At 42.9% G+C, this 260,986-nt stretch overlaps 12 protein-coding genes across 16 annotated transcripts; 3 read left to right on the top strand and 9 right to left on the bottom strand.

Moving 5' to 3' along the window:
- Positions 1-6,530: 6,530 nt before the first annotated feature.
- Positions 6,531-20,963, top strand: slco1c1 (solute carrier organic anion transporter family, member 1C1). Of its 3 annotated transcripts, none has more exons than XM_076732634.1 (15): positions 6,531-6,727; positions 9,926-10,089; positions 14,484-14,625; positions 15,424-15,556; positions 15,778-15,899; positions 16,023-16,169; positions 16,269-16,367; positions 17,229-17,477; positions 17,583-17,747; positions 18,196-18,391; positions 18,606-18,771; positions 18,980-19,164; positions 19,470-19,534; positions 19,799-19,916; positions 20,461-20,963. In XM_076732634.1, exons 2-15 carry the CDS (start codon positions 9,994-9,996, stop codon positions 20,681-20,683), a joined length of 2,106 nt encoding a protein of 701 aa, XP_076588749.1. In that variant the 5' UTR covers positions 6,531-6,727; positions 9,926-9,993; the 3' UTR covers positions 20,684-20,963. The 3 variants fall into 3 exon arrangements, with proteins under 3 accessions (XP_076588749.1, XP_076588751.1, XP_076588752.1); XM_076732636.1 differs by having other exon boundaries at positions 6,535-6,727; positions 9,929-10,089; XM_076732637.1 differs by lacking the exons at positions 6,531-6,727; positions 9,926-10,089 and having other exon boundaries at positions 14,492-14,625; positions 15,755-15,899.
- A 958-nt stretch (positions 20,964-21,921) lies between these two features.
- On the bottom strand, positions 21,922-24,977 carry bcap29 (B cell receptor associated protein 29). Its single transcript, XM_076732638.1, has 8 exons — positions 24,863-24,977; positions 24,375-24,481; positions 24,070-24,170; positions 23,823-23,970; positions 23,512-23,647; positions 23,191-23,287; positions 22,848-22,948; positions 21,922-22,733 (listed from the first exon to the last, which is right to left on the bottom strand). Exons 2-8 carry the CDS (start codon positions 24,464-24,466, stop codon positions 22,698-22,700), a joined length of 711 nt encoding a protein of 236 aa, XP_076588753.1. The 5' UTR covers positions 24,467-24,481; positions 24,863-24,977; the 3' UTR covers positions 21,922-22,697.
- An 8,999-nt stretch (positions 24,978-33,976) lies between these two features.
- Positions 33,977-42,756, bottom strand: LOC143321905 (G-protein coupled receptor 22-like). Its single transcript, XM_076732633.1, has 3 exons — positions 42,210-42,756; positions 39,905-41,068; positions 33,977-38,473 (listed from the first exon to the last, which is right to left on the bottom strand). The coding sequence occupies exon 3, from the start codon at positions 38,467-38,469 to the stop codon at positions 37,153-37,155; it is 1,317 nt and encodes a 438-aa protein (XP_076588748.1). The 5' UTR covers positions 38,470-38,473; positions 39,905-41,068; positions 42,210-42,756; the 3' UTR covers positions 33,977-37,152.
- Positions 42,757-92,214: 49,458 nt separating this feature from the next.
- On the bottom strand, positions 92,215-100,504 carry hbp1 (HMG-box transcription factor 1). Of its 2 annotated transcripts, none has more exons than XM_076733694.1 (11): positions 100,453-100,504; positions 99,038-99,196; positions 98,768-98,948; positions 98,468-98,588; positions 98,256-98,370; positions 97,359-97,477; positions 96,875-97,031; positions 96,431-96,575; positions 95,042-95,329; positions 93,679-93,820; positions 92,215-93,548 (listed from the first exon to the last, which is right to left on the bottom strand). In XM_076733694.1, exons 2-11 carry the CDS (start codon positions 99,108-99,110, stop codon positions 93,531-93,533), a joined length of 1,359 nt encoding a protein of 452 aa, XP_076589809.1. In that variant the 5' UTR covers positions 99,111-99,196; positions 100,453-100,504; the 3' UTR covers positions 92,215-93,530. The 2 variants fall into 2 exon arrangements, with proteins under 2 accessions (XP_076589809.1, XP_076589810.1); XM_076733695.1 differs by lacking the exon at positions 100,453-100,504 and adding an exon at positions 99,533-100,096.
- A 405-nt stretch (positions 100,505-100,909) lies between these two features.
- prkar2b (protein kinase cAMP-dependent type II regulatory subunit beta) lies at positions 100,910-108,269 on the bottom strand. Its single transcript, XM_076733833.1, has 11 exons — positions 107,661-108,269; positions 106,548-106,583; positions 105,494-105,546; positions 105,277-105,360; positions 104,950-105,056; positions 104,616-104,769; positions 103,015-103,116; positions 102,850-102,924; positions 102,694-102,762; positions 102,454-102,589; positions 100,910-102,335 (listed from the first exon to the last, which is right to left on the bottom strand). The coding sequence occupies exons 1-11, from the start codon at positions 107,923-107,925 to the stop codon at positions 102,202-102,204; spliced, it is 1,215 nt and encodes a 404-aa protein (XP_076589948.1). The 5' UTR covers positions 107,926-108,269; the 3' UTR covers positions 100,910-102,201.
- A 4,120-nt stretch (positions 108,270-112,389) lies between these two features.
- Positions 112,390-118,959, bottom strand: hsp90b1 (heat shock protein 90, beta (grp94), member 1). Its single transcript, XM_076733831.1, has 18 exons — positions 118,812-118,959; positions 118,194-118,296; positions 117,716-117,857; positions 116,827-116,943; positions 116,395-116,726; positions 116,078-116,189; positions 115,822-115,953; positions 115,484-115,600; positions 115,243-115,380; positions 115,051-115,128; positions 114,881-114,946; positions 114,382-114,651; positions 113,990-114,235; positions 113,769-113,905; positions 113,560-113,638; positions 113,142-113,297; positions 112,759-112,875; positions 112,390-112,671 (listed from the first exon to the last, which is right to left on the bottom strand). The coding sequence occupies exons 1-18, from the start codon at positions 118,858-118,860 to the stop codon at positions 112,645-112,647; spliced, it is 2,418 nt and encodes an 805-aa protein (XP_076589946.1). The 5' UTR covers positions 118,861-118,959; the 3' UTR covers positions 112,390-112,644.
- A 1,546-nt stretch (positions 118,960-120,505) lies between these two features.
- nt5dc3 (5'-nucleotidase domain containing 3) lies at positions 120,506-129,746 on the top strand. The gene is made up of 14 exons (XM_076733832.1): positions 120,506-120,996; positions 121,917-122,101; positions 122,390-122,464; positions 122,572-122,627; positions 122,852-122,942; positions 123,034-123,171; positions 124,579-124,639; positions 124,848-124,950; positions 125,875-125,976; positions 126,159-126,240; positions 126,363-126,449; positions 127,974-128,114; positions 128,210-128,274; positions 128,360-129,746. Exons 1-14 carry the CDS (start codon positions 120,711-120,713, stop codon positions 128,616-128,618), a joined length of 1,731 nt encoding a protein of 576 aa, XP_076589947.1. The 5' UTR covers positions 120,506-120,710; the 3' UTR covers positions 128,619-129,746.
- Positions 129,747-130,225: 479 nt separating this feature from the next.
- parietopsin lies at positions 130,226-132,099 on the top strand. Its single transcript, XM_076734044.1, has 4 exons — positions 130,226-130,577; positions 131,083-131,411; positions 131,569-131,814; positions 131,944-132,099. The coding sequence occupies exons 1-4, from the start codon at positions 130,226-130,228 to the stop codon at positions 132,097-132,099; spliced, it is 1,083 nt and encodes a 360-aa protein (XP_076590159.1).
- A 5,305-nt stretch (positions 132,100-137,404) lies between these two features.
- On the bottom strand, positions 137,405-175,314 carry LOC143322690 (A-type voltage-gated potassium channel KCND2-like). Of its 2 annotated transcripts, XM_076734041.1 has the most exons (7): positions 174,325-175,312; positions 172,851-174,032; positions 144,769-144,931; positions 144,209-144,307; positions 143,153-143,251; positions 141,908-142,128; positions 137,405-139,370 (listed from the first exon to the last, which is right to left on the bottom strand). In XM_076734041.1, the coding sequence occupies exons 2-7, from the start codon at positions 173,960-173,962 to the stop codon at positions 139,193-139,195; spliced, it is 1,872 nt and encodes a 623-aa protein (XP_076590156.1). In that variant the 5' UTR covers positions 173,963-174,032; positions 174,325-175,312; the 3' UTR covers positions 137,405-139,192. The 2 variants fall into 2 exon arrangements, with proteins under 2 accessions (XP_076590156.1, XP_076590158.1); XM_076734043.1 differs by lacking the exon at positions 144,209-144,307 and having other exon boundaries at positions 174,325-175,314.
- An 18,590-nt stretch (positions 175,315-193,904) lies between these two features.
- On the bottom strand, positions 193,905-216,225 carry LOC143322158 (filamin-C-like). The gene is made up of 46 exons (XM_076733133.1): positions 215,758-216,225; positions 213,119-213,367; positions 211,515-211,612; positions 210,158-210,308; positions 209,788-209,906; positions 209,586-209,663; positions 209,304-209,466; positions 208,927-209,127; positions 207,888-208,025; positions 207,569-207,695; positions 207,343-207,479; positions 207,046-207,239; positions 206,847-206,960; positions 206,597-206,740; positions 206,233-206,356; positions 205,808-205,968; positions 205,625-205,715; positions 205,307-205,476; positions 205,101-205,218; positions 204,745-205,007; positions 204,011-204,608; positions 203,269-203,442; positions 202,284-202,446; positions 201,874-202,202; positions 201,638-201,761; positions 201,298-201,454; positions 201,028-201,217; positions 200,897-200,920; positions 200,547-200,788; positions 200,341-200,440; positions 200,105-200,245; positions 199,867-199,995; positions 199,575-199,748; positions 199,276-199,440; positions 198,933-199,136; positions 198,671-198,823; positions 198,447-198,569; positions 198,086-198,334; positions 197,658-197,927; positions 197,421-197,558; positions 197,156-197,271; positions 196,228-196,360; positions 195,931-196,107; positions 195,603-195,821; positions 194,929-195,150; positions 193,905-194,253 (listed from the first exon to the last, which is right to left on the bottom strand). The coding sequence occupies exons 1-46, from the start codon at positions 216,131-216,133 to the stop codon at positions 194,066-194,068; spliced, it is 8,118 nt and encodes a 2,705-aa protein (XP_076589248.1). The 5' UTR covers positions 216,134-216,225; the 3' UTR covers positions 193,905-194,065.
- A 3,842-nt stretch (positions 216,226-220,067) lies between these two features.
- On the bottom strand, positions 220,068-239,555 carry LOC143321797 (uncharacterized). Its single transcript, XM_076732437.1, has 9 exons — positions 239,414-239,555; positions 239,140-239,203; positions 231,955-232,309; positions 229,458-229,532; positions 228,362-228,664; positions 227,184-227,301; positions 225,713-225,989; positions 225,405-225,536; positions 220,068-222,322 (listed from the first exon to the last, which is right to left on the bottom strand). The coding sequence occupies exons 2-9, from the start codon at positions 239,185-239,187 to the stop codon at positions 222,224-222,226; spliced, it is 1,407 nt and encodes a 468-aa protein (XP_076588552.1). The 5' UTR covers positions 239,188-239,203; positions 239,414-239,555; the 3' UTR covers positions 220,068-222,223.
- Positions 239,556-246,186: 6,631 nt separating this feature from the next.
- On the bottom strand, positions 246,187-258,780 carry LOC143322570 (transmembrane and coiled-coil domain protein 3-like). Its single transcript, XM_076733848.1, has 4 exons — positions 258,501-258,780; positions 249,140-250,107; positions 248,747-248,882; positions 246,187-248,259 (listed from the first exon to the last, which is right to left on the bottom strand). The coding sequence occupies exons 1-4, from the start codon at positions 258,564-258,566 to the stop codon at positions 247,954-247,956; spliced, it is 1,476 nt and encodes a 491-aa protein (XP_076589963.1). The 5' UTR covers positions 258,567-258,780; the 3' UTR covers positions 246,187-247,953.
- Positions 258,781-260,986: the final 2,206 nt, after the last annotated feature.

Raw genomic sequence — 260,986 nt, 5'->3', positions numbered from 1 at the left:
AGAACATACACTAACACTACCAAAGTGTTAGGAAACATATGAGCAACAACAAAATATGGTAGATAACTGTGCATTCATAAGACATGATAAAGACAGAGCATCTATCAAAAAAAGATAAAATGAGATGCATGTAAATGCATATAAATGCTCTCTGACTACGTATCTGGACTCTGTGTGCTGTACTTACTGATCCTCATTATGTAAAAACCTGCAGATGATGCTGACCTTTAACCCTCAGGAAAACCTCAACGGTTGAAATTCAAAGTAAACATCTGAATCACCTGTGAGGACAGAAACATGCAGGGATAGTAAGCTAGTTTAGAATATGTTCATAAAAGGCCCAAGTTTCCTGCTTATTATGATTTTTAACGTGTTTGCAGATAAACACACTGACTGTGTGTGAAATCCTCTCCTGGCACCTCAGGGAGACATTCATTCTCTCAGAGTTATGGCTCCAGAGCGCATCGTTCTTCTGCGAGTGAAAGTCCAGTCTCATAAATCACATCTGTAACTGTGGTGATACACAGGCAGATTATTCTGGCAAATCAAGTTAGCCATGTTTTTTTTTCATAGAAGAAAAATGGAGTTTGAAATCTAGTCGAGGTTGATTAAAGATGCTGGAAATCTATGCTGGCAAGTTTTCAACATCAGTATGTCAGGTGACCTGTCCTCGAACTATCCTCACAACGGCGGCGGTGCAAAGCTACTGCAGCTGTCTGAGGCCAGTAGAAAGCATTGCTCTTTCTTTAGTGAAGTGGATGTGCTGTGGATAACCTGGTAAATTTATATTTTCAGTAATGGCCAAGATGATGTGTTATTTTTGTTTGAAACATCAAATTTGTCTCCTGGAAAGTCCCACCGCCAAAACCTCACACTCAGTCCATGTGAATTTTGCACCACATTGGCCCTAAAGGGTTGTGGACCGTCACTTTTTTATGGAGGAAACTAACTGCATTTGTAGCACAGTGTGATTATACTTAGACATTGCTACCTAATGCACATCTTTGGGTCATTGTTTTTGTATTTCTTCACGTCATTGTGCAAATAAATAAAAAAAAATGGTAGCGAGTATGTTAGTCTTAGTGATTGCCACCCCAGACGTGTAATCGTCAAAATAAATGATGCGAATAGCAAAAAGAAACTGCTTTCCGGGAGTTTCCAGCAGTCACAAAAAGCATTGTTTCCAAAACAGGACTTGAAGTCGCACGACACCAATAAACCAGGTCCAACTGCACAGTCGTTTGAGTCGGATGCAAAATGTCCCGCTGAGGATGAATAACCCGCTTTGCTTGAATGATTCACGTTTACATAGAAAAAGACCACGAGCAGATCTTGAGCCGAGGAAGTTCAGAGCTCTACACGAAGCTGGCGGGTCAACTTTCTGTCACACGCGAGTGCAGCGAGGCAACACGTAATGAATTATCCACTGCTAATCTTGCCCGGTTCTCATGACCTACATACACATCTGAATCTCTTATGCGCTGGTATCTCGTCTCATGCTGTACCATAATCACATTTCCTTAGACTGAACAGCACACATGTCAGCCTGCAGTCAGGATATGACAGAGCGATTATGTTGTAAGATGCAGGTGTAGAACATCACGTCCTTGTATCCTTGCAGACTCTGCATTGGCATGCTCTGCTACCACACAGTGTTCCTCACTGCGGTGAGTGGCCAACTACTATCTATAATGGCCTGTTTACTGCTGCCCTGACTCGGCTACAATGTGGAGGGTGGATGAGGAGCAACTTGGCCACACAGGCTCAGGATAAATGATTGAGCCACTGATTAGATGCAGAATCATTTAGCCCAAAACTTGTATCAGACCAGACTTGTTAGAAGCCACTGAGTCAGAACAATTTGGTCTAATGACCATGTGTTGCCTCAGTCATTGTATGTTGCATACAACATGTTTGCTGTTTTCTGTACGTGGCCTGCAATTCATCCCTAATGAGCTATAATCATCATTACGGACACAATGGGTGCATTTTATTCAGCTCCTGAAAAACCTGATGAGATGCCGTCAATGTTACATAAGCAGGTTCTTGAATACAACACAGACATCTTGACTAAAGTGGTCTAAAATTACAAAAAAAACAAACACTTTTCCTTTCTGTCGTTCACTGGGATGACGTAGCTTCCACTTTTAGTTTCTATTTCAAGCTTCCAACTTTAACTCTCCAAAGCTCCTGCTTGGTGAATGTATAAAAATACTGTGTGTGTGTGTGTGTGTGTGTGTGTGTGTGTGTGTGTGAGAGAGAGAGAGAGAGAGAGAGAGAGAGAGAACGGAGTGTGTGTTTGTGTCTGTTAATCTATTTGAACTCTTCCATTGGCCTCTCTAATGTGACTCCATCCTGTGTTTGGCTAGCTGTGACAGATCGGGATGCTTCTTTTCCTCACGAGCAGAGGTGGTGAAATAATGACGGTTGAGGTGATGCAGTAAGTCGTTCTTCAGTTCTTCTCGGATACTCTGCAAAATTATTATTCGCAGAAGGTCCTGTTTCAGATTTCTCCTTGCGCTTCCTCCTTGATCTGCATGTACGTAGCCTGCAGATCCTCACTGGCAACATTAGTAAGCATTCATCACGCAAGGTGTCTCATCTTTAAAGGTGATGCGATTCTACCCACTGTGTTAGTTTAGTGGTGATCTTATTTTTTATTTTTTAGAGTGGACTGTGTATGAATTTGGCCCCCCAGTCACATCAGTCTTAATACTGTACTTGCATTTGAGCTGATACAGTTTTAATAGTGTATTTTTCACATCTTAATTGGTTTTGTTTGTCATACTTATTCACACATGTAGCATAATTGTAATCATGGGAATCTAACAAGCTTTACAATTATGTAAAAAAAATAAAATAAAATGAGATGAGATGAGTATTTTTATATAGTTGACACATGTTTAAATAATTGCGTTCTTCTCACTATACCTTGCACTTACCACATGTACTAATACTTACACAAGGAAGAATATGTCCAAATACACAGTGTTTGTGAAAGTAAAATAATTAATTTTCTTGCAGGTTGATGCTCCATTTTGTACAATATACATATATGCTGTACAGTAAAGAAATTTTAAAACTACAAAAACTCTTTTAGATATACATTATTTATTTTTACCATTTTGTAATTTAGACACTATACTGTAGCTTCAATATTGCCAGACTTACTGGAAGTGCCTATATTGGTCTTATGTATCATACAGTGAATATATTTGAAGATCATTAGAAGTTGTCACAAACTGAACCATGTGGATGTTGTAATGTGAATACATTGAATTACAAGACTATAATTTCTGTGGTATCTCTGTGTCTGTCTCGTGCTTATTGTCATCTTTTCATTTAGATTTTCAAGTCTTGTACTGAGACAGCATTTTATCCGTTTCTGTTGTCATTTTAAAGCGTTATTTAAGTGCAATTCTCAAATATTAGGCTATGTTGAATTGATGAGAGGCAGGCGACAGATACTCAGTATGTCCCTCTCTGGGCACTGACGGAGTATATCTGTATTTCACTCATATAAAAAATCATGTTTTACATTACATGGAAGTATTTTTTAACATTCTGTCTTTAGAGTGAAGCTAGAGGAAGCTATTGTTTGATAGTCAGCCAGTTGTAGCAGATGGCTGTGTTGAGGATATGGAGTAAGAGGGAGACCACGACATGGAAAGACCCCTGTCATAAAGGTAAGGATTATAGACTCATATACTGTATGTAAACACGACTCTTTATAGTGTAGAATTACAGCATATTTTTATAAAGTCCCATGTAGGTCTATAGAGACAGATGCATGCTTTCATATTTGAAATGTCTGTACTAATGATGAAATCCTTTCTACCTCTGTTAATCACTTCTGATACTCATTTTTGAAGGTTTGGCAATTTACAAAAAATAGCAATAGGAACACGGTTCATAAAACTGAATTATAGATTTCCACTGAATTGGCTGGAGAGGGTTTTCTTGCCAATTTCAACTCATTCACCACATTTGGGTCATTCTTCATGCAGATCCATGTTCCTCTCCACTTTCTGTGCAGCTGCGAGGTTAGAGTAATGACCACTGCTGCCCACACGATGCAATAAACATTTGGCAGCCTTCAAATAAAAATAATGCACTGCCAGCATCCTGTAGAGGTCAGCCAGGCCCTGTGGAGACCGTTAACTTCAGCGCAAAGGGTTTTCTGCTTTAGCATGCGATTGGTCCTCCCTCATGTCACCTGTCTTTTAAAAAAAATGGATTTTTTTGAACTGCTAGTTTCACCTCTATTACCTTACTGTATTTACCAAAGAAGAAGAAAGAAATGTAATTCAATGGTGTTGTTTCAGGAGAGGCACAAACTGGGACTGGGAAATATTGTTTTTACCACACTAATGTTAACAGTGTGCTTTTAGCTACTTGTAGCTAGCTATTTAGGCTAATATAAAGCTACAGACAATTTGAGGAGGGATGAGAAGTGATGCCATCCCCCTTATTAGCAAAATGACCAAAATGCATCCCCCATGTTAACCTGCCATTCTCCCTCTCTCCATCCTCTAGTAGCAGAGGGGGTGCAGGACAGGGGGGTTGTTTAGTTCGATATGTTAGTCTAGTCTGCCCGGCTCATTGATCCTTTATCTGACTGAGGTTTAAATCTATGGCCCCGATCATGGCTCTGAAATATCAGCAGCGTCACTGTGCTGTGCGTTGGTAAATCCATGGAGCTGTTCGTGCCGTCACAAACACATTTGTAATTGTGCCATTTTTCTCTCAGTCCTGCACTTCAGTTTCATCTTGGATCTATAATATTCTCTAAACTCTATCCTGTAAATACTCCAACTTCTGATCCCCACTGTTAACTTTGCTTTCAATTTTGGCATTTTGAATATGTTGGATTTCGGACATCTGTTTATTGATATCCTTATATATGCACCTTTATCTTCTTCTTCTTCTTCTTCTTCTTTTTCTTCTTCTTCTATTCTTCTTCTTTGTTTTAAGTTTGCACTCTTCCAGACATTGTACTGCTACTCCTGCACAACATTTTCCCTCGGGATGAATACAACACTGCCTAATCTGATCTTTGAGTGCAGATATTATATCTACAGGGACAGAAGATTTTATATTGCTCACTGTTAATCACAACATAATAAGAATTTTAATTTCACTCAGTGTCACTTTCATGACAGTAATAGTGTCTGTGGCTCCAGCTCAAATGTTACCATCCAGCACAATAGTAGATTCTCGTTCATTTAAAATATGGACCAAAACATTGCCAGTATCACGTCTTTTTATCACGTGTATACCATTTATGTGATCTAATAATCAAGCACAAAGCACAGAGGTGCCACCTGTTCACAGAGGAACCACAATATGATAAATTAATATGGAGCAGTTTAGCACCTTAGCTAATTCTGCATCTCACTTTGGGTGTTTAATAGGTTACGTTAACCAACCCCTGAAGCCAAAGAGAGACGTGTGGACGTGTTCATAACAAGTGGGTCTGCTGTGTATAGACCGGTTATCCCCATAGCAACAGAGAAACTTGAGAAATGAGGTCTGACCACCTGGTGTGTCAGCGGGGCTCAACAGGGGAAGTATGACCTTATCAGATGATGCATTTTTATTAGGGGGGCCTGAACATTAAAGGTGCATTGGTACCCTCTTGTTTTTGCAGGCTTTTAAAAATGTCTCTTGAATGAAAAGTTTAGGAAATCTTTGAGAACAAAAATCCATTTAACTGCAGTCTAAAGCCTCAAGATTCACGTTTAGCTTCAGACTGTAACATCCTTTCATTTATCTGCGTCTTTCCATTACTTTCCTGGGTCAAGACGAGTTCAGTGAGCAGTCTAATTAGTTCCTGCAAAGAGCTGAACTTTATCTGGAGCATGATTCAGTTTTCACTATTTGCCAGCCTATTTTGGTGACTTCATGACTTATTGTAATCAAACTGACTGCAGTTGATTGATTTCACTTCAGTCAAACAGCACCTGCATTATTTAGAATAACAGACTTGCTCATGGTTCATGATGCAAGACAGTTAATTATACTTATCTGTTCAATTTCATAGTGGGTGAATAGTTTAAAGGCAGTCATGCACTCCATTTAACGGCACCAAATTTGGCAAACATGACGTGGTCCACACCCTCTTAATCAGGATTACATTTTCTCAGTTTACATGTGTCCTCATCTGCATGATATGCGTTTACTTGGCACTCATCTTATTATGTGAGCCATCCTTGCGAGCTGTAAACATATAGTGTAGCAGCCGGAGGGGCATCGTCTTTATCTGCGTGCTAGATTTGAACAAAATGACGCGGAAAGCAGGTCCACTGTCCCCCTGGCACATTGATGCCACAACATGCTGCAGGTCTGATAGATTAATTATTAACTGCGGACATCTGAATCATGGCTTTGTGTTGACGGTTTGCCCACACACTGCAGATGTTCGCAGGAACATCTCATGAGCGCTCAGTGGAAAGGTGGGATCGTCCACGACAAGTAGTTTTCGCAGCTTTTTGGCGCATCACGTGTGCTCCACCGTGAACGCGGCGCTCAGTATCCACCCTGTCGCCTCCGCCGAAACACGCCGTCCTCCGCAGCCGAGGAGCGTGTACAGTATGAGCAAAGGGCTTGAACAGAGGAGGGTCGGTTTGATGTGAAACGACAGGATTCTTCTTGCCTCCTTTTTTTTTTTATCTTAAAATAAGAAGTTAGACGCGCCGCGAAGGGAGGGGGCGAAGCTCCGAGTTGGGTAAGTCTCATGGTGCTCTGTTTGCTGAAGACTGTCAGTCATTGAAAGAGCATGCGGGTGCCTTTGCCTTGACATTTTGTTCTGTATCACCAAGGCTAAAAATGTAGTGAAATTTGCAGCGATGTGATGTTTAGATCATTAGATTTATAGATTTATCCCGCTGTCCCGCATCAACAAACACTGAAAGCGGCGCAGTCGCTCAGCTGACCGTGGAACAGCGGGGGATTTACAGAATCCAGAGGAAGCTCCTCTGGTAACTCAGTATGCGTTGATCAATAACGGAGGTCACGTGATTGTTGCTACGTTTATCGTTATTATTAACTCAACACAAGTTCCCTCTTTGTTTCTTGGTGTATTTCACATCAGAGTTTGTTTGACGTGAATCTCTAGTCTTCATCAGGAAAGAGTTTGGGCCCCTAGAAAGTGTTGATTTGCATTCATGCGCCTCTGTGATTTTAGGCGCAGAGGCCCTTCACCACAGCAGCCAAGCACCAGTGTCAAGAATCTTGATCAGGAAGGCAGCCACTGCCCTGAAAGGACAATGAATCACTTTTTAGAATTACACCAGGCTAATCATTGAATACACATGGCAGGCCTTACATCACTTTATCACGCAGTTGTTTGATGTTTGCATTATGTTATGAGGAAACCAGGAGAAGGACAGGAAATTTTAGATTAAACTGTAGCTGCTCAGTGATATTTAGGCATAAATATTATTCAGTTTCAACACCATGATCAGATGAAAAAGGGACTTCAGTCACCTTCAGGAAACTCCCCCTCCCTCTGTTATGGACCTGACTGTGCACTCTTGTCTGAATCCCATACTGGCTCTGGAGAGCAGTCATTGTGCATACAGTACACAGGGAACGAAGCCCATTAAGAGTCTCTCTCAGAGCAAAGCCCACTGTCAGACACAAGCTTTAAAGCAAACTGATGAAAGCAGTATGTGAAACACTTGTGGGATGCAATTTAGCAGACTGTTAACAAAAGTAAAGTCAGCGTCGTGTTATCGTTACATGATGACAGGGTGGGATGAATGGCTCTCCTTTCAACGTGCATCCCTAATTGGCATGTGCTTTTTCTAAAAACTAAGAGCTTCCTTGATGCATAAAAGAGAGACACTGAGGCCATTGTTGTTTACGTTCTTGTTGTGCCAAAACTGTGTTCTACTGAACGTCTGTTAAAGTCAGACGAGCATGAAAGCCCTTATGTCATCAGCTGCAGCTACATCTTTTTCTTGCACAGCTCAAAGCCGTGTGTGTGGTTTGCTGCACGGAGGAGGGATCCATAGGGAGTTTGTCAAGTCACTGAATAAGAAGTCTGGCTTTTAAACAGCATCAAAGCTCCGCTCTTTACATCGCTCTGCTCTCTCTGATTCTATATGCATCTCTGTCTCATCGTGTCATCGTCGAAAAAGAACCAGACTGAACCGACTCGGTTATCTTTCTGTTACTAAAATAACTCATTTTTCCTGGTCACACTCGTTTCCTTTCTAGGTCGGCGTCTTACAGCAGGTGGTGCGATTGGTTGGTGCGATTGTATTTCAGATTGCATTGTTTACATTTCTCCTGAAACCCGTTTGCTGTCACATTATTGATCAGATCACACTCGCAAAGAAGTGTTTGAAATCCTAAATTGGACGTTACGATGGCGTAAAAACTCCATTTGCAACGTCTGAAGCAAACCTGATTGACTCCAGATGTCTCAAAGAACCCCAGTCGTAGCACAGCGGTCATTAGTGAATTCTGACTGGACACATTTATCAGTCACTCATCGCTGAGTTCTGTCATTCCCCTTAAAGTTAACCTTCACCGTTTCTAATGAGCTCTAAGAATCATCACTGCTGCTGAAGAGACGATTCTACAACTGTTGTAGTTAGATGAAAGAATATTCCACAAAAAAAAAGTGTGATACGATGAATCTGGTACTTTGTTTGTTTCTTCTAGACCTGAGGTGAAGAGGAGGTTCCTGTTGTGTCTTCAGGTTGTCGATGGTGATGACAGATGATCATGATTTTCCTGGTTGTTCAACACACTGCATCAATGTTTGAACCAGTGTATCTTGTACTTCCAGAGTTGTTCAGGCATTAGAATAGTTGTTGGTTGTTGGTAAATTTAGTTTTTCTACAACAACCATCTTCAAATTTCTTCTTTTGAGCATGTTTCATTTCGCTGCGCCTTTGTCACTTGTATTCTAGACAAGATCAGCCGCAGTCAGTTCATCTCCAACATGAAATACCCCATTTAATGTATTTACTGAGCTACCTATTGGCTCGTTAAGTCTGCTGTACTGCGTGCTGCTGGTGTCGGCATAAGTGACCTTTATTTTAAATTTGGTATGAATACAGTCAAGAATCATTACTTGTTTGTCTTGTGATGTGAAATTGTCATTTACCCTGGTTTTTTAAGAAGATGGCATGTTTTCTCCTCTGCTCGGCCTTGCATTAAAAGATGTATTTGCATTCTATTTTGAAAACCACAGCTGCCGTTTGCATTATCATGCTTGTAAAAAGTGAGAATTGTGATGTGTTTCATTAATGCGTTTCTTTACCCGCTTATCACCAGGGTTACCTAGTTTTTTGTGTCCACGCGGGGAGCAGCCAAGGCCAGACGCATCATTTAGAGCTTGTCTGTCAGGCATTATGTACCATTCTCGTGAACATGATATCTCAGGAACGCCTTGAGGGAATGTCTTCAAATTTTGCACAAAGGTCCAGTTGGACTCAAGGATCAACTAATTACATTTTTGTGGTCAAAGTTCACTGTGACTACGCACAACAAATTTGTCCTTAACTCAAGAATTCATACGCTTGTTATGGCACAATTTCACATCAATGTCTGACGGCTAACAATGTAGAAAAATGCTCAACATAGCGATCATGCTGCATACTAGTACAGCCAAGAGTCACCTGGGTTGTTTGGTTGTTTGTTTGACATTGTCATTCTGAGATGCTTTGAAATCACTCAGTTAAAAGCCACACTTCTCAAGACAGCTGCATCATATAATGTCTTAAATACACTAAATGCAGTGTATCATTCCTTCCAGTGTTTTAAGCTAGGCTATACAAATCTTCGACATACCTTACCTTTTGCAAAAGCCGCTATGTTTAACCTTACTTTAGTCCAAGAAGCATGCTTTTCCTAATATGTAGTCCTCTAATGATGTGCTCTGTGACTTCTACATCTGAAATCCTTCCAGCAGGTGTGAGAGAGGACAGCCATCTAAAGAGATACCACAGCTCAGGCAAGGTGCAGTACGAGGCTGCCATGAAGAAAATGGACAACACAGCCACAGGCAGCTGGACTCTGCACAACAACCCTACCTCCTCTGCAGTGAAGAGCTCCTGCCACCCCAATCTGAAGGTACTGTGGAAAAAAAAAGAGGAAAAAACTGCAAAAGTGCAGTAACGCAGGCTGGTGGGGACAGCGTTATCTAACAGAGAACGGACTCAAGAACATGATTGAAGTGTTTCAGCCTGAGGGACCATATGTTATTTTCAAAGTCACCTGACTGGCCAAGAGGGGAAACATAAATATCTCTCCAGTGACTGGGATCACATGTATGTGAGAAAGAGAGCCAGTGAATGCAACCTCTGGCTACTAATGCAGGCATCTCTGCTGTACTGTGAAGTCTCTCATTTAAAGAGCAAATTCTTTACAGAAGACGAGCTGAATAAAAGCACTTTAAGTGTTTTCTGCGTGTTGATGTTAATCCACGAATGTTTCAATAACCACTGAAAGTATGAGTTGAGCGTACTGCATGTTTCTGGTAGGCCAAGCGGTTGACCATGAAAGGTGTTGAGTGCAGCAGCTCTCTGTGCCCTTTGGTCTGGGTATTAAGTCGTTGTGAAAAATTCCTGAGACAAAGTTTGTGCTTCAGTAAAATAGGCCAGAACAGAGGGTCTGTACCTCTTTATTGGATTAAGAAGCACATTGGACAATAGTTAAAAAGCTGCTTAGTGAAGTAGTTGAGCAACTGCAAGCAACAATAATAAGGAATTCCAGTCATGCTGCCTTTTTGTCCATGTGTGTTTTCCATTGGAATGTGATAATCCGACCATGAACTTCGAGCCTGGTCTTTGTCTCGCTCTTCGGTGTCTCATACGGACGCACAAGGTAACCTTTAGCGTCTGCATGAGACGCCCCGGGCGTCAACTAACTCCATTGCAAACCGAATGTAAACACACAAGAAAGACAATGTGACATGAAATCATATAAGCATTAATCATAGCAGGTATAGATGATGGCTGGATGAATGGATAGAGAGCATAGCAGGGTGCTGCCCATAGTAACAATGAAGCAAGAGGAATATAAAATAATGTTGAAAGTGTGTTCTAAGAGGAGAGTTCACTGTTCCACGTTACAAAAAGTGGCACAGGTTTCTTTAAAACGGTCAAAAGGTCATTTGGCATATTGCAAACGCCCTGATGTCTGTTTAAGATCTCCAAGTAGACACTGTCAGTGCAGTCATATGAGACTGCATCATGCCTCAGCAATCCTGCAGAAGCATTATATCCACTTATATTCTGTGCCATTACGCACTTGACTTTAGAGCAAAGCCTGCACTTTTACAGTGCTGAGAGATATATTAATCGGCTGCAGATCACCCAGGTGGTTGCCATAGCTCCACTGGTCCGTCTCAGCTCCCCTGATCATTCGGGGGTTTGATAATGTGCCCTCCAGGGTTCCCCTTCAGTGGAGAAAACCTGATGATGAAGAGCCCTCTGAGGTGCTCTTTCCGTAAAGAAAATGCGATGCAGTGCTGCCCGACATGTTAGAACATTTTTGGCCCCTACAGGCTTCTAAATAGTTAAATAGTTCCCTGTGTGTTTTATTACAAAAGTGTAGCAGTTATAATTTAAATCCGAGTCACATAACAGAAAGGGTTTAAAAGTGTTTCCCCCCTTTGTGCAGGCTGGTGCCCCGCCCCATGCAGCAGCTGCCCTTTTTCCTTGTTCTTGCCCCTGCCCCTTAGACAGCCTGAGTCGGCCGCTGATTAGCTCCTCACAGGTTTGAGACTTTCTTCTTCTCGCTCTGTAAAACCATGCTGCAGAGAAAGTGAGACTGAGTGAGAAAAATGTTAGCAAAAATGTTAACAAGTTAAATTAGACAGTATCTCAAATGGGGTTATAGTTCACGTGATCTAAAGTTTGAAATGATGGCTGAGGTGGTAAAGTCCAAGCTGTGTGCAACGTCCACGCCAGCGCTGCTGTAAGATTTGCCGTCACTGGGATTTCCATAAGCAGACTGAGGTTTTGAGCCACTGGAGCAGACGACTAAGCCCAGCTCAGGGTGTCAGGGTCATTACTCGTATTCATGGTCCACTTTTGATTCAGCTTTTCTCTGCTTCTTTGGCCAGTAAGGACACAACTATTACGCGTGGTTTTCCCAAAAGCATAATACTTCACCATTTGCTATTTAAGTTTCATATGCCTGTTCTCAGTGTTTTGTGAATGACACCAAACTGTCTCCTGTCTGTCAGCAACAGACATGCAGAGAAAGCTCAACTGACTAACAGACACTTTCACTATCAGGGAAGATTACAGTAAAGATGTAAAAATACTGTAAAAGAAAAAAAAAAAGAAGAACAAAGTGTACAAAAAAGTGTACATGTCACCAGGATTTTAAAGTAGCTTAATGTGTACCTGATGTTACAGCTTTAGTTATGCAGAGCACTCAGGACCAGAATAGAAACTGTGCTCATTGGCTTCATTTCATAGCAGATTAATAGATTAAGGCACTGAGTAATGAAACCATGTATTGTTATATTTAGTAAATTATGAATTCACCGTGTATTTCTAACACATTTTGAGATTTTGGGAAAAAAAATACGTTTTAACAGTGATATCATAATTGTCAAAAATTTTGGGATTTGAATTCATAGCTGCTTTCAGATGCATGTATGTGCGTGTGTGTGTCTCTGCTGAGCTCGGGCTATTTTCATCCCTGCAGGCTGCGTGTGTGTTACCTCTCACCTGTTTCCAATTACGCTGCGTGTCAGTTGGTCTGTCAGTTCATAGTGCAGTGGATGTGTCTGTGTCCTTGTGGGATTGGCTTCTCTATCAAACTTGCCTTGCCTCTAATCCTCCCTTTGTTACTGGCTGTCAGTGTCCACAGGTGGCTTAGCAAAAGGAAGAGGGAGCTCAATACTGCACCAAACTTTCAACAGAACATTGCAAGCTTTCCTTTTACAAAAGTGTATCTGCAAGTCATGCATATACGCACAAACGCTCAGATACAGGAAATCTTTGTATATATATTGAAATGAATGTGTGAAGTATGTTTGAACTGCACTACCACTAATAATAACTCTAGTAATATTAATAATATGTAATAATATCGGCCCATCACTGTTCTCATTATACATGCTAACACTGGGTGACATCATTAGAGAGCACCATGTATGTTTCCATTATGCTGCAGCTATAGACTCCATTACTAACTGTCTCTTGGCAATAAAAAAAAAATGGATGAGCAATAATTTCCTGTGGACAAAACCTATTAGTCAGCTCTAAAACAAAGAGAGAAATTGTGTTTAATAATCTGGGAAATCAACTGCCTGCATTAAATCTGAGGTTACAAATGTTGGTGTCATCCTAGATCCTCAACAAGGTGACTAAAACTTCATTTTTTCACCTTAGAAACAGCTAAAGTACGACCATTTCTAAATCAAAAAGATGCTGAGAAGCTGATTCATGATTTTATTTTAAATCGACTTGATTACTGTAACACATTATTTACTGACCTCCCAAAAAAAAAAAAAAAAAAACCACCGAGAGACTTCAGCTCATTCAAACTCTGCAGCTCAGCTTTTAACCAGAACCAAGAGGAGAGAGCTCATCAGTCCAGTTTTAGCTGCTCTGCACTGGTTTCCTCTAACATTCAGGATTGATTTTAAAGGTCCTCCTCCTCATATACAAAGCCCTTAATGGACTAGCATCAAGCTACATCGCTAACTCCCTCATTTACTGTTGGCCTTCAAGAACACCGCGATCATCTGCTGCTGGTTTATTTAAGGTTTCCAGCAACAGTTGAAAGAAAATTGGGGATGCAGCCTTTGTCCGTTACTCCACCAGAGCTGAAACTTTTGTGCTTTGCCTCGCGCTTTTACACTGCTGCATTCTTTTAAAATGTTGTATTTTACTTGATGTTATGCATTCTGTATAATCTATTTTCAACCTATATTTTATCATTTTATGCTGTGATTTGATGCAGGCAGATAAGACCCACAGTGAGATACATCCATGAGGAGACGTTCTGAGGTGGCTGTGAAATGCCTGCCTCGTGTGATCCAGACCTGTGGTGAATCAGAGTCTGTACAGAAGGAAAAAGATTCTGTTGTGTCTGAGAACCACAGAAAGCACCAGACACCAGACAAAGAGCTCTTTTAGAGCTTTGTCCTACTAGACTTCTTCAGATTTTTATCCTTATTCTGCTGTTTTTACCTAGATTTTAATACTTTATTGTGTGCTTTTATGCATTGTCTTTATTTTTATTTTCATCCTTATCCCTTGTTTTTTTATCTGTTTTTACGTCCATTCTGCTTTTCTATGGAAAGCACTCACTTGGTGCATGTGATTTCTTTCTTGTAAAGCACTTCGAGCTGCAATTCCTGTATGAAAGGTGTTATACAAATGAAGTTTATAACAATAATAATAATAATAATAATAATAATAATAATACTAACTAACTGAAGTAACTGAAGCCCTTTCGAGCCATTTTGTTTGACACAGTCTTCTTTTTTTGCATCTCTGTAGATGTTCCTTGCAGCCTTGTCCTTCGCCTACTTTGCCAAGGCTTTATCAGGCAGCTACATGAAGAGCACAATTACACAACTAGAGAGGCGGTTTGATATCCCCAGTTATCTGATCGGCATCATAGACGGGAGCTTTGAAATAGGTGAGTCTGTCAGTTCCATTTTGCCCATGTGTCTCCCTGTTTGCTGGCTACTTGTGCACATTTTGAAGCATTTAGATGCTAATGCAGGTAAGCCATGAATACATCCTCAGCATGTCACCGAGCTTGACACTATAGAATGTATGGATCCCGTTGAGCATTGAATAGTCACTGGACACATACCTAATTGACTCTTAATGAGTGAAGAACCCTTTGAAGCTACAGCATGGAGGCTGGGAATCGAGAGATTTTGTAAAGGTTAGTGCAGATGCACAACAGGTTGGGGATACTGAATGAAAAATATGTAATATTGTATGTGTACGCTTCAGATAAATGTGAATGTTCACGCTGGCTGTGATCAAAATAAACACGAATCTCTGGTAGGGCTGTTGATACTGTCACTCATAGACAGCAGTGGGGTCATAAGACACATCTGTCCCCTAAATTCTGTGAAAACCCAGTTTGCATGAAAGCGCATGACACAAACCAGCGTCATGATGGAGGACAAGTGCATTTCATGAAAAGACTGTGGACTGTTTCCGAATTCAACCTTGGTTAAATAAAAGAGCACAGTGTGTGTGATGCGGCTGTATGAATTTGAAGGCCACTTTCTTCAGTATGTTTATCTCTGGATTTTAAAAATAATTTAGATGTTCTCAGGCAGTTGTTATTCTGAAGACTTTTTCTTGTGTATATATAAAGTACTTCTTGAAATTCGCTCATCAGTAGGCTAATTTTTTGTATGTATTTAATGCCTTTGACGCACCTCCATCTTCTTCTCTGACCATCTCAACCCTGTAGGAAATTTGTTGGTGATTGCCTTTGTGAGCTACTTTGGTGCCAAACTCCACCGACCCAAGATCATAGCAATCGGATGTGTAGTGATGTCTTTTGGGACCTTTTTGATCGCCATGCCTCATTTCATCATTGGCCGGTAGGCAAAGTGTCACGACTGTGTGAAAGCAAATTCTGTCTGTTTATTTCTTCTCTTTCAGTCTTCATGCACAGTAAACGCAGCGTAGCTACAGTATGTCTTGGACTTTGAATAAGCACTCTCTGATGTATGTTTTTGTGCTCCACATTGTGAGTATCTAACGATACCTGATGCTTTCTCCCTTCCCTTGTTTAACAGTCACATTGGTATTTTGTACGCAGCTATAAGATCGAAACATCAGTTAGATCTTCAGTGAATTCAACCAATAACCTCTCTCCATGTCCAGAAAGCTCACCTGAGTCCACCAGGGCAGGTGACAGACCCTCTGTACTGCCCTCTAGAGGTGAGATTAGGAGTAGAGTCCTTATTGTTTGTCAAAGAAACCCCACATTTATTCATTGTCATATTTTGAGGCTTTGAATCATAAATGATCATCTAGTTTTTCTTTTTTCATTTTGAACTGTAGGCTGTGAGCGAGAGTCCAGCGTTTCCATGTGGATCTATGTGTTTCTGGGAAATGTCCTGCGTGGTATTGGAGAGACTCCAGTACAGCCTTTGGGAATCTCCTACATCGACGACTATGCACAATCCGAGAACGCTGCCCTCTATATTGGTAACATACTTTACTCACTGTCTACGTTTGCAGCTTTGGTATGGATTCAGGTCTTTTCATTTAGAATGTAATCAGTTAAGGAAGGGTATTTGCATCTAGGATGTGTCCAAACCATATCGGTTATTGGGCCTGTCTTTGGGTACCTGCTGGGGTCGCTGTGCGCCAAGATCTACGTCGACATCGGCTATGTGGACATGGGTGAGTGAGCTCTCGTCGGACTGATAAATTACGACTGATTAAATTACGTTCTTGTGCTTTGTAAGTTGTTGTTGTGGATTCTCCTTTCTTCACACTGCAGAGATGCAGTCACATCCCTCTCTGGACAGCTGGATTTAGAAATTGGTTTGTGTACATTACAGTGTTAAAGGTCTAGTGTGTGCGATTTAGTGGCATCTAGTGGTGAGTGTGCACATTGGTTGAAAACCCCTCTCCTCACCCTCCCCTTCCAAGCATGTAGGAGAAACACAAAAGGCTCTCTTTAGGACCAGTATCTGGTTTGTCCATTCTAGGGTACTGTAGAAAAATGGCAGACTTTGTGGAAGTGGACCTGCTCCCTCTGTAGATAAAAGAGCTCACTGTAAGACAACCACAAATATTTTTTAGGTGATTTTACACTGATGAATGTATAATTATTAATATTATATTCCATTTCTGCCAATAGATCCCCCTAAATCCGAAAAATTGGCTCTTTTAAATGTGCGAAAGACATAACCCACCTGCTGAGAGGAAATTAATTAGGGCATGGTAAATTTTGAGATTCAGTATAATCTGACTGGGAAGCAAACACTTTGAAGCTGTTGTGAACCTTTCTGTGTAACGAGTCAGGAGACATCTCACGTTGTCTTTGAACTTCTGCCACATCCCTACATTTCAAGTGTGTGTAAAGCACTGACTCTGACCCTGAAACTGACTCTGTATACAAGTTGTGCTTTATGAATGCATTTACCCTGCTTTTCCATAGAAGTTAGTATAAAAGAAAACAAATGAAAATGTAACGATAGTAACTGATAGCAAAACGTATCCACATACTGTGCTGATAGGCTTCTTACCTCTATGCAGAGACGGTGACCATTACCCCAGGCGATGCCCGCTGGGTGGGGGCGTGGTGGCTGGGCTACCTCATCGCTGGTACCATCACCCTCATTTCTGCTGTTCCTTTCTGGTTCTTGCCTAAATCGCTGCCCATGCCTGTGGATAAACACGATACCAGCTGCACTCCAGAGCAAACCAGGTTTATCAAAGATTCCCCAACCATGGTGCACAAGTTCAGACCTGAGGAGCCGGCTAATTTACATCAGATGGCCAAAGGTGTGATCATAGTAGCACTAGCACTGAGCATCGTGTGCCTGCTATAGATGAAAATTATAAACCGACTACCTATGTTTTGAGTGCTATTCTTCCTTCCCCACGCAGAGTTTGTGCCCACAGTGAAGAGTCTCCTTGGAAATTCTGTGTACATCATCTACTTATGTGTCACCATCATTCAGTTCAACTCTCTCATCGGGATGGTCACCTACAAACCCAAATACATCGAGCAGCACTATGGCCAGTCAGCATCAAAAGCCAATTTTCTCATGGGTAAGCAGAGTGTTTTGATAATTCATAATGTTTACCTTGTTTGGATGATTTCAGTCAGCTCGTTTCATCTTTGTAGATGAGTTTCAAGCTTGTTCAAAACCTGTGTTGCCTCACTGAAAGGAGAGTATTTAAGGATGCAAAGTGATGTGAGCTGGACAGTCATCATAAGTGTTTCATGAGCCAGCTTTTGATGAATTTTTTATGCTCCAACTCCCACATCCCTCTTAGGTAAATGCAGCAGCTTCAAAATGACAAGCAGGTTTACTGCGATCAAAATGACAAACACTGATTTAAAAAAGCACACAGAGCAATTGTGAGGTCAGCCTGATGGAAATGGAGACAGTGTAACAGCCCGAGTGAGCGGTGTTGCTGCCTGATGTTGCCTGCTCATGTTGCTTCCTGATCCTCTGTCCCTTTAAGAATCCGTTGTATTTTGCGGTTTGGTTAGGCATGATCAACATCCCAGCTGTGGCCCTGGGGATGTTCTCTGGAGGGGTTGTCATGAAGAAGTACAAGCTGGGTATCATGGGAGCAGCTAAATTTGCCTTTGGGACCTCCCTGCTGGGCTACTTCCTGTCCCTCTTTTTCTTAGCCATGGGCTGTGAGAACTCCAAGGTGGCAGGCATCACAGTGTCGTACACCGGGTACGTGATGTCTGGATGCATTTCCCTCACATCTTAGTGGAATAGGTAGCATTCAAAGGAAGGATCATTTCAGCAAACACACTTCCTTGGCTTCTTTTTGCATTGCGTTGCCTTTCTCTGTCTCTACTTTCATATGGCCGTGGCTTCTTATTTGATCAATTTTTCATATGAGCTGTCAATAATATATTGATTTTCTTCACGTTTTCACATGCAGAGTGGAAGGTTTGCCTTATCAGGAGCCGTCCCTTTTCTCTGACTGTAATTCGGGTTGTTTGTGCTCGAGAAGAGAGTGGGATCCAGTGTGTGGAGAGAACGGGATCACCTACGTGTCCCCGTGCTTGGCTGGATGCGCCTCCTCCACTGGCTCTGGCAGAAATACGGTCAGACACACACCACCGACTTCATGTGTCACACACACTCATGTTTCTCTGTACAACAGTTGACGAACAAGCACGACATAATATTTGGACTTAATTACAGTGTTTCGTTCATTTGCAAGTCAGTTGAATTTGTGTGACATGAGAAGAGTTTCCTGCTGTGTTGCAGCTCATCTCTCATCGATAAACTCGTTCTTTTCTTCTTTGTTAGGTGTTTGACAATTGCAGGTGTGTAGCACTGGCTGATGCCCGGCCAGGAAACCTGACGGCCACTCTGGGCCAGTGTCCACACAGAGACAGCTGTGACAAAATCTTTCCTTACTTCCTGGCTCTGTCCGTTCTCAGCTCCTTCATCATCTCTCTTGGGGGAACGCCAGGCTTCATGCTGCTTGTCAGGTCTGTCCACAACCTTCTTGTGGACTCTTGGAAGCACAAGACTCATCTCACATGCAGCCTGTCGTTGAAGCAATACATCATCTTGTCATTCTTGGACAGATTACACACGCAGCTGTTATCAGAGTTATTTCCACATGATGCAGTGTTGTCAGTGGAGATATTTCTAACTAGAAAAAATGACACGTTTGCATTAAAGCATCTTCATCTTCATTTCTAGCTCTAAATTTTAAATAATTTTCCTTCTGTAAGTGTTGCAAGGTTTAAAAGTTGAGTTTCCTTTAATGCTCCAGTCTTTTTTTCTATAGGTGCATTAAACCTGAGCTGAAATCTCTTGCTCTTGGAATCCACACGTTGGCCACTCGCACCCTCGGTGAGAGCCATCTTTGTCATTTTGTACATTACTGTCGGCTTGGTGTGAATGTCAAGTGCACGGAAATTTCCTGAGAGCTGACATTCATCTCACTGTATGTTGGTTTTAGCAGAATTAGTGAAATAATTAATGTGACCATTACATGATGCTCCTCATTAAATATTTCTATAAATGTAAATATAAGTTTCAGATGTCAGATATCTTGCAGCAACCCTTAAATTGCTCTTTGTTCGAAGTAACAAGTTCTTTTAAATTACACCACAGCTGGGATACCTGCACCTATATACTTTGGAGCCATAATTGACACAACATGCCTCAAATGGGCATACAAGATGTGCGGAGGAAGAGGAGCATGCAGAATATATAACACCTCAGCTTACAGGTACTTGGATCTGTATGGCTTTTGTTGTAAAACTCTGTATGTGATATCCAGTAGCGCTGCACTGCCCTGTAATGCTCATTAACAAAATTATTAGACTAATGAAACATACAGAGACAACGTTTTAATTGTTAGACTCTTACCACCAGTGCTATAAATATGTAGTGTAGCATGTAGGTTTGCCACGGGGGATGCCAGAGGGAAGGCCGTGTAAGCTGCTCTCTAATTCAGAAGCTGCCAGTCATGGAGGTGGGTCCTTTAAGGACCTGAAGGACAACCTGAACCTTTACTTCTGCCCCAGATTAGACCAGTTGATTGTTTACTTAGTCAGCAGTATTGTCATTGAATGTAGGAGTCCTACAAGTTATCAAAATTACCAAGTTTCAGTAAAATGCTTTGAAATGGCGCCAACGTTCATAGAACTACAAGGCTTGCATCCTGATTTGTGTTAGTGATTATATGACTCACTGAAACTGTGACTTACTTTCAGGGACTTTGGCTCTCTCCCAGTTTGAGCCCTAACACTGCTGCTTTCTTCTTTCTGCAGGATCGTGTACCTGGGCCTGACACTGGGCTTGAGGACAGTGTCCTTCTTCCTGTGTATTTCAGGCTTTGCTCTACTCAAAAGACATATTAAGAGGGAGGAGAAATATGCTCTGACCAATGGGAGTGCAGAGTTGGAGTCACTGAGGAAGGAGAACAGCTCTGTGCACCGTGAGCAGTTCATACTGGCCTCGGACTGCAATCCTGACAGAGAGACTCGCTTGTGAGCCTCAGCATAACTTCTTCTCAGCTCCACGGAGCCCCTCAGATGTATAGAGGAACACACACTGTGGACACTTTTCATAGCACACAGAGTATATATTTGTACAGGATTTGTCTAGATGTGCGATACCTGAAATAAGAGTCTTTTCAAAAACAAAATATGCTGGAATGTATAAATTTATGTGTTTGTGTTTTACATGAATGGAAGACTTTTGTAGAAAAACAAGTAAGTGTGCTGTGTTTTCTATGTCGGTCTTCATTTTTATGATTAAACTTGATGAAATGGTTTTTTGGACCGAACATATGTGAAGGTGCCTGAATTAGATGGTTTTAATGCCATCATGTCAGTCTTGTGTGTGTGGGGCTTTCAGTTGAGAGGAGAAGCCGAAGAGATTAAACAGGCCTGTTGACTGTTTCTGTGGCACATCTGGCGGAGGAGCCGTGAATGTGGTTACACTGAGGCAAAGAAAGTGGCTCAGCCTGTGGATGATTCGGGTAAACAAGCAGATCAAACCTAGAGGCAACACAAGAACAGCAGCCCTCTCAATGATTGTTCCATTAGCATTCAGAGGGCAAACTCCCACTTCCTGTCCAGATGTAACAAAGCATTCCTTCGGTAACATTACTATTTCATTTCACTTTGTGGCTTTGACAATCAAGCTTCTCTCAATCTTACTGTACTGTGGCAAGCTAACACAGCTGTTTGTAAGGTCAAGAATGAATGAATGAATGCTTTTAAGTCGACATGGATGAGAAGCTGTAGGTGCTTGTAATCATGAAGTTTGACCATCTAAAGTTCCATGATGCTGCTAATGAGGGCCATGTGATAGAAACAAATTCAGGAGTAGACCTTGAGTTGTAATTATTCTCTGCTATAAATTTGATAAATTTGGCATTTTGCAGCACTGCCTTTTCAGCCGTGATACACTCATCAGTAATACTGTATATGCACCATATCACCTCACAATACAAAACTTGTAGAGCAGCTGATGTTTACCAGAATTGTCTCTGAGAAAAATGTTAGTTTTATGGAAAACGTGACACCGTTTGATCTTATATGTATTGTATATTTTATTTTGGCTTTGATAATGAGGCTTATTACAAAGACCTACCACATCTCCCTGACTGTACTCATTATGAAACATTTTGTTTTCACTGTGTGATCCTTCTTGTGTCCATGTGCTACCAGCGAATTTGAGTGACACCATGATTGATCTCAGCATGACAAGGAGGAACAGGCTGTCTGGGGTTTTGTCTTGTTTATTACTCATGTTCATGCCTTTGTCGTATACCAACCAGACTGTTAACAAATTACAAAATGTCAAAACAGCTGAGTCAAACAGCGTAAAAGATCATTTACATTATTTGTAAGAATTTCAACATCTGTTCAAAAGAGATGCTTTTTAACAACAGTGAAACAGCTTTTGTCTAGATTAAAGGTTTATAATAAACATGTGACATGCACGTGTGACAGAAATTCATGGATGGTTGTCAGATTAGTAAAATAGAATTCATAACCACTATAAAGATGCAGTAACTCATTATACAGCATGTATGCATCAGTCATTATGGGCTGAATGGAGGCACTGTTTCTCTGGTCTATGCACAATTAAGGTTAGCCTAATAGCATAATGTATTTCTGGGATGTTGTTAGATATTAATAATTGTCAAATGTTAGCGTTAGCAATACAAATGAGCTGCTTAGAGAAAATTTTAATTCATCTGTACACCTCTAATACTTCAACTGCTCAGAGTAACATGCAAAAAAAGATTTTAGGTTCACTAAAGGACAGCATTTGAGAGCTTGACATGCTACCTTTTGTTTAATTCTTTAATCATTTAACATGTGCTTCAGTTCAAACTTCAAAGGAAAAAGGCAGTTGTAAAAGATAGTACAAACATGGCCTCTGGTGGCCTACTGCGTATAGTACACAGTTCCAGTGTAATGAGAAGAAGCAGCATCCATGGAACAAATGGAACAAGCAGCTCCTGAAAACAATTGTCACTGTACTCCTGTGGTTACTGATCCTTTTTGTCTGCAGGACTCTGGAGATTCTGTGGATCAAGTAAAGGATTAAAAATAGAATCACTCCAGTGTTAGTCAGGTTAATACACAGTGAGTAGTTTGTGGTTTGGTGCACGCACATATGAAATACATGTGTGCTTTACCTGGAGTTGATGGTGTTCTGTCAATAGTCTGTCATACTCTTGTGCCAGACCTTTGGCTTGCCTCCTCATGGCCTCCACTTCAGCATGAGACTTGCGCACAGCTACACACACAAACAGTACAGCATCTCTAAATTGCCCCATATATCATCAGTGCCCCTTAAAATTAGCTTCTTTCGTAATACCACAACTAGCAGCATGCAAGAAATGACCTGTGGCGGTCCATGCTCTGCTAATGTTGAACAGAATTATAGCTTCTCGTGAACATTTTATTTCAGAATGATTCTTTGGTTTTAAAAGGTATGACTGCAGATTATTTAGTATGAAGAAAGTGATCATTACTCACCCTCCTCAGCAGCCTTCACTTGATTTGCCAGCTTCTCTACCTCCAGCCTCAGTTGCTGGTTTTTTGCTGACATGGATCTTTCCTCGTCCAGGACAGCCTGAGCACAAAGGACTGTCCTTAATTACTGACAGCAGACTACAGAGCGCATACAAGTACAAGTCACAGCAACAACACTGTGAAAAAAACAGCATGTATCAAAGGTGGACATGAGTCACAGATATTTATAAGCTATACAGAAGGTACACAGTGAACTACAGTAGATGGTACACAAAGGAAAGGAAAAGGCCTTAAGACTGTAAGACAAAACACATAGTTCATTACTTGTTTTAGCATCAGGTTGTCATCCTGGTACTGCTTGGCTGCCTTGAGAGCACCGTCCATCTGCGCCTGAAGACTCGCACTGTTCTCCAAGGTGACAGCAATCTGGTTTAGCAAGGTGACAACCCGACGCATGATACTGTGATGAGTTCACAGGAATGGGAAAAGACACAAACCGGTAGGAAAAAAAAAAGGCAGGACAGGACCTCAGTATTGAATTAGAAAGTTGTGTGTGATGGTAAAGTAGAGTGTGTATTTGGATAAGGTCCCACATTATGTTGCTATTCTGATTGTGTGGAATGAAAGATACCAACAGCCAGAGGAAGAGGGAGAAGCCAGATATGTAGAGGTTCCTCTGGGCTCTGAACAGCTTCATGTGCACATGGTCATACACATTTGGGTTCACCTTGGCATCTTGCATGGGCTCGGGACCTGAGTACTTCTGCACCTCACGGACAGCATCTGAGAGCGGGCAGGGGGGACAGACATGTGACTGACACTGATGATGACAACATCTACTCAGTGTTATTCAGTGTCTGTGACTCACAGCAGATTGCTTACCAAGGAAAAGAACAATAAGAACCATGATCATGGTAAAGAAGCATTTGTTCCAGTAGGGAGATAACCAGTTCCATATTCTCAAGCTGAAAACCGAACGCCATCTAGACAGTAGGTAAAAAGGGACACTGTGAGTCTTCATGAAATACAGTTAGAAAGGACACTGACGCTATCTGCTGGTGATCTGTGTAAACTGCCTCTGTCACTTTTCTCGCTGTCAAACTCCTCCTCAGGACATGTCTTTTGCTGCTTTAGCTGCTGAATGAACTGTTGACTGTGTTTTGGGTTTGTGTGTTGAACTGCAGTACCTCTTTGCTGATATGAAGGGTATACACAAGATGAGATTGACTGCTATCTCTGCATAGAGGAAGAAAGCCACAGCCGTCCACTGGAGAGTCATTGTAACTGTGGTTTCCTGAGGAGATTGACAGGTTTAATTAGCCCTATGCATAGCATGAGTAAGTGGCAGTGGAAGTCAATAAATATGCAGAATACTCCTATTTTTTATGTACTATTTGCAAACTAAACTATATTCAGGATACACTATGATACTCTGTTACTCCTTTTTTTTGTAATGGCTGTCACGTATGCATATGCATACATGTTTCTATAGACCTCCAGCATACAACAGGCAATCTGCAGCAGGCATTCACGGGCCCATTTGCTATTCTTAGACTTTTACCTCTGTGTCTGTTCTCACTCTTGAGCATTAGTATCATCGGCTGCTGTTCTCATTTTGTTTAAGAGTGGGAGGTGGTTGGTCTAGTCCAAGCGATAAATAGAGTTGTAGGCTTACCAGACAGAGCTGAACGATCAGAAGAATGGGAAAGTCCAGACAAGCGCTCGCATGAGCTCACATGCATTCACAACAGCTGCTGGTGAGCATCTGAGGAGCTGCAGCCCTAAAAAAAACTCTGCTGCTGCTCAGTTGACATGACTAGTCAGCCCCTTTGGATTTGTTAAAGGTCACAGCCCGATTCACCAAACTGACCAGAAGCTTTGTTTTCTGTCTACTGAATGAGAGTAAGATTTATTTGGGTTTTATTTCCATTGGACCTGCTTTTTTCTGCCACTGTGTGTGTGTGTGAGTGTGTGTGTGTGTGTGCTATGTGTTTCTAATGTCTTCTCACATTACATGTCATGGTACAAAAATAGTCACGAGGAGGAACACTCAGTCTCTTTATTCAAATCCTAATCCATCCTTTATGAGTCTTATTTATCCCCAAACTTCTAAAATAAAGACGCCAATGTAATACTTTTAATGTGTCTCTGGATATGTTGACTTTTCTGACATTTCTGAATAAAAGAAGACAAAGAGCCACAAGGGGGCAGTGGTCTCTAAAGAGTTGATACAGCTTCTGCACAGTGCAGGAAGTAGGAAGGCCTGCACGCTCTGCAGTTGTAGTAAATTCAATCCAAATATTCCCTGTGTGTCAGGGATATATACAGACAGTCAACACTATGGATAAAGGGCTCAGTTTACACACCAGCTGAATATAAATAGCTGATATAGCCTCATTTTGTGTCTTTGTGTGCCCTTTAAAAAGGAACATAAACATCTTTGCTTGCTCATAAATACATAAATTGTAGGGGTATTGCACATCAACAACAGAGACTGAAGGAATTCTTCAGCATAGCCTTCAGAACACTCTTCTTCCTTTCAAATAATGAGGTTTTTTTTTTGACCGAATTCAGCTCCAAGGACTATTCTATGTATTCTGCCCTCTCCACTGCATTCAGCTTGCAAAGCGTATTCACACAGGCTTCCTCTGTGGAAGAGACTGATAGCTGCTATCCTCTTTGACTGCATGTCTCAGGAGTGCTGAGGAGCAAAATGTTTACAGCTGCACCCTGTGATAGCTTTTTGAGAGTGGGCAAATGACTGTGGCAGAGCTGAATACGCTTTGATTGCTCTCCTCTCCTCACCATCTCAGAGGTTGCAGCTCAGGAGACTGAAGAGTCATTACTGCAAAATGCCTGCAATAAGCAGATGGTCAGGCTACGGTGATAGTGCGCATGGTGAAGTGCTGCAATGTGAGACCTCCATCCATTTTATTTATTGTCTGTCATTTCTGTCTTGACAGGCACAGTAGTCAATGTCACAATGCATGTGGACTTCATGAATGAAATCTTAAATGTTACATAAGATTGTTTCGTGAACTTCTGTGTTTTCTTTTGATCCAGGGAAGTATGACCATGCACAAATTCTGCTTACCATGCACAAATGTACTACTGTCAACCACAGATCTCTGACGCTAGCCACTGGACAGTTTGTTATGCAAATTATCTGACTATTTAATCTACTTATTCACATGTATGTACATTCTACATGTAAACTCCATAAACTTGAGCCTCTCATGTATATCAGAGCTCCTCACCCCTGAGGGGTAGCACAGATATCCTGCAAAGGAAATTCATTTCAGCTGCTTGCATCCATGATGTTATCATTTCAGCCACAGTCCAAACTTGTGACCGTAGCTGAAGGTTGTATCATAAATCGACTTGTAAATTGAGAGCTTTGCCTTCAGGCTCAGGTGCTTTTTACACTATAATGGCCTTGCATGCAATGCCTATATGCAATTTGGTGTCTCATGCTCCATGTAGCTCTCATTTTTGAACAACTATGTCAACCTGTCCGTGTCGGCCCACATGAGTTAGGCCCATCTTGAGCTTTATATTATTCCCATGTGGGTCATGAATGGTGTAAAGCGTGGACTGCCTGTGGGGTCCATTTGAGTGATCACCCTCAGGTGTCCCAAGGGCATCTTGTTCTGTTCACTTACATGGCAAAATTGTTCAACGGTTGTTAACCATGTGGATTAATCATGGTGTGTGGTTTGATCTTCATGCAATAGAGTTGATAGAGTTGCAGATTGCCTCATTGCATACTCGAGGTCGAGACTTGAGCCCACCACCCATCTTTCAGTATTTACAGTAAGCACTGTCCCTGACACCAGTGTGGAATTGAAGAGTCACAACAGCCTGATGAAATGCAGACCACTGACTCCCCCAACTCCACTATCTTTGCCCAAGGACATGTCAGCCTCATCTGCTGAGACATCAAGTCCATGACCTTACCAAGAGCCTTTGCCTCTGAAACTACAGCGTGCTCTGGCCTGTTGGTGCTAACTAGCCACAGGATTTCCATCTTTAGCCTGATCATCCACCAGGTTACAGGTGTGTGTGAAGGTGAAAGTTCCTTCTTAAGTAAAATGATGAAGCATCACTGATCAGATCAGGTAGGCCATTCCTCCAAATCACTTCATCTAAGGATTTGCCAGCAAAGACTCAGTAAGTGTCAAAGTCTCCAGTAATCCAAAACCTCACCTGTAGCCTCAATCGATGTGGATACCACAAGCAACATCTTTGCAAATATGAAGCTCAGTTGCAATGATACTGAAACACAAGAGTTCATTTTTCTTTTAATATACAGAACCAAAACGCAGCAACAGCAGCAGCAACTGGCCCTGCAGTTCCTCCCCTTAACCGGTGGTGGCGCATGTCCAGAAATGCAGGTCAGACACGAGGACCAAACTTTTTCGGACTTTTTAAATGATCTGCTCCGTGAGGACAGTTTTGGAGACGGGAACTTTGGGAAAACTGAATGAAACCGTTGGCATATTTTACAGCTCTCTCTCTCTAAGGTCAAATGTGGGGATATGTTGCGTACAGACAAAGACGCCAAGATCGCATTGGGATTGAAGCTCATCAAGAGACACAACCGGACAGGTGAGTGTTTTTAGCTAGCTGGCTAGCTGTTTAGCTAACTGTAATTTTGGTTGGCTGCTTGTTTACTTCGTCCAGTGTTTTTCATGTTTAATACGTAGATGTACATTCACTAAGTATGTTCACATAGACGCAGAGCACTTTAGCTTATAATAAGTAGTCAGGAGGTAAAGAAGTTATGCGACAGGTTAGCTTCAATTAACGGTCAAAAGATGGGCCGCTGCTGCTGCCGTTGGTCAACTTCCTGTGCCAACTTGCACGTAACATCAAGGTATCTCTTATTAAATATTTGTGGGCTGTTTTTTGTTGTTACATATATTCAAGATGTGGAACACTATAATGGACTTAAAAACATGTAAATACTCTGGGTCTGAGCTGGTGCCATTATAATACGCTAACGTTAAATTATAAGCATATTAGCTAACCAGCTAGTTAGTTAACTAGCTGGTTAGCTAATATGGTTGCCCTCATAGCCATATGCTGGACTTGCTCATACGCTGTGACTGCCTTATGTTTCCACAGTTGTCTTGCAAAATGCAGCTTTCCCCTAATTATATTAGAGAATAGTTCTTTGAAATCATCTGGATTATTGTTAGGATATAATTCATGCGCAATTAATTTTTTGAGACGGCCAAATTGTTCTTAAGTTTGAGCCAGAGCCCAACAACACTGGATATTTGAGAGTGATGCCAATATTAGTAATGTTGTTTTAGAGTCAGATGAAATGTGACCAAGATATGCACTGAGTGTTCTTTGGTGGACAAAGTATTTAAAGGCATTTCTGTACTGCAACTACTTGCAGCCAACAAACATTATATGCCAATAAAATGTGATTATGTAGTCTTTTGCACTATTGAACAGTAGTAGTGTTAACCATTGTTGCTAATTTACATTAAGTTACATCAAGCTACAGCTACATATACTACAGTCACAAAGAGGGAAATGGAACAATTTGTGTCATGTATATGCTTATGTAAATAATCTCTTTGGATGTGATATGACTGATTTTGATACTGAGACTGCTTCTGAGTCCACACTCAGAAACATCCCACTTACAGTGGGTGTTGCAGTTAAAGCAATGTCTCGTATTTGGATTATGATACATAGACATATGTGGCATAATAATAACTGTGTTTGTTGAATAAGAGAATGAGGCCAGATGATGAATTCACAGTATATTTGCAATTTCCTTGCTGTATAGACTGTTTCCCAGCAACGCTATTTCAAGATGCGCGTTCAGATAGAGGGTAGAAAACAGAGTTTCACAGAGAGCTACGGTCAGAGGAGTTGAGGGGGAGTTGTTGTGCAGTTAACTGTGCAAATCACGAAAATGATGGGTGGCAAATGTTCAATATCAAAGAGGTTAACATTTATTTCAGCACAGAGTTCATAATTATATGCATCTTGGAATACTGTCAGCTCCCTTGCATCATAATGTGGAGGATGTTTTTTCCATGGAAAGTAGTGCAGGAAAACACCTGATTTAAGGTAAAGCAGCATAATCAGTGTGAATCGCAAGTAATTACAAGAGCAGAAGTCTCTCTGTACTTTGCTGATCCATAAACAGCAAGTGCTATTTCAGGCTGGAGGAGGCAGATTGAGAACTTTGGATAAAGGATGAATCACTTCATCTCATGTTGCTGCAGTCTCAGCTGTCTGTATGTGGCATGCTGAAGAAATAAAGAGAACAAAGAGGAGAAATGTTCAATACAAATTTACTTCTTAAAAGAATTTTTCCCACCAGCTGTGCGAATATTAATTGGGGATGCAGCTGATGGTTATTTTCATTATCAGTGAATCTGTCAGTTCTCATTGTTCTGCTGCCTGTCTTGGACGGGACACTCTTGAAGAAGACATTTTTAATCTCAATGAGGCTTGTTTAAGTAAAGGTTAATTAAAAAAAAGTCAGAAAACTTCGTGATATGGCTAAAAATATGGTCACAATAATTTTGTCCATATTGATCAATATAGATATTTAACATACTATATAATTTGACAATGCTGCCAGTTTGAAGAGTATCCTGATAATGACTGAAGCTTAAAAAAGCCAGAAGGTTCATTATTTAAACACAAAATATAGTTTATTAATAAAAACATCTAACTGTGCAAACATGGCTTGGTTTGGAATATATTTCATGATAAGAGATTATATTGACGAAATGTAAACATGGAACTTTGTAAACATACTTTATTTGCTTTAATTGAACAATACAAGTTAGCTTGCCTTGTAAGTTATAAAATAATTATGCGGTTGCTGGGACGGCACCTTTTCAGGTGATGGTAAAGATTTGTTGTGTTTCCCGTCTTGGTTGGCACCGACTGGCGACATAATTTGCAAACGTTCTTAATATGTTACGCTGTTGCGTTTGAGATATTCAAACCACTTCCATGTAATTTATCGTTGTTACCTTTTTGTGAGAGGTTTGTGTTCTGTTTGTTCAAGCAGGTGTTTGATAAATTGATCGTACAGTCTCCTCTTTGTTGCAGTGATAGATAATGAGCAATGAGCATTGACATTGTTGTCTCCAGTTAAATATATTCTGAAGCCTGCTTCATTCCCTCCGCTGTGGCCTGCTCTGAAATGAGGCTGCTGTCCACTGTCTGTGTGTGAGGAAACACAGCGACACAGGGAGCAGAGGCAGACTGAGTGGCTGCTGTTGTGTTTATTTCTGCTGTTAGATCTATTCATATTGAGTAAAAAAATCCAGAGTTTGTCATTATAGACATAAATTTGATCACAGTCATATCAAGATTGTTTTATCACCCAGCTTTATTTTAAACTACAGGAAATGTCCATCAGTAACCGCTACCACGGTGTACCTGGATCCTTAACCTCCCCCACACCCTTTTTAATGAAATAATCAAAACATCTTTAAATGATACTCTCAACACTGGAAAAAGGGAGTCGGTTGAGTAATTTAACAGTACCATCATTTTAAATTATAGTCATCAGTTTTAGTTATTTCAACTTTGTTTTTGAGAAATGGCGATGGCTCTAAATATCACAATAACCGTGAATCTCATTCACCAATGCCGTGGAGAAGACGTCGGACTGGGCGCCATCGTCTGTCATCAGTGTCACAATTACTTGTCATATTCACCTCAGTAATGATTAATGAAGCGATAGCTCCTTATCTCTGCATCTTACATCTGAAAGTGAAGTGATTTAACCTGATGAATGTGTAATCAGGTTTTTACAAAGTGTAATCTTAAGCTTTGACTCGATGTTGGCAGCACTGCAGAATTTGACAAATGAACGTTGGTTGTTTTGTAAGGAAATGCAGCTGGTTAACTTCTCTCCTTAAAATTGCATATGCACAGTCTGGTAACTGACTTTTTATCCAAAAGGGAGCTAGTGCTTGTCTTTTATACTGATGAATCAACCATAATGAATTTCAAGTCCAGCCAAGCTCAACATTTTATATGCAGAAAATGAATGGGACCTTTTACTTCAGGAGCTCTGGACCCTCAAAATAATTTCTGCCACTTTGCATTTCTATTGTCACATGAGCACACATAGAGAAGAATACTATCTATTTAAAATGTCTATTTTGGCTTTAGTGAATACAAATGCTCCCCATGTAGTGTCAGACTCAAGCTGCCAGGCTGTGTTGGTGAGCTCTGTTGTGGTCGACCCATTCATATCGTTCTGTCTGGGGAGAAGAGTGGTGGTATAATCACCAGACAGTAGTCATCACTGTTAGGAGAGCTGGAGGGCAGCATTCTCCTCTCTGCTGTCTCCCCTCTCACACACAGTGGTTGACACTCTGTCACTGCCTGATAAAACAATTGGACTGACACATGGCTGCATGCACATACTGTATGGGCATAACTGCACATTCTGCAATATACACAAACAAATACAGGATACACACATTGTGGAAAAGATGCATGCACAAACAAACACACACAATTGCATACTGACTGGCAAATGCACACACACAGGGACTGGGCATACAGCCATGTCCGCACAAAACTTGTGACTTCTTTTTGTCCTTCATATTGTTGGTTTAGTGCGATAAGAATATGCTAGTCGGTCCCTTTGTCTGAGCCACACTGATTAAGACTTCACAATAAAATGGCTCATTTCAGCAAAAGTAAAATTCTTACACATTGAACAGTCCCTCTTACCATGCTTGATAACATAAGCCTTTCCTGTGCTATGGCTGATTTGTCCTCATATGAAATCTATGATGCCATTTTTTATGATACTACATTGTTCTGCATTTTCTACTTTAGTATGCACGTAAAGTTGCTTTTCCTTGTTTACCTCCCAGGATTCACTGGTGCTCTGATGTAGAGGGGATAATAAAAGAGAGCACTTAATGTACCATTAAACGTCTGCTCTACACAGCATTGATTTAAAGGCAGAGTGGTGTGTTATTTTCTCCAATACCACACAATGATGCCATTAAGGTGAAAACAGGTAGAGGTCATACGCCATTGTATCTGTCTGCCTTTGATTCCTGGTTTTTATCTGAGCCATAGCTTATCTTGTACAGATATTATAGGTTTTATATCAGAGTCACAGATCTTCCAACTCCACAAAGTGTCCTTCCATCTCTCTAAATGTGGCTTGGTGAGAGTAACATTTGGAAAATGACCACAACCAACAATTTGTCAAGCTGTGCTGACTGGTGTGCTCAATTCACTTTCTTCTTCTCTACGATAGCAGAATTACAGTTGAGTGTTCGCTGACCTAATCCAATAGAGGCTCCATACGGACAGAGTAATGTGATTTCCCAGGCTTTTATTCTGTGTCTGCTGCTGGATAGAGAGGGGCCCTGAAGAGACGGCATTTGAATTGGGGATGGCTGCCTAAGAGAGGCAGCCACTGAACGAGAGACCTAAGGACATAATGTATGTGACAGGGACAGCAGCAAGTACCAGCCTTGATATGAAGTATAGGGGAGACTGAAAAGGACACACCAGGGTCAAGTGATTCTACTAAGGCTTACTGTGAAGCATCATCCAACCTCTACTATTGACTATGGTAGTGTATTGACCTGTTTTTTTCTCAGCAGGTCATCTCAGGTTAGAGACGTATAGTGGTAGCCTGCTAACCTATCCAATATGCTAACTAGCAATGCTGACCTTGAGATTAGTGTCTGTGGCAGCCATACGTAAATTTCATTATCAGTGAAAGTGCTCCCATGTGAGCCAAAAACATGAAATTACTTGAAGTCAATGTCGTAGCTACCAGAACAATAATGCCTGCCCCTCACAATATTGGATATGTTGGAATTATACAATATATAGAAGAAAAAGGGAAAACAAGACATGAGATGAGACTGACTGTAAATTGTTGCTTTTGTGCAGGTCAGTCACATGATAAACAGATCCTGTTCAGATCTTCATCTATATTTTGATGATCATTTTGTACAATTTAAACACTAAGTCCCTGTAATATACTTGATAAGCAGCAGAATGTCTAGGCTTGGTTGCTTTTTCTTTGCCTTGGGTGGTCAAAAATTGTTTAATGCATCTTCTAATTAGATTATATTTCATCATAATGAGATAAGATTGAGACAAAATTGAGGTCATAGGACATTGCCCAGTGTCAACCACAACATTTTACATTATACTGCAAAGCTCTGGATAATAATTTGGTACAGATCTAGTATTTAAGATTAATGTTTCAAAAGCATACTGGAGCATAATTTGCAGCTATTTGCCAGAAATATAAGTGCATTCACTCTGATGTTGAATCAGTTAGTTGTGGACTGGCTCCAGGCTGCTCAATTGCAGCCCACATTAAAAAAAAAATTGCTAAGCGTTTCAGAGCTCTGTTGTTGCTCTCATGAATGGCTTTTCTCCCAGCTGGAGATACTACTGAGCCAGTCAGTGCCATTATAGGTGAGACCAAGGTTAGGAGCATCATCGCACTGCGCCAGAGCCAGAATGCAAACATATATAGCAACAAGTGTTGTTAAGAAAGGTGGTGGTATCGGGTCTGTAAATGAAACTGACCAGAAACAGCTCATAAGTGAGAACACCACCATATATTGAAGGCATTTCTTCAAAGAGAATAGTTTTGCTTGTTCTCCCCACTTGATGACCTTAATAAGGAGCAAGTTAAAGAAGCTGAGAGGCTTTGCTTCATGTCCACAAGGCTTGGTGTGCACACTGACTATAGTTAAATGAACAGTGGTCTATGTTAAAGAAAACCATCTTACATCAATCACAAGATGTCACAGATTTTATTCTATTTTTTGCCCTTATTCCAAAAAATACAGTTTTCGTACTAAACTGTTCACATGGCTAATGAAAATGAATATTCCACTAATATAACCATTTACATGGCAGCCGTGCATATCACGATAAATGAACACAGCCTCCCTATTTCATTCGCTCAACCACCTTCTTGAAAATGTTGGCGTTGTGATGTATCTCCATATCCAAAACCTGTTGACATCCAAGTCTTTCATAATGTTTAAAACTAGGTGTGTTTCTCCTTTCAACCAGAAATGTGGGTTTTTCTTTTGTGCACGCATCTCTTCACCAGCCTTGCAAACTGTTGGCTATGCAACACTCTGAGCCACAAACAAGAAAGAGGGTGTCGAGCACACTGTGTTTAAAAACCCCAGTTAAGATGCATATACCAAATGCGCTGTATACATGTCCAAAGATTGCTTCTAAGACCTGAATGAAATTGTCATAAATGAAATGCAGCAGTCTGAATAAGAACTAATTCAAAATATCCAAACAGAATATGCAGTTTAAAATGACCCCTATAAAATTGAGCATATTTCCATATTCTGAATAATAGGGGAATAGTAGTGTGCATGTAAACATAGTCAATGAACATGGCAATCTTTAAGCTAAGTCCCTCTATCCAATACTCACACAGCTTCAGTGTCAGCTGAAAATGACATCGAGAGAACTGATACATGAGTCTCAGTGATCAGTGAGAGCAAAATACTCCCCTCCGAAACAGAAAATGACTAACATGAAGTGAATGTCAGGCTAAAAAATGCAGTGTTAACAAAATGGCAATTCAGTCAGAACATCAGGCCATGTTGGTTGTGCTTGAAAGGCCTTTATGGCTTAGCCAGTGTGGCTGCACGTCAGGATGCAAAACAAATTGTGACCTCAAATTCTAGTTGGTTTAAATCGTATTGGTCTTTGAGAGGTAATTTTAGAAAGCAGTCAATACAAATGATTTTTTGCAGTAGCACTGATGAAGTTTGAAATAGTACCTGACATTTAAGTGGAATTCTAAATTATGTTTTCACCAGGGAAGGAACACAGCCGTTAGTTGTATATCATTGTTATACTGGAAACAGAAATAAGTCTATGCGTTCATATATTGATACACCACCTTTGAAGTTTCTCTTCTAAAAGCTGGACTCCTACATTTGTGTTAAATGTATCCTCTGGCTCAGTGTTTCATCTCATAGGTCATTTTCTCTCCCCTGTCGGCTAATCTGTTGCTAGCTGTGATTCCATCTCCACTCTCAATCACAGACATGCCCTCAAGGTACTGTGACATCCACACTGCCTGTTTACAGCAGGGTCATAAAGGACCTTGCCTGCATCAATATTCTCATATCAGCCCTCTCTGTTGTGCTACAAACCACACGCTGGCAGCCAGAGAAGCATCTCATCGAGGTTGTGTAATCGCTCTGGTAATCCAACAGCCCTGTGCTCTCTGGATCTAAAGGGCTCTTCAGTTTTATACTGTACCTGAGACAGCAGAGACATAATAAGATCATTACTGAGATATACTGTAGAGTACAGTGTGCATCTGTATTTGTGTATGTGTACCTTTATGCATATATGTGAATGCACTGTATATATCATAATCTTAGACAGAATGTAATCCTTGACCCAGGCATTGTAATGAAGTGAGCTGCCAGGCTAGCAGAGCATGGCTTTATATGCTAATGATAGTGTACCTGTGCATCTAGATTTGGTATTAGAGTGCAGATTGAATGTAATAAGCTCCCAGTTTTTTTTCCCTTGAAGATTGTAACAATTTAAATTCTTCTGCAGATGTATGAATAAATTATTCCAACTTATTTAGGGCAAGCTTGGTTCATAGACAATGTGAGGCAAAAATACAAGGCTGTCTGAATTATAATCCACCACCAGCAGCCACTTGGGAAATACAATTTCACCGTCTTATTTCTTCACAAACAAAAGACGACACGCACTATTGGTAGCCATACACAGGCAGCGAACAACTACATTATCTGTTGGTTTATTGTAAATAGAATCTTTTATTAGGCGTTAAGATTTTCGCAGTAGTTCTTCATTGTAGTTATGGATCTGCTTATTTGGAGAGCATTGTTGTTAGACGTGTGTTATTAAAGACACCTTGACAGTATAACTGTTCTCAACATTTTCCTTTGGTTTGATTCATTTCTCTGAGAAAACAAAATATCTGAGGATTCTATTCACTTTGAGAATTAAAATAATATTTGTTATTTTCATTGTGTTCAGTGTATACTGTCCCTGTTACAGTACCTGTCCCACCATGAAGTCATGCACAATTCATCAAACCAAAATAAGGCAGCTGTAAATTTTCCATTTGGCTCAAAGGTGTGACTGTTAAAGTGAAACAGACTAGGCTTTGATTACATCTGGTTTATGTCCAGCGAGTGTTGAGAACCATGTGTTCTGTTGTTTCTGTGGAATGCAAGTGTACTTCTTAAACTCTTAAAGCAGTCGTTGTGAACAGTACCCCCATAGCTTTTCAGCTATAGCAACATAACGCGCACTACCTTGCTTCTCCTTTCCCTTCCTATCGCTCCATGTTTGACCTGTCTGTCTTTGTTACATCCTCATACCTATAGTCTCATTTCAGTCTCAGGGTCTTCCCTCCGGGGGCTCCAAGGCAATAAGGTCAGTGGTCACTTGGGATTGCAGGGTCTGACATCAGAGCAAGTGGCATGGTGATGAATGGGAGTAATCTCACTGCTGTTACAGAATCACAAACACTTTACTTGCAGGGGGTGGGGGGAGGTGGGGGATAGGAAGCCTTTTGCTGCATTATGTGAATGAACACAAAATTTATTATAAATATACATATACATAACAATTCCTATGTCTCTCTCTATATTCATATACCTTGTTCACCCTAAGCTGTACATGTTTATATATGTACACAATGTACTGTATGTTGCTACCTTTACAAAAAGCCATGCAGTATCTACAGTACAGTATATGGTGTATCTATGAAACCTACCTTTGTTCTCAATAAATAGTAATAAATTATCCACTTCTTGTTTTTGTACATTCTATTGCACATATTATTTACATTACTGCTTTGGATAAACATTTTCCCTTTTTCATCTTGACCTGATGTCAATTTTAGCTGCTTTTGTTGACTGTATACCCTAAAGATAATGAGTTCCTTCACTCCACATCCTCAGAAGACAGACATTTCTGTCGGGCATCTTTGTCCTCAAATGTCACCTTTTTATTTCTCTTTGGGTCGATCCAAGAGTTGTGGATAATGGCATTATTAGGGGTAGGATCTGCCTCGATGATCGACACCACCCTCTTCTTCATCTTGCTTTTCAAGACTTTCTGGAACTTCTGCCTAGTGAAGGCATAGAGTAGAGGGTGAAATATAGTGGTCCCATAAGCCATGACCAGGAAGCCCAGTCTCAACTTGACCATTAGGTCACTAGGGCCTACACTCAGGATGACTGTGTTGAGTATTGTGATGGGCGTCCAGCACAGCAGGAAGGTAGACACAATAAGGAGGGACATCCTGAAAACCCTCTTTTGGCGCTCTCGCCTTTCTCTGTGGCGCTTAACAGCCCTGCGCAGGGCAATGATGACAGAGACAGACGTACGCATACCCAGTGTGGGGTTGCGGCTGCCACTGCTCTGGGATCCATCCGTGGCCTCTTGTTGCGTTGTCATGGCCGTCATGGATGGACGCTTTTTCCTGCGAGCCTTCTTCTTCTGTGAAGCGTGAAAACGTGTGCCAATGCGGATATTGAGTGCCTGCAGGATCTTTGAGTAGGTGATGAGCATGACAACGGCAGTAAAGAAGAAAATAGGAATTTGAGCAAGCAAGTGGTAATAGAGGCCAAGTTCGGTGTAGTACTGGTTACTGTGGATGACGTTCTCCACCACTGTCTGGTTCAGCTCAGCATGACCCTGGGCAAAGAAGCCCACCTCGATAAAGGGTACGAGGAAACTAACAAAAGATAGCACCCAGATGGCAGCTAGCAGTGCTAGGGCACGACCCATGGTCAGTACTCGATTGGCAGGTTTGACTGAGATGTCGTAGCGATCAAGGGTGATGGCAAGCACATTAGCAGCAGTGGCAACACTAGCGAAGGAGACACAGGCTTCATGGAAGCAGCATACGAGAGCAGTGTCTCCCTCCAGGGAAAGCAACACCACCACAATGGTGAGGGGGATGCAGCACACACAAACCAGCACATCCAGCACATGGAGGTTCATAGTGACGATGTTACTAACAGAACTAATGAGGTTCGACTTCATACAGTAGAGGGCAAGAACAGTGAGATTAGAGCTCAGGCCCAGGAGAATTTCCAGCATGAGGAAGCCAGTCAGGGAGACCTGGAAACTAACAGGATAGGCGTACGGGCTGGGGGTTGCCGGACTCATGGTGCGGCTGATGGGTTCAGTGTTGTCAGTGACCGTGACGTTGCTCATGGTGGCGTCTTGTTCCAGGCAGGGAGGGATACGCATTATCCTGCATGTGGGGAGAATAGGAGAGAATTTATGAAAAGGCAAAGGAAGAGATCTGTGTTTAGGCATCTCTAGAAAGCTGTAATTAACACTCATCTGAGAAATTTTGTAAGACGTAATCCTGCCAGTTATCAAATGATACAGAAGCCCTTTGAGTTTAAATGACGAATTCCAAGAGCAGACACTAATAGTGCTGGAACTTTTTTCCTGCCATGCCCACTGATTAGTCTCACTATGCAAATGGCTTGACTAACTACTAGCTATCTTGCCTCAGTCAGCCTCTACTTATGCTATCACCATCCTTTATCAGACAGTTGCATCCACAGTGGAGGCACATAACAGAAACACTGTGGAACAAATTAAATTCTAATATCCTCATAGCCATAATGCCTTGGTATGTTCTGGCTTTGCCGTGGCTTAGTTCTCTAGTCTCTGTTGAGCAGAGCATTCAAGTAGATCTTAGTAGTATTGCAGGGGGAAGTAGGTAATAATATACTTGCTTTGGTCCTTGGCAAGGAAACTCTGTTAAAAAAAAAACTCTCCCTCCATATGAAAATGCAAAAACACAATTGAAGTGCTGTCAGAACAACAGGCGGCAACATAACCCTCACCCTAAAGCAATATTGGCCAATTGCAAGCCTGAAAAAAAAGCTGTCACCAGTGGGCTACTAGCAACTAAATGCCCGACCAGGTCTTGTCCAAAACTGATGGCGGACTCTGTGTCATGTGAGTGTTGGATAATGTAGCAGTGACTTCTGTAGTGCATTCTGGTGCCTCTGTTCCTCAAAATAGTGAAAGAGTGATTGTACGTTTATGTGTAAACATATAAAAAGTCCTGTTAGCAATGTTTGTACCAATGCTATTTTGGCCGTGTCCGCTATTGTGCACTCTGACGTCCAACAAAGGTGATCATGGTGCACACTGCATCACTGTCATCACAAGCCAAAAACTTAGTTTTACTTGTGTACGCGTCAACACTGCAAACTGAGTTTCAGAATATCTTCTGCCTGGAAGGAGTTTTGTTTTCGTTCTTTTGTCTTTTCAGTGACCTAAAACTGTGTTTGGGTGTGCTCGAAAGGCCAAAAAACTATGTTAAAAAAAAAAAAACCTCATGTACATGTGGACTAGGCGTTAGTCATTGCCAAATTACAGGTGGTGGTTCATAAATGCCAGAATATTCTGTCAGAATGTTTATCTCATCATCAGCAAGCTTCCAGCTCTCAGAAATGCACTTTGAAATGCAAGATGTTTGTTCAGATAGGACTTAAATAATTGAGGGACTAACGAATGCACCAAAGCACATGCACTCAAAAATAGATTAACTGATTAGCACATGCAATATTAAAATCATCCAGCCTCCTGTAGAGAAACTTATTCAATCTAAACAGAATTCTAGATGACATGAAAGAAACAAATGGAGTTTTGTAATATTTACCCTTCCCACCAGCTCTAACTGAATACCGGGGCTGTGTAATCAGGCCATAGAGTCCATGTTGCATCCACAGAGACAAGCATCACGTCCAAACATAGCCAGTGGAAAAGTGTTTCTGCTCCAGCAGAGCCCCCCAGCGAGGCTTTTCCTTTCACTGCTAGTCCCTCTCAGAGAGGCTGACAGCCAGAAAAGCACCTGTCCGTCTCACCAGAGACTGTCTATGGGCTGCCAGCTTTTTTTCCCGACCTCAATGGCAAGAACGCTAAGAAATCAGCCACCTGCACCCAGTGGATGTTAAAGAATATAGGCTAATGTCCTCTACAGACTTTTGCTCAGATCTCTGGTCCGTTTGCTTTGGTGATGGTGGGAGCCCTGATGGATGAGTGGAACAGGGATAAGATGTCGGAGCCACCTCCTGTTTATAATCTCATGATATTCCCAGGCAAGAGAGACACAGCCAACCAAGAAAACAAAGAAACACAGACTCTTTCCCCTGAGCAGGGCTGGAATGTACTGCTTGTGGTACAATCCAAATCCTTGCTTTTGGCTTTTTTTGTCCTCAGTGATTAGATAGTAGTCAGATCTGTAAATGCAAAAAATAGTTACATCCATTAGCCTGTACTCCAAGAGGCAGAGTTTTTCAGTCAGTCATGTAGATTCCCCAGTTTACACCATAGTAATGTCCAGAATCTGTCCAAGAGAGGTCAGTGCGTCCGGGCAGCGTCCAGGCCCATGTCTCCCCTGGGAGCACTAATGGAACAGGCCTTCACTCTCCACCTCTCTCATCACTCTCTGTACGCCTGGCTCCAGCAACCATTGACTTGTAAATCGAGCACAGGTCTCCTGTTTGCCCCTCGACATGCTGAATCCTCAATCACTGGAGATGGCGTGAGTAGAGGAGATTATTAGAGAGTATGTGTGTCCAATCACCATGACATGTGCGATCAGTGTGGCATTTGTGATCACCAGTATTTATATGTGCATGGGAGGGGTGTGGATTCAGGCGAAGGTCATCCTCTCGAGGTAGTGGAAGCGAGTTCATCAGACAGAGGCTTCCTTGTAGATTTACAAGAAAGATCCCAGACAAGAACTGGACTTTAGGAATCAGGAGTTTCATACAACATCATCTGTCTGTCCCTTAGTCCCACATCATTTTTTCACAGTGACCTGAGGAGAGAGAAAGGATAGGGTAATGGATGATAGAAAGACAGAGATAGGGAGAGCGAGAGTAGGAGGAGTAGGAGAGGGAAGTGTGGGGGATGTGTTAGTGAAAATAAACATCTTCAGCAGAGAGGCGACAAGGAAACTCTCATTAGCATAGCAACAAGCCTCTGATGTCTTATCATGTTCCTGTGCATCGCATGATGCGCTTTACATATTTCCTAATGCATTAACATAAGAGTGGCACTAACAAAGGACTCACACAAAAGCAACTGGTTTTACATCCCAGCCTCCTGGTTGCAGACTGATGAACTGACAGATAAACTGTCATAATATTTTGCTGTATTTGTTGTGTGTAGTGGAAATTATGACAGAAAAACTCCTTAGTGTAAATAATTGTATGTAATTTGCACAGCCACAGTGGTGATATTTTAATAGATTTTTGTTGATAGGACAGACTCGCTTGGAGCTTTAGCACAGTGTGATTCCATGGGGATCTTGCCATGAAGACATGGATGTCCCCTCACGTGCCACTATACTGTATGTGATCCATGTAATTTCTCCAGAGGAACATGTCGGTCATTCTTCAAGGTTGTTTCAGTGAGGGATGCTGTACTTTACTATGCCACAATGTCAGCAGAAATGAGCAAGTACCATGCTTTTGCGCCAGGAAAGAGACAGGCTCATGCATGTTGCAAAGATGCACAGTTTTTAAGTGCACGATTGCATGTCAAGTTTCTCGTATCACAGAGCCTGACAGTTCAGAATATGACAAGTGTGTGTGTGTGTCTGTGTGTCTGTGTGTGTGTGTATAGCAGTGAGACACAACAGATGCGCTTACAGTATAGGAATATACAGACATCCTAATGCATTAAACATTATCCAAGTGTTTTAGAGTGTGATGTATAGTAGCAGCTACTTGGAATTTTCACTTCACCATAACCATATGTTTAGAAATGAAAGTCTTGCAACAATACATCGTAACTGAAGTTATCAAGGAATTATCTTGTTGATGGTTTATAATCCCATGCAATTGTTGAGGTGTTTGGCATTGAGTTTTATTTGCTGTCACATACACTCTCGTCAGCTGAGCGCTGTAAGTGAAACCAATAAGTAGAGTGCCCCATCAAAACACGGCAAAGCTCACCATGCAGGGTAAACACAGATGCTCCAGAGCTGGTCCATACGCCACGCTGTCCCCTCTGCTTGCAGCTGCATTAATCTAGGTCGACCGATAGAAACTGCTGGTTTATCATCTGCTCCATCCAGCAGTAATCCAAGAAGTGGGATTGAATATTGATGAACACACGAGGGTCACACAACTGACAGATGTTCTTTCCTTCCTGAGTCCCAGACTGAGAAAAACAAGCCCGCAGAGATTAGTCCTGACAGGGATGTTGATAGGATTCTTCTTCTTCTGCCTTTGTCCCCCCTTGTCTCTTATCCATCCATATGGACCCGTTTGTGAATACTCATCATCTCACCAACTCTCTGTTGCACTCCCTCCCTCATTAACTGCCTGGATAGGAGTGCAAACCATCACACTCCTGGTATCCCTCTATCCTCTGCTCTGCTCCCCTCTCTCTCCCTCACTCCCTTGTTCGATCTCTCTCTCTCTATCTCTCTCTCTCTCTCTCTCTCTCTCTCTCTCTCTCTCTCTCTCTCTTACTGCGGAGGTTTGCAGTGCTCCCCCAATCCTGATTGGTCCTCTGTAATAGGCTTAACCCTTTCCACTCCAGCAAGGGGAGGTATTTCCTTTTGTTCTGACTCTATCCTCTCCTCCCTGACAGTGACTGTGACATCCCGTGTGGGGCTATAGTCATTTTGGGAAAAAAATAAGCTTCTACTATGCTTTTGCACAGGGACTTTAGATGCCACTACGCTAAACGCACAACCTGCTGCCGAGGCAGCGAGGCAGACTGTTGAAGGAAAAACAGCAGAGAATGCGAGGATGATGTATTAATTAGCTCTGTCACGATGTAATGAACAACTAATGTGTTTGTGCACCGTAGGGGGAATGATGAGGATGGAAAGCCAGCAGAGAGAGGCAATATTTTTTTGTATTGATTTTGCACACATACATAGGTCTTAATATACGTGTGCAAGTGAGCATGAGAGGCAGCGAGACTGACAGAGGGGAGATAAATTCTCGCAGCTGTGAGCGGGAGAAATGGATTATGCAGGAAAGAATGGAAGTCAGAAAAGAAGAGATAGATGATCGTGGCTCTGATTGATAGTTTCAATTAAGTTGCTCTGTCAGATCAGTAAGAGGTTGACCACCCTCCATTCCTTTGTCAAGGCTTATTTGTCAGGTGCAATTATTGCCAGAGGGCAACCTGGTACCTGTCAGCCTGCAGTAAAGAAGAAGGGGGCATCTGTTGCTATGGCCTGGCTACCTGATAAGCTAATGATTAAAGCCCTCTAATAATACATCAGGTGTTGTTATTCCAGTGGTGACAGTTTTATAATTGCACTTTGGCAGGCAGATGGTTCAGTTAGTTTTCAAGACGTTTAAAGTTGACTCGCTGCACAACAGATCAAAGGTCTAAACGGGGATGTAAGCCATTACCTTGGTATTGAGGAGACAATTTGTCAATTTATCGATTTTATGGATTGACAGAAAATAAATTGATAATCAATGTATTATTTAAGTGATTTTTCAAGTGAAAATGGCAGTAGTTCCAGATTCTTAAAGGAGGATTTGTGGGGCTGCAAATAGGGGAGAAAAGCAGGTGGTGGCTGCTTTGAAATCACTGCATGATGGACAAGAGTCACAAAACAAAATCTTCTTTTTTCCTGTGAATATCAGTTAAAATCAGACATATTAAAGTCTCTCGTGCCATAATGTCTTGTGAAAATAATTCCTGAGTAAGATGTGAAAATGCTAGATATTTCATCTTCACACATTTCCCCTGCTGCTTCTCTGATGTCCACCCGCTCCTCTCCCAAAGCGGCAAAGTAAGTGTTTATTTCAACCAAATAAGAATTAGTGATTATTGTTAGAACAATGGAAAGATGAACCAAGAAGGTTTGGTCAGTTTTGTTTTGTTTTAGTCATGTTTGAATGTGAAGTGTGTTTTTTACGATGATAAAATCACTGTTTCTGTGAATGGAGTCTGGTGGCTTCGGTGAAAGCGACATAGCAGCTGTTTCTGGTTAAACAAAATGGTTTTTACTCTTTAACAGAAAGGTATCTCTGTGGGGATCCTTTCCATCAATATCACCAGACACTTATAACAATCTGAGCCTGTCAGTGTTAAAAATGCACACTGGACATGCATTGACAGTGCACCAACACCCGGAGGGATTAAGTTGCAGCACTCTCATTCAATACTGGAAAAACCTCAAAAGTTGTTGTCCCTTCAACACAAAAACAGGTAACATTTGACCTGAATTCCTCCGGTTTGTCTGGGAACGCGTGGAATTGCACAACTACACACACAACATCACTTTCATTAATTGAAGATGAAATGTAGGTCAAGCTGAAATGAGCGAATAATCCAACAACACTGTACAGGAGATCATTTTATTTGTTTTATTTTGTTTTTGTAATGAGTAGGTGTGTAGATCTTTTAAAAGACATTGATGTTAAAATACGAGTAGTACGTCTCTCATTGTATTAGCTTTCCCTCTTACGGACGTAATAAGCAAATAGTTGGAATTTTGACAGCCCAAGTATTCATCCACTGAGGCTCAGATTGTTATTCTAAGTGTCTGATAACATTATGGAAAGGATCCCTACACAGATTTTTTTGTTAAAGACTAAGATCCTATTTGGTTGACCAGAAATAGCTGTTATCTCTCTCGTCAAGCCACCAGAGTCCATTTACAGAAACAAAAATTATGTTATCATGAAACACAGATCATTCAAACTCGACAGAAACAAAATTAAAGTTGTTTTTCCACCGTTCCTATAATCACTGCCAACATCGGTTTGTCGAAATAAACCCTTAATTTATCCAGTTAGATGTGAAAAAACCAGGAGAGGAGTGATAGGGAGGGTGGACATCAGAGACGCAGCGGGGGAAAACAGAGTGAGAATAAAATCCCTGGTCAAAGTTAAAAAACAAAGATCTCAAAAAGCGCTCACTCACTTGGTGTGAGATTTCAGAAGGGTTCTTTGAGAGATTATGGCGTCTTTCTTCAGTGCTGTGCTGAGATAGGCGCGTTTGGCCATACTGTTAAATGTGTTTATTAATTAGAATAAGCTTTCAGCATCTTCTACTGGCACATGCATACAGCTGTTGCATATTTTTTAAGAAAACTGTAGGCCTACTATATATAGGAGAATATCTATACTTTCTAAATATATTTCAATATGTTGTTAAAAAAAGTGCTTTTCCCCTTTTCCCCTTATTATACCTCTGAAGAAACGGGATGGGCACTCCCAGGAATCCCGTTTCTCATGATTAAATCCTAGCGCCAGTGGCAACCCTTTAATCTCGGACAAATTTAAGATCATGGGGAAAACCTCAGTTACTGTCCGGTATGATTGAGGGCATTGCATACCCCTGACCATACAGAGATGCGTGTTTCCCTTCCACTTGACACAGACAGACCAGCACTTATTGGAGGATTAAAATACTTCAGTGTTTTTAAGCCTGTCATCAACTCTAATTCTCACTTGATCTTCACATTGCATGATATGTGGCTTGGCATGTGTGTCAAGAGGAACTGTACGTGTGTGGCTGGAGGGTAAGATTAGAAGTTTGACAGATGTGAGCAAAGAAGGAGTTTTTGTCTGTGGTGGTAGGTGTGTAGTTGTTGGGTATTGTGTGCAGGTATTTTGTACATACCATATATTTATCGATGAGGCTCGTCGCATGTGTGACTTAAGGCTTACATGTTTGTGTAGCTTGATGTATGCACCCAACATCCAGTACCTGCTCCCTACACAGGATCCATCTGCACGCCTCTGGCTGTCAGAATATAATTACACAGCACATCAGTGCAAAACAGCTCCGTCACAGCCTGCAACTCAAGGCACTGTACATTTCATAAGAAGCATCCTGGAGAGAGTGAAAACGTGGACATGTATTGAATATGAAACTCTAGACTGACCACTTGACAGCCTTCTCATGGCTCTTCAGGAATCCGCCTCGTGTAAAGAGTGGTAAACATGCTGCTGCAAAAACACTGCATTTCCAAAACTTCAGAGTTCAATAGAAGACTGCTGTTAATATTTCATTCCCATTAATATTTCATCCGGCTTTTTCTCTCTGTCCCCAGACTCCACTGTCTGATATTCATTACAGTTTTTCTCCTCCGTCACACGAAGTGCCTGTAGACGTCCATGGATGTACTGTATGCGCGTGCCTGTTGACTCTCAAGTGTGTGCATTTCTTTACTCATGCCACATTTAAAGCATGCTCTCACCCGCCATGGTACAGTGAGTGTCGTGTGTCTGTGAAGAAGACCCCGCCTGGCCTGAGCTCATCAGATACAGAAAATGCAGATGTGTGTTTTATTTCAAGTCCATGCTTTGCATGCCAAACATCAGCAGGCAATCGTGCAATAGTGGGGATGGAAGCCAGCAGGCCCAGAGGACCCAGCACACAGACTTTTATCTCCTCCCTGCAGCAGGCATCCTGCACTTCCATTTTGTGCCACTGTGATTTGCTCCAGATTGCTTCATAACAGAACTAGCCCAGCACTAATGGAGTGGCTGGTTTCATTGTAGCAGTCTGCTGTTGTCTGATCTATTTAAATTGCCCTTTTTGCAAACCCTGAGGAGCTCCTGGTCCAACCTCACATGGACCTGGGCAGTCATACAAAAATGACAGACACATAATGTCTCTTCAGCTGCTCCCCTTTTTGTTCCCGACTTATTTTTTCTTTTTTTGTGGGAAAAATATTTTTCTTCTTTCAATATTTAGCACTTTCACCCAATTCCTAAATTATCCATAGAGCACCGGAGTGAATTTAGCTCTTTAAAGGATGTTGGCTAAGAAGGAGACTGTGTAGAAGATGGATAGAAAAGAGAGCCACATTCCAAGATCCTCTGACTTTTGCCTGAGGTTTGACCAAAGGGCAGTCTGCCTTGGCCTCAGTCCCAGGGTCCCTTTGGATTCATGCTCAATTGGAGATGAAAGTGCCTGGATCAAGTAAGAAGAAGAGGAGATGAAAAGAAGCCCATCCTCACCTCCTCCTGTGTTAAACAGTTGAGATGGATGAGCAGCTGAAGGTAGAAAACCTCAGTCCCAAAGGAAATGTTAATGTATCCTCTTCCATCCACATACAGGTCCATTAGTGCTAAAGTGTCTTCATTTGTATCTGACATTTAGTGCAATATATTGTGTAAGAGTTATTGGTACCATCAGTAAAGTTAATTTGGCTACACAAAAGATTACAGCCCTCAAATTATTGTTTAATTATTTTTTAATTATGTTGTACTTGTAAAATCATTACGTGGTGCAGTGCAATTAAAAAGGGCACAATGCAGGCACATAATATAGGAACAAAGATATTAAGATTTGTGAATAGCATATTGTATAGGAACAAATGTGTCACTTGTCAAAGGCCGGAGAGGTCCATGGGTGTAATTATAATTTTATGCGGTTTTAAGAAAGTTTTAAAGTCTCCTGATCACAACACAGTTTTTCCCGTATTGACAGCCTAAATATAATCCAGTGTTTTCTGCTGGTGTGCAATAGATAACATGCACAAAAGTCTGAGATGTTAATAATCTGTTATGAGCAGACGAAATGTATTATCTTAATGTCATTGCTCGCATTTGACATCAGCATGTTGTTATTGCCTTGTGTTTTTTATCCTGTGTGTTTTAGTGGAAGACGAATGCTTTGTGATGTCCAGACAAAAACACTGACCTGTCAGAATTTTGACAGCTGTCATCCTTGTGACCCTGAGGGCCATGCAGTGCTCTTCCACACAACTATAATAGGAATGACGTCATTGGTTTAGGTGGCACCTCCTTTCCGATCACCTGTGTACGTCACATAAGAAAGACGGCATGCTATGATTGCTCCGGGTCCGTGTCTGCCATGTGTGAGGGACCAAACAGACAGGCATGAGGAGTCCAGGTGGATTTTAACAAAAAGAGATTTATTTGGACAAAAAAAAAAAAAAAAAAGTAATCAATACATAAATGTTCTGGGCCCATAAAAGAGGTCAACTAAACAGAACTTAACTCAGGCTATTTTAACTTCAACAGACTGAACTGAATTGACCAAACCAAGACAAACAAAACAAAGCTATGTGTCATCCTTTATGTGTTTGCTGTCTGTATGTGCACTGTGAAGGTTGTGGGATCAGCTAAATGAATAATTAAATGTGAAGAAAAGTAAGATGAGTGTAGGAAGGTGTAGGACAATCATGCCAGCTGTGCGGCAGCAGTTGCAGCCATCACACATGTCTCTTGAGGCAAAGACGTTGTGTTGTCTGATCTTGGCAAAACATTGCTTAGTATTCCTATGGGAACTGATTCTTGTGCCTGTGGCTGTCAGCAGTTTGTTACAGCAGAGACACCCAGGAGACGAAGTGTCCCGCTACCTTTCGGCACCCTTGTTGACCAATTGGCCTATTCAGACAGAACTTGCTGCGTCACGGGTGGAGCTCCGTGGCTGGCTCGCTATTGTCTCTTCTACTGTCTCTGTGCTCTGCGAGCAAATCTTGCAAGAAAACACTGATAATCTATTCTAAACAATACAAATTACATGTGATATAAATGATCTGATACTGATAAATGTAACTTGCTCGCCAGCAGAAATAAAGGTGTTTACAGCCTGGTCCAGTATAACTCACTGGTTCAAATTATATTAAGGCGTACAGTTATGCATAATTATGGTGATGGCCACTTTGAGTGACAGGTAGCCGTTAGGTTTCAGCAACCAGGCTTCATTCGGCCTGCCTGAACTTCACCTCTGTGCCCATTTTTGGATTAGCTGGGAGTTGGTCAGAGCCCTGCCAAGGTGGTGACAGCAAGAATGACTGTTACTGAGCTTTGCAGTGGCTCCTCATAGAGCTATGGGTGACATCATGTATGTAGACACAGCTGGGTTTGGTTACAGGTATAACGGAGCACATCTGACCACACCCAGCTGTGATGACGGGTGCGCTCAGACGTGCAACAGACCTGTCCAGGTGCAGATGTCTCTCCTCCTTCCAAAAGCGTGGATTACAGAAATAATACCATTATTGAATTGGTGTTTTTTGGCTTTTGGGTTGCATTGCTGACCGGAAAGCACACGTTACATATATCTTGTAATTTGCTTCAACATTCTTTGTTGCTGGGGTTTTTATTGTAAACTAACTCTCTCTCTCTCTCTCTAGCTGTGTCTCCCTCTCTCGCGCTCTCTTATATTCAATCACTCATTCTTTCCTCTCTTTTGCTATTGATTTAATGTCCTGGTGGTATTACAGGTCAGTAAGGTTAGAGCCATAAAGCCGAACTCGGTGAAGTCAGCTGTTGAACCCTGACAATGGGGTTAGAGATTGTCCATGCAACCTCTTCAACTGCCAACATCCCTCACACGCACACACACAGATTCTTTGCTGTTTCCTGCTGTACTGTGACCTCATCACTGCTCTCTGTCACGGAGACGAACAGCTTCTTTTCCATCAGCCCCTCAGAAGTCGGCCACTTCCTGTCACTGCGCAACATCTGTTTACGTTAGCCATGTCAAAGAGCGTCGGCCAAGGCGTGGGAACCAAGGGAGTGCATGGGGGACCCCACACTCACCCATGGGGAGGTGCGAGTGCAGCAGAGGGCTGAATCTTAGGAGAGGCACGTAGGGGACAACCACACACACTCTGCAGACAAACACGCAGATGCACACATGCTCCTCCCGATAGGCACTCAGCCATCGGAGGGGTCAGTGTTTGTCATCACATTGCGTCTGGTCATGTTGCTACTCCTGGGAGTTCATGTTAGTGGCAAATGCACAGTTTTCTTGAACAGCTACTCTCCAGCAGTTTGCTTAAAGACTTGAGTAACCAGTTTGTCTTCAGTGATAAACTTGAGGTTAACTGGGCTAGCAGATTTTGAATTGTCTGTGTCTTCAATGCATATTAGAAAAAATGTATTATTTTCCATGCATACTTTGTGCAAAGGACATTTCTACCCCTGAGGCTGTATATCTGTGTGTGCACGTGTGTTTGTGTGTGGCTTAGTGAGTTTGTGTTATTAAGAACTAAGACTGCCATGCTGTCTGTGGTCTAATCCTGCCGGTCCTGTTGGTTTTCCTGACTGACTGTCTACGAATACAATGCCTTATCCCTGTGTTCAATAGCCACAGGGGACCCAACAGAGAGGGAATTCCTCTCTTGAAGGAAGTGACTTGCTTAAGAGTACAAAGACCATTAGGCTTTGAAGGCCACGGCAACACAGACAAGGACTTCTTAATGGAGCACAATGACATTTACTGCCATTTTATGCAGTTCTCAAGGAGTAGAATGCCATTATGGACTCGTGGTTGGCATTTCCTTCAAGTAATTTGTCCATGTTGGGTTACTGCACCATCAGAAAAGTGGAAATAGAGCTAATTTTGAAGTTAGCTCTGCTCTTTCGAGTTGAGTAAAGCATTTCAATCTCTTACTCTAGTATTGGTTTTATTCTGTCATCTGTTTTTAAAGGGGCCATACTTTGATTGCCATGTAGCAGTGACTTAAAGGTCCTGTGAGACTACATCGATGGTGACATAACACGTGTCTTAGTGGACGGAGAACATTTTAACAGCATGTACATTATGTACAGTACATGTCCTCACAGTAATGTAAAGAAGGGTTTGCGGTTGGAACACTGTGGCCTCGTAGCTGCTGTCGTAAAACAATGCTTGTTTTCTCTTCTGGATCTCCTTTGAGTTGTAGTCTTTAGGGGGATGGAGGGATTAACCTCAAATAGATGGGCCTGTGAACACCAACAGGAGGCCCACTAATAAGCAGAGTTTCTCTTCCTTGTACACGTACGCATCTATTCACTCACATGCCAACAGACAAACAAAATGAGCAAACATTTTACATTACGTTTACATATTAACACCAGTTATCTTTTATCAAGATGTACAGCAATCCATACCTTTTCAGGAGTCTGCTAAAGCCAACTAGGGTTTTTCTTCTATCTTGTTTCCACACAGGAGCAGCTTGCCTTTATAGTGATTTATTTGTCTCTTGACAACTGTCCTATTTTAAATGAAATGTAATGCCTGCAGGGACAGGTTCCAATATTACACCTTGTAGACTAGACGGCATGACACAAGTCTGTTGCTGTTGCCCCCCCCCCCCCCCAAATTGCCCATTTTTTCCGCCACCTGTCTTGTGCTCTTGCCTGGTTCCCTTCCTTCTCACTTTCCTTGCTAGCACCTAACAATAATTAGCCAGTGCTAGCTGTCGTCTTGTGCCTTTCCCTAGTCGCACCTTGTCAGCGAGGTCTCTCTTGTCGGTGGTCCGCCACTAATGGGCCGCTGCCTCGGCTCTGACAGCCAGGATGACCCTTTCTTCCTCAGCTGCTACCTCTTCATTAAGGCCTGCCTCCAGCTACTGTGGCACAAAGATCAGCACCTTTGTCTCTGTGTCTGTCACACCAGCTGGGGTTCTTCACAGCACCTCAGCTCCTCCCACCATCTTGGTCAATATCCATGTCACGATCTGCACAACAACTAACATTCATGCACCTGGTGGGATGGCGGGAGCATCGATGCATGTCTCCTCTCCAGTTCAAGTGCGAAGGGAATGGATTTGACGCTGATTGTTCTCAATCATAGAAAAACAAAGCCTTGATATCGGCCTAACTTCTATTCCACACAGGAGCTCCATTCAGTTCCAGTCTGGAGTCTGGATGTGTGCCACAAAATATGAAGACAGTATCTTTTCCTGTTACCTCTGCTGAATGCAAGGAAATAGATGTCAATTAAATGTAATTACGAGCTAAATGCAGCCCTGAGATGTTCTGTTTTCTGTAGTCAGGATGTGTGGCGGTGAATGGAGCTTTTATTATACCTTGGTGAACATAACTTAACCTTTGACAGGTGTGGAATAAAAGATCATTTATCCTTGCCATTTTCAGAATTAGACTGATGTCCTTAAATCACTGCAGACTATTTAGCCTTTTTAGAGCATCAGAGACACCAGGTGCAGTTCAGTCCAGTCGCCTATGCGTCAGCGGGATGACTGTTGCTCAGGAGTGTGACTGTCTGTGTGGGTGGCAGCAGCAGGGTGTTGGCCCTGCCTATGGGCGTACCAGGTTTTTGCCCTTGATTTTTCTGGCACTGGGGCAAGGTAACACAGGGCTGGTCACTACCGTCAGCACTTCCCATTGTCAAGGCACACACTGTAACTCCACTCGGATCTGCGTGACCAACAGTGTGTATTTGTGCATGTACAAGTCAAGATTTTATTAGAATGTTGATGCTATTGCTGCTTTTCTGTGTGTCATTATGAGTCATGTTAAAGTAGATTGCCAAACTATTTCTATATAATCAATGTATCCTTGCTGATGCCGTAGTGGCTGACTCATACACCACACTGTAACATGTACATCCTGTGGGGTGTGCTTACTTCTATCCGGTGGTGTCATAAGAAATCAAGCATGAGTTCATTTGGAAGTAGGAAGAAGCAAGAATATTATTCAGATCTCTCTGTCGTGTTCAGTTATTTAGTGATCATTTTCCATTAAGAAATGTTTGCCTCCACTGTGAATTAATCTCTCTATCAGCATGGAGGATACCGATGCTCTCAGGCTCTTACTCATCTCTGCAGAATATGAATTGATCGTACTTTATCCAGGCATAAATCCAGGCAGGGTGACTTGGAAAGTGAATTGAGAGGGTGACAATGTGAAATAGTGGTGGGCGAAAGGGCTGTCACTTTTTATTCAAAGTTTAAGTGACTGTTCGAAGATGGAAAAAAAGTTCTATTCTATCTGTTTGACCCCATTTACAGATGGTATTAAAATGCAGTCTGTATCTAGACAAGTTCTCCTGATACGGAAAGATGCATATTAATGCGAAATGAATGATGTACAGTAAGAAAAAAACTGAATGTGTAACAGTGTGCATTTCACTCATCTGTGGAGCTGATCTGCTGTCACGAGGCATATGATTTATGAGGTCACACGCTGACGCCCTAAAACTGATTTACTCACATGCAGATATTGCTGTGGAGGACAGAGATCAATGAGGACAATGAGAATGTGTAGAAATACCAGGTGTAAACGTGATTGTGAAAACTAATATTCGATTGTGGAAAAAAAAAAAAAAAAGCTGCACCACTGGTGTGTGTCTGGTGGGATATATATAATAATATCTGAGTTAGATAAGAAATATTCCACCTCTACACGCTGCTTCTCTGATGTCTGCCCTCTCTCACTCCTCTCCCAAGCCGCCCTCCACTAAGCCATCTGAGAAGTCTTGATATAATGTTATTTTTTATTGTGATATCGATCATGATATAATACATTTTATGGAAGACATAAGGTAGCCAGATAGGATTGTCTCTTTTTGACTTATCCAAATATAGATCAACATTGAAACAAAAATCATGTAAATCCAATATTGCATAAAGCAGTCCTGTTCTGGCCAAATACAACCAAAAATATCACAGGGATAGTCAGCACAGTATATAAATTGTATAGACATCACCCTCTCCTTATGTGAAATCATATGGGACACCTTTGATAAATTAATACACTTTTTTTCTTGTAATATATGAATTAGGGATGTTCTGGTAGCAGTACCTGTATTGGGTCCAATGCTGTGCACTTGTACTTGTAATCATAAACCTACTCCCATGCTACAGCATCTGGTACCACTTTATGGCAGTGTGGTGTTAAGCTCTCATCAGTTTAGCAAGTAGGTGGACGAAGAGCCATGTCAGCAGTTTGGAGATATTTTAGGAAAAGCCATGATGACAAAAGTAGAGCAAACTGCTCTGCTAAATTGTCTAGAGGAGGGATGAAAACTAGTTCCTTTAACAAGAAATTTGATAAAACATCGAAAAAAGTAACACAATGCAAAGTTCAAGGAGTTTTCTAATGCTAGCAGCGGGAAATAGCATCAACCAACTTTGCAGCAAACTCTGAAGAAGCAAGAGAAGGTCTCCAGAGACAACCCACGGGCGGTAAAAATAACAGAAGCTCTTACCCGCTGCACTGTTCACGATGACCAGCCATCGTCAGTTATAGATAATAGAGGATGGAGTTGTCTTCTCGGTGTACTGCAGCCGAAATTCCCAGCTGTCACTGCATCGCAAACCGTACAGTCTCACTGCTCAACAGTGGACACTTCTGGAAAAGTGCTGAAATCTTTTTTGGCTCTGTTTGAGCTCTTAACCTGAAAAGTGAGCTCTTCTGATGTTTTGGCATCAGATGTGATTTCCTGCTGCGACTGTGCTTCAGAGACTTCTGACCAACTCTGTTGTATTGCAGCTGTACTCGATCCAAAGTTTGTGTGTGTGTGTGTGTGTGTGTGTGTGTGTGTGTGTGTGTGTGTGTGTGTGTGTGTGTGCGCGCTGAGCATGTTAGAACTCAATATCAGCAAGTACCCAAATGTAAGTGCGTGGACTTGTACTTGCCCTGAAAAAAGTGGTATCAGTTCATCCCTTATATGAATAATATGCACTAACGCTTTAACTCTAATACACTAAGACCGTTTTAGTGATGGCTCTGAAACTGAAAGGCATGTTCTTCAGGGTATTTAAATGTTGGTTGTGATAACCTGTGAAGGGGGCTTATAAACAGACTGTTTAGTGGGCCCTGTAGAAAGGAGCCTTGTGTCATTAAACAAACAGATTAGATTTTGGTTCCACTTGACAAATTGACTGTAATTTCTTTTGCTGGTTGGATGATCGGTAGAGATTGGATCTCTGCTGGGCTCTGTAAGAAATTCACAGGGAGGCATTAGCAAAACAAACATCTAACAAATACTCAGTCTTGATTCAGATGCTGTTTTTGCGTTACCCAGAGACTTGGAAGCACTTCTGCTTGAAATAAAACAATTTTGTGAGAAGTCCCAAATGAAATGACTGAGCAGCAATCTTTTAGTTTTTCTTTGCATTCTGAAATGTCAAGACTGACATACTCTGGAGGTAAGAGCATTTAACTGAGAGAGATGTAAAATAAGATGTTGAAGTGATTAGACTGATGGAGTGATAAGCTGTCTTGATGACAGGAGTGTCAGAGTGAGTAATCAATGGTGTCCCCAGCAGGAGAAATTTCAAACAGGAAATACATGCACTGGTGCCAAACATGGCAAGCAGATGGCAAGCAACAGGGTCCTGTCAGTCCAGCGCTGGGTTGTGCGTTTGGAAGAAAATACAGGGGAAAAAAAATGGTCAGGACGGATGATATCAGGCCATCTGTCTGCATCACAACAAGGTGTCATTTTTAAAGGGGTGGAAAACTCGATCTCCCTCTTTCTTCAGATCCGGTCTTCACTGCAGATAGAACATAAGAGCTGTGATTTTTGCCTCCTCTTTCTCTGACGTTTTATGCAACCAAGTCCCACAGTGGCAGTTGCATAATGATGTTTGTTTTAACATTTCTCAGTTTGTTTAAGCTTCCTGTGTCATGGCACTGATGTTCTCTCACACTCTCCTCATTGTACCTTGACTCTGCCCCTGCGTTGGGTCTCCATTTTTCTTTATCTCCCTCCCTACGTGTGATGTCGCACTGCGTAAGGTTGTGGGTCATAGGGGGAGGCCAGAAGCAATGCTGATAAATTCCCCTCTCTGTCAAAAAACGATTGAGATGCATAGGAAGGAGGCTGCCTGGAAAAGAAGGCACTGAAGTTCACACACATGTAGGAGACATTCCGGCTGTTACCAAGTGGAAAGAGTTTGTCCGCCTACACACTCAGAAGACCAGGAGATGTGTCTCTGGGCCTGGCTTCGAGGCTGCTGGCTTGCTTTACTGTAGCAGGTGGTGCACAATTTCCATTTACAAGAAAACACTAAGTGTAGGCAGCAAAGAGGAGGTGCTGCCATCTATTCCTGCATCGCACACAGCCGATCTGAACCACTTTGTGGCAGCATGGATGGTCACGTTGTATGGATGCAGTTTATTCTGGCACAGCTTTTGGACTGGTGATATTTCCAAAATTACACAATACAAAGCAAGGGTGGGAGAACAGTTTGTTTCACATAAGAATCACGGTATCTTCAGAGATTCAGAATTGATTCACAAATTTTAAAAAATGATTTTTGTGCGTCGCTAATAAAGTTGTATTGACTGAAAAACGCTCAGTGCGGCACTTGGACTGTGTAATACAGAAGCTGTGAACGGCTGAGCTGGCAGTTTATTTCTTTAATGCCATTATCTCGGGATCATCTCGAGTTAATTATTTTGTTATCTTCCAAAAAAAAAAGGCTTTGGTATCTTGAGATAGAGAGATAATCAACCTGTTGCCACAAGAAAACAAAAGCTTGTTTCCCTGTAGTATTTTATTATTTGAGCAGCTGCTGGCTGAAGATGAGAAATGGGGGATGCTGGTCAACCTCTCATCTTTGGCCACTGTAAAACAAGCTTTCGTAGTATACAGTACATACAGGTTAGTAGTTTCTCTTTTAAAGAATGCGAGTCTGGGTTTAACCACTCGATAATTAGCTTTCCAAGACAAAGTTTAAGTATTTTGTGGAGACACAATATGCCATCACCCAAATACTAATGTTAATGAAATGGAGCAACGAACTCCAACACTGTCAGCACACTCTGCAATACTTTATAGTACTTCAGCCAAGTCTGATCAGGCAAAGAAAGTAAGTCGATGTATAATCTGTTTCATTTTGTTCTGCACTGCTGGAGACATAATGTTGGTAACAACACGGCAGATCACTGCCAAATTGAATGGTTTGGCACACAGAGCACTGGAGCAAGAGTCTGAAAATAGTGTCCCTTTATCTGTTTATTGAATAAACAATAGGGAATTGATTCTGAATTGAATTGTGACACCAATCGAGTGGTGACAATCCCAAAGATCCCCACCCCCAAAAAAAGCAAGAATATGCATCAGTGTCCGGACAGGAATTATCCTCCAGAATTGATTGTCTGAGCTTGTGCATATCCACTTACTCAAAGTACCCTACAACTTGTGGTCGCTGATGGAAGACCTTTTTTCTTAGTGAGGTTGTCATGAGATAATAATCTTTGCTGAGGGGCAAATAGACCCATTCTTTGGAATCATCACAAAGGTAGTTTTATCACTGTTGAATAGTAATGTCTGTCCATAGAGCTGTATTCCTCCTAGAGCCACGCGGATCATTGTTATGTGTGAATGTTTTGGGGCCAACGTGAAATGACATTCCTTTCACATTAGAGCGTCTTTTGATCGAGAGCAGACTGAGACCTTTAATGCATGTACTTGTGCACCTTTTTTTTTTTACAAGTAACATTCAATGGAAGCCAAAATGTCATGCAAGACGTGTTCAAGTCTAGATAAGAAACATAGGCTCAGTGTTGGCTCTTATCATCGTGACCCAAAAAAGTCAAGGAGAACTCAGGGGAACATTGTCCTCATTTAGGCATATTCCACATGCAGGACTGATGGAAGGATGAAGAAGCGAGTAAAAGAGAGGAAGGAAAAAAATGCATGGAGATGATCCCTACATTCATCCAGCAACTGAAGAGTTGGGAGATATTATGCAAATTATGGAGATTATTCAACCAACCATTGGTTTCCGCAATTAGGATTAAGGTGGGGTTTCTAGGGATTCGTAGTCTCTGAGCTCTGCTCTCGTGGGTCCCTGGTTGGCTGAACAGTTGACAGAAGTAATTCAAGTTAAAACCTCAGTTGATTTGCACTGTTGCACATTATTCAGTGGTATTACTAACGCTCCGAGCCATACTGTACGTGAAGAACTCCATCTAGCCTTGCAATGCAAAATAGACGTTGGGTCTGTGTCACATGGGATTATGCCTATAGGTGCCAACTGTAAATCTTTCTGTCCCTTTGTGCACCTCAAATACGAGAATACACCAGATCTGTCAGGGGTATGCAATATGCTCTGTCACACCAGGGACGTGTTTTCTGAATACTGAATACAAAGGCTGTACCATCCACCCAGAGAACCATTTACACACAACTGTGAAATGTAGCTGCAGGTTAGAATTTGATTTAATATAGGTTTTCTTTTATATGTACAGTTAGGTTGTGTACCTAGAAACTTCCATAACTCAATCTACAGCCAACTTCACCATCATCATGACTGTCACAATGGTATTTCAGTGTTATATTGTATAAATGCAAATGAGGCAGGGCTAGAAGGATGGCACAGGCTTTTCTGTGTGCCCCCGCGCTTGATATTTACACTAAACTGAACACTGATGCTGAGTAATGTTTGATGATGGGCCAAGCTTGTCCAATTCCCAAAATGTGATACGCTCCAGTGACTCAGGTCATTATACTCAGAGCCAGCATGCTTTAGAAAGCACTTTTAATGATAGGAGTTCTGTATTAAACCGCCATAACTTGATGTTGCATTAGTACACGTGGAGTTGTTAGCACCAGTTGTTTTCTTTCTGAAAATATTATTTATTATTTAGTCACTCAGTGATTTTGTTGATTTAAACCAAAGGCACACTGCTCATCCTGTCATGGACCTAATTTAAATACATCTGTATGTGAAAGTGTGGCCCTCTCAGTGTTGTCGTGGGACAGTTGTTCAGGGGTGAAGGAAGGAGCAGGTGCATGGTGATATTTTCAGTATTTTACGGTGTGAGGCAGGAAACACAGATACTTTTTGATCCAGAAATAATTTCACCTCAGGATTTCTTTTGACCCTGAAACACTGTTTGATGAAGACATTTGATTTTTTGCTATTTCTGGAGCCTCTCCTTCCTGTTGATGTCGATGTGTTAAGTGTCAGTGTGGTTTACCCAGGCAGGCGTTCACCTCACACATTGCTCAAAATGACAGATTTTTCTGTTTTGCATCTCTTTCTTTCCTTTTTTTTTACCTCTAACACCCCCACCCCTTTCCTTTCACCCCACCCCCCCCACCTCCCCTTGGGCAAAGAGTGCTGAGATGGAAGGAGAGATGGATGGTGTTGTTTTGAACTGTGACATGTCTCCATGCAAGTCATTCCATTATTATTCATAAATAATTGGCCAGGACCGTCTGTGGGAGCTATTTATAGAGCTGATTGCCTTTTTGCCAAGGAGCACAAACTCTTAGAGCTTTATTTCTTCCCCTTTTTTGTTTATCCAGCTGAACCAGAAGATTTAATTTCATGTAGCTTCTTATAAAGCACTTGACCTCTGGTTGATTTTGTTCACCCAAAACACTGGTCAGACGCTGCAGTTTGCTGGTGTGCTAAATAGAAATAGATGTGTAAGGTATTGATTCAAGCTCTGTCACCTCACCTCTTCCAGCTGAAGTCTCTCCAGCAGTTCAGAGCCAGCGTTTAAATGTATGTAATTCTCCTTCACTGGGAGCAAGAGATGTTAACTCCATCTCGCTTCTGAGGATCTATCTTCCACTTAAGTTGAAAATCAATATGAAATACTGAGGCTGGTCAGTTATACTGGATTAGACAGGAGCACTGATCCTGCTCAGACTAATGGCTTCCAAACACATGAACCACTGTTCATTTGTTCATCCTGACCACAACATTTCAAGCTCCATTAGTTATATGTGTGTGCACGTGTATGTGTCTGGAGGTACCTGCACTGTTTGGCATGCATTGTTAATTCTTGAACAGTGCCCTTGAAGGTTGAAAGCGTGAATGACAAAAAGAGAGAGCAGGAAATCGGGGAGAAAAAAACAAGGAAATAATCAGATTGGGAACAAAAGGGTGGATTATTTAGCCCTTGTGGTTCATCAGGATAAGCCCAGAGCCTTCTGGTGAGTATTACATGAGAGTGTTAGATTAGAACAGATGAAAGGGAGAACGCTAGCCCAGTCAAGTTACATACTGTAGATTTAATTGGACTTTGTTTGAGAGACACGGTTTAAATTGGAATATGCAGTTTGAGAGCGAGCAGAAGGTGAAATGAGATTTTTTAGAAAGCTCCTGGTGTTAATGCACCTTGCACGCATGTGGGATTAAGGAGGTGAAGCGCTGGCAGAGGCAGAGGGCTTTTACAATGATCAGTCGCTGTCAGGTCACAGTTTCTGCTGAATCAGGATATTGGGGTGTGGTATGTTGAACTTGTTTAGAAGGAATAAAAAAATGCAGCATGACGCAGGTTAGGTTTTAGCCTGTCCTTATGACAATAAAGAATTCAATTCCAAATACAAGTCAGAGCTCCGCACGTGCCGTATTAAAACATCGTTTCATAAAGCGCTCCATCTCCACTGCAGCGTGACAGCATGAGAACATGGCTGGAATGCAGGATGGCAAGGGTGTGTGGTAGAAACAGTCGGCTGTCATTAGTATGCAGCACAGACCCGTCTTGTCTAGCTGGACCTTTGCAGAAAGTCTCTCCCCCAGAACAGCAGATAAATTGTCTGTAGTGAATAGAGCAGCTGAGGCAAATCTGTGCCCTTTTCTACACAAGGAGATTTCTCTTGTGTCATTGGATTTGCTCCACACACAGAAGTCACAACTGTGTAAAATACAGGAGCTGTATGAAGAGAGGGTCAAAGTTTAACTTCGCTGTAATATTGCCGTGAGAAAGAGAAGCAGAGAGAACCTTATTAAGACCTGTGCTCCGGCGGCTTAGCTCTCAACTCCTGAGTGGGTTTTATCAGAGAAGGCCCTTCAAGCATGACCACAGTAATGAACCTATTAGCCATGAAATTGACTTTTCTGATAAATAAAGAACAGATGAGAGTTTAGGGGACCATTTCAACTCTTTTGTTTGAAATTCATAATTACATTTTGAGTATTAGTACATGTGCACGCAAGCCTCTCAACATCAAGTTTTGTACTCAGCTTCTTCGTTTAAGGATTCTGCAGAATATTAATTGGACCAATTTCCCGGGTAAAAGCATTTACCCCACACCATAGCCAGTGCTTAGACAGTGTCCAAACTGTGTACATAATGCAGTGGTCATATTCGAGTGCAAATGATCGAATCAGCAAATGCAAACTTCCCCTTCCTTTCCTGAAATAGCATTTTAATCAACTTCTGTGATGACACTCTGAACACTTTAGGACCTCGTAGTGCAGATGTCTTCTGTCTGCTTTTAATTACTGCTTGGAGATGAATGTGATTAGTGTACCTGTTGTTACAGGTAGTCACATACACGGGGAGTATACTTAAAAGCCAGAGAAGAAGCCACAATATGCCTCATGCAACAACTGCTTAAAAGAAAGGATTCATTCTTTAGGGGGATGTAGAAATGACTTAGTTCTTGTCACATTTTCAGCTTTTCTTGTACTTAAAAATTTCCCCAAGCTGCCATCAAATTTCATGAGTGGTCCACGCTTGTAGTTCCAGTCATGTGCAGGTAGTTTGCCTTTCTCCACACACCTGTAACATCACCCGGTTTACAATATTTTCTCTCCTGTCTCAGTGACACATGCCCTTGACCACCTCTCATGTAAATCATGGATGGCATTGCTTGACGTTCTTTAGCATGTAGCATCTGTGTAATCACTTCCCTCGTTCTTCTGTCACAGCACAGGGCTGCTCTAATGATGCTGTGTTAATATTTTCTGATTTTGTCGGGACCCTAATTCGACTACTGGCACTGCTAGATGTTTTCATCTGCTGCTTTCTTTCCTTTCCTTGGAAACATTTTGTCAGGGAAACTTGGGCAAAATAGAGTCTAACAGGCATCTTCATCAAGTTGAAATGGGCAGTTTACACAAGGTTTTTGCAGTGAAGGGAGTTTGATACATGCAAACCTTACTAAAAGGTTTTTTTTGCATGACACCTGTTGGCTGTCATTGATTTGTATTTGTATCAACATGATTAATACTGTCAATCACTGCTCAATTCAAAATAATGTGAACCGTATAGAGACAGACATTTCGAGGGCCTCACATAGTGACAACATTTTGACCAAATCCATGCCATCACTGCGCAAAGCAGTCAGGTCTTTTCTGAAGCAGATGGTTTGGGTATTTCGGGGGCTAAGGAGGAGAATACCAATGAACTTCAACTGTTGCTGGTGCTAAAAGGGTCCAGACAATCACAGCGTGTACAGAATGGCCCACAACACTTCTCTATTTGCATGGATATCCTGTGACATCCAATCAACGTATCCCATTGTGGTGAGTGTCAGACCCTGCTTGATTGATTGTAGTTCTGCCTTGCACCCCTCTGCTCAGAGCTCAGCTCTGCAATGACAGAAAGGACACACAGATGAATAATGCATGTCTCTATCATCCCATCTTGCAAGCACAATGCTAGGAGAGAGAGAGATGGGGAGATAGAGAGCGAGACAGATGGACAGGGAAAGTGAGAGAGATTTTCCAGAGTTGATCAAGATGGGCACTGTGCATGAAATTCAGAGTCATGATGACACAGTCTCACATAGAGTGTCCAGCGCAACATGCAATAAAATCTCAGCGACCAATGATTTTCAGTAAGTTAGCTGTGCTGATGTGAGACGAGTGCTCTGTTCTGAAATTCCCTGTGAGACTTTGGAATTAAAAAAGCCGTCAGAGGGTCAAGTCCCCTCACTCGCTAATCTGACTAAAGGTCTCCTTTATTCGTTGAAGGTCTTCCTATTGCTCTCAGAATTTACAAATTGTAGGCCAAAGCCATTTTGTGCCATTTGCTCTTCCAGAAAGGAAACTGAATCACTCAACACTTGCTGCAATAAAGTATTAATTCTTGGAAGAGAACTCAGCATCGCCTTGGACTGAGTTATACTCTAAGAAAGGTATCAAAGATGCTGCAGAAAAATATCTTATTTATTAACCTGGCAATGTGCCATCCATGGCTAAGGGTCTAAGGCCAACATATTGAATTTGTATCAGTATCTCAGTGGCGCTTTTTTTGGAAGGTGCTTAATCACTCTGCAGCAAAATTGCATTACCCATAGACTAGAACAACAATGTATTAGCCTGCTTCCTTCTGTTACACTCCATTAGACAATGCTGTTATTTTTGACCATTATTGTTCTCCAATGCCATCAAAGTGATTCTCTCTGATGATATATTCAAAGGTGGTTTCATGTGAAATGGATGAGAGGGAAATAGTATAATGAGAGAGGCATGACACTTAATCTTCTCTGTCTTGTGTGAGTTCTTAGTAATTAAGACTAACTGGGATACATGACTAGTAATCTCAATAAACTGAATGTTAGAATAGGTATGCACATCCACAAGCCGACTAGTAATTAACAATATGGCAGTTTTAACATATGCTGGGTAAAATAACTAACGCACATTTACATACTAATGAGGTACAATGAAAGCCACAGTGGATCGAGCGCAAGCCTTCAGGAATAACAACATGCATATTCCTCTTGACTCTAGGGCCTCACAGCTGAGTTTGAACCATTAAAATGAAACCATAAACTGTATATTTTGTGTCATGAACATATGTAGAAATATATAAAAATATGCTCGTTAGCATTTTAAGCAAGACTAGTGCTATTTTTGAACAAATTTTAGATGGGAAAAAAAGGAAAAGAGCGCCATGCAAAAGTTTGGACACCTCAGATTTGAGTTCTCAAATTACTTTTACCAAGGTCTCAGACCTCAGTTAGCTTGATAGTGCTGTGGCTTGTTCATCATCATTAGGAAAGACCAGGTGATGCACATTTCAAAGCTTTAGAAATGTTTTGACTCCTCAAACCTTGTCCTGACAATCAGCAGCACGGGCCCCTCTAACCAGCTGCCTAGCACTCTTAAAGTAGAAATAATTGATGCACATAAACCAGGAGAAGGCTATAAGAAGACAGCAAAGTGTTTTCAGGGAGCCGTTTCCTCAGTTAGTAATATAATTAAGACATGCCTCTTAACAGAAACAGTGGAGGTCAAGAAAACTTTCTGAGAGAACAGCTCGTGGGATTGCTTGAAAGGCAAATCAAACCCCTGTTTGCCAACGACCCTCAGGAAGGTTTAGTAGACTCGGGGGTGTTGGTGCGCTGTTCTACTGTGTGGCAACACCTGCATAAATATGACCGGCATGCAAGAGTCATCAGAAGAAAACCTTCCTTGTGTTGGCAGTTCGAAAATTGCATTTACATTTTAATTTTGTCCAGTTTAGAGCATGATGGTGTGTACATGTAAATACAATAGACTTGGGGGCGCTGTTTCCCTTATTGCATTTGAATATTGACAGCTTTGGAGCAGATTAATTCTTTGAAAATGAAAGGTCCCTTTTCATTTTCAGTTTCAAAAATTGTCATTTTTGTCACCAAAAGAGCACTGTTGACATAAATGTAAATGCAAAAGATTAAACTGTCCACATTAGAGAAGGTGACGTCTTTTTCATTTTAACATGGTCATCCCATAATAGTCTGTTAAAATGAAAATGCAAATTTAATTTTACATTTCAAATTTCTTTTTAGTTTTCACCCAAATGCATAAATGAAAAATTACAGTGCAATAGTGGAATTGCATTTTCATTTTCAAGTTGGCATTAATTATTCTACTTTAGTCCCCAGTGGGCTTCCATAGAGGGATATAAAAAATAAAAAAGAAATGTGTCATCTTTAACTTCATGCTGTTTGGAAAATGGGTCACCTTTTACTTGCTTAGCTCTCCATGTATGTATGTATGTATGTATGTATGTATGTATGTATGTATGTGTATGTGTGTGTGTGTGTGTGTGTGTGTACATATGTGTGCACATATGTACATTTATGAGATGTTGGCTTTTCAGTAGCAGCCATCAGAAACCATGATGATCATGTAAGCAAAAACACAAAATGCATATACTGTAAATATCTCAACATTTTCCACACAGACAGCCCACCCACTCATACATGGTGTCATGTGGTGTCTTGCGTGGCTGCACGCTGTCGGCAAGCCAACAACCAGGACAGGTTTGATCTGTTGCATTTCTACTTATTACTGCTTCTTTATCTCATGCTATATTACCAGATTGCTTGTTCCAAGTCATTTACATGTACTACATGTTAGAGCAACAAATGCAAGACATCTAGCTTCACTAATGCACATACAAGGGAGGGTAACGAGGGGTAACACGTTTAAATATGAATACAATGAATTGTGAAACTTGCTTAATGTGAGCTTTTGCTCTTAAAGTCAGTAAGTTATCTTGTCAGTAAGATTTGAGTTTCATAGGGTATTTTCTTGTAGTGCTAATAAACACTACTAGCATGAGAAGAAATCCTTCATTGCACCTAAATACAGAAATCATGCATACAAACAGCGTGAATCTCATATTCAGCTCAAGACTAACCAAAGCCCAGACAATAATCACTTTCTATCGAGCAATTGTTGCCAATTGCAGAGAAAGATTTGAATATGACCCAGTTTTTGGAGATTACTTGCGTTTCGCTGACGTCACTGTCTGAAACGCTGGAGGCCTGACAACTTCAGCATGAAGGGAAGATGCCTGTTAAAATTTTAGGACCTCTATGCAGAATTCAGAGTTGTGGGAAGATGCTGTTTGAAGTCTAAATCCTCCTCCATCTCAACAGCATGCTGAATGAAAAGTTAGTGATTTCAATGGACTCTGAACTTTGATGTTTTACAAAACCCTTTGGCCAGTCACTCATTGTGTGAGGGTAGCGTGCCCCAACATGTTATCTGACTCTGCATCCTCCAGTTTTAACAGATGCTTGCAGTGTTCGTCACTGCTGACATGCACCTGCAGTTTAATACCGTGAGTTACAGGGAAGTCAGGCATTCACTCATCATGATTAGCCAATAAACATTTTAAATAGGTCATTGAATTATCAACTGATGCAACAATAACCGTTTCAGCAGTGCAGTTAACATTCTGTAACAGACCTTATTTTCCAATTAATGCTCACAAGCCATTAACCAGGCTGCTTTATTTTATTACAACATGGAGATTACTTTTGTTTACACACCTAATTTAATAACCTTTTGTTTTATTTATTGTGGCCCACAATGGCTGAATTTGCAGCTGGCTCTCCAAAACAAGCCACAGAGCTCGTTGGTATGATTTATAGCCTGAGAGCAAGCGTTGCCCTAGAAGACTAGTTCCTGGGAAACGAATGTGCTTCGAGCTGCAGTTAGAGGAAAGAAGTGGGATTGTTGAAATGAGGCTTGAGTTTTATTTGACTTCTCCTTCAGATTGGATGTGAATGCAACAATTTTGAAGCAGAATATCGCAAAATAATTGATTTTTAAGCTGTAATGGTTCTGAGAATGTTTTGGAGTTCTCTTTTAAATGTCAAGTGGCCATGCTGCTCCATTGCAGGGTTGCCTGGCTTGGTGCACAGTTGGAGGGACTGAACTGATTTTACATTTTCAACCGCTCATAAAAACTCAAACAAAAAAAAAGTGTCATACATTTTAAAGCCTCCTGACTATGATTTGGGTTGTCTTCATCACTAATTTATACCAGAATGCAGCACATAAAAAGCCAGATTTGCCTGTTTTTCTTTTGTGCCGCTGTGCCTACCAGACAGAGGAATCAATGTTGTCAATTACAGTAATGGTAGCCTGTTCAGTGCAGTATAAGACAGCTTCCTGTCCTTGTAAAGGAGGCTGCGGGTTGATGGATTTCATGGCGCGTTCTTGGCCTTGTACACTGTATCCTCCCATTTCTGAATTCCCCTGAGGCAGCAATTAGCCCTCAGTCTGTCAGTGGCTAATGGCTTTCTAATTGAGTCTCCACAGGTAGTGTACCTGTTTGTGGAGGATGAACTGGAATTATATTTTTCTTTTCTTTTTGTCATTTTACAGTGAGCAGCAGGAAGCACTTTCCTCAGTCTATAAGTGTCATCCTCTGTCTCTATCTGATTTTCACCCCTCTGCTTCACATCCAGCATGCTGTTGTGTCATGCTGTTCAGCTCTGATGTCTGTTTGACTCTGTCTCCAAAAAGTGCCAAAAAAAACCATCATCACAGCAAATATACACCCAATTATGTACAATGCCTTGAATACAGGTGACATATGATATATATACATAGTGTAGAAATGATGAACTACACTTAGGGACACTTTTCTGAACAACTAATTGACATAGGACAAAAAAAATTTAGTTGCCAGTATGAAGTTGGATTCTCTGGGTGTATGGGCTCATTGCTCTTGCAGTGCCGTCCATCCTGCTTTCATATCTCTCAAAGCCTCTCATTCGTCCACACCACACATTTCTCTACAGCCTGCATTTTGCCGAGCCTCTTACCAGCTTCAATCTTCTTTCTAATATCCCTCTCCTAAGGTCCATTTTCCACTTTCCATTATCATTCCTGCACAGTGCTCCCTTTTTGGACCCCACTTGTCATCTCAGAGTCCATCTGTGGGTGCACTTTTAAAAGCTTTCTTTTTCTGTCCAGACTGAAGGACACCAGTAACATCACCAATATCACCTACTGTTTTAATTTTTTGATTATTCTTCTATTTTTGTGGTCTGATCATTCTTTGCCAAAGAATTTGATTGAGAATACTTCAAATTCTAAGTCATGTTGCTATAAATAACCTCAGATTAAAGTATCACATCTCGTCTCTCCCCTTCATTCAAATCAGCAGCTCTCTGTATTGATCAGAGTGGGGAGTGCATTAGTGCCTAAACATGGACTCTCGCTCTCAGTCTGGTAAAGCAATAAAGAGCTATTGATCATGCTGCTCATCTAACAGCTGCCTATTTTGTATGTGTGTGTGTGTGTGTGTGTGTGTGGCTTGTAGCTGCTGTTGAGGTGACTTGTTGTCTCAGTAATATCTTCAAATGTTGCTTCCAGTGCACTACATTGCTTACTGTTCTCAAATCTGATCATAAATAAATGATTTCATGTTTTTTTTTTCTTTTTCTTTGATGGAGTAAGTGATCCATCCTTCAGCCATTATGAGCTCTGCTGAAGTGACGAATATGAGAATGCTTTTTGTGTAAATGAGCAACAAATTTTAGTTTATGGTGACGGGCCGATCCCAATCTGGGTCCTCTGGGTATCTGCAGATAACGAGTCAGATACATGCACACATATTTCTGTGCATAGCAGCTAGTTTCAGTTAATTTTTGCCCGGTAACTGATGTTGCAATGTAATCCTTTCAGGCGTTTCCTCAGTCTACGTTTACTAAAGGGGCTTGACTTCTGCCACTGCCAATTTGAGAGAGTTAGAGTCAGAGCATAATGTTAGTAAATCCATATATTTTGTCAACCTGGACATCAGAAGTCAGAGTCACTTGCACCACTTCGCCCCCAAAGTGTTCATACTTACAATTGGTCATTTTTATCCAAAGCGACTTACATATGAATTCACACACCAGTGGCACAGCATCGGGGGCAGTTCTGGGGGTTCAGTATCTTGCCCCAAGGAGTCTTTGGCACGTGGACTGCCGAGGCCAGAGATCAAACCACTGACCTCCTGATCAGTGGACGACCGCTCTACCTCCTGAGCCACAGCCGCCCACAGCCACTTGCCTTTGCAGCAAAATGCTCGTGCTTCAAGCTTTTGTAAAGGAGGGCGGCGCTGTATCAGCAGGAGGCTGATAAACACAGTAGAGCACATTGGCAAAGGGATCGGTTTCATTTCAGCTGATTCCAGTCCTTTGAAATAAGCCTGCATAGATGGTCTCAATACCTGTCCTGAGGTTTGGGACATCCCTAATTGTACAGTATATGCTCCACATTACTTCTCACCTTGCTCTATTATTACACATTTTTCTGTGCAAATTTCTACAGAGAGGTCAACGTGTTATTCAGGTTCAATTACACTCCTGTCCTGTCCTGAGCTTTTGCTTCAGTGTTGCACACAATGTCCTCATGCTGTCATTTACGTCAGGGTTAATACAGCTAATTGCCTGCTCTCTTGTCTGGAACAGGGCTATTTGTCTCCCTCTGTAACATCTCTTAATTATGAATAAAATGAGATCTCATAATGTCAATTTTCACCTCCTATTCACACCATTCTGTCCTTTGGGCTTCTGGCCCCTTCTCCTACATTGTGTGTATCTAATATGCAGAGCCTGCGCCCCTCTATGACGAAAATGCTTTGCATATCTGAAACACAGCATTTTCCGCACAGGTATTTGACCAATAGGTGCGTTTGATAATTTCGTTTCTCTTGAAGTGGTTTTTGAAATGGAATTCAAACATACAACTGCCTGCTTCTGTATCTTTCCCACTCATTTTGCTCTGAGCAGCAGAGCAGAAAATGGGAGTGCACTGTATTGTATTGTGTGTGTGTGTTGGTGTGTGTGTGGGCGTACATACTTGTACGTGTTTGCAGTGGGTGTTGTTTAAGAGATATGTGAGATAATGTGCATATGAATTATGCAGTATTTTCTGTTGTGTTTCTGGGTTTCTTATTTATTAGTAGTGAACAGTCTAATTACATTAATTTGAAGGTGTCATTTAAATTTTACAGTCTGGGCTTAACAGTTTTCTTTAATGATGCTGAACATGATGGATGTGGACTGTGTGTGTGTGTGTGTGTGTGTGTGTGTGTGTGTGTGTGTGTGTGTGTGTGTGTGTGTGTGAGATCGTGAGAGAGGGAAACAGGAAGACAGAGAGGTGGATGAGCGTGTGTGTGTGTGTGTGTGTTTGGAGGGAGGTGAGAGTGAAGGAGGAGGGATGTGAATCCATGATTAATGCAGCATTGCCCTTGCATGTTTTAGAGAGGAGAGAGGAGAGAGGACGGAGGTGAGCCTCACAGCATTAGCATTCTGCCTGTGCTCCTGGAGAAGTCTGCTTTGCCCCTGTACCGATGCTCCACTGTCGTTCAGATTAGTGAATAGACACTTCACAGACACTTCATTGTGGATGCACACCAACCAGCTGTTTTCCAAAACTGTTGTAGGTCCACTGTGTTCTTGTGAATCCCCATCATGCATTAATATGGTTAGTTATGGTGCGTCTGTTCATCTGGTCACAGCTGTGTTGTCTCTTCATGGCTCTTCCTCTAAAGCTGTCAGTGAATACATGGACGATTCTGTTTTTGCTACCTCATTTTTCATTCACATCCCTAATGTGGGATGTTTCATTTTTAAAGGCACAAGCAAAACAGCATTGCCTTGTAGGACTGGGTGATTCATCAAGTGTTATTTTCTGTTGAGATTTGGGCTTCAAATGATTATGAAAACAAAACGATTGTTGTGTCGCATTCTGAGTTGCAATGATGCTTTTGTTTTGTCTTGTGTTATAAATGCAGCGCACCCGTTTCCTTTACAGCGGAGCGATGTCACCCCTCTCTAAAAGCCAAATTTCACTCTTAGCCAGGCAGCATGTTTCGTTCAGCTGGCCGTGGTGAAGTAGGCCGTCGTTTGCGAAATCTCAGCCAGCTGTCGCTTTGATTTTGATGTGCGTCTATAACAGTAGTGCTGCTTGGAGCGACCAAAAAGGACAAGAGCATTGCATTTCAGCAGTGCTTTATCACATTTTATATACCAAGTAAAAAGTACATTATAATACACATTGTATCTTAAATGTCTATTATTATTATTTCTAATAATAGTAAGAAGACATTTATTTTTTAATTGTTTTTAGTTTAATTATATTTGAAGTTCAAGGAAATCCGCTGTTATGAAGACCACTTGTAAATTTTTGTACTTCAATAAATGCACAATATTTCAAAAGTCAGTCAATAATTTTGTTGCGATATTGACCAAAATAATTGGGATCATGGTTTTTGCCTTCAGCAGCCGTATTTCCTTTAAGTGGCAGGGATGCAGCAGGGTCTGAGTTTGAGCTGACTTCAAAACTCATCACATATTTAAATCCTTTATGCTACGCTGTGCTGCCAAAACTCTTTTAGGGGTGTTATATGGAGCAGTGACAGCAGGGTTACTGGTATGCAGAGCAAGGCCCCAGCACAGAGACGAGCTACCGGCCTGACAGTGCAAATTTTGACATTTCTGGTACTGTGCTGCATGATAAGTTAAAATATGAGCACAGCTACCTGTGCAACACAGCAACAGCAAACAGCTGTTGTAACAGCAAACTCAACTCTTGTTCTGTGCATCTCTGAGCAGGACCAGCTATATTTCCACACTGCAGACGAAGGTGTCCCAATTTATGTTACCTGTCCTCACGTGTGACACAGATCTGAATGTGAACAGCAAAAACCTGAGAGCAGCATTTTTCACTTGAAATTAGGTTTTCTTGTAAGCTCAGTTATAGTCTGTGTACTTTTTGAATGTAGACCTTTTAAGTGATTGTTCAGCATAGTTCAGTTTATACACATACAACCCCGATTCCCAAAAAAGGACACGTTCATAAACTACGTTGTTGGGAGAATCAAACCCAGACGATACAATAAGCAGATACAGACATTTTGAAAAAATAATATGACAGCTCCCTTCGTTGGATTAGAATGGAAAATCGAAGTCCGTGTTCAATCAGTACGCACCGTGTCAGTACCTCCAAATGAATCAAACTTATTTAATAAATGACGCCAGAAGAGAATCCATACCTTTAGAAGATTTTTGTACAATTGAGTTACGCTTATGATTTGAAAGACTTATCTACAAGTGTGATTTACGTAGCCAGGGAGGTAGGTATAGGTATGAAAATTGATTTTATGTCTGATGTTAGAGAGGCTTGCAGTGTTTCAGCGCCAGCTCGCAGAGTGTGACCGTCTCCCCGACACTGGTGTCAGAGGAAGCGATTGTCTAGTGGACGAGTAGTGGCAGAGCTGTTTAAGCGTCCCTTTTTGATCCATACAGCTGAGATAATACAGCAGCCATTGTGCCAATCGATTCCTGCGTTTGTCCTCCTGTGCTTGTTGTCCCCCTCCTGTTCCACCTCCACTGGGCGGAGGAAATGTTTGCACACAAAGCTTGTTCGAGTAGTTATTTCTGCCGCTGCCTCGGGTCACATATTGAGCTGAAGTTGGCAGTAATAACTTTTTCTGCTGTGTCTCAGACAGGTGCTGCTGATTGTCTCCAGCTTACTTTTTGTGCTATAGGGTGTTTTTGGCACTGTACAATAGCTACCATTCATGAATGACAATGAATGAATGGAGTATTTGTTTATATACTTATTTTATAACTTGAATTGATTAGTTATGTAACACCTCCTATTTCCCAAGACAGGGCGGATGCCTCAGTGTGTTGTTTCAGATGAGTGACCGATGTTCAGACTTGTTTTTCAGACCAGGTGGGCACAATCTGCATAAAAATTAGAGATTTGTTTCTGTTGGAATCTGCACTCATTTGTTCATAAAACTCCTTCAAATATTCATAGCTGTGTGAATTTCCAGTTGCACCTGCCAGGCCAGCATGCCAAAGTTTAGTCCCAGGAGAAGTCATGACCTGCTGTACTCTGCCTCTGATTGGCTTGCACTGTTGTCTTTGTTGGTTGTGTTTGGATTAGGCATGAGGAGTGAGACTGGTTAGGGTGAGGACAACTCCACGACATTTAACACACATTTTCATTAGCTGCAAAGGGATGCGTTCAGTTCACCATCCACCATAAATATGAGCACGTTCGCGCACAGCACTGTAGTTAGTCATCCAAAGATTGTAACTGTAAAATCTCCTGCTCCATATATGAACCCTGGTCAGCATTCTTTAATCATTTGATTGAAGGGATCTTTATGAAAGTTTGTATTGGCCTCAAATATCCAGTATTCGTCCGGGGCATTATCAGAGTTATATAAGTAATTATGAAATCCTTCCATAAGTATATGTCAATGAACCAATTCATCTATCATTTATCATGATTTGACATGAATTTGTGGTGGAAAAAGCACGGCGTTCTGTGAATGTGTGATGGAAATAATGAGCTAAGAAACTGTCCTGAAAATGTAGATACAGAAAAGCTCCATCTAATCCATCAGCCTGTTTGTGACTGCCAAATATTAACAACTGTACGATAAATACTTTAAGAATGAGTTGATAATGAATTTATCTGTCTATTCTGCTCTCAGTTCAACATTGCAGTGGTACCAAATGCTTGAGATGTGGCAAAAAGCACTGTTTTCTTATTTTTTGAGTACATACGACATTAATAGGGAATTTTATTAAGTAACTTTAAGAGGTTTTATGAGCTGTGATCATGAGAGCCCCCTCCCCAGCATTGTTTGATGTTTCACAGGCGCTGTAGACAAGATAGTCAAACTCTGGTTGGATGACACCAATATGAAAACACAACAAATGCCCTGGAATGCACTCCGCTCTATGTTTATATTTTCACACATCAGAATAAACCCGTTTGGATCACACTTTACGAGCTGACATACTTTACCAATTGCTCATTAAAACAAACAGCAGGCTTCCAAAAACTCTCCCACAACTGCACCTTTGCTGCAGCAGATCTCTTGCTTCATGCAGAGAATTACAAATTTCAGCTTTAAGACAAAGTTTGTCCCCCAGATTTTTCCTTCAACTACTGTGAAATCAATAAAACTAAAAACTTAAAAATTAAGCCACTTTCATGACAGTTGTAATTGACCTGATCTTAAAGTAAAATCAGCCCCACCCCCCCCCCACCCCACCCCCCCACCCGCTGCTGACCTCGAGTATCATGTCTTCCTTGTATAGTGATTCCATAGAATTGGTAATGCAGGAACCTTGTGTTCAGCTAAATGTAAATAAGTGTCTGCATTCAGTTATCAGCCCACATTCATCTGTTTACATCTTCTACCTTTGACACTAGCATCCATATTTATCAAGCATATTTTATATCTGCATAATACTGCAGATGATTTGTGTCTGTATTGTGGGATTTGTAAACATTGTTAGCCACAACAATGTGTCGGCTGGCTTGAGACATAACCGTATGTTAGCCACGGACATTTTCACAAGTTAGCATTAATTACAATACGGTTTCCTCGTCGCACCGTAGCTACTTAGATTCATTTTGCAGCTAAGTTTTGACATTCAAGAAAAAAATATGAGTAAATACTGATCCACATATGCAAAAAACATATAATTTACTGTCATGCATTTAGATTCAGCAAACCTGAAGACAATTACCAATCATTAAAAACGACGTGTTGGAGAGACTGCCACGTGAGGATGATATACAAGTTTCAGAACAGGTGAAATGTGTCTGTGATGAACTGTGGAAGTGTCTTAAAAAGTATTCTTTTTTATGGAAAAGCAAAGCCTTCAGTTTCTCCTGAGTCCTGTGTTGGCCTGCCTGTTTGAGCAGTCTTTATGTCGGCCTCTTTTGCACACAGACCAAGTTTTTTTGTTGCCATCTGCTTCAGTGCTCTGTGGAAATGGATGACAGCGTCTATATAAACAACACTGTGGAGTTATGCACCACAGACTCTACAAAATTTCTTTTCTTTTTTTTTTTTTTTTTTGCCCTGCTTTGACTTGAGCTTAAAATATCTTTTTGCAGAGTTTTGGCCATGAGACTCTTTGATTGCAGCATCCATTACCTTTGCTTTCCCTCATTACACTTGTGGAAGAACAGAAATTGACAAGATAGTTGTTATTTTTGTCTGTGTTGTAGCTTAAAATATCTCTGAGAAGAAACTGTTTCGTGTATTATGATTGTGGGGAAAAGCAGGCCTCCTCTAAGCATCCCATGTAGGGTGGAGTAAGCGTGATAGTGAATGTAAGGACATCTTTGAGTGAGGTGGCAATAGAGTTAAAAATACAAGCAAGCAGAAATGTCAGCCATTAGTGAATGAGATTCTCTGAGAGTGGGGCCTCTTATTGGTCCTCGTCATGACTCCCATGACTCTGAGCACCTGGATGTCAAGGTGGGGTTTGTGTTTGATGCAGGAATTTGATGCTTTTGTGTTTGATGCAGCTTTAATTGGGTTACCTGTGGTGTAGAAGTCAGGTCCTCCACCTGTCTTTGCTGAATGACATGTTCACTTTGAGTGACTTCCTCCTTGTTACCTTCAGACACACTACAACATGCTCTGCACACCTGTGCTTCTTTATTTATCCAACTCCGTTTTGTCGCACTGATTCTCTGCAGTTTTTTCCCCTGAATTAGGAATATTTGTTGCAATTAAGCCTGTACGAAAGCTGCAACGAGGATTAATCTTTAGGAAAGTACATACATTAATCAAAAGGGCAATGATCTGAATCCTACAGAGACTCTGCAGAATTGAGTCATTTTATCTCATCGTGTTTAGTAGTCAGACGGGTGCCGAAATTTTGAGGCTGATAAAGATAATGATGTTTGGGATTTCAAAAATCTGCTAATGAGATATATATACTTCTGATGGCATGACTGTACAGTTTAGTGGATCAGTTTGTGCTAAGGAATAAATGATAAAAGCAACAGTGCTGTCCTGGTGTGGCATTTTGTGCAGACCAGTTTCTGTCGGCTGTATTTAAAGCTCGCTCCCCAGCAGAATAAATGTAAAGTATAAAGTATCATAAAGTGTGAACTGTTTCATTGCATCTCATGTTATCTCTGCTTAATGTACATTACCGTATTACCTATTGGAGATGAACAGTTATAGTCCAGGTGCCAGTTTGACATTACTTTTCTACCTATTCCATTCCATTAACTTACTCACCCTACAAATCTGATCCTGTGATCCCTGAATTCATACCTGTACTGAATGCATTGAGGGTTTTAGTTAAAAAACAATGCAGTCTGTAGATCTCTACCCATGCATAACTTCTTCATTCAGAATGATTATACACTCAGACGGGGTATTATATACAGTGCATTTTCAAAGTTGCACTGTGCCCCTGCCGTCGTCCACAGTCGTCGGCCATAGCCAAGCCATGCTCAGGTTTTCATTCTTTGCTCCTGCATCTTGGGCTCTGAATGATTTTCCCTCCTGTCAAAGTGTAAAATGATTGTATGTTGCAAAGGATTCATTATCACCGTGGACAAGGACAGAGCACATAAAATGACATTGATCATGCTCCATCCATCTTGACACGTGCGAATGTTTGCACAGATCCTGCAGAAGGGATATAAATACTCCCTAAGCTTTGTTTAAGTTGTCTGCTGAGCTGTTTATGCTGAGCTCAGGAATGTACTTTTTCTTCTGTTGACAATTGCTTGTGTCCCCACTTCGGGGTGTGACACCATGCTTCCTGGTTATCTGATTAAGCCCAGCCATTTCTGCATCTCTGTGAACGCTGTCTGAACTCTGTTCAGCTAATCAGAGCTATGGGGGCACTTCTGTATTTCTTTGGGCTCAGGGTTATAAAACTGCCATCTGTAGTAATGTAAATACATTACAGCCCCCAATCTTCCCAATGAGATGTCACTTCTCCAGAATGCACAGTGTGTTAGTCCTGTAAGACCCAGATCGACTTGGAGGCAGCTTCGCCATGCTTTATTTTTCATGGGGCAAACAGTGTGTTATGGTCCTTGTACTGTGCCCCAGGTTTGAGGCTGTTGTCATCATTAATTCTGGGCTCTGCGTAACGTCGCCACGACCCATTACAAACCCACACCTCCATCTTGGCTCTGCGGTGATTCATTGCTCTACATTTCTCATTAATAACTCCTGCTGCATATAGCTTGGTGAGGGAAGAGACAAAGAAAGTGGGCCACAGTAGACAATGAAGCCTACAGTTGTTGGTCCATATAGACACAGTGCAGCAAAAGCAATTACTGGCACAACATTGGAGGGAGTGTTAGACCACCTCCATGGGCTAATCATTGTGATAATCCATCTTACAGTGGCTATTTCTCCCCTGCTAGTAGTATTGGTAGTACTCAACAGAGTGTAAAGAGGTTCTGATGTATGGTTCTACATTAAGCATTTAAAGAGAAACTGGTGCAAGAGAAGGTCTGGTGTATGAATCGAAGTAGCTTCCAGGTCCTCATCCTCTGGACTTTGCAGGAACATAAATACCCAGCGTCTAACTTTTGTGTGGAGAAATGGTCCATTTATTATTCTCCTGAGGCTAACTTCAGGTTCAATACTGAGCCTTCAAGGTTAGTGGTGGGTCACTTCTTGCCAGGCTGCATTGCCAAACTTAACCTGCACAGCTAGCCTGCTTCAGAGCAGCTTATGTTTGAAATAACAGATCGACGCGTATTAATGCACCACCTGCTGACCAAGCAATGCTCTTGGAAAATGGCTTCACTGTTCATAGGATAGAAGACCCTGTGGAGCTCAGTGTGTGGATCATGAATGGGTCTCTTGGGAAGACAAGAAGAGACTGCTGAAGGCCTTTGGCTCTCCCTGACGATTTTTTTTTTTTTTTTGTAAGATACAGCTTTACTGATATTGCTCAACAAGCGCTGAAGCTTTGTACCAGTATTTATAAGATATGAAAGTACTCAAGCTTAATACTTTGAATTATTTATTTTAATTGTATTTTTTATTTGCTCCCAAGTCTGTTTGACAACTCTTGGGTTGAATCTGAAAAAAAAATGGCTAAAATTGTCAACAATACATCTAATTAACACTTTAATTTAATGGAATAATTTAATCAGAGCCACTTGTGCCCTGATGATGGAAACTTCTTATTTGTCTAATATAATAGTTTGTTCTTCATTTGTAAAATATGCAGTCCCTGAATGCGATTGGTCTTATGCTATGAATGCTGAATCTTTTATGATGAGACCTGGGTTGACTTACCAAGTTTCTATGGCAATGCAGGCCGTGATCGTAAAGGTATTCCCCAACACCTGCAGTAAAGACCGCTTTTCCTCCAGTATTGGACGCCATTGCCCTATAAAGTCTTTTGCCGACTTTTCATGCAGCTTCTCTCACAGAAGCAGCTCTTTACGACCTCTGCAGCAGCCAGTGTGTTCGCTCTTCACATTGACTTTACATTGTGTTAGAAAAGAGAGAGTGCTCATTAATCATTGGCTCTGATGGGTCAGAGAGCTCTGAATATTACAGGTTTCTGTGACATGCCACTTGAATATTTTTTCAACAACCTGTTGAAAAGTGTGTGGTGGCGTGTAATGCTGGACTAAAAAGTCCTTTCAGTTATAGAACAGGACGTTTTCGCTGTGTGCCTTTAAAATGTTTTCATGTATGTTACAGTGTAAAAATGCAGCACTTACATACAGCAATACAGATTTACTCCTTTTTTCATGCATATTTGAGATCCTGTGATAAGCTTATGACTACACTGTTCACGCTGTTACTCAGGTGCGTTCTTATAGGCACAGTTAGAGCAGAGTGCATGCGATTCTTTCCCAGAAAGAAAAAATAATGATGCAATTTTCTGCAATTTGACATATATTCAGAGTGCAGCTCTCCTTCAGCAGTATTAAATAGGTTGCTATGCCATCACAAGTCACAGCTAGCTCGCCAACTAGCCAGCCATCTTGCAAAACCAAGCCTATACTTCTCAAATGCAATTAAGAGTGTACAATTAATTGCATTTCATATTCACGTTTGATGAAGAGATTGATGCTCTGTGAACCACATCAGCATCACACCGTTAAGCCGCAGCCTGCGTCTCCTCCAGCACTGATGCACAGAGTGCTGGATGAAACCAGAGAAAGGCGGTGTGTGACCTTTTTTAGGTCTGATCTGTGAGGAATACATTTCACTGGTGACATAAAAGTAATATATAAAATAAATAAAAATACCTAAAATGCAGAAATAAAAAATCTAGTGTTTGGGCATCTGCTGTTCAAACTAAAAGGCTAATCACATCCTGCTTGTCTGCAGTAAAATATTCCAAATCAAACCCAAATCACAAATTTTGTCCTTGGCACTGTTTTTTTTAATACTGTTTAAATTTGCGGTGAATAAATGCTGCACCCTGCACATGCCATAATTGTTTAGACTCACACATAACTGAGATGGAATAATTACTGAAACAATAATAAGAATTTTGTGGTGGACAAAGGAGATCGACTAATTTTTGTTTTTGTTTTTGAGGCCGTGAAGGGAGAGAAGGTGTGAGGGTGATGTGGTGGAGATAACCAAACGCTCCCAGAACAAGCTGAAGAGTGTGTACAGCTGCTTGTAGAAAAAAGCCCAAAGCATTAAACTTTCCTTCACATCCCAGTTGTTTTGGATGTAATCTCTCCACCATGTTGTGTTCCATTTTCTTTTCCCATTATCTTTATCTCTGCCCGGATCACTTGGGAAGGCTTACCTGTTTCACCTTATTCTCTATTTGTTCAGATGCAGCCTTGTGAGTTATTTTAAATGGAGCTGAGAGTTTCCTTTGTACTAATCTCAAGCGTGTGTCACTTGCCACCGGGGTGACGAGGAAGCTCCATAGCGAGGCAATTTGGCACACCGCAGCCCCCAGAAGTAACAGCGCATTGAGTGGCACAGCCAGGAGTCCTCGTGGCTTCATCACATTGTCACTTGGAGGCTTCCTCATTAATTCAGAATAATGTGACAAGGCCAGCTCGTATCACTTTAAATTTTGATATTTGACTCTCAGCATCAGCTGATACTCAACAGGGTCTCACTATATTAGGCGTCAAATATAATAATTCAATAAAACTTGGCCATTGATCAGCAACACATATTTGACTGGCTGTTTCCTGAGGCCTGTCCCCAGAGCTGTCATCACTACGCTCGTCAAGCTTTCCATTCTCCAACCCCGATTCCAGAGAAGTTTATAAAACACAAGTAGAAACAGGATGCAGTCAGTTTTAAGAAGTGGTCTCGAGCCCATGTAGTAATATCCTTTATACAATCATGTGTTATATATTCAGGAAAGTCCCTAAAAGGCCTGTTTTTTCGCGGGCATTCGGATGAGTTCTTACAGTTTAAGAGGATCTTTAGTCTCCGATGAGGAACTTGCAGCTCAACATTAAAGCTCCTGAAAACATGGAGCGACGAGTTTGTGAGTTTTTTTGCTCAGGAGATTTAAAAAGTGTGGATTTATGACTCGCAGAGATGGAAATACTTTTTGCCCTCCTTTCACCTCTGATTTTTAAATATTAAACTAACTACTCCATCAGTTTTCTATAAAGATTAATTGAAGTACAGACATCTGGGGAGACTTCCGAGCTGTTTGCTTTTGAGTCTGCCCGTACGCAGCAAACACCATTAAACTGGAGAGTTTCTGAAGTGCCGCCACTTATGGCTGATGGTTAGATCATCACCTATTGTAAGTGTGAAAGTCCAGACATGTCGCTCCATCTGTTGGGAGGGAACGGTGATTATTAGCTTGTGTTCGGGTTCTTATCGCTGCTTAAGCTGGCCAAAAAGCCTTGTGTTCAGAGATGAACCGTCAAGCTGGAGGATTTGATTTCAGAAACAGCAGTCGTATCATCAGCCCCAAAAAAGGCGAGCGCCGGCCACTCCAAATCCATTTTCTCCAGACTGAATCCAGTTGCTCTAGAAATAACAGCGGCCCTGTTTGTTTGATACTGATGATAGCAGGGGTAAGAATCAGATAACAAGCAGGGGCGCCGATACAGTCTCCCCGTCGGTCACTGATCCCTCCAACTTTTCCCGTCTTTCTCATCCCCAGAGTCCTCTGCGGCCCAAGCTCAGTTTCTTAGCTTTGAATATCTTCTTCCCCCGAGTGCAGGCGATGCTGGTGTTTCATCCGTCATCTGCCTCCTCCTGTGCAGCTCCGAACTGGCCAGTTTAAGAGAAACGGTGGTAGGGGAGGTATTCAGACTTTGACCTCTTTGTTAAGTGGGTACAATTGTGTGTAGTTTCTCTGCAGACAGCCATGAGTAATAGTAGCCTTGTGTTTCATTGTTCACCTTGTTCATTCTCTGTGCCCTGGAAAATCAAAAAGGAGCAGTGCATTCGTTCACGGAGTGTAAGAGACACTTGTTACTCTTCTAAAATGCAGCATGGGAAACAAACCAATGATGCTGTTGTGTATCTTCTCCTAAAAGCGATCGACTTTGTGTGTTTTCTTGCTCTTAATTTAATTGTAAATATCTTTATGAAATGAGAAATCCAACATCTCTTTCATGACTAAGCCAGGTTTCGTCTGTCTGCCCAGATGGCCTGTCGGGATGACAGATTACTTATTGAGGTTTGAATAAATCATCATCAACAACATGACCGTGAAGGCTTCTTAACAGCAAAGCTGGTTGCAAAGTGCATGCTTGTGGAATAAAAGTTCAAAACCACCGCCAACCGAAACAGTCTTTGCATTATGAGCAGCGTATAATTGAGAGCTAATGACAGATATTAAGCATCAGAAGCAACCAGATGTAGGCTCAAAATTTAGTTTAACCAGCTGAGGCCACAGGTACTGTTCACTTTGTCAACATGCCCAATACAAAATAACCCGTTCTCTACCTTCTTCATTAAAAACAAATCAATGTCTGCTGCCGCATTAGTGTAGTAGAGTTTTGTTTTGCTGCTTATTAATCTCCCTTTTCATGCATGGAGGTTTGTGTGTGTGTGGACGAAACAGTCCATCGGATCATGGCATAACACTCTCCCCTATTTCCATAATATGTCAAATGCTCCGGGGAGGAGTGCGGTCTGGAGCGCATTGGTTCATTTACATCTTTTAATGGTGCAAATGTTTCAACTTGTTTTTTCATCAGAATTAAAGAAACTGGGATTCACAGCCTCGATCGAAGAAGCACCTCATCGAGCTGCACATTGATGAAAGTGTGGAAACGCCTCTTTATTTAATGCAGCCTGCAGCCACTGGTCACACTCGACCCTGGAAGCAGAAAGTCGACACCAGTGGATGCATGTGTTAACGCTGAGCACCATGATGTTACTTTGAAGGTAACATTATATCATGAAGATAACGTGTGGTAACAATTGTCTTGCACTGGCCCGGCACAATGAGCTGTGTAGTCCACAGCCCTGAGAGTGAATTAAATGTATTAATCTCTGAGTCAATTTTCTTCTGAAGTGTATGTCACACAGTTCATCATGCCCCGTCTCTGACCTCAGAAATTGAAGTACATGAGCCCATTTATATGACTGTGAGACCTGTCCTCTTACATCTCTTCTTGGTTTTATGCTGTGTATGGTCAGATGTGTGTCTGTCCATGATTCCTACATTTGTCTTTAAAGATTTCTGCTGGCATATTGAGGACATTTTGAAGAATGGTTGCACAGGGAGGTGGGAGGAACAATATAGGTGAATGAGCTAATGGCTTTATGGTTAGCAGATGGCGTAAGTGCTCTTAAGTTTTGCTGCCTTAAGACAAAGAGGTGCATAATGTAGTTGTGCCTTTAATTTCACTCATTCAGGCTGATTGCTTTGTGTAGTGTCTGGCAGGATTGTATCAGAGCTGTGGAAATCTTCCTCCTTGAGCCTGTGGCCCATTCTGCAGAATAAAAACCTGATCCTGCTCTCTTTTTTTTTTTTCTTCGGTGCAGCTGGCAGTTGCTTTGTCTGCATTTTGCCAGCTTTAGGTCACTTCAAGGAGTCAGGTCAGTTCCCCTTTTATCCTGGCTGTTGTAATGATACCAGAGCTCTCAACCACCGCCGAACCTGCAATTTGTCTGAATAGTGACTGATTTGAGTTTGAGGACGTGGTACTGACAAATAACAGTAATAAATAGGCTAATTTAAGTAGCGTAGTGCCTCAGTAAGTGGATCACAGTACACCTGTTTTGAACCAACACAGTAACAACACGGCAGCAGAGTCATGATGACATAAGTGTAGCTGTAGAGGGTTAAAATCTGCTGATACTGAATTAACAGGGATTTTATTTTTACCACTTTATTAGGTTGTAAAGGTCTAAAGGGGAATACTGACACATCCTGCATGTAGAACATAATCACCCAGAAAGTGGTCATAGTACAACCAGCAATCTCTAAACGGTCTCTTGCAGATCCTGCAGAGACCACATGTCAAGCCGTGTCTCTGACAGTTCGGGCAGCAGATCTCTTGGTATTTCCCTCACACTTTCACATTTTCCTTATGTACTGAAAAAAAAAAAAGAAAACTGGGCCAGTCTCCCGGCACACGGTGCTCCAGAAATACCTGCAGGTGATAACTAGCTGAGGTTTTCTAGCAGGTGTCCTGTCACCTCCGCCATTATGTATGCATCATACCTGTGGGTGGAGGTGGTAATTAACTGTTGCTTTGCCATTTTTAGAACGTTGCCATGACAGCTCTCTCTCTGTCTCTCTTTTCTCACCTTCATTTTCTCAATAACTGTCACCTACTTCCACCGTCTCCTTCCGTTCTTTTGTCCCTCTCGTAATGTGTTAGTACATATTTTCTCTTTCTGTTGTATTTTTCTTTTACGTACGTTCAGTGTGGAGTGTTTCCATAACAGAGTTGAAAGCAGTCGCTCTCGAATCCTCTCACTGTACAGGTTTTGTGTGTGTTTGGGGTGGTCCGGACGGGCTGACATTGCCATCCATCATGGTCAGCCCAGGTCAAGGCTCTGCCCAGTGGGCTGTGGCCTGCAGGTAACAGCAGCTGCAGCAGTGTCTCAGCTGTCATCCGTCTGCAGAGTGTGAGTGTTACAGGTGCTGTCCACTTCAGTCCACTGACGCTCACTGGACATGGCTGGAAATGAAATGCCTTTCTGTCTTTTTGTGCTCCAAGCCTGCAAATGAGAAGCAAATTTGTAGCTTGACTGATGCTTGTATCCAGATCTGTGACTGATCAGTTCCAGTCGGCATCTTTTCTTGTGTTTGTACCACAGTGTGTGTATTCACCCCTTTTTGTTGCCACGTTTGTTTTAAAGTTTTAAACCAGTTCCTCTGTTAATAGTTGTTTTTTCCTTGTTGAATAAAGATTATTTTATAGTTGTGTTTCTATCATGTATTCAAAAGAGCTGAGACAATTAGTAAATGAATCTATTAATTGACTGATGGAAAATTAATCAGCATTTATTTTGATAAATCCTTTAAGTGACGTATCAAACGTTGTCTGGTTCCAGCTTCAGTGAAGGCCTGAGGGAAGACGCTGTGTGCTTGAAGGGAAAATTTGGTGTCAGTGGTGTGATGGGTGTGCAGTGATGTTTCCTGCCTGGTTCCTTCCTCTGGAGCTGTTTAAGTCCTGAATGTGAGCAGGTTGGCATCAGTGATTTCCTCTGCAGTCCTGACTGCCCGTTGCACTCTATGCTGGATGCCCGTTTCCCTGGGTCCTGGGAGAGAGAGGATCCCAGATACATGAAAGTTTCCACATCAGACACAGTTTGGTGATGGGGCAGTGTTGCTGAACTCAACTGTTAGCTCCACAGTTTTGAGCGTGTTTCAGCTCCAGGATGTTCTGACCGCAGCAGATGGCCAGCTGTTCAACATCCTGTCTGTGTGCAGACTCGTCACCGTCCCTAATGAGGCCGGTGACCGTGGTGTTGTCTGCAAACGTCAGGTGTTTAACAGACAGCTCCACTGAGGTGATGTAAAGGAAGAGCAATGGGGAGAGTACACATCCCTGGTGGGTGCCAGTGCTGATTGTCTGGGTGCTGGGAAGTTTGATATGCACTGACAGCTGGAGGCTGACACAGTGAGCTTGTGGTGGACTTCAGGGATGATTGCGTTGAATGCTGAGCTGAAGTCCACAGTGTCTCTGTGGAGTTGAGGTGTTGCAGGATGTGGCGCCACTGACCTGTTTGCCTGTTAGGCTAACTGCAGGTGTCCAGCAGGGGCCCTATGGTGTCTTTCAGGTGATTCAGCAACAGTCTTTCAAGTGTTTTCATGACCGCAGACATCAGGATCATGGGGCTCTAGTCATTTAATCAGGATGATTGTGGAGTGTTTGAAGCAGGGGGAACTTGACTCAGCTCCACTGATCTGTTGATGGGGACCAACTGGTCAGCACAAACTGTCAGACCTTGTCCTTTCCTGATCACTATTTCAGTGCTTTTGTATTAGATTACCTTACACTATACAGGTGTTGTCTTTAATTTGAAGTACAGTTTGTCGCATTAAAACGATGATGGTCCACTGCCATCACAGCCTGACAAATGAAGTAATAAAATGAAATGACTGCCTGTGGTGAAATATTTAATAACTATGACGGCAAATATTCATGTTTGACAGTAGAAGTGCGATAACATCAAAAGGTGAGCGTTAGTTTAAGAGGGAGAGGACGTTTGAGTGATGATATCTGAGGTCTGCGAAAGCTCTTCTCTGCGTCTGTTACTGCGCCGGAGATGGAGGAGGGGATACAGACCAGACGTGCCAACATTAAGCCCTCAAGTTGTTGCTTTGACACAATTCAGGTATACAGTGCACAGTGGTCAAATACAAGTCCTGGTCTGATGTCAGAAGAATAATATAACATCAGTACGAATGGTGGCTGCACTGGACATCAACCTATGGTGTGATAAATCTCCAGCGCCGTGAGGCAGGTACTGTAGCACTGCGGCCAATCTAAATGTTACAAGGTTGTGAGGGCATGAATGTCTCTGAGATGATCAACTCCGCCATCATGGATGTTTTATTGAATTTGGCACGCAGCACTTCTAGAACTAAACAATAAGCCTTGAACCTTACATCACACACACTCTCAATTCAAAAGACAAAGTATGTGTAGTGTCCAGTGGAGCTAAAGCAGCTGGTCCATCAACAGAAAATGAATTGCTGCTGTTTATAATACGATATATTTACAGGATGGGAATATCAAATGCTGTAGGACAGTAACAACAATGCCAAACATTCATGCTTTTCTTTGTCTAAGGTGATCGTAATGTGAGTGTCTTTGGTCTTATAGTACTTAGAGTTTTTCTAATCAGTTAATTGAGAAAATAATGAGTACAACCCTGATTCCCAAAAAGCTGGGATGCTGCAGAACAGCGTCCCAGCTGTGAAAAGTATGTAATCATTGCTTTTCCTGCTGCAGATATATGTATCAACAACAAAAAGTACACACTTCAATGCCTCAGGAAATGAGTCCCCCAAATCACAGCAAGTGTCCTGCAAGACCAGTACCTTTCTGTTAAACAGCCTGGAACTGGAAATGGAAGAAAACACTTTATTGAGAACAGACAGTGTTTTGGAGGAGCGATGTTGGCTGTAATATACACACGTGATGGGCAGACCAGATATCAGGGATCTGCCCATACCACAGGCAGGCTTAGAGCTGCAGCCTATTAGGTTTTCATTGATGTCTCCAAAGATTCAATAAAAGATAAGGCACCCAGATCCAAAGCAGTGCTTGCTTACCTTCTTCTGTGTCCTTGGCACAGGCTAATTCTCACTCATGGTGGCATATTCATGGTGTGAAGCACAGGCTGACTGCCAGATTGCAGAATTCGTCTTTTGTGTGGAGTTTTTGCTTGTCCAGTGAAATAATTCAGCGTCTACCTGATTGATTGGCACCATCTCTGGTATCAACATTGTATCTCCCTTAGGATGAACTGAAATGACTTCCTGATTTTTCCCGTAGCAGCATCAAAGTCAAAATTTCAGTTTGTTCAGTACTTTTGGTTTATGATCAAATACCTGCAAATCTAAACCATCAGTCTCAGCTGTTCTTTGTGTTTTGTGCTATACCTGCTCAATGTATTAGCATGCTAGTATTGCCTTTATGAGCATGCTAGCATGCTAATAGTCACGTTTGCCTAAGTACAGCCTCATAGAGCTTCTAGTCTTGTGGTATGATTTTTGCTTTAATGTGAAGCTCGATTTGTATTTAATTTACTGGATTAGGCAAAAAGACATTCTGGTTATTTTATTGATCAACATTTTAAATTGATTGTAAAGAAACTATATTAATACATATCCAAGGGTGCACATAACTTTTAGTCAGGTGAGTACGAGGACATGGTGTTTGATACGTAGCATGACCTTAAACACAATTTCCCTCGCTGTCCTCCTCAGTGTCTCTCTCACTGTCCTCTGTTACAGCTTCCTGCCCGGTGGATGATGAAGATGCACCTCGCAGCCCCTGGTTGAGCCTCTGATTAGCTCCATCCACAGGTCAACAGCTGGCTTTGACTCTGAGATGTCTCTGAGGTCGTCTTTGACAGGTGAATGTGCATCACAGCACGAGAAAAACAATACACTGAGCTTTCCACTGATCTTCACTCAACATGTGGGAAGTGGTTGGTCATGGAAGCCATGATTAAGACAAAGAAATTAAACAGTGATGATGTTCAAAGATGGCTGATTTTGGGTGGATGTTAGGCACCTGTTACCATTGATGTTTAGGTCATTGCTAACCTTCTTTGGGCCTTCCTGGTCTTGTGTTTAAGTCATTCTTCATCATTATACACATAAGCTCTTCTTTTGAAACTAAAATGATTTCCCACTGCACCATCACATCCTAATTACAAACTCTGTTCATGTCTCTCTACGGAGATCTGCAGAACAGTCAGTCAGTAGCTTGTTAACTAGTCCATGACCCATTATCGTCTCTGTAGTTGTGTGTAACTCTCAAATACAAGTACACCCACACCATGTAATGATCATAACAGCGTGTCGTACCACCACCAGCTGTTCGGCTGCAGCGGCTGTCACGTTAGAACCGGCGACTTCTCTGTTTTGATGAATTAGTCTGCTGCATAATTTCGAATGTCTTTATTGGTCTCCTGATATCTCCACAGCGCGCTTCAAGCAAACAGCTCAGACGACCAACAAAGGCTCCAGAGCAATGAAGAAGGCAATGATTAGATAAGAGTGCGATGGTGAGTTAATGACAACAGGCTAATTATTTCTTAATTCACCCTAACATATGTAAACAATCAGCGAATAATTTCCTGTTGAGATAACCAGCCGTTTATGATGCACTATAGAAAAAGTGTATTCCCGAAGCTCCCATTGGCTCTCAGCGGATCGGCGGAGCGTAATGTGAGCAGAGTCAGGTGCCCGTCTCCGTCTGTCTCTCTCTCTCTCTCCGTCATGTCTTGATGTCTCATTAGCGATGTGCTCTAGGGTTATTGATCTCTGGGAGACGTTAATTACGTTATCAAAGCTCGAGTTGTATCTTTCGATATAGTAAACACAGGAAATGAGGATCTGGGTCTGATTGTGTTTACCGTTTTCAGTCATGTGCGGACTTGAGCCTCCGTCTGAACCCTGAGTGTAATCAGAAGGATATTAATCGATCAATGGACGGCCAGTAATAAAAGCTCATTGCATCTCATTTTGTGACCATTTTCACAGAAGGGATAGCTTCTGCTTTCTAATTTCCTCTCTTTTATTTCTATTATATTAAGCCTGCGACAAATAGTCCTCTTCTTTATCGACTAATGTGGCTTCTAGTTTTTTCAATGAATCATTCAGGCAGTGCCGTCACAGTTTCTAAGGATGCAGCAATCCAACTTTTCTTAACTCTGGGTGCCTGCTGATACTCTGCGCCTATCTGATCCAGCCCTGGAATTAAACTCTGATTGGGCTCACTCCTACGTACAGCACATAACGCTGTAATTTCTCATCACGTCTTAATTCTAAATTAAGAATTCATACTCCATCATTCTCTTTTATTTTTAATCTGGATTGATGAGTTCTGATTGCTAACAGTTTCCCACAGCCTGAGGTGATGTCTCCAGATTGTTCCACGTTCAGTGTCCCCCCAAGATAAATTATAATCACTTCGGTTATCTCCTGACTTTCTTTAGCACCTTTATTAGGTCAAAACTTGAATTATACTCGTCATGTCATTGCTTGATGAATAACATAATATATTAATTACCAAAATTGTTGCAAAATGATGAATTAATTGACCTTCCAGCACGACTGTTTAAAACAGTTATGTCACACAGTTGTGACACAGCTGTCGGACTACAAAAGCAGTCACCTGGAAAGAGCCTCGGCCCAGACTTAGCCGGGCTTGTGTGTGTCTACATGAGCAGCTATGTAATCCAGCAGCAGCAGCTGCAGTAAGAGCATTAGTGTGGATTCGTATGCCAAGCAGCAGTTGTGTCCTCGGCTTCTCCAGAGCTGTGTTTGACTCTACTGTGATTTCTGTCCTCTTGGCTGTTCTGTTGTTCGGCCATCAGACCAAAGTGCAAATTCTATCAGCAGGGGTTTATTCAATTCAGTTCTCCTCCGCCTGAAACCTGTGGACCAAAAAAATGGAACGATTTTCCCCCTTTCACAGTGTTCACACACCATCCAATTAGGGCTCCCAAACACAAGGGAGAGAGCAATAGGCAGGCAGAGGTGTGGGCAGCATAAAAGGACAAAAGAAGAACAGTGGTGTGACAGGTTCTAGAACGTAGATGGAGACTGTAGAGGAGGGAACGATGGTGCCTTTGAACACATCATACCTGCTTGTGCTCTGTTGAACTGTGTTGATCTTAATCAGCTTTCACTCATTTTTAACGCTGTTTCCCATTAGATGTGTGTTTTCTACTGTATGTTATTAAGAAATTACTGCTAAATTATCCCTGTGTACTAGAGCTAAAAAGATATTCCACAATAAAAATACTGAAGACTTGTTAAAGGTCATCACAAACAGGGTCTCTATTACATAGACTGTCCACCAGATGGCACTGTAAAGTTTATTTTCCACAAATTTTAAAGGATCCTCATCAAAAATGTTTGTTTATGTTGTGTTTATGGAAAAAATAAAAATAAAAAATAAAGTCTCAAATAGCTGTTGTTACCATCCTCAAAAATCCAGAATCAGTCAGACTATAATCTGCACGCTAACACCCTGTACTGAAATACGACCTCAGTTAGTTTCCAAACAGCACCTTTTTTAATGCATGGAGTGGTCAGATTGACATAAACCTGCTCTCGGTATCAAACTCAGATCTCAGATTTCAGAGCCTCTTCCCAGCACTGGAACACACCGTAAATCAGCAGTAACTTTGAGTAAATGAGTACTTGTTTTCAACTGCATAATGAGCCACATGCACTGCAGTGTACACATCACCTGTAGCTCAAGTTTCAAATGACTACAAATGGTTGAAAAGAAGGGAAACCACACATTCAGCAGCAGTCATTAAAGTGTCGTATGCTACACTCTTCTGATTATTGCTCAGTGTCGCCCCCTTCAGTTTGGACAGGCAGAACTGCACCTTGCCCTCCTGCTGAGCTTCAATCACTGGATGACTGAGTTTCTACCTGACTGATAGAAAGTGACAAGATAATGTTCGCTGTTCTCTGTTGGCCTCTTAACAGCTGAACAAAAGTGAAATATTGACAGATGTTTTTTTTTTTTCTTTCTTTTTTTTTCAGGTTAAGTGTTGAACTGTCAATCACAGTTATTGCAGAGGCAGCCAAAATCTGAGTGCTCAGCAGCACGATTATGGTCGTGCATTGGGTGAAGTTTAGAAAGAGGAAAGCACTGATACAAACTGCTGTAGCTCTGTGGTTTAAACCAACTAATTATTGGCTGTGCGCACTCAACGATCAGGTGAACCTGCAGAAATTCTCAGATCTTCAGATGTCATGGCACCGGTGAGCTGCCAGTGATGGATGAGCAGGGCAGAGGCTTCTTAATGTCAGCTCATTTTCCCTACACTGACACACTGTCTTGCACAGTTATTCAAGACAAGTAACAAACGAGCATGAACGTGCAAAGAGAAGTGCCTCATGCTGCATGTCATCCATAATGTACTAATGTGAAAATGAACAGGTAGTGTGTCAGACTGTACATGAAACTGCACAACAGTTATAGTCCCCAGCATAAAGAAAGTCATTATCTGTATCAAAGTGCTGTTTAGATGACTGCCAGACACAAACACTTCTCTCCAACGAAGACACAGAGAGTCTGCTATCTCTCACTAAAGCTAATTGCCCCTAATTAGGAAGCCTTGATTAAGGTGCAGCTTGTGATTTAAGAGGAAGTCAGCAGTGATGATCACTGTCTCAGCTTCTCTCCATTCTAATTGTTCATTTTAGTATTAATTTCCTCTTTAATTGTTCCTGTCAAAAGACCTTATGCATAAATGCATGCCATTTGTGCCAGATTACACCTTTCTCTGCATTTTGCAACCCAGTGACCTTAAATTAATTAATGTTTTGTTGTGATTTTTTTCATTTTTTTATTTTTTGCTGTGCTGGAGTCCTCAGTATACGATTCTTTCAAAATAAATGACTTTTTAAACCTGCCACAACTTAAATTAAACATTGCTTGTTATCATCAAGGTATTTTTATGTTCTCTGGTGATGTTGGCTGTGATAACATTTTTTTTTTACCCTCAATTAAACCTCAGTACAGCAGCCATTAAAAATCAAATGTGAGAACTGATGCACAGCAGCATGCCATGTGCCTTCACTGTGTCCACACAGTAAAGTTCAGAAATGGAAAAACGCTGCTTCCATATTGCGTAATCAGCCTCATGACAGTGACACAGTGTTTTAATTTACAAATCGCGACAAGATTTGAAAAATGCTTTTAATTTCTGATCGCAGTAAATACCATATTCTTCAGTAGCACATCCAACACAACTCTCCTTTTCCTCAAATACTCCATAAAGTATTCAGCTTGGATCATTTTGGAGTGGCCTGTTACGGATATGCTATAATTAGATTCCTATGCTTGAGAGGCTTGCAGCGTGTTGATCATTGTTATTTCATGAGGCAGGCAGTGCTGTGAATCTCATCTTTTCAGACGAACCGCTTTCTACTTGCAGACAAGCAGGGCCCTCGAGATGTTCATAAATATGAAAGTAATACCTTCCCAATGTCCATGGATCATTTGAGGGAAGCTGTTTTTGGTTTTTTAAACTTGAGGTGAGCTAAAATGCTAATCATTTACTGCTACTTCATTCAGCTGCAGTGTTAGCTTCCTAAACCACAGATTGATTATTATCAATGCTGTTTCTAATTTGACCTTAAAATCATGTAATCTCTCACAAAGACAGGAATGAGATGCTAAAATGAATGTCGTCTTCCACTTAACAAAAATGGAGTGATGGCGCCCTCTGGCTACAACAATGAAAATGATGTTTTAAATCAGTAATAATATTGTACATTATTACTAGTTTTTATCAGTGTCTGTGCAAACCTCAGGCAATAAAGTAAATTAAGCATCTCTCCCACATGTAACTACATCACTGGTTGTTTTTTGAAAATGCCTTGAAATACCGTCTCCTGGTAAAAGCTTATGATAATGTATTCTTTCATTTTCCTTTCAGATCCTTTTCCATCTCCAGGGGGAGAGGCCAGCGTCTCAGTAAGTGCAAGATTCAATTAAAAGCCTCGTCATCATTCCCATTCAGTCCACGACTGAATGGTCCTGCTTCAGTTCAGTCGCTCCTTGGGAGGCTTTTGTTAGCATCTGTGCATGATGGTTTTTATGTGGCAGACAAACAGAAGAATACGACACACTTTAACTGCATTGTTACCTGGAGACGTCAGGCTTTACTTGTTGGATGTTTATATCAGCGGATATCGAGAGCTCTTAAAGCTTGAGATAAAACCTGCCTGGATCGGCGTGTTATTTAAGGACACGCGCTTGTTCACAGGAGGAAGCAAACTGAAAGCAAAAGACAGGCAAAAAAAAAAACACACTAACATGTATTCAGACACAAAACCAAGCATCCCCACACGCGGCGATTACAGTTTAACAGTTGATGAAAACACTTGGATAAGATGCAAGTTTAAAAAAAAGTATTTATAATATGATACAAGGATATTTTGTGCAAGAGATTTTTGGGGCTGTGAAACCTGTACATTATGAACAAAGCACTTAAAATTCAGTGGCGACCTGAAAGCAGAACATGGCTTCTGGGCCATGATTGTGTCAAACGGCTAACTATCAAGATACTTGCTGTATTATACAAATGGTGTCCACCAGTATACAATGGCAGTATAGGATTAGATTACATATTTATATAAAGTGCAAAAAGAAACAAGCACTTACAGCGAAGGCCTGAAGTGCTGTGTGACTGAGTGTAAACCCACCGCCACAGGCTGACAGCCTTCTCATCATTTGGCCGGGTGGTTGGGCTAAACCCTTCTGAAGACATGGCAGGGCAGTATGACAAACTGTTGGCCGAAGTTCAGTTGCAGAATATATACTGTATTACAAAATGTATGAAAGGATTACCAATCTGTGCAATATACTGAGTCTTACAAATATAATCAGTATGGACAGTTGTGAAAAAGTTATCTAAAATTCCCCCTTTTTACAATTATAAATAGACACTTTTTGTTTACTGCTCCTTCTACACTGAAGCATAGCACCACAGGCTCTCATTTTTTCATCCTTGAATATGAAATGACCTGAAATAAATGAGAAGGTTCATTCTTATTTCAGGGGAATAAGACATCCTGGACATTAAAGATATAAGAAAATATATGCACTGTTAGTGACTAGATTACATGTTTCGTTTATAGTTCATATAACCCAGATTCCAAAACAAAAGTTGGGATGCTGTGTCAAACATGGACAGAAACAGAATTCAGTCATTTATACAATCATGTGTTCACAAAGTAGTGAACCTTGCTCCGCCCTTTCTTGTGAACGACTGAGCCTTTCATACCCAATCATGACACTATCACCTGTTACCAATCAACCTGTTGCACTCCACCTCTTTCCCAGTCTTTAGCTGCTCCTGTCCCAACTTGTTTAAAGCATGTTGCTGCATCAAATTCAGAATAAGCAAATATTTACAAAAATCATGTTTCCAATTGAGCATGTTTCAAAAAGGATTAGCAATTTATCCCATTCTGTTTTATTTATGTTTGTACACAGCCGCCCAGTTTGTGTAGGATGAGGGTCGTAATTCTGTTTTTTTTTTTTTCTCTCTCTCTAATAATGCTTCAAGGTTACAAAAAGCAAGTGAATTCAGCATCACAGTTGAGTCTCAAGAATACAGGAGAGTAAAGAGGCATCAAGCGGTCCATCAGACTCTGTCCAGCACCTCTCTATGTCAAAACACCAGCAGCTGGGGATTCTGGGGGATTATCTAGGTCTGCTGGGAACCCTGTTGAAAGACAAAACAAGTACAGTCAGCTGGGCACAGGACTGACAGCAAACACTGGGTGGACATCATAGAACGCTGATGTAAAAAGGACGGCTTGTCGCTGTCGGGGTTCATTGATTTTTGTCCTTACTGAGTTGGTTCGTTTACGTTTCCAGCAGTCTGGATTGAGTCTTTTCTGCTCCTCTGCCAGAGCCTTGGCCTCCATGGTGTACATCCTCCTCTCCTCGCTCTTCATCTTCTTCCACTTGTCACCCAGGATGACACTGATGGCTCTGGAGGTAAGAGACGATCAAGGGTTCACTTCTTTCAGATTGCTATCTCACTTTGTTTTTCTTGAATCGTGTCTAGGTAACACGAACACAGCTTGTATATTTTTACGGTTTTAAACTTAAGCTCTTCTTCAAAATGAAGACAAATTAAATGTTATCAGTTTTGGCACAGGCCCCTTGAGGCAGGGTCACCAACCTCCGCAGTATGAAAGCGGGACCTGTGGCCTTAAATGAAGAATTCACTTCTAAAATCACTCTTGTGTAATGGTCCCAGAAAATGAAAGTGCACTGATGGTTCAGAAAACTGTGAAGCCTGGTGATACTCCCACACTGCAACGACTGAGTAGATAAGCCAACTGGAAAGGAAGATAAGACTGTAAAAACAACACGTTCTCTAGATGTAGTGACGGAGGTCTTCACGTTCACATGCAGAACAGACCAGGCTGGCTGAGAAATGACTGGCTAAATAAATTGGTCCAACTCTTATAAATGCTTGAGGAGGAGAGAGCATTACTCATTCAGGTTCTCTTCCACTTTAAACCACTTAAAACCAGAAACCACCAGTGTCACAACCACTTCTCTAACCAACATGCTGCAAACAGAACTGAAAGCCTGAAGAGTTCCTGTGCACATAATCTTTTTTCCTTTCTGAATATTTACTCTGCAAGAGTTCCTCTTTCTTTATCCTCACCCCTGGGGTCTCAGGGGTCCATGAGGTATTCTCTTGCTGTGAAACTATAAAGCTAACATATAAAGTCATGGACTTTCAATCTGTAGCTCTGGCCTTGGTAGCTTTGGCCTGGTCGACTCAGTAACATTGAACACAAAGAGCGTAAATACCCGCTGCGCCAACAAGACATCCCAAAATCACAAATTTCAATTAGAGCTCGTGTGATGGACAGTCAATCTTGTGTTTTCTGTTTTATCTTGATCTCCTGCCTCCTGCCAAATTCACCTTTGTCAATGAAACACTGATGCAATGTGACGTCAATATGCTGTTAAGTACAAAATTACACAACCAGACTACAAACACCGCAACTCCGCTATCATTGTCTGTTTACTATGACTTCACATCTGATTTCAGGACTGAGTGTGAGGCAGCTTCATTGAGCAAAAGGCTCATGTGACTGTAACTTAAACTTCATTAACCTACATCAGATCATTCTGCTTTACAAAAAAGGCAACTAAACTCAAGACCACTGGCTTTCATTGACTTCTGCGTACCTGTTGTCCTTCCCAGGATACATCTGCGTGTACTCCACTCTGTACTTCTTGGCAAAGAGCATGAAGGCATTCATTGGCCGCTTGCATTTTATAGGCGTGGCACCGCTGGCTGTCCCTGAGGTGTGGCTCCTGCTTGATTTGCTCGTGGAGGATTGTGGGGAGCTGGAGCGCTCGAGTTTATCACAGTCTGGACTGACAGCACCCCCGCTAGACAGGGAGGTCCTGCGCTGACGAGCCATGCTGCTCAGGACATACACTGCTGAGGAATCTAGTGGGGTGAAGTCATAACTGCAGGAGAAAGGACGGAGAAGAGAGACGTGAGTAAACGTTGTGTTTTTCTAATCTGTCACATTTTATCTGCAGCGTCGTTTTCTTCCAGTGTGTGTACCATTTTAATTTCTTTTGCTATGAAAAAGACCCTGTTTACACTTGGTATTAACATGCATCAATCACAAGTGGAAAAGCACTAAATAGAAGTGTAAACTATCACAAGAGGCAATGCGATCCGATCATTTAAACCACTTGCCGCAGTGGTAGGGAACACGTTTGACCACGTCTTTTGTTGAGTAAACACCTACGTGTCCTCTTGCATGCCCGACAAGGACACAACAGGAAGACAGCTCATCAATGCAAGACGCAGTGATTGTTTTGGTGACAAACTTTGAAGAAGAGCACTGATGTACCTGCTTTGAGGACAGGTGCCTTTTTCGTCTTGTCCTGGACTCTTCTGCATGTCATTAATGACTTTGTCCTGTCAATGTCAACAGTTGGGAAAGCCTGCGTATTTTTGTTTTCTTAGCTAGCTGTGTGAAACAAATGTGGCCCACCTGCACACACTGGAGTACGACGAAGATTTAGGGCCACATTGAGGATTGGGACTGTACACTGTCTGTGTGTGTGTGTGTGTGTGTGTGTATGCTCAGCTCAAATACGACTCCTTCTAAAACTTCTTCTGTTCTGCTTCACTCTCACTGCTCTCTCATCGTCTTTTTAGGCCACAACAGGCCAATATAAACCTGTAATAATTGATATTTGGCCACTTGGGGGCAGTGGACACAAGATGTGAACAAAACTGACTTTCACATTGACAAGTGATTCGATGACCATATTTAGCTGTTACAGAGCGATGTTATCACTCATTTGGAGTCATGTCTCTGGCCACCTGGTGGATGTAAGTCCAATATTCACTCTTTTTTCAGCTCTGTTTTTAGTCTCTGCCAACACCCCAGGGAAATATATGGCTCATTAGCTGCTAAATGCTCCACTACGTTCACCAGCTAGTCTCTAACTGTGTCTGTCTGTTGTCTAATGCTGAGCAGGTAGCGTAAAGTGATTTCTCAGCAGCTTGCTGCAGCTGAAAGTGGCGCTACAGGAGCTGCGAGAGCGTACCTTCTGAAAGTGTCAAAGACCACAGAGTCGTCGCAGTTAATGGCATCTGGGTGGTTTGGTGGCAGGCAAACGTCGCCCAACTGCATCTCATAGCACGGGATCCCGTGGTGCACCACAGTAAGGCTCGGATAGAAGGAAGACCACCCTGAAAAGCACAGATGGGATATTACAGATTACTTTGATCATAAAGCTCTGTTTACTTCAACATAAAAACTGAATAGTCTTCATTTGGTAAACAACATTTGGTCAGTGGATCCTTCTGTTGGCAAAGATGAATTTCACACATTGCTATAAAATCTGTTTTTGCTTTCTTTTCTTGCCAACTCAGCTGACATTTATCTGTTTTTGTTTGTTTGTTTAGGACAGAACATAACCTGTGGTTGATATGTGTGCTGGATTTGAATAAAAATAATTAAAAAATGTTTTTCAAGGGTCTTATTTTACCTTTATTTTTGACAAAAAATGGGTGATCCAGTCGACATTCAGCTGTTAACAGGCCGTCATCGGGTGAGCCAGGGTCAAAGGTCAGCTTCAGAACGGCCTGGCTGAAAGATACCGTCTCTTCGTGGCTCACCAGCTTCAGCCCATCTGAACCATATCTCTGTACATGGAACAAATGACCGCTAAGATGAGTCCAACCTGATGCCCGGCTGCCTGATTTCTATGATACTAAATGACACCACCACTGCAAATCATCAAGGATGTAATGTGTTTAAATTCACTCATTCACTCACTCACTTCCTGTACTTCCACAGTTAGCCTGGCTGCCACCTTGTGGTCATGACAAACCATTGTAATGTCTACTGACATCTCACTGACCAGGAATCATGCGCTCATCTAGTCATGCTGAGTATGAGGTGGAAGCTATTTTAGAGAACAGCGGGTTGTAGGGAAATATATTAAGACATACTGAGCTCACTGTTTGTACCTTAAGAGAGGAGGAGGATGGCATCATGGTTTCATCATCTGAGTCGTCGTCAGAATCCCCGAGTTCATCAGCTTCCTGCCACTCCACATTAGGACCTCGATGGAAGCGCAGGCGAGTTCCTGAATATCAACACAACAATGCGACGTGATGAATAAGCAGATGAGTGTTGATACTGACAAGAGAATGCTGGAAAACAGATGCAGTACTGTTGTTTGGACACCGGAGGTCACAATTTCCTCACAAATGTTTGTGATTCGTGCTCTTCCCAGTAAAGGGAGGATCCTCTCAGAAAAGCATAAACAATAGATTTGTGTCAGCACCTCTAAAGGTTCTGTCCAAAACGGTCTTTGATTGCACGTCTGCTTGTCATCAACACAGTTTGAAGGCAGAGCAGTGAAATGGCCCATGAGTACTTTTTTCACTATATAAATTACACATCAACTCACAAACATATCATGAGTCTGACTACAAGATAAAAATGAAACTCTTTGTTTCTCAACTAATCACATTAGAAAAAAATGGTGGGTTTTACATTTGTGTGTCACCACTACTCATTTAAATACTAATAGATTTAAGGAAACATTAGGAAATTACTTTGTTTTCCACTTATTATACAGTATACTTATCGAATCTTGATTTTATTGATGCTTCTTACTATGACAGTATCCCCTTTACTGCTGTAACGGTGCATATTTCCCCAATGTGGGATTAATGAAGGATTATCTTATCTTGATAGGGAGTATGTGTTTACACTGTGCCTTTAAGACACGTGTGAGGCATAAGTCTGGAGACCATTTTTCAAGAAATTCTTAGAAAAGCTGAACATTAATGTAAACGTGTGTGAGTGAGGAGGTGTGAGGTGAGGTGGACGGACTGGTGGATGCGTACTGTATGTACCTTTAAGGAAGCAATGCCAGGCGGTGGAGGGCCAGGAGTGGGACCAGGCCATGTCTTCATCATCAGAAAACGATGAGGACATTGAGAAAACTCCAGACTCTGATTCACTGCTGGCCTGTTGCACACAAAGTTAAAAGGACGTTATCACTGGGTCATCAGGAATGGTTGAGTGTTAGGTTTTTCAGAGGTTGAGGTTGGAAGTTCAAGGTTACCCTGACACGCCTGCGCTCCCTGAGGTGGCCTCTGGATGGGTTGGGTGCGCTGCTAGCTAATGGGGGACGGGCGTAGGAATGTAAACTATTACTGTTGCCAAAGATGTGGACTGGAGATGATCTGAAAAAAAAGACAGTTTCATAAACATATATCATGGTCGAAAGGGCACATAACTGTGATGCTGTATATTATAATCTACAGACATCTGAACATAATCCTCTTATTCAGCATCAGCGGCAACAACACAAGATTAACCGGCTGCTTAATTGATTTTCATGCTAGCTGGTATTGGGACAAACCTCTTATATGGGGCGTTCTTCAGCAGGGGGCTCTGAGGACTGGTGGCAATGTTGGCCAGTTCAGCAAGCCAGTTGGTGCTGGGGGAGCAGCTGAGCTCTTGGTGAGACACTCCTGCTCCAACCTGAAATAACCCTGGAGACCTCTGGTCCTCCTCCACCTCCTGCAGCTCTGGCATGTCATCTGGGGAGAGGTGAACAGTAATATTCATAATTCATACGTGGGAAAAGCTCAGTTTTCCTGAATGTAGAATGGGACTTTAGGATTTTTACCATAATCCATGTGACACCCAGGTGAGGAAGGCAGGTCCTCGTTACACTTGAGTGGATCAAAAGACTCGTCCATTCTTACAATGTTCTGCTGTTTCCTCTTTTTTCAACAGGCTCCTGGTCAGTTTATTCAGCTTCCATCATCATATTCTGCCACACCAGCTGATTACAGGCCAAAAAAAGACAAAACTACAGTTTTCACAAAGTCAAACTGCTGCTCTTTCTATCAGATTTATACAATAATGTCACATTACAAGTCTGAATGTTGATATGTGGATTTTTTTATTTTTATTTTTTTACATGACTTAATGAATGGATCCATTCAATAAAAAAAAAACAAATTATAAAATAATGCACTTAATCCATAAAAGATTTCTAACCACGACAAATAAAAAAATAACCCTGACGGTATGTCATCACTGCAAGACATGTCATGCATTGCATCAATATAAAGGGAAGACAGTCAGCCTTTCGGGAATCCTTTGTCTCTGAATGTACCTCTGTGACTGGTCATGTGACCCTCTGCGTGGAGGCCTTGTTTATAAACTCCGAAGGGTTTCGCGCATGCGTACCAGAGCTCATTCATTCATGACTGCGTAGCAAAAGCGATAAATAGCATAAATTCGCTTAAAAAAGTGGCGCACAGAGAATCGAAAGCACTAAGATGAAAAACATGTCAAAAGATTATCAATGACAGAGTGAGACATTTGAAGCTGGCTTGGAAAATGTGAGACGTTTACGTGCAAAGTAAAGAAAAAAATCGTTGAAAATACAAAAGAAGCTGTGAACATCAAAATAATGAGTTAACGAGAGGAACTATCGGTTATTTGCGCTCTGACATCGACTGGAAGTCGCTGGACGCGCTGACAAACCATTTCTCCGACTTCGTGAACGCGGATATGCAAACAACATACCGTCAATAAACCGTTTCGGAAGTATTATCATGTCGAAAAAGACAGTCTAAATGACAGGCCTAATGTCCCCCGACTCCTCAAATGCAACGGCAGTGTCCCCTGTTCAGACCCAGAGACTGTCGGTCCAACACTGTAAACAAAAGAATGTCAACAAGTTGAGGCATGACGCAACCTCTGCCCCGTTCAAAATGAATGACACAAAAACCCCCAGAAGCCTTTTAACAACACTTTCACACTCTGCAAGGCATCTTCCACCAAATGAAGGACTCGTTTTTACACACCAAAGTGCCGTCGGACGGGCTTTTATCAACAAAACAACAAGCGTCATAGCGAAAAAAAAACACTGTCGACCACAACCTGTCATTCGACATCCAATAAAGGCGTGACAACACCGCTAAAACACCGTGGTGCAGCTGTAAAGACACGGATCACCAAACGCTCAAGTTAAAAATTAGTTTAAACCTTTTATTTCTTCGAAAAAAAAGTGGTCAACTTCCCACTTACCAAACCTGTCGACATCGACAAACTCTCTGGCATTCACTCGAGGGGTGGGAATGAATGCTTCAAGAGAACGCCTCCTATTGGTGGATAAGAACGTCAAAAACAAGAATCCGGATCTGCTATTGGTTGATGCTTTTCAGAAAAATATGGAAGGCGGGGGCTAGTTTGTTGATCATCTTTTCATTGGATGGAAGTGCATGCCCATTACTAGCCAGTAACAGCTGATTGGCAATAACAGGAACAATACATGGTTATTTTTTATCTGCAATGTTCCAACTAAAGCAAGAAGTACTCAGAGAGCTTTCTAGATAGTTTTCCTTTCTCTAGTAATTAAATCACTGTTTTCTACATAATCCAGTGAATGAACAAATGAATGAATGAGAATGAATGAATGACTGCATTAAAAGCTTTGAAACTGGGCACTTCCTTTGTTGTAACGAATATTCATGTGAAACACACATGTAAAAATGTTCTTTATTGACATGAAAAGTGAAACATACAGTACTTTCAGCCAGTATGATGGGCTTGCCTTCAAAAATGACCAGTACTACCTGCACAAAGGGGGCCGGGGGGGGGGGGAATTCAGAATGTTTCATTGTTTCAACCATTTTTAAACAGTTTAAGCTGCAGTAAACCACAGACAAAATACAGAAGACTTCAATTATTGATCTTAAAAAGAGAGAGAGAGAGAGAGAGAGAGAGAGAGAGAGAGACCCACTTTAGGTTGCTGTTGAGAGGGAACATCAGAATCTGTGTTTCCAAACAGTATAAGTTGTTGGCAGAGGTAGACAGCAATAATGGATGTTATAATCATAATATATGTTTCACCGACACAAAAACTATATGACTTGAATTCTACATTGGAACACAAGAAAAGCAATTGTCGCAAGACCTTGCCTATAATTACTACAATCTGGTGGGGTAACTTATTAAATTAAAAGTGGGCCTATATAATAACAGTAAATACTCAAATTGTACAGCAATGTGTTGTATATTCTTACAAAACTATCAGCTCTCTGAAGTTTGTTTTTCTCTTTTTTGCAAAAGCATATTATTAGGCTAACTGCCACAAACACTAACCAACAATGATATACAGTTTATGAATGTGTATTGAAGGGATTAAATCTTATGAACAGAAAAGTATTGTGGAAAAATGTACTTCCAAGTCTACGTTCTGCTGTGATTCAAACACAGAATCAAATCAACTTCCTTTACAAATTGTTTATCCTTTCTCATGTTGGGGCACTCTTGCCTCAAGCTGCGAGTGTTCTTGCCAAAAATGACATATTTGTTCACGATTATCCAGTAAGAAATTAGCTTTGGCATCTGATTTGAACAATGTTTAGAAATTTACAAATGATATTATCGTGTAGGTGTAACTGTAACACTGCAGAGAGAGGGTGAGAGTTAACAGAAGTGTTCAATATTCAAACAAATAATGCATCTGACAAGTAAAATGCACGCTTACGTCTTTAAGATTAGAGTCGTGAGAAATCTAATTTAAACAAGCTTTAAGCGACTCTGCTTCGGCGCACTTAACTTTTGCTTTAATACTGTGGCAAACTGCTAAAATCAACATGGTCTCAAATGGGAATCTGGCGTGGTCGGTTTCATTTATCTGACACACAAACGTTGGAGTGGATATTCACATTTCTTGTAAGAAAAGCTGTTTAAGTGATTATGGGGAAAAAAACATCCGCACAAGCCTTTTTTTGTTTTCCATCCACTGATTCATGGTCCATTGGAGCTGTCTCATGCACTTTGTTGCTCAATCTCAGTGCTACTTCCAAACAGGGTCACCAGCTGCTCCTCATAGTTAGCTATGTTTCTCTTCATGATGTCCATGCACGGGCCCAGCAACCTCTCGAAGGCTTTAACATCCATGGCTGACAAAAAAAAAAAAAAGAGATATAGCTTAAGGAGACTTGTGGAGCGTATATGTAAAATAATAAGGCATACACAGAGAATTTACATGCTGGATATATGAAAGATCATAAAATGTACCCAAGCATTTGACGCTCCCCACAGCATAGGCTGATGCAGCTCTGGGCTTGTTTGTGACAAGCGCCAGCTCCCCAAAATACTGTCCCCGCGAGCATGTGGCGATATCCACCTCCTCTTCCTCCTGGTCTTTTTTCGTCTGGCAAAGAAAGGAAGAAACGCACACTATCAGATACCAGAGAATGCCCATGTTTTCTCTCTTTATCCGAAGGTTTTATGCTTAAAAACACAGGGCAAACATACCCTGCTCCTTTTCATGGTGATTCTAACTTGGCCGGACTCAACAATGTAGAAGCAATCGGCTAAATCACCCTGTAACATAAAGCATTCATATGATTGTAAATGAGCGCAAACGAAAAAGCAGCAGAAAGAAACAGACCATACAAAGAGACTCATCACCTGAGCAATGATCTGCTGTGAATCACTGTACACCTTGGTGGATATTACGTCGACTACCTTCATTCTCTCTGAGAGCTGTGGATGAGAGGATATTTGGTTGACAACAGTTTCACTGTAAACACGTTCTGCGCTTTCTGAGCACTGGAGGAAAAAGCTAATATTAACCTCTAATGACGTCAGCAGTGGCAGCGTTTCGATGAACGCTTCGTACAGCTTCCTCTTCTTGGCATTGTTCTTCACTATGATCCTCCTGAATGTCAGACGATCCTGAAACACAGATTTAAAGAAAAGAAGAACATTCAGGTCCATGTCTGCAGAAAAAATCATCCTATCTCCCATACTGTACATATTTATGTACAAAAATTAAATTTTTTTGTATTTTTTATGCCAAAATCCCTCTTCACAGTCCCTGTAAAATGTTTTTGATGACTCGCCTCGAACTCAAAGGTGAACAAATACCAGATAGTTTTTAATCCTGTGCTCCTTTCCCTGCAGGGTAGCTGGGTTGTACTACTCATTTACATTTTCCCTGCAGTTCCAGGCTGTTCTGGCAACCTTTCACCAAACCATAAATCATATGCAGTAACACTTGGCAGTAGGGGTCGCTGTAAACCATATTTGAAGCAAGTTCTGCAAACCTTAACACCACTCAGGGTATTTCGAGCAGCAGCACCCATGTGTTCCTGCCACCCCGCTGTTTTAATAAATCTCTTCTCTTTTGTGTCATTTTAGCAGGACTATGCACAGTTTAGACTCAAATAATGGCAAGCAACACGATAAAGGTGGATGATTGTACTGCAGGAAACAGAAGCAGAGTCCTAGAGCGCCCTCTGTCTTAGAATAAAAGGACTCCCCAGCAAACATGGCTCTACCCTTTGGTACAGCGGTCAGTCGAGTCAGTCCAGGGTCCTGGAATAGAGTATCTGAATGTCTTACCAGGCAAGTTCATTGTACACAACTTAAATCCCAGACTCTGATTAAAGCTCCTACTCCAGACTACTGTTTGCTCAGGGGCCCTTCAGCAGCACAGGTCCTCCTCCACCTCAGGGGAATTGTTGGCTGAACAGGACCGACTGCTTGTTCACAGAGTCAAACACACACTACAAGTACCCAGGTCAACGGGGATACATCTGCAACCTGCCCAGGCTGCACACAGATGACATAACAACGCTGTTACCCACAGTTTAAGGACACGACCCTTCACTGAGTCATTAATAAACAAGCTGCTCCACAAAACGAGTCGCAACTGAATATTCACCACAGCTGTTCGGGACAAAGTAGAAGAAATAGTTGTTAATGCTGCTTCACTAAAATACCATTGAAGTGATTATTAGCTTTAAAGGAATCATAGACGTGGAGGGAATATAATTGATTTCACCTTGACTACTGAAGTTCATCTGAGGTGCATGCTCATTAAAACAGACAAGTTTAGCCTTGTTTGTCTGAGCTGATGTGATAGCAGAGGCCCACAAAATGTTTTCAACCATTTCACCATCTGCACCATTCATTAGCTTGAATATGCATTAATGAGCACGTCAATTCATATTCAGGGGCATGATTAGTGCTCCCTCGCTTTCTGATGTGTTCAGTGGATTTTACACAGTTTCTCATCTCAGTTAGACAACATGATCTCACCTGTGGTACCAGGTACTAACACTGCCACAGTGTTTACTGTAAATCCTTACAACTGACAGCCCAGCGTGTTAGAAAAAACCCGAGCACGGAGCCAACTGTGCTCTTGCATGAGGATTTAATAGTTTACTCACTAGGCACCAAAGGGCTCCAGGCGAGGTGGCGATTATTGTGGCCGCCCTGGGGGTGTTGTACATCAGCGCCAGTTCTCCGAAGCTGCCACGGTTGTCATAGCAGCCTACCAGCTTGTCTGTGCCATCAACCTTCACGAAAATGTTAAACGTCCCACTGAATGAAGATACAAAGGAGAAACAGGCAATCAAAGACAATATAATCACATGGCAGCCATGCTGGTGTCTCCTGAAGGCTTTAGTCAGCAGGAATCCATCCATCCATCCATAGATAGATAGATAGATGGATGAATGGATAGACTGATGGATGGATAGACTGATAGACAGACATGATCACCTTTCAATAACATAGAAGTTGTCTCCATCATCATCTTGATCGATGATGTGCTCGCCTTCGGTGCAGAACTTCTCAAACATGGCATCCAGCACCTGAGACATCTCCTCCTGTGATGATGTGAAATGTAAGTCAAACGTTTGAACTCCACGTGCTGAAACAATCACGCAGAATCCACTCAGCTACGTAAAAACAACCATCGTTTAAAATCCTGCAAGGCGCACTGAGCTATGGCACAAAGCCTCAGGCCATGCTCTGCTTTGTGTATTCTAAGAGATGGCAGAGCACAAACCACGGGAGCACAGAGCACTTATGGAATAATCCACCCACCGGATCCAAATTCTTGAACAGAAGAATGTCCCTGCATGCTTCCTGTAGTCTCTGTCTCTGCTCGTCGGTTTTTGGGTGGGTGACCTGCAAATTGAAGCACAGTCCTGTGACATGACCCTATGATGGCCCTCACATTAAAGTACATACAGAAACCTCTATAACATTTATTAATTCAGAGTCTTAACACAGGATCCTTGGGCTAGAAAAGGTGGTTTACCCATGGCTCTTTATCCTCCTCATCTTCATCAGGATTGAACGCTTCAGCACACACTGCATAACAGAGACCAACAAATGAATGAAGCGGACACTCATATTCATCCAGAAATTCACATTTCTACCCAACCAACTGTAAAAGACAAACCCTTTGGAAACACCAACATTTGAACTCAAACTCTGAAGAATAAAGCTTTGTATTCAAGTGGCCCAGCAGCACAACTTTGATTCACGTCTAATAACAAAAGCAAAATCCCGGGGATGTTTCAGCGGCATTTCATTCAATAAATCCTTCAACAAAGCCAACTTGTCTTGCCTCAAGTGTGAAACTTTGGGAGGGTGCAGTGAGGGTGGCGGCACTCATACCACATTTCCTTCCTGTGCTTTATTGGCAAAATACAGCGGTCATAAACTGTTACTTGAATTAACCTCCCATTGTACAGGACACAAACTGAAAAAAGCTTCCTATTTTAATTCACAGTGTTTATTTTGATTCTGTGAAAACATGATGCTTAAACCTCAGAAACCTTGTTAATAAGATACTCAAACCCCTGTACCAACACTTCATTAAATCTACTGTTATGTTAAATAAAAGTACACTGTCTTTGCTTCAATTGTTCATCTACTACCATTGTAGCGTCCTACTGTGTATAAAGGAAGTTCATTTCCCAACTGAAGCGATAAAGATAAGAAATATTGTTATTGATTGCTTTGATGTGTTTTCCATCAGACTGCCAAACATGCAGATGTCAGTCCTAAAACAGCTAAGTTACTCTTGTGAAGCCACAACCTTACTATTACCATGAAGAGGATATTAGTAGTAGTAGTACTTGTCCTGATCTCCCAACCCACGTCATTCACGGACAATATTAGCAAGGCTGGAGACAAAGTGGCTTCATAAACTCTAATAAATCAATGCTATTATAAGCTGAAGACAGTGACAAAAGACAGGTGGAAAGATACTTAAACTCTGCTTTTACTGGAGCAAATCTGACGTAGTTTTATATGTTTCCAGCTCTGACACTGTCCAGAACAAGCTTAAACCAGTGACAACTCACCTGATGCTCTTCTGATGAATCTGTTTATTACCGGGGCTGCAGAAGAATAGAATATCAACATATTAAATTCCATCCTGTAGTAAATCCATATCACAGTGACAGATTAAGGCACTGTGTGGCTACATTTACAGTACATGATTATACCCAGCCCTGGGCTCATTATGGATCCATATTCATTTGGCTAAAACCTGAATAAGGACAGCTGCTTTGAAGTGCATTTGCCTCTTTGAATCACATTTAAATGAGAAATAAATTCAAATGTAAAACACAGCAGAACCTCCAACACAATAGCACAGTATGAAATATACATTAGATAGAGGGTCTCATCCATTAATAGCCTGCCAGCCAGTGTTATGGGAGGAGGATCACTGGAATATCATTAGGACGAGGCACTGGACGTGTGATGGAGCACATGCGGGCGAAAATACTAGAATAGTTAGTTTAAGGACAGAATATGGTGTACTTATCCTTATGTAACCATTGCAGCCAGCCCTGCAGAGCCCACCACTCATTGGGATGCTGTGTCAGAGCTCTGGGTTGCTATGCTACTTGCTGCACCTTATGGCAACACTGCACCGGCCATTGTGTTAAATATGACCACAGTCCAGGAGGCACAAACCAAATCAACACATGTGTGGTCGGTTAAGGTCTCATTTAGCGTTGCGCGCGTCACAGCAGAGCTTTAGCTTTCTGTCTTTCTCTGCTTTGTCATATTTTTGATTCATCATCAGGGTAGGCCCACCAGGCCTGCACCTGATACTGAAAATATTCAAATGACCTAGAGGTGCGGGGTCTTTCTAAAACACACGCACAAAACCCAGTGTCTTTTTTTCCTGTAGCAGCTGTGCCTTAACGCCGTCCTTTTCACAAAAGCGTGGCTGCACAGATGAAGACCAAGACACGTCCATTCACCATTATTCATCCTCCGTGTCCATATATGGCAACTGACAGCGCCGCGGTGGAGGCAAGGCGGCGAGCGCCGGAGCATCCCTGCGCGCAATGTGCGCCTTCATGTCTCCCGCTGAACAGGCGACACATGCTCATCATTCTGAATTAAATAAGCTCACCCTCCGTCTCACATCTTCCCGGCGTGTAGTAAACCCGTAAGCCTACCTATGAATTCCTCGTCATCGTCGTCCTCCTCCTCTCCGTTTTCCGAATCGATCTGCATGGCTTCGTCAATGAAATTGACCGCTTTTCCAGATCTTGGGGCCGAATTTTGGTCATTGCCAAATGAGGCCTCTTTGGTCTCGCTTTCCTTCAGCTGGGTGAAGTACTGTAGCGCAAACTCGAGCAAATCCCTGGGCTGATTCCTCAACACTTCCACGGTAAAGCTCTGTAACAGCTCCGTCAGTCCTTCAGGAATTTCTATACTCATTCCTGTTCTCAGTCTATGAATGTGGACAAAACCGGTTTGCTGCGAATTTGAAGCGAGCTAATCAAAAGCATACAGCTGAGAGGAAAAGAGGAAAAAAGCCGAAGTGAGCAGACGGGTGTAGTCCGGCCACCCAGTCAACGAGCCATCCACAGCGGATCCTCTCTTTTTCTTGAATGAAAATGGCTCTGGATTTTTGGTCCGAGCATCTTCTGCTGCTTCTGGCTACAGGAAACCCACGCATGTGACCCACGAATCCATGGCAACCACCTATCCAGGGATTGCGTATGAGCAGCAGCAGCGGCGCAGAAACTGCAGTCAGATACTGGCTGAAGAAACCCTCCGATGCATCAGTCACAGATCGATTTTCACTGAGAGATGAGGTGACACACGGGATGTCCATATTATGTCTGCTGTCCTGTAGTCAGTCTACAAATTCTCATTAAGATCTGTGCTTATGTAGCCTAAATGTCACTTCTAAATAATTTGGAATATAATGATAAAAATGGGCACATGGAATAAAAAAATCTAATAAATGCAGCAAGAAGCAACAGGCCTGCAAAAGAAAAATTGATGAATAGTAAATGATGTACTATATATGATTACTCATTTCAGGAACAGATAAAACAGCAACAGGTAAACAATAAAACTGATGTAATATACAGGAAGAACAGTGAAAACCAGCCTTGCATCTATACTGTAAATCCATCTTAATTCCAATTATTAATTAAATTTATAAGCTAATTAACAGCCGTAAGGCAAAGGCTCATTATACAGGGATTGTCCCTTTAATAGCACCAGCAGGTTAGACCTTATTTCTTGTTCCAGAGGGAGAAAAATGAATAAATCTGATACACAGTTCAATGTCACGGGACATTTCAGAACGTTGTGTGACTCCCTGTGTGCTGCCAGGAAAAGAGACAGTACAGAATGAAAGATTCAGGATCAGCAAAAAAAAAAAAAAAAGAAAAGAAAAAAACTAAAATGTGATAATCAGCACACTTCATGGGGTCATCTGTGGCGAGCCCTTTACATGAAAACACTGAGGAGGGATGCTGTCATTGGGTGGGTCATTTATCTGTCTGAAATGAATAAAACAGCCTTTTATAGAAATTTTATAGAAACTAGGCCCTCCTATACAGGTCATCACCAGGGCTCTAAATTAACATTTTTCATCACCAGCCAAAATGGCTAGTAGATGTCCATCTTACTATCCAAACACACACTCCCTAATGGGTCAAAGTGGCTAGTAAGGTGGTCTTTTCTACCAGCCAGACTGAAATTTCACCAGCATTTGGCCGGTTGGCTGGTGTTAATTTAGAGCCCTGGTCATCACAGAAGAAGAAAACCTTATTTTGGGCTGCACATGAGCACTGAAAGCCTTAAAACTGGTGACTCTCTCCAGCTGTGCTCTCAGCTTTAACTTTGTAGTTCACACATTCACTCAGAGTAAAATATGGGGGAGGACAAGGAACAATAAAATGAAAATTGTATGTTCACGACAAACAGCTTCAGAAGATGTACCAGAGATCAGGTGATCCTAAAAATGTGCATCATGTGTGCCATATTTTAGGGATCATGTTGTGTTGATATTTGAAGGTAGAGAGCAGAGGTCAAAGACAGATGGAGGAATAATTCTACAGGTTAGCAGCAGGGAATCACTTGTGGAAAGAAATAATCCACCAACAGAGCCCAGCCATCATCTGCCATGGCTGTTCGCCTTCTGTGCCTCTGCTATGAGACCCCTCCCCCTGCTGTGGCCCCTATCTGTCACTCTTTATTAAGAAGGCACAACATTTTCTCACTCGGGCGAAACATGGGAGCACATCCACAGAGTGACCTGTAATGCAACACTGCTGCTGCTGCTGCTTCGCTGCCAGCTCTCAACCTCACCACTCAGGGCTGCAGGCTCTGAGCTATCCACCAAAGGGATTGTATTTGGATGTGCATATCGTGGTATCTACTGCGAGAAGAGACAGCTGTTAGCAGGGAACGAGCACCGTGCATCAGCCCTGCTCTCTGAACCGTAGATCCTGAAGATTGTTACTGCTTAATGCTTCTCCACAGACCAGTGGAGCCTGCAGCTGTGGGATTACTGCACTTCAAAACGCTGAATCTTCCTCAGGTTGCAATAAAGTGGTTTACTGTATGTAGAAGCAGGAACTGACCTCTGAAGATTAGTTGGCAGAACAGATAAGAATATACAGAATATATTTTCCTTCATGAAGGTTGTAATGATCTGTTTTTGCTTATTTGAGGTGGAGAACAACTTAAGTCCATCTGCAGTATGAGACAACAGTACCTCTATTACAACATTACATTACAATCCTGATGAATGTACAGTACGTGCTGTCACCTGCAGCTTCAGACAAGTGTGGAGTCAAGGTACACAGTAACAGTAAAATACATTTGACTCCGTGTTAATGGCTCTCATATATTGTCACCAATACTATGCAAATATAACTTAAATACATGTGACACTAGGCCAGGGCTCTGATAACTGTTAATATCTTATAAATAAACATGGCCACAGTAGTACATTTCCAAGAGGCTCACTTTTGGCATCAGTAACTTCTGTGATTCCTTCATCTTCACACAGCTTGGCTCATCTTTAACACACCCAAAGAAAAGTGCTGACTGAAATGTGCTTACACACACGTCCACCACAACATCCGAGTGTTTCCTTACTTTGTCCGCAGTTAAATCCTGCTATAAAACCTAGAAAATACAATGTCTGTTACTTAGGATGGTAAAGACAATGAGGAAGGAGCTTCTTAATCAGACTTCTCTAACCTTCCTGAACGGTGTGATGTGCTTTTTTAAGCTTGTTTATGGTACAAATATGGTCAGTACATCAAGACATGGTGTGAGCGGTGTATTACACTGCACTTGTTTTAGTTTGGTGTACCTAATAAACCGGCAACTGAGTGTAGTTGAAGGCTGACCTGTATTAATGTACTAAGACACGTCTTCTTTCTAAGATACACATCCTGCAGTGCCACTTACTTTCAAGATGTGGGTGACAGTGACTCCTACTGGGCAAGATGGCGTACTGCAGTGTTAAAAACCCATTTGAGGGATATTTCCTCTCTACTGAAGTTCTGATCAATCATTCTGGTGATTAGTCAGATCCTCCATTAAACAGCGATAACACCCTCCTGATCCGTTTCCTGCCACCTCATCAGTGCGCTGGAGGAAACATTAGATGTTTTGTGGTTTGAGCACAGAGCCGAGATCAGGTCATAATGTGAAACAAGCATTTTATTAGATCAGCGCAGGGGAGAGGCGGTTGACATTTTCATGTCGCAGGAGAAGCCAAAGGGGGTTAAATGTGTTATTTACTTCTGCTTCTTTTTGCTTTCTTTTTGTGCTTTGCAGCAAAGATGCTTTGTAGTTTTCACAGCAGTCAGATGTTGAGATAAACTGACATAATTTGACCTTATCAGAGCAGCCACCAGACCACACAAACACTGCTGATAAGAAATCTAAACCATGCGGGCCTCTGCTGAAGTCAATCACTCGCTCCATGAGCTCATGAGCTGAGATGAGATTTTTGCCTGCTTTTGAAGCTGTATTGATTGAAAAACGATTGGTAAGTAAACATGATCACTGTCTGCTGATGTAGCTCTCTTGGCACGTGTGGCCTTCGTGTTTCTACTGTAGAAGCTGATTTTTGGATTCATTCACCCCTTTGGTGACTGACAAACACTAATAACAGTAACACTATAACTTCCAACAACTTTGTCAGTAGTTGAGTGACTCTCACCTGGATGAACTGGCTCTCCATTGAACTCAGTATTGATTTTGTTCACTTTTCAATTATTTAAGGAGGAGGAACATTTACCTGCAGCAGACACCTTTGACTGTATATCAAGCCTCACCTGTAGGTTCACAGCTCATCAGTCCTGTCCAGCTGATTAGAAGTCTCAGAGCTTTCCAGTTTTTAATCAAACACTGTGTGTTCCTCTGCAGTGCTGAAAGGCAGAAAAGCAACAAGAAAACATTTAATTTCAAAGCTTTGTTTCTCGAAGTCACTGCAGTAGTGAATCATTTAACAGCAGCTTTGACAAACAACCTCCACCCTAAGATTAAAAAATAGTTCATATACCTTCAGCTCTGCTTTTTCCTCCTCTGGTGTGGGTGCAGAGAGACGGGTACAGCTGTGGTTCAGCAGGAAGGCCTTGACAGCCAGCAGCAGCAGCATGGTCCCATGGGTAATAATAAACCACAAATACAGCAGACACACAGCACGGCTCAACATCATCCGTCATACACAGTGGATGGTGTGATGGGACTGGAGTGACGGATGTCTGATTATTTGTTTATTGTAGTTTGAGGAAGCTACCAAGACTATTTCTGATGTTTCAATGAAACTGAAAATTCAATGGAGTCGTGTTAATTCAAGGCTTTGACCTCCAATGAGACATGTGAAAAAGACGTGTCACAACACCAAGCAGACACTGTCGGTCCTTTTTCCAGGAAACATTTATTCGATCAAGAGGCAGGATCGCATCTTTCCATTAACAGGTCAGTTAAATATTAACAAATTTACAGACATGAGGAATGTGATAAAAAAAAACCAAACAAAAAAACAAAACAATGTTCGCCTTAAAAAACCCCAACCCAGGGACCCCACCCACGATAACGTCGACCACGGTGGAGCCGGAACAAGACTCAAATTCATGTCCAGCTCCACTGATTCATGCTCTTCCATTCAGTGCTTCACAGTTCATCTTTGTCTGTTTTTGTCTGTAGGGGAACAAAATAAAGTCATGAGGGAACAGCCAAAGCAGTAAATCTGAATCCTTAAGATGCCGCAGCAGGTTGTGTTCTCACCGTTTCGTCATCATCTTCCTCATCCACGATGTCCTCTTTGTCCTCAGAGTCGTCCTCTTTATCTTCAGAATCGTCCTCCGCGGCCTCTTCTGGCTCCTCCTCCGGCTCTTCTTCAACCTGTAGGACAGTCAAGTCATTTTTTAGACAACACGCCCACCGTCTGCAACCATCACTGAGCCGACACGCTTTAAAATGACGCAACTGGGCAACCTGGAAGAGGTGTGGGTGCTTAAAACGCTTACAAAGACAGAAAATACAACAAAAAAGGAAGATCTCTAAGTCAGATACGAGCGTGTTCACTGACTTGACACACTGAAACTGAAAGATTATCTATGCAAATGTTTCCAGAGTAATATATCGTGCAGCAGCTGGCACAGACTTGCCTCTTCGTCCAGGCCTACGTTCATGCTGAGTCGGAGCATGCGCTCTATCCTTTGCCCATAAGCCTTTGTGTCACTCAGCTGGTAGCCTGAGCGCAGCGTGGCCGTCTCAAACAGAACCATGGCCAGATCTGATGCAGTCTGGTCCTCGGCGTCATCCTGAGGGACATGAGGAAAAGACACTGTTCACTTATCTGCTCTGATTGGTCCATTTTATGTCTAACGCTGATGCGCTGAACAGATTCATTCACGTTAGCTGGTTAGATCACGTTAAACAGAAGTGTGATATAATGTTCAGCTGTGTTAGCTGTGCAGCCATGTTTAAAAATTGTTGAAGTCTGTTTAAGTTATTTTATTAAATACATAATAATGTCTTAATAAAATCGTACAAATGTAGTGAAGTGACAGTGGTCAGACTTACATTGACTCTTTTCAGCATCTGCTTGATGAGAGGATGTTTGGGGTTGATTTCTAATGTTTTCTTCTGGCTGGCATAATAACTGAAGAAGAGGGGGAACAGCCATTTAAGCTCAGCGAACAGTCAGGCAGGCCACAGCAGGTTCGACATTTGCATTCTAAATTGTGATAATGAGCATCAACACTGATGAAAAGAACGGGGTCATTACTCACTTTGTGGAAATGTCTTTTCCTGTCTGGTAAGCCTGTGCCTTCATGATCCTCTCCATGTTTCCAGACCAGCCGTACTGACTGGCAACCAGAGCGCAGGGTGAGCTGGTCAGCCTCTGAGAGAGGACGGCCTTCTCAATCTGAGGGAAAGACGGCATCGGATTAAATAATGTGGCTGACGGAGTGGATGTCACTTGAATGTTACATAATAGCTGGGTCTCTACCTTGTCCTTCAGGGACTTGTCCTTCAGCCAAGTGGTGAGAGGCTCGTACTCCTTCTCCAGCGCCTCCCTGCTCTCCTTGGCCTTCTCGCTCTCGTCAAATTTGACACCCTCCTTTGCCACGTTCTGGAAGCGTTTTCCATCGAACTCGGGCAGGGCCTGGATGCAGTACTCGTCCACGGGCTCGGTCAGGTAGATCACCTCGTAGCCCTTCTTCAGCAGCCTCTCCACGAAGGGAGAAGACTCGGCCTGCGGAGGGCAAACAGGAGAGACGACTTGAAAACCCTGGTTTGTTCAGTTCAAGTGTCATTTCACACCTTGGATGGACAGCTCACACTGATTTTAAGATAACTCTGTACTTAACCCGACCATACAATACAAAGACATCCACCCACCTCCTTCCTGCTGCTACCAGCCATGAAGTAGATCTTGTCCTGCTTCTCCTTCATGCGCTCCACATACTCCTCCAGGCTGGCCAGGACCGTCTCGCTGTTGGAGGTCTGGAAGCGCAGCAGCTTGGCCAAACGGGTCCTGTTGGAGTGATCCTCAATGACACCCAGCTTGATGTTGGTTCCAAACTCCTTCCAGAACTTATCGTTGTACTGTTCCTCTGCAATCTTCTTGATCATGTCCAAAGTCTTACGCACCAGCTTCTTGCGGATAACCTGAACGGGGTGAGGAAAAGTTTGATGACATATGCCACTTTGCATTTACATTAAGTTTAATATATAGTAGATTTTAATGAAGAACTCTTCATAGATTAGTCAACAGAGGCCAGATACATTATCGACTTAATGAATAAAATGATAACAAACAAAAGCTAAAGAGGGACAGATAAAATGAAAAATAACTGCATTCACATGGTGCAGCATTCACGTTAGATGTGGAGCTCACCTTGAGCAGCTTGTGCTGCTGCAGAGTCTCTCTGGACACGTTCAGGGGAAGGTCATCAGAGTCAACCTGGCGAATAAATTTCCATTAATCACAGCGGAGGTGCTATTCTGAGCAACAGTTCATGTTGGCAGGTGACTGCGTTTTCCACTAGAGTTAGAAAAACCCCTCACCACTCCCTTGATGAAGTTCAGGTACTTGGGCATCATGTCGTTGAAGTCGTCTGTGATGAAAACTCTCCTCACAAACAGCTGTGACGGAAAGACGAGAATTTAGAAACGGAGTTGAGGGAATTCGTGATTATCCGTCTGTGAGCGTAATCTAATGCCTTAAAATGGACACTGAATACTACGTGAGGGACGTACCTTGATGTAGTCATTCTTCTTAGAGCCATACTCGTCAAACAGGCCACGGGGAGCTGAGGTGGGCACAAACAGGATGGACTTGAAGGTAACCTCACCCTCGGCCATGAAGTGGATGTGGGCCATGGGGTCGTCAGTGTCCTGTGAAGGGAGTGAAATGTAGTTTGAATTCGGAAAATGAAAACCTGTTGGGCCTACAGGTCCACCTCGCTGTCTGATGGAGCGGTGTGACTGAGGTGTGTACCTTAGAGAAGGTCTTGTAGAAAGCCTTGTACTCATCCTCCTCAACCTCCTTCGCTGGTCGCTGCCAGATGGGCTTGATATCATTCATCAGCTCCCAGTCCCACACAGTCTTCTCAACCTACACCAAGCACGACAACACATTTTCAAAAATGGCCCAAAAAGATTCCTTTTCTCAACAATCAGACTAAATGAAAAAGCATACACTTGGGGCCTTCATCACGTTTTTTTTATTGCCTCACCATTTAATGAAATAAAAATATTGTAACACTTTAAATGCATTTGATCGTCATCACAATATTCATTCTGCCCGTATCGCCCACCCCTGTGTGAACCTCATACCTTCTTTGTCTTCGGCTTGTCTTTGTCCTCCTCCTCCTCTTCCTCTACCTCGGCCTCATCTTCAGCAGCCTCTTTCTCTGGTTCCTCTGCTGCCTCAGCATCTTCCTCAATGGGCTCCTCCACTGTCTCGGTCTGGAATTGTCGAGGAGGAGAAATGAAGCAATTTGTTAATTTCCATATTTGTCAGTTTCATAATAAACTTGTGCTGGGATGGAGTGTGACTCAAATCGATGAAGGAAGAGTTTTAAGTAATCACCTTGCTGGCCCAAACGTAGATCGGGAAGTTAATGAACTGAGAGTATTTTTTCACGAGGTTCTTGATGGTCTCCAGCTCCAGATAGTCTGAGGCCTCCTCTTTCAGGACCAGTCTGAAGTGAGAAAAATACGGGCAGGATTTAATTACAAATCAACACTATTCTAATATTTCAGAGTAGAAAAGCAACAAAAAAACAGCATTCAAAGTCCAAATGAGTGGGCGTTCAATGTCACAGTGGAATGAGGTGTGAAGAGCAGTGAGACTAACAGCAGCTGAAAGTCATTTTAAGGTGGATAAAAATCTAAATGTAAACCCACGTGATGGTGGTTCCTCTGCCCAGTGTGTTCCCACGCGGGTCCTCGATGACAGAGAACTGATTAGAGTCCGACTCCCAGATGTGCTGAGTGCCATTATTGTGTTTGGATGTCACGATAACTTTGTCGGCAACGAGGAAAGCGGAGTAGAAACCCACACCGAACTGGCCAATCAACTCCGAGGTTGACTGTCCCTCAGACTGCATCTCTGTCATCTTGTTGAGGAACTCGCTGGTGCCGGACTTGGCGATGGTGCCCAAGTTCTTCACCAGCTCCTCTTTGGTCATTCCGACACCAGTGTCAGTGATGTGGAGCATGTTCTTCTCCTTATCAGACTGGGGATACAATCAATGCAGTTCAGTTACCAACAGAGCAAGAATTAAACATTACTAATCATTCAGTAAATGTGCCCCCCACCACACTCCTTATGCATACTTTTATTTTGATGGTCAGCTCTTCATTGGAAGCCATTGCATCCTCATTGGTCAGAGACAAGAGGCGGATCTTGTCCAGAGCATCTGAGGCATTGGAAATCAGCTCCCTGAGGAAGATCTGAAACAGATAAACAGTCATGTGATCATTAGTTCAGCCTTTCCTGAAGAGGTAAGCCGTATCATGATAGGTGACGCCAGGTCTGGGCCCATAAGGCTGAAGCTCCACACGTTTTCAGAAAAGCTCTGGATTTATTGTTCGGTGGCATTTTTTGTACTAAAGCCCAATCACAGCTGCGCAGGAACCAATGTGTTTTAACCTGAATGGCCGGAGCGATTGCGCTGATAGAGCAGAGCACAGAGTGCCTCCGTTCAAGGGCAAGTGTTCATGTCCTGATAGTCAGGCCACTAAAATAAAGCAAACATGACTTGGGAACACTTGGTTTACTCAAAACTAAGCTGTAAAAGCTTTAATAATTCACTCCAGGTGACAACTTATCCACAGTATTACGGCAGGTAGGGTAGTGCATCTAGTGTATGCACATTGTGTCTACATGAGCAGACTGTGATCATAATACATAAAAACTTTTAGAAAGCAAGCCCTAGAGACAGTGATAGGGAAGCGTCAAACTTGCCAACAGGTACAAGCCCAATCAGCAGACCCACTGACCCACCCAATGCCCTGGACCTCAGACCCACAGGTGTACCGCTGTACATAATATTACCCAGATTGTTAATTCACCGGCAGCTGACAGTAGCTATTTTTTGACAGTGAACACCGTGTTTGAAGTAGCAATAATGACCCTAGAACCACCTTGTTCATCCAAGTAAATCCATAGAAATCCAAAAAGCTGATTATATTGTACATTAAAATGCTATTCATTCCTGCTCACCTCCTTGTTCTTGTAGAGGGAGTTGATGATCAGCTTCATCATACGGTTGACTTCAGCCTGAAAGGCGTGCTTTTCTGACTTTTCTCTGAGTTCCTTGATCTGAGCAGCATTCAGTCCATCTATCTGGATAGCCTCCTCCTCTCTGGGGAGAGACAGATGCACACACAGGTGAGATCATGGATGTGCACAAAAGGAAATCACAGCAGGCAACAAACAGCATGCAAATCTGTCCTTTCCTCTAGGGATCAGAGTCCAAGCTGAAGACACACAGGATTCTCCTGTCTTAATAAGGGACATGCAGGCTTGAAAAGGTTTGCCAAAACTACAATTCAGGGGTTACAGTCAGCGTTTGTGTGCACAAGCTTGGTCACACTGACCTTGTTCTGGTAACTTAAGGTTTAGTCGACCTGTCCTGATATGGACGGCCACAATTCAGTCAACAAGCACAGTATGAAAAGACATTCAAAGTGACACCTACCTCTGCACCACCTCATCATCTGTTCTGGATCCATCTCTGCTTTTACCAAGGTCCTCCTCTACTGTCCCATCGACGTCAAGTTCATCCTCTGCCTTTACAGCAGCTGCCAAGGGACAAAAAGTTGGATTAGGGGAAAAAAAAACCTTACACGAATGCAGGAGTATCTGGAGAAATATGCAGCATTAAAGAGTTTTCCTTCATTTTAAAAAAGAATGAAGCTGAGCAAAGATGTGATCAAAACAAATAAGGATGCATGATTATGAAGGCTGTTTTTTTCTTAACCACGACGGATTAAAATCTACGCAGCAGCAATGGCTTTTCATGGGGATGTTAGCATCAGACAGCTTTAACACAGTGTTTCCACTAGAAACTTCTGGAAAAGCAATGAAGAATTAAGGCCAGCGTCGCTCCTTGAAATGAGCTGATATTTAATCAACTGTGCTGTCTGTAATTCAGAAACAGGCTAAACGAGGCTTGAAAACTGCAAATATAAGGAGGTGCTAGTCATGAATGAGCAAAGAAGCACACAGGCAAGTTGACGCTAGCTTACAGGCTAATGTTAGCTTAAATGTTTGGTGATAAAAAGTGAGACGAGGTGTAAACGTTTCCGCTACTCACCAAAGGCTAACAGTGCGAAAAGAAGACCTATCACCCAGACTCGTTTCATTTTGAGATTGACTGAGGACGTGTGTCTTTAGCTCCTGAACAAAAGCCGGGAGATCAGTGCATCCAGCACTGCCTTTACAAGCGAGACTGGCAAGCTACTGCTCCACCGAAAGAGCCCACTCTGTTAAACCCGTGACGAGCGACCAATGGCTGCGCACCACGCACAACCTTCCACCAATCCCAGGAAAGTCTATGGTACATGTTGTCCAATCAGATTCTTCAACATAAGTCAATACCCTAAAATCGTGGCTCGACACTATTGGCCAAGGGTGAATAATCAGCACACCACTTCCTAAAATTTACCATTGAACGTCAAAAAAACGTCTGTCAACACATTAGTTAAAGTTTGATTTTCTTACGCAACATTACGACCAAGAGCTTGATGACATTGAAAATACAAGAGTGGTTTTGTTTAAGGCTCTTATCACTGACCGAATGTAACTTCATATCTATGTCTGTTTCAGTCTGTCTGTTAATCTAAACGATATCATGTTTTCCACTTATGTGTACGTGATGCAGTGTTTAGGCTATCTGCACTGTCTTTCCTGTAAAGGCGTGCATTCATTGTGCCTAACATCCTCTCGTGGAAGTAGGACACAGTATGTGCACCAATGATCTTTGTCCACGCGGGGGCGCTGTTCAGTTGGTGTAGTGCAGATGATGGCAAAGTCTTTTTTTTTTTTTTTTTTAACCAACACACATTTCGGTCAGTTTGTGAAAAACTGAGATTGTGTCCAATCTGGAATATGTAATTGATGGATAAAAAGGGTGAGTTAGATGATCGGGTGCACAATATCGTTTAGCCTTTGTGATGAGTGTTGCTATAGGAGAGGTCCACAGGTGTCAAATGGCACTTAGGGAGTTAGGGGTGAGAAGGGGCGTGTGTGTGTGTGTGTGTGTGTGTGTGTGTGTGTGTGTGTGTGTGTGTGTGTGTGTGTGTGTGTGTGTGTGAGGAAGAGGAGGAAAAGGCCAGCACTTGTGGTAAATAAGTATTTTGAATGTTAAGTCAAAAGTGTGACGGGCGAAATACATCACAATCTTTACTTAAAATGTCATAAGTTTGCTTTAAAAAGTAAAACATTTGGTGAATTATTTCATTAGTATGACTAAGAATCTCATTATTATGGCTTATGAATTAAATTAAAGTTATGAGATACTTCTGTGAGTCATAACTTAGATGAGTGAGTCAAACTGGAGAGACATTCAAAGATTTTGATTTAAAGTGAAGATAAAACTTTGTACTTTTAATGTCTTTTAATGAGTCAGTTAAAACTAATAATCTCGTAAGTCTGTCCTAAAAAGCATCTATAAGGATTAAAAATGTAAAAATACTTCTAAATCAGAAGATTTACCTGATCACAGAGGCAGTAAGCCAAACTCAATTTAAAATGTAACAATTTTGTCTTAAAAAGCCAAACTTATGACGAGAGTTTATCTCATGTGATTTAGTATCTTATGTTTTTAATTTAGTTTTAAGATAGAGTTTCTAACACTTTATTTATTTCCAGAATTGAAAACATGTCTGAGATTTTTTTTAATCCCGAACCCTTTAACGGTAGAAGCAGAGAAACCCCCGCTGTCCTCTGAACACCAGCGGCTCCTCCTGTGGATTACGCCTGTTAAATACATGTATGTTGTAACTCGTCGCAGCTGTTCAGGGAGCAGGGAGCGGCTGGACTACAGACGCACCAGTCTCTGATTCGCTGGTTGGCTGGGACTTGTCCAACGCGGAAGTGACGTACAAAGCAGGGACACTTTCGGTATTATTTACGGAGGAGCTTGTCAACTGCATGTAATCTACCGGGAGCCCACCGCGACCCACACACGGGCTGCCACCCACACTCCACAGCCATGGCGCCCTTGTCTTTGCCCCTGTCGTCTGTCCTCACGCACAGCCGCTGTCTGCAGAGGGCGATCGTCTTCTATACCGCCTTACACGGTTTGCAGCACCGGACGCTCACACCTCGCTTATGGAAACGGAATTTCGGTGCAGTTGCACATGGAGTCGGTCAACTACTAACACACCGAGCCAGAGCGCAGAACTACGCAGCATCTGCGTGTAGCAGCTCTGCAGCCGGTCAGGACATGACAGAGAAGCTATGGTCTGTTTATAAAGAGACCAAAAAGCAGACTGAAGGTATGGACGTAATGAAACAGCAGAGTGCCCATTAACAGCACTGCGGTGAACACAGCACTGTTGTTGCCTTATTGTAACCCTGTAATGACGTTTCCGGCAGACCAACGTTTCCTGCGGCACAGTAAACGCGTCCTGATCCGATGGTGGGAATAATGTATTGGAGTTATAGGCTGAGATACTTTGGTGTGGACGAGACAACGTTAACACCAATCTACTGTACGATTACGGCTGCCTCTGTGAAGTCTGCAACATGCAAACCAGTTCATATTTAGCTGAGAGTTCAAATCTGTGTGTATGTTTGTAGATTGTTATCTTCCTGCACAGCATTGTATTCTGTTCTAAGGCTTTCTGGTATTTTGTCCAACCCCTAAACACTGACTGAAAACCATCTTCAAGGAGCTTGATTGTACTAAATATTTACAGAAATTTGCAGTCAGGGTGAACACAATGTAAAGGCCTGTAAAATATAATGCAGTTCAGTGAAATAACATGCAGAAATACTGAGTGAATGCTTTGTTGAGAGTGTGCAGGGTTGAATCGACTTGTGGTGGTTTTGTAGTGCACTAAGTGATATGCCGAGGCATTCCTATTATTTTGTCCACTTCTGAAATTAAAACGGCATCAGCACCTTAAATCAGCAACCTACATAAAACCTACAGCTTCTTATTTCAGGGCAGACGTTACCGATTTATTATATGAAATTCACATTTTTTTGGTGCTCACAACAGTTTAAGCGAGCAAACAGACCTCATGCTTTTACCTCACACAGCACCACATTTCTGCCTCCTCTCGAGGCTTGTTTGAGCTGGAAACAGGCTCATTTTGCCCACAGTGTCCTGAGATACACCCGTCTGTCATAGCATAATATTGGGAAATGAAAGGAAGCAGCAGAATAACCTCAGGTGTTTCTCTCCTCTTAGATTTGATTCCAGTCATATCCACCAACTCGGTCAACCCCGACAGCATTTTTGCCAACAATGAGATGAGCCTGCGAGACATTGAGATCTATGGCTTCGACTACGACTACACCCTGGCCTTCTACTCCAGACACCTCCACACCCTCATCTTCAACATAGCACGGGACACCCTCATCACGAACCACAGGGTGCGTCCGCGACTCTTTTAAAACCCGCCGCCTCAAACATGTTTGTGTTCCAGATACAGACAGAATCATTCACAGTTTTCATGTGTGTGGTACAAAAATCAGATCAGGATCTCAACGGGAAAACACTGGCGCTGTGCTGTCGAGTGAATTATTTAAGCCCCCAAATGTTTCCAGCTGAGATGGTGACAAATTGGTAGCAGGGCTGAACGTGTTGGAGAGCTTTGTTTATAATAGGCAGCATAATCGCCCCACTTTTGTGGCTAATCTGCCGATTTTCTTTTATGTCAGTATCCAGAGGGTCTGCGGAAGTATGAGTACATTCCTAACTTCGCTGTCAGAGGACTTCACTACGACGTCCAGAAGGTGAGGGGTCTATGCTTGTGTGACTCAGACACTGACATTTGTGTTATGATCTGCATCAATGGTGCCTGACGCTCAGTGTGGAGATCATTCTGAATGATGTGTAACAGGCGCTGCTGATGAAGATCGACGCTTTTCACTACATCCAGCTGGGAACTGTCTACAGGTATCTGTGCACCGTGTTACTTCTCACACCAGGGTAGTGGGTAGTAAACCGCAAATGTGAAATTCACACAGCGCTGTGCGAGTACGCCATGCTTTTTCTAATCAGGCCACACATCTCGTTTTTGATCTGTTTCAGTCTAGACATGTTACAGCGTTTCTGTGGTCTATTGTCAGGAGTTTGCACGTGTTACAAATGACATGGTATGAATTGTGTCTCTTCCACAGGGGTCTTCATCCCGTTTCTGATGAGGAAGTCATCGCCATGTACGAAGGTAGTCACGTACCTCTCGAGATCATGAGCGACTTCTACGGCAAGGTGACAATCATGTCCTCCTTCGTGTATGACTAGAGAGACGCTGCAGAAATAAAAACAGCAGTGTGTAATGATGTTAATCGCTGCCCGGCAGAGTTCCCATGGCCACACCATGAAGCAGTTCATGGACATCTTCTCCCTGCCCGAGATGACGCTCCTGTCCTGTGTCAACGACTTCTTCATGAGCCACAACATCGACTACGAGCCCGTCCATCTCTACAAAGACGTAAAGGTGAACCATGCTGGTATTATTCTGCCATCTTTGTTGGGTGTTTTTGGGAAAGTCGGCACACAATATTTGCAACAATCTAGTAGAAGCTTTTCCCAGTTATCGTGCAGCCCTGATTCCAAAAAGGTTGGGATACTGTGAAAAACAAAGACAAGGTGATGATTTATTAATCCTTTTTGACATAAAGTCAATTAAAAACAGCACCAAGACAACATTTCTAATGTTTGGCCTCATCAGCTTCATTTAGTTTTCTAAATATCTGCTTATTCTGAATTTGATGAAGCAACATGTTTCAATCCAGTTGGGACAAGAGCAGCAAAAACACCTGTTTGGATCATTCCACAGGTAAACAGGTTGATTGGTAACAGGTGATAGTATCACGATTGGGTATGAAAGGGGCATCCTGGAGAGGCTCAGTCGTTCACAAGCGAGGATGGAGTGAGATTCACTACTTTGTGAACACATGACTGTATAATGGAGATGAGTACATGAGCTCAGGAACACTTTGTAAAACCACCTTTTTAAACAGTTCGTTTGCAAATGGTTGCATTATTTTCTTACTCACACAGTGTCGCACCTCTTCTGGAATCAGGGCTGTTTCTTCCAGGGCTCAAAGACAAAATCACTCCACATGTACATAAATGTTAATGTATTTACATGTGTGCAGTGTGCCGTGACACCCCAGCCATTCAATACCGTCTTAATTTTAGCTCTGAAAACCGGTGTCTAATTTTAGTCGAGCAAAACCCGCCCCCAGCCATCTGCGTCTGTTCTCTGGTGCCTCTGCTACTTCAGAGGGAGAGGGACAGGAAATCAGGCCTGTGTTCTCCCTTTGAGGGCGTCTGTCGTGCCGGTCCTGTCTATTCTGTGTGACACTGCAGCGTTTTTGACAGATCGCTGTCATTAGAAGCCCTCACACATGCTCTCTGTTCCACGAGTGCCTCTCATATCTTTTCAAGGACACCCGGCTCAATCTTTTTTTTTTTTCCCTGCCAAGCCTAATTTATTATTCAGCGTTTACACTGTTGTTTTTTTTTTTTTTCTTTTTTGCTTACTTTTCCTTTGGCTTTTGTGCACATCAAATATTCTTTGCATATGATAAACTTCCTTTAAACGTGCCCTTAAACGTGCGTCTTTGCAAGGGAGAGTCTGTTGACTCTTCCACGGATTCTAAAGCACAAGTTACACTGTTGAAAATGTGGAAACTGTCTCACTGTGTCACCAAAGTAACTAAACTCCAGGGGCCGCTTTCTTCATATTTAATTTGTATTCAGAGATGCGCTTCTTTGTGCTTCCAAGTCAACCATTTATATACAGAGCAAAGTGCTGCTACTGGAGCTGAATGCTAACACTGTGTCGCTGAAGTCATGACTTTCTGGCTGAGGGTTGTTTGCTTTTTCCTCTTCACAGGAAGCCATTAGAGATGTTCACGTCAAGGGCATTATGTACCGAGCTGTGGAAGCAGATATTGGTAATGTTCTTTGATTTATATTGCTTTGTTTGAACTAATAAAAAATAAATTGCGCAGCCGCATCTGAGTAGCTGCCAAGACATAAAGAAATAATTCAGTAATAATGAGACTGTGATATACAAATAAAAGGCATTGCTTTGTTTGTGCAAATTATATCAGTATCACGCGCCCCATCCCTTCTCTCTTCCTCTGTTCTCTCATTTTCCAGATAAATACATTTGCTATGGCGAGCAAAGCCACGCTGTGCTGAAGAAGCTGTCAGAGCATGGAAAAAAGATGTTCCTCATTACCAATAGCCCGTTTGACTTTGTGTAAGTGTGAGCAAACAGAGTGCACGTGGTTCTTGGCACGACTAATTAAAACCGCCACGTTATCAGTGAACCAATATTTAGTCGGTGTTGCTGTATAATGTTCCTAATGTTCCAACTTCGATAGTGCGGCAACCACACATCAAAGGGATTTCCCTCTGCGAGTGTTTGCGTTTCATTGTAAGACTTTCTGAGCCTCTTTTGAAGTCGGGCTTGATTGCACAGTGACTAGCTATGCGTGTCCAACCTCAAAAGGCTTCCCTGAGTCCAAAAAACGTTAAACCTACAGTAGTTTGTTACAGTCGGTCAAAGGAGCGGCTGTCTGCACACTGAGACTGAGTTTTTACTAATGCACCTCTTGACTTTGACTTCCTCTCAGTTCTATATTCTTCATACACGTTTACAGTCTATTTTTCACTTTGTTATCATTATTTGGCCTATTCTGTATTTATTGTCTATCTGAGATTTCTTGCATTTGGGAGTTTTTCCTGATCCAAATGGAGGGTCTGAGGATAGAGGGTGTTGTATGCTCTACAGATCGTGCAGCCCCTTGAGGTAACGTTGTAATTTGTGATATTGGGCTATTTAAATAAAGCTGACTTGATTGACCTGCTAGCCCTTGCAGGTCAAAAAATACCTTGCAAGTTCGAGAGTTGCATTAGTGAAAGCTTGCAAATTTCAGAGTGCAGGCAGCCTCTCCTTTTCCTTTTTTGCTGTTTTTTGTAATGCATCTGTTCCGGGGTTGGAGGTGCACACGATACGTCTTTTTTGCAACAAACAGGGAACAGCCAGGTTTTATTTAAAGTGCAAGATGGACATGTTGTTGCTGGCGTATCGCTGTGCCCTCAGCTCAAGTGTTTGTTACCCTCATGATGAGCTTTAAGATGCTGCTGACAGGATAATGTCTTCAATCTTTGTCCTTCTCAGGGACCGAGGAATGAGCTACATTGTAGGGAAGGACTGGAGGGACCTGTTCGATGTTGTGATCGTTCAGGCTGACAAACCCAGTTTCTTCAATGACAGGAGAAAGTAAGTACGTCTGTGTCTGCTGTGCTTCCCTTATCCCGCTAGGGGCCTCAGTGGGACTGCTAGCAGTTACCAGTCGAACCTGTACACTTTGTACACAGAGTATTTCAGGGGTCTGGTGTGTTTGTCTGGGAGCTGCCAACATTATGAGAGGGTAAGATTTGTCTTTGTGCATTTTCTCCCAGACCTTTCAGGCGAGTGACAGACAAAGGTGCATTGCTGTGGGACCGGATTCACAGGCTGGAAAAAGGGGAGATCTACAAACAGGTGCTGTGACAGAGAATAACTATGACATGCTTTTGCAAAATTTCTGAAAAATGCCTCCTCGATAAATACATTTTTTATGTGTTTTTTTTTTTTATTATTATATGTTTGTTTGATCACTGTAGGGAAACCTTTACGAGTTCCTGAGGCTCACCGGCTGGAGGGGATCCAAAGTGCTTTACTTTGGTGATCACATCTACAGTGACTTGGCAGTAAGCAGCATCCAGACAAAGGACTCATTATAGCTACACAACACACTGTAGTATGAAGTTTAGATATCATGAACAAAGAGGGGAGCCCTGCTTTGACCGTGTGTCTGGGAGCTTAAATCTTCAACAGTGTCATTCTTACTATTTTGCACGAAGATGCACATAGTTTGATACTGAGCAAATGAGCCAAAGAGATCAAAGATGCTAAAATAACGGGGCTGACGATGTAATTCTTCATGCTTTGAACCACAGCTGTAACTCTGCATTGAGCTTGGTTGACAGGCATTTTCATGAGTGCCTGTATGTCATGATGACACCTACCACATCTACAGTAATGAGTGTCACTGTGCATTATTTACCTTTTCATACCTGTAACCTAGCAACGCGCCAACAACCGCCCCTCGTCTTCGCTAAGTAAACGAGAAGGCGTCAATTTTTTTTTATTTTTAATCTGCGTCACGAGGAGTCATAATGACTTGTATACGCGAGTGTGTCTGATCAGCTGTAAATGGTGGCAATGACAGACAGAGTTTGGCATTATGCCTCGCTGGTGGCAGGCAGCCGGCTGTCAAACATGTCGTCTTGCTTATTTAGAGAGATGGAACATGGCGTGTGTGGTTGATACGGACCGCAGCTTGCAGTCAGCCTGAAATGAGATCATTACTGCGAGTGGACACAGAGCAGAAGCGTCTCTCAATTGCTAAGGAGTTACAGAGGAGGCAAGGATGGAGCACTATTTTATTCCTGCTTCATGCAGTTTTATTAAAGCCTCCAGATACGCTGATGAATCCACCAAAATGACTCATTCCCTGGATCAATTTCAGCAGGGTTTTTCAGTCGCCCGTCTCGTGATGGAACAGATGCACTTCCATTTTAATTGGCTCTCTTTGCACTTAATATGTCAGTCTTTGCTTGAGCTTTAGGTGTATGACTGCAACCAGAGGAGTACAGCGACAATGTGTACTGGGCTGTGAGCATTGTCATATGCATCTGAGTATGAAGCATGAGGCCTGCAGATCTAACGTGACATTGCAGTTGTGCAGCTTTTTGCGACATGGCGTGTATATAAGAGGTGTTTTTTTGTTATGGAGGACTGAAACTGCCAAAAGAGAAAAAATAAATAAATAAAAGGCCCAATAAATAACTTAAAATGGCATTAAATGCACTAAGAATATTAAAAATAAATGATTTCATTCATTAATTTATAAACTGTGACATAAATTGACATTTTGGTATGTTTCTGTTTTAATCTGCTTCTTGTATTCATTCACATTACATTAAATACCCTATCTATCTATTTTTTTTTATTTTTATTTTTTCTTTTTCCAGTTCTGCTTAATTTTGCAAATTCAGGGTCTGTCATTCGATGAGTGTCATTGGGTCAGCATGCCGTAGTTTAGTAGGATGGGTTTCAAGCCTATAACTCCGTTCTGTATATTTTACAGCACTCCTTTTCATTTATTACTTGACAAATCATGCTGTATTTGCAGTAGGTTCAGGACTGAGCTTCTGGTCTTCGTTTTGCAGGATCTGACGCTGAAACATGGCTGGAGGACGGGTGCCATCATCCCTGAGCTGAGGAAGGAGATCAAGATCATGAACACAGAGCAGTACATGCACATGATGGCCTGGTTACAGGCACTGACTGGACTTATCGAGCAGATGCAGGTCAGCGGACTTTCTAAAAATCTTTGTCTGTCTTTTGCTTTTTGCCTCCATCCTCAAATTCTTGTGCTCAGCTTCTGCTCTCTGCTCCCAAACAGGTCCACAGGGATGCAGCCTCTCAAGCTGTTGTGGAGGAGTGGATCAGGGAAAGAGAAGCCATGAGGTAATGACAACTTTTGATCACTTACTGAGATCTTGCAGAAGTGATCTAACCTCGTCTTAACGGTTTAACTGCGTTTTCACGGCAGGGCGCAGACGAAGGACATCTTCAACAGTCAGTTCGGGAGTCTCTTCCGGACGTACCACAACCCCACCTACTTCTCACGCCGCCTGTCGCGCTTTGCTGACATCTACATGGCCTCCATCAGCTGCCTGCTCAACTACAACCTCAAGCACACCTTTTTCCCTCGCCGCACGCCGCTGCAACACGAGTCCCCCTTCTGGCCCGAACACAGTCCGACTGGTATCAACATCTCTTCACGGCTGCACGGGACCAATTCTGATTAGCGAGACGGGAAGACAGAGTTCAGAATAAAGATTGGATGATCTCCACTGCTTACATTTTAAGTTCTGAGACGGCTTTTTAGAAGATGCATGCCGCAATTTAAGATGTGCATAATTAGTAACAAACTCTTGATGTTTATTAAGCTTTAAACTAGTCAGTTACGTCCTCTCAGATAAGAGGGATGGATTTAGTGCTTTTTGAGCCAAATAATACATGACAGAATAAGTATTTTGACGTCTTCATTTTAAACATGGACGCATTGTATTTTACATTTTCCTCACGCAGAGTTTGGAACATCAAATGCACTGATTGTTTTAGGTTTGTGCGTGTGTGTCTGTACGTGTGTGTGTCCTAGTGTGTGTGAGAGAGAGGAGGGGTAGTGAGATTATGCAAAAATGGTGCAGTTACTCAGTGTAAACAATAGGGGGCAGTCACGCAAAGTGTATCACAGATCTCATGTACATGCTGTGGATCTTTGCTTTTTTTTATCCTTTGCGTCTGTAAAAGTACAAAAGTGAAATGCAAATACTCAGAGGTAACATTTACATCACAAACGCTGCTGCCTTAATCTCTTTTTCACATCGCTGTAATGTATATATTTTTGTAATGGCCTAATATAATTTATGGTAATCATGCTTTTCAGATTTTGCCAGCCAGCATCTCAGTTCATTTCATTTTTGAGCTGCACATTGTGATACACATTGCACACTTGTGTTCTGAGATCCTTGTGTTTGATTGGTTTAAACATTTCCGCATAGCACAGCCTGTATATGTCTCATTTTAGCAGTTAGACATGTTAATATTTGTCAGGAAAAAATAGAGCATCATTGCTATATTTAGCCTGAGTGTTGCTGTTTGATCTGTGATGGCAGCAGTGGGATTCGTGGGTTTGACACTTTTGCAGAAAATGTGTGAAATGTTTTCACACGTGCTGGAATGAGAGCTGGAGGAGATTATATTTGATATGTAAGCTGGAATCTTTAGATTTATTTGGAAAAAGGGAATTATTAAGTACCAGTGGCCAGAACCAAGACCTCATGGTTCATTAGTGGCTCTGTAGTTTAAATGTGTATCGATGATGTGTATTTTTATTCTAGTATTTATTAAAATGGAGCTGGCTTAATGACCTTGCTGAGTGTTTATGTCTTGAATTTAAAGCAACTTGTGGTTGGATAATTAATCAGATTTAATTAGCAAGACTGAGAATGAATTATTAAACCTGTGGTCCATTTGTGTACTATGCTCCTTTTCCCTTCACTATTAGCTGTACAAACGGCAAGAGGAAGAAATATTTAATAATTTGAAATTAATTTTGAGGGCTAATTCATTCCTCCTTAATATCCCTCAACTTTCCAATTACCATTATAGCAGTGGGTTTATTGGGATTAATCCCTCCAAATCGTGTTACGGACCAATTTCCCATATTGCATTTGGGGCTTTCTCCATCAGACAGGTGCACAATCTGACATCCTGGAGAGTAAGAGAAGCTGAGTGGTTTAACGGGGATCAGAAATGATAAGATCGATGACGCTGTGTCCTGAGCTGAGCAGAGTGTTTGCGGGTTCAGCCTCACAGTTGTTTCACCAAGGCTGGACTTCATTTAGGCACCATGGACAGCAACAGCACACTGTGGAGCTCCGGCCCTCACCCTCCATCCATCCAGGCCGAGGTGGCGACCGTGGTGCCCACCATCTTCCCTCGGCTGGGCTACAGTATACTCTCCTTCCTCATGTTCATCAACACAGTGTTATCAGTTTTTAACAACGGTCTGGTCATAATCGTGATGGTGAGGAATCCGTCTCTCCTCCAGCCTATGAACGTTTTTATCCTCAGCCTCGCTGTGTCTGACCTCATGATTGGCCTCTGCGGCTCCCTGGTCGTCACCATCACCAACTACCAAGGCTCTTTCTTTATCGGCCACGCGGCCTGCGTGTTTCAAGGATTTGCAGTCAACTATTTTGGTAAGTGGAGTGGTGAGAGCAGTTTTTGTTATACAGACTTCTCAGATCAATTTTCTTTTTTTCTGTGCCTGGAGGTGTATTGTTGTAAAACACAATAAGAAAAAATTGTAAGGCTAAAATATCCATCCTCCTCTGCAATATTGCTTCATTTCAGCTAATCTCAGAAAGTGAAATGTTTATGTTGTCTGCCTTTGTGTCATGCTTTTTGAAATTGCCTTTCCACTTTTATCGGATCTTGCAAATGTCAAGCTCCTTTCTTAAAAAATATGAAGTTTGTTGTAGTTCTGTAATTCAAGGTACACTTTAGCCTTTTCCATTGTTTTAAACAACATCTCATAGTCCTGATGGAGTTTGCTCAGTTGTGATGGAGATGTTGGAGATTCTCTGTGACAACTGAGCAAACTGCATTCCCACAGACAGACCATGAGATGCAGTTACAGACTTGCAGAAAAACTCTGTGGACCTTGAGCTAAGATTTTGTTTTTTTGTAATTCATCTGTTCAAGGTCTGGTGTCTCTCTGCACTCTGACCCTGCTTGCCTATGAGCGGTACAACGTGGTGTGTAAGCCAAGAGCTAGTCTAAAGTTGAGCATGCGGAGAAGCATCATCGGGCTACTTTTCGTCTGGACCTTCTGCTTGTTTTGGGCTGTGACTCCGCTATTTGGCTGGAGCTCCTACGGACCTGAGGGAGTCCAGACCTCCTGCTCTCTGGCCTGGGAGGAGAGATCATGGAGCAACTACAGCTATCTCATCTTCTACACACTCCTCTGCTTCATTTTCCCTGTTATAGTCATCATCTACTGCTACTGCAAAGTGCTCACATCCATGAATAAGGTGGGCTCCGGATGGCTTCTGCATATTTATTACACTTTTACACCATTAGAGCCAGATTTAAATATACCTCTATTCTCATCTGGTTGCAATTTACCACCTACAGGCTAAAACAAGTCACTAGCTTTTAATGGGTGTCGAATTTGCTTTCTGCTCGTAGCTGAACAGGAGTGTGGAGCTCCAGGGTGGGCGTTCCAGCCAAAAGGAGAATGATCATGCTGTCAACATGGTCCTGGCCATGATCATAGCTTTTTTTGTTTGCTGGCTGCCCTACACAACGTTGTCAGTGGTGATAGTTATGGATCCAGAGCTCTACATCCCTCCGCTTCTTGCCACCATGCCCATGTACTTTGCCAAGACCAGCCCCGTCTATAACCCCATCATCTACTTCCTTTCCAACAAGCAGGTGAGCAAAGGCTAAAGTGTGTATCTGCGGTAAAACTGAGATGCAAAGACTGAGTGTGCACAAAGGAAGCACAAGAAAACCATGTTTGAATATGATGCTCATATGTTACCGTGTTTTTACGCCCATCAGTTCCGTGATGCCGCTCTGGAGTTGCTGTCCTGCGGCCACTACATTCCCCACGTGGCCACCAGCGTCAGCATCAACATGCACCCCTTGAGCAGGAGGAGCCGGCTGACTTCCTTCGGCAGTCGCGTCAACACGCACAGCAAAGTGTTGCCTTTGTGACTTCTCTGGCAAAAATGAGAAGCTGCCATGGACGTCAGTGTTTGTCAGTGCCTCATCAAGGACACAGACCTGAACATCTACGGGTCCGTGTCGCTCAGAAAAGTCCCCACTGTAGTCCAGTGAGAACAGAATCAGCTCAGAGACGGATAGCTGATATTCAGGAGGTGGACAAAATCAGTGGAAACTCACACACAGTAATGCAATACAATACAATAACAAACAAAAAGTGTTTGTTTTGTTCACTTTTTCTGAAGGTTATGTAAGAACTGCATTGATTCATCTCTTGTTGAGACTAATTTTTTTTGGCATTTTATTGAATTGCATTATATTGCAAGGTGTTCCTGTAGTTATTGTCTGTCCCATTTTCCAGCATCAGGAGTGTTCTGTAAGTTTGTCATATTTGTGTGATTTCTTTAGATCAATAAACAGTTACCTTTTTCGTACTGGTGTTTGCAGGTGTGTACTGTGTGCATGAGGGTCACTGACTGAAATGAGTGTTTAGTGGAAGACGTAGTTTCCATTTGTACTTCTCCATTTATATGCATTTTTAACAAGACGAGGCAAGTCGAGAGAGGCTGTGAGGAAGTGAAACCTTTGACCGCTGAATTCTCGTTCATAAATAAAATGCACCGGAACTGTTTTTGTGTACTCTGAGAAGATGCTTCCTCCTTTCTGAAAGTCACTTAGATGTTTAACATTTTCAGGGTCTTGGGTAATTCATCCTGTGGCATGAATTATTGATTTATACATAGTAGACTCTATAACCCTTTTGTATACCAATTCCAGAGACAAATGCTGAGATTTTATCTGAGTCATACACATATGACACAGCGCCTGTTCCTGTGTAAAGTTATTCTGTAAATAAATGAAATCAATGTCAACAACAGCCAACCATCATATCGTCAACACTGACAGCTTGCTCAAATAATTGTATTTAATGTGAATTATGCAACGTATAAGTCCTACCTTTTGCCAACACTCACACTCCCCAGAAGTCTGCGGCACAAAGCACAATAATATAAGAGTGCTGCAGTGTATGAAGGCATAATTTTACTCACAAGCACCTGTGTGAATACAGCATTTACTCAGTTCAATTATTTATCAGTTGCAGGGAAATTGCAAAGGCAACACAATATGCTATCCCTCACATGGTGCAGCTGGTCTAATACATAATGTGTGTGTGTTGTTTTTTTTTTTAAAGTTGTACAATACCAACAAAATCCAAAATATTGTAAATGTGAGTGCACTTGGTTAATACACCTGCTGCACACCTCACCTCGTGCATGTAACAATGGGAAGTCAGTCAGGCATTAAAAGACTTTCACATTTCTTGGCTGGCCCGCTCCGTCGTCAGTTTCTTATTTGTATTATTTCGCTTTTTTATTTTTTATCCCTATAGACAGTTCAGAGGGGGATTAGACAGTTCAGAGAAGGATGACATAATGACAAAGTCTCTCTGAGCCTGATTCAAACCCAGGACATCACGTCTTATGTGACACGCGTGCGAGCCCACAGTGAGTCACCAGAAACGAGGATTAATATGCATCACTGAGTAAAGATGAAGTAAACGGACACAATTAAAGAGAACCGTTGAGTTGAGTTGAGCCAGTGCGCAAGAGCATCTATGAATCACTTTTTTGCTGAGGTGTGATTAAATTCCCTGTTTAGTGCTGGTGATTTGATCTAAGAGGGATATTTATTGATTTGCATTACTTCATTTCGCTGCGATCTTTTTTTAAATTGGTTTATATGTTTGTTTTTGAGAGCAATGATTTGATTATTTTTATTAAACCACAATTCAATCCAGTGAACTACTGAAAGTCAAACGGCGCTGCTTTTCCTGTTGTGCTTCGTGAGTCTCTCCCCACCAACACATCCTTCCCTCATTGGTCACATTGAATGTCAGTCGTCCAATCCCTGACATGAACACCTGACATAATGACTGTAAGTGTCCAGAGAGTTCATTCTCCCTTTGACTTTGTTTATTTGCTGCGCTTTCTGTAGTATTTGTGTTGTTTATAAATCTCCACTGGAGACATGTGATTGGTCTGTCCTTTACACTGTGCGCACATTTGGGATTTCTATTACTGCACATACACTATGTTAGTGGTAGATACCCCTTTATGATATCATCTAATAGTCCTTTTGTAAATGTGTTGGCAAAAAGTGAATTTTTGCTTTTAAACAAAGTGTTTTTCATTTACAACTCTTTAGTCAAATCATTTCTAATGTGGCAAGTTGCTTATTACACTGTCTCAGTTTATGGTGGCCTTACAGTTGGTGAACTGTTATGTGTTTCGGCTTTTCGTTTCCAGAATGTCCAGTTTGTTTGTTTTTCCCACATGGTTTAAGAGGCATTTGATCAGTCTAATATGTTGGATGGTCAGGAGAAAAATGTATTGTGTTGATCTAATCCCAGATTTGGCATAGTCAATAATCTTGCACTTTTCAAGCAAAGAGCATTTCACACTTTATCTCCAAACAGGATTACACAGTGTCATGCTATAATCCAGGAACATGGCTGCCTTTATTTCCTGAGCCAATTCAAGAACTCTGCAGTCATCCATCTGGCATGCTTTATGCAAAGCTTTTAACCTTTGTGAGGTACTGCATTAAATGAAATGGACAGCTGTTCACTTCACACATAGTCTTTGCATCACGGTGTCATAATAACCATCATTATTGTATTACAGCTTCGAGCTCCTGCTTGGCTTTTTAAAGTTGTATATCAGGATTGAGACAATGGTGACGTGACCACTTTTCAATTAACAGCCATCCTTTTCTCCAGTTGTCTGTGCTGTGAATACACAGCACAGTTTTTAATGAATGTGAACAGCGAGGACTCCCAGGTGACCTGCTGCCGCTGTGGAGTGATAATGAAAAGGGCGGACACTTTGGCGTAATTTGTCCAAGCTGCAGGTTCGTCCATTAATATTATTCATTCAGTGAAGAATCACCTGCAGACAAGCGAAGCAGGCTTTCTGCATGTTCGGTCAGCACAGAGAGAATGAAGATACAGACATAAAAAACATGTTGGCTGTCTGAACCTGGAGATGAGAGGTGAGCCTGCACCAGCATGGGACTCTGGGAACAACACCATTTGGGAGGAATACACTGATATGGTCTTTGTGGTGGCAAACAGCTTGATTCTGTTGATCACTTCTGCTGTGGGGATTGCAGCAAATATTTTTGTCATAGTGGCAGTTTATCACCAGAAATCACTGCAAACGTGGAACAATGCACTGGTGGTGAATCTTGCAGTTATAGACATTCTGAGATGCGTCTTTGACTGCCCCATTCTCTTAACCATCGTCATGACTGTGTATCAAAGAGGACATGTGGACGAGTTGATCTGTGATGCACAAGTGGCCTCTTTCTCTTTCAGCTGCTGCATCCAGCTGTTGACGCTGGCCTGCATAAGTGCAGAGAGATATCAGGCTATTGCACAACCCTTTAAAACCAGTCAAAGGCGAAGACGGATTATGGTTCTGATTCCTGTCACATGGACTTTGGGTATTGTGGTGGCTGGTTTTTGTCTGATGTTTGTGAAGGACTCACCCGTGCATGTGAAATGCAGAGGATTACAGAGAGATACATCATCCTCCTATGACACCTTCGGACTTTACATGTTATTCCCACTTTGGGCAGCTTGCTTTGGTGTTATCATTGGATTCTATGCTCGTATATTTATCCTTGTGAGATCACACAATCGCAAAATATTTGACAAAGGTATTTTTCCTGTTTCACAAGCAGACAATACAGATGATAAGCAGAAGAAAGAAGAAACCGCAGCTGTGGAAAATGGACATGACAAATCAGAACAAAACCAGACCCTGAGCAAAAGTGTTGCTCAGGTGGAACAAGTGACACGAGCCGAACTAAATTTTTCCAAGAATGACTCTCAGGCTGCTCTGCTGGCCTCAGCAAAAGCTCCACAAGGTGTCTCCATCAGTGCAGAGAATAAAACAGAGCTGAAAAACACATTTGAGAAAACGGACTTGGAAACAGAAACAGAACAACCTCGCCTTCCTGCAATGCAGGTTGCAGTGGGGAGTGAGGAAAAACCTTTCAAAACAGAGCAGTCCAATATCAGCGCCGGGAAAGCTGAAGCAAAACCAACAAATGGAGACGCTGTTGCTAGTGTTAAGAGCTCAACCGTAAAGCCGCAGAAGGTGCCAAGCAATTTTGACACGGAAAAGCAGTCCAAAGAGAGAGTGAAAATTAACAAAGCATCATCTGAAATGAATGAAACCAGCCCACATGTTCCACCGTCTGCACAGTCACAAAATCCTGAATCCACTTCTGTTTTACTGACTGACCTAAAACATGCTAAGAACAACAATGGAGGAGAAACACTGGCTGCTGCTACTGAAGATCAAGCATCTTCATTACCTCCAGTCTCAAATAATGTCGCTGAAGCAGAGGCTACAAAACAAACTGTGGTGGTGGAGGGTGCCATTTGCATGATGCCTTCGAAAACGAGCAAAGAGAGAGCGAGTAAGAGGAAGGAAAGTAAACTGGCTGAGCGTGCTGGCTACATTATTTTATCCTTCCTCTTATTCTGGCTGCCATTGATCACAACTATCCTGGTGAATTTTGGTGTTCACAAAAACAGGAATACACAGGTGAGTAGTTCTAGAGGTAAGGATGCAACGTTTACCAGCAGTTTGCATTTCAAAAGGTGCAAGATAATGTTTTTGTTTGCAGCAAATGAATAACTGTGCTCTCATGCTGTGCTGTTCTGTGGAGACGCTGAACTGTTTCTGCCCTGTGAACTCACTTTGAGGTCACAAAAATGATGCCAGCAATTATAGATTTTTTTTTCTTGCTGTATGGAGAGAAGAAAGAGAGAGAGAGAAATTTTGTATTATCAAGGTCAAACAAATATTTCTTGACCTCATCCGCGTATCTAGTAACTACATGTGGGACCTGGAACCCAAGGTTGAGCACCTCTGTTCTCTGATGTTCTCTAATGGGTTTTCATTTTCTATTTATTACGTTTTTTCAGATGGCAATCATTCGGGATGTGGAGATTCTGTCGGTCTCTGTCGCCTGCATCACATCACTGAGTGACCCGATAATATATGCTGCAGTAAACCCACAGTTTTGGACAGAATTTTACAGGCTTAGAAACAGGGTTGAATCCATTTTCAAGAAGAAATGATAATATTTCCACATCTGTCTACCTCTGAGCTGCGCTGGACCAAATGACCATATTCAATATTCACTATGTAAATGAATAATAAAATGGTTAACATTTGTCTAGTCACTGTCCAAATATGAACTAAATTAAACCCCAGACGTCAAAGTGTGATTTTTTTATTTGGGTATAGGAGGCCTATTATTTTATATGCTGCTGTGTTATATTAGATTTTAATGCTGGCTGACGTTTCAGCAGTTACTAAACACTGCAGAGCAGAGGCGCTGCATGCTGTGAGAAGCAGCCTGGACCGGTGCAATCAGCTCAGCAGGAGGACGCTGCTGAGTTTTCTGTCAAACAACCACTGAGGCCTGCTTGTCCGTCTCCCGAGACCCTGCCGTCAAGACCCACCACTGGGCCGGTCAGGTCTTCACATGTCCTCCAGCAGCACCTAATTATTATCTCATCCTGTTATTAGTGATGCTGTTTGTGCAATCAGGCAAAACCTTATGAAATCCATCCAATTGTGTTCTAATAAAAAAAAAAGACATGGGTCATTTAATGGATGTTTCAGTAGAGCTACAGTATTTATTCTATCCACTGCACCAAATGCACAATGTGTGATTATTTGTCCCTTTTCCTTACCCCTTATATATGTACTCCATGACAAGATTAAAAGCAAAGTGTTGCAGAATTTACATCATAACATACCAGCCTCATTGTGTTTCCTTCCATCAACGGCATTTTCACTGACAAGCCCCCAACAAGAAGCAGAGACATACTTTTAATAAAACAGAATTCTGCAATGACAGCATGCAAATCCTTAATTCAACCAGTTAACAGACAGAAATAGTATGCCAACAACTGTCAACTAAATCTAGAAATAAGAGGAGCCAACTCCAAATGCAGTTGATAAAGTTCTAACTGAGATATTTACAATATGAAAAATGTACAAAATGGCCCTTAAACACAGTGAAATCTATCAAGTCTCCCTTATGAATATTATAATTTATGAGGAACTCAATGGAATCGATGTTCTACACTCTTTCATATGGTGTTCCAGGTCAATACTATGTGTCCACATTAGGGTTAGTATTAGTTAAGTGTTGCGCACAACATTCACTTGTATTTCTACCTCGTGACCTAACTAATATGTACCCTGTATAGTTCTCAATATCGATGGTTAATTAATGACAGTGGCTTTCACATAGATCCATATCAGAATGTCAAAATATGTAAGCTAACACAAATTCTGTCATTTCGACTTTCACTTGCACATTTCACAAACATGTCAGGATGCGTATTATATTTTACTCATCAAGCGGTGACATCAACCAGATAATGAGTCAGTTAATGAATATTCACAACAGTTATCCATTCCAGTGGATGTATGTTTTCTGAATTTACAACAGTGAGGGGACCATTAGAGACCAGTTAATTGAGGGGTTTCAAAGCAATCTATTGAACTGGGAGGTGAGTGAAGTAGAGGTTTCTAATGTGTAAGTGGACTGATTTATTCACAAAGATGGCCCTCAGATAATGAATATGTGTGCTTTGTCATCAGAGGCCATCACGGGTGACCTTTTAACATCTGCCTTTCCTCCATTGTATCAGAAGACAACAAATACAACTACATTACATATTCAAAAATAAAGTTTTTTTTCTCAGTATTTTTAGGCAACAACGATAACCACGCAATCCCAACACTTCCTTGCTCTGCTGTGCTTAATGGAGCAAGATCTGCTGGTTTGCTTTCATTTCCAAGGCAGCCGTCCATTCATCATTCTAATACCATGCAGAGTTTGACATCAGATGAGATCACTACTTCAAAAAAACCCGACTTCTGCTAATCTTATAATCCCTCTAGATTATGGCAGGTTGATGCTCGGTGGTCCCTCTCCTCAGCATCTGGCGCTTCTTGAGACCAGTTAGCTGATCAGATAGGCATGACATCTACAAGGCAGATACTCGGACAATGTTGCTCTGAGAGTATGCGGTGGTGGTGGTGGAGCCGTGCCCGTCTGATGAGGTCACCACGGGGGCAGATAGGCTGACCATGGAGGGAGTGATGTAAGGTTCGTCACATTTCAAGGGCACGGTCTCATCGAGTTTGGCGTTCAGGCTGGAGCGGCTGTAAAAGAAAACACCGGATGAAAGAGGGTGAGAGGCCTGACCTTGTGAATGTATTACACAAAACCTGTATCACAAGGAGGTCTTTCAGACTTCCTTATACTAAAGAAAAGCCACTTAAGAAATATCCACATTCTTTGTACAGAGTGAATATATAAGCTTTGGCTCATGTTGCTCACTGAGGTATATTCCATCTTTCAGCGTAGATTTCTGAAGCTTTTGTCAGAGTCTAGAGAGAACGTGCTGTCTAGAAATACTGTGTATATGTCGCACGGCGGAAGTTTTAAGTTATTTATTTTTTAGTTGCAATCATTTGGTTTTATTGCATTTTATTTATTTATGTTCTTGCATGTTTTTATCGTTTTGCAGTGGCGTTTTTATTGTGTTTGATTGCATGGTTTTGGTGTGGTTTAATTTGAGTTGTTTTGCTTCCGGCCGTAGCACCCTTAGTAATTTGACTGGTAACTAGCACCTGTGAGTGCTTTACCTTTTGTATATAGACTGACCAATGGGACTGGAGCACGGAGCGGTGAGCAGCCAACCGCACACGAGGAGGAGGGACGTAAAAGGACAAGGCGGAAGAGAGCAGCGGGGTGTGGAGAAAGGGAATCGCTCGGCGCAGAGACGGAGCAGCAAACATTTTAGAGGACGATCCCGATACCGCCTGAGAGGCCTACCCTGAGACGGCCGCGGATCCAGAGACCGCGACAGAGGTGGTGGTTGCAGCCGAGCCGACGAAGTCCAGAGTGTTACAACGTGACCTTACGGCAGCGGCAGAGCGAGGAGCTCTGCCTAGCGTGTGAGTACCCTTTGGGACCTAGTAACACTCTGGCACGTGAAAGGAAGGCGTCTCGGCTGCACCGTGTAGTGTACCTCCCCACTGCCGCTGTGTCTCTTGTGTTTGTCCAGGTATCCTGGCCGAAGGTCCGCCCTCCTACGGAGCGAGCCAGGGGAGGAACGGAGAGTGGCGTGGCGACGGCGAAGAGCAGGACGGCCGTCGTCGGGTTTCGTTTTTTTAAATCGGTTTTAAATCGGGCCTTGTGCTTGTTTTAGTTAGCCTTTTTTTGGCCGATTTTAACCGGTGCATAGAAGACTCTGTGGCCCGTTTTAGAGACGGTGTTAAGGACACCTCTTTTTAATTTTGTTGTTTTTAAAGAATTATTGGCGTCTGTGCCTGGTACGGGTGAAATAAAAAAAAGGGACAATCCTGTCCCTAACACGCACAGCTTGTTTTGTCGTTGTACCTCCTTGGCTGAAAACATAGTGCTCACCACTCGATGTAAACGAACCAACTCAAGTAGTTTTGCAATAACCCATCACCATTTTCTTCATTCTCATCACCCCCCATCACATATAAAGTCTGAGTCAGACTATAATATATATGTTAAGAAGAACTGCGTTTATATGGGCTTCATCTTGTACACAGACATGAAATGAAAAACCCCACATATTAAATGTGTTTTTTTTTTTTTGGTTTTCTCGCTGAACGTGTACATTTTGTTCTGTCTTGTTGCATGTGACATCTCACACAAGAAATGAATATTACATGTAACAGCAGGCACGCTCATGAAAAACAGTCTGCAGTTTCTCACCTATGCATTGCATTCACACCAAGATTAATGGGTATCAGTTCATCTAATTTATGAAATAACATGTTTGCTCATTCACCCCATGTGGTGTCAAGAAATACAGACAGTCTAGCTTTTATATGAATTGTTCTGAGATATCGTCACAAAGAACTCTGCCCCATAATAGATGTGAATGGGATTTTATTTGTGCTCCTTACATCGAAGGATTACCTTCAACAGCATCACCTCCTTCCAGTGTCCTAGTTGCTCTGGATAATCCACAGAACAGGAAAGGGAACAAGAGAAGAGACTATTTCTTTGATAGAAAGTAGTTACACTGAAAACTGCATCGCCTGTGGATTATCCAGAGTAGCAGGGACGCTGTTGTTCATTTTTTCTTTGTGCGTCACCAGCAGAATCCCATTAACTTTAACTGTATTGGGTTGGAAGCAGAAATTGCACAGACAGGTCAAACAAAATCAAAACTATTTGTGGGTGGATACCAGCAGAGGTAGAGCGAAGTGGGAGACCCAGCACTTAAGACTATCACACGCAATGTAAAAATGACATACACTAAACACATGTCACACATGCTTTGGACTTGCGAGTTGTCGATGTCCAGTGAAAACCACATGGATGCAGGTTTTTCATTAAATCAGAGAGTCTTTGTTTCAAGCTTTGACGTAAAGTATTTTAGATCATTCGGTGAATGAGGGTTTTTAGGCCTAAGACATAAGAGCAATATCTGAATTCACCTTCAGTTCATCTGAAAACCTGAAAACCAAATGTGGACATGCATGATTTCACAGAGAAAATGTGTTTTTTTTTAACATCTTAATAATGGATGATTGTCTATACATATATTCCCAGCAGAGTATTAATAAAGTTTATCTTATAACACAGGATCAGCTGTTTGCATGCCTGTAGACAGAGATGTAAAGACAGAAAAAGACCCAGACTGAGAGACTACCTGTTGGCCACTGGCCTCTCTCTTATCTGTATGGTGCTGAGCTCCTGGTTGTTTGTGCTGGGCAGGCTGAAGCTGCTCTTCTTCCTGTGGCGTCGAGAGCAGCACGAGCTGAGTCCGTGTGGAGACGAGGACAGCGAGGACGCACGGGAGCCCGACTTGTTCATCACAGAGATCTCCATACAGTTGGACTGAAACGTCTGCTCGTCCACAAACTCGTGATTCTGCAGAGGAAGATGGCGAAAATGTTGCTCATGAATCACTCTATTACATCAATGACTGGCTCTGCTAAACAATGAGTGAAGATGTTTCACAATGAAGGCTAAACAGACTGAACGGAATCTGCAGCAAAATTGTTTAATAATTGGAAAATGAATCATCAAGGGAATAGAAATATATTGGCCCAGATGCCCATATTAAGTGCCATCTGTGAAAACATTCACAACTGTTATCCCTGTGACAAATGAGCATGACTTGAAGGTCAGGCTCCAAGTGCGTTTTGGGCACTGCCAGCAGGTGGCAGAGTGACACCATGCAGGATCTGATGCCATGCCCTGAATCATGCATCCTTTCTTATATGTTCCCCCTGTCACTCGTGCACTACACTCTGCCATCTATAATGCACACCATGAAGAGGCCTGATGTAAACATGCACGCTGCCATCTGAACGGCATGAAGCCTTTATAGAGCTTTTCCCAGACGACTGGCAAGCCTTTTACTGGGGGGAGGATCATCTATGTGGAGGAACACTGATTTACTGCCTGTCTATGTCTCTGCACGAGGTTTAGAGCTGCAAGTGTAAAACTCATGTCACAGCCAAGCATTAAGGAGGCTCTTACATCTCTGAATTATAGATAGATAAAATTAAGTATGCCGGTTTGTTTGGAAGGAATAATGTTACTGGCTGGCGGACTCATGTTATCTTTAGCATGTTGCTGGAGAAGGGACTCGACATTTCCCATCCCCATTTACAGCTATTTTTAACTTGTGCTGCATATGAAATGATTGTACAGTTTGTGCATGCCTAAAAAAACTTTGTTTCTATTTGCAACACACTGTAACAGACTGGCACTACTGATACAGTTTAGAGTGACAAAGTGATGCAATTTTACCTAAAAGGAGGTATTTTTTACAGTGAGTTATTTTAAATCTGCTACCGAAATAGTGAGAATGAGCGATGCTGAAGGGATTGTGTGTTTTCCAGTGGACACAGCTTTCAAGTTTCAGAAAAAGAAATCAGGATTTTACCGTGGTCTTCTCCAGGCAGTGCAGCAGGTGATGATGCTGGCTCTCAAAAGGAGGGTTGGGGGCCTTCCCCACCAGGGCCTGTCCTGCCTCCTTGGCAGCCTTCAAACAGAAACATCAAGTTTAAAAAAAAACAAGAAAAGAAAAGAAAAGAAACAGTGCAGTTGTGCAGGTTGAGGCTCTGCATAAGAATGGAGTTTCAGGCAACAGCTAGCTCGGTGATGTAGTGGAGAGTACGCAAAGCACTGAGGGTTGAAATGCTGATCTGTAGCACGGCAGCCAATCTACTGAGAACCTAGTGAGATGGGGATGTTTTACAGATGCGTAGAGACAGTGGCTGATTACAACGTGTTTCACTGATAGAATTGGTTTTGCCATTCTTTCGCTGATTTGGTGAGAAAGACCAGAAAAGTCAAATTAGAACTGAGCTCATTTCAGTGCAACAGCAGTGGCACACCTAGACACAGATCGAACAGATTGCACCAACCACAGCACAGATTCTGGACCACAACAACACTACACACGTTGATGAAGCTCTGCGCGGCTCTGGGATGGAAGGTATGTTGTGTTAGTCTGCACTACAACCTGGATGCTCGAGAAATAACACACAGAACACACAGCAGATCAAAAACAGAGTTTAGAGGAGATGCAGGCTGAGCAGACAGCCTCCATAGGCGACCTACTGTCCAGTAAGCCTCTGGTTCCCTCCTTCCCCTCCAAACCCTGTTGGACAGACATGCAGAGCTTGGTCATGAGTCAGTGTGACTGTAATGGCTGTGCTTCACCAGAAGGCAAGTGTGCCTGCCTGGCCGTCCTGCTGTATGAACAGAGAGAGAGAGTGTTGACGAAGCATGTCAATGCTGCAGCTGAGAGGTGTGATGTAAGAGAGAGGACGATCACACTGAAGCACTGGAATGACAGCAGCCCCTGTGTTACAGCATGAGGAGCCCCCCCGCCCCCTCCCCCGTGTGTGGTGGCATGGCCCCCGAGCAGAGCGGCATGCAAGCGTCAGCGAGGCCCCGGTCAGTCAGCCCCCAAGCCGCCGCTCGGTCCAGTTACCTCCTCCAGTGAGTCGATCAGGAGCCCATTTTGTTTGTAGCGCATATAGGCATTAGTGCCTCGAATCTTCGCAGCACGGATTCTAGCAAGCCGAGTTTTCTGTTTGAACAAACAGACCTCTGTTTTAGCCTCTGACGGTTTGTCTGTCACACTAATTGGCTCTGTCTCCCTCTGGCAGCCACAGTATTTAGCAGGGAGAGGCCATGCTTAAATCTACCATTAGGAAATTCTGCCTTAGCAAACACTTTTAGGAAGAAGTGCACATATTGCTATTGAAAAGCTGCTGACACTATACTCTGAAGATCATTTGTTCAGTCATTGTCATTCCCTCTCTTGTTCCTTTCTCCCACTGAAATATACTCAAGCAAGTTTAGCCCACCGAATACACACATACACAGAAACACAATAAAGGATTAATATTCTGGAAGATAGTGTTTGCCCTGTCATCCTGTTAGGTGCGGATAAGACAGGGACAGAGGAAAGAGGCAGATAGAAGCAAAACAAAGAGAGATAGAGGGGAAAAAGGGAGAGCGAGGCAGAGGAAGGGGGGGAGTCAGTACCCTCTGGGCTCGTCGTTTCTCTGCCCGCTGGCTCTGGTGGTAGATACGGCTGAAGTTTGACACTATGACAGGGACCGGCAAGGCGATGACCAGCACCCCACTCAGCGAGCATATGGACCCAAACACCTTCCCCACGATTGTTTTTGGCACCATGTCACCGTACCTGCAAGACAGAAAACAGACGACAGTGAGCACACGGGGCGGAAAAACAAGATTCCTTTAAAGAATCCGCTCTGTAGGGTTGTTTTATCATGTTAAGTTGTTGCGTGTTTCATGTTATTTTTACGAGTCTTGAAATAGTTACAGTGACCTTGGATTATTTCACAACTTCAAATAAAAAGTCACACATTTGAAGTGGGTGAGGAATAAATAGGACTTCTCTGAAGCTTCTTCTTGCTGGCCTACTTTCTACATGCCATCGTGATGTTCCTCTTTTAAAACGCTGTTTCATATATAATTACACACCTGCTGGCACGAGCTAATGCTTTCACGACGTGACCAAACGTGCTACATATCCCCTGTGACCTCTGTTAGCCAAACAGCTTGTGAAAGATACAGGGAGTAGTATCACATCGAGTAAAAGCAAAAGGGGAAGGAAACAGTGTGATGCCGAACCCTGGAGAAATCGTTTAAGTCTGCGGGCCACTTGTGTGCTTTGTTCCTCTTCCCACATCACACCGGACCTTGAATACTGAATGCAGATAAGTGGCGAAACCACACGCAAACAATTCCTGTTCGGCATAAAGCGAAAAACGGCTCTTTGGAGATGGCGTGCAGCACTGATCTGATGGTGTACCGCAGCACAAGCGCGTCATTTTTCAACATAATACAAACGTTGAACAGGCTACATTCAGCATGAGCAGATTAATGGTTGTACATATGTCAGATGGGACTGAATCATCCCCATTACAGAGATTAATGCGCCTGTCTTCTATCGAGTCGGACCCGTCTGTGTTCAAGGTAAAGCTCGGCTCAAACTGTCTTCATGGTCTCACTTTCTTTACATTAGCCCACGCCTACAGTGCCATTTACTAGAGATGCAAATTATGAATCACTTTGCTGATTTGAATTGTTTCGCTCAGTTCGGTTCAAAGATTTCTTGTCACCACTTATAGTTTGCTCACTGTTTTTCTAAGATAAGTACTTGGATTCAAATTCAAATGCACTTCAGTATGCACAACAGTAAGTGAACAAATCTCTATCTCCAGATTAGAAACTTCATAACAAAGAGGCAAAACTCTGCAAGTCTGCCAAATCTTAACGCCTAAGCCATCTTGAGGTAGGCAGCCAAATCCCATGTTTTTACCTAATTATTGGTAATGTAGCTGCAACAAAGGAATCATCAGAAGATAAAAGGCTCTCTTGGTGTTCGGATCTTGATGAAGAAATGACAGAAGAAGAATGGCAGGATATCAGTTTGCAGTCTCAAGCCCAAATTATAAATTCAAATCGCTTCAGTACAAAGGATAATGAGACGACACATTACTCAACCATAATACACCTGATCTATGTGTCAAATGTGGTACTGCGCACATGAGGCCAGCTGGTTTCACTGCCACCGGGAACCCAACCATATCAGGGTATTGGAAGTAGATAATAACTTTATCCACTGCCACAAAACTAAACTGTGTATTTTCAGATGCTTCCCACTAAACTGTTAAAACAATACAAATAAAAAAGATGGTAATAGTTTGTTTCCTTGGAGCTAAACACAAAATTGCTCTGTCATGGAAATCCGTTAATAGACCAAGCAGGCAAAGTCAGGTTGATGGATGGCTGCAGTGTCTCTCTGTGGAGAAACTTAGATTCAACACTTTTCATGATTTTAGGGCTCGTTCATGAAACTTCTGCAGGGGGACGATTAAGCTAAGGCCTTGCAGTGAACTGCTGTTTATTCTTATTTTCATTTTGACTCTTGAAGTGTCTTTAAGTGTCGGCTCATTTCTTTTTATCCACCAGGATGTGATTTTAGTACGGCAGCAGAGTGCGCCTTACTTCCATTACACTCAAAGAGCCTTTATGTGTTTTGTTTTGCTTTTTTTGTACTTTATGTTTAATGTGAAGTGTATGATTTGTATGTTATGTGGAAAATACATTAAACATATTTGTCAAGGACTGCTGCTGTTTAGTACAAAAGCAGACTATAGCAGAGTTTATAAGGTTAATGGCTCAGCAGCCAGCCCTTTGAGACAAAGTCATATCATGATTGTTTCTGTGGCTTTGTGGTCCCTGAATAGGCTTTTGATGAGGAAATAACATGACAACGATGCTTTCAGGAGCTCTCCTGCTAAAAGCTACTAATTCGTCCAGTAACAACTTCATTTTGAAGATTCTGTGTTCAAGATTTGTTCCTTCATGTATTAAACACCTTTTCTGCTCGCTAGACGGGACTACCAAGACGAAGAAACTCCGACATTCAGATGCAAACTCAGTGACATTCTGTTGCCACACAGAGAGGTGATTATCCTTCAACATCATAATTAGGGATTTCTCCCAGGCAATTAATAGCACCAGACACAAACCTGCAAATTATACCCACAAATCATTTGAACATAACCTGCATGCTCATGAGCAGCGCTCTGCAGATACTTTAGGCCACAGGCAGCTCCGGGATTTAAGCAAAAGAGTCTAAATGAATGATTCAGGTTGTGTGTTTTCCTTGTCTTTTTAAGCATCCCTCCACATGAAGCGGAGGGCCAGCAATCCACAGGATTGCAGGTGGGTGAGATGAATGATCGAAACCCTCATGCGCAAATGACCTGAGAAGACCATTACCTCCGGAGAGTAAGATGAATGCAGGTAGGAAAGGACATCAGCATTGCTCAGTGGCTGTGACAGCCGCGCGTCTCTCAAGTGAGGCACGGTAATGTGAATGTATCGCTACACGGGAGGTTGACTATTTCATAAATGAAGTTGTCTAATGCCCACGGCCGTCTGCTTGAGTCATTAGCCTCAGGTCTGCATCACGTTGTGCCCAGCAGCCTGGGCTTTTACAGAGCTTGGGCGGAAAGATGTAAAAGTGGACATTTTAATATCACGCTTGATGGGACATCATGTACAACAGTTTGCTTTCAAGTTGAGTAATCTCACACAGATGTCATTAGTTTTACAGTTCATTACAGGTCAAGTCATTTTCCTATGTAATCACTGACGAAGCCTGACAGCAGGTGTCAATTATAGATTCTGGATGTACTGTTGAAAGCCTATTAAGAGATCCACATAAAAAATGCAGGACAGCATTCCCTCATATAAATGCGGCTGCTCACGTGTGAATTATTCCAGTGTGTGTGTGTGTGGGGGGGGGGGGTGTCAAGATGCTGCTGGATGTGAAAATAAGTCTGAACAGTCAACTGTGGAATGCAATGCATTGCGGTCCTTGCAGCAAGCGTCGTCTTTTGAAAACAAAGCACAGTGGTGAGCAGGTAAAAAAAGAGAGGAGCAAGCGCACTCTGGAGAGAAGCACTAACAGTGATGGATTGTTCATAAGGGGGAAGCTGAGATACACAAAGCTCTGCCTCCTGGATGACGGCAGAGGTAGGAATTAACAGCAGCGAGAGATTAAAGTAATGTTCCTGCTTTGTTCTTGTTGTCTCTGACTACCAGGTACCCACATTTGCTACCCCGTGCTGACATGGGTGAGACACGAAGATGGATGGCCTGATCCTTATCCACCCTGCAGAGGAGGAAGAGGAGTGTCGGAATGACTGAGTATCAATTCCCCAGTTCCACCCACCTGAAACCATACTGCGCTCGCACCGGTCTTAAAAACAGCGCATTCTGTAGAATTGTCCTACAGCGAGATGACAGCATTGCAGATGAAGCCCGGAGTGGTGAGAGAGAGTGAAACTGGGGGTTCGCCTCAGACAGTGCAGGAGAAATGTCAGACTAAAAGGAATATTTGAATTCCAGAAGCGGGGGATGAATGTCCCCGCCCGGCTCGGATAATAGACCAATCAAACATTCATGAGTCCCTGTATCAACCTGCGTGGCAGAGTTTGTGTGGTTGACCTTAAAGGCGGTGCCATATTCCATCAGGGGGTGCTCTGAGACAGATTTCTGTACATGACCTCACCGCCTCACAGAGAGCGCTGACACCAAGAAACACGCATACGCCTGGACACACACGACGACACGCACATACGCAAGCAGTCACGAGAACACGCACTTGTTTGTATGCGTGTGTGAAAAGGCCTTTAATTTGACATCTAGTTAAACCAATCCCCCTTCCTAAAAAAGCAATCTTGTTCCTTGATTGTCTTCCAGAACCCTGTGTCTGAAATCTGACTGCCATCTGGTTAGTGGGAAGCGAGAAAAAAACAAACAAGATATCTGGATGACTTTACAGGCACGTCATTTGTTTATTCCTCCTCTCAGAGACAGGACAGGTCTTTTTTTTTTCCCCTAAAATCAAACAAAATGAGATTAAATCTTTGCAGGTAAAATTATAACCATGGCGTACACCAACCTATAAAAGAGTCTGGGGGCTGGCAGAAGAGAAGCAACACTTGGATTAAAAAAAAAACCCTTTTGAGGGAGAGCAGGCTCAAGTTTCTGATGTAATCAAAGGGGTCTAAAGTAAGTCCTGCTGTCCCGTCAGCTGACATGCCAGTTGAGATCACCCCCAACAGCTCAGCAGTGCTGACAATTAGGATCCAAGGAGGATTGCGGCAGATCTTTCAGCTGAGAGGGCTTTGTCAACTGAGCTAAAATCCAATCATCCACTGGCACCTCTGTCATGGCACTTGTCGCTTCCACTTCCTGAGTTTTACGGTGAAACTAACTCGCCTCCTGCAGAAGTGAGTGTAGTAAAGCGCAATAATAAAAGCAAAGGGAATGAATGACGCTGAAAGGGCCTCGCAGCGTTTGATTCCGCTGATGTGAGCGTTAAGGTCAAGGTGCTCAAATGAGGAAAAACCCTGTGATGACGATACGGGAGTTGCTGGACTGTGTGGTCCCATCCTATTAAATCCGTCATGGTAAAGACATTGAATCTCATCAAACTGCACTTTGATCTACTCCACTTTGATATTTCAATGAGAGGCAATGGAACGAAACTAATTTGATTAATACATTAAGCGTTTTGATTCGTCAGCTGATTAGAATCGAGATGAATTAAGCACACGGTCCTATCTCATACGCCATCTATCCCCGTTGTTTCATGGCAATAATTACTGAGGGGCCTGCAGTCTGCTAATCTGAATCTGAAATTCATTTCAATCTCACCTTCTTCCATGAGATTGGTTTAACTTCACATCCCTCTCAGCGGTTGTCTCTCATTATGTGTGAACAGGGGAAATCGTGAGATACATTCATTGGACTCACTGGCATCTGTTGAGTCACGGTGAACTTATTACGGAATTCAGCGGTACAAATTAACTAAGTGCATTTACTTAAGTACCGTACTTCAGTACAATTGAGAAGTATTTGCACTTTACTTGAGTTTCCCCATTTTCTGCTACTTTATACTTCCACTCTACTAGAATTCAGGCAATTATTGTACATTTTTGTCCATTATCAACTTCAGTTTGTAGTTACTTTGCAGATTTTGTTTCAGAATATAATCAATAAACAATTTATGATGTAATATTATGGATTAAGATACAATTTTATTGATTCGTGAAGAGAAGTTACACAGCAGATAAACTATATAAAGTGGTTACCAGCTTGTAATGAGCACATTAATGCATCAATAAGTATAATCCAGTCGTATAAAATACAGTGTTCTGAAATATGCCCAATGAATACTTGTACTTTTTGTGTATTTGTGAGAATAATACTTTTGTAGGTTTACTTGTACTGAGTATTTCTACTCTGTGTTATTGATATTTTACCTCTCTGCTTTGAGATGCTAAAACAAGACATCCACTTGAAAAAAGCAATTAATGGAGGAAAAATGTCAAGGTCAACCACTCTCAGTCTGACACTAAATTAGCATTTTTTATCATTTCAAAAAGATGAGATTGGTTCATTCCAAACATGCTCTCTGCATCGCGTGGCCTCAGCATGTCTTTCATAATCCTGCGAATGCATGATTTTCTGTTTGACCTTCACCAACCGTCCCATCGCACACCCAGCTCCCTATCAGTGCTTCCTGGGGTAATTCACTCGCTCAGTTTCACAGTTCAATGCTTTCTACAGCACAGACAAGCCCTCCAAACCTGTGAGACCAAATCCTGTCAATTATCCCGAAACTCTGATACTGTCACTGACTGTACCAATCAAAAGTTGATAATGACAGAGAGGGGCATTAAAAGTGCGCAGAGACAACGGGATGGTGGCAAGGTCGGGAAGTATGAGATATCCTTACAGCGGTGACATCTCCTGCGGGCGTGATGTGAAATGTAAAGCTACGGCAGAGGATCAAAGAGTGTCAGAGTGGACACAACATTAAAATCTTATCTGAGAACACGACACAGAAGTGATGAAGCCTTGCGCTGACCAACCGAGAAAGGCTCCATTTTTTTTACAAGCCATGACAAGGAGCAAATGGAGCAATGCTCCACGACAATACGGTTCTCTGTACCTTCTCCACAAGGCTGAAAGAGCACAATATTCATCCTTGCTGACAGTTAAATAATAGATGTACCAAAAAAAATGTAATTTTCCTCCTGAACTCCATCATGCTCATACAACTATGAATTCAGAATCTAAAGAAAATGGATTGTTCTGCCTGCATGTCATGGAGGCATACTAACATGAGTGACAAGAAGACATCAATTTTCTGGGGTGTATATTTGAAGACCGCAAGATTTATGGGGTACTGTTGGAGAGGTCTTGAGGGTGGTTGTGTCAGAGCCCTCATAAAAAATGTAGTTCGTAAAAACAAGAAAGGAAAAGGCTATATGATCGTTCTCTTCTGTGCCAACAGGCATCATGAATCTGACCACCGAGGAAGAAAAGAGAACTGTAGCAAACAGACTGCTGCATTTACAGACAAACAAGTGCAAGTGAAGCTAGTTGAATAAAGGAAAACCCTCCTTGGTGTACCATACGTTTATATTATTGATGAACCCAATGTAAATCTCTTTTGTGTTTTGGCCAGCATGTTAAAATATTAAGCTCATTCTGTACTAATCTATTTCCACCATGAACAGACTGTGCAATAAAATCTCAGAGAGACTGTCAGCATCACTGAAGGCCTGCAAGAATTTTTCAATGCAGTGGTAGAGCTACAGCATGTACTGCTGCAATGCAATCCTTTGGGGGGGGGTATACCACAAGGTTTGAAGAATACAATAAATGAACACGATCTCCAACATGATCCCTAAACGCCACGTATCATTCCTGATGTTCTGCACTGCATCTCTGGCTACAGGCCGGGAGCACAACATCCAAGGCGCTGCCTCTCTTGGGTTTGGACACCAAAGACTGATGGGATTAAGAGTGTGTGGGCTGATAGGACTCTGCTCTGATGCTATCCCTCAGATATACATCATTATAGAGGGGGGAATCCCACAGGCGCTGGGATTAGCCCGTTAGATTTTCACTGCAGGTGATAAGGGAGAGAAGGGGAGGCTGGCAGAACTACACGACATAATGGGGAGATGGGAGAGCGGAGATAGGAGGGAGCCAGAGGACCGCACTGCCTGGTGTAATGCGTGTGGTAGGAAAAACAGAGCTCTCCAGTATGAGTAACTGTGAACAATAGCTACAGGGAAGGACAACTTTGAGATAGGTGAACATCATCGACTCGGTGGGCAAAAATGCGCAGACTGCGTTGCTCTGACTGGATGTTGAAATGAAGTAAAACGAAGCGTGGAGCAGATGTGAGAGATTGTTTTGTATGCTTTCTACAATCCAGCTGAGATCCAGTCTCTGCAGATTTATGAAAGGCAATGGGTAGAGCTGAAGGTTAGCATGTGAAACAGACATGGCAGGCATGGCTACATGCCAGTCAATGTTAATGCATTGTAAATGAAGACTTTGTGATGCGGCAGTGTCAATGCGGCTTTGATCTTCCAGCTGAACGTTCACTCTGGAGTCTCAGCAACTACACAGACCCAATAAAGGCCAGTGAAATTCCTCTCTTTTAGCCATGCAGACACAGATAAACCATATAGAATAATCCCCCACGTATAGCTCTGGCAAAGGCACCTCAGCTCTCTCTCGCTCACATATCAAACATGTATTCCCTCAGCCCTCCAAATCCCAGCTTAACCCTCACCCCGCGAAACCAGGCGGCTAGTTATCACCACGGCTTTGACATTAGCATGCACGCCCTCTCTCATTTGAGAGATCTTCTTAAGAGTCAGGGATGATAAAAAGCTTTCCTCTCTACCGCTCTTCCATTCCTGACTTTGACTCACCCTTCCTCTGCCTGGACCTGCCTGCCTCTAACTATGAGTTGGAGATGAAACGCTTCATTCTCTTTCCCTTTCTCCTCCTTTTCTATTATCATGCAGTGCTAGCACAGCCCTGCTTGACATTTTTCTTTTCTTCTGCTGTTCTCCAGTTTCTTTCACCTGCTGACACTTGAGAAACAACTGCTGTCCTATGCAAAAAAGCAGCCCTTTTTCACTGCTATTATATGCCAAGTCACCTCTACTTCGCTTCCTCATCATCACGATTATGACCAATTCCTTGTGGCAATTTCTTTTAATTACTAGATGAATGGCTGCTCTGTATTAATAGAAGTTTTACGAGGGTTAAGTATCCACATGGATCCATAAAATAGCATGCTGTCCTGCAAACAGGCAAATATGAGAATAATAATTTGTGTGTGTCAAGGGGAGGTCTGGATGATGTAATTCTCCGATCATCTGGGGCATGATGAAACCAAGGTAAAGTGACTCAAACATGGCTCTAATTCCAATTTGTTGTTCCATGTTTAGATTTCTGCCCATTTCTTCAGCAAGCCAGGGGCTAAAAATATATTCCCACAATGTCAGTATAATACTTTGATAATGCAATTACACTGCTTTGCGGCTGAATGAGGAGGGCAAAGGAACATGAAAGAGGGGCTGGAAGCACGAAGGGGTGCCAGAGCTATGGATTATAAGAGGACGTGATAATAAAATGAAATCATCAGACACTCAAGCGATTATGCTAATGAAGTCATTCCGTATTCATCATGGGTTAATCGGCATGCGAGCGATGGAGTGGTGGCGTTTTCTTGAACACAGAAAGCTTTGATCAAGCCGGCGGCGAGTTACCTCACCTCTGGTGCGAGGGCCTGGGGTGGGGTTAAAGGTGAAAACACTGAAGTTTGGAGATGACCTATTGTCACAGTTCCTGCTTAGTCTGCTAGTGTGTATGTGTGTGTGTGTGCATACTACATCGGCTATTTTCTCCACCTATATTGTCTTTAAAGAACCAGTGTGTAGGATTTACTGGCATCTAGTGGTGAGGTTGTAGATTGCAACCGACTGAATACTCCTCCCCTCACCCTCCCTACAACCTAAATACAAAAAGAGCCCTCCAGAGCCAGTGTTTGGTTTGTCTGCTCTGGGCTATTGCAGAAACATGGTGGTGCAACATGGCAAACTTCCTGGAAGAGCACTCACTCCCTCTGTAGATATAAAGAGCTCATTCTAAGGTAATGAAAACACAACAGTTCTTATTTTCAGGTGATTATATACTAATGAAAACATACTTATGAATATCATATTCCACTTCTGCCAACAGATCCCTCTAAATGCTTCACACTGGACCTTTAAGCTGCCAGAGGAGCCTGACTGCAGCATCCAGCCAGATCTGGAGCACTAGGGCCCAGAGCACCATATGATATAAAAGTCTCACCTTCCAGCTTGGCTCGCTCTCTTCCCTGCCAGCGCATGCAACCTGCTTTCGCTTTGCTTAGTCTTTTGTTTCATTTTCAACTTCACACCTGACACGACTCTATACACACACACACACACACATCCACACGAACACAACTGATTTCACAGATGAACACACCTCACATTCGAATGTACCTCTCAGTTTATCCTCTTTACTACAATAAATAACATATTTGTTGGCATTTTATGTTTGTATGACATAATTAAGGCAAAAATGAATGCAGCAATGACAGTATAGCATTACTAAGAGCATGTGTTAACGGCATTGTGGTGTGAAATTCTTAGTATACAGGACGGAGCATCAGGATGCTGCTCACAAGGACAAGCAGACCAAACTGGCCTCTTACCAGCACATACTGTACATAAGGACCTATGCAAATGGTCAAGCAGTATCGATCAGATGAGATTTCAAAGTGACCCATGTGACCTTTTGTTGTGCGTTCAGGTGATGTGGAAGAGGGGAAACGAGAAAGGTCTTGTGGATTAGTGCCTCTGTGTTGGAAAGGGGAACTGGTCCAGGAGCCTCATCACACTGACAGCAGATTAGTGCTCCGCGGCACCAGAGCAGACGGTGCAAGATTAACTTTGATGTGCGATTCCACACAGAGCAGCCGCTGGATATCAGCTCCCTCCACCAAATGGCCCCTTAACTTTGAGTTTGCAGCGTGTGCATTCACGAGCTACAGTATTTAAAAATCAGCTATTTTCAAGGCAGAGAACAGTGTCGCACACATTTTGGGCTCCTGCCACAGAGGAACATTTTTGTAGTTTTTAATTTTAATGTGCCAGTTTTAGCCTTTAGCCATTTAGACCCGCATTTACAGATTATTTTCAGTATCGATTAATCCTGTGATTGCTTTTATGACTAAAGGGACACTCCAAAAACAGATGTGTGATGTCTTCTGTGGCTTTGAAGGAGATTTGTCAAATCCAAGAAATTAATCTGCACTGATGTCTTCATGGTGCTATCAGGGTTATCTGTGCTTAGGCTAGAAACTTCAAATTTATAACATAAAGCCTGAGTTGCAAACTAGAAGTGTGGGCTTTGAGAGAAGTGGGCATTTGCCAGTCAAGGAGGGTTTAATGAAAGATGCTTTTTGAGCTGCATTTTGGTAACTGTAAATCCAGGACACACATACTAGGGATTAAAATCAGGATATCTCGGCTTTGCTGTTTCAATTTTGACATTCATCTCTCACAACTTTATGGAAATGCATTAACAAATCACTGGAACATCACCTCCATCTACTGACTGTTTAAACATCAAAAAATAATTAAAAATACTGATCACTATTTACCAGACCTGAAGTCTGATGTCTCGACCAACAGCTCTAAACCAAAAAGCTTGTCTTAATTCCAATTATAGAAGACAAAGAAAGGCTTCCTCTCATTTGAGAAGCAGGAACCAGTGAAGGTTTTAATATCAAAACTACCTCATCTCATATCTCACACATGAACAGATTGACCTCGCTGACAGCTGAGCAAACTCCATGAACTCTCTGACGACAACCGTGTGATCGGACTGAAAGCTCTGAAAAAACAAGTAACTGAAGCTTATATTGAGATTGTTTAGTTAGACTAGTGCAACCCTGATCCTAAAGACGTTTGGACGCTGTGCAAAACATACATGAAAACAGAACGTGATCAGTTTTCCAAAGTGTTCCTGAGCTCATGCAGTAATATCCTTCATACAATAATGTGTTCACAAAGTGGTGAACCTCTCTCCATTCTCACTTTCTCGCCTTTCCAGGATGCCCCTTTTATGCCCCAATCTATCTATCACTATCACCTGCTCCCAATCAACCTGATTACCTGTGGAATGATCCAAACAGGTGTTTCTGGAGCATGCCACGTTCCCAGTAACCCTTTAGTTGCTCCTGTCCCAATGTTTTACTGCATCAAATTCAGAATAAGCCGATATTTACAAAAATCAATGAAGGTCATGAGGTCAAACATTAAATATATTCTTTGTGCTGTTTCAATTGAGTATATTGAGTATATTATGTTTTACAGAACTAATCAACTTTTTGGAATTGTGGTTGTATTTCCAAGGTCAAGAATAAACTTTCATGATTCACTGACTAACTGTTAAGGCATCATTCTGCAGTCTCTGGGCAGCTTGATGTTACAACAAAAGCTTTAAAAATGTCTGGGCAAGCACATAAAGCCACGTCCAGTAGGCTGAACATGTACAGAACAAACAAGAGAAGTCTCATGATAATATATGTTGTTGGGAAAAGATCGATTTTCTTCATGCTCAACACCACAAAACTTCTAGATTCTGTTTGAGTTGCAACTTTAAATTGTCTACATCAGCTTTTTACACCAAACAGCTGCAGCCCCTCATCTTCCAGTTCGCTTCCTGTTCAAACAAAACACTCGCATGCAGGATAGTTAATGCCTCATATGGGCTACTGTAAGCAGATACAGAGCTCAATGCAGAAATGGCCTCAGATTATTTGCGACAGCAGTGAAAGAAGAATTTTTAAATTCCTCGGAGGACGCCTTTGAAACAAACATCAAGGTACAAATTCCAGCCGTTTAAAAAAAACAGCTGCAAGTTCAGAGGAACACTTGAAAATCTCACAGTGAAACTGAGGGGAATAGCGGAGGTTGGGATGAGACAGAAAGAGTGGTGAAGCGTAAAAATGTACTGAGCACTCTCTCAGCGAGTGTGGACAGCAGCCAGACTGGCGACAGCAGTGAGCCCAGATAACAGCGAGTACCAGGAACCAGCGACAACCTGTGGGGAAGTATTGGGAAGAGCTGCATCTCTTCTAACAGCTGCTGACTGGCCCCTGGGGCAGAGCAGAGCTGCTAGCTGCAGTCATATCCACCCTCTCCCCACCTGCACCATGCTACTTCATGCGCATTGGGGACGTCATTACTTTTTCCATTTCACTCCACGAGACTTCTCCTGTCAAACCAAAAAAATGACACGAAAAATAATAACTCAGGGCCATGGGCGGAACAACAACAACACGACCGAAAGGTCATTTTGCCGATGAAAATTGGTCTTGCATCCGCACAATCTATCAGTCATCAACAGGTTTATTGCTATGTCTGCTTTCACAGCAGGGGTGGCTGCAGCCCGAATTAAACTGACCCTGGGCCAGTGGGAGAAAGCATGTGTACTTAAAGACACAACTCCCATTATTTAGAGCTTCAACATCTTTGTCACTGCAGAGGACAGGCCTCCTGATGAATAATGATGTTAACACTCTGAGGACAGGCGGAGTAAAGGCGCGGCTTTGGCTCCACCACACACAGCACATTCGAACGTACCGTTAGCAATCGTGACTGAATGAAGGTTATTCATTTTAATCACACTACAGCACGCCCTCCCTCCCACTATCCCAGGGGGTTGCTATATTTAAGCACTTTTTCATTTCTTCTCCTTTTTTTGGTCTTGGCTGATGGCAAGGCAATTGCTTTGTGGGACGTCTGCCCTTGAAGAATCAGACAACAGAAGGAGATATTTATACATACTGTAGATGTGGAGTGAGAGCAAGCTGTATCAAATTCAACGCTTTCCTCTCTGACTGTGTGTTAAGAAATCAAATCACAGGTGCTTTTTCTTCGCCTGCTTTCCAGATTTAATTCCTCGTTTTTTTTCTGTTTTTTTTTTTTTTTTCTGTTTCACCTCCAAAACAGACGCGATGTTGGTTTTGTACCTGTACTCTAAGATTAGCTGTCTGTCCTGGGGGAGAGAGAAAGAGTTTGAACATGCGTCTCCCATTTCTCCCATTCATTTGCCCACTTTCTAATTGGACTTCTCCATCTGTTGAGGTCTACAAATTGTCTTCTGGGGATGCTACAGCTAAAACATCCTATCAAACACGCAAATACACCAGGGACAGTCTTCTTGGAGCGCTGCCATGGCAGGCACTGAAAGAGTAGTCTGTGTATATGTGTGCGCCTGTGTGATGTATAATCAGAAGTCCGGAAGCATACTGCCTGGAGATAACTAGATATCCAGCATGTGCTGAACTCTGGTTTGAGGCAGGCATTATGGTCTACTTGGAAAATTAATCTATCTACAACACAGCAGATCTGTCAGTAGCAAGTGACATACTTTAATAAGAATTATTTCACGAGATGACAATGTTGATGGGTGGCTGAAACACAGTGTCAGTAGTATTGACTGTATGTCTCCTGCACTTCTGATAAATGTTCCTCCTCTGCAGTCCCCAAAGATGATGAGCGAACGGATGCGATTTTTAAATTCTGAAAAATGGCAAAGTTTTCTGGATTCTCTTCCAATTCTCACTTAGAGCCGTTAATGATATGGGAAATTGTGTTCCTCACGCTTGTCACCCTTTACATCCCATTGACTGGGAGTTGAATACTCAGGAGTGAGCAGTGGGACGTGTGACAGTGTATTTGTGGTGATGATTACAGCCCATTAACTTTGATGGATGCCATTTCATAGAAAAGACGATGGGAGTTGGAACAACGGCGACGAAGCTTGTTTTCCGTCACCAACATGTGTACACAAAATATGTGGAGGAGAGTCCGGAGGAGTAAACTGCAGCAATGCCCATGCAAAATTGATTTTTGGATCCGTATGAGACCGCTTCACCTTTGGAGGTAATTGAATGTCACATTAGAGCGGCTGATGCTGGATCTGTCTCCCAGGATGCTCAGGCATGATTCCCCTGTGACCTCCAGAGGACAGCAAGGACCAGAGGATCCAGCATCGCCCCAACAGACACTGTACATCAGGAATGTAAATGAGTGGTGTTTGCATGTGTGTGTGTGTGTGCCATGTGTGTTCCATGCATGTGAGAGCGCATCTGAATGTGAAAGCAAATGAGCCTAAGCTGGACGTGAAATAGATTGCATTGTCCGGCTTTATTAGTGCAAACCGTCTCGCCGGCTTTCTTCTCAGCTAACTCGCTTGCATGTCTTTGCCTTTTGGCCCAAAAGTGTGGCTTAGTCAAAAAGAGACACACTCCATTTGTCTGTGGCCATTATGTAAAGATAAGGCCATGCATGCCAGAAATCTAACTCTTAAGCTCCTCCACAGGGATTACGGACAATTGGCTAAGGGGAAAAATACAAATAATAATCAACTGTTTACGGTTTTCCACTAATACCTTGAAAAAGAAGCGAAAATCCCCACATGGAAATGCAATCCTTAAGCAGTTGAGATACTCCCGTGTGGGACGCCTGCAGAGAGACACGCAAGCTGGAAATCCTCTGAGAGAGAGATGAACCCGCACTTTAATAGCACCTAGACAAACATATCAATCTACAGTAGCTATCAAATATCCCATTCTAAATAAAGCTTTTAAATTGTTGCCTTTTTTAAGTCAACGAAATCCAACCAGAAGCCATTGACAGAACAGGATTAGAATTTGTCATTTGGTTTTTTTACTTTCAACTTTAATATGCTTACCTGGTGTGACCTTGTTAGTCGTTAGCCTGACTTACCCGCTGCAGTGTGTGTGTGCACATCCTGCATGTAGGCTTTAAAAAATTACCTAAAGTGAATACACAAAGGAAGTGTTTGGGAATTTTTACATTTTTACTGTACAAGCTTGGGAAGAGCTGGCCAGTGGTGGTAGTACTCAGATTGAAAGTAATATACATACAGTATATATATATATATGTACACAGAAAATCTCTTCTCCTACAGTTGAATGTCTGAGCTTAACTGTGTACATATATATCTATATCTCTCTCTATATATAGAGATATAGATAGATATATATGTAGATATAGATATACACACACATAATATGTGTGTGTGTGTGTGTGTGTGTGTGTGTATGCACAGTGAAGCTCAAACATGCAACTATAGGAGAAGAGGAAAAAATTTTGACTGGAAGAGGAATATATATATGTATATATATATATATATATCAGCACTTGTGTAATCTCTGACTGTCACGCTCGGTTTGTTTCACTGGGGAACGCGTCAACACACAAATACAATACAATATATATTGCTCTTCCAGTCAAAAATGCATTTTTCCTCTCCTCCAGTTGCATGTTTGAGCTTCACTGTGCAGAATGATGTACGTGCATGTATGAGTTTCACAAAGGCTGTTTTCACATTCATTGCGGAAGGTGCAAATTTTCTGCATGCTAACTGAGATGGCGGGCCAACGAGCATGATTTGTGACATTACAAATGGTTGGGAAGCCAATCCTGGTCCACTCTCCAGCATGCACAAGTGTGATGTGGCAACCTGAAGCCTCCAGTGCTCGAACACTGAGAAATGGGCTTTGCAGTGAAGTAGGAGACATCTTGTGTCCAACAGTTAAACTATTTGCATATTCATATAATTTGGAATCTTTAATGTGAGTGAGATGGAGTAGGTGCCCTTTCAAGGATTGTAATGTGGTAATTTTTCCTGCCAAAATCATGTTAGACAGACATTAGACAATTTCTATATGCCTTAATACATGTGTGGATGGGGGCTTAAAGGAAAAGTAAAGAAGTATTATCAGCAAATTGCTCTTTAAAGTATCAAGGTAAGTATTTTTTAATTCAGAATGGCACTTTCAGATTATTATCATTATTATTATTATTACTGATGCATTCAAGTGTAGGCAGCAGTTTAACATTGCTGGTCAATGTGAAGCTAATTTGAACTGCTTTATGTACTGCTAAGTAGTTTAAAGTGCCTCTCCTGGCATTGATTAAACCCCTGAAAACTCCTCCCTGTTCAGCACAATTACATGTTTAGATTTTTTCCCATGAAAACATCCCTTCATGCTCTACATTGTCTTAGATGTAACTCTGCACCTTTGCCTTCATGTCGCATGCTCTGATCTGCATAGTGTCCACCTGTATCTCCACCCACCCCTCTGCCACTCGCCTGCAGCTTTACCCATCAAACACACAAACCTCATCAGCAGCTTGGCTATCTGACAACCTGTATTGAGAAACGTTTGCTGTAACTTTCTTCGTCAACACCCCAAAGCCATATAAAACGTCCTGTCAGCATTTGACATGAATCATCATGTAACTTGGCAGGCTAACGTTGGCTGCAATCGTTTGGAAAATAGTGAAACTTTGCTTGCAGAATACTGATACGTGGCTACACCTGGCTTCTCCTCTGATAGCCCTTGTCTCACTGTATCCCCACCCTGCAAGTTGACAGGATTGCTTCCTTCTGTATGTTACATTTGAAACACTGGCTGAATCCGTATTTGAGAGACTGTCACTGGTCCGCTGCAGCACCAAGGTGGAAATGTTCAGGTATGGCATGACTGCCTATTTCCTACACGACATATCTTGTAGCATATAAAAAAAGACTGTTAACAAGGTCAGAAACTTGAATTTCATTGGAGGCGGTGTTTAATGTAGTCAAGTACATCATATTTTAATATGATAGTTACTTTCCATAAGAACATCCTGCTCCAAATGTGACGCTTGCTACAGCGCAATTACAGCAAACTGTCCTGACCTCCACTGTGAAAGTCTAATCTAATGTGGCGTTAGAGGAAGAATTAGTAGGTCTTAACATTTAAAGACTAGTCGTACATTAACCTTAACAGACTGTAGTTAAAACTTGCTGCTCTGTTAGACTGTAGATTAAAGCACCACGGTGCTTTGAGCTAAATGCTAACATCAGCATGCTAACATACTCACAATGACTATGCTAACATACTGATTTGAGAATTATGTTTACCATATTCACCATCTTATTTTAGTGCGTTACTTTTTGTTAATTAGCGCTAAACTCAGAGTACAGGTGAGTTTAATGGGAGTGTCATTACAGGTCATACACCGAAGAACTGTATTGATTGAAATTTTGACGTGAAGGTGACGCTAAATGAACAGTTGCCGTGACATCACTTAAAATGTCAATGTCAACCTCATGGTGGCGGTAGAAGAAAAGTCAGGAGATCCCCAAAGTCAATACGCTTCATCCACTGGGGACCATGAATACCTGCATAAAATTTAATGGAAATCTGTCAAATTGTTCTTGGCACATTTCAGTCTGGGCCAAAGTGACGGGCCCACCAGCTGACACACAGGCATCCACAGAGCCACGCCACTAGTACGGCTAAAAATAAACAAATAAATAATGCGTTGAAGCAGAAACCTGGAAAAACACTATGAGTGATTGTGAGACGGTAAATCACGCTGCAATACAGACAAAAGACAGACACTGATATGTGCTGCCTTCAACCTGTCACGTGACAGCTCTGGATTTACAGTGGGTTGGCACAATGAAAGCATCATCACCATTTCCCTTTGTGAAGATTTAATGCTCAATCCCTGTTGTGACTGTGGCAGCGAAGTGTTGATTTAACACTGTGGTAATTCTTTAAGACCATAGTTTGGGGTAATTCAGTTGCATCATGTTGTTATGTGTGATTGAATTTTAGACTACCCTCATAAAAGAACCGACATCTTTCCGACGCACACAAAAAAAAATTACACAATAACTGAAAAACAATGCAGTTTTCACAAGCTGGTAGTTACTGCAGAGTTATTGTATTTGTATGCTTTTTTTATTGTAGAGGCTTTATTGTGTACTCCACCAATACAGCCAGAAACCTACAGCCTAATAGTAGCTGCAATAACAGCAACTGGCAGTTATCATTACACTGTTGATAGAGAGCAGAATAATAATATATTTATAATATTTATCTCTAACAGATCTATTGCATTAGATCAGCAGAAACGATCAGTTGAAGGCGTCTGAAGGTCTGAACTTGATATAAAATGACTGCTACTTAATATGCCATCAATCCATCTGAGACCACATGTTGAAGAAGAGGAAAATATTAAGCCAGTGGTGGTGACTCTGATACACCTGTGCATGAGAAATTTGTTTGAGGTGAGAGAGAAATATATAGCCCCAGAGCACATGCCCTGTTTAGTTTCTGTTTGACCAAATGGCCTACATTAGGTGATATATTTAGCTATTTATAGAAGCTGGGGCAGGCAGGAAACAGCTGCCATGCGTCAGGGTGACAGGCTGACATCCCTCATCTCAGCAGGACCTCCCTGCCAGGCAGACAGGAGGAAGCTCTTTATACCTAAACTGAAATGGGACATAGCCTCTTATCATTCATACTGCATACAGAAACTAATAATCTATGGCGCCTGTGGCAAAGACTCAACAATGAAACTGGGTTAACAGTGGCTAGTATGGGCAGCTCCATTCGAAGCGGCACTTGTGTGCTTTACAGGGATCTGTATTCTGCCTTTACAGCGAACCCTGTGGATTTCATTCAAGTGGGATCAGTATTGATCATGAAGAGCTTTTACTGTGGTGTCCTGGCACTGTGAACTGGCACAAGTTTCCTCAGCTCTGACAAAAACGAGACGGTTCATGAACAGTGAAGTAGAGCTTTAAGCCGACAAACCGACTGAATCAATATTCATGACTTTGCCATGAAGCCGCTCACGTTCAGGTGTTATGAATGGGCCGTAAAGGAAGTTTCAATTAATGTGCGAGCATCAAAGTTTCATTGCTCTCTCTGAAACTGATGACAGGCTATGCCTTCTGTTTGTCTCTGCTACCTGAAAGTATATTGATTTCAACACTCTCACAGGATACAAGAGAGGAACTGATGTTAACATTACAAACTATTATACAATGAAAGCCATTCACCATGAAACAAATGTATGCTACGCAGCATTTGAGTACTGTCAAAGTAATGGATGTGTCTCATTTCACGACAGTCCGTGTTTTGCTGAGAGGCTGTAAAAACAGCACAACTTTCTTTTTAAATCCGTATCTACAGTGATATCCCATCACTCTTCGGATTAGGTATCAGACGAGCAGAAGTTACATCACTCTTTGAATTCTTTTCTGCTTCGTTCACACAGCAGACTGATGAGTGCTGTTAGCTATAATCTCTGGATTTCTACTGATCACAGATGTTGGCTTGTTGGCTGAGGGGCATTTTGATAAAGAGACAAATGTCAGGGGGAGGGATACTCACACTCTGGCATTATAAAAGCTGGCACCGTTTCAAGATATTGTGTTTGCTGTGCTGTCCCATGCGCTCGGGAGAACAAAACGGGTGCAAAGAGCATTGCGCCCCTCCCAAACTTCTCTCAGAGACACGTGGGAGTATCATCACCTTCTTTGCAACTTTTTGGTCCTACATCTGTGCTGCAAAGCTGAGCTTGGAGGTCAGGAAGGGGGCAAAGGCTGGTTTGGGTGTGGGAAATGCAGCATAATGAAGGCTAGCTCAGTGTTTAGCATAGTGACAGTGGCATCTAAAAATAAAAGAACAACTGTGTCCCCCTCAGCCAGCACTCATTACATGCCAATGCAGGGAGTGGTGTGATGTTCAGACAGGCATAGCGGACATTGAAAACGGTACAGCTCCCCATGAAAAGCAAGTTTTTTTGTATGCAGATCCGCTCAGTCGTTACAAGTAACAAGTGCAAGGCCAGCGACTTGCATGTGTTTCACTCTAAAATTTATCACAGGGACTTTTTTCATAATGCTAATGTGGCTGTGGGGGAATTACTCGCATCAATTCATTCCTCTGTTGTTTCAACGCTGTGTTGAGTTGATAATTATTTTTCTGGCCTTACAGTGAAACCCTGAACATGAAAGTTTAAACACATGGTGGTGGTGACTATGCTTCTCCCGTGAAACCTTTAGTGGCTGTTCTTGAACTTCCTGCACTACGTGAAAATGTATTGAAAGTACACCTGACTGGAATGAAAGGATATGAATTTACACAATTAAACACAGAAAAACATTCAGAGTAATCCTTCAGAATGAGAGAGCAGCACAGCGCCTTCGAGAACTCAATGCACTGCAGCTTAAAGGAACAGTTTGGAAAATACGTTTCTTCGCTGTCTTGCCAAGAGTTAGAGACATGTCTGCTGACTTAAACACCAAAATGTTGTTATGTTGCTTGCCCTCTATAACGTCTAGCTTTTCAGATGGCAGGATTAAATTATTTGTTACAAATGGTTACAAAAATGTTACAAAAGCTACAGCCAGTTAGATTAGTTTAGCATAAGGGCTGGAAACAGGGGGAAACGGCTAGCCTGGTTCTGTCTAGAATTAACAAAATCTGGCTACCAGAACCTCTAAATCTCACGAATTAACACCTTATATCTTTGTTAATCCGTACAAAAACTGCAGTGCAAAAATAATCCATTGTGCTTTTATGGGGTTTCTTGACTGGACGCCGTAACAACAGGACTCCAGGGGGGAAAACACAAGCAAATGAAAAAAAAAAAAAGACAACATACTGACAACACGTAGGCGGCAATAAGTGAAAAACAAACAAAGAAATAGAGCAGCCAAATCAAGTAATATGTTCACCAAAGAAGCACGCCTCGAAATGTGAAAACAAAAGCACAGAAATGCTGCAAGTCGTGCGCAGAACAACGGACGTCAGCAGGAGGCACTGAAAACTGATGAACCAAACGGCTGTGAATGAGAGGTGAACACTGGGCTTCAGCAGTTTCTGATTCAATACCTGAATCATGACATCACAGTGTTTAAAATAAACAGTGTTTGCTCGTTTTCCAGCATCACCGATGAGCAGTCCTATTCAGCAAGTCGCACATTCTTGTGTGTTTGTTGGTTTTTATTTATTCCTGGAAACATCTGTGTTGTTGCATTGTGTTGTAGAGGTGGGTGGATCTGTGTCACTGCCCATTATTCCACAAACAAACGCCTGTTGCCCTGAAGGCTGAAAATACACACTCTCATCTCTCACTGCATTATTATTTTTTTTTTTCTCACCTGTAGTCCGCAAAGACCCGCCCCTCCTCTGATTGGCTCTGACCCTCTTATTTTTTTCTAACCCTCACCATCAAACCAACCATCTAACCCTAACCCTCACGAAACAGCCAACAGGAGCCAATCAGATGCAGATTAGGGGGTGGGAAATAAAATCAGTGGAGAGGCTCTGGGCCTTCAGAGCAATGGCCATTTATTTTCGGGATAATGGGCTGTTGGACAAATGGGCTTTTGGTCCAATGGGACATTTTTTGGACAGTTGGGGTTTTGGAAAAATGGGCCATTGGAACAATGGGCAGTCACCGGTGGATCAATACCTGAAGGATTGATACCACCAACGCTAAGTCTCATTTTGGGTATCGATACTCACACCAATAGGATCAATACAAAAAAGGAAATGGAATGTACTGGACTCTTCGCTTCCCTGCTTTTCTGCATATTAACATTAACATTATAAACAAAGAATGGCAAAAAAAAAATGCTTATTGATGAGTGATTAACATAATTGATATTCACCTCATAAATCATGTCTGCATGACATTACTGTACGTTGCCACCTTTAATAAGGAAAGCTCTCAGATCGATACTGGTAATTCTGGTCATGGTATTACTTGTTCTTGGATCAAAACCAAATTTTGTGGCGTTGCTCATCCCTCATGCAAACATCTAAAATGAAATGCACCTTTGTCAACAGTCCTAATAGTCATAGCAATAACAGGCTTTAGTGTTTAGAATAAGGACCTCTAATCCAATCCTAAAATCTTGTTTATTGTGATCCTGCATGATAGCTGCATGGATCTAAGACTAAGAGATTCCACTTTGAATACTGTTGCACATTTCAACAAAGTGATGAGGAAGCATTATGTGTGTCTGCAATCTCCATGATCAGACAGGGCATTTTCATCTGTATGTAAATTTTGAGTATGTACATAATCCATGCAGCACCAGAGGAGGGAATAGCTGTTGGGCTTGGGTTTATCATTTGCACATGATTTGATCCACTGATCTCATGGCGTTTACCACATCCGATATATTTTTTTTTTTTTTACAACATGCCAACTTTCAAGACAGGACATAGCCACATAATAGGAAATATTTCCCCGTTTCATTCATTCACTCAGGCTGGGTCAGGGTTTCTGGACGGTTAGATTGGATGGAAGTGGAGCAAGGCAAAGCAAATGCTTTCTAACAACAATGAAATTGAGGTGATGTGTTTTCTCACATATCTCCTTATTTCCTAATGCAGTGATGCTGCATTCATTCGGAGTAACTTTAATCTTGTTCTGGAAAATTCCATTAATCTTTGGCGTTGCTTGCAATACAAAGAAGATGAAAATGCTGAGCGGTGTAAAAAACACTGATGCCATATTTTATGTGCTCACACTACGTTACCCAGGCCCAAGTGCAGAACATGCTAGTCTATTTCCCTGCTTAATGCAGCGCATTCAAAGTGAATTAATGAAAACCTCCCGCATGGAATGAGTGTTATTGGCGCTGCCTCGAAGACGGGTTGTCAAAGAAATCGAATCAAATGGAGGGACAGCCATTTTGTCCTTGCCATATAGATTATTTATCAATCTGACCATCCGCAGTGACGCATGCCTGCTTTTAGAGTCAGTTCACACACACAGTATCCTCACATCAACCTACCAGCTGGCCACAATCTGTTTTTCAGTTCAGGGTTGACTGACCACAAATACATTTTCTTTCTGACATTGTATTATTCCATAAAAATACATAAACTATCATTAAAATGTAATTTAAGGTGCAAATGAAAGTCTTTGAAGTTTCTGCCGATTAAAGTACATAAATATGATGTAATAAATCTGTAATATAGGAATATCTATAAAATGCTAATCAGTCATTCATCTCACACCTCCACAACACCCTTTTAAATCTCTAGCTGCCAGTGTGAAACTGTTTCAATGTGATGAAAACAAAGAAAATAAAAAAAAATGCAGGGGCTTGCGTATTTTCAATTTAGCAGGGGAAAAAAAAGCATCTTTTTTTTTTTTTTTTTTTTTACAGATTCTGTCTTTCACAATGATCTTAATCTCCAATGAAGAAGGCTGCCTGTTTCCCATCCCTCGCTCTCCCTCCTCCATTTCGCAGTCATTTACATGGGCAGAAAGGAGCTCGCACAGAACACATCTCAGTGCCAGGTTCCCCTCATTAAGTCACCTGTCACTTCAGGACTATTATGCCAGCCTCATATTAGCATCACCTCTCCTCCCCAATAAAGCACCTGGAGGGGCACTGTGAGCCTACTGGCTAATGGCAGCCTACACATCTCACATCAGCCACTTATGCCTTACACAGTAATACATCACATCGCTCATAATGGATTGCTGATTTTCCTAATGTGCATAACATACACAATGCCAAGTGGTGTAATGTATTCAACTGAACACAAAAATTACACCCATTGCAGTACATAATCAAACACACCAAATGTTCTCGCTGACTGTCGTGCTCTGAAAAAAAAAAGAGAGAGTGAAAATCCTCTGCATTGCCTGCCAGGGGCATGGTAACTTATCCAACCACATGAGTACTATATCATCAAGAATACATTTGTTATCTCTTGGGTACAGATACAGTAGAAGGCCCTCCAGATTGTCCCTGAACATTTCAATTACATTTGACATGCAGTGAAGGGTTTGGACTTCAAAAAGCTTTGCTCTGCACCACGTCGAACCATGAAGTTAATGCTTTGCATTGTAGGCTTTGATTGCCGTGGGGTTGAGGTGTCAAAACTGGCAAGCATGATAATGGTTATACGTCTTGTGGTTTATGGGCCCTACAGTGACCCTCGTGTCTGTTAACCTTGCCTCCTCTGTCTTATAAATCCTATCCTGAGAGGTTTATAGGGCTCACTTGTCAAGCCTTTCCAGTCGTATTTGGTGGGTGGAGCTGTAGCACAGACAAACGACATGATGATAAATTCTGCATTTGTTGAGTAACTACAATATACAGCCGCCTTTGCTGCACCGTAGGACAATGCACATAGTACACGTTGCAAGAAATCAGTAATTAGAATGATTATTCCTCTCAGCATTATGCAGAGGCAGTGGCTGAGAAAAGGATATTGATGCGAGGATTTGCAGATTAAAGTGTGTGTTTGTGTTGGAAGCTAAGGCCTGCAACGTCTATCAAAGGTAATGTCTGTTTGTGTCCTGAGGAACCTGTGTGCCTCTATGTCAGACTAAACCCTGTCCTCACCAATCCTCTTCCCTTGTGGGTTGCGCTTGACTTCCACCGTTTTCACAGCTGCTCTCAGCAGTGCACTCCATTACACCTTAAATCACTTAAAAGATCTGAAGCACCAAAAACTCCCTCTGCAGCTAATTCACCCTGACCGTGTGGATCATCTAGAGAAAACAAGAGCGGAAAAACACTGCAACATCTGATTCCAGACTAATAAAGTGCAACGCTATCTTTATATTGGAGTCTATCGCTGCCTTAAACGGACAACATTAAATCAAGTCGCGAAATTATACTCTCAGACTGTGGTGCGCTTTGCAGAGATACTGCAAAGTACAATGCCACAGATAAAAATCACGGATTTTACACCCAGTCACCCAATTCTTGAAGATCTCTGCAGGAGCATTCTGACAGAGGCACATTCCTCCTTGTCGGGTTTCCGAAAGCAGCCACAGAGATTAAGCTCAATAAATAAGGAGGGATAAGTGGGTCTTGTCCTGTGTTTGGTGGCACAGAGCACTAGACACACAGAGGTGTGACACGCAGCTGCACAGCGCTATTGATTCTCCACTGGTCTCCAGGCACCCTTCCCTTTCATTCAGGCTGCCTGCCAAGTGCCTCTGAACAGGAGCCCCTGCTCTACCAATGTCTGCACGTCTGCTTAAGCACAATCAATGGGCCATCAGCAGGGGAGAGAACGCATGCCACTGTCTTTACTTCCACAGGGTGTGAGTCAGGGAAATTGAAAATATATGTAGTGGAAAGGCATCATGATATCATGCAGGCATAAAGCATCATTGACTATCAGAATGAAATCAAATGCTTCAAATGGAGGTTCCAGCCAGTAGCGCCCCCGCTAGTCTTTAAAGAGCTTATTTGCAACCGAATGAAAAGACTAGCCCATTCATATCTGACTTAAATAACTATTTGTTAGGAGTGGATTGATTTTTGTGCATGCTGAGGTCTGAAACAAACCATCAAAATACTTCATTTCCCCAGATCAGATAAGCATTTGAAGGTTACTGGAGGAGAGTGCAACAACAGATATTTTCCTCACTTCAGTGTGTTCGGTAGACAATGACAACCACATTTCAGCTCTACTGTAGGGTCGCATGAGATATGTCTTTTTAAAAGCACACCTCAAGACAATGATGGATCATGAGAAGGAGGCGACTTTGTCTTTCAGTGATGGGTATTCAGCCTCTCCACCGGTGGTCCACTATGCAGCATTCTGCACCACTGCAAGACTTCAGTTCAGGTTGCAAATCTGTCAGCCAGCCTGTCATAGTTCACAATGGAGTGACAGAAACGTCCCCATTATCAAGGACATTCCGGTTTTGTTCTCGCACGGCAGAACATCTTTTTCAAATCCATCTTAAGCAACACAAAGGGGATCCCGCGCTGAATGCAGCAATATCTTTGTTACTCCCCAAAGATAAATAATGTCCCCTCTTACACAACTCATCTCTCATCTGCGCTTTGAATCTGAATGGTGAGCGTGGCCAATGCAGCATTACGTTTGAGGTGGCAGCTTCAATCACCGGATCATGCATATCACTAATTATGCACTCATTGGTCGTTTCGAGGGTGAGTGGTAGTTCGACTGGTATTGAGTGAGTGCAGGGGGAATGCTCTGTATGCCATTAAGAAGACAGGAAATCCACTAACTCAGTGTCAGCAGACAGAAAGAGGCTGGCATTGTTGGCATTACAGTACATAAGAATAATAACAATACTAACAATAACATATGATGCCTGCAGAGCTGAAGAATAACAGGTGCAGAGTGGCTGCATCAATGCAGATATGAGAGCAGACAAAAACAAGGAGGATCGATATCAAACACATGAAAAGCCAAGCACACAATTCAGTTGGTGTGTACGACAGGTGAACGTTCCTGCATCAGTTACACCAAAAACTAATGCAGGTAAGTGCGCATCCAAACTTTATATTCACAGAATTATGCCACATCCCAAACAGACACACATACCTGCAGACACACGGGCGGGCACGGACACACACAAGCACACACAGCCGGTGGCAATTTGTTCTGCAATGTTTGATCTGTGGTGTTATGACTTTGAAATTAAAAGACAACATTATTTCAACAGGACCTCATTTCTGTGTCAGCAGTGAAGAGGAGGGCGTGCGGACTAACTCCGCCAGAGTGGCTGCTCAACCTCAGACGTGCAGAGTAAAGAAAGCAACCAGGATATTTTTACACACAAATTAGAAACGGTCTAATTATTACTTCCTACTGTATAACTCGCAATCGCGCTTCAGGCAGCCAAAACGCCGCATTGGTAATACTCGTTTTGATCAGATAAAAACCAAATGGAAGCCAATCAGCTAATTGACACAACTTTTCAGCACCTTGGAAAGCGCACCGTACCAGAATGATGAGCTGGAGCGAATCGTGGTAATAATAACAATAATAATATTAACCCACGCCGAGCAGCTGAGCGCTTGAGTGCGCTCATCAATACAAATTAATTTGATGTAATCGTCTTAAGCGCGTTTAATTGTTTTATGCCACATCAGCACATAGCACAGCTGACGTTGTTCATGAGCATGAAATTAGCATTCGAATATTTACTGTACCTCGTTAAAGCTGAGGGAGAATGAATGAGACAGAGGGGTGGTGGTGTAGAGTGTGTGTGTGTGTGTGTGTGTGTGTGTGTGTGTGTGTGTGTGTGTGTGTGTGTGTGTGTAGTCTATCCGTTTTGTAAACTACTTTGCCTTTAAATGAATCACTTGCGCCTCAGTTCTGCCTATAAATGCAGTATGCAGGATCTTGGCCAGTTGGGTGCTTTTTTTTTTCTCTCTCTCTCCTTTTTTTTGTCCTATCAGCTTCTCTTTAAGGTGAAAGAGAGAGAGAGAAAAAAAAACCCTCCGCCGTCTGTTGATTGGCCACAGTGTTTATGTCCATTGCGGTAACCTTTCCAAAGGAGCGCCTCCATCAAAGACTCTTAAAAACGCGAAGGAACGAGGCCTAACCTTCAGACAAGAGCTGCTTGTGGGGTTCAAGCTCGTTGATAGGCAGTGAATGGCGCACAGACCCCCTCTATAAAACAGATCGCTCCTGCCCTCATATTGGCTGAGCGGCGCTCGAGGTCGTTAATATGGCCAATAAACGCACACCTGTGGCCGTTCCACAATTAGCTGAAAGAGTGGCCGAACATTTGTGCCAATTACACTGCCAAAGCTCATTCAAACTACCGTTCAAGAATTAGAAATATAAAAAAAACAGCTGATAAATGAATGATATTATTCAAACTAAGCTGTTGCGCATTTGTTTTGTGTAGTGCTTGGTCACAAAATACGGCCGTTTCATGAAGGTAATAACTCAGCTGAGGATGTGATTTATGGTGAGCAGGAAGTCTTTATGGCTTTTATGGACTTATGCAGCCACCTACCCGAGTGTTGTCATGGTGACAATGGTGTACCAAAACGCTGCGGGGATACTGGTGAACTTGCTGGCTGTGGAGCCTTTTTCTGCATAAAACATGACCGTTGCAAAGATAATGATGGCCATGGTGAGGGAGAATAGTAGGAAGCCCAGTTCAGAGGCGCAGCTCTTCAAGGTGTAGCCCAGGATGCGCAGACCCGCGGAGTGTCGGGAGAACTTGAAAATCCGAAAAACCCGGAAGACTCTCAGCGTGACGAAAGCGCCGCTCACCTGGTCGTTGTCGGTCATGACCAGGCCGATGTAGTAAGGCATGATGGCGACCACGTCAATGACGCTCATCACACTTTTCATGAACTTGTAGCGGCTGGGAGCTGCGATCAAACGGAGGAGATACTCAACAGTGAATATCATGACGCACGCAGTGTCTAAACAAAAGAAAGCCAGCGCGTAACGGTCTCCACAAGACATCTCCTTCGACCTGTTGGGCAGAGTCCCGCACGGAACCGTCTCCACCACGTTGGCCATCACTGATATGGCAATGAAGAAGCCTGTGACATAGTAGAAGACCAGGGCTAAGGTGCTGGTGTGAGGGTTTTCAAAAGCCCGCCACAGGAACTCCCGGTAAGTCAGGTTCACCGGCGTGACGTCATTGTTCATGTCCATTTCCTCGTCGTCTTGAAGCCTCTCCGCATTTTCGCGCCTCCGGTCCTTGTACTCCTCATAACAGCAGTCCCCGATGATCTCGGGGATTATACCAAAGAAAGCGAGCTCCTCGTCGTACGCGGATATGCATTCTTGGCGCGGATAGTGCAGTTTCCCCGTGCGGTAAAAATTGAGGATATGTCTAAAGATGTCAGGGTCACGGTCGAAAAAGTACTCATTCGTCTCCTCGTGGAAAAAGAAGTCCCTCTCCGTGCTCCCCAGCAAAGTGTCCGGGTACCTCTCCAAAGTGGTTCGCCACGTCTGAAACTTGGTCCCGCTCACGTTGAGGATAATGAGTCCGTCCTGGCCCTTCTTCTTGTCTTGGGGAGGGATGGGCATCGGGGTGCTCGCCACGGGCATCCATCCTATGGCCGCCGCTCGGGCGAATGGGAGCCATGCCGCTACACCTGCTGCCATGCTGACCTATAGTGTTTAATACAACCCTGCTCCGGTTATCACAGTGCTATGGCTCAGAGATGAATTGCATCTGCAGGAGGAACAGCAGATAGAGAGACACTGATGGTTAGGCTTCTGAAGCGCCAAGGCTTAACAGAATGTGATAAGAACACACACAAACCTATTTACTTGCACTGATACTGCGCATAGCACTGTTGAGTATCACTCTCAAGCCTTTTCCTCGTTGTAATTGTTCAGTTATGGAAGCCTACTTTGCGGCAGAATATGAATTGGATTTCGAAACGTCACCCATCAATAAGCAGGAATAGATTTTTTTTTTTTTTTTTTTTCAATGAAAATCCAAGTAACAGAAAACCACCCACCTTAGGTAAGGCTGCTCTTTAAACTGCATCCACGGTGACTTTAATAAAATACCTATCCTCGGAAGAGAATACTTGCGATTCCGCCACCCATCTATCTTTCACTGCGGCCAGACGATAGAGGAAAAACAGTAGAATAACGTCGCATCAACAAGTTAAACAATTCAAGCGGCAGTTTTCTCAGCAGCCAGCGGTCATTCGTCCGAGCGCGGTCTTCTCCTCCTTTCTCTCCTCTCTTCTCACCATCCGTGAGGCAGCGGCGCTCAGTTGCATGCGTTTTTCCTCTCGTTGCAGCTACTCCTCAATAAACTCCTGTTCCTCTCGTCGACTGCAAGACCACCCTCCCCCCCTCCTCACCACCGAGCCCCGACTGTGGAGAGAGGAGAGAGAATCATATGCAGAGAGAGGAGTGGTCCTATCTGCACCCAGAGATTCCTCTGCTGCTTCACTCGGGGGGGGGGGGACTAATCAATGCGTAATGGTGGTCTAAGTAGGCGGCATCTCCCAAATCTCAAGTTAACGCTCATGTTGGTGTGTTTCCTCCCGCTGCACACCATCAGCCCTCTCCATTCAACTTACCCCAAGTGTATCGTATGTGATACCGTATCATGAAATATCTTGAGTAAGGTGGCTTGTTTTCTGTGTAGGTCGTAATTGATTCAGGCTTTCTGTAGCCACATTAATACGCAAAGTCCTGTGAAGTTTTCGTCCTTTTTTCTTTGGAAAAATTCCGAATACACATAATAAAAATAAGAATTTGATACCACTCAGTTTGGAGAGTTTAGAGCGATATCCTTGTTTTACGTAGGCTATTAAAACTCTTGCGGTGTATCGTGCATTTTTTTTATAATAATAATACATGTACGGATTTCAGATCAGCAACAAATCGTGATCAATAATGTTTCTTGGATTGCATCGTTCTGTGATGCTGTCCGACGGAGTTACAGAGCTTTAAAAGGTCAACATCATCGGGCTGCACTGCTCTACTGACATTTTCCAAAATAAGCATAATCAATGAAATGTCTCTTGTGTTCCAAAACACAACACTGGCATCTCCGCGGGGATTCGAGGCAGCTGCGTCCACTGTGTTCGCAGCGTGGACCGTATTTGGCTTCAGATCCACATATTAGGACGTGAAGAGCACGCTCCCTCTCAGCCTTGAACGGATTTCGGTCCCGTATTGTGACCGTTTTGGTTTCTTTTTTTTCGGGGTTTTTTTTTTTCAGCACCATGGACAGCACCTGAGCTTTCAGCGTCTCTGCAGACGTGACTGTGTGTGCGTGTCCTGGCTTGTTTTGCCGTAGTCAGTTGGCTGTAGATCTTCTCCAGCTTCAGCGAAGAGCACAGGGGTTCAGAGTCATGCGTTAGCACACACAGCTGCTGAGCTTCTAGAAAATGGACGGTCTCTTTGACCATTAACCCAGAGTCCCAGCCCTAAGCTGAATGGGATGTGGATTCATTTGCTTTAGGAAATCTACTGCAGCTGCTCTCATACAAACTGTACTGTAGTTTGCAACAAGTGAGAAAGAAGCGGCCCGGTGTGTTGCTCAAGGACAGTTTGACAGGCAGCTGATGGGCACATTTGATGTTGCACCAGTCAGACCTGTGGCTTTTGTTTTCCAGATTTTGCAGCCGGTGCACTAAATTCACACTCAGCCTCTCGTCCCCTCTGGCACAATGCTGAGTTTTTGTAGGATGAATGCACAGGACTGTCAGAAGTGCCATTAGTGTATGCTGAGCATGTCAGAGCACAGTCAGTGTTCAGTTTGAGCAGTCAGGCCCAGGGGCTATGTATTCATCAGGGCATTTAAATATTCCAGCGGTTGCCAAATGGCACCAAACACAGGCGTCCCAGCTGAGCTGGATGCCAGACTAGCTGCAAGCTTGTCAGAGCACAGATAGCCACTGTGTTTTAATTTAAAGGGTAGTCAGGGCGGTTATAGTAGTTATTAGCATTTAACATATCCTGTAATTTAAGCAAAGCAATTTGTCAAATATGTTCTGAATTTCTCATATTTCTAACAGGACACTGAAATATTTGCTGAGTAAAATGAGTGTGTGACAAAGTGAAGTAGATGATGGTTTTTATCTTTTATGCCTCACAGATCCCTTTGCCTTTGGTTTAATTCTCTAAATCATCACAAGGTCTTTCAACAAGTGAAACCGCAGTTCTGTCCTGTGTTCTTTTCAAACAGCCTTCACAGTATAGTGACAGGCGCACTTTACAGGACGAGTCTTTTTGTATGGTGGTGGTCTGTGGTGCGGTGGGCCGGTCAGTGTCAGAGTGCTGACATACTTTATGAACACATTCCAAGAAGTTCCAAGGTCATTTCAGACGATTGGTGTTGACACAGAGCGGAGCAGATGATTTAATTACATCGTCTGTGTGTTTATGGATTTACTCTTTGGATCATGTAATTAGCATGTGTCCTCAACAAGGTTGAACAACTCATCCGGCATTCTTGCGATATTATTCCGTGGACCTGAGTTCAGCGATGGAAGCCGCTGATCTGGTTGTAAAATAAATGTGTAAACCTCCAAAACATGCAGACATTACGGTTAGCCGTGGCTTCCAGTAATAGTAATACATAATCAGGCTCATGTCCTGTGGAGCCAGATAGAGCCTGCTGGCGTTTTCAACTTGTACCACTGAAGTGACGCTGAAGCCTCTGGGATTAGGTTGTGTAACAGGATACATTTTGTAAACAGGTCCTTAAGTGTGGTCAGTGTTGTAACGCAAAGGCATGCACCCAAAACAAACACACGCACTGACTGTCCTGTAGATTCTCACATGGGCTCGGCCACTCAAAGCCATCTTTTTTGCATTTTATCCACTGACAGCAACAGTCTGTCCACTGTAGTACACTAGTGCAGCCCACACTGCAGCCTGTTTTCTGTATTCTATATTTAGTCGGGTCCAGCTCAGTGATTGAGATGATTAAACAGATGAGTCCCCTTCACTGGAGACGTGCCAGGGCTTGTTAAGGAAGACGTGAAGGAGTAGCCGCCATTTGATTCGGGTCATCAATTAGAGAAACTCAAAATATTTGAAACTATTCAAGCTTCTTTAAGTTTAGGCCAGAAATAACATGTGAGCAGCATGTACCGTCTGCAGTGCAAATGTTTGCTTCAATGCCTGCAACGCCTTTAAAGACAATCATATAGGCGCAATGCTCTGCACTGTGTTGGTAGTGGGATGAAAGTCTAGTTTAACCTCACAATAAACTTTGTTTTTATGGAGCATTTCAACGAGATGCAAAGTTCATGACAAGCGATAAAGGGGTAATAAATAAAAGGCCAATGGGATGAGCAGTAAAAATCCCAGAAAGGGAGAAAAGGGTTAGAGACGAATAAAACAGGCAAATTGCACGCAGCACCCTATTTCAGGCCCGGAAACACCCTGGCATGTTTTATGACATGCTGCTAATGAAGTCATGAATCGTCCTCGTGACCTCTGGGCACAATGACATGCTGATATCCTCAGGTGAACAGCTAACAGCCACACAACCCATCTCCAACCACGTCATCTCCCTCAGCTGCCTCTGCCTTTCCTCGGCTCTAATGAGTTATTGACCCCCTGCGGATGTGTAAAATAGAGTAGGTCTTCTTGTTTCTTTATTGCATATGGCAGCTGGTGTGTGTGTGTGTGTGTGTGTGTGTCTCTGTGTCCACGTGCGTGCATGTACACATGCGTGCGCTCATGTGTGAAGCTATTTATATGTGTGCTCGTGTGTGTGTGTGTGTGTGTACTGCAAGGAAGGGGACGCTGATATTTGTGCTTGAGGACGGTATGAGTTGTTTTATCCCCATCAGGACTGCTGAAATAATCTGTAATTTAACAACTGCTGGTTGTCAGAAAGCTACAAATAGGCCATATGGGTACGTGTGTTTCACGGCATTTGTAATGCTATCTGTTTTTTTTTATCATTTAAGTTTTGCAACTTCATTCTCTGCTGCCACCGGAGACAACCAAATATGTTAAAACCTACGTAACTAGCACCATAGCAAGCTGGCAAAAAACACAAAATTGCTATTTAAATATGGTCTTACTCATTAAGCTATTATATATATAGTACATTCTGGATGGGAAACAGTGAGATGGGGATAAGTGTTCCACCCACTGGCACAATTTTAATTGTTTTTCACCTTGCTCCTTCTCACTGTGTCTATAGGGAAAGTAGCTCTTGTCATCTGGTGAAGAGGTGTAGAAGGGATTAGAAGCGAAAAGGGAGGTGTCTGTCACCGTGAGTGCTTGTGGCTATAGCTGAAGCACATGCACTGCAGCATGCGTCTGGGGCTTTGAGAACTCCTCGAGTACAGTATATCACTGCAAGATCAGCCGCGAGTCCCTTAACCACCACTGCACGCTGGCACACGAGCTGGAAAATATAAAGGCCATGAAAGGAAGCAGAAGCACGTTCTCCGTCACCTTCCTTGTCAGCTCAACCTTGTAGTATTTCTTTGGCCTTGTAGCAGTGCAGATAAATACAGATGTGTGTTTATCTTGTGTGTGTAATTAAAAACCAAAGACAGCATGGTACCCAACTGGCAAACCATCATTGAAATAGTAATTCTTTTCCAAGGACATTGGATTGTTTACCCGCCTCATCTGTTGAACACAGTCCCCGTTGCAGAGGTGCTGAGCAGATGCTATGTGAGCACCCAAACAAAAGGCTTTTAACAGGTTCACACTGTCTGTGCAGCTGCAGCCCCGAATTGAAATGAAGCTGTGGCAAGTGTTGAAACCTTTATGCTCCTGCTGTTTCTGTGCGCTGAAGTGACGGCAAAGAAAAGACCGAAAGTTCGGCTCAGGATCAGATCAGACTTTAACCAGCACAGTCATCGTTCATCGGCCATCGTCGGTAGATTTAGATGACGGGTATGCTGGAGCGCATGGGACTGCATCCAAAATAGAGAAAAATATCATTAATCCATCGACATTGGAATCGTATTTGTTTGGCAGATGTGAAGTACTGTTTCATTGGATTGTGTTCATCACTATTTCTGATTGATACTTAAATGTCACTGGCTTTAATACGGTTGGCACAGACTTAGATACTGAATCAATTTTTTGGATCTGTTTTCTGTTGTCTTTTAAGATGATCTGACTGGGATGAAAGTCCATAAATACTCACAAGATGAAGCCATCAGTTTTCTCCGCGCTCCCTAAACTTCTCTCTAATCCCTAAAGATATATTATACTCGGTTTCAAGCATTCAGCGCTTTTCCAGAAGGACTCTCTCTGAGTGCCACGTTAGGATAAGCTTTAATTCCTAGATCGCCATCACCATCATTACAAGCAACCGACAGTGAGGCAAAGGGTCAGGAGGGGATCGGGCTCGGGGGCAGGGTTGTTTGTTTGGGCAGTGACAGTGTGGGCTTCTCCTGACGTCATTTGTCGGGACTTGGCATTGGCTGGCCTGACCAGTGACATTTGCTTTCCCACCATGTGGCCCCTGTACTTTGAGGCCAGATGGCAGATGATGCCTCCAAAGCAGACGACACACAAACAGTCATGCGAGCGTATCCACACACACACACACACACACACACACTCATGAACAGACACATTTACATAAGCGCACGCGCACCGATCACAAGTTTCCCTTCACTCAGCAGACAGAGGGGCAAAGCAACAGATCGATTTGTCACCCAAAATAATTTATAAAGTCCTGATAGAATGCCAGAAAGTAAACTTGGGGAAAAGTGGATGTATTATGATTGGAGCCGGGTAGATCGATGCTTTCCTCTCTCTGTGAGGCTCAGCTTGTTTGTTCAGGGTGAAATATCATCATGAAGGCACAGCACACAGCTCTTCCACCTCTCCTTTATCTGGACTGCCTGTTTCTCTTCGTCTCGTGTCCCCGTCCTTATTTATTCATTTATTTATTTATTTTGCTCGCACGTGTGCCTTCATCCCATATGAAGGAATCGTCAGTCATCTGTGACTAGTATTCAGTGGAACAGCCAGTGAACTGAGGTTTGTCATTGAACCACCTATCTTGTGATGTTGTCCAGGGAGACACGGGTTGGAAAGCAAACTGAACACTGTGTTGGGTGTATATAAGTGTGGCCTATTAACCCTGCTAGGAGGAGGCAAATCAATTTACTCCCTTTGAAAGTTTTATCAATCATAAGCATCGCAGCTTGGAGGAAGAGTAAATGAAGGAGTGCTTTCTCTAAATACATCATATCAGTAAACTGAGATACGCATCAGCACTTTAAAGCTTCTTTGAGCTGCTTTTGTAAAATCATTTCTGCGCTACTAGAGAGCACACAGACCAGGGAGTCACAGGAAATTATATGGACAGAGAGGCGATGACAAGGAATGGTGATCAATCCATAAAAAAGCTCAGCGCGAGCTGCTTCTCCGAGCATATTTCATTATTTCCACATTCACTTCCCACTGCGTTTGTTGTGTAACTCATCAGACTATAAATGAACAATTATTTTCTGTGGGGAATTGAGCCCAAGCAATGCAGGATTTGACCAAATGAATGCACTCGGTATCACATAAATTCTGCAGGGGGCTGATGTTTCCACCAGCAACAGTCGAAGAAATAGTTCAACATATTGGGAAATATACTTATTCCCTTTGTGGCAGAGCGTTAGATGAGAGGATCGATACCAGCCTCATATTTATCTGTTTAAGGCTACAACAAAATCCACCTCCCACCACCTCTAAAGCTCACTAAATAACACGCTGTAACTGTTTGTTTAATTTGTACAAAAACTGAAGCGTAAAACAAAGTTTACTGACTGGACTATTTCATCGCTGGGAGCAATAACTTCCTGTAGTTTCCACTGGTTGCCTAGTAACTGCTCAGAGGCAGGACATAGTTTGTCAGCTAACCCCTTCGTGAAACGAAGAAATATTGCTTTAACAATTCCATTTCTGTATGGATTAAGCAAATAAGGTATAATATGTTATTTGGTGAACTTTAACAGTGCTGCCGGGCAGATTTTGTTACCGTATTCGCTGCTTTCCTCAGTTTCCATTCTCTGTGCTAAGCTAAGCTAACGGGCTGCTGCCTGCAGCTACATATCTAATGTGCAGGGGAGAGAGTGTTATCAGTCTTCTTGGGAGCATATCTATGTTCTCAGGGTTGTACTATTCTGTTAGCACACATTAATCCTCCTGTTGTGTTCAGGTCAAAACCCTAACGCTGGGGACATTGGACCTTAGGAGCACAGGACCCTTGGTGAGCACATATGTAGAGCTGGGGAACATAAGACCCTTTGTCATGTTCCCATTATGTGCCATATAAATCTGGTGCACACAGGACCACCTTCTCATCCTACTCTCGCTTACCAAATACACTGTTGCCCATAAAATTGGAATTTTGTTTTCAGACACAATCCTCTGTCTATTCTTTATTTAATGCACCAGTCATCACTTTTGACCAGGTGCAATGATTACATTATGTAATGTAATTAATATATACATTATGAAGATATACGCTTTATCTGTCAAGAACAAATCACAGTCACAGTCATTTCATGGAAAGAGGTGAAACATATTTTATTCCAACTTTATGAGCAACAGTGTATCAAAGACTTATTTTTAAAATTTGCAGGTTTCGGTAATGTATTAATGAGGAAACCTTACATTCAGCATCCTTAGCAATGTGAGTGAGGTGAAGTGAAAAGACCACTGTAAATAGGCTATGTGTCATGTGTCAATTGAAATTCCATTGAGCGCACGATTGTCTTACCCTTTAAAGAAAATCTTTACATGGAACAGCTTGATACAAAGATAATGATGTATTTCAGTCTTGTAGAAAGAGCAATATAGCAAATGAACGGGTGAGCTGCAATGAATAACGAGATAACCTGCCTATTAAAGATAAAGGGGAGGTGTTGAGGTCATCAGCGCCAGAGCAGCTGCTATTGGATGGCAGTTCAATTTGAGAGGGGCGGACCATCCTTTGAGAGTTTTGTAATTAATCAAAGTCCCCCTTTAAACTCAACTATTTCACATTCAATTTTATCTGCTCGTCTCCCACGTGCAAAGCCCTTGTGTGATGTGAGCCCATATCTTAATTACTCTCAGATCACTGATACCCCCCCACACACACACTCGCGGTATCTCTTGAAGAGACAGAAAATCATTTTACAGCTGAGCAGATAAGTCCCCGTGCTCCCTTTAACAGCCCCCCTAGCCAAAGCACATCTGACAGTATTGTAATGACAGACAGGCAGCGAAGGGCCTTGTTCCGATAATTCCTCAGCTACATGCTAGTAATGAGCCCCCCACAACCGTGATGGATTTCAAATTGAGCCCCTGCAAAAATATTATAATTTCAAAGCAGACATACATCGTTAATATGTTATTAATGGCAATGGCTGCTGGAACTGGCCTGCTGCTGTATAAGTTTTTCAAGTTGAGTGAAGGATCATTATCGAACGTGTGTTTGGGCACGAGTTTGTGTATTTGTGAGCATTTACTGAAGATGTGTCCTGCTTTATTACTGGCCCATACTAAGGCCACTAATCACTGAATCTAATTTGGTGTCATGTTCTACTTAATGCAACGTTTGCTCTTTTTTTCGGTTGCCTGCAAGAAAACAGTGGAGTCACACTCGGCGGTTCGCTCCGTGTCGAGTGCAGATCAGTCACCCGAAGCGTTCAAGATGTTTTTCTCTACCTCTTTTTTCTTTTGTTCTGCTGCTGTGATGCACTGAGCTCCCTTGAAAAATGATCTGAGGAACGCTGTTAAAACTTGATCCATAAAAGTTTTAATGTATGTTTCATGGGTAATTAAAGATTTGTGCACCCGCAGGAGCGACTGCGCTGGCTGTGGAAGTGATTGCAAAGGTATGTGTTTAAACTCATGAATACCTGACTGGGAAAAAAGTTTGGACAGGGAGCATTATTGAAATCCCACAACAACACTGTCAGAATTGGACTCTTGCCGCCCGGAGCTGCTTGTCAGACATCATGATGGCGAGTAGCACATACAAGCTTTAGAATGGCACAATCCAGCATGTCTTCTGATGCTAAAATAATTATAAATCCCTCGTTCTATAAATAAACCTGCCACATTAAAGTGCAATATTTTGATATGCTAAGCCAGGGGTTTCTTTATCCGCAAAGGGAAAAAAAAGGCCAGAGGGCAACGCTGCGGCTTTGAGCATAGCTGAGGGGCTACACTGACAACACAAGCGAGTGGTTAAATTAAACAAGAGACTGAAATAAACACAAGGTGAGCGACCCAAACTGAACTGCTGATATTAAATAGATTTCGACTTTCTGATCTGCCTGAGCAGACACAGCAACATAAAAGCACTTCCATTTCACCGTGCCTTAGTGTGCCTTCTGTCCAAATTAGAGTAGTAAAACCACATTTTATTACAATTTAAGGTTCTCATAATGGTTGGGCTTACCACCACGAGTATAAACATCGTTAGAGCAACTATTACCGCATAAAGCAACACAAATATTCACCTGCAGCCGTTTGGTTTTTCCCACTGGCGGATGAATCAGCATGCCGTTGTCTAATCACCTCCTTTCACTCTTTCAGCTTGTTACTGGCTAATCATGCTCATTTAAACGGCTCACATGTGTAATTACCGCTGTCAAGCAGTCCCAGGCCTAGCAGGTCAGCTTGCTTAGAGGGCCAAGCCTATTATGGAGACGCTAAGTTATGATCACAGCTGTAGGCCAGCTGTAGTAATACCACCCCGGGGAACAAATGCCAGTCCTTCTCATTGGGAAAATAAAGTGTTTGTTTAACATAGAATGAGGTATGTGTAGGGTGTAGCTTTGATTAGCATGAATGACCATAACTCATTTATGGCTCATCAGTGGCTGCTGTTTTCCAACCAGACCATTTCGGTGAAGCTCAGCAGGCCCTAATGATGAAAACAGTGACTTTTTGCTTCTGTTTTTCTCCTCACAGCATAAAAAGCCTAATTTTGTTGGTGAAAGCTAATGACGGTCATGATGAAGCAAAGCTCATGCAGTTTATTGATGGTGTTTTTTGTTTTTCCAAGGCTGCGGGAGCAACAGAAACACGGGGAGGGAGGAACAGAGATAGTCGCATCTTGGGAAGTGTCTGTGCTTACCGTACGAAAACGGTTCTTATTTAGGATGCGGAGAGAGTGCAGTGACACTCAGAGGATTAGCCACAGCGTTTTCCATAAAGTAAGCGCTCTCAGGACACCTTCAAGTCTTTCTCGCTTTGCCTTCAACTGCCTGTTTCTTCCTCTCACTTTTCTTTTACTCCATCGCCACGCTCCCAGGAGGTGAAAGAAATAAGCCCTGAACTGTTGGAAGAGAGGAGGAAGAGGAAGTGAGAACAGGGTGAACATAAATTCACTAGGTGTTTCACCAAGATGTGTGTGTGTGTGTGTGTGTGTGTGTGTGTGTGTGTGTGTGTGCGCTTGCTGCATGGGTGTGGGAATACACAAACAGACATCTGGGGGATGTCATGGTTCCTGCAGGCTATAAACCAGTGTTTAAAAAAAAAGAGCAGTGCATATCCGCAGCTGGATTAAACCAGTGTTATGGCTGGTTTATGGACTGTGCCCATCCAATCAGCTCTCTAATTAAGCAAGAGCAGTGTGGGAATGGTGGGAGCGTAGCACCTCATAGCCCTCAAGATTATTTTTGCTGTTTACTGGAGCCAAAAGACTTTGCACTGTGTGACTGCAGCAGCGCCATGTTGACACGGCTGTTTTATTATGAGCAAATACAGTTTTTTCCGGCGCCTTCCCTGCTTAAAAGAGTCTTGGCGAGGCGGACCCAGGAGGCTGTACATTCTATTTCATTTCCATTTGAAAAACAGTGCAGTGGAAATGACAAATGTGTGAGGCCTATTGAGGAGCCTTCAGGGCAGTAATGTAAATAACAGAAATTAATCATCTTCTCCAAAGAGGGAGAAACACGCCTCACAGTCACAACAAAGGTCACAAATCCGGCCTACGCCTTCACATCTTCCAAACAAGAAATGACAGACTTCTGACACGCCACTAATGTTTGACTGTGTGGTCTGTGTGTTCTACTGTGTGTGTGTGTGTGTGTGTGTGTTTACCGAGTGTGTGCCTTCACGTTTGTGTCTGAGTGTGTGCAAAGATCTCTCTGCCAGTGCATTTTTTTGTGCATTTGTGAATCTGCCTTTGAATTTCCTTGGTTTATTTGTTTACAAGTGCGAGGATGTGCATGTGCATCTGCATCCACATACATATGTGCATGCACGCCTCTATTGTCTGTTTGAGTGAGTGCTTGGTCGCAGATTCACAGGATACCTTTTTCTCTGAGGCTGAACCATCTACTTTTAGCTGACAGCAAATAGTTGAGCAGAACCAATTTAATCTTGTTTTTCAGCCCAGGATGACATACGGGAGAATAAAGCAGTGAAGCTTGTCCTAACTCTCCTGGTGGAGGCAGCCACCACGGGCAGCTGTACACTGAGGAATAGATGGTAATTGCAATGTGTTGATTTGAACTTTATAGGCATCATGGGAAGCTATGGCAACACATTGTGGTATTACCATGCGCTGGGCAGAGACAAACTGCAACCCTCTCATAGGTAGTCTAACAGCTTCCAGGGAAACTAATTTGCAGCTCAGGAAAATACTACCTGACAGATCGATTCACCAGTTGTACCCACAATTAATGGACGATTCACTCTCATGGAAAAAAGAATCCTCTGGGTGGCTTTGGCACAGGAGAAGGAGAGCACAAATGTTGCTCTCCCACATCTCATAAATGTCACAATTAAAACCAACCACAAGCTCTGTGTACATTACAATGCCTCTCGGGGGACAGCTTGACATTTGGACAATCATGTTGAGTTTCTCATCACGAAAGAAGTTGGATTTTATGTACCCTGAAGAGCTTGCGCATTGCAGCATTATTGGGCTCATTTGGAGAGAAAGAGGTAATTGCACTGGAAATAAAACACAGCACAATGTTGCACATATATTCATAGCAGCAAGAACCACCGAAATAGGCTTTCTCAATGACGGCGATCTATACATAGAGCTGGTCTGAGCTGAAGTGTTGCTGGTGAAGAGCACACACCAGCTGTCAGTGTGGGGAAAGAGAAGAAAATAGCTTTCATCACTGAGGGGAGAGGACTGTCGGCCACGGGGAGGCAGAGACTGAATCAGTCATACATTTTCAAATAAATTCACATGGGTAAACTAGAATTTGACTGCAGGAATCCAGAGTGGTAACGTAACCGAACTGCTCATCCTCCCCAGAGAATCTGCAGATGAACAGAGTAAAGCTACAAACAGCAAATCCTTTCAGCCCCCAGAATTCTGCAGAGTCCAAACCAGATTAACTTAGCTTTGCACCAAGTAGTCGATGAAAATTTAAAGGAAAGGCCCTCTGATTGTTTTACGTAACGCTGGGGTGAATGTGAATGAACTCGTGCTCACTCTATCTAGACTTACTCCATTTTGAATGGCTGGAACTGGGTAGTTTAATCATTGCCCTGTTGCTTATGTTTTTGTTGATGGACAAAATTATGGGATTTGACTAAGAGGATTAAAATGACAGCAGCTAATGAGACACAGCTGGGACTGGATCACAACAGACAAAATTGTAACCCACCCCCTCGCCCCAGTTGGAGTTACAAATCCATAAACACATAAACAGACAACACATGCACACATGGGCATACACATCAGCACACAGGCACATATGTTCCCTCTCGCTGTCTCTCTTTCTTTTACTCTCTAACACACACCTAGAGGCCAAGAGACAAGCTGCCACTCACTTCCATATAATGCTTATTACACAGGGTTTATTATCCCATTCAAACGGACCAGATTAATTTGTATCCTTTCTACTGGATTTGAAGTATTCAGCCCGACAGGACACACTGGGAATAATAGCGTAATTGTAAACTCTCCCTCACCCCTCCTCCTTTAAATGTTGGTCACAGGGAGAGGGTCAGTACATGACAATGAGGCTTCTGAAGCTATAAATGAAATTCAAGGTTGATCCACATCACGTTACCACCTTGATCCCTTGATCCATATTATTACCTCCCTATACCGTGACAGGAGTGGCTGCCATCTTTAAGAAAAAAACAACACCTTATCTCTCTACTCTGACATGGAAATAAAAAGGAATTGATCACTTTTATTTATTTAATTTTCTTTTTCTTTTTCTTTTTTTTTTTGCCACTTGGGGAAAGCGGAAGAAGCTGTAATCACAACGCTGACATATCATCACCAAGGAGCAACCTCCAGGGCTGCAGTTACTCAAATGGCCAATTGAGGCTGGCTGCAAAAGCGGGTCAATCCCCATAGACCCCCATATTAAAATGCTCCATTTTACAGCAGAAACAAACAAAATGTTTACAGCCAGGAACAAAAAACAGTTTGGGTCTTGGGTGACTCTTTATATAACTGAATCCTTTAAATTATATTAAAGCTTAAAGTTGTGTATAATTATGGACATGGTCTATGAACGGATTAGCCGGGAGTTTGGTGGAATTGGACACAGCCAAGATGGTGACGGCTGGAGTCGCTGTCACTGAGCTTCACAGTGGTTCTTCAGAAACAGAGTTGTCTATTAACACATTCTGCAAAGCAACATTAACATGCATTTGAAGTTGTGTGTCTGGTCACCCGACAGTCCAGTATTCAGCCTGCTTTTAGCTCTGTCACTTCAAGCAACTCCTTTCACATTACATGTAATCATCTGGACTATTGTTAAATATTTCAGCTTTAAAAGCACAATCCATGATCCAGAAGTGTCCAACAAAATGAATGCTTTTCATAATTCAGTTAACATCATGAACTCTATCAGAAGAAATGCTTGTAATTTATATGGTTAAAAACAAATGACAGACTGGGGCTTTAATGACTTTTAGAGGCGCAGCATCATCTCATATCTTCTATGTAAATGTCACCATGTGATATTTAATGCGGTAAGTATCCTGTATGTGGAACAGAGCTCGCGTTCATTAAATGATCATGTGATTGATTTCCTGTGATGATCACTGTCATGATCAGCTCTGTCACCAGATTTGTCTTCTAATCCTTGCAGTAAGTCAAACTTTCCATCCCGCCACCTTTGTCTTTCCACTCGTGTCGACTGTATGCATCTGATGGAGATGGAAGATCTCATAATGTTAATGACAGCCCTGGACAATATGTTCTCATGAGCAGCCTGCAGCAAACCCGTACACACAGGACAACATGCTTAATTGGATTCTTGGGGAACAAGATGGGCCTACATGACACTAATGTGGCCTGAACCTACATGATAATGTAATATGCATGTTAATAAAGAGGCATCTAGTTTAAAGATTCTAAATAATGTAAGCAACACATTATTAATCATGGCCAGGAGCACGTCTAGAAGACAGAGTGCCTGCAACGCATGCATTTTGAAGCTATCCTGATTATGTGTGGCGTGTGTGTGCCTGTGCGAGTATGTGTGTGTGTGTCCATCAGTGTGGGCGTTTTAATCTATGTACACCTTGTGACTTTCGCACACAGCGATGATGCATTATATTGCATTTTCTCATACAGCAGTCAAAAATGACATTCCCAGCATCAATTTGCCGAGGCACATTTATTGTGATTCCTCTCATCTCTCAATCTTACAGACAGCCCAGTGTTCGGTTGGTACGTTCAAAAGGGGGTGACTGTATAATAATCAAACTTTGATAAAACTAGCTGTGGCTCTCCCTGAGATGCATGCATTAAAGTGAGCCCTGCTAGTCAGATACAAAGGACAAAATGCAGACACGGATTGGAAATCAGAGGGAGATCACAGCAGCAAGGCTGTGGCTGTGAATTCCACCATTACATGGTGTGATGTGGGCTGAGGAGAATGCTAGCAAGATCAGAGGGATAACCCGTCCATCCGCAGCGTCCTATGGTCAGCCCTGCATGACGGACACAGCATCTCCCCATGCAAGGCTGCCCGATTGTGTTAAGATTCAACAATTAAGTCCAGCACTTGTTTAGGCTGTAAACAGTGAATCAGCTCTAATATTTGGAAACACATCGCCCTTTCAAAGCTCAAGGGCCACACTATTATTTAGCTTGGCCTGATGCTGTGATGAATTAGTGAATTTCTGTGAGTGTGCTCTGAATTTCATTATGCTAATATTAACCGACGGCCCATCTGTAAGGAGCATCAAATAGGGTGTATTTCCGTACAAGCAAGCTATTTCTATCTGGTGGGACATAGATTTAACCACCTGTGCACATATTCGAATACAACATGATTTTCATAGAAGCTCTGTGGCCATGACTGAAGGAATATTCTCTAACAGGAATTGGCAAAATCACTGAAATGTAAAAAGCAGTGCAGGTGGTGCCCAATGACCCACAGGCCTCTATCATCTCTGGGTTAAAAGCTGATTGAGACCAATGACTTTGACTCTTACAGTAAGAGGGAACAAAAAGTTATGCTTCCATTTCAAATCAGCCTGAGTTGCAGCCCATACACAAGACATGCTTCAATGATCTGAGAAATTACAGGATACCACCCCTTCCAATTTCGCCATCACTGGACCAGACTGTTGCAGGCTTTTGAAACAATTACCCCAAGGGGACCGGAGTAACCTTGTTTATAGCTCATTGAGCATCCACAGTTCCAATTTAGCACAGGTAATTACAACATCGTTATCTTCTCCTAAATCTTCACCAGAGGTGTTATCACAAAAGCTACCTTTGGCTCAGCTGTTTGCCTTTTGGACATTGATCGAAACAAACACAGCATCAGTATGCCTATGCATTTCTTGGACAGGCTTATGTTCGTTCTCCAGGTGTCGGTGACCCAGTGCAGCCCGCTCACCCAGAACGCATCAGTCACACTAACACACATCTGTCGCACCGGTCCTACCCACTCCATCACAGCCATGGCTGGTTTCTCTCCTTGAATGTCCCGCCCCGCTAGGAGAGGACAAACAAATCTTCTGATTTGCCTCTAATCTGCAGTCTACCCTCAGCATGGCCCACCGTCAACCCAGCACATCAAGGACAAGCACTCCACAGGGGGGCTATCCATTAGCACAGCATCCTGCTTCTACCATAGTGTGATAGGGACAGGGCAGAGGGATACGCTCCAATTAGTGATGGAGACATGGGGACTTTGCCCCTGACATGTCCCTGCTGCTCCACAAAAGAAGTGTGAGCACACCTTTTTCTTACAAAAGGAAGGCTTTCCTTCCTGCCATTCCTCCTGCCTCGGGCTGTTGCTGTTCATTCACCTCATGGAGCCAAACCATTTCGCATCATGCTGTTTCTTCTTGTGTGTGGTGCTGACAGTGTGAGTGCGCCTGTAAGAATGATTTGCTGGTCAAACTCATGTGTGTGTCTACGTCTATGGAAGAAAATTGTGTGTGATCTTGTGTATGTGTGCTCGGGGTCGTCTTTGGCATGCATCTCTCGTCCGAAGCTTCCATCAAGAGAAATCCATCCCTCTATATAGTGCAGCATGTTCAGCTTGCCTGTACTGGGTTAAGATAGGTTGGACCAGCTTCATGCTTCATGCATTTGCATGCTGCATGAACACAATCTGCTGACGCCCAGTGGGAACTCTGTCCATTTGCATTGTTTCTACGTTCCTATGTGAAGGGAATCAATTTGCGGCCATAGTCTGATTTGTAATGAGAATTTGTGTACATGAGAGGTAAGAGACACAGAAGAAAGCATGGCAACAACACTGCGTTATGAATATTTCATCTTTGTTCTATATGAATAAAACACAACATGGTCCTGATTCAACTACAGGACAGCATACCTTTCACTGGTCCCATGTGGATGTGTCCATTCTAAAAGGGAGATGAGCACTCAGATATGAATGAGGTTTTCCATCATAAGAACACCTCCCATTGAATCGAAACTTCAACAACAGCCTGCAAATGCAAGTACAGCCCTTGACATAAACACAGAAAAAATCTAGAGTATTTGGTTGATTATGCAGTGTATCAACTATGCATGAAGCAATTACATACCAGGGCCTTGGGGCTAGGATGGAAACCGAATGGATGAATTCCTACAACGATCCTTCCTTCTACTCTCTCTACATGTCCATTCATTAATCCAGCCGGGAGGCCATTTGTTTGTGCAAACATTCGTTTAGCTGTTTGTTTGTCTGTCTGCTCAGCCGTGGAGCTTTTCCTTTTTTTTTCTACTTCAAGAGACGCCAGTGTCTTGTGACCAAATCTATAGGGATTTCCATCTGAGTTGAAGAGAGTAGCTGCATTGATAAATAAAGGTCAAAGGTGGACGAAGAAGGCCCGGGAACAAGGCTTGCGGTGACAGAAGATGCGAGAGGAGAAATAAACCACTGGATCTGCAGAGGCTTAGATTGATTGGAATTTAGAGAGAGGGAGGAAAAATTAAATTGGGGGGTGGGAGGGAGGAGGGAGAGGCTGGATCAGAGTAGATGGAGAGAGAGAGGAGAGCAGGAGTCAGCATGATAGGGGTAAAGCAGAGAATGAGATTTTTGCCCTGAGAGCACCGACTTCAAAAGCTTTTGGGGGCATGCCTTTACACAATTTTACTCTTAACATAATCCAGATTTCGGAGAGCGGGAGTGTGTGTGTGAGAGAGACAGACAGTGAGGATGGGGATGAGAGAGATGTAAAAGAGACAGCCCCCTCCCCTCCCCCACATTGATCCCCCCTTAGAACAGAATTAATAAGTCATCACCCATTTCACTAAGTCCAACATTTATGATTGCTTTGAAGGTTAAGCTGTACACTGCATTAGCATGTTCTAAATGAATTTGCAGCAGTCATTGACTCATATGCAGCGTGTGTTTTTTAGGTTGTCTCGTAAGGACTTCTGCTTGTTTGTTTTTGTGTTTTTGTATGTGTCTGTGTGCCTGTCTGTCTCCCATTCTTCCATCTGGATTCTTTTAATCCCATTCTCTTCCTCTAATCCATCTTTCTCCCTCTCTTCCTCCCACACTCGCTTTGCCCTCTCCACCCTCCTCTCCCTCCTCTTCTCTATCCCCCCTCTCTCTCCCTGCTTGCTTGATCGCTGCTGTCTGCATAGCGAGGAGCTGTATCTTCCACGCGGTTGTGATTCACTTGGCAGCCACTCCAGATAAACATGTTGTGGTGGACAGACGCCTGGGTCCCGGTCCGGAGGAGCAGGACGGGGACGACAGACTGACGTGGGTGGGCCCTGCCCTGGTCCCAGCGTCAGCACGGGCAGCAGCGGGCAGCGCCAGCCACTTGGCCAGATGGTCCGGAGTCGAGCTCTCGCCACTGTTCATCAAATACACCCGCTCGCTCTGTCTTGCCTCGCCATGGCCCCCAGCATCATGTCACAGTGGAACCAGAGAAAATTAGCACCTAATTATAGGCTCCTCTCTGTGAAGAATGGTGCCGGTGCTGGTGGTGTGTGTCAGCGTGTGGAGGCTGGGTGGTTGACTCACTGTGGGGCCGAGGCCTGCAGTCCACGCAGAGGACATGCAGAACACACACAGGCCATGGAAGAGACACAAGTGATTAAACACACATATGCATGAGAACACACACAAGCAAAAGGATGAACCTCCCTTCTTTCTGGTTGATTTGTGCCTCAGCAGGGTCTCTCCCCCCCCCCCCCCCCCCCCATAAGGGTGCCACAACAGAAACCACTTGTGTTCCATCTCTGATCCAACAGGATTAATTACACTCACAATGGAAGCTGATGCCTCTGGTTTCTACGCTCCGCAGGCTCCCTCGTGTAAAGGATGGTGTAGTTAATCTTCACTGGGAACAATGGAGTTTTGCTCTGGTGTATTTGGATGAGACGTAACCATAGAGGAGAGCTTGACTATGCTGCCATCTTGTGATTGCATCTGCACAAGTACAGGATGCAAATGAGAGGACTGAGAGAATATCTTGGACTGCTTCATCAGTGCAATACTAATCACTGATGATGAACTGATGTCGAAGGCAAACAAATGGCTATAGGAGATTCACGGGCGCAAGATCCCCAGATGTAAAACAAAATATTAAAAGCCATGAAATCTAACTATCTTTTAGATACTTGTCTTAGATACTACTAGATTGGATACTACCAGCTGAGCACCTCTTTGATCAAGAGAAAATATCCTGACAGCTGCTCTGACAGAAGAACCAGCAGTGGTCTGAAAATAGCTGCATGATGAAAGTATCAAAATCTTAAAAGTAAGAAATGCCTCCTGCTGGATTAGCGAAGGGTCCGGCGAGAAATCAAATAAATTCACTCAAATTCATAAATAAATTCATAAAATCACTTTTGTCTGGAAAGTTAGCCATTAAATCTTTATTAGGTCGGTAAAGACTTACCAAAAATAGGTTAATATAACAAAAAAAAAGTCAATTTCTCATTCTTAAACCATACAAAACCATATTGCATCACACTTCAATACTGCTGATTACTCCAACATGTCTTAACATTCAGTTATTATGCCATTCGTTTACGACACAACAGAACGCAGAGAGGAAATTTTATGGACCGAGCAAAACATTTAACTAACATCACTCAAGGACTCGTAAACCACGCTGTTGCCTTTACATCACTCTGAATGTGGATGCATACTTGTAAATGTAATTTCTGGAGTTAATACAAAACTTTGGCACAACAGATGCTCTGTCATCAAGAAAACTGGAAGCAAATGTCCTTGCAGGTTTTAGTGCATTTTGAGTGTACTGTAATCCGCTGAAGGCCAGAGAGCAGCGCCGGGAAAGAAGTGCTGGGGAGTCTGATTGATGCGTGCACATGATGACAAAAGGGTGGTGGGTCAGTGGAAGAGAGGGTACGGGGCGTTGGTGCAGTTCATTTTAGGGTGCAACCACTTTGTAAGGGCTCCCGGGGATGTTGTCGTCACCCCATTTGACGATGATGGAATAGCTGCCCTTGTCCTTGACGGTGTAGGTGACGTTGTAGAGCTTGTTGCCCATGTGCTTGACATACACCTCCTCGCAGGGAGCATGGGGTCCGTGCACGCCCACCATCAGCATGTTGGTACCTGGACAGAGCAGGAAGAAGGGTTCAGTGATCAGGTTTGTGTGTGGTTGTGTTATAACTTCAGAGGGGTCACCATTGTGACAAACCCACAGAGAACTTGTCACCCAGTTCTGCAGCTCGCCTCAGCTCTACCCCAGCGTTTTAGTGTCTTTCAGCTCTTTGTTTTGGTTTTACAGCCTGCAGCTTTAATGTGTTTGTGTCCTCTCACTAATTAACTTCTTTTTCAGCATCAGCAGGGACCTGTTTTCAGTAAAAATTAATATGTATGCTACCAGCCCAGCCCAAACTCCAGACAGACCAAGTTAGCAACTAGCTCTGTAGTGGAGCATTTAGCCGCTGAAGAGCCAGATATTTCCCTCAGGAGTTGGTGTAGAACAAAGAGAACTAAAAGGAGAGTGAATACAAGACTTGGTTGCCAGATACACGACTCCAAAAGAATGCTAATTTTGTTTGCTGGATGTGTAAACTTGCCATTGTTTGCTAACACGTTCCTCATAACAACTTTATGGGGTGATAACATATGAGTGTTGTGTTTACAGCTTGTTCCTCTGCCCACAAGTGACAAAAATCAATATTGCTTTAGTCTGCGGTGTCTGGAGAAGCTGTGTGTGTTTGATAAATTTGTCTTTACTCTTTGAATATGAGGTGTGTGTCTTTACGCCGCTGATCATCTCACCTGCTTTGCTGCAGTCAACTGTAAAATTGTTTTTCTGTCCGACCAAAGCCTTGGACAGCCCTGTTCCACGACAAACCACCTTGCTGGCATCAGATGTCAGTTTCGTTGAGGTGGTGGAAGAGGAGGAGCTGTAGGCACCTCCGACTTTGGAGGTCTTGGTAACCGTTTCGACCAAGACAGAGGAGGTCTCATGGAGGCTGTGTCCCCCTGACAGCCGGGCGCCTGTAGGGGAGGGAGAGACATTAGCGAGAGCGAGGTTATCTAATGTCATCATGGCTCAGTCCAGACATTATATAATACACTCAGTATTGACAAAGATATGAGGCAAGCAAACACACTGCTGCTCCTGTGGAGAGTCCGGATGGATGTGGACTGGTACCTGAGCTCAAATAGGAAAATATTTCATACCATTTTCAAATAAAAGGAATGTCCAGGACTCCAAAGTATTTTAATAAAAAAAGGAGTTTGTATACACCAAGTAGTGACAGGAATATATCAGTGTAGTACCAGAGGAAAGCTGCTTTTATGTAAGACGTACACTGAGTAGAATGGACCAAGATGACATAACATTTTCCTGACTTCCACACATTTTTCAGAGGAACATTTGTTTCATAACTGAGACACTCGTCATCTGAGATCAACAGATCAGATGGGAGAATGACTGTCAAGCAGACCTGTGATTTTAGCTTTGAAAGGGCTGCCCACGATGTGCTGTGGCCCTCCGTATTTGATGGTGATGAGATAGTTGCCAGGCGCCATGGGCGTGTAGGTGATCTTGTAGCCTTCAGGACACTCCCGACAGTCCATCTTGACCTTGGATGGCCCGTCGATGTTGACTGATAGAGTGGCAGAGCCTGCGTTACAGGTTTTGACCACAAACTCTGAGGGTACACCTGGAGGAAAGAGGGAAAGGCAGAAAAAGATGCTCAAAAAATAAAAACAGAAGGCGCCAAATTATCAGCAAATGTGGTGTATATTTGGAACAGTGGCGGTGATAACTACCTGTGGTTCCTCCCTGCAGTCCTGGGCCATGTGCTGTCACCATGCCTGGGTCTCCAATCAGCCCCGGGTCTCCCACTCGCACTTTGAAGGGGCTTCCAGGAATGTGGCATCCATTGAACTTGACATCTATAGAGTGAACTCCGTTCTCCCGTGGAATGAAGCGGATCGCATTCTTGTCTGCACACAAGTGAAGATGTTACTGATCTGTTACTCATAAATGACGCTTACAGAAAAAAAAAGCTGAATTCTCTGTGTTGTCAAGTCTACTTTCGATTACAAAGTGAGGTTGGTGCGTACCGCTGTCGAGCTCGGTGACATAGCATTCCTCAGAGGAGCCAGAGGGGGTGTGGACCTTGGCGTCAACCACACCGCGAGCCCCATTGCGCTGCACCATGAACGACGCCTCCTGGTTTACCTTCAAGTCCTTCTCCTACAAAACATAATGTAATCAGAATACATGTGTGTGCGTGCATGCGTGTGTGTGTTTGTGTGCCTGCACCTCGAGGGACACAAAGTGTGTGACTCATGCCTGAACGAGAATAGATGGAGCGGTTGGGTGTGAGAGGCAGAAAAGGTCAGAGTTTACAGCGAGGCGTTTAGTGTTTTTGCCCCACAGGCGGACGAGCAGTCCTCCCAGACATAAGAGGTAGCGTGACATTTTAAACGTTGCCCTGATATTGCACTTCACCTGGCTTCTTGCGGTAGAAAAGCACTCTGAAGTGGCATTTGAGTTGACTAAAAATATATGTTTTTAGCATTGTTGGCAGTTGCAATGGAAACTGTGAAAGCAAATAAAACAAGCATCTGTGGAGTGAGGAGACCAATATTGTGAGCTATCACAGGTATCTCCAATAGGGACTTTATCTCCTGCTCACTCTATTCTTGTTTTCTTCCTTTCAGGCAGAAACACAGTCACACAGACGAGCTGACTGCCCACACATAGCACAGCTTGTGTTGCCCCACATTAGCAAGGGACAGTTAATCCAGCCCTTCATCACTGGCCAGCATCACAGTATTATAGTTGTGGATAATGCTCCAACACTGGCATTCAATTACACTCCAAGGGCAAAGTGCTATTAGACAGAAATATCTCTAAACTCATACATTATGTTACATGCAATCTGTCATCCAGTCCTGTTTTTCAGTGCTGTGCTCATGTCTGTGATTGTTTTGTTCAGCAAATTAATGTGAATTTTGTCAACTGCGTGCACGAGTGTGATCTTACCTGAAGGCTTGTGACAGTGAGCCTGCGGGCCTCGTCTGACAGTGTAGCAATTGGAACGATGAATGGGCTGTCAGGGATGTGCTCGTTGTTGAACTTGATTGACACCTCGTAGTCGCCTGGGGAAGCAGACAGGTTATTTACTTTCAGCATCAAATGAACTGGAGGAAGTCTGGAAGAATTACTGAAAAGTTCAGCAGTTTATGTACAAAAAAAAAAAACATTCAAATGAGGAAAATTCTGCACGTGTGAGCCACAAAAGTTCTACCTGGTTCTTTCACTATGTAGGAGACGCCGCAGGAACCATCCTTCCTGTCCTCAAAGGAGATTTCAGCCTTGCTGGGGCCCTCTACAGCGATGGAGAGACCGCCAGCACCTGCCTCTCTGGTCCAGATACTGAATTCAGCTTGAGGGGTGAAACAAAGCTAAATTAGAAGGTTCATCTTAAGTTAAACTGCACTAAGAAAGGACACTTCTTTGCACTGATACCACAGAGTGAACTTACAAGGCGCCCCAGCCACTCCTCTTTCCAGACCAGGGCCTCCTGCACGGACCTTGTGCGCTCCTCCCTCCCCCATGGGGCCCACAGTAAACTGGAAGGGGCTACCAGGGACATGTTGGCCTCTGTACTTGACATTGACAGTGTGGGGTCCAATTTCCTGTGGGATGAAGCGTACGCTGTATGTGCTGCTCCCTCCATCCACAATGTCAGCATCCACTGTTTTCCCACTGGGGCTGGTCACCTGAGCGGTCATGGCCTGAGAGCCACTCTCGACTGGATGAGGCAGAGCAGCACAGAGGACGTGTTTACACAAAACCGAGACATTGGCACAGATAACAGATTTTCTAGGTTAAGAAATACTACAATATATATCCTTTAGTGGACAGTTTAAGGAAAATCAAGTCAAAACCTGGGTTTAAATTGACTCTCACCCTCAGGTCTGGCAGTAATCCCAGCAAAGCTGCTCAGGCTCTCTCTGCCCAGAAAGTCTCCAAAAACATCTCTGAAGGGGCTTCCTCCTCCGCCCACCTGTGTGCTCTCCTCCACTCGCACCTCCCTCTTGGTCTCTCCACCACGGGTTTTGCTGATCTCTGTGCGTTCAGTGCGGGTGTAGGTGTGGCTGCTACGGGTGAACGTCCTTGTCAGCCTCTCCTGAGCTGAAACCATCTGGAACCAGTTTCCTACAGCGAGGAAAAAGCAGTGAGAATACAAATGTGAGTACACCGCAGGCTCATTTATTTAAGATAGTTGACCGCTGCTCTCTGACCGCTTATAGCTGACTTCTGTACACACCTGGGATCTTGAGGTTAAGGCCACATGTGCTGCCCACTGAGGCGATAGAAGACGCCTGTCTCTTTCTGGTAATACTCTCCTTGATCCTTCCTTCTCCGGTCACCTTCACTGTGAAAGGACTTCCTGGAGGGCACAAACACATATACAGCAAACAAAATATATGCTGTTTCTTTTATTTTAAGATATTTTAGTATTTGTCGATTTTCCAAGCAAAACATTCTAACCTGGGATGTGCTTTTCAGCAAACTTAATGTTAACGATGTAGCTTCCAGGCTCTGTTGGACAGTAGGTCACTCTGCACGTCCCGTCCTCCACATCTTCACAGTTGATGTCCACTTTACTCGGACCCTCGATTGATAATGCCAGACCTCCATAACCTAAAGGAAGAAGAGAAGCAGAGAGAAGATGAAAAAGAGGTTGCTGCCTTTGCATTTTTTCTGACTCTGCTTGTCATAAAGGTGAAACATACCGTCTCTAAAAGCTTACCTGCGTTCCTTGTGTCTACAAAGAATTCAGCCATTTCGAAAGTGTGGGCCTCCACCAGGCCTTTACCAAAAGCCTTCACTCTGCTGGCCTCGCCAATCTCCGACTGGCCAACCATGATCTTAAAAGGGCTGTTGGCCACGTGCATGCCATCCTTTCTCACGCTCACTTCATGCTCGCCAACCTCTTTAGGCGTGAAAGAAATACCTGTTAACATGAAAGAGGTGGAGAGGAAGAAGAAAATCAACAGTAAGCAAAATGAAAAATAAATGCATTAGATGAATCTCAGCCTCAGTGTCTTATCTGTGTTCTACTCTGCCTCTTATCTGGCAAGTCCATATCTCACCAAGGTGTCTGTTGGGCAGTTTCTTGAGCAGGCAGGGCTCCTCATTGCCTGATGGTGCTCTGATACTGGCAGTCAGAGAGCTCAGATCAGTCTCTGCGATCTTCAGGGACACGTCAGCCGCTGTGCCGACATTCAGCTGGGATGTCCGGGTTATTGAGTCATCCCCTTGATATAAAAAGGTGGTTTAGATGTTTGTCAGCCCCTAAAACCTGATCTATTACATACACACTCACTATAAATATGTAAAAATCAGCTGTATAAAAAAGTCAGCCTGTGGGAGAAATGATTTATTTCCTCACCAGTGATCTTCGCAGTAAAGGGACTGCCTGAAATGTGCTTGTTGTCAAACTTGACAATGATGTTGTAGTCCCCGGGAGCTGTGGGCAGGTAGGACACGGTGCAGGTGCCGTCTTTGTTGTCCTTACAGGTGATCTCGGCCTTAGAGGGACCTTCCACTGCCAGTGACAGACCGCCTGAGAGGGAGAAAAAAGCCCGGCTTCTTACTTTTCTGCAGTGGGGTGCTGACATCAGCTTGTAAGGATTAACTGTATCAGCACGCTGGAATATCACTGGAAAAGTCAGATATGGTACCTTCTCCTGCATTCTTGGTGACCACAGTAAAAGTGGCAGCCTTGTTGACCATGCCGTAACTCAGACCTGGACCGTAAGCAGTCACCACTCCACTGTTCACGGCATCCACATAGAACTGCAAAGGGCTTCCTGTAGTGGATATAATCATTGGTAGTAACTGTGTGTAGTACTGTTTCAGGATGAGATGTCTCTCATGTTTTGCATAGAAAAAAAATAAAGTCAGGTCAGTGTTTCTGACCTGGAATGTGGTTGCCCTCGTATTTGATGTCCATCTCATGCAGGCCTCTCTCTGTGGGCTGGTATTTGATTGTGATGGTGCCATCCTTGTTGTCAGTGATATGCGGGCGGGAAGTCTTGCCTGAAGGCATCCGCACCTCACCTGGAAATGACAGCGGCTTGGTTAAATGTCAGTGACCTAAAAAAGATGTTTTGTGGGTGTGTGTGTTGTTTCTGTTTGAGCGGTGTTTGTCACACCTGTGATTTCTCCTTGCTGTGGCGTGAAGGGGACGAGAAAGTTAACAGGACGGAAGAGAGGATCCACAGTATCGCGGGGAACAACTGGCTCATTTGTGGCCTGTCAGTACAGAGAGTGAAGAGAAATAGTTGGTTTCATACAAGTGTCAGGACAAGAGTAGATAAAAACACACTTGTAGCAGCTGTTTAAATACTCTTGTACTCACCACCACCTGGAAGGGGCTCTTAGGAATGTTTTGTCCTCCAAAGCGGATGGTAATAACATATTTGCCAGGTTCAGGGGCTGTGTAGTAAATGTCAAAGGTCCCATCATGATTCTCCACCACATCCATGTCCAGCTCCATCCCCTGTGGCGTCTGCACCTTGCAGGTCACCTTGCCTTTCCCAGCAGCCTTGGCATCCACTGTGATAACTGTATCCTCAGAGGTCTGCAGCTTCTGAAGGTTTGCTGTTCAGGACAGAGAGGGAATGAGGATGAGGTGTTGCATAAATTCATGGATTGTAAGATTTTCTAGCAATGAAGCACAGAAATAAAAACAACGCCTTGGTTACTCACACACGCCGTGTCCTCCGATAGAAACTGGAAAGGAAAAATGTAGGTTTTCAATAGAAATCTATAAAAGCTGCAACTGTAATACATTATTTTTATTTATTAGCAGAATTATGGATGCACAATGATTTTCTTACCTGTGAGACGACATTTGCTGGCATCTCCTGTGGGCAGAGACTGGATGCGGTATGGGGAGTAGGGAATCTCATCTCCTCCATATTTAATGGTGATAGTGTAGGGGCCTGTAGAGTCAGGCACGTACGAGACAGTGTAGGTGCCGTCCCTGTTGTCCTGGATGGTTGCATTCTTTGGCTTGCCCTCTGGGTCCTGTCAATAAACAATATGGAGTTATTTTAGGTGGTGGCCTATGGTTCAGAAATAATTGTGTAAACGGTGGCTGAACCCACCAGAATCTGCACAGTGAGCAGTCCCTCTCCAGCATCACGAGCATCAATGGTGAACTCAACAGGGAGGCTTGCAGACACACCTTTTGTGTCTAGACCAGGGCCACTTGCGCGTACCTTACTGGCATCATGCCCAGGCTGAGACATTACCTTGAATGGGCTGTGGAAGAAGGAGAGAATGTCAAGTGTAATTACTAAGCCCAGTCCGACAAAAGACAGAAATGGGAATAGAAAATTTGCTGAACTACACTTTTCTTTTTTTTTAAATCCAGCCAGACAGAGCAGAACTTTAATTAAGACCTATCTGCACATATTGCCAGGTTTTTTTTAATTCACACTGTACCTGTGTGGGACTTCCTGGTCAGCATATTTGACAGCTACAGTATAAGGGCCATCCTGGGCTGGGGTGTAGTGAACTGTGTGGGTGCCATCACCATTGTTCTTCACACCAGCTGGCTCCACAGTACCTGGAAATCAGACAATATGGAAATGATGACATACCGCCAGCTTGCTGATCTTTGTCAGCTTAGAGCAGGAAAGCTTAATGGGTTTTCACAGTTAAACAGGATGTACTTTTACCTGATGGGCCATAGAGTTTGACATCCAGTGGGGCCTGACCAGCCTGGGTACAGTCTACTGTAAAAGTCTGAGGAACATGGGCTCTCACTCCAGTGCCCAAACCTGGACCCGAGCACTTCACCTTGCTGGGGTCCACAGGGTCTTTTACTGGGACACGGAATGGACTGCCGGGAATAGGATGACCACCATAGTTAATGTTGACGTCATAGTCCCCAGGAGTGAAGGGGATGTATTCCACACTGCAGCTGCCATCTTTATTGTCCTTGCAGGATATTTTTGCCTCTGAGGCTCCCTCAATGGTAAGGCCCAGGCCTCCTGTACCAGCACCCCTGAAAGAGAAGCCAGCACTTTAATTTATTGCACGTCTCAAGTTCTCCCAAGTTTCTCCATTAAATGTGACCCAACAGTACCTGGTCTCCACAGTGAAGCAGTTGGGCTTGTTGGTAATTCCTCCCTCCAGACCTGGCCCAAAGGCACGGACCCGGGTCGGATCACATCCCTCCACCACAGACACTCTGAAGGGGCTCTTAGGCACAGGTGCATCGTCATACAGCACCTCAATCAGATGCATTCCTGCACACAAACAGATACATCAGTTCAGTGTCTGACATCATTCCTCAATGCCTGAGTGTTCTCATAGCGAGCAAATATTTTCTGTTATTGCCACTTGCTTTTAATTATGGGCCAGACAAATTCCCTTTTAGGGAGATAAACATCTGTTTATTTATAAAAGACGCCATCTAGAGTGCAGACGCTCTGGTGAATGTACAAGGCATTACATCTGTTCCCTATTCATTATTCTGTTACAACATTTTTCTGACAGAGCCCTCTCAGTAGGCCTATATGCCAGATTCCCAGCCGCTCTGCTATGATATTAGAGCATGTCTGCTGGTGGAGAAGTGCTCTGTGATCTCTTTGCTTTGTGTTATAGGTCTCTATTAATATCCCCTGTCATTCCCCTGCTGTATAGTTGTGTGCAGGCAGCCTTCAGCACACATACCTGCCTGGTTAAGAGCTTCTGTTCCAGAGCACACTATTTATAAAACAGAGTCTGTCTGCCTCTCTGCCTCCCTGCTCTCTGCCCCTCACATCATTGCTCCACTGCATCATTCTGTATTTATACCGCTCTCTCTCGCGTTCTTTCTTTTCCCACTCTCCTGCTTTATTCCCAAATGGCGCCCAAAGCAAGCACCTGTTAGTGATTTCTCCTTCTGTCTCTATGCACTCTCTCAGACAGCCCTTCTATGTAAAACCCTGTATCTATCTGCAGCAGGTTAGGTAGCTTTTGACACAGATCTGTACTTCCATCACTGTTGTTCAATGCCTCTCGAGCTTGTGATCATATAACTGAGAATTAAAGCTCTTATATGAAATAACGTAATATTTTTCTCTTACCATCCTCAAATGCTGTGTACTCCACTCTGTAGGTGCCATCTCCCTTGTCAGTAATGTAGGTGTCTGTGTTGGTGCCGGAGGGGTTGATAATGCGCACCTTCACATGATTTCCTCCAACCTTGTTGAGGGCGCGGGCATCAACAATGAAGTGGGTCGTGACTTCTCTGAGGACCCCTAGAAACAAAAGAGCCCCTTCAGGTGATTTGTTGGTAAAGACAAACAAAACTGCGTAGGCTCAGTCATATTTAGACTTGAATCTTAAATAAATAAATCTTTAGAGCAGACTAATGAAAAGTTTATGAACTAGTTAAAATATTACATAATATGGTATATAATTCAATATTTTCATTACAGATTCATCTGTCATTTATTTTTTTCTTTCATCAATTGAGCGTCTAGTTTATGAGACAGATCAGAAAATTCAGCAAAATGGGCATTAAAATCCACCAGAGCCCAAGGTGACTTCTCCTAATAGCTTTTGATTTCTGGGCACTGGTCCAAAACTCAAATATATTGAAATTTCAGTGATACAAAACAGAGAGAAGAAAGAAATTTACATCTGAGAAAGTGGACCTAGTTGGGTGATTTGCTTGATAATTGATTTCAACTGTCTCTCTGACAATTAACTAATCAGTTAACTGACTAATTCTTTCAGCACTAGTACATACATACATACATACGTTTATTTAAAACCTACATAGAGTTCTAATTCATTTTAAGCTCATGTCTTGGGTCTTGTTACCTCTGGACTCCACTCCTGGACCGTAGACATGCACCCCGCTGGTGTCCACAGATGGCTCGACCTGCAGGACCTTGGGAAACTGGGGAATCATATGGCCACCATACTTGATCGTGATGGTGTGTGCACCATGGAAAGGTGGGATGTATGTAACAGAGAAGGTCCCCTCTGCAGTTTTCTGTATGTGCACCTCAGCCTTAGCCCCAGTCTCTGACACAATCTCAATGGTGAGTTCCGCATCGCCTGCCCGGGTGCAGTCCACAGTGAAGGTCGCTGGCTCACCCGCCTTGGCTCTCTCCAGACCTGGTCCACTAGCTGTCACCTTGCTGGGGTCCAATGCTGAGCGCACTGCAGCCTTGAAGGGAGAGCCAGGGATATGCTGCTCAGCAAACAAGATGTTAATGGCATATTCCCCAGGCTCAGTGGGCAGGTAGTACACTGAGCACGTGCCATCACCGTTGTCCTGGCATTCAATTTTGGCTTCGCAGGGACCTTCCACCGTCAGGCCCAGCCCACCTGCACCAGCTCCCTTTGTGTCAATAGTGAATGGAGCTGGTTTACCCACAATGCCTCCCTGCAGGCCTGGGCCAAAGGCTCGCACCTGCAATGCAACAATCAGGTCAGTTTTTGTTGTTGCAAACTTTTATTCAAAAGCATCAAACATCTGTATGTCATGTTTCATGAGCCTCGAGTATTGACAAAGTGAAGAACCACATGCAGCTTTCATGAACTTCTACCTTTGAAGGATCAGCAGGCATCACTGCTTCAACCCCAAAGGGGCTTCCCATCACCGGGTTGCCATCATAGCTGACATCAACCTTGTACTGCCCCTCCTCTGGGGGAATGTACTTCACACTGTGAGTGCCATCGGCTTTGTCTGATTCCAGCTTGCATGGGATTGGTCGGCCAGACGGTGAGGTCATCTTCACACCTACGTTTCCCTGCCCACCAGCACCCTTTGTGTTAACAGTGAACTCCTGATCCTTTCCAACCTCCACTTCTGCAAGAAAGATTAACATGAAACACTTCAACTGTTGCAATTAAATTATTTTTAAATCTGTAAATGTCAGAGTATTTAGTGTTTGTAACTTACTGTTGTCTAATCCCTCCACTTTCACCTTTCCAATATCCAGAGGTGGTGCCACCGTGATGTGGAAGGGGCTCTTGGGAATGGGATCTCCTCCGTGAGTGACTGAAATTGCCATGTTACCCTGTAAAGACACATTTGAGGCATTGTTGTGAATAATCTCTGCATCTGTTCTAAAGGTAATGGGCTTCAAACAGAGGTCTACTGTGTACCTGTTGAAGAGCCGTGTACTTGACAGTGTAGGAGTAATCGTGGTTATCGATGATCTCAAAGTCACGAACCGCCTCTCCTGGGCTTGATGCTGCAAAATGCACCTCAGGCTTGGCCTTGCCAGCTCCCTTCGTGTAGATGGTGAAGTGGGTTGGAGTGCCCACCTCCACTCCTGAAACACACGTGTTTTGTCAGTGCTGCCAATCCTCGTCTAATCAAATACTGTATTGCAGTGGGTCTTTGTTCAAATGCAAATACATATAAATTTAGAATGCTTGGTATTTTCACTAATTCTGGTTCTTGGTGTCAGTTGATCTCACCTGTCTTGTTGAGTCCGGGGCCCTCTGCTCTCACCTTGCCAGCATCGTGGGAAGGATCCACTTTGACTTTGAAAGGACTGATCGGAATTTCCTGACAAAGCCAATCAGAAGAAATTACTGAAGTGTAAAGAAAACTCCAAAAATCATTCTCCAAAGCTCTTGCAGTGAAAACTGTATTCTTACCTGGTCGGCAAACAGCACCATGATGGTATATCGGCCTGGACCCGGGGGAGTGTACTTGACAGTGAAGGTGTCATTGTCATTCTTGATGATGTCAAAGTCGATGTCTGCTTCGGCAGGGCCAACCACCCCCGGGGCACACTTGATTCCAATGCTGATGTCCCCTAATGGTGCATAGCAATGAGCAGAGTTCACTAAGGTCATTCAAAAGTAGATGATCTGAATAAAGAGAAGCACTCTCTCCACTGCCCAGAGCTTTATTTTAAGTGCATTTCATACATTTCAAACAACTTGCCTCAGCTTTGTCAGCTAAACTGCGCAGATTTATTTTCTCTGTTTATAGTTTTCATTAATTTCATTAAGAGCCAGCTAAACTCACAAGTGTTTTTGTAACTAACCACCCACACCATCTCCTCGTACATGCTCACCTTGACCAGCCTCACTGCAGTCCACAGTGAAGTATGTTGGCTCGTTTGCCTTGAGCCCTGTCTTCTCCACTCCAGGCCCATAGACCTTGACCCTGTCTGGATGAGAACCCTCTCCAACCAGCACCTAATGAATTCACAGTGTACTTGAGGCAGAAGCAATTGGTTCAAGTACAACTGCTGCAGTCCTTTAACTTTGCCTATATTCAGTGGAGTATCATTATACTAAATTGACTGAATGTTAAGAGCAGCAGTTGTGGGTGGGTGTGGGTGTGTGTGTGTGTGTGTGTGTGTGTGTGTGTGTGTGTGTGTGTGTGTGTGTTTGTGTATGTGTGTATGTGTGTGTGTGCATTGTCATGTTTCTTACCCTGAAGGGGCTGTTGGGCACATTGACCTCCCCCCACGTGATGATGATGGTGTGTTTAATGGGCTTGACAGGAGTGTACACACACAGAAATGTGCTGTCTCCCTTGTCAGTGATCTTGATGTCGATGGTGCAGCCTTCAGCATCCTTAGTGGATGCAAAAGCATGTCAGTACTGGAGCGCCACATGCAATATAAATAACATGTTCTTATAAATAAACAATGAATGTTTCACGAACTGGTGCTCTCCGTACCTGTGCATAGATCTTGAGGTGACCCTTCCCTGCCATGCGGGCATCAATGGTGAATTCAGTCGGTTTGTCCACAATGACGCCAGTTGGCTTCAGGCCTGGGCCATAGGCTTTCACCTGCAACATTTTTAGAATATAATCAAAACAGGTCACCATAACCTGCTTTATATGAATTGTATGTAATTCAGTGAGTGTGAATTACCTTCTCAGGGAAGATGTCATTGGCTGCAGGAAGGATGTGGGCCATGAAGGGGCTGTCCTTGATGTCCTCGTCGTCACAAATGACATGGACAGCATAGTCACCTGGCTCAGTGGGCCAATAGCGTACATCACAAGAACCATCACCCTTATCATCACACTCAATTTTAGCCTGTGATGGGCCTTCGATGGAGAAGCCTGAACATAAAAATAATTCAAACATTCAGATTTCACATTTAGAATACACAAAACGACTCCTCTTTCCTTCTGTAAGAGCTCATATCACTTGCACATGGCTCACCGAGAGTTCCAACATCAGTGCCGATGGCCTCTACCACAAAGTCAGCGGACTTTCCCACCATGCCAGTCTTCAGACCAGGACCCCAGGCCCTCACCTTCTGAAAACCTGCCTCCTCACTCACCTCCACTTCGAAGGGGCTGCGGCACACAAGAATGCACAATATTACCTCGCGTAAATGTGAATGTGCATTGTTAATGAATAGCTAAAGGCAGCAATAGGACCCTACCTGCGTGGGATGGACTGGCCTCCCCAGGTGATGCTGACTGTGTATTTACCAGGCTTAAGGGGATAATATTCACATTCATACACACCGTTTCCTGCATCTCGCACTTTCACTTGTTCCTCTGCACCAGCTGAGGATGAATAATACAGTTAATATGGATTTTTATGAAGTCGTTAAGACAGTTTGTGCATCTTTTTCAGTGTTTTATCATATGCTATGTGAATGCTAGCTTTCAAACAAAAACCCAAACAAAGAAATAATTCTAAAAATGTTCGAGGAGGAGTGGGGAGTGATGCAGAGAAGAGAGAGCTGTCTGACTCACTTGGTCCTTTGACTGAGACGTTCAGCTCTCCGCTGCCAGCTCCCTTGGTGAAAACTTTGAAGTCTGCAACCTCCTTTACTCTCACGCCTTTAGGCTGAAGGCCTCTGCCTGTGGCTCTGCAGGCATTTGGGTTCATGGCTGAAAGGAATGACAACAAGTGTGAATGAGAAATAGTTAGCAAAGCAAAAGGCAACTGAGAGTAGCCAGCAGTTGACAGCAATGTTAGTAGCAAAGACAGTAAAACATCCAATTCGTGTAGGATTTCTTACAGGTTGAGTGACAGAACCTGTAAATGAGAATGATGCTTTTTGCAGCACATTTAACACAAAGTGTAGAATGCTGAATGGGATATTGACACATTTGAGAGCATCAAGGGAGCGTCTGACAACATTTCAGTCACTCTGAAATGTTGACTGCAGGCTTAAACTGAATGCTGGCTGGTGCAAATTTAGATGTGATAAAAACAAACATGTCGACAGCACAGGCAAAGAAATTTAACAGAGAAGAACAAGTGGACAGAAATGCAAAGTGGGGCAATCTGTAAAGTATTTGTAAAACATCTCATCACTTTCTGAACGTAACCAAACCATCAAGCTGCAGGATGCAAGAAGATGGAGCAGGCGACCAAGCACGGCATTGAGCCATGGCACCCTAATCTTAGAGAAAGCACAGAGGGGCATTTTGCAGGGCATAGGGAAAGGTTTGGGGGGATCTGGCTGAGCAACGGGCACAAGCTCCTCCCAGCAGACCATACTAACTTGGGCGGCCAGGTTTTGGGGGGGGCAACCCCCTCCCACCCTTCGCTCCAGGAGGGGTGCGCACTGACTGAGGGACTATCTGCAGGGGAGCTCCCACAGGAGGAGCAATGGATGGAGCTAGAAATGACAGATAGGAAGGGTTATGGTCTATGCCTGGTGGTTGTTCCCAGGGTAAATAAAGATGACTGCAGATTGTGATGGATAGATCACCCTGACGCTAACAGCACGCTAAGAAATCAGATTTGTCCGACAGTAATTTACAGCACAGACAGATGGCTCACCCTCTGCGATGTTGACAATGAAAGGGCTCTTGGGGATCTCCTGGCCTGCAAACAGTACGTGGATGGTGTGAGGCCCTTCCAGCACAGGACGATAGGTGCAACGGAAAACACTGTCGCCCTTATTCTCCAGGATGAGCTCCACTGTGTCCTTTTTGCCCTGAGGATCGACAATGACCACGCTGACGTCGCCATTACCGGCACCTGGGTGTGACAGGAAGGTGATCAGTTATCACGGGTCAAACTTGATGTAGCTTTTGTCTCTTTGAGAAAATTCTAGTGATTCTTTTGACTGTTTTAAACACTTCAAGTGTTTTATCAGATCACATTCCTGCATGTCTGCATGTCAGTATGTAAAGTGGCTGAATTTCCATACTAACCAGCTGTGTAGATGTCAAAGTAGGTGGGCTTGTTAGCCACATTGCCTGTGGGCTCCAGACCTGGTCCCCTGGCATGCACTTTGCTGGGATCACCCATAGCCTTTGCTACATTCACAGTGTAGGGGCTCTTGTCAATGTCCTGACCAGCAAACAGTACTTTAACCTAAGGAGCCAAAAGCAAGACAAATTTAAAACACCTTTTAAATAGAGTGGCGTGTCCATGTTGTGCTGCGTGATGTGTGGATTTAATGTACAGCAGAAAAAAAACTGGTTTGGTCTTACCTTGTGAACACCCTCGACTTTAGGAACATAGGTGACAGTGTAGGTTCTATTTTTGTCGTTGTTGGGTTTAACCTTAGCCTGGAAAATAAGAGGACAGAGTGAGAGAGGGTCAGATTTGCAAAACTTCAGAAATTTAGCAGGATTATGTGAGAAAGCTAGGAGCCTGTACACTAAGATCCCTTGTGCATCAGGTATGACTTGCCTCCTCTTTGTGACCCTCAGGATCCTCCACGTAGACCAGGACCTCACCACTGCCAGCTTCCAAAGTTTCGACAGTGAACACAGCAGGCTGCAGCACCTTGTTGCCATGAGGCTCAATACCTGTAATGACACACGGCGTGGTGATACATTCTGCAAGGTCTGGACCAATGCAACATTCTTAGCAACAAGCAACATAGTGAAAAATACATATATCTTAAGGCTTCCTGAGAGTAAGATACTTGTACTATTGCTAAGGTGTCTTTCTGGGACTGTTGCCTTGCATCCTTGCTTTTGTATGAACGATATTCATTATGCATTCATAATTTTATATAAACTGTGCAGGTGTTCATGGCCACTGTTGGGTTACCCACCAGGCCCATAGGCTTTGGCCTTGTTGGGGAAAAGCTGTTTGGGTTTGAGAGGAGCTCCAGGCTTCAGCTTTGCCTTGGGGAACTGAGACAGGTAGGTCATCACCGAGTGCTCATCCACATTTGGGTCCACAATCTCCTCAGGGGCAATCACCTGTAGCACAAAAAGGACAACCAACACAGCATGGGTTAATCATGTACAGTATGTGTGTGAATAACTTGTCATTTTTTTTACTGCTCTATATCAACATAAAGGATACAGTTCAGTTGTTATGCAACATCTTGCAACAACCATGACCATTAAAAAAAACATCATAGCCTTATTTAAGTTTGAATTGGCTCTATTATCATTTTAAGAAGGCTATGATTGACTCTTTACAGAACATTCCTTTATTATGCATGCTGCAATGGGATTTAACACGGATTAAACTTATTTATTACCACCACCTTTGACTCCTCTTTCCCTTCCAGCACTTGTTTGCCTGTCTATCACACAGTGGCACAAAGCCATGCTCCACGCTGGTTATATTTAACCCCAGGACAGCAGGGTTAAGGATTGTTGCCCTCAATAAGCCAGCCAGGGGGATTAATCCTGAGCCAGACCTCTCCCACATCTCCTTAACACCACCACACAGGAATCCAACCCCCAAGCCTGCAGAGCCCTGACATACACCCCACGGCTATCTCACCAATGCTAAGCCTCATGGAGAATAGCTAACCCCGTGTCTTAGACAAACAAGTAAACAACCCGCATAGTGCACATTACAATGCGGAGACTCAGAGTCTTACAAATGGGACTGGAAATATTGCACTCTTGCACTGTTCACATTGTTATTCTGATGAACGCAGGCATATTTACACCTCTGTTTCAGTGGCTGGCTCGGAAGGCGTTAAGATATCTCACACCTCCACAAATTCAAGAATCTACTAAATAAAACTCCTACAAACTCACTTACTGAGAGCTACAATACAGTAAATGGAAATATTAGAAGTGAGCTGGGTAATAAATATTTCATGACACCCTCCAGCATGATCTCCTTGGAAAAACACAAGGCCCCATATCATGCACAGCACTGCCTTTTTTCAGCTCAGGGTTGCCTCACAGGTGTATTTGGATGTGGTGAGCATGTTTGCATTTGCAAATGCATCTCGGTACTTGTTTTAAAGTGCTTGGAAATAATTGGTGCTTCCTGAGTGTTTGTCCACTGAGTATAATCTATGTTGCCAATCAGAAAACAGAGAAGACCCCTGCTTTTCTCATTGCAGTGCCCTATGCGATCAACCCCACCCATCTGACACCTGGCTCAGCAAAGGCAAGCTAAAAAGAACTTTTTTGACTGACATCTATCATGCATCTTACCTGAGGCACACCCAACCAGTCGTCAGCCTGCTGCATGGCTTCTCTGGCATTCTGCACAGGCTGGTTTGGGTCCCACTCTGCCCAATCAGGACACAAACCTGACAGAACGTAAACAGGGTGATTAGACAATTACTAACACCGACTTACACTGCAGTTGCTATAGTAAGGTCACTTGGGCAGTCATTACTATCTGTCTAATGCCCCTTACTACAACATCACATGACCTTACCCACACTGCTCTGCTCCTGTGAATTGAATGAAGGTGTATTTTGACTGCTCAAAACAAACAACCTCGAGACGCTCTGGCACTTTCACTGTGGCTAAAGCTAGCCTCCACAGCGCTGCTAATGCCTAAATTGGATTAGTGTTGGTGATGGAGTGGCCACTTAAAGGCCCATACAGGCACACCATAGAATACTATCATCCAATTAATAAAGACAAGGGACCACAGTATCAACAGGGCTGAGTCTGAATGCATATGGAAGGAAGGAGTGTGAAGTGACAGTGCGGAAAAAAATTTCTGAAGCTGTCATTTGGGAGGCAGCAGGCTGCGCCCTCCCCCATGTTTCTATGGTAAAAGTGATGTCAGATCTGGAGTAAAGCCATGAATAGCCATGTGGGTCATAATGCAACATCAAGGCAATACCAAGAGAAGGAGACGTATGCTTTAGTTGGAAGTTGTCTGTGAAATGTTGGTTTCTTTCAGGTCAGAGCAATTAACTTGTTTTGCACATCTGTATCTGAATTAAAAGAGCTTCAGTGTTTCAGAACAGGGCTAGTTTCATCAGTTACCCTGCTGTTTGGTATTAGCTGATGAAACAGCAGAACCTTGTATGGTCAGCAATGCAGCAGTGTTTGAAAGATGCGTCTCCTCAGATCAATGGCTCATGTAAACACAGTTAAACACGGTTCTGTACTCCTCTTGCTACTCCTCTACCTTTCGCTCTGTGAAGCACAGCTAGGAGGGGTTCTCTAAAGTTCAGTGTTGGAAGCAGAAGCTTAAACTGGCGCTGACTCAAATTGTGGCCTTGTGGACCTTGGATCTGTGGCTTAGGCACCTCCCTGTGACAGATCACTCTGTATCTTGTTGTGGAGCCAAGCATCCCCCTTGACAGAAGGGGAGGAATGGTGCCCAAATTTGGGGGTGTTGTGTAGCTGCAAGGCTATAAACACTAAAGCCGGAGCTTGGGCCTCAGGGCCCGAAACAGTGAGAGTGAAAGCTTCAGTCATTGTAGGACAGCTGGCAGGGACGTCCTCCGGCCATCAGCAACCCCTTTACAACGCACTGACACTACCTGGTCCCCAGAGACAGATTACATTGTCTGATATCTGACCCTCGGTCTGGATGTGTGTTTGTGTGTGTGCTCCAGAATGTGTGGGGGATATATAGCCCTCATTTCTAATGAGGACCAAAGGAGATAAATTCTTGTGAGAACGTGATACTTCAGATACACTGACTGACAAATGCCTGACCCCAGCCTCCATAGCAACCAAGGAAAACCTCTACATACAACAAGCCTTTAAAGAGGCACCTCACGTAATCTGACTCAGCACTTATTCTACCCGGCTTGTGCACTCAGCTCAGACTGCTACACACTTCTTACCGGGGGCACAGTTGTCGACCAGAGCTCCCAGGGCTTTTCCATCCCGCCAGTCACGGTTGAAGTTGTTGATGGGCAGCTGGGGCACCTTGTTCTGTATCCATCCCAACAAGCGCTGTTTGGGGGTCAGCTTCTTAGTCTCCTCGTCATCCTCGTCATCCCACATGGGCATGGAGATAGAGTAGTGGAGGATGAGAGTCCAGATAAGACCCAGGATCAGCTTTAGATTCCCATCCACAATGGCTTTGCTATCTGTAGTTGGACAGTAGAGACAACAATGTTCATGAGGATTTATAACTTTCAAAACGTCACATAATGCACCATGTCCTACAGTATTTGGTGGTACGCTAGATAACTGCATCTCCCAGCTGTATTTTCATTGTTAATTGTTTATGGGCCCTTCCAGGGAGAGTTGTGCAACCTAATAGAAAATCGGGTTATATTTTGTATTTCGTTATCACTGATCCAGGCAGCCCACAGCTAAACCATCAAAATTTAAGATCTGTACATGAGTGTACTACATCAAAACAGTCTTTCCTTGCTGTTCTGCAGAGTTGACCAGGCTATTCTGAGTAGAAATATAAACAATGATGATTGACTGCTGAGGAGACAAGAATCTAATGCTCCTCGCTGCTTCCCCCGAGCCCCTTTCTCTCAGACAGCTGTCTGGCTGAGGACCCCTGACAATCTGTCATCCAGTCACAATGGTACGCTGAAGACAGTGACAGCTGAGGATATGTGGAAGTGGATCCCGCTCTGCATAAATGCCACTTGGATTTCAATTACGTCCAAAACTTGTAGCGCCAGTGTGTGATAAATCAAATAGGTGGAGATTAGACTCATTGACAGCGAGCACGGGGCTCATTTCCTGAAGTTCTCAGAGGAAAAGTTTGTCAAATAAGCCATTTTAAATCCACTTTAATTTAGAAATTCAGCCATTTAAGCCGAGGAATCTCTGAGGAGCGCTTGACTTTAATGTTTCATCGACTAATCTTGTGTGATACACTCTGGTTAATTCAGTAAGAATTTAATAAGGGAGGAACTTTGATGCCAGTTGTTTATCACGGGACTGTTTTATTGAGACTGTTTATCTTTTCATAGATCGCCGCCTGCTATCAGAGAGTAATGTCTGATGTGCCACCGTGTGACTGGCACAAGCAGGTGGCACGATGTGGCACAGCGTGGTTTTGATCCTGCCGTGTCCGACTTTAAGGGCAAACGCGTGGTCAAAGAGACATCCATCAAATTGTATCTAGTTACAAACTGTGACACATGTGCAACTAAGCCTGTGGGGATTTTTTTAGTGTCTCTGGGTCACTGGAATGAGACATTATCTTGAGAGGGCTGCACTGACCCACTAGAGCTGCATGGAGGGAGAGGGTGTGAGCAAGGAAAATGCCAGGACTTCTATTATCACGCCCTATTTCTATCAAAACAGTCTGACCTAGTGTGGTGCAGCTGGGACGGTAACATATTAAGTCCTAGACACACTATTCTGCACACAAACCCTGCAGAAGTGATAGCTGTGATTGTGACCTTTGCCCTCCTGTGATCAACAGGACCTCTGAGATTTCAGCTTGCCATTGAGAGTTTGCCCAAGTATCATCACACACACTCCAGGTGGACACACTGTGGCCTTCACAGTCTGCCGGCCAAAGCCTCAGCCATGCCGGGAATTTCACTCAAGTGTGTGGCAGGCCCATTAGTCACCAAAACAGAAAAATACTCTGTCAAAATTTTAATAACTTCCCTCCTGTATGAATGGTGGGGTTGTCTACAGGTGTATAATTAAGCCATAACTCTACATCTTACAATATCTGCACTTCTCAGATTCAGCTAGTAGTTTTCCTCAGTTATTAAATATTTCTAAGAGGCTGCATTCTGTTCGGTCTGGCGGAGTGAAGTCTTCCTCTGGCGACTCTGCAGACACACATCCACAACAATTCATTGTAAGTTCAGCTATCTGTACCACAGTCTGATCCCCAAATCCCACCGGAGTTAATCCTCCCCTCGCAGGAGTTGCTGATGGCTCTAGCTGTCAACGAAGAGCCCCAGTGAGTCGTTCTGACCCCTGACCTGGCAGAGATGGGTGAGTGTGCCAGCTTGTGTTTGTGTATAGAGGGGTGTGTATGTGTGTGTGTATGTGTGTGTGTGTGTGTGTGTGTGTGTGTGTGTGGCCGCTGTCCACATGTATAAACTGCGTCTCAGTCTCATTAGCACAGTCCTAGTGAATTTCCAGCCCACAGTTTGCCGTATTGCTGCAGCAGGAGTTAGTTTAAGCATACGGTGGAGCCACTAGGCCTTGGCCCTGACACAAGTTAATGACCTCAGTGGCACCTCTGCAGTAACTTTCCAATAAGCTGTTGACCCCAGCTCAATGCAGCTTTCCAGAGGCCTGTGAAAGCCATGTATCGCTGCTGGCTGACGCCCGGGCTGATAACATACCAGCAGAGCAGCCACAGAATGTTGATGTGTTTCTCAAGATATGACACTCAGCTGACATTACTGCATCTTATTAGGTCACTGTCAGCTATCAAAGTGATATCTTCCAGCGTTTTCCTATCTAATAATAGTCTGGTAACTTTTTATGTTTGCATTTTACAGCTGAATTGTTCCCATCTAAGAAGCCATGTCTAACTTACCTATTGAGACCAGTTTGATGTGCTCTCTGTCCAGGAACTCCAGCGCCACAGACACATTTTCCAGTTTCATCTGACGGAAGTTGGGTCTGGTGTGGTGCTTTCTGTACATTTTCTTCTGGCTCAAAACTTCCAGGAGTGAAATTAGCTTCAGGCCGTCAGTGAAATCCCTCTGCAGGTCGGTGATGGTCTTGTTGACGCACTTGAGGTGCTCGTTGCACCACCTGGTGAAGGTGTTCTGCTGGATCTTTTTCCATGGCGCGTCCTCGGCCAGGTCCTTCTCCGTGGCTGGCATCTCGTCGTCCTCCTCTTCCCCAAAGTCGGTGGCCTGGTAGTACTGCGGAGGCAGCTGGTCGTCGCTGTAGTTATTGCTCATCATGATGGCTTTTTCCGTGTCCACTTTTATACCTCGGTGACACTTGCAGAAAACTTTAGCAAGTCGATGGCAAGCGCGCTCCCGCGGAGGAAAGTTCAAACTTGGAGGAGTTTAAAAAGCAGCCCAGAGACTTTTCGGACGTACTTGCGAAGAAACCACTTGTGTCAGGACAGTGATGGATTAAATGATCCGATTTACAACGTGCGAGGCAGCTGGTCGTCCGCTTTTTTTTAATTGGCACTCTCTCGACAAGTCGTTCCTTATGGCCCCGAGAAGAATGACGCTTTTTGACAGATGGAGTTTGGTGGCAGGTGAGCTGGAGCAACACTGTTGGAGTTGTTTAACTTGACTGTGGAGAGAGGAAAGAGATGGGTATATAAAGGACGCGGGGCCACGTCACTCAGCCTCTGTGATCATAGTCTATTTGTTAATCCATAAGGATAACGGGAGTCGGGGTCGGTTTACGCGGAGGATGGGGCAGCGATTGGTCAGACCCCGGGCAGCGAAGCAGTTGCGGCTGTATTTTTAGGCGCTCCTATTTGGGCGGCTGTGGGCTGGGACTTTACGATTGTTGCGTATGTGTGTCATGTTCAGGATCCAAGTGGGTGAACAATTGAACTAAGAAAAGAAAGTGAGAAGTGTAGTGAGCCTCTCTGTCTCAAGAAACTGTCTTTTTTACGGAGGGTAGTGGTGAAAAAGTGGGTTTTTGTACTTGATCGCTGAGAGAGATTTTAAAGGATGAGGTCACCCTGGTGAAGGTGAAGCAACTGCATTACGTGTGTTTCCCAGATATCTGCCACCCCTGAGTGAAATGCATCTCTATGTGAACAAGCAAAGGTCAATGCAAGCTCACGGAGGGTATGGGAGGAAGCTCTGTGTTGAATAAGACCTGTTTATTTGGATTTTGATTTGCAATAATTAATGTTTGTGCAACATCAAGCACAGTCAGACAGGTTAAACATACTGTGGGAACTGAGAGCTGAGAGTTGTTGGCTTTCAACTCATTAAATTCAACATTTCCACTTAAAAGTTGTCTTTCCTTTAATGTATGTCTTTTAAAGATAAAAATAAAAGAACAAGAAAAGACAAACTAACTTCTTGACTTGACTGAAAGCTAATTAGTGTCACTGCTGACTCTAGTCAGTGACTGCATGACAGCATTCATTGATTGAAGATGAGGCTGCGCATAGAAATACACTGGGGCAGTCGTCAGCCTGTCCACATAGTGAAATTAATAATCTTTGCGCAAAATGAGTCAGTTCCAATAAATATTGTGTTTGCTGCAGATTCCTGGACTGTCATGGTGCTGTGACTCAGCAGTCAGTGACATGGCAGTGACACCAGACGCCAGCACCATCCTTGATGAAGTGGTGGGAGGTAATAATAACTGTGACACATGCAGAAGGCATTCTTAGGATACTCAGCCTGGACACAGCCAGGGGTCCCCATGTTGATCTCCCACCCCCAGTCTCCCAGTCATAAGATGCTCTTCTGAATCACATAGAACAATCTGTAAGATCAGGATCATTTTACGCTCACTTGAATCATGAACCAGAATATTCTATAACATTAGTAGGAAATATGGAATTAAATGATAAATACCAGTATTTCTAAATCATATTGTTCTTTCACAGAGTTGTAAAAAAAAAAAAAAAAAAAAAAAAAAAAAAATTACATTGATCTCCATAAAACTGTATTCTTACAAGTTGTTCATATATTCAGATATCATAGTTCTCATGTTTAAACAGTAGTTGGCTAAAGTATCAATATCTCTCTCTTTATCTGTTTTTATGGCGGCGGCAGCACTGTTGTGTTAAGGCAGGATTTGGACACGCGGACAGGGAGCAAGGGAAAAATAGGAATTTATTGAGTGGATAATGAAGGAAAAGGGGAGGAGGGAGATATGGATTGAAGTGCAGAAAGCCTGAGGGGGTCGAGGCTCGTGGATAGATGACTAATGGCTGTGGACGGGGGTAGGCTGATGACTCCAGGTATGCAGGAAACTCATAGCTGGGAAGTCCTGGGAATAACAGGTGAGGCACGAGGCACTGAGGTGGAGAGCAGCTCAGAGAAAAGCTGAAGTGCACAGTGCTCAGGTGGTCTGAGTACAGCGTTGAAGGCATGTGGTGGTAGAGGCGCAGATGAAACTAGGTGGTGATGGCTGTGGACTAGAGGCTCGAGGCATGCGGGGGCAAGAGGCTAGGCGGCATGGTGGCAGAGACACTGGAGCTGGAGATTGGTTTAGGAGAACTCACTGAGGGAAAGACAAAGGAAAGACTCCAGAGATTTTGTACTGGTAATCTACACAAGAGAAACAAAAAGAAAAGAAAAAGAAACAGCCAACTCTACCACTAGACAGCAGAAACAATCTGGCAATGAGTTCTTTGCAGTCCAGCCTTTATGCTGTGCTTGATTGTGATGAGTCCCAGCTGTGCTGGAGCCAGCTCCCAAGTCACACTGTGGAAACACATGAAACAAAGCCCCACACCTCTCCACAGTACACAAGAAACTGCCAAAACTTCCCAAACCACTACAAGTACATTTCAAACAAGTTGAGACAGGAGCAACTTAAGACTGGGAAAGTTGTGAAATGCTCCAAAAACACCTGTTTGGGTCATTCCACAGGTAAACAGGTTGATTGGTAACAGGTGATAGTATCATGATTGGGTATGAAAGGGGCATCCTGGAAAGGCTCAGTCACTCACAGGCATGGAAATTCACCACTTTGTGAACACATGATTGGATAAAGGAGATTACTACATGGGCTCAAGAACACTTTATGAAACCTGTGAACACAGGTAAATTATTTAATTCTGTTTTTTTATGTTTTACACAGCATCCCAGCTTTTTGTGCTCGGGGTTATAAGTGTAGTGAAGAAAATTTTGAATTTTTGCAGGAGTTATACTTTATTTTTTAAGTAGCATAACATGAAAATACTCGTGTAAAATACAAGAACCGCAAAAACTCTCTTTAATCCTGTGCTCGAGTAACTTGTAAATGAATGCTTAGAAAATGTAAATTGCACCACAGTCTTCACAGTTTGAGACCTACATGAGATACAAATAACGACCTGTGTATTAAACACAAGTTGAATTTTTTACAATGTGATTTTAAACAAGTCTACTTTGGTATGAATTGTCACATAATAATACAATTTAATCCCACCCTTGATATGAAGTATAAAGACTGTGTGACAAAAACCAAATCACAGGGATCTGTTGACCCAGACACCGTTCACTTGACATTACATCACCGGAGACTGCCCATGGCTGCTCTCACAGTCAGTGTTCCACCTTTCTTAATTAGCTTTTCCCTGTTAGTCTGTCAGTTGAATATATTAAATATTTATGAAGGGATTTGGGGTGAATCTGCTGGACAGATAGGCCTGAGGCCAGGGCCCAGTTGATGAGGTTTCACTGGTGATCTGGATCTGACATTTTGAGCGTTAAGACTCTTTTTACTTCTGTAGCCGTGACTCTGACACAGAATGAGACAGAAACCTGATTCAGAATCTCTTGGGAATATCTGCAGAAATTAAAACCTCAAGTGGCAGAAGGTTGTTCAGCCAGGTTTGACTGCAGCCCATGACTAGGTCTGCACATCCAGGCTGCTTTTAGATCATTAGACACACTTGAACTCAGTAAACCATGAGTCGCGGCTATGGAGTAATGAATGCAGTTCAGAAACCCTCATCAACAACATTGACACACCGGTTCCTGCCATCTGTAAAGAATACGTGTCTGGGAGCTGATGTCACGTCTCTGGAGTGAACGTTATTAATATCCATACAACCCATGTAACGTGACGCCAGCAGAGCGATGGGTCCCACTCAGGTTGACTGCTGGTGATTTCATGAATGAGATTCTGCGACACTTTAAACCCTGAGACTGTGATTGGCAGTGAGGCCACCTCCCAAGAAAAGAAAGCTCTCAGATGTCATGTGGGGTGGTTATATTTATTTTCTCAAGTCATTTACAGTACAAAATAGACCTCCAGGTAACAAAATAGCCACGACTATATTGAAAACAACAATGCAATCAATATGTAAAGCAACAAGCTGATAAACACTGTGCAATATAGAAGCTTGTGAAACTATGATAAAGTTAATGAAGTAAGTTCAGAAATAATGAAAAGTCGTGTTCTGAATCAGACAACATTCATTATGTACCATTGCAATCAATGGGAATTTAACTTCAAACCGATATTCATTTAAATAGACAGCGACGACACTTGCAGTCCAGTGGCACATTGTTATATTAGTGTATGTTAAAATGCAGAAATAACATTGGTCAGGCATTGCTTATCAAGGTTCTGTTTAATAACAGATGTTCAAGAAAAGATTTCAATACAGTTCTGAAATTTAGCAGACTGGAGAAACCAGGAGTCATATTGCTCTTTCCGGCAACCTAGATCAAATGCAATCTAAATGCATGCAATGGCTACACCACCTTTGAACCAAGAGGTACTGAATATGATCAGCAATGCGAGCATTTGTTCGTATAACGTCACCATAAATAAACATTTACACAGCATATAATCTGGCTATCAAATATACGATGCTCTTCCAAAATAGAATAAACTTTCTACAAAGCTAGTACAAATGGATTTAAGAAATACCTCTCCCATAGTACTATATGTCACATCTATTTACACGAAATACAAAGTAACTGATTGAACATAAATTATATATTGTGCTTCTATATGTTTTCTAGCATGCTTTTCAGTTCTAAAACATTTTCACAGAAAAAAAAAAACATTTCACAGATGTAAACAATAATCGGAGTCCTTCCACATATACATATATTTATTGTAATTGATGCTTAAACAAACTGCAATTTTCTCACACCTTTCTATTTACATATTTTGGAACCATAACAATCTAAAATGCCCTCACAACCAACAATCCCTGATTTTTTCACTTTAGTGGCATCAGCGGTTTAATCAAGGTGTGACTGGATGTCCTGCCTGGGTGCGATCACCAACCCTGTGATCACCATAAATCTAAATAACAAAACCAAACCATTTAAATCCTTCTGCAGTGGAAAAGAAAGTTTATTCCTCCATATTGAAATCAGTGGAGTTTAAATGTTAGAAGACATCATAATATAGCTTAATGATCATAGAATTTGCTCCCAAACTTGCTGAGTATCTTAAAACTGCAGCAAACCACACTGCACGTGTTAGCAGTGCAGCTGTGGTCGAAGGGTTTCACATGTTCAAAGTGACTGGCTTTCTGGCATCATGCTTAACTGATAATTAAAGGGTAAGGAGCCTGTCAGGTTTCAGAGTCAGACACAAGACAGTTGTGAGGCAGGAAGTAACAGAGCCGGGAGCAAAGCACAAATCCAAAAAACACAGTGAAGTAGAGCTGGTTTCAGCCATGAGGGGTGATGTCTGGTTAAACATCAGCCACATGCACCGAGCTAACAGGGACAGGAGCTTAGTGAGTGATAGTTACGGAGATTTTGTGACATTTAATCCAGTTTCGCAGTATGCAGCATCTAGTATTTTGGGAAAAGCAATTAATATAATTAATAGTGAACTTATTAAGAGACGCAAACTGCTCTTTTTGTTTTATTTTAAGGGCATATTTCAGGGATTTCAGTGCACTAAATGTCCAGACTCCATGTACGTCATTATTATCAAAGACAACTATGAACAATATTCAAACAAACAAATAAATAAATAATGGTTAAATAAATCGAAAACCAGTTGGTGCACATTAATAATCAAAACAGTCTTTTTATCACATTTCTAGCTAAAGGAGGGAAAAACAACACAGACACGGAGGAGGAATGACACAGCACGAGCAAACATTTAGTGGAGTGAGATCATGTCCTCATGTGGGCTCTCTGCAGGTCAACTCATCATCACAGCCGTCTCCAATCTCAGATGAGCCTGAGCGCATCGTTCTCAGCCTCCGTGTAGTACCTTCTCGTTTAGAGGCCAAATATTTCCACACATTTTCTACTACGCAGCTGTCAGCTCTATCAGGTGTTGAGAACTCCAGTTCAGTCTATAGACATTGGCAGGAGAGAACGAGGGCTGGTCTGAAGCAGACGTCCGTCCCTGTGCAGTTGTTGCCCATCCGGTCAACATCGGACTAGAGCTCTCAACAAGCTAGTCATCATTAGCAGCACAGCTGTGGCTGCCGTGATAGTCAAAATGGAGTTCCAACCTACCTCACTCCCCTGAGGGAAGACAGGAAAAGAGTGGCGTTAAGAGTCAGTAGAGGCTCTCAGTCAGCCATAGATAAACCATTTGGAAGATAGGCTTCTTCGCTGTCTCACAGAGAGTTAGAAGAGAGGTTTGTTACTGCCCTCATGTCTGTGCATGAAGTATGGAGCTGGAACCAGGGACACCATTAGCTTAGCATAAAAGCTGGAGCTAGGATAAAAGCTAGCCTAGTTCCATCCAAGATTCCTAAATACAACATACTCCTGCAAAGCTGATTAACATGTTGCATCTTGTTTGTTTAACCTGCACACAAATAGAAACATAAAAACAACAATTTGTGGTTTCAGGGTCGTTCCATGCTGTTACTATTTCTTGACGAGCAACAGTTAATCTGTCCGCCCACCACTTAACTGCTTCCTGCGGGTTGTGGTGACAATGAAGACGAGAGGTTGCAGCGCTTTGACAGCAAGTTGTTGTGTACAGATTAAACAAATAAGATACGATATGTAAATTACAGGGACTCAGATGGGCTGGTAGGAATATTTTGGAATTTTAGACAGAGGTACGCTAGCTGTTTCCCCCTGTTTTCAGTCTTTATGCTAAGCTAAGCTAACGTCTCCTGGCTGCAGTCATATTTAAAGCACAGAAATGAGAGTGGTATCAGTCTTTTCATCTAACTCTTGGCAAGAAAACAAACAAGCATGTTTCCCAAAATGTTGAACTATTCCTTTAAATAACTTATTCAGTACCATACAAGGAAATATTTTGTTATAATTTGCCAAACTGCCCACTCGCCCCTTGTCCACCTTCCATAAATGCTTAGTGTCATTATCTACCCTCACTCCCTGGAGATTTTTCCAGTGGGTTTAGACCCTCCCATAACAACCACCACTCTAAATGAATCTTGAGCAATGATTTATATTAAAAGGTCAGTTCACCCAAATAGCACAATAACATATTTTCTCACTTACCTCTTGCAGTATCGAGCCATGCAGACACAACGCACAGGTTAGAAACCGTGTTCTGATTATTCTGGGCAATCCACAGAAAACACTGACAACTGTTTCTGTGAATTATCAAGAATAAACAACAACCCCTACATTCAAACAAACAGATATCTTAAGGCCAACACGAGATAAGGTATGTGAGAAGCCGTGTTTTTATGTTATTTGGGTGAACTGACTCTCATATCTGTGTGTAAGAACCATATGTGGCATTAGGCATCACATAGAGATAAGCTCCTCCCATACCTTGCCCTCTGGGACGCCAGCTCCGACAACCAGCACCAGACCACAGCCACTATTACAATCATTCCTATGAAGGGGATGGAGAGAACAGGGTGCTCAGACGGATGGATGAATCTCTGAGGAGGGAACAAAAACAAACACAAGGACCATGGGGATGAAGGGAATGAATGAATGGATGGACTGAGGAGGCAAAATAAGAAAAACACAGATAAAAACGGTGTGACGACAGCACAAATGGACCACTACGGCAAATCATTAAATTAAAAGTGAGACATGGTCTATGGCTGTGATATAAAGGGGGAAGGTGGTGATGGAGTGATTTGCATTTCCCGTTATACAAAGCAATGCATAACTGCGTGGTGACATACGCATCGACTCAATGTGAGTATGTGTGAGCAGCCCCGTGTGGCATTTATTGGCTGCATGTGATGTTATGGTGACAAAAAAAGAAACACATACAGCATGAGCGTTGTGACTAGCACATGGTGATATTTTTGTCTCTCTATCCTCATTTTATAGCTCACTCGCTTTGCTAAATTTGTTGTCATACAGGCTGAGAGGTCATGGACATTCAGAGAACAAGGACAGCATCAGAGACAGGCACGGGTAGACAGTTTGACACAACGCAGAGACATCTCATCACGGCTGTTGTAGACAAAACACAGAGTTTTAGTCCTGTTTGCTCCTAACTACAGAAAACAAGCAGGACCATGTTGGTGTTCACGACACAGCACTCTGCATTGCTTCCAACCGATTTCCAAAACAAGGCTCCAAAGTTTTTATTGTGTTTTTTTTTTCAGCTTCTTTTCTGATTTTTGGATGCACATTTCCTTTCAGTGAAAATCAACTTGCAGAACATTGAGTCTGTCTTCGTGAGGTAATGCAGCTGAAACCACAGATTGTCCATGGGTGGGCGCGTTCAAGTGCCACACTGCTGCGTTCACAAGCTAACTGTGTTGCCAAAAAGTCAAACCCAGAGGACAAACAATGAGCAAAGGGACGGTGAATTTTGGTGCCTGCAGGTCCTTGTGTTAAGAAGGCTGTTGCTCAACTTAAAGAGTTTTGGATGTTGCAGTTTCCCACTTGAAAACAGAAAAGCAATAATAGTTTAATTGTGATAAAAGAAAACAGGGAAAGCTGTTAATTGTTCCATTGTTGCAAATCATTTTTCATTTCTCTGCAAGTTGACTCTCAAACAGCACATTATTAAAATGCACAGATAGTCTTAAAGTAGGAAAAAGCATTAAAAATCTAAAGGTCATTTAATAACTTTTCCTCTGCTGAACAATATCTGCACTGGATTCAGTAATAAAATAAGCATCTTTTGCTTGGTGGTGAACGCCTTTTTGCAGATTTTGTGTTTTTGTCCAACAACAGTATTAAAGCATTGCTGTCACAGACACAGTGGGGGGAAAGCTTCCCCAGCCCAAAGCACACAATAAATACTGATATGGGCTGACAGGCCAGGTCAGTTCATATCAAACATATATCGCTACAGTATGAGACACATAAAAAGTGGGCTCAACAGACACAGGATACAGTAGGTGTGAGGTGAGGTGTGTTATGTGTTAGTTGACAGTGTGCAAGGACAAAACGTTTCTTTAATCAAGAAGAAATCAAGGCTGGAGGTTCCTCAAAGCTAGAATAAGTTCATTCATTTCACAATAAATGAGCTGAGAACAGCCTGTTTTACAGAACCTCAAGTCAACAGTGCAAAGCAAAGCTAGCCACACAATTTAAATATCTTAAAGACTGCCATCATTAACCATTTAAAGCTGAATATTTCAGTCAGTTTCCCTTCTTCTGATACCAACGGTACACCACCATGTTATTCACGTCTGCCCCTCACCTGAGCGCCCTCTGACAGCTTCTCCAGCTCTGCCTTGCAGCGCAGCAGCTCCTCCTCCAGCTCCGCTCTCTCCCTCTGGCTGCTGTCATACAGTACCTGCAGCTCCTGCAGCTCCATCTTCAGACCGTCACACTGGAGGACACAGAAGGCAAAATCTCAGACTTTTGCTTATTGGATTTAGTGAAAACAGTTTTAGCGTATTTGATTGAAATCATCACACCTAAAATCATAGAAGAAGTCGCTCATAATGCTTGACCTATACTCCTAATCAACCCACAAGGCACTGCTTCGACATGAAGGCATCATACCTCTCTCTGAACCTGTGAGGCCTTCTCCTCCGCCTGTTTGAGCTGGTCCCTCAGGGAGAAGATCTCCGCGATGCCTCCGTTCCAGCCGGTCGGTGTCATGGGCTTCCCGTCAAATGAAATATTCTTCTGGATGGAGGCGTCCACCAGGCGACAGTTCTCAGACTGGGCCATGGTCATGTAGCTCTCTGTCATGACCTCATCTGAGCCGCTCTCCATCTCTTTCCCCTCCGTGCCCTCTGCTGTGTCCTCCTCCTTCAGCGACAGGTACACACTGGAGCTGGAAGAAAAGGATAGAACGGTGAAGACTACAACATACTTTCAGAAATATCTGAAAGCTCAAAAACGGGCTTCAATTACTGTGATCAAAGGCCGGAAATGGCTGCAATGCTATTTTATGTGATAATCAGAGAGCTAGTTTGCATTTTTCTGCTCTGTCTTGCCAAATGCACAATGCAGAGATTTCATTATGTTGTCTGATAACTGTTATTTGTGTTTCTGCTGCAGACATGCCACCAAATGTATCTATCCAGCCTTGTAATAGGAAAAAACGGATTACTTTCATTTTTTTTTTTTACCATCAGTTAATTATATAGTCTAGAAAATGTCAGAGGAAATGAAAAAGACCTATCACAGTTTCTCATTTGTGTGTTCTGTCTGACCAACAGCCCAAAACCGAAACTGATTTTTTTTTAAATTACCTTCAAAAACATGCAACAAATCACATTTAAGAAGCTGGAGCTGGAGAACGTTCAGCGTTTTTGCTCCATAAATTCAATCTGCTTAATATTTTTAAATTGTTGTTGCAAAATACCATCGCAGGGTCCATTGAGTAGCTGTTTTAGTCATCCTGCTGTTGTTACTTCACGACTCTAAAACCGCACGAGTCTCACAAAGTTTCACAGAAACCAAATCAGTGCACATCATTAAAAAACATCTTAAAACTCATTTTTTAATGTGGCTTTTCCTTGATTTTACAACCATTACTGTGTGGGTTATTTCTCCCTGTTGTATATGTTGTCTTCTCTGTCTCCTCTATCTCCATTTTCCCCCTTTTCTTCCTCCTGTAAAGCACTGTGTAACTTCTGTTTCAAGTTGCTCTATAAATAAAGTTTGCTTTCGATGCATCATGGGCTCTTCCTCAGCAGATGGAGTATGCCCAGTTCTCCATCTGCTGAGGAAGAGACTGTGATGCCTTCAAAAATTTCAGAGCAGCTGCTAAAAAGATCTTGTTTGCAGATTGTTTTCAAGCTCAGGACTGAACTTTCAGTCTCACAATTGTTGTCGATTAATTCTCTGTCAATCCGCTAATCAATTAATAAAGTTTTACTGCTGTGATGAAACAGATGGCCCGTCGTCTCTAAATGAGACGTGACGTGAATTGGCTGTGAGCAGGGGGTAGTATTCCAGAGGGTCTTCCCTCCGGCTGATCCAGTGGGCACAGCTGATGAGTGAGCAGCCATTGACCTCTCACCATGTCCTCTGTCTCTGCAGCAGCTGCAGCCTCTCAGAGAGACGTCTGTTGTCCTCCTTCAGGGTCTGACACTCCTCCTTCAGCATACGGCACTCCTCCTTCAGCAGGTCCACGTCACCTGACAGAACAGCGAAGGTCAGAAATGAAGATTTATTTCTATCATTGTCATTGTTAAGGGAATGCAGATAAATGAATTTTAAAAAGTAGCTTGAGGCTTTAACATCATCATATTACATATAGAATATATTAAAGGAATAATTTGACATTTATGAAATATTGGCTTTGTTGCTGTGAGGTAGGTGAGAGGCTTGACACCACTCTCATATCTATAGCAGTCAACTGGTTAGCTTAGCATAAAGAGTGAAAACAGGGGGAAACAGCTAGCCTGGCTTTGTCCAGTGGCTACAAAATCTACCACACACCTGTGAAGGAACCTAAAATGTCAAACTATTCTTTTAAGATGAAAGCCACTTGCATATAAAATACATTTTGGGGGATGTTTTCATGAAGGACTATAACAATGACATACAATATTAACTCCCGTCCCTCAGTCCCACCCCAGGCTCAGCTGCAGAGCCCAGCCATGACATCATGTGTTCAAAGTGTGTGTCCCTCCCCCTCATGACTTCATGCTCCTGCTATCCTAAGTGCAGACACACATCTGCACACACACACACACACACACACACACACACACACACACACACACACACACACACACCACTCCCCTTGCAACACTCAGCAGTCACATTTGTAATTTGTAATATTTATTAAACCCCACAAATGATTTATGTGCCTGACTGCGGGATGCTAACACGATGTGAGATTGGAACAAGAACATCATGCTTTGTTTTCATAATATCAGCCACAAAGACGGATCATGGGCTATTTGTGCAAGTTGGGAGTTGGATAAATTCCACAGTACAAGCAGAGACAGTGGGATTGTGTCTTTTAGTGTGTCCTTCTCACTGGTGGCTGTTTACTGGAGGTGTGAAGATGAGGTGCAAAAAAAAGACGTATTGTATTTTAGCTTTGATACACTGTAAGTAAAACAAAGTTGTAAGAGAGGAGAAGGTATGCGTGTAAACACCACCTCTGTTCTTCATCCCTCTTCTCTTACATCTATCTGTACCTCCCCATGTTTTTCGCTTGTTACTGCCCTGCTCCTCGCCCCTCACCCTCTCTCCTCTCGGCCTCCCTGCGCTGGCTCTTCATGCTGATCTCGGCCCTCAGCGTGGTGATCTCCAGCTCGTACTCCTGCGTCTCCTCGCTGAGGCGCTGCAGTTCGGCCCGCCGGCGACACAGCTCCTCCTGCAGCGAGGCGATGTCGTTCTCCCTTTCTGCCGCCGCCTCCTCTGCCGCCTGCTGGAGCAGGAGCACCTCCTCCTGGGCCACACGCAGCTCCTCCTGGGCCTCGGCCAGCTCGCTCTCTTTCTCCTCCTCCAGGCTGTCCATCTCCTCCTGCACAGAACGCAGCTGGGCTGTGGGGAGAGGAGGAGGAGGAGGAGGAGGAGGAGAAATTTTCTTTATGGGGGCTGTGTGGGTGAGACTGCAGTATGAGTATAGGTGTATGTGTGTGTATATACGTGTGTATATATGATCTCACCTGAAGTTTTGTAACAGTGGCGCCGCATGTGTTTGTGTGTGTGGGTGGTGTGTTCTTGCACGTGCATGTGCCTGTGTGTGTGTGTGTGTGTGTGTGTGTGTGTGTGTGTGTGTGTGTGTGTAGGTGTGTCTGTGTGTGCACACGCTGTATGTGTGGGAACCATTTGAGAGAGGAGCTGATGTAACTGACGGTAACAGTAACTGTTTTCAGGGTCAGAGTCGGATTATTAGTATCTTCAGGAAAGGAAAATCCTCTCAACTTCACATAATAACAACCAGAAGTACAATGATACAAGGAAACGGTAATAAAACCGGTAATAACTTGGTTAAACAGTTCAAATAGAATTCTTGAACTAATGCATGGAACAGTTTGGCATTTCCCCAACTAACAAAGATAAAACATTGCCGCTCTACCAAAATGTAATAAAAATCAGTCTCAAAAGAGTAAATAAATACCCTCAAAGCAATAAGCCAAATTACATAGAATACAAGTTACATCCTAATATACATATATAGCACCGTCTGTCTGAGATATTCAGAATATAAATCAAGAATAATCAAGGAAATTAAAGAAGAGCAAATAAGGTGATTGATGGACTAGTCTCTCTTATTTTCTGGGGTTTATCGAGGTGCAAAACTTCTTTGCTGAGTGTTTTATTTTGTTGGTACCTTGTAGATTCTGAATCTGTCGAGTGAAGGTTTCAGCCTGATGGGCACTGGCCAGACGCTCATCCTCCAGCAGACCTGGTGGAGAGGTGAGGAGAGGAGTGGGGAGGAGTGGGGAGTGGGCAGACAGATAAGAGGAAAATGTCACTTCAGCAGGCCAATAGAAAGATGACAACTTGATAAGCTGTTCAACCTTGAGGCATGACTGAATGACTGCAGTTTTGTGTGTCTGCCTGTGCGTTAATACAAGACCACCAGTATATTAGATTTCTGAGTGTGGTGATTTATAAATTTTATTTTTATTTTGTACATTTTTAAAATGTAAATCTCTCTCTGTCTCCCTTGCAGTGGCATTTAATGTCACTGTCAGTCAGTCAGTCAGTCTCCACTTTCACTGAAACATCTCAGCATAGGTTGCCATGAAATTTGGGACATTATTCACGGTCCCCAGAGGATGAAGTCTTCTGATCTTTTTTGCTCCCTGATTTTTCCTCTTGTGTCATCACGAGATTCACCAATTAGCTGCAGACTTGTGACATTCACATTACTGAAAAATGGCAAATGTTAACATGCTAATATGCTCACATGAACATGATAAACATTATACCTGCCTAACATGAGCATGTGAGCATTGTAATCATACTGTACTAGCATGCTAACATTAGCATTTAACTTATATACAGCCTCACAGAGCTGCTAGCATGACCTTTTAGTCTTTTAGTTTCGTTTCCTGCTTATATCATATTACAAACAGTCTATAAGTGGTGAGCGTACTAAGGTAAAACTTTATTGATCCCACACCAGGGAAATTCAGTAGTATGATTAGAAACTTGTATTACTAATCAGTGAAAATCATAGATCCTCTTGATCTGTACCTGCACCTTACATCATTCTCTGACAATGTCCTCTCAGGACCCCCACCACCACCCCCCCCCCAACAGCTGCCAGCAGCCAGCAGCTGACTGTTCCCAGTGGGAGTTGACCAATAGTGATTCCTCAGTGTGGTCTCGGACACCCAGTCTGGAAGTTTCCCTCAGCAAGCACTCAGATGTCTGAGGAATGCCTCTACTGCTGCCAGACAAACAACTGAGCTCACCACGCCATGTCTTTTAGAACGACACACAGTCATATACACACACTCATAAATACACACACACACACACACACACACACACACACACACTGAGCTCACTGCAGCCCCATACCCAAGGCCTTACTCACTGCTAGTGTCCCTGAAAGTTAAGCTCATCATTTCTAAGGTATGATGTGATGCTCCATTTAGCGCTTATGAGGAGCTGACCGTGTCAGTGGCTGCATATAAACATTTATGCTTCTCCATGTTCTGCTTGATTTTGATGAACGGGGGATGTCTGTGGTGGAAAGTTAAGCTGTCCAGGTAGAGGACAGGAGTTTCCTTCTGTGGTTGTGTGGGAAGAATTGAAAAACAGTTGCTGAGATGCAAATTGCATTTTCTTTTTAATTTTATTTTATTGTAATAACAATTAAGGTTGAGATCTCCCAAGCAGGAATCCATTCTCATCTTTCAACATAATAAATTTGACTGATAGAGAGGGAAGACTCCAGATGGCAAAAGAGGTGTGAGTGGTGTTTAACTTTCCTTTGTCTTATTTAAACGTGTTATTTGACAACCTGGATCTTATTCTCAGATTTTGTCCACGTTGTTTATTGGTGTAGATGACATTTAACCCACCAACTCAATGGCAGAGATTTGGCACTTTGGCACATTGATTTGCAATAACTCTTTACATGCAGATTGAAAATGGTGACAAATGCAAATTGCACATACATTTACGAGCCAGACAGTGATGCATAGCATGCCATAACCACTTTTTGGTCGTCTAGCCAATGACTTGACTGCCTTATTTATGCAAGCTCACCAATTTGCTGACATTAGTGTGAGCTGTGATTTCCATTTATCTTGTTTTTATGCTGGGGAAATAGCAGCAGCTAGCACAAGAAGATGGTTAACGTCGGCAAAATAAAATAACAAGCTAAACACTGAGCAGAGTGCATTGCCCCTGTACTATTGAAGGAGATTCCAGTTGTGGCTAATTGCATTAAAACTGCTATGTAGTTTACTGCAAGAGCAACAGATATTTCCAGGGGATTACTTTCAGTTTGATTCAATTAGTGTTTGATATGATTTCTTTTGAAGTTTTGGGGATTTTTGCCAAAATCTGCGTTACATAAATCTCTATATCTGAGGATGGTGAGTAAATTGTTGTCATGGCTCATAGTCATAAGGGACAACAATATGAGAATAAGGTTGACAAATTCCCTTTAAATGCAGAAAATTGTGTCCGGGGGGGACAGGATTTGGGTTATGTGGAGGATGTTTGTATTCATTTTCATAGATCTTTATTTCAGGTCAGATGTCTGTTAGTAAATACTAAATAAAAGATTGTGAGAAAGGAAGATTAATGATTAAAAGCATTTAATAATGAATAAACACCACAAGATGTCTCGGTGGAGGTCTCACCTTGCAGCTCATGGAAGCTCTCCTGGTGTTTGTTGGAGGTCTCTCTGGCATCATCCAGCTCCAGCAGCAGCTGCAGCACCTGGGCCCTCAGCTCCTCCAGCTCCTGCTCCTCCGTCAGCGGCTCCTGCTCCTTCCTCCTCTTCTCCTCCCCTTCGCCTTCCTCCTCCTTCAGCTTCTTCTCTTCCCCCTCCTCCTCCTGAGCTCTCTCCTGGTCCATCTCCTCCTTCTCATTGTTCTCCTCCAGGACGCCTCTCTCCTTTGCTGTTATCTCGTTGTCCATGGTGGGGCTGCACTCTGCTTTCAGATCACACGGGTCATCTGATGGAGAGATGACAGCGATATTAGAAAGGGATGCCTGATTGGGAGAGAGAGGGAGACAGAGAGAGATTTACAGGTGACATGCCCCTCTGTCATCCCAAATTCAGTCATGCTTTGAATGCAGCATGGATTGTGTTTTCTCTTGAATCAACAGCACCATCTGGTGATTAGAGTGGCATTGACTCTTCTGCACACCAACCTCTATTTCACTCATGTGCCTTAATTTAACACACTTATTTAAATCATGACAACACTCTTTTGAGATTAGAGCTGAGATTTTAATAGAAAGGAAACAAGAGATCCAATAATTTTGGGGAAAATGCATCAGATTTTCTGCCTATAAATGGCTAGCCTGTCAAAGTTTTGATACTGTGCAGTTGTTAACCAAGGCAGCACTCATATAAAATACATATTGATGACAATTGATTACAATTTTATGACACACGAAACAGCTTTGTTTCACACGTTCCTCTATCTGCACGGTGATTTCTAACCAGTAGGTGGAGTGAGTTAGCTGACACAATGCGGAGAGGGAAGGGGGGAGGTGGGTCTGTATGCTGAAGCAATCACTATGACTCACCACTCAACAATGCACCTCAAAGTTCACAATAACACAAGCTAGCACTCATAGTAAGAGAGATATGACAAAAACACACACGTTTTTCTCTTATTACAGTGCCATTACATTTGTTCTCCTGCTTCCTGTAGACAGCCTGGGCTGGGTCAGGAGCTGTTGTTAATGTGAGCCTGTAAAGTCCAATGAGACAATGTGGGGATATACTAATAAACTAGAGCTGACATCATCAACAGCTGTCGCCCGCTAGAGCTGCAAAGACAAATGCAGAGCGGGTCAGAAAACTAGAAAGGAGGGCATCATTGACGCCACAACAACGAGATGGTAAACTCCCATTTGACTAGGTAGAAAGGTCTGTTCCCATTAGTCAGATGAGCTTTTCCATGAGGCAGGAAAGGTCACAGCTGAATGGAGATTATATTCAGTGTTAGTTTGTTCTTATGTCTGGTTAAAAGGTAAAAAAAAAAAAAAGCCTCAGTTACTGTCTGGCCCCCAAAAATTCTGCTTACGTCTCACACATTGACCTGCTATCAGCTCTCTCTTATTTCTCAATAACAAGTCAAGTGAAGTCCATCTGAGAAAAAAACTGACATGTAGCATCACACATTCGTGTTCCAGTGGTCTCCGAGTGCCTCAGAATTGCTGTTTGTACTCGGGAAGCAGAACGAGGACTGAGGAGCGGAATAATGTCTGATGTGAGACAGAACTGAGAGATGTGATGAGAAAAAAGGTGCAGCGGGGGACAGAGTAAAGCATTAACTAAAGATCTACCTAATTAAGAGTGATGCTCACCGGTGTAATCTCGGCTCAGGGGATGCTTCCCTTTCTTGTGGTAATTATTTCTCCGCCGTGTTGTTCACCTCACCAGATGCAACTATTTCCATCACAACCGAGCACATGCAACATACTTTTTGTCGTAAGTGTATGACATTAGCAGCCGGCTGCACCCTAAGTCCTTCCTGTCTCATAATAATGTTCATTTAAACAATGCAGCCCCTGAGAGGGAAGTGAGAGGTTTCATGAGCGCTGGGCTATTTTGTCATTAAACTTTGATGCTGCTGTAATGAGTTAGTCATAAAGAAGAGCGCTAGAGCCGGGTGGCAGGGAGAGAGCTGGAGCTGCTTGTATAGCCAGCGGCAGCAAAAGGCCATCAAGAGACAAAAGGCTTCCCACTGAATATCACTCACATCCAAATCCTCCAGGATGCCCAGCTCAGGGTGCAATAACTCGGAAAGCTTCAGCTCATGTGATCTGTGCTGTATTTTATTTAAAGGGTTTTGTAGATGTTGCATTCAGACTGTCCACAAATGGACACAAACTACAACTGAAAGTGTGAAAATATGTCAAGAATGAGGCATTGTGCACACTTCTAACATGCTTAGGATATCCACTAATACTCGACAGACGTGACAGGCAAGAAAACCCTTCCCACCTTCCTTTGATGGCATCTTTGCAAAAGGAATTAACCTCTATCTTATCAGAATACCTCCCAACATCCTGTAACTCAACAAAGCCACCTGACAGAGTCACCCCTGCTGACCAGTGTTCCCAGTCCCAGTTCCCAAGTCAATCATGTCTCTCCTTACAGAAGCTTTATCACCTCACCTTGTGAGTGAATGTCAAACATATTGTGCAGCAGAATCAGCTGCAGTGACACCTGTGATCACTCCACTGCATTCTTGGCACAGTGCTGGTCTTTAGTCACGCAGGGATTGCATTAGACATGGATGCTGCATGCACAGAAGAGCAGGGACGGGCAGGAGAGTCATCTCAGGAGCAGTGTTACAGCTCCAGGGAGAGGATGGCTTTATCTAGCCACAGCACATTCCTTCGTAATCACGTTGCAGCAAAACACATTGAAAATGTCACTGCAAACATTGAGCTTTCGAAAAGAGACAACAAGCAGGCTGAGTGTTCTTTGTCTGCGTCTCGGCATAGCTGTCTGAGATTAAATTTAAACATTAATGTAGCAACACAAGGCCTTTGTTTTGCTTTTGATTTGGTGTTCAGTGATGGAGTGAGGACTGTAATGGAATTTGCACTTTGCAAAATTGAAGAGCAGAGTGAGGATTTTAGCAAACAGAGGCATGCTGGGAGAGCTGCTTTAACCTGGCACCACAGGAAAGTATGATTCTGCTGTGAGAGTTATTTGTGTGTTTAATATGCAGCAGAAACTGAAGTCCAGTCTTACGGTGTGATGGAGCAGATAACAATATACAGAAGGCATGTCTGCATAAGGAGTATTTTACCTTAACACATTTTTTACAATCTTGATCTTCATTTTTCATAATGCTTCATGTAATCAGGTGCAACTTGACTTGAAATGCGGTAGTTTTCAAGGGAAATTCACCTTCTTCTCGCTGCGACTGCTAGTTAAATATCTCATTTTACGGTATTTAGGATAACATCTGCAGTCAAATCAGCTGTGAAAAAAGAAATGACGGCTCCCTGAAACAGGAGGCCGTCTGCGGGTGTAGTGTGATGGTCGCCTTGTGATGAACCAAGCTGAAAATGGGACAGAGCAGAGTGGTGGTGCTGGAGTTGCTGGTGGCAGTGTTAATAGTTTGAGTGTGTGTGCAGCATTTTTGTGTTTGAACTTTTGATTCGGCGTCTTAAGTGTATAAGAAAAGTGCATGAATTTATACTGTGAGTGAACATCTCTGTGTGCTCATACTTGTACCTGTGTGTGTATATACACCTTGTGTGCATGCAATCTTGTGTATGATTGTGCACATATACAAACACACAAGTGTTAGGTATCTGTATGTATGCCATGGATCTCTGCAGCTGTGTAGGAGGCCATGCATAATGTACACCACCCCCTCCTACCCCAGCTTTGAAGCCAGCCCAGTACTGATGCTGTAGCTTTTCCCCTGCACTGGCACACTTCCTCAGCAACACATAACACAGAGCAGGGAGGGGGAGTCGAAAAAGGCGGAGAGACCATGTGAGAGCAAGAGACGAAAAGAGGAGAAGACAACAAGAGAGGTGGAAGGAAGGAGAGTACTCCAGCTGCTCCCTTCCTCATGAAAGTAACAGGAGGCAGGTGAAGCCGTACACAAGTTTATCTCCATGGTGACCTCTGCACACCATATGGAAAGTCACCTTGGTAATAAAGCTGTGTTTTTGCCCACAGTTCTGCTTACCATGGAAACATTTCTCACCACTATTTGCTTTGCCCCACAGAAAAGCCCAAGTGATCTTATCAGGTCTCCATGAGGCCCACATAGTGAGGACTTCAAACTGCGTGAGACTCAGCAGCTTGAGATGAGGAGAGAGCTACACGGGGCGAAGGGCTCGTGAGGTTAATGTGAGTTTATCTCCTCGACTCTGTGTGCTTTGAGCCTGAAAACTCCAGGCAACGTGAGGAACAACAGAGGCAGCAGAGGACAAGAAAAGAAACAGGAACCACAAGCACCCAAGAGTTGGACTGACTTAATGAGCCGCTCTGTTATTTAAATGGAAAATCCATGTTTGCACTTTCAAAGGGAAATAAGAGAAAGTGGGTCAATGGAATAGAGACGCGTTGCAGAATGTGCAATAATTTGGCCTCATTAGATGAGCATGCACAAATACTGTGTCAGTGTGTACATACTGTAGGTAAGTGATTCAGGGAATATGTTTTTTATAGCATTTTGTGGCTATGTGGTGGTGCAGTGTGTGTACATGCACTTGTTGTGTAGCTATTCCATTAAGGGATATGAATAGTGACAGATAACAAAGCATGAAAACAAGTGATGCGGTAATAATCCATTTGATCACAAATCAGCGCCTCCCACCTGAAAGCAATCTCTCTGGAAGGTTTTACATCCGTTAAATCACAGAGGAAACATGGGATACCACAGCTCACCACCTAGCTGCCAAATTCAAAAAGGATAAAGAACCAGTGGGAGAGAGCGGGCGTCTAATGATAGGTTGACAATGCCAAGCGTTTCTGCGAGGGAGACGAAAAGTAAGAAAAAAATCCATAGAATAAGCTGCAAGAAGGAGCCATGAGTTCATGAACCTTCTCTATTCACTCCAAAGTTTCAGGAATTTTTCCATGATGCAGCCAAGAGTGAATAAAAAAACATGTGGCACACTCATTTTTGTCAGCGCCCCACAGAGTGCCTCGAGAGCTTGTTTTAAATTGAAGCACTACAAGTCTGACTGGGGGGAATGGGGATAGGATGGTGTGGGAATACACGTCAGACTTCAGGGCTTCGGGGCTGAGAGAGAAGGAGCTGGGATACCTGAGAGTGCAAAAGCATGCAAGATTTGTTTTCATTTAGCCCCATGACTGGCCACGTTAAACACTGATGTGAGAATCTCACTTTGTTGTTTTTCTCAGAGGCCTCTGCCGCTCCCACATCTACAAAGTTTGTCTAAGGCGGCAACTTTGCTGTTTATTAGTCCCGGAGAGCTGAGAAAATCCTGTTTGCGCACCCTTGGGAAGCATCACTGCTGATGTGAATTTCACAACGAGAGGGCACAACACTGGAGAGGACAGGAGAGAAATGCTGTGTGGGCTGAGGCACTGGCAGGTGCAAAGGTTTGCGTGTCTATGCGGGCGCATGGACGTGCATGCGTGTGTGTTGGAGGGTGTGTGGGCACTGAAGAGAGCAGAGGATTGCGATTGAAAGAGGGGGAAGAGATACTGAGTGGGAAAGCAGAGAGAAGGATGGCGAGAGATATGCACGGCGACTCGTGCAAGTGGGAGGAAAAATATGGTGGCCGGTGGTTCTAAGACACATAGACAGCTTGCAAATATCAAACAAGCCTCTAATGGTGTTTTATTGATCAGAGGGAGCGTGTGTTTGTGCGAGGGCATCTGTATTCCCTGTTGGTAGATGTAGGAAGTGATGTTAGAAGTGTTCCTTCCAGTGCAGTGTGGCGTTCATTCCCAGGAGGACTGACAAAGCGTTGGAAATTGAAGCCTATAGAAAATAAGCACTGTTCAGAACAAAGCCACCTTTTGTTTTGAAGGACAAAAACGGTGGCTTGGTCTGAAGAACCCAGACTGATGTCTCGCTAGAGCTGACCTCAGCCAGGACAGAATAAATGCACTTTAATCCATTCAGATCCCCGAGTGTGTGTAATTCAAAAAGATTCGAGTTAATACTAGCCATCGCTCAATCCACTTTTCTCTCTCTGTATGTCTGTCCTTATTATGGTCAATCAGTCAGGATTCACGCTACATTAAACCAGACACTTGCCATCACTAGATGCAGAATTTCCCGCTTTAAAAGGATGCCTGAGGCTGTGATGAAAGGAAAGAGATCCCAAGAGTAAAGATAACAGGAAAAAGCTTGTTAGGGAGGAAGAATTTCTCCTGAGACAGCATGTTATGATGGTCAATACGCAGGCTTCAGCATAATAAATGTAAGAAAGCAAATTACTCACTGAGCATATAGAACAAAGTGGTTTAATAAGTCTAGAAATAACCCACCAAATACATGTTACTGAAAGTTCAATTTTTGGACAGCATGACACAGGAAAAGGAAGCCAGATTGTGGCAACCTGGCCACCGGTCAAAGGGCCGCTGACCTGTGGTTCTCTCTGAGTCCCTCCACACCAATAAACATCCGCCCAGCAGTGTCCCACACAGAGCTGCACAGTCTGCACGCCCCTTCAAAGCAAGCACAGAACACACTCTTCTTCTTTGGTGGGACACTCAAAAAACATTCCACGCATTTCTTCCCTGAACGCACACACTTACACAGTGCTGATACTGTGTGAGGCGCGAAGAGCGACGACAACAAGCTGCTGCTCGACACCAACACTGTGTGCACATTCATCTGTGAGCTGAAAACAATTCAAACGCAAAGTATAAAAAGAATTCAAAGCTGCCCAACACTGCACGACTGCACTGCATCAACTGTCAATCAGAATAACATATGCAACACAGCCTGGACTAATGACTATATTATTTCCTGGCCCTGGCTGCCAGCCATCCATTACCTGGCAGCATGTAGCCTCCATCAAATGTCCACAGCTGACAGTAATGCCCACTCGTCAGTCAGTCTGTCAGCTCGACCACAGCTCCTAATAAAGACGGGCTTCCACGATAATCCCCACACCTCCTACCACCTGACCACCTTCCTCCAGCCCCTCCGCCTCCTCACTTCACCGCCACATGCCTCACTTTAGGAGTAAACACTCTGTCTAAGCGGGGATAAAGCATGGAGCCCTCTACCTTTTCGGCCGCTCACATCTCATCTGTAAGTGCAGGGCTAAAAATAGCAGCATCCAACTGCACTGAATAGACAGACAGACACACACACACACACAGCGACAAAAACAGCTGCACAGACCTGTAGAGTCCAAAGCCTCCTCGATGAGTGGAGGTAAGCGCAGTCCATCCATAGCCCCCTAAAGCTGCAGCAAAGAGGGAGAGACAGAGAAAGAGAGTGGGCGAGAGAGGGTCAGAGGCTCCACACGCCCACCTCAGCTGCAGGGAGAGAGAGAGAGAGAGAGAGAGAGAGAGAGAGAGAGAGAGAGAGAGAGTACGGAAAGTACTGAGCGCAGTGTCAAGTGCTCGCGCGCACTCACACGCACAAGCGCGCGCGGGCGCAAACAGGGCTGTACCTCGGGAGAATTTGGGGAGGATCCGGGGAGCTGAAGGCTGAGCTCCGGAGCGTGGGAGAGATGTCGAGAGGGGAAGAGGGGAGAAGCAGAGTGGAGGGAAAGATGCTGTTTTCCAGACGGCAAGCTCCGGCTCCCGCACAGACCTCCCTCTCTCTCTCTCCCCCTCTCTCTCCCTCTCTCTCCCCCTGTCTGCTTTACACTCTGTTGACTCCTCTTGCAACTTCATCCTTATTATTTCATCTTTTTGGGCTGTTGTGATTATTATCTTTGTTATGGACAATCTACACCACAGCCCCACAGACATAACCATCAGCACACTGACATGCTCTGAGCGAGGGAACCCAGACACACTGAGACAACTAGCCACAGATACACAACAAACAGTCTCTGAATGTTTCATTCTTATTGACATCTTGGAGCTTCCCTTTGATATTATAGCATACCTTCTCAAATATTAAACAATTAAATAGCTCAATCCACCAGTATGAAAGAGTAGGCAAAATAGTAGCTCTCCAGTGAATGGTAACACATTTAGCTGCTTAAAGCTCCTATAAATATATAGAAACAAAGATTTGAATGTGTCACAATGAGTGCAAAGAGATAACTTCTGATGACAAACAGATTTCCACAAGGAGCTCAGAGGATCACAGGATCAAAAGAAAGTTTGCTTCTTGAAGCATTCCCCACTCATCTGCACTTTCCTGCACACACACACACACACACACACACACACACACACACACACACACACGCAGGCTTCCTCAAACACTCATGTATGTCCGGCCTCCATGACTTTACCTAAAATGAGATCCAGGCAGGCTCCTGCAGTGGAGGCTGACAGCTGCAACTGCAGATTACTGATCATTTCCCCTCCATTGTTCATTTCCTCCCCTCCTCTTGCTGATTCTCTCTGTGTGCCGCTAACGAACGGTGGCCTCTTACGTGATAAACAGCATATACGTACAGAATGTAGCACGCAAGGAGCCAGAAAAGTGAAGTGTGCATTGAAACGGACTGAAAATATCCCAGCACAGAGACAGAGGAAAGGAGGGCCAGGCTTGAGTGTCTCGCTGGCTCATGCAGTAGGAGGATGTTCCTATCGCAGCGCTGTCAGAGAGCAGGAAGTGCTTGCAGACGTACACACACACACACAAACAATATAGTCACACACACATATTTAAAAAAAGCAGAAGTTTGTGAAACGGAAATAGAAAGAAGAAGGGTGTCTGTGTCTCTGTGCGTGCTTATTTGTACCTGAGATGAACTGCAAGTGGTTTGTAGGGGACAGACAATGAGGGATAAAAGGTGCCAGAGTGAGAGGACTGATGCTGCTCATGAGCACTTCCTTCACTGTGGCTCTGCGCAGCTTTCCTCTGGCAGCTGTAATCCCCAGATGAGGTGACTGAGCATGGAGGCATCTTTCAACTTGAAGTCGTCCCACGGTCTCCTCACCACACTCAATAACAGCCTCCCCCTCACACACACACACACACACAGGAAGGGAGAGCTGTGGAGTGGAGAAAGTTGGCTGACAAGGTGTTGATAATGAGCTGACAATGTCTGGCTTCATTCCACCCGTGTCACTCTGGTGTGGCAGGATTCCTGGTTGCAGAGCAGAACGGGCACAGAAGGGATGCAGATACCATCAAACTGTGGTCAAGCACAAAAATAATTCTCGCTGTTTTGTTTGAGACTGCTTGCAGAGCCAGATGGGCGGGATGTTGCTGCCTCGGGACAGCTCACATACACTCAGCCATAAAGCTGCTGGCCAAAGCACACCGAGATGACTGTTAAGCATTGCGCTGTTGGAAGATACTCTCCAATTTTTCTGTGCAGCAATCCCCACCCATACAATAAAGAACAACAATAAAAAGGAAAATCAATCTGTGAAAAGTGTCTATTGGACCAAGGTCCGACCGGCCTGCAGTGGGAGTGTGTTAGAGATGAGCTGTTTGTTCTGTAACGGAGAGCTGTCCCACAGAGTGTGAGGTCATGCGCAGGGAATCTATCCACTCATACTGCGCTCTTTGTTTTGTCCAGATTCAAGAAGTCATATGCAAAGACGCCCACAGCTACAGAGTAGACCTCAGGAATGTGAGCCTGTAATTGGCATGTAGCACACATGGACACACACACACAGACAAACACACAAAGGGTAACTGAATTTTCAATGCGTATCTGTGGTTTCCCATTCAACATCCCTGAGATCTTTAGTGGAATGATGGTTTGAACAGGAGTGTTTATAAAAGGTTTAGACAAAAATGTGCATCATGAAAAGGATCATGTGTTTGGTCCAGATTGAAATATCTCGACAACTATTGGATCGATTGCCGTGACATTTTGTACATACTACTGGGGTCCCCAGAGGATGAATCCTACTGATGCTGGTCAATAGGTCACATTTTCAATTTGTTCTAATAGTGTGGACCCGCAAAACTAATGTTATTCCCATCTGACTCAGCTATTCTTTGTGTTCAGTGCTAGATAGCATATATTCTCCTGCATCTTCACACAGCAGCTAATGTGTCTGCAGACTGCTGTTTGTTGATTTTTCTTAAATAAAACCAAAGGCTACTTATCATCCGCACTCCCTGGACAGGTTGATTCAGAACTAAACAGACAAACTACATTAAAGCACATTTAGGACTATTAAAGCTGGATTACCGACTGGGCAAAGCTGGCAACTACTCCATATTTTATACCACTTATGGGCATTGGAACAACCTGTAAACACAACATTGACACATTAACACATTACAGATTAGTTGTGGTGAACATATTCCTCATTGGGATAAATTCTGAGTCGTGTTTGTGGCCACTGGACAAGTGTAAATCCAATATTCAGTCTCCTTTTAGCTTCTAAATTAAATTTCTGGGTCTTTAGCTGCTAAATGCGTCACTATGTTCACTGTGTCTATCTGGGAACTGTACAGCCTGTTTATTAAAGCTGCTGTGCTGATAAGAGCAGTGAAATTTAATCAAAACAGTAAAATTGTTGGCCATAAAACACAAGAATAAGCTGAAAGACACTACAATGCTCCAATAGGTCATTATAAAGCTTCCTGCAGAGGAGCCCTGAGACATTATTTAGCTTTAAGAAACATATTGGTGATATTGTGTTTGCATGATGCATAAACCTAAATGGAGCTGTATGCAAAACTGGGACTACTTGTTGTTTACTGGCTCTCCAGGTGAAATATAATGTTGTCGTGTGCAGTCTGCAGTATGCTTTTAATAGGAATTTGGAGGTGACAGATCACATGCACAGAGAGCAGGAGGAACAGATGGTCAAAATGGCTCCAAAAGCTCATGTCTCTATCAGGGCCCCATAGTGGTTTGATCGAGCCCTGAGTAGAATACAGCTAAAAAGAAAAGAGACCTAAATGCAGACACAGACAGACCAATATCAGACCTCACAAATACGGTGCTGACTTTAAACAGATTTCACAGACAGTGGTGAAATCAAAAGAAAAATATTATCAAATATCATGTTGGCACTGTTGTTTCTCCAATAACCAACATTTCATCACTCAAGCAAAAGTGCCATATGTTGTTAAATCTCTGAAATTAGTTCTAATGATTATAATTGCTTGTCCAGTGGCAGTGATCAAATAGCACACACTACAACCATTTGGCTGACATAATTTGCTTGCAGATACACCAGAGGGATGAACAGGCTGTATGATTACTCTCTAGTGACAATGTATCATTGTCACTGTCAGCTGGCCATGTAATGGAACCTCAGCGCTATAAAAGACAGTGATTCACCCCACAATCCACTTTACAACACTGGGCTGCCAGCCTTTAACGCCAAGCATCACTGTGGCGCACTCCGGTTGCCTAGCAACTAAAGGAAATTGGAGGTGCCTTTGAATTAGGGGATTTTAAGAGGTGATTTATATGAAGACCTCGGTGATAAATGTGTCCATAAATCTGGAATTTTCAAGCGGCCACGTCGTCGTCGTCGTCATTGGAAGTTCTAATTCTGGTCACAGACACTGCAGCGTCAGAGCTGCAGACCCCGTGCCTGCTGAGGTATGAGACTGTGGCTCCTCGCTACATGCAGGATACATTTTTTTACGTTATAGTGCAGTGGAAGGGGAACATGGCCTGCTTCCATGACACCATAAACAGGAAATGGGAAGGGGCGAGTGCTGCCAGAGGAGTTAAATCAGTGTGGAAGTTGCCAATGAGGTCAGAACTTTCCCATAATATGAGTTCATGCACACAAAAAAAACACCCAAACACACACGTGCATTGATTAAAAAAAAAACAAAAAACACAGAGACAACAAAAATTCACAAAATGAAAACAAGCCATGCTTAAAGCTAATTCCATCCACACACTTCCCACTCTCTCCTTTGTCTTCCTGGGAGTGGAAGAAAAAAACGTGTCCCTCTCACTCCCCCTCAGTAGGCGAGAGCAGGAGTGAAGCTGCGGCGGTCCTTTTGGTGGCCTCCTCCATGCAGGTCCCTTCCCCTACGGTCACCATGCCAACCTATGTGAGGAGGAGGCTTCGCTGCAGGCCCAGAGAGACTCGACGAGGTCCTGGGATAATTAGCAGCTCATTATGGAGCCCAGTGAATAGGCCGACGAGCTCCAGGAGCCACAAGGGAGAGCGCAATGGAAAACGCACAGGATCTGAGCACACATCAAAAGAAAGAGCTCACTTTTTAGATCGCATAACACAGAGGAGAGAGATCGGGAAAGAAAATATTGCCCTCCATTCACACCTACAAATATAGCTCATAATCCCCATTTTTAAGCCCCTGTATGTGTGTGGGTGGCTGTGTGCATGTGTGAGTTAGTCAGGATCTCTGCGTCACACCAATCTGACTGTTCTTCTCCCTCCAAAGGCCTTAGTTGCTCCACAAATGCATGAAACACAGCTAGTCCTCCTACACGCATACATACACACTCACACACAGACACAGGTGCGCACAATTCACCATTCCACCCTGAAACTGATGCTGTCATAAAGTACAGGAACACGGTGTGAGTGCCAGAGATCACCCAGTTAAGCTATCTGCCTATCATCCCCATTCCTGTTCCCATATCTCACCGAGTGTCTGTGCTTCCGCTTTGCATGCAGGCAGCCACTAGTCACGCAGACTAAACCATGCACACCGCTGTGCCAGGTGACCCATATTGCAGTGCGGCTGAGTTTAACCGTGCATAAGCTTCATTTTGTGCAAGTGTGTGTTTGTGTCTGTCCCTGTGTCTCCATCTACTGCTCCCTGGCAGTGACATGCAGCAGTTATGCTGATGCTGTTGTATCGTTGCATATGACATGTTGCACGTGATCATTTGATATTTAACATGCATATGATGTTATATGATACGTCTTTTTTTATTATTGTGGCTGTGTGATGTTGTTGGAACTACTGCTGTAAGACTTTATAATAAGGGTATAAATCATACACTTAAGTATTGCTTGACTTGATGTGAATTCTTATTGCTCACCATTAACAAAACTAGTCACTATGACTTGGATTAGTTCACACTTATTAGATCAGCTTGTTCACAGTTCATACATTAATTGATGTGTGATCAAGTTAGCTGGATTTCAGTTACATAAAAGCTTACTTATACAACTATATTTACGTTTTTACATGTATGTTTATTATGTAAATGTTTGCATCAAGCTTCATATTCCTATGAGAGCAGGCACTGAACAAATACATCTGTCTGAAATTAAGTTTTATGTAACTGGAATCCAGCAGATTTGGTCCCATATCAATTAATGTATAAAGTAACTGTGAATTAACGTTCTATAATTAAATGTGAACTAATCACCTAAAGTCATAGTGACTTTGTCATGCATTAAATTACCATGAGTCACGCATTAGTTAAGCATTGCTTAAGTATATGATTGGTGCCTTTATCATTAAGTGTTACTGCATGTACCAGCTTGGCTGAGGGATCATAGATCCATCTCTCCCTCATCATCAGCATCCTGGGTAGCAAAGTCCTCCCTGATGGAAACCACAGCCGTCACGGTCTACAGACAGCATTGCTCTTCACAGTATGGATTACAGTGTGACCTAGATTTGAAGTTAATGGAAATATACAGAAATATGCTGCAATGGGGGAAAATGTGCAGAAAAGTGTTCAAATGTCGTTTCAGGTGTTATTTATGACAACAGCAGGGGGCGCTACTCTTCCACACTGCTCATGATATTACTGCTGATGGGCTGTCTCTGTCTTCTGTGACATTGGAGTCTTTGTGTGCAGTTGTGGTATTGATTAAGACAGAATGGAAATGAATCATCTCCACATAAATCGAGTCTAAAATCTGGTTTGTATTATGAAGGCTGTGTAAGATGCTGCAGCCTTCCAGTATGTTGCCTTGATCTCTGTTGTGTCAACAGTGCAGCACCTACACCCCCCAGTGGTGGTGAAGGAGAGTATTTAGCAGTAAGGGGACAGGAAATATTTGTGGTGTAATTTATTAGAAAAAGTACGCTTATGAAATTTTTCTAAAGGTCGATTAATCCGGTGCAAATGTCCCAAAGGAGTTTAAAGATAATCACAAGTTTGATTAATGAGGAGAGAACTCAATAGCCTCTGTTAATCTAAATAGGTCACTTTCAGGAAGTTTCAGCGAGTGAGCAAACTTGCATCTCAGTTTCCTTTTTTACACAAATGGTGAAGTAGTCTGTGATTTCCTGACTGTTGTCTACACTGCTGAGATCTATAAACAGTAAGAAAAATCCAATCCCATGACAACACACACGACGAACATCAAACAAGTCCAATTCTGAACATCAATGTGAAATTGATTAAAAAGTCTTGTTTAATTTAACAGAAATTGTCAGACAAAGGCACGTAATGCATGAAAATACAACTGATTGATCACATAGTGCACCAGAGATGAAAAGAGAATGTAAACCAGATCTGTAGTTCTGCAGGTAAAACGTCCTCAAACATGTCAAACCGAGAACAAAACCATACGATACAGTCAGTAGAACAACAAACGACAGCAAACATCAACATAAACATGTTACTGTGGCAGACAAACATTAAAAAGTGGTCCGTAGCTTCATGTGACATCCTCATAGGCAATTTTCATAAGATAAACATGAAATAATACATGAGTCAGTCCAAAGAAGAAGAAAAAAAAAAGGCTCCTAGTTCATCACTTAGTCTGTAATGTGCTCCTCTGTCATCACTGGAGCGCTGAAGGCTGTTTGTTGCTTCTTTAAAGAAAGGGATTTGCATTTTTCCTCTGAAAAAGGCTTGCATCACAGTATAACCCAACACTTCTCAATCACATCATTAGTAAAAGACAAACATCAGATCTATAAGACATAAAGAGTGCCAAGCCTGTTTTCGTGTTGCTCGGGTGCGTGCGCATGTGTGCTTGCACTGGAGAGCTGGTGTGTGTTGATATTACCGCGCTATCAGCGGGGTAATGCAGTGGGATTGATTTTTGGCCCTTGAGAGAGGAGACAGCTGGTCTTATCAGAGCCCAGCAGTGGCTTCAGTGGTTATGGATCTCTCATGCCAACATTAATGACACTTCCTCACCCAACCCCAACCCCCTGGCGCCAACACCCTGTAAAACACTGATGTAAGTCAGAAAAGAAACATTTTAAAAACAGTGCTCGTAGAAATCAAATGTATTGCACTTTAAACATCGGGAGTAGTAAACAGAATTTAAGAGATGAGTGACCACACACAGAAGACAAGGCAATAAGGAATAGAGAAAGTAAACACACATTAAAAAAAGAAGAAAAAAAAAAAAACAGGATGACCATTGCCTGTGTGCTGTAGTCAGTCTGGAGATTCTTCATTAAAAGATATAGTTCAGCATTTGGGGAAATATGCTTATTTTTTTGAGAGTTAGATTAGAAGATTGATACCACTCTCATGTCTGTATGCTAAATGAATGTAAGGCTACAACCCGTAGCCAGTTAGCTTAGCTTAGCATGTAGACTAAAAATAGAGGAAAACAGCCACGCTGTCTCTGTGCAGAGGTAACAAAACCCGCCCATCAGCCACCTTTAGCATTTCACAGATGTGGCCAAAGAATGACCAAGTTTGAGGTTTTGGTTTTGTTTGCATGTGCACGCTTGCAACAGTTTGAGAGATGTTAACGTCGAGCTGAAACAAAACGTCAAAGAAGAAGAATCGTTTGCGAAATTTGACCTAATCTACCAATCATTTCCCTGAAAACTGTGGGAAAGAGTGAGTGCCATGCTGCTGCACTGTAGTGATAATGCACTTCTCTTCACCCTTCTTAACCCTTGAACTGCCTTTTTACGTCTTGTGATGATTTCATAGCAATCCACAGGGGGAAGTCCCAAAATGTACTGTTATATAAATATTATTTTAAAGGTTAAATGAAAATTGTTAGTAACACACATTCAAGTTCTAGACAAGAAAAAAAATCACAAACATTTAATTTCAGTCTGACTTTAAAAAACTGAATGCATGTCTTCTGACGATTGTACAACCAATCCTCTTAGACAGTCCTACCGTGACAACTGACAGCGTCCAGGCTGCTGCGGTGTTGTTTAAAGTGTGCATTCTCCTTATCAGGCAGGCACCAGCAACCTGTCTATGGCGTACTGTAAACGCTCCCAGTTCTTCCAGAATATGGTCAAAAAACAAACTCCCAGGAAGGTGGCGACCACGTGGTGCCGGCTCCTCATCAGCGGAGCGGCAAACTTGGCAGCAGTGGAGACACACACCAGGATGACGGTGATGATGGCCAGCATGATGTTGATGCTCTTCCCGAGCAGGACCCGGGCGTCGCGGCTCTCGAGCTGGACCGTCTGCTGCTGCTGCTGCTGCTGCAGCTCCAGCTTGGACACTCGCGTCTGACACGACTCCAGAGCCTCCTGAGAGAGACGAAGATGATGGAGAGACACAGCGTGGGTCTGGATGTTTTCCTAGGGGCTGAATGGCATTTTGCTGACCTTTTAATCCTCAATTACCCAAAATTCCCCCAAAAGATTAATTATGTGTCAGCAAAGAGACACAAGGACAGAGATTTGTATCGTCATAAATGCCAAATGACAAAACAGACTTTGATTTTGTTATCTCGTGAAGGGAACCATTGAACACAGGCAGCTAACACATTCAGCTCTACATGGTTATAGACTCATCACTTGGACTGATGACAGCAGCTAACAGCCTTATTAATGGACACCAGAAAAGCTTCAGCGATGTTATTTCAGTCTATAACAATGCATTTAAGTTTGTTCACCCCTACCAAATTTCCTGCTGACACTCGACCCAGATGCCACACAGATATGCCACATGGTCTGCAATTTCCAAGTCAAGCATCACTACATAATATATATAGCACTTTTGAGTATTATATACCTGTATGTCTCTGGCCCTTTCATGAGCCTGGTAGGCCACCCTCTCCTCGATGCTGGCCAGCTCCTGCTTCAGATTAGTCATCTCATGTTGGTGAAGCTCTGTCAGGTCGTTTAGTTGGTCTTCCAAACGTTCATACCTGGCAGCCGGTGCAGGAGGATGCAGAAATGTTAGAATTATTCATAGGCAGCTTTGAACATATTGTATGAAGTGCTTCTGTGGGTGCTAATGTGATGAATTGCATGTACCATTTAGTACTTATCTAAATAGTGTTGTTGTTTACATGTTTACGTGAATAGTAATCATGTCAATTCTCAACATGAGGACATTAGCATAAACGTTAGACATTAGACCTGCTGCTGTATTACAATGAAATATTAAGCAATATGAACACACCTGTATCTCTCCTCCTGCAGCGTTTGGGTAATGATGCCATACTCTCTCTTAAACTGAGACTTCAGCTCCTCCATATCCTCCTCCAGCTGGTTCTGGGCTTCTTTGATCTCACTCACCTCCTCCAGGCTCAGGGCCAATCTGCTCTGGCCGTCTTCGCCGGCCTGCTGGCCCTGACCCTGACCCTGCATCTGCCCCGCTGATGCTCCTACCCCCGCTGGGTTCCCATTACTGTCTGCTGAAATGGAAGCACTCCCTGAGGAGCACTCATCATCACTGGGATACTTGGGCTTGCCCACCATAGAGGTGCTGCTACTCAGCCCCTTTCCTGCACTGTCAGTGGGCAGCGGCGAGGAAGCGTCGAGAGAGGTCTTGAGGTGGGCGATGTTGTCAGCACTGCCAAACTTGTTCCTTATAAGGTTGGCGAATTCTCGGGGCTTGCTGAAGAAGAAAGGAGGGGAGAGGGAAACGCCTGGTCCGATGGTCTTGATCTTGTCCATGGTCGGGTGTCGGCCGCTGCCCGTCATATCCCTCAGCAGCTGCCTGGGAGACTCCCTGGGTATGGTGCTGTGTTTGACAGTGGGCGGATGAGGTGATGGGCTGTGGTGGACTTCATTGTCCTTCATCTTTCGATGGTACTGCTCCAGCTTCTTTTGCATCTGGGCGATGTTTTGAGCTGACTTCTGGTTCTTCTTCTCAAACACCTGCTTGATGCGCCCAACTTGCTGCTTGTCCGCATTGTTTACCAGTTTCAGGTACTCTGCAACGTTCTCGTCCCGCGCCGTCTGCTCAATCTTCAGCTGCTCTGTGACTTTCAGTATCTTCTGCTGGAGGTTGTCCAAGCAAGAACGACTACGCTGGACCTCGAAGCCAAGAGCAGGACCAGGACTTCCATCACTCAGATCCAGATCCAAGTTGTTCTCTGAAGAACCCCGACGCATGGACGCAGGGATGCTCAGAGAACTCCTGTCCTACAAGGAGGAGAAACAAAGATCAGAGACAGATACTGTGTTAGATATGGAGCTTTTGCAGGAATGATCTTTTATGATGGAAATGTGTCTGATAAGTAAAGCAAGTTCCACTTTAAACTGGACCTTGTTTTTTTTTCAGCTCTGGCTTTCATTCCTCTTGGTTATGATTATGACAGTATTATATGTTCAATCACCAGATTCTTCATACAGACAGGTTTTTCTTATTATTATTATGTGCAACTACAGACAGTTTATGTTTGGGCAAAGTTGAACCGCTAAGTGCAATGGACATTTAGAACAAACATTTCATTTTTACTCTCAAATGAATGTTTTGGATAATTGCTGGAGGGGTGCCGGGGTTGTTATGCCCCATGGACTCCACTGTAGCTGTGTCTAGTGGTGTTGCTGTTGCTTTGTGTGTCTGAAAACTGTCTGGTAATGCTTTTACGTTTCAATTTGCTCTTCATATACAGTAATTCTACATAGTCAGCCGTTGTCTCTGCTCTACTCAGCCTGTCTGCTTTTGCCACTGTGAGACCATCTGTGCGTGTATGTAATGCTCTTATTTGGCACATCTGTTATGTTTTCGGAGGCAGAACTTAATCCTGTTTGCTTATAGTATAGCACACAGATGACACAGATAACAAAATTCAAATAACAACTATTAATGTGTGTGAAAGAAGTGGAGCGTGCACATCTAATGTAGGTCAGTCATAATGTCACACAGGGCCACAAGGCTCAGGAAATCCCTTTTCCAGACATTGTCCCCTATTTTTTACAGTGCATTAGCATTTTCCTGACAGAGGCTCAACATTAGAGTCAATGGATTATTGACACATCGGACAGAAACTGTCAAGCACAGAACTCTTCAGTTGTCTGCTATAAATTTAAGGAACTGAAACAGAATAAGTATGGTTCAAGTAAGTGAGTTGAACTATGGCATGAAACCAGAACGCCTTCCATAAAAAGGAAAGCAACAAACGATGTGGTCTGGTTTCAGACCAGCATTTTTAAAACAGAGGTGTCACTTCAAGTGCAATGTACTGCAATGTAGCGGTGGCCTAACAAGCCACTGCATCTTGCAAGTTCATCACAGTACAACACCAGCGTAATTGCAGGAGGTGTAAGCTGATGACGCCTAATACAAAGTGTTGTACAACAAGCACTATGGGTTGTACAAAGCTGCACTAATCCTTAACAAATGTAATGCTGCTACTTTCAAGCAAATAAACAGATCACAGCTAACTCAAGCAGACTTAAGGCCCAATCCTGCTTAGCATTTCTACATCATGACGTCGTGGTTACATATTGCAAGATAAGCACCTTTACAATTAACTAACACATCTAGAATCACCACACACTGACAGTCCTCAACACATGACTGTCAGGTGAAACTCGGGGGAGGGTTTACCAGTAATAGGATGATTAAATATGCCTATTCCTGCACTAGTGCACACACACAAACATATAGCTACATATAGCAGATACTTTAACTAAAACAAAGACATTCAGCAGGAGTATTCCTCTCTCAATCCAGTTACACATGTACTTTCCCATTTACATGCTGTTGTCACTGTGAGATCACATTCAAAGAACTAGTCAAACTTGTTTGCCAGGCCGACACGGTGAGCAACAATTTGGTGTGTCATCTCTCAAATGTTCAGTTATTACTAGAACACAGACCATAATGTGCAACACAGAAACTTGTTTTCATCCCATGCTACCAGCATGGCCCTAAGGGTGGCAACGTCTGTCTGTCTGTCTGTCTGTCTGTCTGTCTGTCTGTCTGTAACTATAGGAATTAATTTTACCCAGAGGATGAATCCAATGGGTGATCCCCTGACTTTTCTTGTAACAACCTCATATTTGTCCAGTACTTTGTTGTACGATGACATACCAGCAAAACCAATACTCACATCAGCCTCAGATGTACTCTGTGTTTATGCTAAACTAAGATAGCAATCAATATAGGCCTACCTGCTAAACGTCAGCATGTTATCGAGCTAACATTTGCATTTTACCTCAAAGCACTAGCGCCTACTGCTTCAACAAGCCGCTTGCACGGCTGTAAACTGTAGTCTTGTTTGTACATCTAACTAAGACGGAAGGAGTCTCTGTCCGACCTTAGATTTTCTTGACAACCCCTCATCCAATCAACTCTGCACTTGATAGGTATACTGCTTAGGCACCAAGGAAGTGCAGCCTTGAACGCAAATTTTTGAGCGTTACAGGACAGATTTTTTTTTTGCAGTGCATCACTACCACCAGAAGTACACCAAAGAACTTTTTTTTTTTGGCAAACTAATCAATCATCACTCTCAGAATGGGTGGGTGAGTAACATTAGTTAGGAACGAGTTGACCGTACATATATCTACAAATGTTACACATATATGTTGACACAACAAACTTGACTGTCATTTCAGTGCTTTTCCTAATACAACAGTGAAGATCAGTGGCTGGGCTCAGGCCTGCTTTGATAGCTGCCTGGCAAATGGTGCATAGCTGAATGAATCAATTAGATAAAAGATTGAAATGAAGTTCTGTGTGGACATCAGCCTCTGAGAGGCTCTGTGCTGCCCTGATGCTTTATCCCCCGTGAGGGCTGTGAAAGACGATTTGAGCCGGCTTTGTGAAACGATGGAGCCTCTCTTTAAAAACACTGGCAATGGAGCGGGCAGCCAAGGACAGGGAAACACACACACATATAAACTCCAACTCCTGACAGGCTGTAAGCAAACTAAGTTTTCTGCTCACTGAGTGAATATATGAAGCTGACACTAGTCCTGTTGGTACGAGCGAAACTGAGCTCAGCTCTAGTTGACATAAAACCTGTGCTTATAATTATACTGTACATACATAATATATACTTATTTATGTATAATGCATAACCAGAGAATGCCATGCTTCTTTCTCCAAGCATGCCTGGGGTATTTCAGCCTCTGTCCTCATCCCAATCTCTCCCCCTCTCTGGCATCTGTCCTTCTTGAACACTGAACTCTTTGTTCCCAGAGAAAAAAGCACACTTTGTCATGTCCTACCTCTGCTCTGTCCAGGACTCTGATGAGCGAGCTACTGCATATGGATTCCTGGCCTGACGTGTAGCCTGAGGAGGCCTGCGCCCAATCACAATCCTGCTCCTGCCATGCAATATCTTGCAAGACAATCAGGTTCACACATCACGTGCCCTTTTGTCAAACCTGTTTGTCATACAAAAGGAAGAGGAGCCTAATATCCTCCTCCTTCAAGAGGAAGCGTAGGGCAGGCTTGTGTGTAGGTTGCTCATATTACCCAGTCTTTTTAGTTTTCAAACAACTAACACAAAGAGCTGCCTGTTTGACCAGACAGCTTGGACTGCATGCTATTTCTGCAGTACTGGAACTAAGCTAGCTCCTCAGGCTCTCTCCCACCACCAGCCTTAATCTGAAATGTTATGCAATATTCCCTTCTGTAGCATTAGGGGCCAAACACAGAGCACAGAAGTGTAAGTTTATTGCTTCAAGCTGCACTGATATCAGAGATACAAACTAGGCATAAAGTGGATCAAATTGTGACCTGGCAACCATTGAAGGATCACTACAGAGGCTTGCAGCAAAAGCAAACCTTTACAGGAGTGGGAGATGTTTTGGAAAGAGAGTATCAATACAACTTCCATATTCACACACATGCACCTGGAGTAGTGAACGTCAAGCTAAAATTGTATTACACAGCTGGAATGGGGAGTGATCTTTTCCTATAAAAAACGAAGGTGGCTTTCGGCTCTTATGAATCATGGGCCTGATTCACGAGAGCAGCTCACATAACACGAATAACACGACCCAGATGTTTTACACACACTAGAACCCCAAAAAAACGAGGATAACATTTATTTCCCGATAAATCACTCTATGAAAATTGCAAGATTTCAATTTCATAAGCCTGTTTCCACCGCCGTGGCTGATACTCAAGACGTACCCATGCTGACTAACTGCTGGAGCAATCCGAGGGTCTCTCTGGATGAGTGGCTCTGCGAAATGAATTAGCCTCATGCTGATGAAAACGTCCTCCCAAATCTGCTGAGGAGCTGCCCTACTTTTCACTCCGTTTCTCCCAAACACTTATGTATGTGTTCTCCAGGGGTTGCTGAGGTGGGAGGGTGAAACAGTGCGAGGACTGAAGGTCTTTGGGGGGGGTGGGGGCCGGAGATGGCAAGGGAGGGGGGGTGAGGTGAAAGCCCACTAACAGGGGAGAAATCTGTTACGACGCGGCAGATGGCAGCGGTAAAGTCTGGCAGTTAGGTGGACCGTCCTTTATTGAGAGGTCACAGATTCAACACAGAGTGGAGTTTGTGAAGAGGCTGCTTCTCCATCTATAACCAGGTGACCTGCACGCGTGTCCTTAGCAATGTGATTAACTCCTCCACTCTCTGACTGTGATTCTTTGGGATTTAAAAGCTGGACCATGTGAGATCCATCTGTCTGGTCATATGCTTAAAATTAAAAAATGGTTTATCACCATAAATGTGAGAAAATGTTGTTTTTGAAGATAACAAGCCAGGCGTACGCCCACTGCTGTTTGACTCAAACACTGATATTAGTGTGTCAGTAGAGCAGAGGAGGAGAGCCAGACAGGAAGTGGGAAACACAAGAGAGAGAGAGAAACTGAAACAGATAAGAGGACGGGAATAGAACAAAGGGAGGATGCTCCCAAACATCAGCACGCATCATCCCAATCATCATCATCTCCACCAACAGGATCTACAGGAGGCCTTTGTGCCTCAAGGGTGCCTCGCTCACACCTCAGCCCCGTATGAGGCCCCTGTCCCCCATGCTGTCCTACATAGCACACAGCGTCTGTCCAACACCATGACCCATTTAATACTTATGCTCTGACCTCACTAGACAGCATAACATAAAGATCCAGCTGCATTAGCCTCAATCTTAACCCAACAAGGGAGAGATGTGTGCTGCTCTGCCTGAGAAATCCTCCCAAATCTTTCCTAGATTTTGGGTGCAAAGTCGGGGGAGTCGACAGAAACTGCAGATGCTGCTTAACTTGCACTGCAGAGTGCTCTCTCCTGGATCAATGATCTAGTTAGTGATTCAATTCTACATGCAAAAACAGACTCTCATCTGCCCCAGAAGCAGCAGCAAAGCAGCAAGTCAGCATTTAAAGTCCTGAACTGGATTGAGGTGCACAAATAATTTAGATCCAGGCGTGTATGCAGTGGGTGTGAACTAAATACTGAGCAGTACTGGTGAAATAAATATTGGTTCAGACTAGCCGAATGTAAAGAAACTGAGCTTGTTTCTTGCTAAACTCGCTGTCCCACCCTGGTAGAGGGGACGTTATAAAAACCACAGGAGCTTTCTTTTGCAAACAGGAAGGCATTGTACCCGTTATGAGGAAGTAATGTTTGTAATTGCAGCAGTAATCTGGTGAAACCATCGGTACACAGTGTGGGGTCAGGTCATGCAGGCACACAAACATGTACAAGCACAGGTGTTTGCAGTGACCTGAAGAAACTGGATCAAAATGATGAAGCTGTGGTGTGTGGTGCATAGGGTGCCACTTGTTTAGCGTTTTCTCTGTTATTGCCTGTGTGCACCCCAAATAAATACACACACACACACACACACACACACACACACAAGGCAGTAGAGCTGGCACACTCATTGAGATGGAACAAAACCGTCCCTTCAGCAGAGAACAGACCCACAGAGGGGAAGAAGCCTGCGGTGCTTATTGGTATTCCCTCCAGCTGATCCTCATGGATACAGACGCTCTCCCACTCGGAGCTCACGCAGGGAAACGGGAAGAAAACCAGAGTGGGGGGAGAGTGAGAGCAACAGGGAGCACGTCTTTGATTGTAGTCAGAAAGCTGACCCAACATCCCCTCCTCCTCCTCCTCCTCTCATCTGCATCCCACAGCTGCCTATGTGGCCACACTTTGATTGCAAAACCTTTATTTAGAAGCCAAACCGTATGCAGAATCATCAGAATAAAAGGGGAGAAAAAAACAGCTAGAGAGTTTGAAGTCTTGAGTTTCCTGAATGACTAATCCCCTGGAGGTCAGCGGAATGAATGGCTTAAGACGTATTCGCCATTATCTCATAGACAAGCTGGTCCAGGACTAAATCAATAGCCCATTAACACTCCCAGCGTCTGCTTGCCCCCATGGACTGGCAGAGTATTGAATGGGATTCAATTAAGATAAATATGCAGCTATATTCAATGTACTGATTCCAAGTGAGAGACTGAATAGAGCTAATGACGTAGCACAGAAGGTGAAGAGTCAAGCAGCTCATTCAGCGTGAAAAACATAACAAACCTAAAAAAAAAAAAAGAATAAAAAACGGGATAATAGCTGTCTTTTGATGATTCATACAGAATACAGAACACAGTTTACTAAGGGCTTGCTAATTATACTAATGTGATGGCTAATATGCTCAGGCTTTTGTCTGGTGACATGAATCTCAGAGAGCCACTGCAGGTAAAGTACAAGGTTCGTGCAAGGACAGACACGTCACTGGGAAATGACACGCAAAGCCGTGCAGAACCACCATCCAGTGAGGGTTAAAGACGAGCCTCTCAAACTGAGGTGTTGCATCATCTTTGGCCTCTAACCCACTATATCTGCTGCACAATGGCTTTTTGAGGAACAAAACTGGAATGTCATTTGCGGCCAACAAAAGGAGGAAAAGCATAATTGCGCAGTCCAGTGGCCATAAAGCAGCCAAATCCTCAGACGTGTCGTTCTGTTATATTGTGTTGATCGTTGTGCCACAGCCGTCTAATTGCTCGCTTTAGAAGCTGGCTCAAATCGCTTGCGTATAATTCTTTGAAGCTCTACTCCAGAGGAAAACAAGTTATTGATTTCATTCATTTATATGAGTTGGTGTTACACTTCAGTATCTGCGGCAGCAGGGGAAGTTTAAATAAGAGCTAAACAGGTTGAAGACCTGTCAGAGCTCCCTTTAGCACCCTGTTGGCGGGTACATCAAAATGTCATGCTCCACCTTTGAAGACTACAGGTGATAAGAGAGGCAGACCTGAAGGCTCTCACATGCTGGAAAGAGAAACAACCTGCTGCGCGATGCTTGACCGACTTTCTGGTTGCACACTCAACGGAGCATTCTTCACCTCGGTGTCACTGAGACTGAGAGCACCTGGCTTTCAACGCATACTCAGGCTGATCCGTCAGCCTTTAGGGGATATTTCTGAACATCGTTCATGAACATTAGCAAATGCTTGAATGGTTTTCCCCAAAACCTGTTTGTGTAAGGTTCAGGGTTTTTGAGAGGCTGTTTTTTTTATTCCAGACAGATTGTAAAGCTCTTTCAGGAACATTAGCGGTTTGGCTGTATAAATAAAATTGACAGACTACATTTCTGTGTAAAGACATGAGATGTAGTTGACAGTAATCCTGCCATTGTTATTTAAACACTACAGATCCCACTGTGGTAAATGACTGCAAAGGAAAAAACAATGTTGCCATGTAAACTAAAGTGGGATTAAGGTAAGAATTTAATTTGTACTCTTGAAAAACTAGGTCAGGCATTGAGTCATTGAGTGGCCACAAAAACAGAAACACGCCTGTGAGATGGAACTCAACACAAAAGCTCTGCATAAACCCCTCAAGACTTTCTATTTCTGTTAATAATATTACTTTATTTTTGTACTGACTCCATTCTGTGGTTCAATTTGAGGCCATGCTGTTGCTGTATTGGAAGTGAAATACTTTGTCTATCTTATTTGACTGGAGGAGGACTAATACACCATTGCCTCAAACTACAGCATAAATAAATTATTATTTGGGCGATCTTTAAAACCACCGGTTTCAATTCAAAGTATACAATGAAGAGTTAGTCAATTGACAGATAATTCATCAGTAAACACTTGTGACAAGCGATTAATCATTTCAGTCAATCCGACTTCTCCCATGGGGATGCTCTGCATGTCTTGAGCTGGACACTGTTGAGTTGTGGACTCAGTTGAGCAAAACAAGGAAGTTTTAGAAGGACATCAACCTGGAAGCAGCTTTCACTATTTTATGACACTCAACAGACCAAACAACGACTCGAATAATCGATCAAACGAGCGTCAAATTAATGGATACTGAAAACAACTTCAGTTTCAGCAAACCGACAATGTCCCGATCAGGACTCCGTTCACTGTGTCAGACACTTCAAGTCATCTTCGCAGCCCCGCAGCCTCTCCGCCCAGCCTCTTCGCTCTGCGCCTCGCGGAGCCTGAACGCATCACAGGGTTAAACGCTCTTTGTGGGGACGAAATGCGCAGCTGTTGGTTTCACATGACGCGGAGATGAGCAGACAACAATGCGCCGCTGGTACAGTGCGGGACCTGCCGTCTGAGCCGCGGCGATGCTGCAAAAACACGCTCACGGGATACTCACCATCGGGCTGCCGAGGTATTTCTCTACTTCTGATAAACTTCGCACGGACACGGTGGCGCTGGGCATAATAATCCCGTGTGTGTGCTCGGTTAGGAGCCGGTGGTTCTTCACTTCAAGCCAGGGCTACTTTACAACTCACACCTAATCTCGTATCCATGTTTAACCCCGTCTCTCTCTCTCTCTCTCTCTCTCTCTCTCTCTCTCTCTCTCTCTCCCTCACACACACACACATACACACACTCACAAACACACTGGCTGCCCTCTTCAACATACAAAAACTGGAGTGTGTGAACCCAAACTCCGCCTATTCGTGCTTGCAGGGTGGCTGATCGAGGAGGGGTTAACTCTTTCAACACGCGTGCCTGTCAGCGGATGATAAAGTCTGGGAAATAGTTTGTGATCAACGGAATTTCTCCGATAATTCAGTTGCCACAGATGTGGCCATGATGGTTTATAGTGTGGCTTTACTTTATAGCGTTTTATGATAAATGACTTTCTAATGGAAAGCATGTCTGAAATCAAAGTTGTGGGAGTGAAAATAGGAAATAAATTATGTTTGACGCCTGTACGTTTCATCAAAGCAGAAATACCAAAGTCTGCTGCAATACTCTATAAGATGCTTTAAAATAAATAAATAAATAAAAAAGGGCCATTTGACTTCTGAATTTAAAGTATTTTCAAGTAAGAGTACACAAGTATCATCAGAAACGGTACTTGTCAAATGACTGTAGTGGAGTAAAGAGTACAGTATTTCCTACTGAAATGTGTTGGACTCTAAACATAAAGTGGAATAACATGGACAAATACCCAAATAATGTACCTGAAATAGAGAAACATACTGACAGCTGAAATGAGGAACTGAAAACCAGCGTTTAAAAATAATACATTGAATAAATATTGAAATGTATGACCGACAGGGTTTGCAGGAAATCATGATATTTTAAGTTTTATTCTGATACTCTTCAGGACAAATAGTGTATTGTAGGACTGCTTGCTGTAATAAGCTGTAGTTTCTGTCTCCACCTATACAGTTTGCTGGAAAACCTCTATGTGCTATTCAACTGTACGTGTCATAAGCTCCCATATAATAACTCACGACTCATCTGAGATGACATTTGCTGGTATCTTTAGAATTATAAAAGCTATATCTGCATGATTAAATGCTTTTTTTTTTTGTCATAAAACCAGTTCAGTTACCTGTTTTGCAGCACCTTCACCAGTTTCGCCAGAGGCCAGCTAACTGTTTCATTCCCATTCATTCAGCTTGGAATGAGCTAATCCACCAAGCTGCGAACACAAAAGCCTGTGTTGCATCACAGCTCGCTAAACCTTTACAGTAACAGACAATAAGTGTTTGTTTTTGCAGCCTGTAAACAGAGACGTCAAGAGAATCCTCTTTTGTTTGCGCAGATCGCACAGTGAGCGCACCACATGTGGACATGCCTTCACCTCGGGGGTTCAAAGAGGGCAGGCCAAGTGATGCAGAGGTATGGCCGGCCTGCCTGTGGAGAATCACATAAAGAAGCTACTGGACACACAATGGATTTCTAAAAACAGCAGCAGACAATATCAGTCATCTGGTCATCAAGTTTTAATGGTCCTATCAGTGCCTTTAATTAGCTGGACACATTGACTGGGTGACTACAGCAAAAGAAAGCTGACAGTCACTCCTCGCTTCGCCCATATCCGCGGAGCCCTAATGAAAAATTGATCGGCTAATAACACACCGAAGGTCTGGTCCCCTGCACATCGCCCTGCAACATCTTCCTCATTCACGTCACTTGACACGAAACTCAACAGTAAGTCACTGGGGTAGGATACAGATTTTGCATTATTAATTCAGAGGGAACATGTAAACAATCTGCTGTGTGTATAGAAGCAGTTCCGAGAAGCAAAGTTAAACTCAGAAACTCATCAAGTCTGGAACACACTCAAAGAGCTATCGCTGCTTTGAAAGGGCCGAAAGTGGGCTGATAACCACCAAACCACCAGTCAAATTGTGGATTGATGCGTTTGATGAGGCAAAAGGAAACAAGCCAAAATCAAATGTTTGCATGTAAGAGGTCAGTTTCACTCTCTCTCGAGGGGGTCTTTGACCGACAAAGGTCAAAGGTTGATTAGCTTGCTGCGCTTGTCGAATAAAGATATTCTGAAAGCTCCATTGACGTCTCTGTCTGAATGCTTAACAAACTGAACTGGCACAGAATGTCTGTAGGCTTTTTTTTATTGTTGTTTTCATGATTGCTGTTTTTGTATTCAAAGCCTTTTTGCAGTAATGTGATGTACTGTGAAAATGCTGCTGCCTTTTGAACTAAGAGGCACAGTTAACCAGACCAGACTAAAAAAAACAGGCGCTGCTACAGAAAATACTTCCCCTTCTTTCAACCACACAGAAAGCCTTTCATAATCCAGACTGCTGACTTCCCAATTTAACCTAACATGAGCATGGGTCTAACGCGGCATATTTTAGGGTATCTGTGTCCAAA

The sequence above is a fragment of the Chaetodon auriga genome, chromosome 6, assembly GCF_051107435.1.
Source record: "Chaetodon auriga isolate fChaAug3 chromosome 6, fChaAug3.hap1, whole genome shotgun sequence".
In the NCBI taxonomy this organism is placed as follows: Eukaryota; Metazoa; Chordata; class Actinopteri; order Chaetodontiformes; family Chaetodontidae; genus Chaetodon; species Chaetodon auriga.
The sequence above is the reverse complement of the archived record's forward strand: the minus strand, read 5'-3'. Positions and strand labels throughout refer to the sequence as shown.

Bases quoted from the DNA above. Each gene is read 5' to 3' on its own strand.
- slco1c1 (XM_076732634.1), top strand. From the start codon at position 9,994: ATGAAGAAAATGGACAACACAGCCACAGGCAGCTGGACTCTGCACAAC. The intron at 14,626-15,423 runs GTGAGTCTGTCA...TCAACCCTGTAG, and splicing joins AGACGGGAGCTTTGAAATAG to GAAATTTGTTGGTGATTGCC. The intron at 19,535-19,798 runs GTGAGAGCCATC...ATTACACCACAG, and splicing joins GTTGGCCACTCGCACCCTCG to CTGGGATACCTGCACCTATA.
- LOC143322690 (XM_076734041.1), bottom strand. From the start codon at position 173,962: ATGGCAGCAGGTGTAGCGGCATGGCTCCCATTCGCCCGAGCGGCGGCC. The intron at 143,252-144,208 runs GTAACTGGACCG...TTCTGTTTGAAG, and splicing joins TGATCGACTCACTGGAGGAG to GCTGCCAAGGAGGCAGGACA. The intron at 142,129-143,152 runs GTAAAATCCTGA...CTTCCTCTGCAG, and splicing joins ACTGCCTGGAGAAGACCACG to AATCACGAGTTTGTGGACGA.
- parietopsin (XM_076734044.1), top strand. From the start codon at position 130,226: ATGGACAGCAACAGCACACTGTGGAGCTCCGGCCCTCACCCTCCATCC. The intron at 130,578-131,082 runs GTAAGTGGAGTG...CATCTGTTCAAG, and splicing joins ATTTGCAGTCAACTATTTTG to GTCTGGTGTCTCTCTGCACT. The intron at 131,412-131,568 runs GTGGGCTCCGGA...TTCTGCTCGTAG, and splicing joins TGCTCACATCCATGAATAAG to CTGAACAGGAGTGTGGAGCT.
- hbp1 (XM_076733694.1), bottom strand. From the start codon at position 99,110: ATGGACGAGTCTTTTGATCCACTCAAGTGTAACGAGGACCTGCCTTCC. The intron at 98,589-98,767 runs GTTTGTCCCAAT...CTTTTTTTTCAG, and splicing joins AAGAACGCCCCATATAAGAG to ATCATCTCCAGTCCACATCT. The intron at 97,478-98,255 runs GTACATACAGTA...GTTGATATTCAG, and splicing joins CTGGCATTGCTTCCTTAAAG to GAACTCGCCTGCGCTTCCAT.
- LOC143322570 (XM_076733848.1), bottom strand. From the start codon at position 258,566: ATGCCCAGCGCCACCGTGTCCGTGCGAAGTTTATCAGAAGTAGAGAAA. The intron at 250,108-258,500 runs GTGAGTATCCCG...TCCTCCTTGTAG, and splicing joins AATACCTCGGCAGCCCGATG to GACAGGAGTTCTCTGAGCAT. The intron at 248,883-249,139 runs GTGTGTTCATAT...ACCGGCTGCCAG, and splicing joins CTGCAGGAGGAGAGATACAG to GTATGAACGTTTGGAAGACC.
- bcap29 (XM_076732638.1), bottom strand. From the start codon at position 24,466: ATGACTCTCCAGTGGACGGCTGTGGCTTTCTTCCTCTATGCAGAGATA. The intron at 23,648-23,822 runs GTTGGTATCTTT...AACTCATCACAG, and splicing joins TTCTCCCTCTTCCTCTGGCT to TATCATGCGTCGGGTTGTCA. The intron at 23,288-23,511 runs GTAATGAACTAT...CTTTGTGCTCAG, and splicing joins ACAACCTGATGCTAAAACAA to GCTGTCCTGGACGAGGAAAG.
- LOC143321797 (XM_076732437.1), bottom strand. From the start codon at position 239,187: ATGGACTGCGCTTACCTCCACTCATCGAGGAGGCTTTGGACTCTACAG. The intron at 232,310-239,139 runs GTCTGTGCAGCT...TCTCCCAATCAG, and splicing joins GGAGGCTTTGGACTCTACAG to GCATCCCTTTCTAATATCGC. The intron at 228,665-229,457 runs GTACCAACAAAA...CTCTCCCCACAG, and splicing joins ACAGATTCAGAATCTACAAG to CCCAGCTGCGTTCTGTGCAG.
- LOC143322158 (XM_076733133.1), bottom strand. From the start codon at position 216,133: ATGATGAGCAATAACTACAGCGACGACCAGCTGCCTCCGCAGTACTAC. The intron at 210,309-211,514 runs GTAAGATGCATG...TTTGTGCTACAG, and splicing joins ACTGGTTGGGTGTGCCTCAG to GTGATTGCCCCTGAGGAGAT. The intron at 205,477-205,624 runs GTGAGATCAACT...CGTGTGTTTCAG, and splicing joins CCCCGGACTCAACAAGACAG to GAGTGGAGGTGGGCACTCCA.
- hsp90b1 (XM_076733831.1), bottom strand. From the start codon at position 118,860: ATGAAACGAGTCTGGGTGATAGGTCTTCTTTTCGCACTGTTAGCCTTT. The intron at 116,190-116,394 runs GTGGGTTTACAT...TTCTCACTTCAG, and splicing joins GGCAGAGGAACCACCATCAC to ACTGGTCCTGAAAGAGGAGG. The intron at 112,672-112,758 runs GTGAGAACACAA...GTTCCCCTACAG, and splicing joins AGGAAGATGATGACGAAACG to ACAAAAACAGACAAAGATGA.
- nt5dc3 (XM_076733832.1), top strand. From the start codon at position 120,711: ATGGCGCCCTTGTCTTTGCCCCTGTCGTCTGTCCTCACGCACAGCCGC. The intron at 125,977-126,158 runs GTAAGTACGTCT...ATTTTCTCCCAG, and splicing joins TTCTTCAATGACAGGAGAAA to ACCTTTCAGGCGAGTGACAG. The intron at 128,275-128,359 runs GTAATGACAACT...TTTTCACGGCAG, and splicing joins AGGGAAAGAGAAGCCATGAG to GGCGCAGACGAAGGACATCT.
- prkar2b (XM_076733833.1), bottom strand. From the start codon at position 107,925: ATGAGTATAGAAATTCCTGAAGGACTGACGGAGCTGTTACAGAGCTTT. The intron at 103,117-104,615 runs GTGAGTAAACTA...TCTGTGTTTCAG, and splicing joins CTGGAGCCCTTTGGTGCCTA to GATCGTCTGACATTCAGGAG. The intron at 102,336-102,453 runs GTACATTTTATG...TTTTTTTGTCAG, and splicing joins GGGGAGCGTCAAATGCTTGG to CCATGGATGTTAAAGCCTTC.
- LOC143321905 (XM_076732633.1), bottom strand. From the start codon at position 38,469: ATGCGTATCCCTCCCTGCCTGGAACAAGACGCCACCATGAGCAACGTC.